Below are 212,270 nucleotides of genomic sequence, written 5' to 3' on the forward strand. Positions count from 1 at the left end.
TTCCTGATCACATCCTAACCCCCCCTCCTCCCCCCCCCCCCCCCCACACACATATACTCTCTTTCTGTTCTCATCTTCTCTCCCCTTTAGAAAGAGAAATTTTCATTTTTAGTATTCCTTTCCATGGCTCATGGTAGCTTACAGCATTTTTAGAAATTAGATGCAATCATGCCAGTATCCAAAGAGTTTACAATCTGCCTGGGTAACCTATCTTCATACCTCCTCTCTCTGTAAGATCATTAATGCAAAGAAAACTATTCTTAAAATCTGAAAGGGAAAGATGAAATATTTACTACTCCGTCCATTTCATGTATAAGCCTTGAAGAGAATCATTAATTTCTACCGAGAGTAAAAGCTTGGAGAAATGGGCTACCAAGGGGCACTGTTTTTTCCTCTGTGGTTGTTGTCTGCTCTTAAAAAGGCAAAGAGATCCCTCACCCATTCATCCGCCCCTCTAGGCCAAGAACACAGGGCCCTGGATGCTCTGGGTAGGAGAGTTTTTCAAGGAGGAATGCTCATTGCTCGAATTGCCTCATACCAGTTGTACATGTGCCAGTACAACAGGAACCTACGGAAACAGATTCAAATGCTGGCAGAGGACCTACCTCAACAGCAACAGGAGGCACTAGTGGCAGTGGCTTAGAAAGGTCTGGAAACCAGAAAACACGAGGTGAAGAGAACCTAATGTCTTTGATACTTAATAGATCAGCCAGGATGTCAGTTACGAGCATTTGCACCTAGGGATGTGCATTCATTTTCAATGCAATGGCAATCCGCAATGCATAGGTCCTATTCATTGTATTTTTGGGTTCGTGAAACGCATCGCAATCCCCCACAAATACAACATATCATATATTAGTTTCAATCTTTTGGCTCGCAGTGATATCTTAGCGGCCGTTTGAAATAGGAGAAGGCCATGTGGGAGTATCCATAGCAAAAACCTGCCCTTTCCTGTGAGTCATAAGTGACCTCACAGCCCTGACATAGAGTGGGTCAGACAGGTTGGCAAGGAGACTAGAATACAACCTATCAGAGTTAAGCATTTTTCTAATGCAGCCAATCACCACTCTCACTCAGTGCTCTGTGACGCTATTCCTGATGACGAAGCACTATTTATACCTTAAGCACGCGGCGTGCCACACACTTTCTTTGCAATGGAGGTCTGGGGAGATGGTCCGGTGATGGTGGCTTTACTCAGAACTAGTCTGAGTGTCTCAAATCTGTATTCAGTTGCTAGCTGCTTTGATAGAATTTTCCATTGAAAAAGATATTTGTTAGATTTGGCTTCAGTGCCAGTTAGCCACTTTTTTTACCACACCTTTTTTTATTGATCTGAGACGGTCTATCTGTGTCACTGAGAGAAGCTGCTAGCAGTGACATTTTTCCGCTTATTTTACCCCATGGGGTAGGTTGTAAGCTGGATTTGGGTGTTGTTGGTGGGAGATATATTCAATTTCTTGGTAGTTTGATAGAATTGCCATTGAAAAAGATCTCTCATCGTTTTTGCTGCTGTGCCAAGCCAGGCTTTTTTGTTAACTGCAGTTTGTTTTTATTGAACTCACTGTCTCTCTGTGCTCTTTTAAGCCTAGAAGGCGGTGCCTCGGCATCAGTGGGCACTGAGCAGTTTTGCAGACTCACATATATTGGGGCAGCAGTGCTCTCTGAAGCCAAATCCCCAGTAGGCCTCTTTTGGAAATGATTCTTTAAATTGAAATCCCTAGTAAGCAGGGACATCAAATCCATAATGTCAGAGAAAACTAGACGTGGTCGAGTGATTGGGACTGGCAGAGAAGGCACTTCAAAAGGCAGTGCCAGTCCCCCATTAAAGTTAAAAAGGGACCTGTTCCAATCTAAATCTCTGGAGGGGCAGGCAGTTCCATCCGGAAGGAAATGAAATTTAAAGATGATGCTTCGCCACCACCTGTTTCTGACCCTGTAGGCTGAGTTATGCAAGACAAAATGGTGACACCCAAAAGCAGCAGTGTGAGAGCAGACTCGACTTAGCGTTGAAAATGTAGCACAGTCACTGTTTGGTTCTGATTCTGATGAAGAATCATCTTGTGTGGGATTCTCATCATCAAAAATTGAAAAAGTAATAGCTGAAGAAGTTTTAGGAGGATTTGTTAGTCCTGTCTTTGCCTCCACTTCATTGCTGCAGGGGAGACACAAAACTGATCATTATGAGGAGGAAGAGCAGTCAGCACAGGCATAGACTATGACTGATGACCCTGGCATTGCTTCTCAGGGTGCACCTACTACTTCAGCTCCAGTGCCAGCATACACCCCGAAGGCTATAGAGAAGGGATCAGAAAAGAAATCTGCGATGTGGAGCCACTTTAAAGTGACAGAGGACATGTGTTTTGCTCAGTGTAATTATTTTGCCAGGGCTATTAGCAGAGGCAGGCAAATGGGACATCTAACTAATTTTGGCATAATACATCATATGAACAAACAACACCCAACAACAGTACAGCCATCTCGGATGGTGGCAGTACCAGTCAGTAGACCCTTTTTTCCAGGCAGTGTAAAGTTGTTGAAAAGGCGCACACCCTCAGCATACCCTCAGCCCCTTCTAGCTGTGGCAGAAGCAACAACCCACCATGGAGGAAATGGGGTGGTGTTCGGTAATGCTATCCTGGGGTAGGAGGCAGGCAGCTTCAAAAGTTGTAACCAGAGCATTGGAGAAACGATTGCCCTTGATGACCAGCCCTTGCAGGTAGTGGAGAATGTGGGTTTCAAGCATTTGCTGAAGGTCTTAGTTCCAAATTACAAAGTCCCCTCCAGAGACACATTTAGCAGAAAGGTCATCCCCAGCCTGTACAACCAATGTTGCAGTCTCATCCAAACGCTGCTAGCTAAGGCTCAAGGGAGTGCACATTTCACCTGCGATATCTGGACCGCCAGATATCGCAGAACAAAGGGGAAAGCCGACAGTCGCTCAGCAGCTCATGGTTCGGAGGGAGGTATTTTGAAGATTGGCAATACGGCCCCGTATTGCCAATGGCGCATGCAGGAGGTCGCCCCCGGTGAACCGGTAAATATAGTATACTTGGATTTTCAGAAGGCGTTTGACAAAGTTCCTCATGAGAGGCTTTTAGGAAAAGTAAAAAATCATGGGATAGGTGGCGATGTCCTTTCGTGGATTTCAAACTGGCTAAAAGACAGGAAACAGAGAGTAGGATTAAATGGGCAATTTTCTCAGTGGAAGGGAGTGGACAGTGGAGTGCCTCAGGGATCTGTATTGGGACCCTTACTGTTCAATATATTTATAAATGATCTGGAAAGAAATACGACGAGTGAGATAATCAAATTTGCAGATGACACAAAATTGATCAGATTAGTTAAACCACAAGCAGATTGTGATAAATTGCAGGAAGACCTTGTGAAACTGGAAAATTGGGCATCCAAATGGCAGATGAAATTTAATGTGGATAAGTGCAAGGTGATGCATATAGGGAAAAATAACCCATGCTATAATTACACAATGTTGGGTTCCATATTAGGTGCTACAACCCAAGGAAGAGATCTAGGTGTCATAGTGGATAACACATTGAAATCGACGGTACAGTGTGCTGCGGCAGTCAAAAAAGCAAACAGGATGTTGGGAATTATTAGAAAGGGAATGGTGAATAAAACGGAAAATGTCATAATGCCTCTGTATCGCTCCATGGTGAGACCGCACCTTGAATACTGTGTACAATTCTGGTCGCCGCATCGCAAAAAAAATATAATTGCGATGGAGAAGGTACAGAGAAGGGCTACCAAAATGATAAGGTGAACAACACCCCTATGAGGAATAAGGTCTCACCAGGAACCTATACAGGTGCAATATTTATTTATTTTATTTATTTATTTTTAACTTTCATGTAAACCGGTGCGATATGTATATATCGCACCGGTTTACATGAAAACTGAACTGTCGCCTTGCGGCGAGTACAAGGAACATGGAACATATAATACCAGATAAAATAATAGTAAAGTCTAACAAAAAATATCAGGTTAAACATGAAGTCACTTGAACAACATCTATGGTGAACGCAATATCATTTCCCTTTATTTGCTAAACATTCCTATGTAGTCATGCATCATTCTAGCTTTTACCATCTCGTTATCCAAATATTTGTATCTGATAATCTTAAAGTGGCCAATCTCCCTCATATCCCCCTCTTCTTTTGTGCTTAGGAGAATTTCACCTTCAATACTATACCTATCCCTTTGATTTTTGCACCTAAATTAAATACTCTGCATTTTTTAGCTTTAAATCTTAGCTTCCATTCTTTAGACCATTCATTGAGTTTCATTAGATCCCTCCTTATGTTTTTCACACATTCCTGGCTGGGAGACCATGGCATAGCCACTTGGTATGCGACTAAATTTAATATGTCAACAGCTGTCACTGGCTGTTCTAGAGCAGTGATTCCCAAACCTGTCCTGGAGGTGTTGCGTTCGTCAGTCGCAGACGGCTGCGACTGCTCTGCCTCACCTCTTTTCTACCTTTCTCCTCCTCCATGGGTAAGATGGCTGCCTCCGGTGTTGAGTGCCGAAACCCTCAGCGTTTCCGACACAGCTTGGGCATCCCCGTCCACCATGCTCCTTCCTGTTGCCTCCTATGGCGCACGTGCACATGCTGCCTACGCTTATCAACACGTCATGGCGGGAACCTCGGGGGCGTCCCCACCACATGACATCAGTAACTCCGGGTATTTAAAGCCTCCTCTCCGCTCCAATTTAAAGAATTAGCAAGGACTTTGGTTTTGTTACTCTGACCGCTTCTAAGCTGCTTGCTTGTATTCCTCGCTACCTTCCGGGGTATCTCACTCCTACAGAAGCTCTGGGCACCTGGTCCTCGGGGCCTCTCGCTTCTATACCGCCTTTGGGGTTTCTACTACCTAACCTAAGACAACCACTCCTCGGGGGTCTTTCTTATTTCTTTTCAGGATCCCTCAGCACTCCTAGGTACTCGCTCCTTGAAGGCCTTTCCAGCTCAGGGTATCCTGCACCATGGACCTCGGGTCCTTTCCTTCATCTACCTCTAAGGAGGATTCCTGCACTCCTTCTCTGTGATTACTTCTACGTTCCAGCTTTCCATTTCCACCCTTCAGGTTCGGCTTATCCCGCTCTGTGGAACACTACCAACCTAGTTACATCTGGGTGAGACCATCTACATCTGAGACTGTCTGAGCTATTGGAATATCGCTGGACTACAGTGCTATCCATTCCTGTGCAAATATCATCTATCTACAGCAGTGCAATAAAGCTTTCCTTCTGAGTGTTTGCTCTCTGAGTCTAGCTTATTGCTGTGGTTCCCCACGGGGCCCCTCCCCGTGGGAGGAGTCATCACCACTGCGACCAAGAGTCCACACTATGCCACAAACCCAACAGGAGGACTCTGAGCAATTTGGTTTTCTGGATATTCAGAATAAATATGCAGGAAATAAATGTGTGCTCACTTGTCCTCCATAGCATGCAAATTTTATCTCATGCACATATATTATGGATATCCTTAAAACTTTACTGGCTGGGGTTCCCCCAGTACAGGTTTGCAAACTTCTGTTGTACAGCACAGATCAGGAAATTCAGTGATTGACTTTTTGATAGAAATTGATAATCTCTTGTATGCTATGTACAGCAGATGTAGTTTAAATATAGGATAATTGATTTCAAAGAAGAAAAACAAGCTGCAAGTTTACCTCTAATTATTCACAATTTCGACCATGACCACCACACCCTCTATGACCACAACTCCTATCGCAACCACCACATCCAACATTACCACAACTCTTACTATATATACCATATCACCTATGACCACTACGCCTAACATAAACCACCACTCACCATAAACACCACATCCACAATGACCAACACTTCTACCACAAATCTTACCCACTATGATTATAACTGCATACACTACCACCACACTCGCCATGAACAACAGCAACCTCAAATACAACTCCTACCACAAACACTCTTACTAAGACCACAGCTCCTACGATGAGCACAACTCCCACCATGATCAACATAATCTTATATCTTCCCTCTTCCTTCAATCTGCTCCTCTAGGATATTTCATGTGCTATAGATGTCACACACAAGAAGATATACAAACTATTATTTAAAATTTTCAGTTTAAACCCTAAGGGCCCTACTTCCCCCCTTGAAAAGTGATAAATATTCTCCCTCGTATGTACTCCTATAGATCCTTCAAATGTATGCTCCTGTGGACATTCCCACAGCCTGCCCACACCCCATTCTAATAGACTATTACCAGTTTTTTTCCCTTTGCCTGCCTCTTCCATTAACACTTCCCAAGTTCTTTATCTCTTAACCATTCCAGTGCTCCCTTCAAAAACCCTTACCCATCAACCCCCATGGGCCATTCATTGATTTTACTTATTTATTTAATTTATTTATTTATAATTTTTATATACCGACATTCTTGATAAAAATATGAAATCAAATCGGTTTGCATTGAAACAGAACAGTCGCAGCTATGGCGTTACATTGAAACAAGTCGTCAAATCATTAAATAACAGGTGAATATAGAAAAAAATAATTATAGATAAGCAATTATAAATAAAACCATTTTAGATAACAGTTGATTATAAATAGACAGGTCGTCAAAAAACGAATGACAAATATAATGGGGTGGCATAAACAGTGGAAAAAAGCGATAGATAAAGTAAGGCGTCTCATAAATATTGCTATGAGTAAGCGGAATAGAAAGGGCGTGGTGGGGCCCAGAGGAATCGGGTGGCCATGAGGAAGGAGAGGGTTGAGAAGCTCAGGCTGAAAGATGGATTGAGAAGATCTGGTTGAAGGATGTTGGAGAGGAAGAGCGAGGAGGGGGTGGGATGAGTGGCATTAAATCAGGATCGGGGAATATGCTAGAGAGGTTGAGTCTCTCTACAGATCGAGGGATATGCTAGAGAGGTTGAGTCTCTCTACGGTTCAGTTTAGTCCATTGACCAGTGTCTCCCTAATGTCCTGTTATGTCCTTTGACCAGTGTCCGAATGATCTCGAGCCTCCGGAAAGGCTTGTCTGAAGAGCCAAGTTTTGAGGTGTTTCTTGATTGTTTGAAGACACGGTTCTTGTCTCGGCTCCGGAGGAAGCGAGTTCCAAAGGGTGGGCCCGGCTGTAGAAAAGGCGCGTTTTCTTAAAGTGGTTTTGATCGGAGGTGCGTATAGAGATCCTTTGTAGGCGTTTCTGATTGGTGTGGTAGATGTGTGTGTGCGAAGTTGAAAGCTTAGCTTGAGAGGAGCAATACCGTGAATGTCCTTGTGGATCATCAACAGTGTTTTGAAGGTGATCCTGGATTTTAGAGGGAGCCAGTGCAGGCCTTGTAGTGTGGGTGTAATGTGGGCTCTTTTGTTTGAGTTAGTGAGTAGTCTAGCCGCATCATTTTGGACCATCTGAAGGGGTTTAATAGTTATTGCAGGGAGACCTAAGAGCAGAGAATTGCAATAATCTAATTTTGTAAGGATGATAGATTGTACTACTAGTCTGAAGTCGCTGAAATACAGGAGAGGTTTCAGATTTTTGAGAACTTGAAGTTTAAAGAAACATTCTTTAGTTGTGTTGAGGGCGAACGATTTTAAATTGAATAGGTTATCGAGCCGAACCCCAAGGTCTCTGACAGAGGGGGAATGGTTAATGGTTGTTTTTGCAAATTGAGATGCACTTTGTGAGTTGAGGAGATTGTGGTTTTCATCTGGAGAGATGATGAGGATTTCGGTCTTATTTGAGTTAAGGATAAGGTTCAGGCTGGTGAGCAGGTTATTGATGGATTGTAGACAGCAGTTTCAATGTGCCCAGGTTTTTTGCAAGGATTCAGTGATTGGAAGAAGGATTTGGACGTCATCGGCAAAAATAGGAAAATTAGGTTCTTACCTTTGCTAATTTTCGTTCCTGTAGTACCAAGGATCAGTCCAGACAGCTGGGTTATGCCTCCTCTCCAGCAGATGGAGTCAGAGAGAAAACTGAAAGCACCCCCTAGATATATACTGGTGTTCCACCTGCGATCCCTCAGTATATGTGATATCAAAGCAGAAGTAAGCAATTACCCACTTCCAACAACTTCCTCAAAATTTTCTTGTACCCCCTTGTAATAATGTATGCATGTAGGTACTCAAAGACTAGATCAAACAGAAACTTCCTGGATAACTTAGAAGACCAGGTAGAACTAATACAACATAAAATAGTGTATAAGACAAACTGAGGAATTACAACTTACCCTTAAAAACTGGTCCGAACGTAGCGAACACAATCTGCCAATGAAGGACAGTGGAATATTAGAAGACGAGCGGACTCCCAGAACTGTGGGCGGGCATCTGCACTGATCCTTGGTACTACAGGAACGAAAATTAGCAATGGTAAGAACCTAATTTTCCTTTCCCTATAAGTACCAGGATCAGTCCAGACAGCTGGGATGTACCCAAGCCGCCTTAACTGGGGTGGGACCATGAGAGTCCCGCTCGAATCACGCTGCTCCCAAAAGACTGAGCGGACGGACCATGGACATCTAGCCGATAATGCCGGGAAAACGTATGCCATGATTTCCAAGTGGCCGCCTTGCAGATCTCTTGACTAGAGACCAATTGATTCTCAGCCCACGAAGTCGCTTGAGAACACAAAGAATGAGCCTTAAGTCCATCCAGAACTGGTTTACCGCAAGCAATATACGTGGACGCAATAGCGCCCTTCAACCAGCGGGCGATGGTAGTCTTGGAGGCCTGAAGCCCCTTCTTGGGCCCATTCCACAAGACAAACAGGTGGTCTGACCGCCTAAATTCGTTGGTAACCTCCAAGTAACGCAGAAGGACCCGACGGACATCCAAGCGCCTCAGGTCTTTGCCTTGAGAAGACCGGAGCTCCTCTTCCGAAAAGGAAGGCAACTCAATCGTCTGGTTAACATGGAACGAAGAAACCACCTTAGGCAAGAAAGAAGGCACCGTCCGTAAGGAAACTCCCGACGTGGAAATACGCAAGAACGGTTCTCTGCAAGAAAGAGCCTGCAGCTCCGAAACACGACGGGCTGAGGAGATGGCCACTAGGAAAACCGTCTTGAGAGTCAGATCCTTTAAGGAAGCCGTCTTGATAGGCTCAAAAGGTGCCGCACACAGGCCACGGAGTACCAAGTTCAAGTTCCAGGAAGGACAAGGAACACGCACCAGAGGTCGCAAATTCCGACACCTTGCAAAAACCGCGCAACATCAGGGTGACTCGCAAGAGAAACCCCTCGACCTTGCCTCTCAAGCAACCTAACGCCGCAACCTGAACTCGGAGCGACTTGTACGCCAACCCCTTCTTCAGGCCATCTTGCAGAAACGAAAGGATGTGACCCACGGACGAATGACGGGGCGCAACACGTAGCGCAGCGCACCAAACGTGGAAAATCTTCCAAACCCTAGCATAAGCAAGCGTAGTGGAAGACCTACGCGCCCTAAGGAGCATTGAAACAACAGCGTCTGAATAGCCTCTCTTCCTCAACTGTTTCCGCTCATAAGCCAGGCCGCCAGACAAAAGTGATCCGCCAGATCGAAGAACACCGGACCCTGACGGAGAAGATTGGGAAGGTGCCCCGGACGTAGTGGACCGTCGACCGCCAGGTTGACGAGATCCACAAACCACGGACGGCGCGGCTATTCCGGAGCTACAAGAATCACCAGGCCTTGGTGATCCTCTATGCGCCGCAACACCTTTCCGACCAGGGGCCATGGAGGAAACACGTAAAGAAGAATCTGACGGGGCCTCGGAAGCACCAACTCGTCCACTCCTTCTCACCCGTGTTCCCGCCTTTGGCTGAAGAAACGCACCCGCTTTTGCATTTAGTCGGGTCGCCATCAGATCCAAGCGCGGAGACCCCAACGTTGGGTGATGAGATGCATCGCCTCCGCTGACAGCTCCCATTCTCCTGGATCTAGATGCTGACGACTGAGATAATCCGCCTGCACGTTGTCCACGCCGGCAATGTGGGTGGCCGCTATGCGTGACAAGTGTCGTTCCGCCCAGCTCATCAGCAATGCCGCCTCTGTCGCCACCGCCCGACTCTTTGTGCCGCCTTGTCGATTTATGTACGCCACTGTAGTCACATTGTCCGACAGAATCCGTACAGCTCGGCCGCGGACGATCGGGAGGAGGCGGCGTAAGGCTAGACGCACCGCTCTGCTCTACAAGCGATTGATGGACCAAGTGGACTGAAGCGCTGTTCAGGTGCCCTGGACTGCTCGTGACTGACAGACCGCCCCCCAGCCCAATAGGCTGGCATCCGTCGTCACCACTATCCAAGACGGAGGCTCCAGATCCACACCCTGCAGGAGATGACCGGGAGTCAGCCACCAGGAGAGACTGGAGCGGGCCGGGTCCATCAAGGGCAGCTCCAGGCCGTAATCCTCGGACCTGCGATCCCGAGAAAGCAACGCGGTTTGTAAAGGCCGCATATGCTTAAAAGCCCACGGCACCATCTCCGCAGTAGACACCATATGACCAATGATCTGTAAATAATCCCAAGCCATAGGAATGGGAAGGGCCATCAGGCGCCGCACCTGAGCCATGAGATTGAGCATGCGTTGATGTGGGAGAAAAACCTTGCCCTCTAGGGTATTGAAGCGAGCGCCCAAAAATTCCAAACTGTTGGGTCGGCTCGAGTCGACTCTTCGCGAAGTTGACTACCCAACCCAACAACTGGAGTTGCCGCACCACCAAGGAAGACTGCCCGTTTGCAAGAGTCTTACGACTTTGCCCGGATGAGCCAATCGTCGAGATATGGATGCACAAGAACTCCTTGACGACGGAGAAAGGCCGCAACCACTACTAGAACCTTGGTGAATACCCGAGGAGCAGTCGCCAGCCCGAATGGAAGGGCACAAAATTGGTAATGACGTCCCAACACCATGAACCTCAAGTACCTCTGATGCTGCTCTCGGATACCGATGTGAAGATACGCCTCGGCCAGGTCCAAAGAAGCCAAAAACTCTCCCTTGTGGACGGCCGCAATAACAGACCGTAGCGTTTCCATCTGAAAACGAGGCACGCGTAAGGCCTTGTTCACCCCTTTGAGATCCAAGATCGGCCTGAAGGTGCCCTCCTTCTTGGGAACCAGAAAGTATATGGAATACCGACCTGTCTCGACCTCGTCCGGTGGGACCGGGACCACCGCCCCCATGGCTTGCAAGTGAGTGACGGTTTGAAGTACAGCTTGCTGTTTCTCCAGGGGACCGCACGGCGATATCAAGAAGAGATCCCGGAGGGAACGTGCAAAATCCAACTCGTAGCCGTGCCGAACCACGTCGAGCACCCATTGATCCGAAGTTATTTTGACCCACTCCTCCCAAAACCGGGACAGCCGACCTCCGATTAAAGGAACGGAGGAATGGGTCTGCGTGCCTTCATTGAGCGGGCTTGCCGGCAGCAAAACCTTGCGAGGCCCCTCCCCTCGGAGGCCGCCTACCACGAAAGGAAGAAGACCAGGACTGGGACCTCGTGGGTTGCTGCTTCTGGGGAAAGGAACCACCTCTACCCGTACGGAAACGCCGTTGACCCGAAAGCGAGCCCTGGTATTCCCAAAGGGCCGAGACTGACGGGGCTTCTCCTCGGGCAATTTGTACACCTTGTTATCTCCCAGGTCCTTAATAAGCTGATCTAGTTCCTCACCGAATAGCAACTTGCCCTTAAAGGGGAAGGAGCCTAACCTTGCCTTAGAGGTGGCGTCTGCCGACCAACGACGGAGCCACAACAACCGCCGTGCTGAAACTGCCGAGGACATAATTCGTGCTGAAGTGCGCAGCAAATCGTATAAAGCGTATGCTGTGTATGCGACTGCCGCTTCAATACAATTTGCCTGCTCCACCTCAGCCGGAGGGAGCTCCTGCGCGGTCAGAAGCTGTTGGACCCAGCACAGGTTGGCCCTCTGGACGAGGCTGCTGCACACGGCTGCTCGTACCCCCAAGGCTGCCACGTCAAAAATGTGTTTCAATAAGACTTCCAACTTACGATCCTGGAGATCCTTCAAGGCTATTCCCCCCGTAACCGAAATAGTCGTATGCTTGACCACGGCCGTGACCGCTGAATCCACTGCGGGCGTCTTAAAAAGATCCAAAGATTCCGCGGGCAACGGATACAATTTTTCCATGGCCCTGTTAACCCGCAGGGAAGCCTCCGGCAATTCCCATTCCCTAGAAATAATTTGTAAAACCTTGGGATGTAATGGGAAAGTCTTGGGGGGGGCCCTAAGCCGGCCATAGCAATATCCCCCGTGGAGGTATCAGCATTGGGAGGTGGCGCTGTCAGCTCCAGCTCTTGCAGGACATGGAGGATGAGGAAGCTTAACTCATCCTTCCCAAATAAACGTAGCACCTGGGGGTCGTCACCTTCTACGGCCCCCAGGTCATCCGCTGCCTGCAAATCTGGAGTCCCCGGAGGATCCGGCGCGGCTACTGAGTCCCCCGCACTCCCGCCCCCCCCCCCCCTCGGGCGGGTGACCTTCCCTGTGGATCCCAGCCCCAGCGGGGGTCTCCTGCATTAAGGAGGTCTTGGGGGCCTTCGGGGGAGAGGGACCTTCTGCCTCCCAACCAGACTCTTCCTGAAGGAAAGCTTTGTGCATTAGGAGCACAAAGTCAGAGGAAAACGGCACCGACCTTTTTAAATTCTTTTTCTGTGAGCCTGGGGGAGGGGGGGCTCCAAAGTCCTCCAAATCGCGCCGTGGGCACGGGCTCAGGTCGGGAGGGGAAGGAGGAGAAGAGGTTTCCTCCTCCGAAGCCGACTGATCTGCCTGCCTCGTGGCCAAGATGGCCGCCGCTCTCCTCCCCGAAGGAGGCGGGGCCGAAGAACGGCTGCTTGGAGCTGTGCGCTGCCGCGGCGTCAGGGACAAAGAAGAATCGCTGCGGGCAGCGCTCGGCCCCCGGGAGGGTCCCTCGCCCCCGGGAAGGCATCGGGAGCAGAGACCCTCCCGGGAGAGTTGCGCCCCCGCCCCCCCACAGGCCGTGCAGGCCGAAGAACGCGGCATCGCGGCGGCAGAGGAGCTGCCAGAAAAGCGCGCCAAAAGGAAGGTAAGTAAGCCTTACCAAAGAACCGCGCCGGGTGACCCAGCCACCCCTTCCAACGTCCTTAGAGGCACTGGCAGGCCGGGGCTAAGCAACAAACGAGCTCACTGCCTGTCACCAACAGGCCTTAAGTGGCTTCCAAAACTTTTACACTTTTTTTTTTTTTTTTTAACTTTGCTCTCCTTCTAAACCCCCTTCAGGGCTAGAACCCTGGAAAATGGGGGGAGGGTGACCGGCCCACCGGTAAACTCTCCCCCAGCCTCACGGACACGCTAAGCCAGGAAAATTAAGAGGGCAAAGCCCTCTGTGCCTGCCACGCTCTAAGCTCCTGCGCTGCCAAAGATAGAGAGAGAAAAGACAGTCTGACAAGAATAACACAACAAGAGAAGAAACTACTTGATCCGGTCCCTAAAGTATGACTAGTATATTATTATTATTATTATTATTACTCTTTTTTTTTTTTCCCCCAGTACCGACAACTGACCAGGCCAGGACCGCAGGTTATGCCTCTCAATCTGCTGGAGTCAGAGATTATACTGGGGGATCGCAGGTGGCACACCAGTATATCTAGGGGGTGCTTTCAGTTTTCTCTCTGACTCCATCTGCTGGAGAGGAGGCATAACCCAGCTGTCTGGACTGATCCTGGTATGTACAGGGAAATAGTATTTTAGTTTGAGGTTAGAGAGTAGATGGCAGAGAGGCAGCAAATAAATGTTAAAAAGCGTGGGAGAGAGGGATGATCCTTGTGGGACTCCCAGGTTTGATTTGATTGGGAGGGATTCTTTATTATTGATTCTGATCTTGTAGAATCTATTTTCAAAGAACGATTTAAACCATCCATGAGCCTCTCCTTGAACGCCGATATCTGATAGGCGTTCCAGTAGAATAGAATGATTGACCGTATCGAAGGCGGCAGATAGGTCGAGAAGAGCAAGAAGGTAAGGTGGGTTTTTTTTTCCAGATTGAGAAGGATGGTGGTCGGATAGGGATAAAAATAAAGCTTCAGTGTTTTGTGATTTCTGAATCCAAAACTGGAATGGGGGAGAGAATGTTTGTTCTCCTCAAGGTAGTCAGAACAGTCGTTTATTTACAATTCTTTCCATCACTCTGAGAGATCAGGGGAAGATTGGCTATTGGTCGGAAGTTAGCGGGGTCAGATGTTGGAAGGTTGGGTTTTTTTAGTAAAGGTTTTAGGATGGCTAGTTGTAATTGGTCTGGAACCTTGCCTTGGGTTAAGGAGCAGTTAATGATGTCTGCTAACGATTTAGAAATGGTGTTAGGAATGGATAGAAGAAGATTAGAGGGTATTGCGTCCAACGGGTGAGAAGAGGGTTTAGCTTTTTTAGAATGCCTTCGATCTCCATTGAGGAAGGGGTCTCCAAAAGATGTAAGGTTATAATCCCTGGTGGGAGATGGAGTGCTGGATGGAAGGGTTGTTGGTTGAACTGTGAAGATAGGCTTGAGGAGGTTGGTTATCTTCTTATCAAAGTAGATAGCGAGTTCTGTAGCTTTGTTGGATGCTTGCTCGTCAGGGATGGAAGGGGGCGAGGGTTTTGTAAGAGATGAAACGATGGAGAATAAGGCTTTGGAATCGAATGAGAAGTTGTGAATTTTTTTAACAAAGAAGTCTTTTTTGGCTTTGAGGATAGCAATCCTGTATGTATTAAGGTGGGCTTTGTAGGAAGCAAGAGTGTCAGTGGATGGGGTCTTGCGCCATTTGAGCTCTTTACTGCGAAGATTTTGTTTGATGTTTTTAAGGTCCGGGGTGTACCACGGATTCCTGTTAGCTTGGGGTGGTTTTAAGGTTTTCGTACTGGTTGGGCAGGATTGATCTGCAATCTCGCTTGTTATCTTGATCCATGAGTTAATAGCCGAGGGTGCGTCTGTGAGATCAAGGCGAACCAACTCTTTTGAAAGCAGTTTGCTAAGATGATCTGTAGAGCAGGGTTTCCTGTATTGCAATGTGGTTGTAGGGAAGACAGGTCGAGGATGGTTGTTAATATGAATCTCGGCAGACATAATATGATGATCTGACCACGGGATTGGGACGCTAGATGGGATGGAGGCGGAAGATAGACCCTCATTGAGGAAGATCAAGTCTAAAGAATGTCCTGCTTTATGCGTGGGACCTTTGACGATCTGGCTTAATCCCAAGTGGTTAAGTGCTGTGAGTAATATGTCGCAGTTGTGGGATAATGGGGAAACGTCCACATGGAGATTCAAATCTCCCATCAGAAAGGATGGTTTGTCCCTCTTGAGATGTTTAGTTGCGAATTCGATTAGGGGTGAAGGATTGGAATCTAAGGTTCCTGGGGGTGCGTAGACCAGAGCAATTTGGAGATGTTCCGAGTTGAATAGGGCTAGTTCTAGGTGACTTATTTTGGTGGATAGTTGTAGTAAGTGTCCAAGTCCCTTTTTTGCGGCTAGCAGTAGGCCTCCTCCCTTACTTATTAATCCTTCACCATTCTGGACCCTCCCCTAATGCCCTCCTCCCCTTCTACCATCTAAAATGCGCTTTCCTGGATTTTCCCCATGGTCACTTCTGGAATCTCCCTATACAACTACTCCATGGCCGCTTTCTGAATGCTCTGCTTTTCTCCCACCATGCCACTGAACCTGGAAATGCCCCCCCCCCCCCCTCTCCCCATAGCTCCTTCCCAGGTTCCTCCCTTCTACCTATCTCTAATGTTCTTCCCAATGTCCTCTTCCCTGGTCCTGCTCTTATGCTTTTGATTCTCTCATATTAAGCCTGCACCTCCTCACTCAATGCTTCCAACCCCGTGTCATTTGTGCATACCCTCTTCCTTGAACTCCCTGTTCTCCCCAACTCCAAGGCTATTTTTTTTCTCCTTTTACTTCTACCACCACTATCCCCTGCCCTCATTTCACAGGTGCCTGTAATCAACTCCGAACATACCCCACCCCCTTCCTCTGCATGGGCTTCCCATTACCAGGGGAATGTGTACAACAGGTGGCACTGCAACTGAGTTTGGGAGGTGTTGGCCCCATGCTAAATATTCTTTCCAGGTCTTTCCACCTGCACCTCTCCTTGTCCTAGCAGCTAAGGGGCAACTGTGGAAGTTTAATGCCTTGAGAAGGATGCAGAGTTTTGGGCTTTTTCTGCTGAGTGTGCAATAGGAGGGTAAATGTAGGACAGACACACTCTAACAGTAGTAGGTATAACACTTAGAAAGGCTTGTGCACTCATCAGGGATTAATATTTGCTTTGATTCCAGTCCTGAATCATTGAAGGATCTCATAGATCAGATACAGAATCTTCTCTGTCATGGACAGGCTCCCCCCAGAGGTTAAGGATGGGTTAGAAAGTCTGAATCCAGCATTACCCTGGTCTCAGGCTCATCCTCACGTGAAAGGGAAGGCTCAGTTAGCAAATAACCTTAATTTTAGGAATTTAAGTGCAAATTATGAAAAACATTTCAGATTCTTAAGTATAGTTGTTTATTTTAGAATCTGGTCAGGTTGTCTATGTTAGGGAGGAGGAATAGCCTAGTGGTTAGAGCAGTGGACTATGAACCAGGAGACCAAGGTTCAAGTTCCCACTGTTGTTCCCTTGTGACCTTGGGCAAGTCACTTTACCCTACATTGCCTCAGGTACAAAAAACTTAGATTGTAAGCCCTCTGGGGATAGAGAAATACCTACAGTACCTGAATGTAAACCAGTGTGATATCTCAATGAGATGAATGTTGGTATATAAAATAATAAATAAATAAATGTTTAATGTTGCAGTTCTAATGTGTTGTGAGCGTGAAGTGCTGTACTTTTGTAACACTAAATATATCTCTCCCTACAGGTTCCCCCTGCCATGACAGGCACACCATTTTTTATGTAAATGTCAGCACTCCGGTAGCAGATGAAGTGGGTATGTGTGTGGTCATCATGTGTCAGTTCACATTCCCATTGAATGAAAGTTTAGAAAATAATTTTCATGGATATTGGTTCAGAGAGGCTGAGCCCTCTACAGGAACCCCAGTAGCAACTACTAATGGAAACAGAAAAGTGGATGAACGTACCAGGGGTCGCTTCACCATCTTCGGGAACCTATCGGAATGCAACTGCAGCTTTAGGATCGATGATGCCATGATACAGGATACCGGCAAATATTACTTCAGATTTGAGGGAGGACTTGTGCATGATTACATATCATTTCCTGCTTCTGTTACTATAACCAGTAAGTATGCTCTACATTTCTGACTTCTAAAATAATCAGCAACCTTTCCATTAGATACAAAAAACAGTTTACGTTCATGTCGACGCAGTAGTATGAGATGAGCACATTGTAGTAATATCACATACTTGCCCTTGGCACTGGCTTATCTTTGCTACTGCTAACTGCAGAGGTCTGTGATGTGGCACTTTCTTTTTTTATCTCTTGTTTAGGTTTCTCAAAGCAGCCTGAGTTCTCGATCCCTGAGATGCTGGAAGCAGATGTTCCAGTGATGTTCAACTGCACAGCTCCAGGGAGGTGTGCGGGAACCGCCCCCATCATCACCTGGACAGAAGCTTTAACTACACCTAATTCTACGACTAACACAACATCATCTTATTACGATGGAACATTCAGCTATTCATCCAGTTTCACCTTTACTACATCTACAGATGACCATAGGAAAAACCTGACCTGTTTGGTGTATTACCCTGGGGTGAAAATGTCCACAGAGAAAACTGTCACCTTAAATGTGAAGAGTAAGTAACTTGCTTCTATTGGAAATAATACTGTGACAGAATAATCAGTTTTTTACCAGGTCACGTGTTCATACATAGAACATAGAAATGACGGCAGAAGAAGACCAAACAGCCCATCCAGTCTGCCCTGCAAGTTTTGCACTTTTTTTTTCTCATACTTATCTGTTACTCTTGGCTCTTAGTAACCTTTTGGTTCTATTTCCCTTCCACCCTCACCATTAATGTAGAGAGCAGTGTTGGAACTGCATCTAAGTGAAATATTTAGCTTAATTAGTTAGGGGTAGTAACCGCCGCAATATGCAAGCTACACCCATGCTTATTTGTGTACCCAGACTTGTAATTCTGTAAATTTAAAAGTAAGCCCGCGATTCTCCCTTCTTCATCTGGCTTACCTGGAAAAAAGCTGCTGCCGTTCCTGCTGTAAGGCCTGCGCAATCGGCGCCGGCGTCCCATCGGGGTAAGGCCTTCTTTAAAATCTCTCACCCGGACAGGGCCGCCGCCGACAGCGCGACCAGACCAGGCACCGCTCCAGGCCCGCTCTCCTCGCGGCCGAAGCCCGCCCCCCACCGAGAACCGGCCAATCAGCCGACCGCTGCAAGGCAGCCAATCAGACTGAGACCAGCAGAACCTTTAAATTTTAGTCCTCTCAGGCGTCGCGCGCCGAAGGTGCGCGTCAAAGGGGCCTGCCCCTTTGTGCGCCCCTTCGTGCAGCCACTGAGTCTTAGAAGAAAGACCAGAAAAGAAAGTAATATTAAATCTCTACAACAACAAATCTACAGTCTTACCTTACCTCCAAACTTCTTCAAATTCAGATTCTCCAATTCAATCCCTTTTCACGTCCACTCAACCTTAACAAATATCAACCATGTTCTACTCTGCTATACCAATTATCTTCAACAATAAGAGATATCCAACAAAAAAACAAGGTTCACCTTCATCTCAACAACACAATAGGCTTATCCCAATCATGCTATCACCCCTTAATCAATTTCTAGGCTTCTCTCTTTTCACAATTTCTCTTCTTAATGCGCAATCCCTCTCCAAAAAAAACTCATCTCTTAAATGACTATCTCACAGAAGAACAACCTGATTTATTTGCCATTACAGAAACCTGGTTGAAAACCGAAGACACAGTCCTCCTCAACCAACTTCCAATACAATCTTACGACATATTTTCTATCCCGAGATTGAAAAAAAAGAGGTGGAGGTCTTCTACTTGTTGCCAAAAAGAAATTTAAATTATCATTGCAAGTATCCAGCTGCTCTCAATCTTTTGAAGTTGCAGTCTTCAAATCCTCCCAATTACAAATTGGGCCTCATCTACTCCCCTCCTGGATGTTAGATTCAGATCCCTCGCCCTTAATAGAATGCATAGCTAAACACATAGACTCCGACTCTCCAGCTCTATTGATGGGAGATTTTAATCTCCATGTAGATACCATTCCGCACTCATCTAACTGTGAAGCCTTCCTCAGTTCCCTTAACTCCATGGGATTCAAACAACTCATAAACGAACCCACTCATAGAGCAGGTCATACCTTGGACCTAATTTTTATAAATCAACATTTCACCCTCAATTCCAACATTACCTGCCAGCCAATACCTTGGTCCGACCATAAGTTAATCAACTTATCTTTACAAAATCACCTAACAATTACTACAGGCCCTCAAAAATCCACGGTCCAATTCAGAAAACTCTGCAACCCAGACACCCTTATCACCCATCTAACTCAAGAACTAAACCTAATGGACCTCACGGACACCAACTCTGCTTTAGCCTCATGGTCTGAAATCACAAACAAAGTTGCAGACATTACTTGCCCGCTAATCACCAAAACTATTCAGTCCAACAAGGATACAAAAAAACCTTGGTATACTCCAAAGCTCAAATCTGTAAAGCGTGAACTTAGGCATAGAGAAAAGTCTTGGCGCAAGAATCCTTCAACCTCAAACCTCATGGCCTTTAAATCCTTAATGCACCAATACAGGTTCTCCATCCTTCAGACAAAAAAGGACTTCTACTCGCAGAAAATTCACAACTTTATATTTGATCCAAAATCCCTCTTCTCTTTAGTGACTTCTCTCACCAAACAACCCGCCTTCACTTTCCCGGACGATAACGCAGCAAGTAAAGCATCTGATCTTGCCACTTATTTTAAGAATAAAATTCCTAACCTCCTGGACCCTATCAAGAAAATGAAAGTCAACTCCCCACCTCATCTACTCCCCTCCCCTCCACAAATCACAGCAAGCCTTGAGATCTTTGAACCTGTCTCCACTTTGGAAATTGAAAACGTTCTAAAAAGACTTAAACCTTCATCACACCCACTAGATGCTATTCCAGCCAACCTCCTTATTTCAATTGCCAAAGACATCTCACACCCTATATCACAGATCATCAATTCCTCTTTATTACAAGGCCTCGTCCCCACTCCACTCAAACTCGCCATCCTTAAACCATTACTAAAAAAAGCAAATCTTTCCCCAGACAATCCAGCCAACTTCCGCCCTATAGCCAATCTCCCAATTATCTCCAAAATCATGGATAAATTAGTTAACAAACAACTCGCCGAATACTTAGAAAACAACAACATCCTCTCTTCTTCTCAATTTGGTTTCCGAAAATCTAGAAACACCGAATCCCTCCTTTCATCACTTTCAGATAAAATTCTCTTGAACCTAGAAAAAAAACAATCATCCCTCCTCATTCTACTCGACTTATCAGCAGCTTTTGACACAGTGAACCATGATATCCTTTTAGATCGTCTAACAGAGATTGGCATAAAAAACACCGCACTTAAATGGTTCTCATCTTTCCTCCAAAATAGATTCTATAAAGTCAAGATAAACAGCAAAGTATCACCTCCTTTCAGATCCACTATGGGAGTCCCGCAAGGTTCTTCTCTATCCCCAACATTATTCAACATTTATCTTCTCCCTCTATGTCATCTCCTCTCCAAATTTAACCTTATTCACTATGTTTATGCAGATGACGTCCAAATCCTTATCCCGATTAAAGATTCATTACAAAACACCTTACAATTCTGGAATTCCTGTCTTCTATCCATCAATAACCTCCTAACAAATCTTGATTTGATTCTCAATTCCAACAAGTCAGAGTTCCTGCTCATCACCCCAAATGGTAACTACACTGCTCCCTACTCACACAACTTATCTCCACCAGCCTTTTCCACTCAGGTCAGAAACCTTGGGGTCACCATGGATAACCAGCTGAACTACAAAAGCTTCATTAACAACACCACAAAAGATTGCTTCTTTAAACTTCAAGTATTAAAGAGGCTAAGACCACTCTTATACTTTCAAGACTTCAGATATGTATTACAAGCAATCATTTTCTCGAAGATAGACTATTGTAATTCTTTGCTGCTTGGTTTACCTGCAAACTCTCTAAAACCTCTGCAAATGTTACAAAATGCCACTGCGAGGATCCTGACTAAATCTAATAAAAGGGACCACATTACTCCCATTTTAAAGAACCTTCACTGGCTCCCTATCAAACACAGAATCCTCTATAAATCCCTATCAATAATCCACAAAGCCATCTATAACTCCACCTCTATGGACCTCACCATCCCTTAAAGCACGAAGGAAGGCGATCTATAATAGCCGTCAGGATGAAAGAAAAGAAATAGATGCCTGTAGTCTTAAAACAATCCTTTATTGCAGTGGAGACACAAGGGTAGCCCTATAATAGTGCAAAAATCGCTGCGCAGTGGCTTCCGGGGAGGTTTGATGGACCCCTTGATTGTCTCGTATACCCACCACTGAAGCCCTCTGGCCTCACAGTCTCACTAGGTGAGTCAGGAGGCGGCTCACCCTATTACCATGCTTATAAAGCTGGTATTGATAATACCTAGCAGATTTAGATGCAAGCTAATGGAGTAGATAATTTAAAGCTTCCCGGGCCTTGTCCACCCGAGACTTTGCCTCTGGCGTCATCATTAGCATGTGGTGTTGTTGGGCATCTTTAAGGTCCCCTTTATCTGCAAAATTTCAGCATTACACTGTTGGTTGCGCTTGGCCACGTACGCTATACAAACCCCTCTCATGACTGCCTTTTCCGCTTCCCATACCGTCTCAGGGGTGACAGCAGCAGTATTATTTGTATCCATATAATCTTTCCAGCAGCTCCGAAGATATAAGTGAAATTGCTGATCTAAATATAGATCTGGCCGCAGGTGCCACGAAAACGGATGTCTAGCTTGCAGACCACAGCTTAATACTATGGTCACCGGGGCATGGTCAGAGAGAGAAATGGTGCCAATGCTTGCATCAGCCACCTGAGGAAAACAGTGGTCCAAGACTAGTAAATAATCGAGTCGGGAGTATGTGTTATGCGGGTTAGAGAAAAATGTATAGTCCCGGTCATCCAGACGCAAAACTCTCCAAACGTCCAATAACCGCAGTTCCCGACATAATAAATGTACTCCTACATCCTGGTCCAAACCAGAAACAGGTTTTGTGGGGTTGGCATCCAATTGCTTATTGGCAACTATATTAAAGTCCCCACCCACAACTGTCATGCAGTCGGAATAAGCTGCCAATAAGCTTGCCAACGTATTAAAAAAGATCTGGGAGTACACATTCAGGGCATACAAATTACAAAACGCTACCTTTTGTTGGTATAAAGTTCCTACTGCTATGAGGTATCTTCCCTCCACATCCTGATATGTGCACAATAACTAAAATGGTAAATTTTTATGTATGAGGATGGCAACCCCTCTCCTACGTGACGTGTATGAGAAATAGTAACACTGTCCCACCCAATCCCTTTTCAATTTAGCATTTCATTTTTTCATTTCATTTAATAGATTTATTAATCGCCTAACACTGCAAGGCCTAGGCGATATACATAAAAACATACATAATAATAATAAAACAAAACATGAATAATACACTTCTTAAATCAGATTTCATAGAAACCATATCATGTTATACAAAGCTAACAATAGAAACTTTGCCAAATCAAAAAGATTCACTAGATAACATACCTTATGATGGGTCCCTTATTATCTAGGTGAGTCTCCTGCAAAAACGCTACCTGAGCTTTCAAACTTTTAAACATCGTGAAAAGCTTTTGACATTTAATGGGAGAGTGAATGCCATCCACATTCAGTGAGACGGTCTTAACTTGCGCCATTACCCTTGGTATCTGCATTAACTCTGTGAGGAGGCCCAACCAGGGATTCCCAGAAAGGATAAGAAACATCTCCAAGGCCTCCCAGCCTAGACCCCGGAGAGATAAAGAGCCATATCCAGATTTGCTTGGTCCTGACTTTTTGTCTGGATCTACAAACAGCCCTCCCATCCTCCCCCTCCCCCCTAACCCCACCTAACCCCTACCCCACACATAGCATCCACATCCCCCAACAGCCATACCATTTGCACACCATACATCCATAGAAACCATACACACCAGTGCTCCAAGAGGCTCAGGGCATGCCCCATCCCTTGTTTGGAATTTAAGGCTTTCCTTCTCCAACCCCCTTCTCCTCCCATGTATCCCGATGAAGTGATAACCATCAGGATAGCAACTCGCCAACATCCATTGTAATCCGGTAAAAGGTGTGTCCATTCCCTGCTGTCCAAGCTCCGAAGAGTTATAGGTCTTCACTGATACCCAGAGTGTACAATCCCTGTTATTGAGATTATTTCCAGGCTTCTATGGTCCAGAACAGAAAAGAATAGGAGAAACCCACTGGGGTGCGGGGTACTACATCTCGCGGTGCAATTCCTGAGGCTGCATCCCGACCGGCTTTCAACCAGTTACATATCTGGCTTGATCACTGAAGAAACAGTGTAAACACAGAAGCTTCAGCTCCGTAACTCAAAACTTAGTTGAACTGAGTAATTGAGACCCAATAACATAAGAACATAAGAAAATGCCATACTGGGTCAGACCAAGGGTCCATCAAGCCCAGCATCCTGTTTCCAACAGTGGCCAATCCAGGCCATAAGAACCTGGCAAGTACCCAAAAACTAAGTCTAATCCATGTAACCATTGCTAATGGCAGTGGCTATTCTCTAAGTGAACTTAATAGCAGGTAATAGACTTCTCCTCCAAGAACTTATCCAATCCTTTTTTAAACACAGCTATACTAACTGCACGAACCACATTCTCTGGCAACAAATTCCAGAGTTTAATTGTGCGTTGAGTAAAAAAGAACTTTCTCCGATTAGTTTTAAATGTGCCCCATGCTAACTTCATGGAGTGCCCCCTAGTCTTTCTACTATCCGAAAGAGTAAATAGCCGTTCCCTGTACGTACCTGGATCAGTCCAGACCGTGGGTTATGTCCCCATTCCAGCAGATGGAGTCAGCCAAAGCTTTGAGGGGGCGTCACCATAAGTACTACTACCCCCTCTGCAGGAGTTCAGTATCTTCTGACTCCAGCAGATGCGAGTAGGGGAATCTGGGCTTGCTCCCGATTACCTGTAACCATTGTTCCCTTGATTGGGTTTTTCTTCTCTGTCTATTATATTTAGTTGTTTTGGATCAAGTTTGTTCTTTAAAAAAAAAAAAAAAAAAAGTTAATTGGTTTAATTGGAGAGGCGTGGCTTCCTTTTGGTGCTGTCTCTCTCTCTCCTTTCCCAGCGACTAGGCTGTTGTTGTTCACCGGGGTAAGTTGTATTGGTTTTTGCTGTATTTTTCTTTTGCAGCTTATTTGGACGCGGCGGCCGGTGGAACCGGCCTCCCACCGTTTTCTCCCTCTCCCGCGGCCATCTTGCCGGCTCCTCGTGGGCTGCAGCAGGGAGCAGGGAGCTCTTCTTCGGCGGGTTGTGAGGCCAGGAAGGCCCCCCCGCGGCCTCGTGGGCTGCAGCAGGGAGCAGGGAGCTCTTCTTCGGCGGGTTGTGAGGCCAGGAAGGCCCCCCCGCGGCGCCGTTTTTCAGCCGGCGGGCAGTGCAGGCCGTTCGGGCCCCCCCGCACCGGCGTTTCTCCTCTCGGCCCCCCCGAGGCTTTCTGAATTTTTTTTTTTGCCTGCCTGCTCCGTTTTCGCCAGCGCTCCCGATGCTGCGGCCGTTGCGTTGTTCGGCCTGCGGCGACCCGGGATCGCGCATTTCGCGCGAAGGGATCTGCGCTCGGTGCCTCCCCGGGGGGGAAGGCACGTCGCGGTCCCGGGACGATTTTTCCTTTTTGGCAGGCTTGCCCGGGCGGTGCGGGCCGGCCCCTCCCCCATTCTTGGCGGGAACGGCGGCCATATTGCATTCCCTGCGCCCTGAGGGGACTCAGGCAGCGCGGGAGGACAGGGATTCCCCCAAGGGTTCCCCCCCGAGCTTGTTGCCGGAACCGGATCTGGTGGACACGGGTTCCACGGGGTCCCCCCCCACCGGGGCCCCCTCGGGTAGGCCGGGGCTTTCCCCGGAATTTATACCGCTGATGCACACTGCATATCTACAGGGCCTGGACGCCCCCGCGGGTCCGCCCCCCGCTAAGGTCCCGTGGCCCTCGTCTCCCCCTCAGGCCCCCCCCGTCCCGGCGGGAGTGGGGGCCCCCCAGCCTCCCGCCCGCAGCCGGCTTCCCGTGGGAGTCGGAGGCGGGGGGCCGGGCCCAGCGTCCCCGGGGCCGGACCTGGTGGATTTGGCGCAAGGGGACTCCTCGGCAGAGTGGGACGACCCGCGCACGCTGCGTCTCTTCCAGCGGGAAGAGCTGGAGGAGCTTATCCCGCAAATCATCCAGGAGTTAGACCTCGATCCACCGCCGGATCCACCAGCTCCCGTAGCGCCCGCTGTCGTCACTTCGGCTAAGAAAGGTGACCCGGTGCTGGCAGCCCTTCGTCCGAGGGCTCGGGCGTTCCCCATCCACGAGTCGTTCCTGCAGCTCCTCACTAGGGAATGGGACGCTCCCGAGGCTTCCCTCAAGGTCAGTTGTGCTATGGGAAAACTGTATCCGCTGCCGGAGGATTATCTGGATCTCATCAAGGTACCGAAAGTGGACTCCGCGGTGTCGGCAGTCACGAAGAGGACAACCATACCTGTCACGGGTGGCGCAGCCTTACGGGATGCGGGCGGTGATGTGCAGCTCGCTAGCGCAGAGGGCGAGCCTCCTCTGGGTGCAACAGCTTCTCACCTCTCAGGTTCTGCCGGCCGGAGAGGCCGCCCAGGCGGATCGGCTGGAAGCTGCGGTGGCGTATGGGGCTGATGCCTCCTACGACCTGTTTCGGGTCCTGGCTCGATCAATGGTCTCGGTAGCGGCGGATACGTCCTCCAAGTCGAGCCTGGGGTCCCTGCCTTTCAGGGGTAAGTTCCTGTTCGGGGAGGACTTGGACCAGCTCATCAAGTCCCTGGGGGAGAACGCGGTCCATCGTCTGCCGGAGGACAGGTACCGGCCCTCCAGGGCGTTCTCATCTTCACGAACCAGGGCCAGGGCGCAACGGCGCTACAGGAATTACAGGCCGGCGGCCCCCAGGTCCTCCGCCACCAGGTCACAGCCCTGGTCGCGCTCCTTTCGCGGGCGCAGGCCCGCGCGTCCCGCCTCCGGATCAGGGCAGCCCTCTCCTAAGTCCTCCCAATGATGTTCGGCTCGCCCACTCCATCGTCCCCAGGATTGGAGGGCAGCTGGCGTTCTTCTACGAGGAGTGGGCGCGGATCACTTCGGACCAGTGGGTCCTGGATACCATAGAACACGGCTACGCGTTGGGAATTTGTCCGCGCCCCGCAGGGAAGGTTCATCTTCTCCCCCTGTGGCTCAGCCTCCAAGCGAAGGGCGGTGCAGTCGACACTGGACCGTCTTCGGGAAATAGGAGCCATTGTGCCCGTGCCCTCCGGAGAGGTGGGCTTGGGCCATTATTCCATCTACTTCGTGTTTCCAAAGAAGGACGGCTCCCACAGACCCATCCTGGACTTGATGGAAGTCAACAAATCCCTCCGTGTGGTCCGATTCCGGATGGAAACACTGCGCTCGGTGATTGCGGCAGTGCTTCGGGGGGAGTTCCTGGCCTCCTTGGACCTGACGGAGGTCTACCTTCATATCCCCATCCGTCGGGAGCATCATCGGCTTCTCCGGTTCAAGATTCTGGACCAACACTTCCAGTTTGTAGCGCTCCCGTTCGGATTGGCGACGGCACCGCGCACCTTCACCAAGATCATGGTGGTCGTGGCGGCCGCCCTTCGGAAGGAGGGTATTCTGGTTCATCCTTACCTGGACGATTGGCTCATTCGAGTGAAATCTTTCACACTTGGTCAGGCGGCGGTGTCCAGGGTAATACAGTTCCTGCAGTCCCTGGGATGGGTAGTGAACTTCTCCAAGAGTCCCTCGTACCCTCACAGCGCTTGGATTTTTTGGGGGCGACTTTCGACACTCGTCTGAGCGCGGTCTTTCTACGACAGGACAAGGCGCTCGCCTTGCGGGAACACATACAGCGGTTCTCTGCGTTACCAGTTCCCACCTCATGGGACTACCTGCAGCTCCTGGGGGTGATGGGCTCCACCATCGACATGGTCCCGTGGACGTTCGCTCACCTCCGGCCCCTCCAAAGGGCGCTTCTATCCCGCTGGAAACCTCTCTCGCAGGACTACCAGGTGCTCCTTCCCCTTCCACAGGTGGCCAGGAACAGCTTCTGCTGGTGGATGGATCCGGAGAATCTGGCTCGCGGCGTGTCCCTCGATCTCCCACATTGGGTGGTGGTCACCACCGATGCCAGTCTCGTAGGCTGGGGGGCGGTCTGCGAACGCAGCTCTGCGCAGGGGACGTGGTCCACGGAGGAGACAAAGTGGTCCATCAATCGTCTGGAGACCAGGGCGGTCAGACTAGCTTTGCGCCACTTCCTACCACTCCTACGGAATCGGGAGGTTCGGGTCCTATCGGACAACGCGACCACGGTGGCCTACATCAACCGGCAGGGCGGCACTCGCAGTCCACAGGTCGCGCTCGAAGCAGCCATGCTGATGCAGTGGGCGGAACGACATCTGGTCCGTCTGGCGGCCTCGCGCATCGCGGGCGGGGACAACGTCCAGGCGGATTTCCTCAGTCGCCAGCGCCTGGACCCCGGGGAATGGTCCCTCTCCGACGAGGCGATGCAGCTGCTTGTTCGCCGGTGGGGAACTCCCCACATGGATCTAATGGCGTCCGCGCAAAACGCAAAGGCTCCCCGTTTCTTCAGTCGTTGAAGAGAGCGAGGAGCAGAGGGTGTGGATGCCCTGGTGCTCCCGTGGCCGGACCATCTTCTTCTCTATGCGTTTCCGCCATGGCCTCTGGTGGGAAGACTACTCCGCAGAATAGAAGCTCATCGGGGACTCGTGATCTTCGTCGCACCAGAATGGCCACGGAGACCCTGGTTTGCGGACCTTCTCCAACTGGTGATCGAAGGCCCCATCCGCCTGGGACATCCCCCCTCGCCTCCTGCATCAGGGCCCGGTATTTTTCGACCAGGCAGAACTCTTCTGTCTTGCGGCCTGGCTTTTGAGAGGCAACGTCTCCGCCGCCGAGGTTACCAGGAGGCGGTAGTGTCAACGCTCTTGCGTTCCAAGAAGACTTCGACGTCGGCGACCTACGGTCGGGTCTGGAAGGTTTTCGAACTGTGGTGCACCGACCAGAACACGAGACCCACAAAGGCTTCGGTTCCTCAGATCCTTCAGTTTCTACAAGCGGGGGTAGACAAGGGGCTCGCCTATAATTCACTGCGAGTTCAGGTGGCCGCCCTTGGGTCGCTCCTGCGCGACGGGGGCTCCCTGCTTCAGCACCCGGATATTATGCGTTTCCTCAAGGGTGTCAAGCACTTGCGACCTCCGGTCCGGGAACCTTGTCCCGCTTGGAGTCTTAACCTCGTGCTCCGCTCTATGTCGGAACCTGCGTTTGAACCATTGCGCAATGCGACGATTAAGGACCTCACTCTCAAGACAGTGTTTCTGGTGGCCATTTGCTCCACTCGACGCATCTCGGAACTGCAGGCCCTGTCGTGTAGAGAACCCTATCTCCGCTTCTCTGACTCCGGAGTTTCGCTCCGCACTGTTCCCTCCTTCCTTCCGAAGGTGGTGTCTGCGTTCCATGTGAATCAGACAGTGGAACTGCCGTCTTTCTCGTCGTCTGAACCAAGGGCTCTCCGACTTCTGGATGTCAAGCGCACTCTGCGTATCTATCTGGAGGCTACGAATGAGTTCCGGACTTTCGACCATCTCTTCGTACTTTGGTCCGGTCCTCGGAAGGGTTCCCAGGCCTCAAAGACGACCGTGGCCCGATGGCTGAAAGCCAGCATTGCCGCTTCTTACATTGGGGCGAGGCGGACTCCCCCGCCCGGCATCGTGGCACATTCTACGCGTTCGCAGGCGGCTTCCTGGGCGGAGACTCGTTCGGTCTCCCCACAGGAAATCTGTCGTGCGGCCGCCTGGAAGTCGCTACATACGTTCTCGAGACACTATCGTCTACACCTCGCCTCTTCTGTCTCTGGGCATTTTGGCGAGCAGGTTCTCCAAGCAGGCCTCGCAGGACCCCACCCGGTTTAGGGAAGCTTGGGTACATCCCACGGTCTGGACTGATCCAGGTACGTACAGGGAAAAGAAAATTATTATTTACCTGCTAATTTTCGTTCCTGTAGTACCATGGATCAGTCCAGACGCCCACCGCTTTTGGGTTGTAATCCTGCTCAGCTGTCTTCTATGGGGCGAAGGTGATCATTCCTGTTTTTCACGATTTCTCAGTTCTCACTGTATTTCGCAGTCCCTTTTGGGGTTGGCACGCTGTATTCATGTCCTCCTACCCGTTGGTGGGAGGGTTACAGTTCATTCTTTGGTTGTGCGGCTGTTTGTTGCCGTTCACTTTAAACTTGATCCAATACGGGGGTTTGTTTGTTTACTCGGGCTTTGATATACTCGATACTGAACTCCTGCAGAGGGGGTAGTAGTACTTATGGTGACGCCCCCTCAAAGCTTTGGCTGACTCCATCTGCTGGAATGGGGACATAACCCACGGTCTGGACTGATCCATGGTACTACAGGAACGAAAATTAGCAGGTAAATAATAATTTTCTTATTCACATCTACCCGTTCTAGACCTCTCATGATTTTAAACACCTCTATCATATCCCCCCTCAGCCGTCTCTTCTCCAAGCTGAAAAGTCCTAACCTCTTTAGTCTTTCCTCATAGGGGAGTTGTTCCATTCCCCTTATCATTTTGGTAGCCCTTCTCTGTACCTTCTCCATCACAATTATATCTTTTTTGAGATGCGGCGACCAGAATTGTACACAGTATTCAAGGTGCGGTCTCACCATGGAGCGATACAGAGGCATTATGACATTTTCCGTTTTATTCATCATTCCTTTTCTAATAATTCCCAACATTCTGTTTGCTTTTTTGACTGCCGCAGCACACTGCACCGACGATTTCAATGTGTTATCCACTATGACACCTAGATCTCTTTCTTGGGTTGTAGCACCTAATATGGAACCCAACATTGTGTAATTATAGCATGGGTTATTTTTCCCTATATGCATCACCTTGCACTTATCCACATTAAATTTCATCTGCCATTTGGATGCCCAATTTTCCAGTCTCACAAGGTCTTCCTGCAATTTATCACAATCTGCTTGTGATTTAACTACTCTGAACAATTTTGTGTCATCTGCAAATTTGATTATCTCACTCGTCGTATTTCTTTCCAGATCATTTATAAATATATTGAACAGTAAGGGTCCCAATACAGATCCCTGAGGCACTCCACTGTCCACTCCCTTCCACTGAGAAAATTGCCCATTCAATCCTACTCTCTGTTTCCTGTCTTTTAGCCAGTTTGCAATCCACGAAAGGACATCGCCACCTATCCCATGACTTTTTACTTTTCCTAGAAGCCTCTCATGAGGAACTTTGTCAAATGCCTTCTGAAAATCCAAGTATACTATATCTACCGGTTCACCTCTATCCACATGTTTATTAACTCCTTCAAAAAAGTGAAGCAGATTTGTGAGGCAAGACTTGCCCTGGGTAAAGCCATGCTGACTTTGTTCCATTAAACCATGTCTTTCTATATGTTCTGTGATTTTGATGTTTAGAACACTTTCCACTATTTTTCCTGGCACTGAAGTCAGGCTAACCGGTCTGTAGTTTCCCGGATCGCCCCTGGAGCCCTTTTTAAATATTGGGGTTACATTTGCTATCCTCCAGTCTTCAGGTACAATGGATGATTTTAATGATAAATTACAAATTTTTACTAATAGGTCTGAAATTTCATTTTTTAGTTCCTTCAGAACTCTGGGGTGTATACCATCCGGTCCAGGTGATTTACTACTCTTCAGTTTGTCAATCAGGCCTACCACATCTTCTAGGTTCACCGTGATTTGATTCAGTCCATCTGAATCATTACCCATGAAAACCTTCTCCATTACGGGTACCTCCCCAACATCCTCTTCAGTAAACACCGAAGCAAAGAAATCATTTAATCTTTCCGCGATGGCCTTATCTTCTCTAAGTGCCCCTTTAACCCCTCGATCATCTAACGGTCCAACTGACTCCCTCACAGGCTTTCTGCTTTGGATATATTTAAAAAAGTTTTTACTGTGAGTTTTTGCCTCTCCAGCCAACTTCTTTTCAAATTCTCTTTTAGCCTGTCTTATCAATGTCTTACATTTAACTTGCCAATGTTTATGCTTTATCCTATTTTCTTCTGTTGGATCCTTCTTCCAATTTTTGAATGAAGATCTTTTGGCTAAAATAGCTTCTTTCACCTCCCCTTTTAACCATGCCGGTAATCGTTTTGCCTTCTTTCCACCTTTCTTAATGTGTGGAATACATCTGGACTGTGCTTCTAGAATGGTATTTTTTTACAATGACCACACCTCTTGGACATTTTTTACTTTTGTAGCTGCTCCTTTCAGTTTTTTTCTAACAATTTTTCTCATTTTATCAAAGTTTCCCTTTTGAAAGTTTAGCACGAGAGCCTTGGATTTGCACACTGTTCCTTTTCCAGTCATTAAATCAAATTTGATCATATTATGATCACTATTACCAAGCGGCCCCACCACCGTTACCTCTCTCACCAAGTCCTGTTCTCCACTGAGAATTAGGTCTAAAATTGCTCCCTCTCTCGTCGGTTCCTGAACCAATTGCTTCATAAAGCTATCATTTATTCCATCCAGGAACGTTCTCTCTAGTGTGACCCGATGATACATTTACCCAGTCTATATTGGGGTAATTGAAGTCTCCCATTATTACTGCACTACCAATTTGGTTAGCTTCCCTAATTTCTCTTAGCATTTCACTGTCCATCTCACCATCTTGACCAGGTGGACAGTAGTATACCCCTATCACTGTAGTCTTCCCTGACACACAAGGGATTTCTACCCATAAAGATTCAATTTTGTATTTAGTCTCATGCAGGATGTTTATCCTGTTGGACTCTGTGCCATCCTGGACATAAAGCGCCACACCTCCTCCCGACTGCTCCTCTCTGTCATTGCGATATAATTTGTACCCCGGTATAGCACTGTCCCATTGGTTATCCTCTTTCCACCATGTCTCTGAGATGCCAATTAAGTCTATGTCATCATTTACTGCTATACATTCTAATTCTCCCATCTTACTTCTTAGACTTCTGGCAGTCTAACTTCAGTTAGTCAGCCTGAGTGACTCACTGCTCCCTTCATTAACAAATGTTGGTCCCTATTCAAACCCAATCACACTACCTCAACACCTTTCCAAGGTGAGTAACTGAGCTGAACTATTCAACTTTTTTACTTTGGTATATACTGCTCCTAGCTTATTTCTAGCTTCTGGCTACTTTTTTGTGGGTTTTTTTTTTTGTTTTCAATACAATGCACTCAGTTAGTATTAAAACAAACAGTCAGCTCTCTAAAAGTCTGGAGAACACTCAGTTCTGCAGACTTTTAAAAATAAACACACTATCTACTGCTATCTTATTGACTGACTAAAAATACAAACAGTCTAACTTGTTTATTCACTGCCTTTCTAACTATTAAAGGCACAAACACACAAACACACTTAATAATATTCCCAAATAGTTAACTTTGCCCCAATACTTTTAAAAAAGTAAATGTCCCAAGCAAAAACTTACTTATTCCTTTCAGCCACCAGCAAGGTGATCCTCTCCTCTCAGTGTTTCCACTGGAATGTGGAATGTGGGTTACTGAGCTCTTTCCTTCTAATTTATAATGTGCTTCTAAGTTTAATTAGTGCAAAACAATCCCTTAGCAGATCCACTGCTCACTCCCCGCCGGACACCAGCAAGGTCTTGAGAAAGCCATCTGCTTCTTCCTTAGAGTGGAAAAGTAAAACTTTGTTACCATGAGAGACTCACAGCTTCGCCAGGTATAGTAAAGCGAAATTGATGCCACTCAGTACAGGCCGGGGCGAGGACCTTCTTCTGGGCCGCGGTGCTAGTGGAAAAATCATTGAACAGCAGCAGGCGATGTCCCTGATATTCTACCGTGGCTGTCTGTCGATATGCTCTCAACAGTTGCGTCTTGTGGGCCTAATTCAGGATGCGCGCCATTACAGGCTATGGCCGGGTATTCCCTTCCCTATGCAGTCCGACCCAATGTACTCTTTCGCATTGTAAGCGCTCATCATCCAAGGTTAGCCCCACCTGTTGTGGCAGCCATTGTTCTACCAACTTTTTTAGTTCACCGTCCTTTACTGTTTCCGGCAAGCCAATATTTTTTAAGTTGTTTCATCTGCCACGATCCTCTTGTTCCTCCAATTTTGCTAGTAATTCTCGCTGCCGGGTCTGCAGATCTGCCACATGGCGCTCAGATTCTGAAAGACGATCTAAGTCTGAGAGCCTTATGCCGTATCCAGCAGCTTTGAATGTCCCTCGATTGCAGTTTTAATGTCTTCCATTGAGGACTGTAGCTTGATTAAGCGCCCATCCAGAGCAGCGGTGACCCTCTGTGATAGCTGCTGCAAGGCCTCCTCTGTGAAGGAGGCTATCACTTCTCCCCGGCTAGGGCCGCCGCCATCTTGGCTGCACGCAGGGGATGTGAATGTCGATCAGAGGTATTTCGAGAGCTCCTATGGCGCATTCCCTAAAGAGTGTCCTTGTCTCAGTCGCCGGACCATGGGTTGAAAAAAGTCAGTGAGAGAAAACAGTGCTGACCAGACAGGAAAAGTATGCAAAAGCAGGGCCGCAGAGTTCTAGCCCTCTCCACCGGCACTCATATGCTGATAATAATAATGAGTACCTCAGCGGGCCGATGAAGATGTATGAATGCTAATACAGTTCCCAAATAAGCACTTGCGGTGGAAAAAGGCTAATTTATTTAAGAGCTCTCCAGTAACAAAAAGACATAGGTGCTGAAAGGATATTGGCCGACCCATGGAGTTGTGCTGAAGCAGCGTGCCAATAGATCAACTCTGCTTATGATCTAACCTGTCCGATGAGAAACTCTGGGGCGAAGACCACGTGCAGCCGCCATCTTAACTTCTCGTCTGCTGCAGATTCCACGGGGCAGCTGTCACTCCTTCCCAGCCCGCTATGCCAGCCGTTTATTTAAAGGCTGTCCGACGTCTCAAAGCTGAGGGAAGGGCAAAGAGAGTCGTCGCGTTTAAGGGCACCAGGCAGCAAAAAGATGGGTTGGGGTGCACGCTTGCTGCCATCTTAACTTTGGTGCAGCTCCAAGCTGGGACTTCAGCAGAGCTGTATGTCTGCTCCCCAGCGCAAACGCTGTCAATTTGTCCTCCTCAGCAGCCCGATGCTAAGGGTGTCTCGCGGCACCATTTAACTTAGAGAGCCGCCGCATTTTAAAGCAAGCCGATGAGACAGGGAGGAGAAGGGGGGCACGGAGCTGATGTCTCCTGCTGCTGGCTCACTTACCTCATCGCCGGAAATCAACATCCTGCTGTCCTGTGAGAACACCTGTTACAGGTAAGCAACTCTGCTTTTTCCATGGCTCAACGTGCCTTACAGCATTTTTAGAATTTAGGCGCAATAATTCCAGTACACAAAAAGTTTATAATCTGCCTTGGTAACTTGTCCCCATACCTCCTTTTCTCTCTCAATAACTCCAACCTCCTCTTGCACCTGAATGGAAAATGACTTTCCTGTATGAAAATAGATCAGTCCAGACTCCTGGGTTTTACATCCCTGTCAGCAGATGAAAACTGATAAATTTTTACTGACACTGTATATAATCTAGTATGCACCTGTAGTCCCACTGTATTTCTGTCTCCATCAGGTGGTAGATGGTGTGAAACCTGCAGTCTGTTAAGAAAGAAAGAAAAGAAAAAGAAGACAGTAAAATTATCTGTGTCCTCCAAGGGGTCATGAGGTCCTGGTGGGGCCATACTTCCTGGTGCGAGGTGTTCAAGTAGGGGGTTGATGACACTTCCTGATGACTCAATCCTAAATCCATGAGGCCACATCTGGTGGTCCAGATTCCTCATCCTCCACTAGGCAGCCCTGGGCTGGACATTCTGGTGGTCCGTATCATTCATCCCTAATGATTCATCCTTGGGACAGCCTTGGCACCCGCTGCAGCTCTGCACTACAGCCCAAAATAGCAGGAAAGTATCCTCTTTGTTTCCTTTAGCTTGTACTGGGTTTTACAGTTGTCTTTAAACTTTTGTTGAAAAAAAAAAAATAGAATGAAGACAAAATGATTGCAGTGGTAGGGCTCTTATTGGCCAATGGCCACAGTGCTCAGTGCTATGGGTCAGGTTTGGGGGCTACAAGACAGTGCAGGAATGGGACCAGTTTCCTGATGTTCAGCGCGATGGTGAGTGGCAGCTGGTCCCATAACACATGGTGTTGGCGCGTGACAACTCTTGTCGCGAGTATGAGGAGGATCATTTTCTCTTTTATAATTCAGTCTGGTGATACTGCTCTTTGTCGGGAGAAGGCACTTTTTGAATGCCTTCCACTGTGCCTGCTACTGCCGGTTTTGCTTTCTAAATGGTACAAGGGCCTGCCATCTGTGGCAGGTGTCATAAGAATATAAGAACATAAAATATGCCCTACTGGGTCAGACCAAGAGTCCATGAAGCCCAGCAACCTGTGACCAACAGTGGTTAATCCAGGTCACAAATGCCTGGCAAGTACTCAAACATTAAATAGATCCCAAGCTACTATTCCTTATTGATTAATAGCAGTTTATGTACTTCTCTTCTAGGAACTTATCCAAACCTTTTATAAACCCAGTTACACTAACTGCCATAACCACATCCTCTGGCAATGAATTCCTGAACTTAGCTATACGTTGAGTGAAAAAGAATTTTGCTGAGGACGCAGGAGCAGTTCTCGTGGACAGAAGGGGTTCATCCCAAGGTGTTGCACCTTTTTTCGCAGAGGGAAGTACTGGCCTTTGATTATCCATGTTCTTCAGGAGCTGAGGATTTATTTTATTTACAAATTTTTCTAAACCACCTTTAACAGAAAACTGAGCTACGCAGTGAACAATAAGACAAATCAAAAATATCAAATTAGATACATTTCCAAACAAACACCATCATTATAAAAACTTACATAATTGAAAAGTGCAAGAAAAAGCCAGATGGAAGAATTATGCCTTCAACTGCTTTCTGTAAAGTTTATAGTCAGTAAGACACCTCAACTCGATGGGCAGCTCATTCCATAGAGTGGGGCCCGAAACAACAAAGGCCCTAGAGTTGAGTAGTCAGGAGCAGATAAGTGTTAATGGTAGGAACAAGAAGAAAACCCTTGTCTACAGATCTTAAGGACCTTGAAGGGACATTCCTTACCACTTTATCAAAAAAGATGAACCAATATAGTGATTTGTGTACAAGAGTTTTTAGCTTAAACTATATCCTGTACTTTAAAGGAAGCCAGTGAAGTTGACAAAGCACTGGGAAATATGTTCCCTAAGAGGACAAGAAGTAATTAATCGGATGGCAGTATTATGGTACAGTTAAAGTGACTTAGTCATCTACTTTGACAGCCCAGCATATAGGGGCATATTTTTAGAGCGCGCGCGGGGTACATTTGTGCGGGCTACCCAGCCCGTACAAATGTACACCCAATTTTATAATATGTGCGCGCTCCTGCGCGCATTTTATAAAATCCAGGGTCGGTGCGCAAGGGGGTGCACACTTGTGCACCTTGCGCATGCCGAGCCCGAGGGAAACCCTGATGGCTTTCCCCATTCCCTCCAAGGCCACTCCGAAATCGGAGTGGCCTTGGAGAGAACTTTTTTTTCGGCCTCCCCCACCTTCCCCACCCTTCTCCTATCTCAAACCCCCCCCCCCCCCCAGCCCTAACTAAATCTGCCCGAGGTAGGTGTAACTTGTGCACGCGGAAGCGACATGCCCCGGTACAGGCCGCTGTGCCGGAGGACACGGCCCCACCCCTGAACCACCCCTGGACCACCGCAACGCCTATGGTCCTGCCCCAGACCGCCCCTTTCTTGAACCCCCAGGACATACACTCGTCCCGGGGCTTGCACACGCTGCCGAGCCTATGGAAAATAGGCTCGGCGCACGCAGGGGTATGTTTTCAGGGTTTACGCACATAACCCTTTGAAAATCTACCCTATAATGAATTACAGTAGTTTACTGTGGTCAGGATGAATGCCTGTACTACTGCTTGAAAATCAAATCTTGGTAAGAGATATTTTAAAGGATGAAGAACCTGTAACTTGTAGAACACCAAACGAATTACAGCTGAGAACTGAGGCTTTGGCCGAAAATTATAGACTAGTACGGAATCTAAATCACAAATTACTGGGGAGAATATAAGTAGTGTCCCCTCCACAGTGATGACTGGTGGTATAATTTGAGACAAACGTCTACTCAACCACAAGGCCTCAGTTTAGCAAGGTTAAGTGTTAGGCCATGTTGCTTAAGCCAAGACTTTTTTGCAGAGATACAATTCACAACTGTCTCACAAACATTGTGTAAGGGAAGATTAACTGGAAAGATCAGCTCTATATCATCAGGGTATTTTATTTATTTATTTATTTTAAAAGTTTTGTATACCATCGCTCGAAGTACATCACAATGGTTTACATAAAATAACATAAAACACAGAGTAGATGACTGAGCCATATTAGTAGCTACCACCCAGGAAAAAGATCTAGGCATCATAGTAGATAATACTTTAAAATCTTCGGCTCAATGTGCTGTAGCAGTCAAAAAAGCAAACAGAATGTTAGGAATTATTAGGAAGGGAATGGTTAATAAAACAGAAAATGTCATAATGCCTCTATATTGCTCCATGGTGAGACGCACCTGAATACTATGTACAATTGTGGTCACCACATCTCAAAAAAAATATAGTTGCGATGGAGAAGGTACAGAGAAGGGAACCAAAATGATTTGTTTATTTATTTATTTATTTAAAAACTTTTCTATACTGTCGTTTAGTAGTATACCATCACAACGGTTTACAGATAGGCACATAAATAAGTCTGGTTAGGATTATAAATTAGCTAGTAGGTGCCAATAAAGTTTCGGTTACATGAATCAAATAATATACGCTATTTGGATTGTGGATTGGAAATTCCATTTATATGAATAATAGGATATCCATATGAGAATACTGTACTCTTAAATTAATCTTTAGGTATGAGAAAAAATAATAAATAATAAAGGAGGGATAACTGCTATTTGTTGACTTTTAACAGTGTGCCGGAGTTCTCTTTCTTGTCCTGCTAGTATTCCTTACTCCCCACTCTCATTGTGAAAAGCTTTTTTGAAGAGTCATGTTTTTAAACTTTTTTTTAAAGAGTTTTAGATCTTTCATTAGTCTTATTTCGAGTGGTAGTGTGTTCCATAATATTTGACCGCCTAGGCATAGTGCTCTCTCTGGTTCTTGCATCAGTTTTGCTGTCTTTACAGAGGGAATGGTTAGTAGAGGTTTAATTTCTGATCTTAGATTTCTCTGGGGGACATGTAGTCGTAGTACAGTGTTTATCCAGTCAGTATTTTCCTCATAGATTAGTTTTTGGATTGTGCATAGTGTTTTAAATTGCACTCTTTGTTCAATTGGCAGCCAGTGTAATTCAGCGAGTGTTTGAGTGATGTGATCTCTTCTGCTTTTTCTAGTTAGAATTCTGGCTGCAGAGTTCTGTAGGATTTGTAGTGGTCTTAGTGTTGTATATGGTAATCCAAGGAAGAGTGTGTTACAATAGTCTGTGCTCGCGAATATAAGTGCTTGAAGAACGGTTCTAAAGTTCGCTTGGGTTAATAGGGGTTTTAGCCTTCTAAGCACTATAAGTTTGGCATAACCTTCCCTAACTTTCACTGATATGTGTTGCTTAAGATTGAGTTCATTGTCAATTATTACACCTAGGTTTCTGGCTTTTTCGTTTAGTTCCACTATCTGATCCTTTTTAAGTTTGATGGGATTCTGCAATAATTCAGTGGTTTTTCTTTCAAGGTGTATGAATTCTGTCTTTTCAATATTAATTTCCAGTTCCATTTGGTTTAATAGTTGTTTTATTATATCTAGGTACAACATTGCTAAGTTTAGTGTTTTTTCAATTGTTTCCTCTACTGGTAGGATTAGCTGAATGTCGTCAGTGTATATGTAATGTATGATACCTAGGCCTGCCAAGAGGTGGCATAGAGGCAGCATGTAGATATTAAATAGAGTTGCAGAAAGTGCTGACCCCTGTGGGACCCCAGTCATTAGCTTGATTTTGGCTGATATTGTGTTTTTTAACTGTACCTGAAAAAATCTATTGTGTAGATAGGTGGATGGAACAGCTCCTCTATGAGGAAAGGCTGAAGGGGTTAGGGCTGTTCAGCTTGGAGAAGAGAAGGCTGAGGGGGGATATGATAGAGGTCTTTAAGATCATGAGAGGTCTTGAACGAGTAGATGTGGTTAGTGCAGTTAGTGTAGCTGGGTTCAAAAAAGGTTTGGATAAGTTCTTCGAGGAGAAGTCCATTAACGGCTATTAATCAAATGTACTTAGGGAATAGCCACTGATATTAATTGCATCAGTGGCATGGGATCTTCTTAGTGTTTGGGTAATTGCCAGGTTCTTGTGGCCTGGTTTGGCATCTGTTGGAAACAGGATGCTGGGCTTGATGGATCCTTGGTCTGACCCAGCATGGCAATTTCTTATGTTCTTAGTATACATCGGAATTTTACAACACACATTCAGTAGGAAAACAAATACCTTAATAATTAAAATACAAAACGTGAAAGATTAAACCAGTCTTTCGGTTCTAAATGTTATTAGCTTTTCTCAAGGTTGCCTACATAGGCTTGTTCAAAAAGCCAGGTCTTTTAAGGCTTTTAAAAAATTTTTGAACTCTGCTTCGAGTCTCAAATCAGTAGGCACCATGTTCCAGACACTGGGACCTAAAATGGAGATGATCCTCTCACGCACTAATGTGAGGTGGGCTGTGTTTACTGAGGGGATTTGAAATAGTCCTTCAAAGTTCTTCTGCAAATGATGAGATAATGTGACACAAAGACATGAAATACAACAGCATCAGGGATCAAGGTTTCAAATGAAGTGTCTGTCCTTTAGGTTGGGGATCCCATCTTAGATGGCTTGTGTGGTCTAGTGAAAGATTTCTTTTTTATAAATCTTGGTTAAGAGCTGGCAGAGCTTTGGCAAAAATGTATTGGTTACTATAGAGTTGCTAGAGCTTTTCACACTCCCTAAAGTTGATGCTTTAGTATTGGCAATCACTAATATATCCACCACTACAGGAGTGTGGTCATCTGCTCTAAGAGAGCTGCAAGTTGGAGATACACCTCAAGGATTTGGGGGTTTTAGCCCTGTGCAAAAGGGATGCAATTTGTCACAGTTTTATGCACAGACCTTGTTTGTACTGGGTCTAGCAATTGCAGGAGATGCAGGCAGCATTGGGTTAGCAGCACAGCTCCTGGAGCATTTAGAAACCGTATATGGGTGAATGCATTTTATGGTTTGTATGACTTGTTTAGCACTTCGTCCAGGAGTAGATTCCTATGGATGTGTAAAATGTTGGTGGAGGTTTGGTCCAAATCTGACCTGGGTTCTTTTCCTTTTAAGAGCAAACTCTTGTTTGGAGAGGACCTGAAACAGATGAGAACATGTCTGAGGAGTCCAAAGTACATAAGTTACCAGAATACAAACCAGGAAGCAAGTGATTGATTTTCTTGCTGAGACATGGTTTCGAGACAGTCAGAGATGTTGGCAACTTAGTGTCTTCTGGACCTTAGATGCAGACCTCAGTCATCTCAGGCCTTTGGATCAATCCTTCGGGGTGGTCAGAAGTTTGTGACAACCCTGGTTAAGGTGCAAAAGGTGCAAAATCTTTGCAAGAAGACAAGGCCGGTCCACTTTTCAGTTCTGGCTGTTGATGGTCCCAATTTACCACATACCAGTGAGTCCTAACTGTTGTAATTAGTGAGATTTGGGTGGACCCTTGGACACTGTGGCAGCTGACCACGCCCACGGGGGGAAGTCCCGTGAGGGGACACAGGTCAGGCTCAGCTCTTGGACACACAAACACGGAATCTTTATTTAGACAGTTTGAGTAGCCACCAGAGGTGGCAGTAGTGAGTAGAAGATGTAGCCCGGCTGGGCGATTATTCCCCAGACGCTGGAACAGTGATTCCTCTGCTAGCAGTGCTGTAGTGGAAAGAACTGAGAGAATGAGTACAATAGAACATTCACTGACTCCCAAATATGGAGGAGCCCCGAGATAGGGAGAACTGGCCCTCGAGGAGCGAGTACCAGATTCCTGGGAGCAGGGAGTCTCATTGATAAAGTACTCACACAGCGCCTCCACATAGGAGATGGCACTGACGCTGGAACGGAGGCAGGCCCTCAAGGAGCGAGTACCTGGTTCCAGGGAAACAGCTGTGAGGAGTAGATTATGATAGTACTCACTGATGGTGTCTGTAGCGAATTTTTCCAAGTAGAAGAGGTGATACATGCAGGCAGCGGGCAGGGAACATGGGCCCTCAAGGAGTGAGTACCAATTTCCTGATAACGACCTGAAAGAAATAAAGAGGCCCCTGAGGAGCGGGTACCCCGTTAGCAGAAAGAGTTCAATAGAGATTGGAAGGCAGAGTAGCTGGGTACGGAGAGCGAATCCTATCCGTAAGGATTACCCTTGCTAACTCAAAGGCTAGGAATAAAGTGTAGGCTTAAATATCCGGGCAGCGTGACGTCATCACAGGGAGACGTCCCTGAGGAACATGCCAATGAGGAAATAAGAATGAGGGCTGCGCAGTGCACGCGCCCTATGGTACCTGAAGGACTTGGCGGGAGGCAGCGCCCAAGCTGGTCCTGGGACGCCAGACAGGACAGCAGTCAGGCGTCCATGCACAGCAGGAGGATCCGCAGAAAAGGAAAGATAGGCGGAGTGAAGCCGTCGGGCAGTGACTGTCACAACACTAACTATTATAGAAGTCAGCTATGCATTAGAATTTTCATGCCAATACAAAATGCCCAAGTTACAGGGTTAAATTTGACATCTGTCAGAGATTGCAATTCCCAAGGTCGGACACTCTTAGATTCTAGCTTCTTGTGCATCGGCGTTTTAGCTAGGGCATTGGACATTTGGGCATATGCAGCCTCTTCAGAGGACTCCTCTCCTGCAATAATCTGTTATCAGAGAAGTTCCATCTCCCCCAGTCTTTCCTGGTGGCTTATTCAGTCTAATCTGGAAGGGTAATTTGGAATGGGAAGTCCCAGATTGGGTGATACTAACCACTGATACAAGGTTTCCAATTAGGGAACAGTGATTCAAGAGCAGTCTGTCCAGGGCCTATAGTTGATGCAAGAAGTTTCATGGTCTTTCAATGAGTTAGAGATGATAGTGGTGTGATATGTTTTATTTGCCTGTATTACTTGGTTATACAACCGCCAATTGGACAATGCAACAGTGATAACTATATCAAATGTGAGGAGATAACAAGAGATGACAGTGCCTCAGGAGACCCTAGAGTTAATTCTGTGGGTGGAAGATCACTGGAGAGGATAGCAGCATCTCATATCAGCGGTTTGGCAGTGTTCATGTGGATTTTTCTCAGTCAAAGATTATTAGAACCAGAAGATTTACAGTTGTCAGAGGCGGAGAGGTGGCTCATCCAGAAGATTTGGAGATTTCCCATATGGGCTTACTGATGACTAGGCAGAATGCCAAGGCGTCTTACTTTTTCAGCCACTGAAGTGAAAATGGGTCAGTGGGAATTGAGCGCTACTTCTTCCATGGCTTTGTGATATTCTTCTGTATGTCTTTCCTCTGTGGCTTCTGGTGGATAAGGCAATGAGGCGGATGGAGAAGCATCCAAGCAACATGATTTCAAGGCACTGAAGTGGCCACGTCCATGGTTTGTGGATCTAGTCAATACGGCTATAGGCGGACTGCTGAGTTTCAGCCTTTTGTCAAGTCTTCTCCGCCATGGCCAAATATTTTTGGATCAGGCAGCTGAATTCTGTCACAAAGCCTGGCATTTGAGAGGAGAGAGGTGATGCAGAAATGATATTCTGAAGCAGTTATTACCACTTTATTGCAGGCCAGGCAACCTTCCATGTCCTTGGCTTGTGTGGTGATCTGGAGGGTCTTCATGGCCTGATGTGCAGTCAGCCTATTTTGGTGAAGTTTTGGATATTTTGGCCTTCAAGGATTTGGCCTTTAGGTAGCAGCTTTGGGCTGTCTTCAGGGTAAGATGCAGGGATATCCTCTGTTTGTATATCCAGAAATTGTATGATTTTCTTCAATGGACTAAGAGTTTGCATCCTCCCCTGTGAATCATCTGTCTATCTTGGAATCTTCATTTAGTGCTTTTGGAGATATGTTGAACTCCATTTGAACCACTAGGGAGGACAACATTGAAGGACTTTGCTCTCAAGGTCGTTTTTCTGGTGGTTATTTGTTTGGAGAATTTGAGAGCTCCAGGCTTTATCCTCTTGAGATCTCTACTTGCAGATTTCAGTTATGGGTGAATAATTATGCACAGTGCCTTTCTTTCTGCCAAAGATGGTTATTGCATTCCAGTTTGGTTCAGTGGTGTAAATGAAAGCCTATCCAAATTTCTCATGTCTCACACAAGAGATCTTGAGCTCTTAGATATGAAGGGCATGCTTTGTTGGACTAGCTAAACATCACTAATGATTTTCATGGATCGGATCACCTTTTTGTTCTGTGGAGTGGCACAAGACGGATCAGATCACCTTTTTCTTCTGTGGAGTGGCACAAGAATCCTAAGGTGGCCATTGCACAGTGACTTAAGGAGGCAATATAGTCGATGTCTGAATGGACGCGAACATGTTGTGAAACCATGTTTGTAAACCATTATGATGGCTTTATAATGAAGCCAAATGATGGTATATAAAACCTGATTGATAGATAGATAGATAGATAGATAAATACATTTGAGTCATCCTGTGCCTGAGGGATTAGAGGCTCACTCAATGCATTCTCAGGAGACATGTTGATTTGATTCACAACAGGTATCTCCACAGGACATTTGCAGGGAGCTACTTAGAAGACTTTACTCACTTTTGCCAGGCATTTCTCTTGGCTGACGGGGATCTAGATTCCATGTGCTTGGGTGAGAGGATTCTGGGTTTGGGACTCCCTAGGTCCCTCCCAGTTTAGGGGACCTTGGGCACATTCCAGGAGTCTTGACTGATCTGGGTACGTACAGTTAAGGAAAATTGCTTCTTACCTGCTAATTTTTATTCCTGTAGTACCACAGATTAGTTGGATGAGTTTGCTTGTACTGGTATGTAATGTATAATTCAGGGTTGTTGGGGGTTTTCAAAGCAGCTTACTTGCATTATTTTTTTCAGAGGTTTCCATTTGGCTGCAATTTTTCCCTCTCCCCTGCTTGTTGGGACAGTGGCATCTAGAGTGATTACTGTTATGATTAAGATCATCACTGTTAAGATCATCTTGGCTTGGGTACAGTTCAATACTGAGAGACTGCAGGTGGCACACTAGGTTATATACAGTGTTAGTAAATATTTCTTTGTCTCCATCTGCTGGCAGGGATGCAAAACCGAGGAGCCTGGACTGATCTGTGATACCACAGGAATGATAATTAACAGGTAGGAACCAATTTTTCTTTTCGGCCACCTTTCCAAGGAATGATCAATTTGGTTTACAGCATTCTTGGAATTTATAACAAATAATTTCCTTCACTAAAGAGTTTATAATCTGTGCAGATACACTGCCTCCTCTCATTCATTGATCCTATAGTCCCTCTATACGTGTCCCCACATCCCTTCCCCTCTTTCTGTCCTTGCTCTCCCCCACACTCCCTTATCTTTCTCCCTACCCAGCACCAATTTTCTATCTCCCTACACTCCATTGCTTAGTAGCAGTTTTCTTCTTCCTCCCCTCTGCTCTGGACCGGCTCTATGGTCTCTCCCATCTATAATTCTTTCCTAGCTTCATGTCCCAAATTCTTTCAGGGGTGGCCCTGATCCATCTTGCCTCCTAACCCTACTACAATTCCCAGATTTTAGGCTTGCAAGTTGAAGTCGGGTCTTCATAGTGGTGGTATAAAATGGCTCCCCTCATCTTATGCAGCAAACATGAAACTCTTGTGCTTTTCAGCAGATGTGGCCTTCTTCCTCTTGGATTGGCTACAATTATCATGCATTATGGTGGGGCAGTGGAGGGTGTTGGCAACAGAGAAGTGCCCAGTGCCAGCATAGCATTGGTCCCATAGGCATGAGTTTTGGTTCCTTGTGCAGCCACACATCCATATATGTGAACATTTGAATAATGTTCACCCTGACATTCAATGTGAATTTACTGGTGGGGGAAGAATACGCATAATCATTTTCTCTTCCTCTGCACCCCATCTCACTCTCACACATTCTGCTTCCTTCCCCCTCCAGCGATGACTTCAGCATTCTGCCCTCTGTCTCCAAAGCTGAATTCAACACTTTCCCCGATACCTATTTCCCTGAACTAGTGCTCTCCCCCTGGATAGATTTTGGTAGTGAGGATTTGGCTGGAGCATCTGTAGTGGATAGAGGCAAAGAGCTATTTTTAACTCTAAATCGAGCCCCTCTCCTCCTGTTCTCTCCCCTTCCAGGCAGCATGCTGGGAACATGAAGGGAACAAACCAATGATTTAGTCTTTTTACTGCTTCTACTATTTATTTATTTATTTATTTAACTATTTATCAATTATTTCAACATACACAGCACTGTACAGAGACACACAAGAAACATTCCCTGCTTATTTTAGCTTACAATCTAATGAAGACAAGCATATATGATAGATACATCTCTGAGAAGTGGATCTATTGAAGATAAGTGCTTAGGATTTAAAAGCAGCCTCAGAAAGGTGAGTTTTTAAACTGGATTTGAGTGTGACTAGGGTGAAAGAAAAGAAATAGATGCCTGTAGTCTTAAAACAATCCTTTATTGCAGTGGAGACACAAGGGTAGCCCGACTCTGGCCGAGTTTCGCCGTTTCAAAACGGCTGCCTTAGGGGCTTACAATAATCTTCTTGAATTCATTAGTTATATATCGACTAAGAATATAGTGTGATCATATAAAGAGCTGTATGATCTCTTATGTTGCGTCTTGAAGCACTCGCGATAGCAGAACTCCACTAGCAAAGGCAAACATGTTTGCCTTTGCATGTTTGCATGTTTGCCTTTGCTAGTGGAGTTCTGCTATCGCGAATGCTTCAAGACGCAACATAAGAGATCATACAGCTCTTTATATGATCACACTATATTCTTAGTCGATATATAACTAATGAATTCAAGAAGATTATTGTAAGCCCCTGAGGCAGCCGTTTTGAAACGGCGAAACTCGGCCAGAGTCGGGCTACCCTTGTGTCTCCACTGCAATAAAGGATTGTTTTAAGACTACAGGCATTTATTTCTTTTCTTTCATCCTGATGGCTATTATAGATCGCCTTCCTTCGTGCTTTTTGAGTGTGACTAGGCAGAGAGCATAATGCACTGACTCAGTAAAGCTATTTGAGGCATACGGTTAAGCATGATGGAAATTGTAAGTTGGTAATGCTGAAAACTATATATAAGAGTGAGTTGCTCGATGAATGGAGTTTATGAAGAAGGGTGTAGGGAGAAAGAAGAGCAGATAGGTAAGGAGGAACTGCAGAATGAACAAATATAAAGGGGACTGAAAGCTATTGGTTCTGGCTCCCTCCGTCCCCTTGGAGTTCTCCCCTCTGGCATCTGAATCACCATCAGGAAAGTATTTCTCTTCTTTTTTCTGGCAGGTATTTTCATAGGCTTGTCTTCTTAAAAAGAAAAAAAAAAGAGGCAGTATGGGTGCCGACGCTGACCGGCTGATCTGGAGAGAGTCGGGGGAGGATAGAGAGCACAAGCAGTGATGGCCCACTGGGCATCCAGGTTGAGGAGATCTTTAGTGTTGCCTGTTTGCAGGCAGCTTCCTGTTGAGCGTGAGGGACATCTGGCTTGGACGAGCACAAAGTGCATGCATAATTGCAGCAGCCGTGTGACATCACAATTGTTGCACACCCGGTGGGGAGAAGAGTATGCACCTTAAGTGTAAGTGCACAATGTGGCAAGGGCACTTATAATGGCAGCGTGTGGGTCTCGGCAAGTGATGCAAGGCCGGTGGGGAGAAGACTGCGCACATAAGAGTAAGCACACGTTCCCTGTACATACCCGGATCAGTTAAGACAGTAGGTTGAGCCTCTTGTCCAGCAGATGGAGACAGAGAAAAACTGAAAGGGTATCCTATATCAGGACAGAGCCTACCCTGCATCCCTTCAGTATTTCTCTGTCTCCAGCAGATTCAGACAGTAGAACCTGCGGTTCCCTGAATTTATCTCCTTTTCTGATCCTTTGGGTTTTTTACTCTCTCTTCCCTCAGGGTTGATTCCGGATCAAGCAAGTATTGTTACTTATAATTAAAAAAAAAAAAAAAAGGTAAAGTTGCAAAGTGAGACTAGTTTGTCTCCAAGCTCTTACTGGGTCCCACGGGAGGAACTTGTCCCCTTGAGTATTCAGCCTGGGGCCTACTTTTCCCGGTGACCAATATAGCCTGGCTGCATGGGGTAATACTGGCGGTCCAGTCACTCCCCCTTATCTGCCTAGTCTGCACCCGGTGAGGTACCTGCCTCGGGTCCCATAGCAGGGAGGTGTTTGTTTGTCCTCTGCTTGCTTAAAGTTGGAAAAAAAAAAAAGTAATAACAGTCAGACTTACAGGCAATTGGCAACCATATTTTTTTCAGATTCTGGGGAAGGAGTGAAGCAGGGTTCATTCCTCTGCTTCAAATCGTGGTCAGCCAGGCATTGCCGTTTCTCTTCGTGGCTCCAGTGTGGTGCCCCCCCACGGAGTCATGCTGCGTTCTTCTGCCTGTGGTGCCTGCGGGGAGCCTGCCTCATGGCTCTCCTGCGACGGACTTTGCTCCACATTTCTCCCCAGAGGGGAGGGCCCCTCCGGGGCAGTGACTCATTCTCCGGCTCGGGGTCTGGCTGTGAGACGTGCTCTCAGGCCGGCTCCCGCACAAAAAATCGCGGGAACGGTGGACATTTTGTTGCCGGAGCTGCCTGCTCATACAAGCCCTGCTGACATGCCGGAGCCAATTTTTAACCCATCACCACCAAGTCTCAGCCCCGTTGATTCCCCGGGCCCGGTTTATGACACTCCCCCCTCTGCGGTCCTTCCCCCCCCCCCCCCCCCGCCCCCGTGCCTGGCAAGATTCAGCATCGTTTTTCTCCTGAGCCATGGGGGTGGCTTTCTGGAATGTTTACTACCTGGTGATTACTACCCTTACTCAAAAAATCCCTTGCACGGTTATTGCAACCCCAACATTGCTCTCTGCTTCAACGGCAAAGGGAAATGTGGAAAAGAGGATTTGCATTCAGATAACAACCAAAAAGGACTGAACTACACAATCTGGGTAAATAAATAAATGTGGGGTAGCTTGCTTATTACGACGGTTACTACCCTAAACCAATGAAGCCTGATACATCACTCGAATGCATACACAGCATTGCTCTCTGCTTCTACGGCAGGAGGAAATGTGGAAAAGGGGATTAGCATTCAAACAACAACCAACAAGGACTAAATAGGGAGGATGAATTGCCTAGTGGTTAGAGCAGTGGGCTACGAACCAGGAGACCAGGGTTCAAGTCCCGCTGTTGCTCCTTGTGACCTTGGGCAAGTCACTTTAACCTCCATTGCCTCGGGTACAAAACTTAGATTGTAAGTTTTGTACCCTCTGTAAGTTTTGTAAGCCCTCTGGAGAAATACCTACAGTACCTGCATGTAAACTGATGTGATGTCTCAGATCAAATAAATAAATAAACTTCATAATCTGGGTAAACAAACAACCAACAAGACATCAATCTGTGTAGTCTGGGTGAACAAGCATCGGGGTAGCTTGCTTGATGTGGCAGTTACAACCACGACAGCCTTTCATTTACCCAGCCCTTTACCTTTGATGCAACTCCATCATCCCAGCCGACGTATTCTGCCGCTCACCTGAAGGGGAGGCCTGCGCGATCGGTGCCCAGACCCACCGGGGTAAGGCCCTTTACATTCCCCTTCTCCCCCGCGAATCCGAGGCGCCGACCACGAGGGAAGCGACCGCGCCGTCCCTCCGCACCGCCTTCGGCTCCCCTGCTGCAGAGCCCGACGCCCAGCAGCCAATCAGAAGCCCGGAGAGGGCCTTGGAATTTAAAGAGCTCCTCCGGCGTCGCACGCTGAAAGAGCGCGCCAAAGGGGCCAGCCCCTTCGTGCAGCCACTGAGAGAAGCCACAAGCAACCCCTTCGATGCACCTCAGCCACTAAGTCTTCTTCCCTCTAGCAACTGCTCAGGAAATCCCCCTCAACTCCAGACATATCGTTCTACAACACCAGCTACCTTTTTACCATCAGAAAAACACACTTCGGAGCTACTAACATTAACACCCAGTTTTCTCTTTAGCAGAGAGAACACCACCACAGCCTTTCATTTATGACAGAAGCCCCCCCCCCCCTCCCCCAAGTCAGTTCCTCCTTAGTCCCAACACACACCAATCCACCACCGACATACTCCCCAGCACTCAGATCAACACTCTGCGCCTCGAGCAACCTCACTCCTCTCCCGAGGCTCTAATTATTAACCAAATTCTTCCTCAAAGACAACATGCTACAAACATTCCCCATTCCTATTATCCCACACTCACTCCTCCACAGAGTCAATGCCCCCATATTCAATTTTCACCGCTCCAAGAGATCACTGATCCCCATCATGATATCCCCGCTAACCCAATTCCTAGGCCTGTCTTTAATCACACTAACTCTTCTTAACTCCCAATCCCTGACAAAGAAATTGCACCTACTCAATGACCCCCTACTGGACTCCCAACCGGACATATGTGCAATAACTGAAACCTGGCTGAAAAACACTGATATATTCCTAATCAACCAACTACCGACACAACTGTATGACTTTTACTCTATCCCCAGAGCAAACAAAAGAGGGGGAGGATTACTGCTGGCCACAAAAAAAGAACTGAGTCTTTCACAGCAAGCCATCAACTCGACCACCAAACTTGAAATCGGATTATTCAAATCCACCCAGCTTCAAATCTGTCTTATCTATGCCCCCCCTGGGCTCCTAGAATCAGACCCATCCCCCCTCATAGAAATGATAGCCAAACACATCAATACAAACTCACCAGCTATCCTGTTAGGAGATTTCAATATCCATGTCTATTCCCCTTCCCCCTCCGCCAACTGTGAAGCCCTCCTATCCTCACTCCAAGCCATGGGTTTCAAACAAATTATAAATAAACCTACACACAAAGCTGGTCACACTTTAGACCTTATATTCATAAATGGACACATCTCACCATCTTTTACCCCCACTTGTACCCCCATCCCCTGGTCTGATCACTCATTGATAATGACAGAACTACCTATAAAGAAAAAAACATCTCCCACCATCCCTAAATCATCATTCCAATTCAGAAAACCCTGCTCCATGGACGCCCTCAGCAACAGCCTCTCCAAGGACCTAACCAACCTTGACCTCACTAATGCTGACACTGCTATGAATTCATGGCTAAACATCACACGCTCAGTAGCTGATAACATATGCCCATCTCCTCCAAAGTTATAAATCCAGCTCGTACCAACAAAAAACCCTGGTTCACAACAGAATTAAGGAAACTCAAACTAGAACTGCAACACAAAGAACTACGCTGGCGGAAGGATCCATCCCCTACCACACAGGCCTCGTACAAAACAGCTATGAGCCTCTATAGGCTGGCTGAAAAAGCACAAAAAAGGATTTCTACGCCAAAAACATACACTGCTTCCTATATGACCCTAAAACACTCTTTTCCTATGTAGCAACCCTTACCTCCCCTGTTCCTCCAATCATCCCGGAAGAAGAAGCACTAAACAAATCCTCAGAGCTGGCAGCTTTCTTTGACAATAAAATAAAAAACCTACTTACGCTTCTGACATCATCCAAAGCCTCTCCAAACACCCAGCCTCCAGATTGCCAAAACTACTCTCATAAGATCCACAATCAATCTCTAGAATCTTTTGATCTCACATCATCCTTGAAAATTGAGTCTATTATCAAGAAAATGAAGCCTTCCTCACACCCTATAGACCAAATACTACCAAACTCCTGCTCACAATCCCGAACACCATTGCCAAACAGCTGGCAGACATCATAAACTGCTCCCTCAATCAAGGATCGGTACCTGATGCATTAAAAACCGCTTCTATAAAATCCTTACTGAAAAAACCAAACTTGGACCCGGCTAACCCTATAAATTTCCAGCCCATTGCCAACTTACCTTTCATAGCCAAGCTAATTGAAAAACTAGTAAACACTCGACTCACAGACTACCTCGACACCCACGATATTCTTTATCCTTCCCAATTCGGATTCAGAAAAAGACGAAACACAGAATCTCTTCTTCTCTCGTTAACCAACATCATCCTAATTGGACTAGACAATGGAAAATCTTACCTGCTAGCTCTGCTCGACTTCTCCGCGGCCTTCGACACTGTAAATCACACTATCCTCATCAACCGCCTTATGGAAATTGGCATCTCAGGCTCTGCACTCCTCTGGCTAAAATCCTTCCTAAGCAACAGATACTACAAAGTAAAAATATCGAATAAAGAATCTCCCCCCGTACCATCCAAACAAGGAGTACCGCAAGGTTCCTCACTTTCCCCTACCTTAAACATAGAAACATAGAATTGACGGCAGAAGAAGACCAAACGGCCCATCAAGTCTGCCCAGCAAGCTACGCACTTTATCCATTTTTTTTCCCTTTTTCTCTCTCCCACCTGTTACTATTGGCTTCCAGTACCCTCCAGCCCTAATTCCCCTCCACCCAATTTAGAAAGCAGCTCTGTATCTGCATCCAAGTGACATCCAGCTCAATTAGGGGTAGCAACCGCTGTAACAAGCAGGCCACCCCCTTGCCCCATACCCACCCCTGTTTATTTTTTTGTTTTGTTTTATTTATTTATTTTTTTTGGAAATAGCAGCCCTCCATCCTTCCGCTCCGTGAAGGTGGAACACCAACTACTGGCCACTGGCATCCCGCTCCGTGAATGCCTCTGTGGCTACTGCCGCTCCGTGCAGTGTTTGAATGCCTCTGTGGCTACTGCCGCTCCGTGCAGTGTTTGAATGCCGCTGTGGCTACTGCCGCTCCGTGCTGTGTTTGAATGCCTCCACTTTATTCACGCCCTCTAGACTTGATGGATCCACAGTGTTTATCCCACGCCCCTTTGATGTCGTTCACAGTTTTAGACTTCACCACTTCCTCCGGAAGGGCATTCCAGGCATCCACCACCCTTTCTGTGAAGAAATACATATATCTACTCCCCCTTTGCCAACTACTCAATAACCTCAACCTTACCCACTTTATATATGCCGACGATGTGCAGATCCTAATCCCCATCAAGGACACCATCTCCAACACCCTAAACTTTTGGAACAGCTGCCTTCACACTATCAATCTTCTTCTCACCAGTCTCGATCTGGTTCTCAATACGTCAAAAACCGAACTCCTGGTCGTATCCCCCAATGATAATAACCATGTTGCCAGCACCGCCACGATACCACTAACAAACCAGGTGAGAGACCTAGGGACCACCCTGGACTCTAGAATGAGCTTCAAAAAATTCATTAATGCCACCACTAAAGAAGGCTTCTTCAAGCTACAGGTCCTAAAACAGATTAGACCTCTCCTACACTTTCATGATTACCGTGCAGTCCTTCAAGCCATATTGTTCTCAAAGATCGATTACTGCAACGTGCTACTACTCGGCCTACCTGCCTCCTCCACTAAACCTCTACAGATGCTGCAAAATGCAGCAGCCAGGATCCTCACAAATACCCGTCGCAGAGACCACATCACTCCAATTTTAAAATCTCTACACTGGCTACCCAATCACTATAGAATACTCTTCAAGACACTGACCATCATTCACAAAACCATATATCAGCAATCATCTCTACAACTTACCATTCCTCTTGATTTCCACACTTCATCAAGACCAATCAGATCCGCTTACAGAGACTCCCTCCAGGTCCCCCCTAGCAAATCCTCTATACAGAACTCTATTAAAAAACGAGCTCTTTCCACGGCCGGACCGCATCACTGGAACTCATTCCCTCCTGATCTATGCCAGGAAAAATGCCAGTTCTCCTTCAGAAAAAAACTGAAAACCTAGCTATTCACTCAAGCATACCGCTGAAGATACTGTCTTCTTCCAGCACCGTCTATTTCCCCTCTCCCTAGCGCTTCCCTGCCTCGCCCACCTGAACTCCCAGTCTCACCCTCAGTCCCCCTAAATATGAAACTGTTCGGCCAAGAAATCTGTTTTTACAATTATCTTATTATGCCAGTAACTGATCACTCAATTAACTTTTGATATCTGAACCACTGAAATGTATGTACAAGCTTTATTATCTAATCAACAGTTCTCTACTCATTACTTTTACTGTTTAATCTATCCCTCTTTTTCTAATGACCAAGTTATTCATTCCCTGATTATTGTAACTTTTCTACGCCTGCTCTGTTAATTGGTTCTCCCTTTGTTCATTGTAAACCGGTTTGATAAGACTTGTCATGAGCATCGGTATATTAAAAGAAATTAAATAAATAAACAAACAAATAAATACATTACTCTCTGCATCAATGACAGGAGATGGCAGGAAATTTGAATCAAACAGTTACCAACAAGAGTCCTGAAGTTGGTGGTTGGGGAAACAGATAAGCATGGGAAAATAAGAGTTGAAGCTTGCTGGGCAAACTGGATGGGCCAATTGGTCTTTTTCTGCCGTCATTTCTATGTTTCTATGTAATTTGTTTTATTGTTGCATAAGTCTTTTTTGGCTAGTCTGGAGGAAGACAATGATCCCTCCCCCACCCCCCCCCCCAGCTAAGGTGCCTCGGGTGGGCATAGGACAGGGCTTTAAAGCCTCTGACTTACTGACCTCTACTAAGGTCAGGACCGTACCGGGCGATCCAGACCCCCCTCAGCTGTCTCCCGCGCCGGATGAGGATCCTGATTCTGATTTGGTTCTTACAACTCCGCTGGTCGACGGGGATGATCCCCAGGTCCTGCCGCTGTTCCAACGGGAGGAGCTTGAACCGCTCATTCCTTTTGTCCAGGACGAACTCGGGATTGACGTCCCTCCAGAAGAGCCCCTCACTCCTTCATATTCTCGCACAGTGGACCCGATCCTCGTGGGACTGAGAGCTCCACTGCACATTTTTCCATTCCACCCCATGCTTATGCAACTCCTGCTATGGGAGTGGGAGTCTCCCGAGTCAGGTCTCCGGGTGGGCAGGGCAATGGACAAGCTTTACCCCCTACCAGACCAGTGCATGGAGATGCTTAAAGTGCCTAAGGTTGATGCTTCGGTGTCCGCAATCACCAAACGTGCCACCATCCCCATCGCAGGGTCCATGACATTGAAGGATTTGCAGGATTGGAAGCTGGAGCTCCATCTCAAGAAAATCTTTGAAGTTCTGGCTCTTGGAGTCAGGGCGACAGTCTGTAGCAGTCTCATGCAGCGGGGAAGCCTCAGGTGGGTTCAACAATTACTCAGCACCCAGGACCTCCCGTCTAAAGAGGCGGAACAGGCAGAACTGCTGGAAAACGCGATTGCATATGGGGCCGATGCCATTTACGATCTTCGGGTGCAAGCTAGAGCCATAGTTTCCACGGTATTGGCCAGACATCTTCTCTGGCTGAGGAACTGGGCTGCGGACTCCTCTTCCAAAGTGCATTTGGGCTCTCTCCCCTTCAAGGGTAAGTTGCTTTTTGGTGAGGACCTGGAACAGCTTATTAAATCCTTTGGCGACAATAAGGTTCATAAGCTGCCTGAGGACCGACCCAAACAATCCAGGTCATTTTTTCTGTCGTGCTCTCGCTTCTGGGGACAGTGCAGATACACCAAGCCGCGGGGAGCATTTCAGCAGAACACCTCCACTAGGGGTCAAGCTTGGTCCCAGTCCTTTCGAGGCCGGCGACCCTTCCATGATGCTACCCACCAAGGCTCCACTGCCAAGCCCTCGCAATGAGATGTGGCTGGCCCATTCCTCCGTTCCAGACTTAGGTGGTCGGCTGTCCCTATTTCTCGAGGAATGGGTCAAGATTACTTCGGATCAGTGGGTCCTAGAGGTGATCGAAAGAGGTTACGCTTTAGAGTTTGCTCAAAATCTCCCAGACCTCTACTTAACCTCCCCATGCGGAATGAGGAAGTGGCCAGCGGTGTGCCAGACGCTCGACAGACTTCTAGCACTGGGAGGCCGTAGTCCCGGTTCCCCAACAAGAGCAGGGATCTGGCCAGTACTCCATCTACTTCGTCATCCCCAGAAAGGACAGATCATTCCAGCCAATCCTGGATCACAAGAGGGTCAACAGGTCCCTCAAGGTCCCCCACTTTCGCATGGAGACTTTGAGGGTGGTCATCGCGGCAGTTCGCATGGGCAAATACCTCGCTTCACTAGATCTCATAGAGGCCTACCTTCACATCCCGATTCGGCAAGAACACCAAAGGTTCCTTCGTTTCAACAATCTGGGCAGACACTATCAGTTTTGGGCACTTCTGTTCGGTCTAGCCACTGCGCCTCGCACATTTACCAAAGTTATGGTGGTAGTGGCAGCCTTCCTCCAGCATGAGGGAGTCCTGATCCATCTGTACCTGGATGACTGGCTCATCCGAGCAAAGTCAGAGGACCTGTGCGTGACAGCAGTCAACCGAGTATTGTTGGTGCTCTCCTCCCTCGGGTAGATAGTCAACTTCTCCAAAAGCTGCCTCAAGCCCTCTCAGGTCCTCGAATTCCTGGGAGCCCGGGTGGGCAAAATGCTGTTACCCAAGGCTCGGGCACTCAAGCTCATGGATCAAGTGCAAATCTGATATCTCTCTCGGTCCCCACGGCCTGGGACTATCTCCAGGTGCTGGGTTCTATGGCATGAAAGGAAAATTAGTTCTTACCTGATAATTTTTGTTCCTGTAGTACCACGGATCAGTCCAGACACCTGGGTTGTGACTCCGCACCAGCAGATGGAGACAGAGCAAATCTTGACGGGCTCCCTACATATAGTAAGTTGCCACCCACAGCCCCTCAGTCGAACGCAATGTCAAAGCAAAACCAGTGCCCGACTAACTAACTATGAACTCAAATAACCTTGCCAATTCATAACACACCCCTGGCTGGAAAACAGAAAACAACCAGAACCAGAGGCAAGCGGCTTTAAGCCAACCTTGAATAACGCAGTATTCGCAACTAAAATCAAAGACGAGCGGACTCTCCCTCTCTTCAGCGCAAACAGAACAGACGGGCGGGAGCCTGGACTCATCCGTGGTACTACAGGAACGAAAATTATCAGGTAAGAACTAATTTTCCTTTCCCTGTACGTACCCGGATCAGTCCAGACACCTGGGATGTACCAGAGCTAATTACCGAGGGTGAGAAGCAGAGAGTCCCGCTCGGAGAACACTCGCCCCAAAACCTTGAGACTCAGCCGCCTGGACGTCCAGTCTGTAATGCCTAGTAAAAGTATGCAACGACTTCCAGGTCGCTGCTCTACAAATCTCCTGCGTGGACACCGGAGAAACCTCCGCCCAGGACGTTGCTTGCGCCCGAGTCGAATGAGCTCGAAGCCCTATAGGCGCCATCTTACCCTGCAGAAGATACGCCGAACCAATCGCCTCCTTGAGCCAACGCGCAATCGTGGCCCGCGAAGCCGCAGATCCTTTGCGAGACCCGGAACAGAGAACAAACAGGTGGTCGGAAACCCGAAAGGGATTGGTAACCTCCAGATAACGAAGTAGAATCCTGCGAACATTGCGTTTCCTTAGCTCTTTCAACCCCTTGTCCAGCTGATGCACGGTCGAAAATCCCGGGAGGTCTACAGACTGATTTAGGTGAAAAGAGGAAACCACCTTGGGTAAAAAGGATGGAACAGTCCGCAGAGAAACTCCGGCCTCCGAAAATCGCAAAAAGGGTTCCCTACAAGACAGGGCCTGTAGTTCCGATAACCGACGAGCGGAAGTAATCGCGACCAGAAACACCGTCTTCAAGGTAAGATCCTTCAGGGTCGCCCGCTTGATAGGCTCAAACGGAGCTCCACACAGGGCGGACAGTACGCAATTCAAATTCCAGGATGGACAAGGATTCCGTATCGGGGGACGTAGATGTTTGGCCTCCCGAAGAAAACGCACCACGTCTGGATGGGAAGCTAATGACAAGCCTTGGACCATACCTCGAAGACAACCAAGCGCAGCTATTTGGACCTTTAGGGTACTCCAGGACAGCCCCTTCGACAGACCCTCTTGAAGGAAAGCGAGGACCGACGGCACAGCCGGCCGTATAGGATCTACTTCGTGAGTACTACACCAGTCCTCGAAAACCGTCCAGACCCGCATGTAGGTTAAGGATGTAGACTGCTTTCTAGCCCTCAACAAAGTAGCAATCACTGCCTCGGAGTACCCCTTAGTCCTCAAGCGTGCCCTTTCAAACGCCAAGCCGCGAGACAAAAGTGATCCGTATCCTCCAAACAGACGGGTCCTTGACGAAGAATGGACGCGTCTCCGTGAAACCGAAGCGGAGCCTCCGCCGCCAGCTGAATGAGGTCCACAAACCACGGGCGCCGTGGCCATTCCGGCGCCACCAAGATCACCTCCCCCGAATGCAACTCGATTCGTCGTAGAACTTTGCCTATTAGAGGCCACTGGGGAAAAACATATAGCAACACGTCCTTGGGCCAGGGAAGCACCAGCGCATCTACTCCTTCTGCGCCGCGCTCCCTCCGACGGCTGAAGAACCGCGGTGCCTTTGAGTTTTGAGCGGTGGCCATCAGATCCAGGTGTGGCTGTCCCCACCTGGCACAAATGAGACGATACGCTACCTCCGGTAACTCCCATTCTCCGGGATCCAGCCGATGGCGGCTGAGGAAGTCCGCCTGGACGTTGTCCACCCCGGCGATGTGGGACGCCGCTATACTGCCGAGGTGTTGCTCCGCCCAGGACATCAACTGACTCGCCTCCTCCGCCACTTGCTGGCTCCTCGTTCCTCCCTGCCGATTGATGTACGCCACTGTGGTCGCGTTGTCCGACAGAACCCGGACCGCCCGGCCCCGTATCCATGGGAGAAACGCTTGCAACGCCAACACTACCGCCCTGGTCTCTAGCCGGTTGATGGACCACTGCGACTGCTGGCTCGACCACTGACCCTGTACCGAGCGTCCTCCACAGACCGCCCCCCAACCAAAGAGACTGGCGTCCGTTGTCACCACCGTCCACGTGGGCATGATAAGAGACACCCCACGCGTCAGATGGTCGGGAGAGAGCCACCAGTGCAGGCTGGCCCTGGCACGGACCGTGAGAGGCAACGGGCGATGAAACTCTTCCGAAACCGGCTTCCAGCGGGAAAGTAATGCTGATTGTAACGGTCGCAGATGAGCGAATGCCCAGGGGACCAAGGCGAGAGTCGACGCCATGGAACCCAAGACCATCAGGTAATCGCAGACCAGCGGGCACCGCATGGACAAAATGTGTCGTACCTGCCGCTGGAGCTTGACCACTCTCTCCTGGGTCAGAGACACCCTGGCCCGCTCGGTGTCGAACAGGGCTCCCAGGTACTCTAACCTCTGAGTAGGCTGTAGGTGACTCTTGGAAAGGTTGACTACCCAGCCGAGAGATCGTAAGAGCTGTAGGACCCTGGCAATCGCCTGCCGGCACTCGGCCTCTGACTTGGCCCGGATGAGCCAATCGTCTAGGTAAGGGTGCACTAGCAGCCCTTCCCTCCTGAGCTGGGGAGCCACCACCACCATGACCTTGGTGAAGGTGCGTGGAGCCGTGGCGAGATCGAAGGGAAGAGCCCGGAACTGATAATGTCGACCCAGGATGCAAAACCTCAAATACCTGTGGTATGCCGGCTGAATCCCGATGTGAAGGTACATTCCGTAAGGTCCAGAGAAGCCAGAAACTCGCCTGGACGAACCGCGGCCACTACTGAGTGGATCGTCTCCATCTTGAAACGCGGCCCGCGCAGGCACCTGTTGACCCCTTTTAGGTCGAGAATGGGCCGGAACGTTCCGTCCTTCTTTGGGACCACAAAATAAATGGAGTACCTTCCCTCGCCCCGCTGACGCGGAGGGACAGGAGTGATGGCGCCCAGGTCTTCCAGGCGCCGGAGGGTGGTCCGGACAGCGGCGCGCTTGACGATGGCCTTGCAGGGAGAGACGAGGAACTTGTCTACCGGTTGCCGAACAAAATCTAACGCGTAACCGCATCTTATCACTCCGAGGACCCACTGGTCTGAAGTTATCTTGGTCCACTCCTCGTAAAACAACGTCAGCCTCGCTCCCACGTTTGGTACAAGGTCTGGAGGCTGCAACGAGGAATGAACCCTTCTCGTTTCATTGGGACCGACTTGGACCCCGAGCCAGCCAAGGGTCCACCGGTTCTGTTGAACTTCTTCCCGCGAAAGGACTAAGACCAAGATGAAGACCTAGCCGAGCCCGATCTGTAGGCCTGGCCCGATCCCGTCGACCTCTGCGGCCTCTGGCGACGATTGTTCCGGAAACGGCTTCTCGAGGAGAAGGACGACCGAGGTCTGGGCCTATCCTCCGGTAACTTAAAAGCCTTGTTCTCGCTCAGGAACTGCATCAGATCGTCCAACTGCTTACCAAACAGAAGCTTTCCCTTAAACGGCAAGGAACCCAGGTGGGCCTTGGACGCCCCGTCCGCAGCCCAGTTACGGAGCCAAAGGAGACGGCGAGCCGAGACCACCGAAACCATTGCCCTGGCCGAGGTTCTCAGCAAGTCGTACATCGCATCTGCGCTGTAAGCAATCACCGCTTCCAAGTTATCCGCCTGAGACGCCTCCCCCGCGGAAAGGCCGGCATTTGCTTGGAGTGTTTGAGCCCAACGGAGCCCCGCTCGCAGCGCAAAATTACTACATATAGCCGCTCGCACTCCCAGTGCGGACACTTCGAAGACCTTCTTTAATTGGACCTTCAGCTTCCTATCCTGGATATCCCTGAGCGCAGTCGCGCCGGTGACTGGGATGGTGGACCTCTTTGTCACTGCAGACACCGCCGCGTCCACCCGCGGGAGACGCAGCAGCTCCAGAACGTCCTCTGGAAGGGGATACAGTTTGTCCATGGCCTTACTCACCTTCAGCCCCAGTTCCGGGGTATCGCATTCCCGGAACAAGATATCAGATGCCGAGAAGTGAAAAGGAAAGGCAACTGTAGGACCCGCCAGGCCCAACAACACCGGATCCATCTTGGCCCCTTGGCGGGACTCCACCAGTGGGGCTTCCACCCCGAGCTCGTCCAGTATAGCTGGGATAAGGGGAGAGAGTTCTTCCCGACGAAACAGGCGGACGACTTTAGGGTCATCTCCTTCTGACGCCTGCGGCCCCTTTCCAGCCCCCGGCTGGGCTGGCCCCTCCTCCTCAGGCCCTTCAGGGCCTTCTGGGGCACCTGAAGCCGTGTCCTCCTCAGAGGAGGCGGTGGAAGCAGTATCCGAGCACTGCGGATCGCCACGCGACGGCCTCTTCTCCCGAGGGGTACCCCGGGTGTCCCGGGGCCGAGCTGTCCTCTTCCGGGGCTGGGAGCGTCCCTCCCTGCCTCCTGAAGCTTTCCCCGACTTTTGCTTCGATTTTTTGAACTTTGCCAATTTCTTAAGCAACAGCGTGAAATCTTCGGAAAAAGACCCCTCCGACCCCGAAGAGCACTCTTCAGCACTAGGGCTCTCTGAGCCACGGGGCCTCGAGGCCTCTCCCCCCGAATTTCGAGTCTGTGGCGACAGCGAGGGAGGCTGGGCACCATCTTGGCTCGCCTTCCTCGTGGCCTCCCTCACGGAAGATAAAATGGCGAACGGATCAAAAGACGCGGCCTCTAATGCTCCGACGCGCGGCGGCGAGCGGGCACCTCGCGATCGACCCCCCCCGGGCGACCTCCGACGACCCCTCGCCCCCCGAGACACAGTTGGCACAGATCCCGTCCCGGGAAACCCGCGCGCGCGGCAGACCGTCCCCCTTGGCATCCTCAGCCGGCGCAACGACAAGCGGAGGAGAAAAAAAACTCTCAAAAAGGCTTCCCCCCCCCCCCCGGCGAAGCGCCCCGACTGAACGACGAAGAGAGAGAGAGCCGGCGCCGCGAAAAAAACAAAGCCGCGAAAACTGCTTTTTTTTTTTTTACTTAGCCGCTGGCCGAGGTCCTACAGTCTTCTGCTCCGGCGGGGGTGAGTGAACCGGGCTCCCCGGTGTCACCCCCGACCCTGCTGCCAGTACTGGCCGGGTCCTCGACCCTCAGCAGCGGCCTCGACCAGGAGGGGATGGTCCCCTCAGGACCTTTCAAATCCTCCTGGGAGGCTCCCCCGACGGGAGACTTCTCTTCCTTCTTCTTTAGCTTTTAACTTTTTTTTTTTTTAAACCAACTCCACTAACAACTTTTTTTTTTTTTTTTTTTAAATTATCCCTGACTGACTATCCCAAGCAACGAACCCTCAGGAATCCCAGAGACTGTGAGTGGACGTGCCCCATCTGCTGTAGAGAGAGAAAGACTGAGGGGCTGTCGGTGGCACCTTACTATATGTAGGGAGCCCGTCAAGTTTTGCTCTGTCTCCATCTGCTGGTGCGGAGTCACAACCCAGGTGTCTGGACTGATCCGGGTACGTACAGGGAACTATAGATTTGGTTCCATGGGTCTTTGCACATATGCGTCCCTTACAGAAAGCACTGCTGTCCTGCTGGAAACCGGTCTCGGAGGAGTTTCGAGCACCTCTGCCGCTCTCCGTTGCTACCATCGCCGACATACAGTGGTGGCTCTCACTCGGCCACCTGTTGAAGGGGATGCCCCTGGAAACTCCTCAGTGGATTATTGTAACGATGGACGCCAGCCTCTCCGGCTGGGGAGTTTTGTGTCAGACTCAGTCTACACAGGGATGCTGGTCTCCAGTTCATTCCCACTGGCACATCAATCGCCTAGAAGCTCGAGCGGTCAGTCAGGCTCTCAAAGTCTTTCTTCCCCTGATTTGTCGCAAGGCGGTGAGAGTGCTTTCCAACAATGCCTCCAAGGTTGACTATATCAATCGACAGGGGGGCACCAGAAGTCATCCGGTGGTTCTAGAACCATCAGCTGGAGCGAAGCATCACCTGGAGCGATTGGCAGCTTCCCACATTGCGGGGAAGGGGAATTTTCAAGCCAACTTTCTCAGTTGTCAGCATCAAGACCCTGGAGAGTGGGAATTGTCTGACGTGGCGATGGATCTGATTGTCTGCAGGTGGGTGATTCCCCACTTAGACCTGATGGCTACTCTGAACAATTCAAAAGCTCCCAGATTCTTCAGCCGCAGAAGAGAGCATTGCTCGGAAGGGGTGGATGTCCCTGGTTCTTCCCTGGCCTCACGACGTTCTCCTCTACATGTTCCCCCCTTAGCCTCTGGTGTGAAAAGTACTCAGAAGAATAGAACTCCACAGGGGGCCCGTCATTCTCATAGCACCAGAGTGGCTTCGAAGGCCATGGTACGCGGATCTGGTGAACCTTGCGACAGACGGTCCTCTTCGCCTCGCTCACCTCCCAAACCTGCTCCGTCAGGGTCCAGTATTTTTCGATCAGATGGATCGCTTTTGTCTAGAGGCCTGGCTTTTCAGCGGTGGCGACTGAGAAAGAAGGGGTATAAGGAAGAAGTCATATCTACCCTATTGCGGGCCTGTAAGCCTTCTACCTCTCTCGCTTACGTTCGGGTATTGAGAGTGTTTGAGAATGTGTGTGCGGAGTCCGGAGTGCCGGCGTGCAAGGCTCCAGTATCCCAGTTTCTCTCCTTTCTCCAGAATGGCCTTTCCAAAGGTTTGTCTTTTAACTCTTTGTGGGTTCAGGTTGCTGCTCTCGGGTCCCTCTTAGGAAGTATTAATGGTTACACGGTAGTGGCTCATCTGGATGTTGTTCGATTCCTCAAGGGGGCCAAGCATTTGAATCCACCTGTCCGGGCTACTTGTCCTTTGTGGAGCCTTAGCTTGGTTCTTCAAGCTCCTTGCGAGGAGCTTGAAGCACCAAGCATGGTGCTTCAAGCATGGTCAGATCCTTAAGCATGGCACCTCCGGCAGGCCATGCTTAAGGATCTGACTCTTAAGACTTTTTTCTCGTTTCTATCTGCTCTGACAGGAGGGTATCAGAGCTTCAAGCGTTGTCTTGTAGGGAGCCCTTCCTCAGTTTTTCTGATTGGGGTGGCCATTTTTTCATGGCTTGGCAACCAATAAGCAGAATGGGGGAACAGGAGAGATTCGTGATTCCCTTTATTGCAAGTAAACTATGATTCACCTGTGGACCCAGAGAGGCAGTGATGAGGCTGGAAAGCTCATGAGGGAAGATTCCAGTGGTTTGGCAGGTATTTCCTCGGATTTTGTCTTCTTAAGACATAAAGCTTATTTAAATGTGTACAGAAAGGAATTATATATTAAATAGATTTATTCAATTTATCAACATGTTACATTTTATTATAAACAAATATAAAAATGGTATTTAGTATATAAATATTCAATATTACATTACAAAAATGGACATATAATTATTAAAAATAAGAATACCATTTCAATTGCACACACTCATGCATACCATTCCTACACATTAACAATTAAAATATCATAAAGACCCCTATTCAACAAAATGAACAAAAAGCACCAAACTCTCACTTTGAAAGATGCTAATATCATATTCCTTTCTGTATATATTTGCATAGGGTATATTAGGAATTGTTATATACCTCTGGTTTTCAATTACACCATAAAGCTTATTTAGAATAAAAGGGAAGCAGCAGGCAAGAGTGCTTATCCACTGGGGCTCCAGCAACAGGCTAAGGTTTGGCAGGCGAGACATTTGTGGAGTGGTGAGTGCTTTTTTCATCTGCTAGAACTTAAAGGTCATCAGAGCGGTGACGGTGATGATGTGGCTGTTATGTTCTGGTATGGTTGTGGACCCTAGATCGCAGTGAGAGATGACTCCACCCACAGGGAGGAGCCCTGTGGAGACTCACTATGATAGGCATGGCCTCAGTAGAGATGGACACAGCTAATATTAGACTTTATTAGGCTGGAAAGAGTAGAACCCGCAGAGTGGGAGTAGGCACAATTCAGGGTAGTAGTGGAAACCCAGTAGTGAAGGTCCAGTAGTGGCCCGTGAAGTGGGGTATGCCGGGAAGTTCCTCTTGCAGAATGGAATACCTTTCATGTGCAGATCCGGTAGTGGCCCGCAGAGTGGGATATGCTTAGAAGTCTATACTGATGATGGTTGTAGTGGTGCAGGAGTCCAGAGGCACTGGGAAATGACGAGTTCATACTCTGAAGTGTAAATATGTTGTAGAGAGTTCGCTGGGGGAGTACGGTAGTGGCCCGAGGCACGGGGTACACCGTAGAGGTCCCTCAGCAGGATAGATGAGATGGAAGTAGTAGCGTACTCACAAGGCAGGTATGCAGAGTCCCAAAAGTGAGTAGGTAGATTCTGCAGGCAGGAAGGCCCTCAGAGGAGGGGATAGCCAGAACATGGGAAGGCCCCGGAGGTCACAGGAACAAGTCCAAAGGTAGAGTGGAATTAAGCAATGATGAGTCTCCTTGCTAACTAAAGGAAGGAGAGGGCCGGAAGGAATAAATACACTGGTGGATGACGTCATGCAGAGGGGACGCCCCCGAGGTTCCCCCCATGACGCACGTGCACTAGGATACACCGGATCCAAGATGGTGGTCAGCAATGCCCATGCCATCCTGGGGACGCCTGGGAAGGCGACATTTGCAGGCAGAGACTGCAACTTTGCCAAGGATAGATGGAGCAGGGAAAAAAAGAGGTGAGCATGAGAGGTCACAGCCATCTGCGACTGAATGGCGCAACAGTACCCCCCATTTTTAGAGGCCCTCCCCGGGGGTTTCAGTTTGTTTGGGTGAGCCAAATGGAACTGATGGATAAGGTCCTTGTCAAGGATGTTACTTGAAGGTTCCCAACTGTTCTCCTCTGGCCCATATCCTTTCCAGGATATGAGGTACTCCCAGTGTCTTCCATGTTTCCGCACATCTAGAATGTCATCCACCTGGTAGGTAATGTCCTCTTCGGCAGAAAGAGGTTGAGGTTCTGGTGTCTTTTTAGAAAACTCAGATAAGATGAGAGGATTCAGAAGGGATATGTGGAAGGCATTATGTATCTTCAAAGGGGATGGCAACTGCAGGCTGTAAGTTACTGGACCCAGGTGGCGGAGAATAGAGAACGGCCCGATGTACTGAGTCGCGAATCGAGCAGATGGCAGCTTGAGGTAGATGATACGGGTACTGAGCCATACCTTGTCTCCAGGTTGAAGCTGCAGGACCGCTCTGTGATGAGCGTCATAACACTTCTTGGCCTCTTGTCCTGCCTTTTGAAGAAGGCCTTTGGTGTGCTCCCAAAGCTAATGGAGTTCTTGTGCTGAAGCCTGGGCTGCAGGAGATGACACAGACAAGGGTATTGGTAATGGAGGTATTAGTTGGCATCTGTAAACAAGTTGGAAAGGGGTTGAACCAGTAGAAGCTGATGGGTGTGATTTCAGGGCGAACTCGGCCCAAGGGAGCAATTCTGCCCAGTCGCTTTGTCTGGAGTTTACGTAAGAGTGGAGAAACTGTTTGAGTGTACAGTTCATTCTTACAGTTTGTCCATTGGATTGTGGATGGTAAGCTGACGTTAAGTCCAAAGAGATGTCAAACTTTTACAAATAGCTCTCCAGAATTTAGCCGTGAATTAAACTCCTCTGTCTGAGAGAATATGCTTCGGCATGCCGTGCAGGTGAAAGATGTGTCGTATGAACAGCTTTGCCAATTCTGGAGCTGATGGTAACCCGGGTAATGTCACAAAATGCCCCATTTTCGAGAAGTGGTGTACCGTGACTGAAATGGTATTGTTACCGCTGGACACTGGCAACTCAACGACAAAATCTGTCTTGATGTGTGTCCAGGGTTCGTTTGGAGCGGGCAGAGCCTGAAGAAGTCCTCAAGGGCGACTGGCCAGAAGTTTCTGTCTTGCGCAGGTGGGGCATGACTCCACGTAAGCCCGTACGTCTTCCTTCTTTGAAGGCCACTAATAGTATCTCTACAAGGTAGATAACGTATAAGATTGCCCAGGATGTCCGGCTAGTAGTGAATCATGGGCCCACTTAAGAATCTTCTTTCTAAGGATCCGAGGAACCACAGTCTTCATAAGAACATAAGAAAATGCCATACTGGGTCAGACCAAGGGTCCATCAAGCCCAGCATCCTGTTTCCAACAGTGGCCAATCCAGGCCATAAGAACCTGGCAAGTACCCAAAAACTAAGTCTATTCCATGTAACCATTGCTAATGGCAGTGGCTATTCTCTAAGTGAACTTAATAGCAGGTAATAGACTTCTCCTCCAAGAACTTATCCAATCCTTTTTTAAACACAGCTATACTAACTGCACGAACCACATTCTCTGGCAACAAATTCCAGAGTTTAATTGTGCGTTGAGTAAAAAAGAACTTTCTCCGATTAGTTTTAAATGTACCCCATGCTAACTTCATGGAGTGTCCCCTAGTCCTTCTACTATCCGAAAGAGTAAATAACCGATTCACATCTACCCGTTCTAGACCTCTCATGATTTTAAACACCTCTATCATATCCCCCCTCAGTCGTCTCTTCTCCAAGCTGAAAAGTCCTAACCTCTTTAGTCTTTCCTCATAGGGGAGTTGTTCCATTCCCCTTATCATTTTGGTAGCCCTTCTCTGTACCTTCTCCATCGCAATTATATCTTTTTTGAGATGCGGTGACCAGAATTGTACACAGTATTCAAGGTGCGGTCTCACCATGGAGCGATACAGAGGCATTATGACATTTTCCGTTTTATTCATCATTCCTTTTCTAATAATTCCCAACATTCTGTTTGCTTTTTTGACTGCCGCAGCACACTGAACCGACGATTTCAATGTGTTATCCACTATGACACCTAGATCTCTTTCTTGGGTTGTAGCACCTAATATGGAACCCAACATCGTGTAATTATAGCATGGGTTATTTTTCTCTATATGCATCACCTTGCACTTATCCACATTAAATTTCATCTGCCATTTGGATGCCCAATTTTCCAGTCTCACAAGGTCTTCCTGCAATTTATCACAATCTGCTTGTGATTTAACTACTCTGCACAATTTTGTGTCATCTGCAAATTTGATTATCTCACTCGTCGTTTTTCTTTCTAGATCATTTATAAATATATTGAACAGTAAGGGTCCCAATACAGATCCCTGAGGCACTCCACTGTCCACTCCCTTCCACTGAGAAAATTGCCCATTTAATCCTACTCTCTGTTTCCTGTCTTTTAGCCAGTTTGCAATCCACGAAAGGACATCGCCACCTATCCCATGACTTTTTACTTTTCCTAGAAGCCTCTCATGAGGAACTTTGTCAAACGCCTTCTGAAAATCCAAGTATACTATATCTACCGGTTCACCTTTAGCCACATATTTATTAACTCCTTCAAAAAAGTGAAGCAGATTTGTGAGGCAAGACTTGCCCTGGGTAAAGCCATGCTGACTTTGTTCCATTAAACCATGTCTTTCTATATGTTCTGTGATTTTGATGTTTAGAACACTTTCCACTATTTTTCCTGGCACTGAAGTCAGGCTAACCGGTCTGTAGTTTCCCGGATCGCCCCTGGAGCCCTTTTTAAATATTTGGGTTACATTTGCTATCCTCCAGTCTTCAGGTACAATGGATGATTTTAATGATAAGTTACAAATTTTTACTAATAGGTCTGAAATTTCATTTTTTAGTTCCTTCAGAACTCTGGGGTGTATACCATCCGGTCCAGGTGATTTACTACTCTTCAGTTTGTCAATCAGGCCTACCACATCTTCTAGGTTCACCGTGATTTGATTCAGTCAATCTGAATCATTACCCATGAAAACCTTCTCCATTACGGGTACCTCCCCAACATCCTCTTCAGTAAACACCGAAGCAAAGAAATCATTTAATCTTTCCGCGATGGCCTTATCTTCTCTAAGTGCCCCTTTAATCCCTCGATCATCTAACGGTCCAACTGACTCCCTCACAGGCTTTCTGCTTCGGATATATTTAAAAAAGTTTTTACTGTGAGTTTTTGCCTCTACAGCCAACTTCTTTTCAAATTCTCTCTTAGCCTGTCTTATCAATGTCTTACATTTAACTTGCCAATGTTTATGCTTTATCCTATTTTCTTCTGTTGGATCCTTCTTCCAATTTTTGAATGAAGATCTTTTGGCTAAAATAGCTTCTTTCACCTCCCCTTTTAACCATGCCGGTAATCGTTTTGCCTTCTGTCCACCTTTCTTAATGTGTGGAATACATCTGGACTGTGCTTCTAGAATGGTATTTTTTTACAATGACCACGCCTCTTGGACATTTTTTACTTTTGTAGCTGCTCCTTTCAGTTTTTTTCTAACAATTTTTCTCATTTTATCAAAGTTTCCCTTTTGAAAGTTTAGCACGAGAGCCTTGGATTTGCACACTGTTCCTTTTCCAGTCATTAAATCAAATTTGATCATATTATGATCACTATTGCCAAGTGGCCCCACCACTTGGCAATAGTGTTGGGGCCACTTGGCATTTCTCTAATTTGGCATAGAGATGACTGTCACATAGTCTCTGCAGGACCCTGGCAATGTCCACCTGATGACTTTGTAGGTTTTGGGAAAAAATCAGTATGTAGTCTAAGTGCACAACTACACATTGGTACAGCATATCTCTAAGGATTTCATTCATCATATTTTGGAATACGGCCGGGGCGTTACAAAGGCCAAAGGGCATGATCAAGTATTCAAAATGGCCATCGTGGATATTAAAGGCCATTTTCCACTCGTCTCCTTGACGTATGTGAACCAGATTGTATGCCCCTCTGAGGTCCAGCTTTGTGAATATTTTGGCTCCTTGGAGCCTGTCGAACAGTAGTAAGATCAGTGGTAAGGGGTATTGGTCCTTTATGGTAATCTTGTTAAGTCCATAGTAGTCTATGCATGGGTGAAGGGATCCATTCTTCTTGCCTACAAAAAAAGAATCCGGCTACTGTAGATGACTTGGAAGGCTGGATGAATCCTTTTTGCAAATTTTCTTGAATATAGGCCGACATGACCTCAGTTTGACAGAGAAAGTGGGCACACCTTTCCTCTGGGGGGGCTCAGAATCAGGATTTAAATTGATAGCACAGTCGAAGGACTGGTGAGGTGGTAAAACATCTGCTGCCTTTTTAGAAAATACATCTTGGAAGGACGAGTACTGTGGCGGTAGGCCCGGAAGAGAATTGCTTGTCGACATGCAGGGCATAGGGGTTACTTTCCTCAAGCATCTTCTGTGACAAGCAGCTCCCCATTGTGAAAGTTCCAGGGTACTCCAGTCAAATTGGGGTGCATATTCCTGCAGCCATTGGAGCCCAAGTACCACTGGATGTATGGCTTTGTCTAAAACTAGAAAGGAGATGGTCTCAGAGTGGAGAGAGCCTGTGCGCAGACATATCGGTTGTGTGGGTCAAGAAATTTCTCCTGGTAGTGGCTTGCCGTGTATTGATGACAGTAGCAGTGGTGTAGGTGTCTGAACTGTGGAGATTCATAGGTGATATACGGGTCTTCTAAGTATAAAGTTTCTACCGGCACCGGAGTCCATTATTGCAAGTGTTTGAAATTCGAGAGTCCCAGATATGGTTGAGACTGAAAGGATCAAGGAGGAGATGGAGACGTCAGACCTAGGAATAGTCCTCCAGTGGATCCTAGATCTGCGAGTTTCCCGGACAGATGGGATAGGAGTGAACAGCATGGCCAGGTTGTCCGCAGTGCATACAGACACCTAATCTCTTTCGGTAGCGCCTCTCCTTGGTGGTTAGATGGCTGTGGCCTAATTTCATGGGCTCATCCTCCTCAATACTGGGTGAAGGCATTGTCTGAATCACTAGCATTGGATGTGAGTGTGAACTCTTTGATGTAAGTTTCTTAGGGCTTTTTACCTCCTGTGAACATTCATGCAGGCGACGATCAATCTGCCCTGCGAGGTCAATGAGCGAGTCCAAGGTATCAGGCAATTCATGTGTCGCTAATTCGTCCTTAATGCGAGAATTAAGACCTTCCATGAAAATAGCCCGCAGGCAACCCAGGTCCCAATGGCGCTCTGATGATATTTTCTTAAATTTAATAACATAGTCCGGAAGATGTTTGGCACCTTGTTGAAGATTCAAAAGAGCAGATCCAGCAACAGTCTCACCAGGGGGGTCATTAAACACAGACCTGAAAAGAACAAGAAATCCAGACAAGTCGCTGAGGGATAGGATCATTACGCTCCCAGAGAGGTGAAGTCCAGGCCAGGGATTTCCCATCCAAAAGAAACAGGGCATACGTTGTCTTTGCTACTACTTTAGGAAAATACGTAGGTTGTAGCAAGAAGTGCATACAGCCCTGGTTTAGAAAACCCCTACAAAACAGGGGATCTACTGAAAAGCAAGTAGAGGCTGGTAGCGGCACTGAAGTTCGTGCAGAAACTGCCTCAGAAGAAGTGTCCTTATCAGACGTCGAGGAGGAATTCAGTCAGGAGTTGAAATGATTGAAAGCGTTAGCCAAAGTCTCCAGTGTCTTCTGTTGTTTAGCGAGACATTGGGCCAGGCCAGAGATGGCCTGGAGGGGGGATACCTGAGCCAGGTCCATGGAGTTAGCAATCTGTCATGTTCTGGTATGGTTCTGGATCGCAGTGAGAGGTGACTCCATCCACAGTTAAGAGCCCTGTGGGGACTCACTGCGAATGGCGTGGCCTCAGTAGAGATGGACACAGCTAATATTAACCTATAATAGGCTGGAACAGTAGAGTAGAACCCGCAGAGCGTGAGTAGGCACAGTTCAGGGTAGTAGAGGAAACCCAGTAGTGAAGGTCCTGTAGTGGCCCGCAGAGCGGGGTACGCCGAGAAATCTGTACTGATGATGGGTGCAGGAGTCCAGAGGAACTGGGCAATGACGTGCCTGTACCCTGAAGCATAAAGATGTTGTAGAGAATTCGCTGGGGGAGTACGGTAGTGGCCCGAGGCATGGGGTATACAAGGCAGGTATGCAGAGTGCCAAAAGTGAGTAGGTAGATTCTCCAGGCAGGAAGGCCCTCCGAGGAGCGGATAGCTAGAACGCGGCAAGGCCCCCAAAGAGCGGGTACCTAGAGCTCCAAAACCCGGAGGTCACAGGAACAAGTCCAAAGGTAGAGTGGAATTAAGCAACGATGAGTCTCCTTGCTAACTCGAGAGGGCTGGTGACGAGAAGGAGAGAGCCGGTGACGTCATGCGGAAGGTCTCTTTTAGACGGGAAATCCATGGCCTCTACTCGCTTTTCAGTAGATACCCTGTTGTGTAGGGGTTTTCTAAACCAGTGCTGTATGCACTTCTCGCTACAACCTACTTATTTTCCTAACTTAGTAGCAAAGACAACGTATGCCCTGTCTCTTTTAGATGGGAAATCCCAGGCCTGGGCTTCACCTCTCTGGGAGTGTAATGATCCTATCCTCAGCGACTGGTGGATGACGTCATGCGGAGAGGGTGACGAGAAGGTGACATCATACGGAGAGGGTGACGAGAAGGAGAGGGCCGGTGACATCACGCGGAGAGGGCGGGTGACGTCATGCGGAGGGACGCCCCCGAGGTTCCTGCCATGACGTGTATAAAGGAGGTCCTGATGCGCGTGCCCTAAGATACACCGGATCCAAGATGGTGGTTGGCAACGCCAACGCCTTCCCAGGGATGCCGAGGAAGGCGGCATTTGCAGGCGGAGACTACCACTTTGCCAAGGATAGCCGGATCAGGGAAAAAAGAGGTGAGCATGCGAGGTCGCAGCTGTCTGTGACCAGGTGCAACAGCGGCTCCCTCAGAGGGCTTCGGGGGTCATGATGGATGGCCCTTGAAACATAGAAACATAGAAACATAGAAATGACGGCAGAAGAAGACCAAACGGCCCATCCAGTCTGCCCAGCAAGCTTCACATTTTTTTCTCATACTTATCTGTTTCTCTTAGCTCTTTGGTTCTATTTCCCTTCCACCCCCACCATTAATGTAGAGAGCAGTGATGGAGCTGCAACCAAGTGAAATATCAAGCTTGATTAGTTATGGGTAGTAGGGGAAGTAACCGCCGCAATAAGCAAGCTACACCCATGCTTATTTGTTTTACCCAGACTGTGTTGTTCAGCCCTTATTGGTTGTTTTTCTTCTCCCCTGCTGTTGAAGCAGGGAGCTATGCTGGATATGCTTGTAGTATCAGTTTTTCTTCTCCCCTGCCGTTGAAGCAGAGAGCTATGCTGGATATGCGTGAAGTATCAGTTTTTCTTCTCCCCTGCCGTTGAAGCAGGATATGCATTGAAAGTGAAGTATCAGGCTTATTTGGTTTGGGGTAGTAACCGCCGTAACAAGCCAGCTACTCCCCGCTTTGTGAGTGCGAATCCTTTTTTCTTCTCCCCTGCTGTTGAAGCAGAGAGCTATGCTGGATATGCGTGAAGTATCAGTTTTTCTTCTCCCCTGCCGTTGAAGCAGAGAGCTATGCTGGATATGCGTGAAGTATCAGTTTTTCTTCTCCCCTGCCGTTGAAGCAGAGAGCTATGCTGGATATGCGTGAAGTATCAGGTTTTCTTCTCCCCTGCCGTTGAAGCAGGGAGCTATGCTGGATATGCGTGAAGTATCAGTTTTTCTTCTCCCCTGCCGTTGAAGCAGAGAGCTAAGCTGGATATGCATTGAAAGTGAAGTATCAGGCTTATTTGGTTTGGGGTAGTAACCGCCGTAACAAGCCAGCTACTCCCCACTTTGTGAGTGCAAATCCTTTTTTCCACATTTCCTCTTGCTGTTGTAGCTTAGAGCGATGTTGGAGTCACAGTAACCATGTGTATGTTTATTGAATAAGGGTATTGTCTCCAGGCAGTAGCCGTCATTCTGGCTAGCCACCCACTCTTTATTGACGGCCTCTTGATTTTATGGATCCACAGTGTTTATCCCACGCCCCTTTGAAGTCCTTCACAGTTCTGGTCTTCACCACTTCCTCCGGAAGGGCATTCCAGGCATCCACCACCCTCTCCGTGAAGAAATACTTCCTGACATTGGTTCTGAATCTTCCTCCCTGGAGCTTCAAATCGTGACCCCTGGTTCTGCTGATTTTTTTCCTATGGAAAAGGTTTGTCGTTGTCTTTGGATCATTAAAACCTTTCAAGTATCTGAAAGTCTGTATCATATCACCTCTGCTCCTCCTTTCCTCCAGGGTGTACATATTTAGATTCTTCAATCTCTCCTCATAAGTCATTTGATGAAGACCTTCCACCTTTTTGGTCACCCTTCTCTGGACCGCCTCCATCTTGTCTCTGTCTCTTCGGAGATACGGTCTCCAGAACTGAACACAATACTCCAGGTGAGGTCTCACCAAGGACCTGTACAAGGGGATAATCACTTCCCTTTTCTTACTCGATATTCCTCTCTCTATGCAGCCCAGCATTCTTCTGGCTTTAGCTATCGCCTTGTCACATTGTTTCGCCGACTTCAGATCATTAGACACCATCACCCCAAGGTCTCTCTCCTGCTCCGTGCACATCAGCCTTTCTCCCCCCATCGAATACAGTTCATTCGGATTTCCATTCCCCATATGCATGACTTTGCACTTCTTGGCATTGAATGTCAGCTGCCATGTCTTCGACCACTCTTCCATCTTCCTTAAATCCCGTCTCATTCTCTCCACTCCTTCCGGCGAGTCCACTCTGTTGCAGATCTTAGTGTCATCCGCAAAAAGACATACCTTACCTTCTATCCCTTCCGCAATGTCGCTCACAAAGATATTGAAAAGGACCGGTCCCAACACCGATCCCTGCGGTACACCGCTTAAAACCGCTCTCTCTTCAGAGAGAGTTCCATTTACCATCACACATTGTCTTCTGTCCGTCAACCAGTTTGCAATCCAGGCCACCACCTCGGCACTCACTCCTAAGCTTTTCATTTTATTCACCAGTCTCCTGTGCGGGACAGTGTCAAAAGCTTTGCTGAAATCCAAGTAGATGACATCGAGTGCTCTTCCTCGATCCAATTCCTTGCTTACCCAGTCAAAAAAGTCAATCAGATTTGTCTGACAGGATCTTCCAATGGTGAATCCATGCTGCCTCTGGTCCAGCAATTCTCCCGACTGTAGATAGTTCACTATTCTCTCTTTCAACAGTGACTCCATTACTTTTCCCACCACCGAAGTGAGGCTAACCGGTCTGTAGTTACCAGCCTCTTCTCTGTTCCCACTCTTGTGAAGCGGGACCACCACCGCTCTCCTCCAATCATTCGGCACCACTCCCGTTTCTAGGGATCTATTGAATAGGTCACACAGCGGACCCGCCAGCACATCTCTGAGCTCCCTCAGTATTCTGGGATGAACTTCATCAGGCCCCATGGCTTTGTCCACTTTCAGTTTCACCAGCTCTTCCCATACATTTTCTACTGTGAATGGAGTTACATCTACTCCATTCCCCTCCAGTTTCTTGTTAACTAGTGTCGGTCCTTCTCCAGGGTCCTCTTTAGTGAACACAGAACTGAAGTATTCATTTAATATTTCTGCCATTTCTTCGTCTCTCTCCACACATTGATCCTTTCCACCTTTCAATTTCACTATACCACTTTGAACTTTTCTCTTTTCACTGATGTATCTGAAAAATGTTTTGTTACCACTCTTTACCTCTTTGGCAATCCTCTCTTCCGCTTGACTTTTTGCCATCTTGATTAATTTCTTCGTCTCCCTCAGTTCTACCAGATATTCTTCTTTGTGTTCCTCCTTTTGGGATCTTTTATATTTCTTGAACGCTGTTCTTTTAGCCTTTATTTTGTCAGCCACCTCCTTTGAGAACCAGATAGGTTTCATTTTTCTTTTGCTTTTCTTTACTTTTCTAACATATAGATTAGTTGCCTTGGTGATTGCTCCTTTTAGATTGGTCCACTGTTTATCCACATCTCTCTCGTTTTCCCAGCCTTTTAGTTCTTCCTCCAGGTACTTCCCCATTTCATCAAAGTCTGTGTTTTTGAACATCAAAACTTGGGTTTTTGTGCTTCTTTTCCGTGTCCTTTTTGTGATATTAAACCATACCGTTTGATGATCACTGGTGCTGAGGTGGGCACCCACCTGGACGTCTGAGACATTATCTCCATTAGTGAGCACTAAGTCGAGTATAGCTCCTTCTCTCGTGGGTTCCATTACCATTTGTTTGAACAAAGCTAATTGCAGGGCATCTACTATTTCTCTACTATTATTAGATTCTGCAGATGGGATTCTCCAGTCTACATCTGGCATATTAAAGTCTCCAACGATCACCACTTCTCCTTTCTTTGCTATCCTGTGGATGTCTTCAATCAGATCTCTGTCCAGCTCTTCCTTTTGGTTTGGAGGCCTGTAAACCACTCCAATAAAAATGGATGCCCCATCTTTTTTTAAGTCGGCCCATAGTGCTTCTTCTTTGCCCCATGTTCCTTGCAGCTCAGATGCTTGGATATTGTTTCTGACATATAGAGCCACTCCTCCCCCTTTCCTATCCTCTCTGTCCTTCCTTAACAAGTTATAGCCTGGTATTGCCGTATCCCAGTCATGATATTCTGTAAACCACGTTTCCGTGACAGCAACAACGTCCAAGTCTGCCTCCACCATTAGGGCTTGCAGCTCTGGGATTTTATTACCCAAACTACGAGCATTTGTGCTCATAGCTTTCCAGCTTTCTTTGCTCAGGTTACTGCTGTTCCTGGACTCCTTTTGTGACCTATTTAGTTGAGTTTTGTTATCCACTTTTCTCTTTGCATTTGTGCAAGGGAAGATATTAATGCCTCTGATGACAGAGTCATCCATCACTGTGAGCTTTTTCCTTTGGTTTCTGATTTGGAATTTCTGTATGCATTGGGTTTTTTCTCTCTTTTCCGATAACATTTCAATCTTTTTCTCAAGGACTTCTTCAGAATTTAATACAGAGAAGGCATTTTGTACTTGTTGCACTTGATACAGTGTGTGTCTACGGAACACAGGTCTTATTCTTCCAGAGCCCACTGTAATACTTTTTAAGTTCCTTAATGGCCTGTGTGAGTGGTGGGATAGAGTTGTGGGTTGCACAGCTTTCAATAATGGGTGTCTGTGGGTTACAGGTCTTATCCTACCTGAGCCCACGGTAAATCTCTTTTTTCTTGAGTTTTGGTTATTCAGTGGTAAGTGGAAATTATTTCCTGAATAATGTACCGTGGCTGAGACTCTCTTTATTGAAGCTAATTCAGCTTTAAAGTCATCCAGCTCCTTTTCCAAGGTAGAGAGTTTTGAACAAAAGGGGCAAGCCTTAAGTTTCCATATGATTACCCTCAATATAAAGGCTCCACAGCAGTTGCATTGAATAGTACTCATTTAGGTAAGTTATTTGATTGGTGCACCTAAGGAATAATCAATTTACTAATTTATCTGGTTGCCTATTATGAAGTTAGGATGACTACATTAGAAATACAAACCTAGGGGTGGGTGGGCAGAGGGGTAGGGTTGGAGGGAGTTAAACAGTTTATACCTAGGTCAAGCTGGGTAGGGCAAGACACTTTCTTGTCCTTTAGCTAGTAAAAGATCCCACAGCACTTATATCCCAATTTGGAACAGATTATATGACAGCTATACAATAAGAGGGATACTGGGAATTTTTTTTCTTTTTTTTGGCTTTTTTGAATCTTACAACAATCTAATATCAAGAAACCAAACAGATTAGTATACAATATAATCAAGAAACCAAACTGATTAGTATACAACACTGGAATAGAAAGGGATTTGAAATCACAGAGCAGTTTTCTATACAGAATCAAACCAATATCAAGGAACCACAGATTATAATACTAGAATAAAAAGGGATTATGAAACACAGAGCAGTATTTCCAAAAACTAGTATCTTATCTGCACTGGAACAGTTGGCTCCTCTCCTGGGCTGTGCACAGTCTGTATTGTTTCTGCTGGCTCACAAGTTAGCTACCTCTAGCCACTGAGTGAGCCACACCCAAACTGGCTATACCTGGACTCTTCTGGATCTGGTCCTCTAGCTAGTAAATGTATAGGATCCCACAGCACTTATAATCCCAAAATGAAACAGTTTATACCTAGGTCAAGCTGGGTAGGGCAAGACACTTTCTTGTCCTTTAGCTAGTAAAAGATCCCACAGCACTTATATCCCAATTTGGAACAGATTATATGACAGCTATACAATAAGAGGGATACTGGGAATTTTTTTTCTTTTTTTTGGCTTTTTTGAATCTTACAACAATCTAATATCAAGAAACCAAACAGATTAGTATACAATATAATCAAGAAACCAAACTGATTAGTATACAACACTGGAATAGAAAGGGATTTGAAATCACAGAGCAGTTTTCTATACAGAATCAAACCAATATCAAGGAACCACAGATTATAATACTAGAATAAAAAGGGATTATGAAACACAGAGCAGTATTTCCAAAAACTAGTATCTTATCTGCACTGGAACAGTTGGCTCCTCTCCTGGGCTGTGCACAGTCTGTATTGTTTCTGCTGGCTCACAAGTTAGCTACCTCTAGCCACTGAGTGAGCCACACCCAAACTGGCTATACCTGGACTCTTCTGGATCTGGTCCTCTAGCTAGTAAATGTATAGGATCCCACAGCACTTATAATCCCAAAATGAAACAGTTTATACCTAGGTCAAGCTGGGTAGGGCAAGACACTTTCTTGTCCTTTAGCTAGTAAAAGATCCCACAGCACTTATATCCCAATTTGGAACAGATTATATGACAGCTATACAATAAGAGGGATACTGGGAATTTTTTTTCTTTTTTTTGGCTTTTTTGAATCTTACAACAATCTAATATCAAGAAACCAAACAGATTAGTATACAATATAATCAAGAAACCAAACTGATTAGTATACAACACTGGAATAGAAAGGGATTTGAAATCACAGAGCAGTTTTCTATACAGAATCAAACCAATATCAAGGAACCACAGATTATAATACTAGAATAAAAAGGGATTATGAAACACAGAGCAGTATTTCCAAAAACTAGTATCTTATCTGCACTGGAACAGTTGGCTCCTCTCCTGGGCTGTGCACAGTCTGTATTGTTTCTGCTGGCTCACAAGTTAGCTACCTCTAGCCACTGAGTGAGCCACACCCAAACTGGCTATACCTGGACTCTTCTGGATCTGGTCCTCTAGCTAGTAAATGTATAGGATCCCACAGCACTTATAATCCCAAAATGAAACAGTTTATACCTAGGTCAAGCTGGGTAGGGCAAGACACTTTCTTGTCCTTTAGCTAGTAAAAGATCCCACAGCACTTATATCCCAATTTGGAACAGATTATATGACAGCTATACAATAAGAGGGATACTGGGAATTTTTTTTCTTTTTTTTGGCTTTTTTGAATCTTACAACAATCTAATATCAAGAAACCAAACAGATTAGTATACAATATAATCAAGAAACCAAACTGATTAGTATACAACACTGGAATAGAAAGGGATTTGAAATCACAGAGCAGTTTTCTATACAGAATCAAACCAATATCAAGGAACCACAGATTATAATACTAGAATAAAAAGGGATTATGAAACACAGAGCAGTATTTCCAAAAACTAGTATCTTATCTGCACTGGAACAGTTGGCTCCTCTCCTGGGCTGTGCACAGTCTGTATTGTTTCTGCTGGCTCACAAGTTAGCTACCTCTAGCCACTGAGTGAGCCACACCCAAACTGGCTATACCTGGACTCTTCTGGATCTGGTCCTCTAGCTAGTAAATGTATAGGATCCCACAGCACTTATAATCCCAAAATGAAACAGTTTATACCTAGGTCAAGCTGGGTAGGGCAAGACACTTTCTTGTCCTTTAGCTAGTAAAAGATCCCACAGCACTTATATCCCAATTTGGAACAGATTATATGACAGCTATACAATAAGAGGGATACTGGGAATTTTTTTTCTTTTTTTTGGCTTTTTTGAATCTTACAACATAGCCTTTCTGTTCCATAGAACAGTAAAAAAAAAAATTGGTTCTCTGGGAGTGGGATACTCCACAAGTGGGACTGAAGGTGGGGAGAGCTATGGCTAAGCTCATCCCCTGTCGGAGTCGGATACTTCTGAATGTGCAATTATGAAAAAAAAACACCTGGGTGGAGCATTCGTCCACGCTGAAGGTTGCTCAGGATCAGAAGTTGCTGATCCACCTAAAAAGGATGTTCAAGGTTTCGACCTTGGGCATGCAGGACTGGCTGCAGTAGGTGCAGAGCTTGCAGGCAAAAGATGAGGTTTCTTCTGCCTCCGAGAGGCAAGCGGCATGTCTGGAGGCAGCCGTAGCTTATGTGGTTTATGTGCCCTATGATCTTTTTTGAATGTCAGCGGGACTTATGGTGTCGGTGGTACCGGCTAAATGATTTCTTTGGTTATGCAATTCGTCAATAGACATCTGTTCCAAGTCCCAGCTCAGTGATCTCCTCTTTAAGGGGAGGTTAGTGTTCTGCTAGGATCTGGAGCAATTAGTAAACCTTTTAGGGGAGTCCAACGGGCTAAAGTTGCCTGAAGATATGCAGAAGAGAGGATATCGCTCCAACAGTGGGGCTTTCTCATCTCAGAAGCAAGGATCAGAGCAGCAGCAGTCCTTTTGGGGTCTGTTTAATTATTTTATTTTATTTTATTAATTTTATTTTTATTGGTTTCAATCCAAATTACATTGAAAACAATGTTTACAGAAAAAGATAGAAGTAACATTACCTTCTTAGATTCAACTTACCAAGGGAATATCCCTAATTACCATATATTATAAGAATTGTGGGAGAACCAAATATTAATTTGGAAATATAAATCATCTTAAACATTTTTTGCTGTAACACCATGTCATTTACCCAATCTCTTTTAACGAGCACCTCTTGGATTACTTAGGAGTGTGATTCTAAGTATGCACGCAATTGTTCTGGCTCAGCAAAAATATAGCTATCATTTTGATAAACCAAAATACACCTGCACAGAAATCTAAGATAAAATTTGGCTCCTCATGAAATCACTTCACCCTTCATCATCAGAAAAGTTTTTCTTGTCTCCTGCATTTTCTTGGTAATATCTGGAAATATTCTAATTTGTTGGCCAAAGAAAGATTGGGTCTGTTTACAAAAAGATAGTCGCAATACACTATCTCTATCTGAAGATTGCATAAAAGTCACCAGCAATGTTGATCTAGGTTCTATTTTACTCTCAAAAGATTTTTCCAGTATCTCTGTAAGATTATCTGAGGAAACATGATGCTGATCTTGTAATCTCTTTTTTTCCCTTTTTTCAGGTGTATAGAATATTTTTTAAATCACTGGAATAGTTGTTTCTGTAAATCCTAAAATATTGATACAATAACTTTTGCGCAAATCCCTAGGTGCAATCCATCTGGTTTTAGGAAAGTTCAAAAATCTTAGATTGTTTCTTCTTAATTCATTTTCAATGACATCCATTCTTTTCATCACCAGACTTTCGGATTTTATCAAGCTACACTGTACCTCACACTTTTAACTTTTGTCTCAACTTTTTTCAAAGACAGTTCCACCAACTGGATCTTGTTCTCCAATCTATGTATTTGTTCCATATTTTGTTTTACAACATTTGTTAGGTCATTTATAGCTTTGTTCTTATTTGTAAGTGCCTTCCATATTTCTTCCAGAGTGATTTTATCAGGAATTTCCAGTGGAGCGTTCACAATTACATGAATCTTAGTCTCCTTACCTCCCCCCTCCAAAAGGCCAGCCTCAGCTGGTTCCAAACATCGCTCCTTCTCCTTCTTACCCTTGGAGCCCAGGCTTATCGGGCTCTCCAAAGCTGACGGTTGTTCACCGTCTCTTCTCTGGATATCGGGAGTCCTTGGGGCTGCTTGTATCCTCGGCGTTGGAGCTTGTTGTTCCATCCCCTTACTATCTAGGGGCCGCCTGTATGACAAAGCTGGAACTGTTGGCACACCGGGGCTGAATGATGTTTCTTTGGACATAGCGTCCGGCGACTGCTCTCTGCTGTTGATGCTCGCGGCCCTTCCCACCGGTTTTTGGTGCATGTTCCCAAAAACTTCTTCAATCCGCGGTTGTCGTGAAGAAATATTGGGGGTGGAGGTAAGGTTTTCGCGAATCCTTGCCTTTAGTATGTGGCATCGCTAGTATAAGTAGAAAAGGTAATTCAAAGCAAAGGAAAGGATTTCAAGAATTACCTCAGAGCTGAGATGTTTCATGCTCACGGTGTGGCAGCCATCTTGGTTCCCTAATTCTTCCTGGGATAACTCCGGTCAAGGGGTTGGAGGCAGCAAGAATGCACAATGAAAAGAGGTGGGTCTACTCTTCTAAAACAAAAAAATAAAAAATATTTTAAAAAAAGAGGCAGTCAAAGGGAGATTGGCCCTTTGTTGAGAGGAATGGACAAGGTCTGTGGACCAAAGGGGTTCTGGACGTGGTAAGAGGTGGCTTCATTTAAGATTTTGCTCATCCGGTTCGAGAAGACTCCTGGTTCACCTTACATATCGCGAGTAAAGAGAGACTCCGTACAGACCACGCTAGAATTGTTTATAACATCTGGAGCCGATGGTGATTGTGCCTCTGGAGGAATGGGGGAAAGGCAGATATTCAATCAGTTACAGAGTGTCAGATAAAGAAGACACTTTACAGCCCATTCTCAATCTGAAGAAGATCAGTACGATGTTCCAGGTACCTCTTTGCTGCATGGGAACATGGAAGTAAGTGCAGTGGTTTGCAAAGCAATGAACAAATAAAAATTAATAAAAGTAACAATTTAAAACTAGGAAAGACATTTTATAAAACATATAAAAAAAATAAAATGGTAAACATAAAAATAAAATGATAAAAATATAACCAAAAGTCAGATCAGTATACATAAATAAGGTAAAAACAAAATGAGTAAAACAATAATAAAAAAGAATAAACTATATGCAGAAAAGCAGAGAATCAGGCCAGGTGTAAACAAAATATGAGAAAGCATGTACAAGCAAATTCAAGTATTACTCAAATGTGGGAATGCTTGTACAAACAAGTTAAGATTTAAGTGCTTTCCCAAATTTTATGAACTCTTTCTCCAGACGAATGTTGAGAGGTAAGGAATTCCAAAGACAAGGGGGAATATTTACAATGAATATGCATGAAATAAATTTGCATATACTGGGCCTCCAAAGCATGCAAATTTTTTCTCTTTCATATTCATTGTGGATATCCTGAAACCTGACTGGCTGGGAATCTCCCAGTACAGTTAGGGAGCTTCTGTGCTACAGCTCAGAATAGGAAGTACAGTGATTGACACTTGGATAGAAGTTGATAATCTCTTGTGTAGCACAGATGCTGTATACAGCAGATACAGTTTAAATATAAGATAATTGATTTCAAATATGAGAAGCTGTAAGATTCCCTCTAATTATACAGTACTGGTAAGTTTTTTGGATTTTTTTAGGGAAAGAGACCACAACCACTAAAACATATTACCATAATAACCACGACGACCACTACTAGTACAACTATCACACCCACATTGATCACTACTACAAACACAACTCATACTAACACAACCACGCACACTACAGTGAACACACCAAATACCATAATCATGACCATTCATACCATAACCACGATTCTTGCCACAGCCATGACTACCACAAATCCTACCTTGACCAATACAGCTATAGCTATACATACAATAACTACAGCTCCTTCCACTTTTACGGCAACTTCTATGACAACCATCATGACTACAGCTCCTACGAGGACTACCACACCCACTACAATCACAAGTCCCAGCACGATATTAAAACCTACCGCAACCCCTACACTCATAATGACCACTACTTCTACCACAAATACCACACCTACCATGAACACTATTCCTAACACAACCACCAACCAACCTCAACTACTACTGTTTCCATGAGCACTTTATTACCACAGTTCCTAACATGACTACAACACCCACCATAGCCAAATCTATTTTCCCCTTTCTTTAATCTGCTCCGCAGAGACATCAGCAAGCATTTAAAAATGTGTTTAAGCTCATACGGCCCTCCTCCGGCTCTTGAAATGTGATAATTATTCTCCCTCCTACGTACACCCATTGCCCCTTCCATGTCCTCTCCTGTGGACATTGCCTCACCCATCCCCCACCCCAATCCAATAGTCTTTTCCCAAGTTTTTTCCCTCTTAATACCTCCTCCATAAACTCTTTTCTCTTATGCATGCCATTGGTCCCTTCTAAAATCTTCTACCCATCAGTGCCCATGGCCCCTTCATGGATTTAATCTACTGTTACCTCTCTCCATCATTGTCACTCACTGAATCCTCTCCTCTCCTTCTACTGTCCTCACTGTCCCTTCCTGGATTTTCCCTACGATCATTTCTGGAATGGTCCTATCCTACCTCACCATGGGTACGTCTGAAGCTCCTGTTTTAACTCCACCATACTATTTCACCCCATCTTCCCATGGCTCCTTCCCAGGTTCCTCCATTTTACCTTTCCATAAGGTTCTTCCTGTGACCCTCCTCCCCAATTAACTCTTTCCTGGTCCTCTCGTGCATTGCCTGGTCCCTAAAATTGAACCTGCATTTCCTCACCCCATGCTCCGATCCTGGGTTAGTTGTACATACCCCCTTCCACTGTCCTGACCCCCCTCCCACCCACCCCCGCCTCCTACCTTGGATCCTTTCCCTTCTATGTTCTCCATTTCCTGCCCTTATTTCACTGGTCCCTGTAATCACTACCCACACATACACCGCCCCTTCCTACTCCCGATCTTCCAATTTGTAAAGTAATGCATGCAAAGGGTGGGGATGCAACCAGGATTGGGAGGTGGTTCGCCCCACGGTAAACATTCTTTCCAGGTATCTCAGTCTGTGCCTTCCCTTGTTCCACAAGCTAAGGTGCAGCCACAGAAACAGTACCTTGGGAAGGATGCAGAGAGCAGGGCTTCTTCTCCTGAGTGTGCTATGGGAGTGTAAGTGTGGGACAGATACAAACTTTGGCAATAATACGTGTAAATACATTTAAAGAACCTTCCAGGACAAAAACCTCATAGAATCTAGGAACTCCAGGTATCAATTACCTTCATTTGCCTTACATATAATCATCGGCTAAATCTTAGCATCTGCTTTTCAATTTTTTAAGCTTATTTTTTGTATATGCAGAAACGTTTTATCTTATAAACTTGAAACTCCCCGACATGGGTCAGTGTTTTGTTCACTGTATCAGGAAGAAGTTCATGAGATAGCCACTGTCCGCCTCCATTTCTAAGTCCTTTCAAGTATCAACAGATTGCTGCAACATAGAACGCCAACAGTTTTTATTAGTGTCAAAGTGCATCGAGGCAAAAAAGAGTGCTCTCTACAAAACAATGGCACAGATGTACCGGAAACTTGTGTCCTGCTTACTAAATGTAATTCATCGTGCAAAAGTTACGCAAATGCTTTTTGGAACTGGACTGACAGCATTACCTTATATCGCCATGATGTTTACTTTTGGCACCAAAATCAAAGGACTGGATTTGGAAGCTAAACATTGTTTTCTTATACACCATGAAATCAAGTTTTTAATGTCACAAGATCCAGTGATTCCATTCTGTAATAAATTGCCAAAGGTGCATAAGCAGTTGAAAGATGCACCAGGACGTCCCATCATTGCTTCTATTGTTTCTGTTTTAGAAACATTATCACAATTCAACACCTTTCTTAAAATTGAAGTACCAAATGCTCGATCTTATATTAAGGACACCAAGCAAATGTTAAATACATTGAATGCGATCACATTAGATTTTAAGTCTATAGTTTTGCTGACTTTTGATATTAAGTCACTTTATACAAACATTCTACATGCTGCGGCTCTTGATATCATTACAAGTGCGGTGGACATTAGGCCTAGACTGTTGTGGTCGTGGACCCTTGGGCCGGTTGGGACAATGGAAGGTATGCTATGGAAGACTACAGGAAGTGTCCCAGCCGGGAGGCGGCTCGGAGAAACTCAGAAGAAGCTTCACCACTGGAAGTCCGAGATACCCCCAGGAGGAGCCCGTAGGGACTCGGACCTCTTGGACTCAGGTGGAGTCCTATGCGACCAAGGACCCAGGCAGCGGCTGAAGAGATGGAGGAGGGCTGGACCTAGGTAGCTGAAAAGTCTTCACCCTCGGAAGCCTGCGGCTCCCCTGGGAGGAGCCCGTGAGAGGCCGAGCCGCTGGGATTTAGGAGAATCCTTCTGGGCCAGCAAGTACTGGAAACCTGAGGTGGGGAAGAAGCCGAACTCAGAGTCCAGGAACGAAGCCGGGTCAGAAGCCAGGAGTCAGAGAATCAAACCAAAGCCAGGGACGAAACAGAAAACGGAGTCGTGGATGGAGCCGGGTCGGAAGCCGGAAGTCAGACGTCGATACGAAAGCCAAGGGACGGAAGCAGAAGAGAAGTCAGGAAGCAAGCCGTGTCAGAGACAGAAGCAATCCAAAGTATTCGCAGCAACTAGCAAGTCAGGAAACCTGAGGAACCTCATTGCACGGCAAAGGCTGATGAAGCTGCATGGTTTAAATACCCTGCAGCATGTGACGTCACCCGGACGCCCTCCTATGATTTTCCCGCGCTGGCCCCTTTAAGGGTCGAGCCCCCGCGCGCACGCGTGCCTGGGGGCGGGGCCGAGCGCGTCTGGTCGGCGGCATTCTCCCTGCTCAAGGGAGAGCCGCGGAAGGCCGAAGGATTAGGCCTACGTGGCCCAGGAGCGTTCCGTACGGGCCGGGCTAGCCCGGAGGGAGGAGGAGGGACCGGGGTACGGTCCGGTCCCGTAACATAGACTTCACCATATATCGACTTCATTTATACTTAGGTTGGCAGAACTTGCTTTTTGTCACAATTATTTTTTCATTCTGAATTCTTTTTGCATTCAATAGCATAGAACTTCAGTGGGCACAACGATGGCCCCAAGTATAGTGAACTTATGTTACACAGTTCGAGGAGCAGATTTGTACCCTTCTGAGCATTTTAAATAAGTTCAAGCCTGGTATAGGTATATGGACGATATTTTAATGATCTGGGCATCGTCTGAAGAACATCTTCATCAGTTTTCTGAGTGGCTCAACTTACAAGACACAAACTTAAAGTTCATTATGGTATGAAGTAGGGATAAAATATCCTTTTTGAATATATGGATAGTTAGACAAGGAGATAAGTTGGGAATGTCTCTTTATTGAAAACCTTCTGAGAGGAATAATTTGCTACACTATTCCATTTTTCATCCATATAGTCTAAGAAATACAATTTACAGTTAGGACAATTCTTAAGGATAAGACACATTTGTTCTAATAAAGCAGATATTTTTAATAGAAGCAAAGGAGTTAAGTGCTTGTCTACTGGAATGTGGGTACCCATAGACATCCCAAGTCCGATTCTAAAAATCATTTGACTTGTGTTTTGAGTAACCTTTGCACTATGGATTATATTTAGAAAGCAGGACACAAGTTTCGGGTACATCTATGCCATTGTTTTGTAGAGATCACTCTTTTTTGCCATGATGCACTTTGACACTAATAAAAACTGTTGGCGTTCTATATTGATACTTGAACGGACGTAAAAAGGGAGGAGGTCAGTGGCTATCTCATGAACTTCCTCCTGATACAGTGAACAAAACACTGACCCATGTTGGGGAGTTTCAAGTTATAAGATATGTTTTATCTGCATATATAAAAAATAAGCTTAAAAAATGGAAAAGTAGATGCTAAGATTTGGCCAATGATTATATGTAAGACAAATATAAGTAATTGGTATTGGGAGTGCCTAGTATGATAGATACATAGATGGTATGCGGTGTTTGTTTTGGAAGGTTTTTCATATGTATTTTCAGCTCCTTCCGTTACCTCACCTCTATAATATCGTTTAGTAGGAAGTGTAACACATAGAAAGGCTGCCACATTCATCACGGATCTCTAATTGCTTTTAGTTCTGTCCTAAATCAGGGAAGGGTCTCATTAGATCATTTACAGACATTTCTCTGTCATGGACAGGCATCCCCCAGAGCTCGAGGAAATGGTAGAAAGTGTAAATACTTCTTGATCAGAGTTCAGACTCATCCTCATCCAAGAGGGAGGGCTCAGTTTAGCAAACATCCTTAATTTTAGGATTTTAATTGACAATGATTAAAAACATTTGAAAGAACATTAAATAGAGCTGTTGTTTCTAGAAACTGGTGACGTTGTGTTTAATGCTGCAGATCTAATGCATGTCTAAAGCAGCCTCACATCTGGATGCAATCAGAAACTTGCTAATTCATCTTAGCTTAGACACATCATCTTAGGTTAGACACTGACCTAATCTACAAAAAACACATCTCCACAAAAATAAAGGAAGGCTTTCACAAACTTCAAATAATAAAACATCTAAAACCCCTACTTCACCCCCATGATTTCAAAACCGTCCTTCAAGCCCTCATTTTTTCAGGTTTGGATTACTGCAACTCCCTTTTGATCGGCCTTACAAAATCATCTTTGAGACCCTTGCAGCTCCTTCAGAATGCTGCAGCCAGAGTACTAACAGGCAAAAGAAAAGCTGATCACATTACACCTGTTCTCAACCAATTACAGTGGCTCCCTATTGAAAAAAGAGCAGAATTCAAAATTCTCACCATACTCCACAAAGCAATATACAAAGCCAACTACTCCGCCTTTGATGACATCATTCACATTCATTGCTCTCAACGAACTACAAGAACTGCCAGCAAAATTAATCTAGTGATTCCCTCACTTCCACAGGCTAAATTATCCTCCACCAGAAACAGAGCCTTTTCCATCATCGGCCCTAAGCTCTGGAATTTGTTACCTCATTCCCTCACCAATCAAGAAAACTTAAAATCCTTCAAAAAAGACCTAAAATCCTGGTTACTCAGCCAATCTTTTAAAGATAGCTCCCAATGACTTTAAAATACTTTATTTATTCTGCTATTTTTCAATCTCCCTGTTTCATTGATACAGATGCCCTTCAATGCATCATGAGATCTATGTTCATCTATTCAGGGTTCTATCCTGTGTTATCTTGTTATTCATTCTTGTTATGTCTTTATTTATCCTTAATTTTAAATTGTAAACTTCATATATCGTTCAATGTAACATGTTGTTTCTGTATGTAAACCGGAGTGAAGGCAACTCTGCTATACCTCGGTATATAAAAAATGCTAAATAAATTAATAAATTGTGAACATTTGGGACATAGCTTTGTATTGCACCTGATATTTAGTATGAAATGCTGTATTATTCTAACACTAAATATATCTCTCCCTGCAGGTTCCCCCTGCCATGACAGGCACACAGTTTTTTATGCAAATGTCAGTGCTCCAGTAGTATATGAAGTGGCTATGTGTGTGGTCATCATGTGTCAGTTCACTTTTCCATTGAATGAAAGATTAGAAAAAGATTTTCATGGATACTGGTTCAGGGAAGAAGATATCTCCTCAAGCATCCCCGTAGCAACTACTAATAAATTTATAAAAGTGGATGAACGTACCAGTGGTCGCTTCAACATCTTTGGGAACCTATCGGAATGCGACTGCAGCTTCAGGATCGACGACGCCTTTGTAGAGGATACTGGCAGATATTACTTCAGGTTAGAGGGAGGACTTGTGCATAATTACCGGGAACACCAAGCTTCTATCACTATAAGAAGTAAGTATGTTCAGCTTTTCTGACTTCCTAAGTTAATCAGCAAGTCTTTCCATTGCATGCATCAAAGAGATGCCATTTATGTTGCTGCAGTAGTGATATTAGACCATGGCAGTAATATCACATACTTTTCCTTGGCTCTCGCTTCTCTTTGCTGCTGGTGTTAGCTGCAGAGCTCTGTGATTGGCAGTTTCTTTCTTTCTCTTGTTTAGATTTCTCGATGCAGCCCAAATTCTCGATCTCGATCCCCATCCCTGATATGCTGGAGCCAGATGTAACAGTGACGATCAACTGCACAGCTCTGGAGAGGTGTGCGGGAACCGCCCCCATCATAACCTGGAAAGGAGATTTAACTACACGTAATTCCACGACTAGCACAACATCATCTTCTAAAAATGGGACATTAACCTATTCATCCAGTTTCACCTTTACTACATCTGCAGAAGAGCACAGAAAAAATCTGACCTGTTTGGTTTATTACACTGCGGTGAAAATGTCCAAGGAGAAAACTGTCACCTTTAATGTGAAGAGTAAGTAGCTTGATTCTATTGAAAAATACTGTCAGAATAATCCATTTTTCCTGTACGTACCCAGATAAGTCCAGACTCTTGGGTTTTGCCTCCCCTCCAGCAGATGGAGTCAGAGAAAGTTTTACTGCCACTTGCAGTCTCTCAGTATTTCTCTGTCTCCAGCATGCAGTCTGATTAATAAAAAAATAAGAAACTCTGAAAGAGCATGTAGACTTCTGTCTTTGCCTCACAGAAGGTTGTTAGACCCTGGTGGGGTCATCCCTTCTTGTACATGAGGCTTGAGAGCAGGGGGTCGGGGACCCTGTGTTGCTCGGATCCCAGGCCGGACAGGGCTGATACCTCGAGGTCCCGGATCACTCGCCCTGTGGGATCTTCACAGCCTGTCATCTCTTCAGGAGCTTGCTGTTGCTTTTTTAAGGAAAGTGCCCCTTTTTCCATTTGTTTAACATTTGTTAATTTATAAAAAAAATAAAACAAAAAAAACCAGCATCTATAGTGAGCCTTTCTATCTTTTTTCTCCCCTGCCTCATTCGGCATTTCCCCCATGCGGCGCTCGACTGGGATTGGGAGTCCCAGTCTCGCTTGTGGATGTCACATGGGGTGGCCTGTTCTTCCTGCGGGGATGCGCGGTCATGTCTTTCCCACACTGGCCTTTGCTCCCGATGCCTCCCCAGGAAGGAGGGGCCATCGGGGAGCTCTGGGGGTGGCATGGGCAGTGTCTCCCATGCTTTGTCGTCCTTCAGCGCTGCCTGCTGTGGAAGACCGACTCCCGCGGTGGCCATATTGTCTTCATTTTAGTCGGCAGCACGGGCCGCGGAGGGAAATTTGAATCTTCCTCCCTCATTGTCTCTGGATCCCCAGGCCTCTGGGGGAGGTCATTAGCAGGCTGGGGGCCTTCCTGTCAGTGATGAGGACCACAGGGATCCTTTGGATTCATCCTCATTTTCTCCTGAGTTTGTGCTCCTGCTCCATAAGGACTTTAAGGCCAGGAAGGCTGCACCTCAGGATGCATCCAAGGAGACCTTGGGGCAGCCCACCAAAAAGTCCAGGACCTCCATGGCCATGGATTCCCCTAGGGTCCGGCGGCTTCTGAGGGCTTCAGTGCACACAGCTGCCACGGATTCTTCCTCGACCTCTTCTAATACTGATGGGAACCAGGGAGGGGATTCCCAGGAGTCCGGGCCTTGGGTCATTCTAATGAATCCGGATCTGTCCCTCTTGCACAGTACATCCCTCGAGGGTGATGACACTAAGGTGGTCCATTTATTCCATAAGGAGGAGCTGAGGCCACTTATTCCAGAAGTGTTGAAGTAGTTGGGCTCGGACAATGTGCAAGTGGATTTTCTAAGTCACAGCAGCTGGATCCCATAGAGTGGGAGCTGTCTGAGGAGGTGATATCCCTCATTTGTCGTCGGTGGGGGATCCCATCCGTGGAATAAATGGTGACCTTCTGAAATGCCAAGGCTTGGCATTGCTTCAGTCTGTGGAGAGAAAGAGGAGCAGAGAGAGTATATGCCTTGGTCTTGCCTTGGCTGACGGACATCCCTGTTTCCTCCTGGCCTCCGATGGGCAAATTTCTCTGGAGAATAGAGGTTCATCTGGGACTGGTGATTCTGCTGGCGCTGGAGTGGCCACACCATCCATAGTTTGCAGACTTGTTCAACCTAGTGGTGGGTGGTCCTCGCTGGTCTCTGACACATTATGTTCTGCAGATGGGTGAGCCAGTTTGTTTCGATTAGGCAAATTGATTCTGTCTAGCTGCTTGTCTTTTGAAAGTGGCACCTAAAGGAAAAAGGTTATTCAATCGCGGTCATTGCTACACTCTTGCAATCTAGTAAGCCTTCCACCTCTCTATCCTACGCGAGGGTGTGGAGCATTTTTGATTCCTGGTGTTCCAGCCAGAAGGTGGACCCGAAAAGAGCATCTATGTGCCATATTTTGGCCTTTCTTCAGGATGGTTTGGCGAAAGGGCTTCCTTTAACTTGCTTAAGGTTCAAGTGGTGTGGCGCTAGGTTGCTTCCGAGACAAGGTTCGTGGCGCATCAGTTTTAGCACATCAGGACATTTCCCGTTTTCTTCGAGGCATGACGCACCTGCACCCTCCTGTTCAACAGCCGTGCCCATCTTGGAACCTTAATGTGGTCTTGTGGTGCCCCTGTGTGCCCTTCTTCAAGCCTCTGTGGCGTGCGACTACACAGGATCTCACTTAGAATGTGGTCTTTTTGGTGGCTAACTTTTCTGCGCACAGAATTTACAAACTTCAACCTCTTTCCTGCAGGGAGCCCTTTATGAGAATCTCAGATGAGGGGGATTTCCTCTCTTAAAACCGCTCTCTCTGAAGAGAGAGCGGTTTTAAGCGGTGTACCGCAGGGATCGGTGTTGGGACCGGTCCTTTTCAATATCTTTGTGAGCGACATTGCGGAAGGGATAGAAGGTAAGGTATGTATTTTTGCGGATGACACTAAGATCTGCAACAGAGTGGACACGCCGGAAGGAGTGGAGAGAATGAGACGGGATTTAAGGAAGATGGAAGAGTGGTCGATGACATGGCAGCTGACATTCAATGCCAAGAAGTGCAAAGTCATGCATATGGGGAGTGGAAATCCGAATGAACTGTATTCGATGGGGGGAGAAAGGCTGATGTGCACGGAGCAGGAGAGAGACCTTGGGGTGATGGTGTCTAATGATCTGAAGTCGGCGAAACAATGTGACAAGGCGATAGCTAAAGCCAGAAGAATGCTGGGCTGCATAGAGAGAGGAATATCGAGTAAGAAAAGGGAAGTGATTATCCCCTTGTACAGGTCCTTGGTGAGACCTCACCTGGAGTATTGTGTTCAGTTCTGGAGACCGTATCTCCGAAGAGACAGAGACAAGATGGAGGCGGTCCAGAGAAGGGTGACCAAAAAGGTGGAAGGTCTTCATCAAATGACTTATGAGGAGAGATTGAAGAATCTAAATATGTACACCCTGGAGGAAAGGAGGAGCAGAGGTGATATGATACAGACTTTCAGATACTTGAAAGGTTTTAATGATCCAATGACAACGACAAACCTTTTCCATAGGAAAAAAATCAGCAGAACCAGGGGTCACGATTTGAAGCTCCAGGGAGGAAGATTCAGAACCAATGTCAGGAAGTATTTCTTCACGGAGAGGGTGGTGGATGCCTGGAATGCCCTTCCGAAGGAAGTGGTGAAGACCAGAACTGTGAAGGACTTCAAAGGGGCGTGGGATAAACACTGTGGATCCATAAAATCAAGAGGCCGTCAATAAAGAGTGGGTGGCTCACCAGAATGACGGCTACTGCCTGGAGATAATACCCTTATTCAATAAACATACACATGGTTACTGTGACTCCAACATCACTCTAAGCTACAACAGCAAGAGGAAATGTGGAAAAAAGGATTCGCACTCATAAAGTGGGGAGTAGCTGGCTTGTTACGGCGGTTACTACCCCAAACCAAATAAGCCTGATACTTCACTTTCAATACATATCCAGCATAGCTCTCTGCTTCAACGGCAGGGGAGAAGAAAAACTGATACTTCACGCATAGCTCTCTGCTTCAACGGCAGGGGAGAAGAAAAACTGATACTTCACGCATATCCAGCATAGCTCTCTGCTTCAACGGCAGGGGAGAAGAAAAAAGGATTCGCACTCACAAAGCGGGGAGTAGCTGGCTTGTTACGGCGGTTACTACCCCAAACCAAATAAGCCTGATACTTCACTTTCAATGCATATCCTGCTTCAACCGCAGGGGAGAAGAAAAACTGATACTTCACGCATATCCAGCATAGCTCTCTACTTCTACGGCAGGGGAGAAGAAAAACTGATACTACACGCATATCCAGCATAGCTCCCTGCTTCAACGGCAGGGGAGAAGAAAAACAACCAATAAGGGCTGAATAACACAGTCTGGGTAAAACAAATAAACATGGGTGTAGCTTGCTTATTGCGGCGGTTACTACCCCTACTACCCCTAACTAATCAAGCTTGATATTTCACTTGGTTGCAGCTCCATCACTGCTCTCTACATTAATGGTGGGGGTGGAAGGGAAATAGAACCAAAGAGCTAAGAGAAACAGATAAGTATGAGAAAAAAATGTGAAGCTTGCTGGGCAGACTGGATGGGCCGTTTGGTCTTCTTCTGCCGTCATTTCTATGTTTCTATGTTTCTATGTTTCCTTGCGTACTGTGCCTTCTTTCTTGCCCAAGGTGGTGTCCTCCTTTCACGTTAATCAGTCAGTATGAAGCTCTTGTCTTTCTCAAACATAGATCCTGCAGCGGCGCACACTAGAGATTTGCATCTCCTAGAAGTCAAAGAGCCTTGCTGAGATAGGTGGAGGTCACAAATAATTTCCACATGTCAGATCACTTTTTTGTGTTATGGAACGGTGCCAAGAAAGGGCATAAGGTATCAAAAGTGATGACTGTGAAGTGGTTGAAAGAGGCGATTAATTCCGCATATATTTGTCAGGTCAGGTAACCCGATTCCGGTAGATCTCAGGGCACATTCTACTCGCTCTCAGGCAGCCTCTTGGGTAGAGTGACAGTCTCTCCTCTGGAGATCTGTAGGGCAGCTACATGGCTGTCATGAGACACCTTTGCCAGACATTATCGCTTAGATGTCCAGTCACCGAGGGCTGGAAATTTCGGCGTGAGTGTGCTGTGAGCGGTATTCTGCTAATCCCACCCTACTTAGGGAAGCTTTGGTACATCCCAGAAGTCTGGACTGATTTGGGTACGTTCAGGGAAAAGTAAAATTGGTTCTTTCCTAGCGTGTAGCAGATGGACTCAAAACAAGTGGGTATAGTGTGCTCGTGCTAGCAGTTGGAGACGGATCTGACGTCAGCACGGGTACATATACCCCCGCAGGAAGTGCAGCAATTCAGTAATTTCCGTCTCCAAAGCAGTTTGGAGCTACCTCACGCTCGCTGAGCGTTTTTCCATATTCTAACGACTAAATTCATAGAAGAAACCTACCTGAAGACGAGCCCCGCACTCCTGCGGTGATACCATTCGGTCCCTCCCCCAGCTGAGTTTCCCGAGGCGATTTCCGCGGTCCCTCGGAGGTAAGAGCCTCGGTCCGGTGGCCGACTCGCGGCAGGGACCTAGCCTCCGAGTGAGAAGGGTTCTGGCGCGGCATAGAGGCAGCCTCGGTCCCGGTGTGGACTTGGCCCCCGAGCGAGACGAGTTCGGGCGCGGCCTAGAGGCAGCGGGTGCACCTCCTCGAGCGCGGCAGTGACGGTAATCACCCTCTCCCCCCGCAGCCGGAGACCGCCCGGGTCGCAGCCGGGAAGCGCTGAAGACAAGGTAAGGCGTACATCTTTACTTGTTGGTCTCCGAGGAAGCGAGGAGTAGCAGAGGCTGCCTACGTGGCAACCCGCCAAGGGGGATCGCCATTTTGCCTGCCTGCTCGCCGTCGCCTTCTGCCCTGGTTCGTCACCGCGCAATAGGCGCATGTTGCTACGCACATGTTGATAGGCGCACGTTACTGACCGCACGTTGATAGGCGCCCGTTGCTAAGCGTACATTGATAGGCGCCCGTTGCTAAACGCGCATCCATAGGCGCCCGCTGATAGGCGCCAGTTGATAGGCGCCAGTTGATAGGCGCACGTTGATACGCGCACGTGGACAGGCGCACGTAAATAAGCGCATATTGGTAGGCGCACATCTTTCGCCCATATTACAAAGCGTAGACTCCAGCTGAGTTAACAGACGAGATGAAGCGTAAGAGAGCCCATGCGTCAGTGGAGCCGGCACCTCCAGAATCAGGCATAAGCCTCTGCTCTGCATGCAACCTCAGAGCCACACAGAGCGAGGAAGCAGACTCCCTATGTGCCCAATGTGAAGAGGCCCTGGGAGTTCCAGGCCAGGACCAGTCGCAGCCCAGCGTATTTGCCGGTTCCTCAGGGAACACCCCGGACCTAGCAGGCGGCGGTGAGCAGCCAGGGAACCCGAGAGACCTGGTGCCCCTAAGGCCAGATCCTGCTTCACTCTCCTGGGTGGAATTATTCAAAGGGATTCATGCCTTTGTCACAATGCAGTCTGATGACTCGGCCCCTGGACCCTCAAGGCCTAGGCACGGCCACTCACCACCCGGAACCCCCACTTATGGGGATTCAGATTGCCCTGAGGAAGACGACGAGCCCCCCGAGGTGGGAGAACTTGTTTCGGGGATTGAACCATATCGGACCATGAGGCCCTTCTTTCTGAAAGAGGATCTCCCAGGCCTGATCTCTCAATGCCTATCGGAACTGGCTCTCCCGGGCCATGACACCCCAGGGGAACCTAGAATGAATCCCCTGTTAGAGGGCCTGCGCCAAAACGACTCAACATTTTCCCCTCCTACAAGCAGCACAGCAGCTAATCGATCTGGAATGGAATGCGCCGTAGGCATCATTCAAAGGGGGTCGGGCCTTGGCTGGCATGTACCCCTTAGACCCGGCAACCAAGGAAATGCTGGCGTGCCCCCAGGTAGACGCCATACTTAGCGCAATTGTGAAACGCACCACCATTCCGGTGGAAGAGGGGGCGGCCCTCAAAGATATACATGACCGGCGCATGGACGCCATTCTGAAACAAGCCTTTGAGGTGGCAGCCATGTCCCTACGCATTGTGACCTGCTGCACCGTGGTGACGCATTCCTGTTTATGATAGGCTAGGAACAACACCCCGGGAGAAGAGATGGAATCAGCTTTTTCGTTCCTCACTGACGCGGCCTCCGACCTAGTCCGTACGGCAGCCAAGGGAGTGTCATCCTCAGTGGCAGCCAGGAGACAGCTCTGGCTACGTAACTGGTCGGCCGACTCCTCCTCCAAGACACGTCTCACGAGAATGCCCTTTAAGGGATCCCTCCTGTTCGGCTTCGACCTCAAGAAACTGGCCAATAAATGGGGCGCCTCTCCATTACCCCGTCTACCAGACGACAGGTCAAGGAGGAGCCAGCGCCCTTTTCCTAGACCATCCAGAGGTAGAAACTCTCAGCGCTTCAACCCTTACAGGACTCGCTACCTAGCACCTCGTTCGCAGGCCAGGAACCAGTCCTTTCGGACTAAGCACAACAAGAGGGGAACTGGCTCGGGTTCGGGTCCCGGCCGTACCTCACAATGACAATCAGCCGACCCATCCGGGGGTAGCAGCCATAGGGGGCAGGCTAACCCTCTTTTACCGCAGGTGGGTCAAGATCACCTCGGACCAGTGGGTCCTCGCCATCATCCGAGAAGGGTATTACCTGGACTTTCTTCGGCTCCCGCCGGACAAGTTTGTGGAATCTCCTTGTTCACCCCTCAAGAGGGCGGCACTAGAAGTTACCTTGCGGAGGCTCCTATCCCTAAAAGCCATAATACCAGTGCCTGCAGGGGAGATAAATTCTGGGCAGTATTCCATTTATTTCATAGTACCCAAGAAGGAGGGCACTTTCAGGCCCGTCCTGGACCTCAGGTCAGTCAACTGACACCTACGGGTCCCCAGCTTTCGCATGGAAACTCTGCGGTCTGTCAAAAATGCAGTACAGCCAGTGGGGTTTCTCACATCCCTAAATCTGTCGGAAGCCTACTTGCATATCCCAATCCATCGGGATCACCAGCGCTATTTACGCTTCAAAGTCCTGAACCAACACATCCAGTTCCGAGCTTTACCCTTCGGGTTAGCCACCGCGCCACGGACCTTTACCAAGTTCATAGTAGTAGTGGCAGCGTCCCTCAGGAAGGAAGGAATCCTCATCCATCCCTACCTGGACGATTGGCTGATCAGGGCGAAGTCACCGGAGGAGAGCCACCAGGCAACCAACAGAGTTATAGCTCTTCTGGAAAGCCTAGGATGGGTATTTAACTTGAACAAGAGTTCCATACAGCCTTCTCAGTCGCTGGAATACCTAGGAGTCCGATTCGACACCCAGGAAGACAAGGTCAGTCTGACCGCCAAGAGGAGAGCAAAGCTCCAGAATCGTCTGCAGGCCCTGCTGAATGCCACCCGGCCCACAGCTTGGGATTACCTACAGGTCCTCGGCCTTATGGCATCCACTCTGGAGGTGATACCATGGGCGCAGGCTCATATGAGACCATTACAACGCGCCCTCCTATCTCGGTGGAGCCCACGATCACAGAACTACACCGTACACCTACCTCTACCAGCCAGAGTGCAGAATCAGATACGGTGGTGGTTGCAGCCCGGCCACATGAGCCGGTTGTCAAGAATGTCCTCCCCAACCTGGACCCTGCTCACTACAGATGCCAGCCTGAACGGATGGGGAGCACACTGCGAAGAACTCACCGCCCAAGGGCGGTGGAATAGAGAAGAGTCTGGGTGGAACATCAACCGACTAGAGGCATGGGCAGTCAGGATAGCATGCCTGCGATTTGCCCACAGGCTCCGAAACAAAGCGGTCAGAGTGATGTCGGACCATGCCACAACAGTGGCATACATCAACCGACAGGGCGGAACCAGAAGCCAACAGGTATCCCTAGAAATAGCCCCCCTGATGTCTTGGGCGGAAGCAAATCTACAGGACATCTCTGCCGTCCACATCGCCGGGAAGGACAACACCACGGCAGACTTCCTCAGCAGAGAAAGCCTAAATCCGGGGGAATGGCAGCGGTCGCCCACAGCTTTCCAGATGATTGTGGATCAGTGGGGGACGCCGGGCATGGACCTACTAGCGGACAGGTCCAACGCTCAAGTACCCAGATATTTCAGCCACAGGCGGAATCCTCTGTCCCAGGGGATCGATGCCCTGGTACAGCCATGGCCTCAGGGGATCCTGCTATATGCCTTTCCTCCATGGTCCCTGCTGAGTGCCATTATACACAAGATTCAGCGACACAGAGGCCTATTTCTTCTAGTGGCCCCGGACTGGCCAAGAAGACCCTGGTACGCAGACATGAGAAGACTACTGGCAGGGAATCCATTTCCCCTGCCTCCACAAAGGGACCTGCTGCGGCAAGGTCCCATCCTCCACGAGGATCCAGCTCAATTCTCTCTTACGGTCTGGCCATTGAGAGGGCTAGACTGAAGAAAAGAGGATACTCGGGGCCGGTAATAGATACTCTCCTCCGAGCACGCAAGTTCTCCACATCATTAACATATATAAGGATCTGGAGAGTATTTGAAGCCTGGTGCGAAACTCACGGCACCAATCCACATGCCGCTAAGATCCCTATCATTTTGGATTTCCTGCAAGATGGACTTCAGAAGGGTCTGTCCCTCAATTCCATCAAGGCTCAAGTGGCAGTGCTATCCTGCTACGGTCCCTGGAGTGACGGCAACAGCATCGCCACACACCCAGACGTTTCACGTTTCCTGAAAGGAGTCAAACACATTCGCCCGCCACTGAAGTGGCCACTGTCCCTGTGGAAACTCAACCTAGTTTTTGAATTTCTAGAGGGACCCGCCTTCAGACCCCTCCGAGGCCTGTCCCTCCGTTTGTTAACCTTGAAGATGGTGTTCCTGCTGGCCGTATGCTCAGCACGCCGCATCTCAGAGCTACAAGCGCTGTCCTGCCGTGATCCGTTTCTCAGAATCACTCCAGTGGCTATCCATCTTCGCACGGTTCCTTCCTTCTTACCCAAATTAGTCTCACACTTCCACCTCAACCAAACCATATCCTTGCCCACCACGGAAGGTTTGAAGAAGACGGAAGAAGGTCGAATGCTACGCCATCTCGACATCGGCAGGCTGCTGTCCAAATATCTGGAAATGTCAGAAGCAGTACGTAAGACGGACCACCTGTTCGTCCTTCACAGCGGGAAGAAGCAAGGGGAAGCGGCCTCACGGGCAACCATCGCCCGCTGGATCAAAGAAGTTATCAAGGCAGCCTACGTAGAAGCGTGAAAACCACCACCTCTACGGGTCAAGGCTCACTCTACCAGAGCGCAAGCGGCCTCTTGGGCAGAAACTAGGATGCTGTTGCCTGCAGAGATATGTAAAGCGGCGACATGGTCCTCCCTCCATACCTTCTCCAGATTCTACATTCTGGACGTCCAGGCCAGAGATGATACAGCATTTGTGAGGGCGATCCTGAACGGACCTCGGGCAGCATCCCACCCAGTCCGGGAGTAGCTTTTGTACATCCCACTTGTTTTGAGTCCATCTGCTACAGGCTAGGAAATGTAGAGATTACTTACCTGATAATCTCGTTTTCCTTAGTGTATGCAGATGGACTCAGCATCCCGCCTGGCTGCCGGTATACATGGGGATTCACCGACTCACGGTAAGCCATGTTTTCTTATATAGGGCATCCACCCTGCCGGGTGTCGACGCCTTCCGGTTGAGAACACTGGCGGTCTCCAGCTACTATCAATCAGTCAGGGTAATCCTGTTCATTTAATCGATCAGTCAGTTACACATATATCCATAAAGCTTTTGCAAGGAAGATTACTGAATTGCTGCACTTCCTGCGGGGGTATATGTACCCGTGCTGACGTCAGATCCGTCTCCAACTGCTAGCACGAGCACACACTATACCCACTTGTTTTGAGTCCATCTGCATACACTAATGAAAACGAGATTATCAGGTAAGTAATCTCTACATTATCTGCCAATTTCTGGTGTTAGCCTTCCCTGGTTCTTCAGGATCAATACCATTGGAGCCACTGGTTCCCTTGGTGCTTCTGGTGCCCACAGGGCATTCAGTGCTAGTGCGGGCACCAGCGGTGCCTTTGATGCTATGAATTAGAGCTCACTGACCCCGGGCACACAGTGTGAGGAGGATGCCCCCTATGATCCTTGAAAGAGTGAGGTGTCCCCGTGCTCAATGGAGGAATCTGAAGATTTGTCCTCTGAGCCATATCCTTCTGAGAATAGGCGTAAGTATCCACTGGAAGACTTAACCTTTGCTGGGTTCGTGAGAGCCATGGCAGAAATGATGCTTTTTCAGCTACTGACCGAGCAGGATTCCAGGCATAAGATGCTAGAAATCCTGCAAAGAGGTGGTCGCATTACCAGTGAATGACGTCTTTAAAGATCTGGTCGTCCAGCTATGAGAGTACCCCATTTCCATCCCACCAGTAATCCAGAAGACTGATGCTGTGGATCTGGTGCAACTCATCATGGGATTTAATCGCCGTCAGCTTCCACACTAGGTGGTAGTGGTGGAATCCGCATTAAAGAAAGCGAAGAGATTGCGGATCTGGTTTTCCTCCCTACACAGCAATTTCAGGAAGATTTCCTGAAGGTGATCCAACAGGGACTGGAGTGTGACAAACAAGTTCAGCTCAGCTTATGATGTGTGAAACAGCGGCAAGAGTGGTCGTGGCAGGCATTAGAGCTTGACGCAGGGCCTGGCTTCGGGCCATGGACCTGAGGCCCGATGTATAAGACCATCCTGCTTCCTAGGAGAAAGTGCAGTTGCTTACCTATAACAGGTGTTCTCCTATGACAGCTGGATGTTAGTCCTCAGGAATCCCCTCCGCCTCCCCACGATGTTGGGGGTCAACTTCGGTTTGTTTTATTTTTTCGCTAGTATGTTTTGCATTGTGACGAGAATGAAAGGGGACCTCACGTTGACGCATAGATAGTAGCCAGCTGGGCATGCTCTGTCGGATGATGTCACGCACATGTGAGGTGGAGTCCAAAAACCTTCGACCAAGATGTCTTACAATCTCAAGTGGAAGAGGTTCTTGGTCTGATGTGAGGGAAATGGTTTGCATCTGTTCTCCTGCTCAACCCTGATAATTCTGAATTACCTGTTGCACCTGTCCGATGGTGGCTTGAAGACCACCTCTGTGAGAGTTCACCTCAGTGCTATTGGAGAATATCACCGGGGGGGGGGGTGAGTTGTCCATCTCAACCCATTCTCTCGTGGGTCGTTTCATGCGGGGCTTACTTCTTAAACCTCTGATCCGACCCGCAGCGGTCTTACAATCTTGCGACCTGAAGTACCTATCCTGGAAGGTCATCTTCCAAATTGCATTCACCTCAGCATGCAGGGTCAGCGAACTTCAGGCTTTCGTGTCACACTCACTTTATGCAGTATTTTTTCATGATAAGGTGGTTTTGTGCACACTTCGTAAGTTCCTATCGAAGGTGGTCACAGAATTCCATCTCAATCAGTCTATTGTCCTGCCCATGTTTTTTCCAAGGCCCCACTCTCACCAAAGTGAATGAGTCCTGGACCTGCACACCCTAGATTGTAAGAGAGCACTAGCCTTTTACCTGGCCCAGATGGTGTCCCATTGCCAGTGCACGCAACTCTTTGTCTCCTTTAATAAGAGCAGATTGGGAGTCACTGTGTCCAAGCAGACCTGCTCAAACTGGCTGGCAGATTGTATTTCATTCTGCTATGCACAAGCGGGACTGCAACTTGAGGTCCATATCAAGGTTGATTCTGTAGAAGCCATATCAGATCAGATCTGCAGGGCAGTGACTTGGAGTACTCTCCACACCTTCACCTCTTATTACTTTCACATAGAAATGAAATGAAACATAGAAATTATGGCAGAAGAAGACCAAAAGGCCCATCCAGTCTGCCCAGCAAACTTTCACACTTTTTTTTTCTCATACTTATTTGTTACTCTAGTAACCTTTTGGTTCTATTTCCCTTCCACCCCCACCATTAATGTAGAGAGTAATGTTGGAACTGCATCTAAGTGAAATATCTAGCTTAATCAGTTAGGGGTAGTAACCGCCGCAATAAGCAAGCTATACCCATGCTTATTTGTTTACCCAGACTATGAATTAAGTCCTTGTTGGTTGTTGTCTGTAGATAAATCCACATTTCTTACTTCATCCCCTGCCGTTGAAGCAGAGAGCTGTGGTGGATATGCGTGAAGTATCAGACTTTCTCTCCTGCCGTTGAAGCAGAGAACTACACTGGATATGCATTGAAAGTGAAGTTTCAGTCTTTCTCTCCTGCCATTGAAGCAGAGAGCTATGCTGGATATGCATTGAAAGTGAATTATCAGGCTTATTTGGTTTGGGATAGTAACCGCCATAACAAGCAAGCTACTCCCCGCTTTTTTTGTGAATGCAAATCCTTTTTTTCCACATTTCCTCTTGCCGTTGAAGCATAGAGCAATGTTGGAGTCGCATTAACTGTGTGTATGTTTATTGAATAAGGGTATTATCTCCAGGTAGTAGCCGTCATTCCCGCGAGCCACCCACTCTTCATTCACATCCTCTAGACTTTATGGATCCACAAGCTGCCTTGTCGACAAAGATGGTCGACAAGGCAGCAGTTTCAGCCAGTCAGAACTCCATAATCTTTTTCAGCCATGAAATCCAAATCTGCCTACTTTGGGCCCTTTATTCGGGTTCAGGCTCTCCTGCAGTGACCAACAGCAACAAGGTTGTTGTGCCCATTGGCACCTAGTTGGAAGCCTTTTGGTCTTGTTTGTTGATTGGGAGCAGCCTGTATCTATGTATTCACCCATGTGTGAAGACTACCATCCGGCTTTTCCTAGGAGAAAGCAGGCTTGCTTACCTGTAACAGGTGTTCTCCTAGGACAGCAGGATGTTAATCCTCACGAAATCCACCCTCCACCCCGCAAATTTGTTTTTTTTCTTTGGGTTCGTATTTTATTTTTTTTCGCAAATTCTATATTATGAGACTGAAGAGGGACCCTGCGAGGACACGTGGATAATGTCATACCAGGCATGCTTGTTGGGCCTGTCAAAGTTCTAAAAACTGTGCCAAACTTTTTCCAGGACGGGCTCCATCTGATGATGTCACCCATGTCTGAGAACTAACATCCTGCTGTCCTAGGAGAATACCTACTTACAGGTAAGCAACACTGCTTTCCTAGGAAGGATGCTGCAAGCAGGGCTTCTTCTGTGAGTGTTCTATTGGAGGATAAGTATGAAACAGATACAGACTGCAGCAGGAGCAAGAAGAACACATTAAAGGCTGCCAAATTCATCAGCAAGCAGGGCTTCTTATTTATTTATTTTATTTTATTTAATTTATTTAAAGCTTTTCTTTACTGACCTTCGTCAGGGACATCATGCCGGTTTACATCAAACAAGGGAGAGGTTAAGAGGTGAAAGCAGTTACAATAAACAAGGAGCAGAAAACTGGGAGTTGAGGAAGTAAGATACGTAAAAGCAAAGCAAATAGGCATAATTAAGTTATCAAATTGAACAGAGAATATAACAATATGTAATACGAGAGAACTATTTACAAATAATGTGACAGTGTCTTACGAAACGAATATCTGCGGCACTTGCCTGAGTGAGAAGGGAGTTCGATAGTTTTGTGCAACTTAGCTGATGTAGGAGGTCAGAGGAAAGGGTGGGCAGGAGGTACTAGCTGGTGATGGTTGGGGTGGAGGGTATACGCGGGAAGGGATGCGGCAGTTTAAGGGTAGGCTTTCTTGAATAGCCATGTTTTGAGGGTTTTTTTTTTTATTTCTGAGCGCATTGCTCAAGTCTGAGTTTGGGTGGAATGGAGTTCCAGGCGTGAGGACCAACGATGGATATAGCACGGTTTCTGGTGGGGAGGAGGTGCAGTTGTTTTGGAGAGGGGATGTGGAGGGTGCCTTTAAATGATGACCTGGTGGGTCTATTAGATGTGTGGAAGTGCATGCAGTCTTTCATCCAGGGCAAGTTCTGGTTGTGGAGTGTTTTATATATGATGGTGAGTGCTTTGTATGTTATACGGTGGTGGATGGGGAGCCAATGTAGTTCTTTGAGAATGAGTGTGATGTGGTCGAATTTGCGTGAGTTGGTAAGTATTCTGGCTGTTTCGTTTTGTAGGAGTTGAAGGGGTTTAATGGAGGCTTTGGGTAGACCAAGTAGGAGGGAATTACAATAGTCTATTTTGGCTTGGAGTACTGTCTGGAAGTCACAAAGGTTGATTAGAAGTCTGAGCTTTTTTAATGTGTTAAGTTTGAAGTAACAATGTTTCATAGTTGAGCTGATGAATTTTTGGAGGTTGAGGCGATTGTTGATTATGACACCTAGGTCTCGTGCATGTTGTGAGAAGGAGTGATTTTTTTTTTTTTTGGGGGGGGTACTGATGTTGTGGTGAGTTGGTGAGATTATGAGGAGTTGGGTTTTGGAGGAGTTGAGGGCTAGGTTAAGGCTTGTGAGGCTGTTTATCGATGCAAGTGCGTTTTCCCATCTTTTAAGTGTGGAGGCTAGAGAATCTGTGATGGGGATGAGTATCTGTACGTCATCCACATAGAGATAGTGGGGGAGGTCAAGGTTAGAGAGGAGTTGGCAGAGGGGAATGAAGTGTATATATATGACAACTTTTACTATCCCTCGCATTCATCACCTCCTCTCTAGACTTTGTTCCCCCCACCTCTTCAAGCCACCCCATTGCATAAATCCCTAATCCCCATCCTCACATCCCCCTTGACACAACTTTTAGGTCTCACCACTCTTTTCATAATATTATTCAATGCGCAATCCCTTTCTAAAAAAATTCCCATCTTCGACGACATTTTAACTGACTGCAAGCCAGACATCTGTGCAGTCACTGAAACCTGGTTAAAAGACTCAGATGTCGTCCTCATTAACCAATTGCCCTCATCTGACTATGAGATATTCTCCATCCCAAGACCTAAGAAAAGAGTAGGTGGACTCCTCCTTGCAGTCAAGAAATCCCTTAATCTCAAACGTGTCCACTTAGACACACCATCTAAACTTGAAATTGGCTTGTTCAAATCCCCAGACTTACAAGTCTGCCTAGTCTACGCTCCACCTACCTTTCTTGAATCCAACCCCTCACCCCTCATTGAATTTATTGCCGACAACATTGATATTGATACCCCCTCTATCGTCCTTGGAGATTTCAATCTTCATGTAGACTCCCTAACCCTCTCCTCGTCCTGTGAAACCTTCCTCAACTCCCTCCACGCAATAGGATTCCAACAAATCATCTCCTCCGCCACCCACAAAGCTGAGCATACACTAGACATGATTTTCATTAACCCCAGTATCCACTCTATGAGCACCCCCACCTGCACTCCAGTTCCCTGGTCTGACCACTTTCTCATTGAATCCCGCCTCTCTCTCACTCCCTCGTCCTGCAGTAACTCCACACAAAGCTCTACCATCATCTCCAGAAAGACCTGTGCCAGCGAAGAGCTCATCTCAGCTCTCTCCACCTCCCTGCCTAAACTAGATTGTTCTGACCCTGAAACTGCCCTTGCCTCTTGGACTGACATTACTTTGGACATTGCCAACAAACTTTGTCCCACTTTCAAGCGAGTGCTAGCTCCGGACTCTAAACATACTAACCCTTGGTACACGTCTGAGCTAAAATCTATGAAAAACAAACTCAGACAGAAGGAGCGGATATGGCGCAAGGATCCATCCCCCTCAACACATGTCCAGCTTCAAATCAGCCCTTCATTGCTACAGGATCACCACCCTTAAACACAAACGGGATTTCTACGCCTCCAAAATTCATGAATATAGGTATAATCCCAAGGCACTCTTCTCATATGTTGCAAGTCTCACCAAATCCACCCTGCCCTCTACTTCTGGCTCTGAAGCCTCTACCAAATGTGAAGAAATAGCCCTCTACTTCCACAGCAAAGTGGAGAAGCTACTCTCCAGATTCCCTAGCAATCCGCTCCCTCCACCTCGTTCTACCCCACCCCCAACCACCCTTGCTTCCCTTGACCTCACATCCTCTAAGGAAATCGAGTCCATTCTAAAAAAACTTAAACCGGCCTCCAACCCTTCAGATACCATCCCCACCAAAGCACTCTTAGGTATCCCAAACTCCATAGCCAAAGCGATCGCTGACATCATTAACTGCTCACTCTCCACAGGTATAGTCCCCGACACCATCAAGCAGGCAGTGGTTAAACCCCTCAAGAAGCCCTCACTAGACCCGAAAGACCCTGCTAACTTTCGTCCCATCTCTAACCTCCCATTCCTGGCCAAGATAATGGAAAGAGTAGTCAACACACAACTTATGGACTACCTCGAAAACCACAAGATCCTCCACTCTTCACAATTTGGTTTCCGTAAATACCTTAACACGGAAACCCTCTGTTTGACCACCTCCTCAGAGGAATGGACCAAGGGCAATGCTACCTCCTTGCCCTCCTTGATATATCCGCTGCATTTGACACCATTAGTCACAATCACCTCCTCTCCCGCCTTACTGACATAGGCATCTCTGGCCTAGCCCTCCTATGGTTCAGATCCTATCTTTCGAACAGAAAATTTTCTGTCAAAATAGGTAATACCATGTCCACCCCACACTCACTCTTTCAAGGAGTCCCACAAGGCTCCTCTCTCTCTTCCACCCTCTTCAACATTTACCTTACACCACTCTGCCATTTACTTTCTGACCTTGGTCTAAAGTTCTATCTGTATGCTGATGATGTCCAAATCATCATACCTATACCCAACATTCTCTCTGATGCCTTAAAACATTGGGAAACCTGCCTCTCAGCTATAAACTCTCTACTCACTAACCTTCACCTCGCCCTCAACACTAACAAAACGGAACTGCTCTTCATTTCCCATCACACCACACCGAAAACTTCCCTGGTAAATGATCCCTTATTTAAATCCGTTTCAGAGCAACACTCTGTAAGAGACCTTGGAGTCATCCTAGACCAACAACTAAATCTGAAGAAATATGTCAGCTCCATCCTCAAAGAGGGCTTCTTTAAACTAAATGTTCTAAAAAAAACTTAAACACTTATTACACCCCCACGACATCCGCACTGTCATACAAGCCACCCTCTCCTCCAAACTGGACTACTGTAACTCTCTCCTACTAGGGCTCCCCTACTCGACCATCAAATCTCTCTAAATGCTCCAAAATGCCATTGCCAGAATCATCACAAACACCCATAAAGCCGACCATATCACCCCCATCCTTAAAGATTTACACTGGCTACCCATCCTGTCTCGTATTCTCTACAAAACCCACACCATCATCCACAAAGCCATATATTCCCATGACTCAAATTGGCTTGAGCTCTTCAGCCTCTCTCACCCCAATCAACCTACCAGAACATTCTATAAGGGAACCCTCCACGTGCCTCCTCTCAAAATTGCACAACTCTCCTCCACTAGGGATTGTGCCCTCTCCATCGCCGGCCCATCACACTGGAACTCTTTGCCCAGAGCTCTCCGCCTTGAACCATACCCCTTTAAATTCAAAAAGAAACTAAAAACCTGGCTATTTAAACAAGCCTACCCGGACTAACCCCACTGTTCACCTCTATGTGAATCCAGTCAATGATCCCTTATTGAACTATGGTACAAAATCTCTGTTACCCCCAGCAGCCAGATGTTGTCACATCAATGTTTTTATTTTTACTTTTGATGTTAATGACAGTATTTCATTTGTCACTGTACACGCTTGTATTATTATTATTACCTCTCGTTGTTAATGACTATCCTGCAGTTTAATCCTTCCTTCTCCTCTCTATCCTTTCATTCCTCCTTACCCCCCGCCCCTGTTTGATGTATTTCTTTTCCTTTCTCCAGTTACAATGTGAACCGGCATGATGTACCCACTAATGCCGGTATAAAAAAGTTCTTAAATAAATATATTGAAAAGGGTCGAGGAAAGGGAGGATCCTTGGGGGTACGCCTCTGTGGAGAGGTAATGGTTTAGATTTGTGGTCATCAATTTTCACTTTGTATAGCCTGTTGGTGTGAGGTATGACTTGAACCATAGGAGGGGGGTGTCAGAGATACCAATTTCCTGTAGGCAGGAGGTTCTAGGAGTATGCTGTGTTAGGAGTATGCTGTGTTAGGAGTATGCTGTGGTTTACCATGTCAAAAGCTGCAGAGATGTCTAGTAGTGCCAGTAAGTATGAGTGACCTTTGTTGAAGCCTTGCAGAATGGTGTCTGTGAGGGAGAGTAGGAGGGTTTCTGAATTGTAGAGTTTACGGAAACCAAATTGAGAAGGAAAGAGGATGTTATGTGTCTCAAGGTGATCGGAGAGCTGAGAGTTTACTGCTTTTTCAATCACTTTGGATAAGAGTGGAAGGTTGGAGATGGGTCAGAAGTTGGCGAGGTCATTGGGGTCGAGATTAGGCTTCTTAAAAAGGGGTTTCATGGTGGCTTGCTTAAGGGAGTCAGGTATAATTCCTGAGGACAGGGAGGAGTTTATGATGTCAGCGAAAGGTTTTGCTCTGTTGCATGGGATAGATAGTAGCGCTTTGGTAGGTATGGTGTCAGAGTGGTGTTGGGCTGCTTTTATCTTTTTGAGTGTTGTTTCAATTTCAGAGGATGTGGTCAGTTCAAAGGTATTAAAAGGGATTTGTGAGGTGGTGGTATGTCGGAGTCTGAGGCGGGTCAGGATGCGGCCTGGAAGTCGGGGGCGGCTGACTCCGAGGCAGAGGGCCAAGAAGACGGCGTCTGGATGGAAGGGCTGTGAGGGGAAAGCGTTGTATGAATTTATTAGCTTTTTCCCTGAAGTAGAGGGCAAGTTTGTCAGATTTCGCTTGTGTGTCTGCGGTTGTTGGGGTGGGAGTGGGAGGCTTGGTGAGCTCAGAGACATAGGAGAAGAGGGCTTTCACATTGAATTGTAGATCATGTATTCTGATTGCATAGAAGTCTTGCTTAATTTTAAGTATAGCAGTACGGTATTTGTGTAAGGCGGACTTGTAATTGGACAAGCAGGAAAGAGTGGGGTCATTGCGTCATTTTTTTTCCAGGGGTCTTAGAGCTTGTTTGAGTTTCTTGAGTTCGGTCGAGTACCAGGGTTTTTTTGTGTTGTTGGAAGTGTTTAGGACTTTTGTGCTGAGGGGGCATAGCGAGTTGGCAGTGTTGGAGGTGATCTTGTTCCATGATGAGATGGCTGTTTCTGTGTCTGATAGGTCAAGTTTATCTAGGCTGTTGGAGAGGGTTGTAATAAGGTCATCTCTACTGCAAGGTTTCCTGAATTTGATAGTTTTGTTGGAGTGGGGATCTGAGTGTTTGTTGTTTATGGAGAACGGGGCTGAAAGCAAAGAGTGGCCACACCAGGGTATAGGGGTGCAAGAGGGGGCTGCCTTGGATTGGATATGTGAGTTAATGAAGTTTAAATCAAGGGTATGGCCAGCTTTGTTTGTGGGAATGTTGAATATTTGCAGGAAGCCCATGGCTTTGAGAGAGGAGAGGAGGGCCTTGCATGTGGGTGTGCAGGTGGTGGCGTCAACATGGAGGTTTAAGTCGCCGAGGATAATGGCCGGGCTTTTGAGATCAATGTTTTGCATGATAAATTCAGTGAGTGGTGAAGGGTTGTTTTCAAGTAGACCTGGGGGAGGGGGGGTATATATAAGGCATATTTGTAAGTGAGATGCCTTAAAAAGGCCAATTTCTAGTTTAGAAGTTGTGAAACGGGGTGTGAGGTAAATTTAAGTTCTTTTTTTGCCACTAGTAGGAGTCCTCCACCTCTTCTTTTAGGTCGAGGTATAGAGAATATGTCATAGCGTTGTAAGGGTAGTTGATTCAGAAGAACAGTATCTGTTTCTTTGAGCCAGGTTTCAGTGAGAGCCATTATGTCCGGGTTAGAATCAAAGAGGATGTCGTGGAGGATGGGTATTTTTTTTAGATGGATTGGGAGTTGCAGAGTAGTAGGGTAAAGGCAGTGAGGCCTAGAAACTGTGTGAGGGGGGAGAGCATGATGGGAAGTAGGGTTCTGGGATATGGGGTGGTAGGAATAGTAGCTGGTTTCCTAAGGTTGTAGGGCCATTGGTTGAGGCTGGGGATTTAGCATGTCAGCATGATATCGGAGGTGGGAAGGCTTGCTGAGGGTTGGGGATTGTGGGGAGGAGGTGTTCAAAGCAGAGGAGTGGTAAAAGGAGAAGGAAAGAGTGAGTGGGTGGTAGAGTGATATAGAATATGCAGTGGGTAGAGGTATAGTTGAGGTATCGAAGCGGGGTGAAGTGTAAGGGATGGTGAGTGTGGTGTTAGGCTGGAGCGGTATGAGATGTGGGCAATCGATAAGCCGGGAGGAATTGTACGTAGTTGAGGGGTGGGAGGGGGGAGAGGCTAGAAATAAGCTCCAAGGGAAGCGCAAAGGGGCGCGTTAAGGGGCAGGCCCCTTTTGTCGCGTGCGGCACCAAGGCTCCCCAGCGCTCTTATATCGATCTGTCCCTCATCACTCTCGTTCTGATGCGGTCCATCGGTCTGTGAGCGTAGTCGGAGGCGGGTCAGGACGCGGCCTAGAAGTCGGGGATGGCTGAGTCCGTGGCGGAGGGCCGAGAAGAAGGCGTCTGGTGACCGGGGCGGTGGGCAGGTCCGCACAAAGGGCCTCAGGTCCGTTCGGGGTGTTCAGCGTGGTCCTACTGTCCGGGAAGGATCCGGTGGTCAGTGTGGTCTGAAACGGCTAGGCAGATGGACGGTAGGGATGACTCGAGGTGGCAAGGCCTCACCTTGATCCGCGGTTGGCTCCGGGTCGGTCCTGGTGGGACGCGAGGCACAGGAGGAAAGGGCTGTTCCAGGGCTATGGGAGGATAAGTATGAAGCAGATACAGACTGCAACAGGAGCAAGAGGAACACATTAAAGGCTGCCAGATTCATCAGAGATCTGTAGATGCTTTTATTCCTGTTCTGAATCAGGGAAGAGTCTCATCAGATCAAATACAGAATCTTCTCTGTCATGGATAGGCATCTCCCAGAGGTCGAAGAGAAAGTAGAAGGTCTGAATCCTGCACCTGGGTTTTAGTCTCAGCCTCACCCAAGAAGGAGTGTTCATGTTAACAAAGACTCTTAATTTCAGGATTTTAAGCAGAAATGATTAAAACATTTGAAAAAGCCTTATTTATAGGTACCGTTGTTAGTAGCTGGTCAGATTGTCTGTGTTTAATGCTGCAGTTCTAATCTGTTATGAGCATTTGGATCTGAGCCATGTGTTGAAACTGATATTCAATCTGAAATGCTGTACATTTGTAACACTAAATATCTTACTCCCTCTGCAGGTTCCCCCTGCCATGACAGGCACACAGTTGATTATGCAAATGTCAGTGCTGTGGTATCTGATGAAGTGGGAATGTGTGTGGTCATCATGTGTCAGTTCACTTTCCCATTGAATGTCACATTAGGAAAGGTTTTTCATGGATATTGGTTCAGGGAGGGAGATTCCTCTCAAGGAAACCCCGTAGCAAGTACTAATATATCTACAAAAGTGGATGAACGTACCAGTGGTCGCTTTAACATCATCGGCAACATATCTAAATGTGACTGCACCTTAAGGATTGATGATGCCATGAAAGAGGATACTGGCAGATATTACTTCAGGTTTGAGGGAGGATATATGCATAGTTACGTATCACAACCTGCTTCTGTCACTATAAGAGGTAAGTATGTTTTGCGTTTCTGACTTCCTAAAATATTCTTTAGCCTTTACATTAAATGCAAAAAACATATGCCATTCATGTTGCTGCAGTAGTGATGAGATGAGCACATGACAGTAATATCACATACTTGTCCTTGGCACTGGCTTCTCTTTGCTGCTAGTGTTAACTACAGAGCTCAGTGATGTGGCAGTATCATTTTCTATATCTTGTTTAGATTTCACAAATGAGCCCGAGTTCTCGATCCAGATCCCTGAGATGCTGGAGCCAGATGTAACACTGACTATCAACTGCACAGCTCCGGGGAGGTGTTCGGGAACCACTCCTATCATCACCTGGATAAAAGCTTTAACTATAGCTGATTCCACGACCAACACAACATCTTCTTATAACGATGGAACATTCAGCTATTCATCCAGTTTCACCTTTACTACATCTACGTTTGACCATAGGAAAAACCTGACCTGTTTGGTGTATTACCCTGGGGTGAAAATGTCCACAGAGAAAACTGTCACCTTAAATGTGAAGAGTAAGTAGCTTGCTTCTATTGTATAAAACACTGTGACAGAATAATCTGTTTTTCCCAAGTCACTTTTTCATAAATATTAAAGAGCCCTGCACAGTTTGTACTGCAGAAGCGCTGTCTGCTTCTATCTGTACTGAGCCAAAACCCATTCCCTGTACGTACCTGGATCAGTCCAGACAGTGGGTTATATCCCCCGACCAGCAGATGGAGTCAGAACAGAGTTTGAGATCGTCAGCATATAGAGTAGTGCACCCTCTGCTGGAGCTCAGTATTCTTCTGACTCCAGCAGATGTGAGCAGGGGGATCCACTAGCTCCCCCAGATTGACAGGGTTTCTTCATTTTTGGTTATTTCTTTCTTTTTCTTCACAGTATTTCCCTGTCTTATGTTTCTCTTCATTTTGGATCCTTAAAATTAAAAAAAAAAAAAGACTTTTCAATTTTTGAGGAGGCGTGTGTCTGTGGCTCTGCCTTCTCTATTCTGTACTCCTTTCCTCTTCCGTTGGGGTAAGTGGAAGTTTTTTGAGTTTCTTTCTCCACAGGTTTTCTTCTTTTTGGTGGTGCCCCGTGGATGCCGGTGGTTCCGGCCGCTCCACGCGTCGTTTGTGGATCCCGTGGTTCGCAAGCTCCGCCCGCGGGGTGTGTGATCAACTGAAACGGGGGTTTTCCCCCGCAGTTCCTGGACCCCTTCGGCAGGTTGTTAGGGCCATTCCAGTCCCCCCCGCGGCACTAGCTCGTTTTTGGGCCCCCCCCCCCGAGGCTTTTTTCCCGGTGCTGACATGCTGCGGTCCTCGAGGTGTGAGGCCTGCAGCGAACCGGGGAATCAATTTCTGAGGGAGGGGCTTTGTGAGCGGTGCTTCCCCGACGGGGAAGGCACCCTGCAGTCCTCCGCTGTGATTTCGGACCTGCCTCTTCCTCAGCCCGGGCGGCGCAGGCCGGCCACAACGCCGCCTTTGGCGGGAATGGCGGCCATTTTAGGGGGACAGCGTGAGACGGACTCGCTCCCAGATGCAGACAGGATTGGTTACACTGGCTTTCAACAGGCTCTGCCCCCGGCGGGGGGTTTGCCCGACCGGCGCTCCCAGGACGGTCCCCCCCCAGGGATTCCAATCAGCTCCCCGTTTTTCTCACCTGATTTTATTCTGGCAATGCACATGGCTTATTTGCAGGGTATGGGAGCGCAGGCGCCGAATCCCCTGGGGGCCCCTCCCCCCAAGGTTCCTAAACTTGCTGTTGGTCTCACCGCCTCGCCCGTTACGCCTGGATCCCTGCCGGGTCCCTCTCCCGTGCCACCCCGGCGTACCACGGGGGCGTCTTCGCCGGTGGGAGACGACTCCCCGGAACCCCCGGAGGCGCATCCGGATGGACATACGGAGTGGGACGACCCTCGAGCCCTAAGGATTTTTCAAAAAGAAGAGCTGGATGAACTCATCCACCATATTATTCAGGAGCTGGACCTCGACCCATCTCCAGATCCGCCGATCCCTGTGGCTCCTGCCGTCGCCACCTCTTCTCGTAAAGGGGATCCAGTACTTGCCGCCCTCTGTCCTAGGGCAAGGGTTTTCCCTATCCATGAGTCCTTCCTACAGCTTCTCACCAGGGAGTGGGACACTCCCGAGGCATCCTTGAAGGTCACACGCACCATGGAAAAGCTATACCCGCTCCCTGAGGATGTTTTGGATCTTATCAAGGTGCCCAAGGTGGATTCAGCGGTGTCGGCAGTGACCAAGAGGACAACCATCCCGGTCATGGGTGGAACGGCCCTGCGGGATACGCAAGACCGTAAACTAGAAACCTTCCTCAAGAGGGTCTTCGAAGTCTCCGCCCTAGGTATGCGGGCCGTGATGTGCAGTTCGTTCGCGCAAAGGGCCAGCTTACTCTAGGTACAGCAGCTTCTCACCTCTCAGGAGTTGCCCCGCGAAGAGGCTGCCCAGGCGGACCGTCTGGAATCTGCCATAGCATACGGGGCAGACGCCTTTTATGATCTCTTTCGCGTAATAGCGCGGTCCATGGTTTCGGTTGTAGCAGCCCGACGGCTCTTGTGGCTTCGCAACTGGGCGGCGGATGCTTCCTCCAAGTCGAGCCTTTGCTCCCTCCCCTTTAGGGGGAAGTTTTTATTTGGAGAGGACCTGGATCAGATCATCAAGTCACTGGGGGAAAATTCGGTGCATCGGCTGCCGGAGGATAGACAGCGTTCCTTCAGGTCATTTTCTTCCGGTAGAACCAGGGCCAGGGCACAGCGACGTTATAGGTCTTACCGGCAGTCTGGTTCCTGGACACAGCCGACAAGATCCCAGCCTTGGTCTCTTTCCTTTCATGGGTGGAGGCCCGTGAGAGAGGGTCCAGGGCAGGGAAATCCGCCCACAAAGTCCTCCCAATGATGCCAAAGGAGCCCACTTCTCACCTCCCCGGATCGGAGGCCGCCTCATGGACTTCTACGAGGAGTGGGCAGTTATCTCCACGGACCAGTGGGTGCTGGAAACCATAAGAGACGGTTACGCCTTGGAGTTTGTCCGCCCCCCGAGGGACCGGTTCATCTTCTCCCCCTGCGGTTCGGATCTCAAGAGGATAGCGGTTCAACAAACAGTAGACCGACTGCAGGACATAGGGGCCATCGTTCCCGTCCCCTTCGACGAGGTGGACTTGGGCCACTATTCCATTTACTTCATCGTTCCCAAAAAGGACGGTTCCTTTCGGCCCATCCTGGACTTGAAGGAGGTAAACAAGGCCTTCAGGGTCAGCCGGTTCCTCATGGAGACTCTTCGATCAGTGATTGCCGCAGTGCATAAGGGAGAATTCCTCGCTTCACTGGATCTCTCGGAAGCATACTTGCACATTCCCATCCTGCCGGCTCACCGGCGGTATCTTTGCTTCAAGATTCTCGGTCAACACTTTCAGTTCAAGGCGCTTCCCTTCGGTTTGGTGACCACACCTCGGACCTTCACAAAGATCATGGTAGTGGTGGCGGCGGCCCTCCGCAAGGAGGGTATCCTAGTACATCTGTACCTAGACGACTGGCTGATTCGAGCGAAGTCCTTCTCACATGGTCAGACCTCAGTGGCCAGAGTAGTACAATTCCTACGCTCTCTGGGCTGGGTGGTGAACCTTCCAAAGAGTTCCCTTGTGCCCTCGCAACACCTGGATTTCTTAGGAGCGAGCTTCGATACCCGGTGGGGTATGGTGTTCCTGCGCCAGGACAAGGCGCAAACCCTGAGGGAGCACGTGTCTCGGTTTTCGGTTTTGGAAGAACCAACCGCCTGGAATTATCTGCAGCTCCTGGGAGTAATGGCCTCCACCATCGACATGGTACCCTGGGCGTTTGCACACCTGCGTCCACTGCAGGCGTCCCTGCTATCCCGTTGGAAACCAGTCTCCCAGGAGTATCAGGTGATCCTGCCGCTTCCACCATTAGCCAGGAAAAGCCTGGATTGGTGGCTTGTCCCCTCGCATCTGGCTCGGGGAGTCTCGCTCGAGGTTCTCAATTGGGTGGTGGTGACCACCGATGCCAGCCTCGTGGGATGGGGCGCTGTCTGCGAAAGAAGCGCCACGCAGGGGACTTGGACGCCAGAGGAGGCAAAGTGGCCGATCAATCGCCTGGAAACGAGAGCCGTGCGTTTCGCTCTCCAGCGTTTTATTCCCCTGGTGTGACACAGAGAGGTGAGGATCCTCTCGGACAACGCCACCACCGTGGCCTACATCAATCGTCAAGGGGGGACAAGAAGCAAGCCTGTCTCCCTCGAGTCAACTCCCCTGATGAAGTGGGCGGAGAGCAATCTCGTCCGGATAGCGGCCTCTCACATCGCCGGGGTGGACAACGTTCAGGCGGACTTCCTGAGTGGTCAACAGCCAGACCCCGGCGAGTGGGCTCTCTCCGACGAGGCAATGCATCTCATCCACGCTTCGATCTAATGGTGACCTTTCTCAACGCCAAGGCTCCACGCTTCTTCAGCCACAGAACAGAGCGCGGCACGGAGGGGGTGGATGCCCTCGCCCTTCCGTGGCCGTCGGATCAACTGCTCTATGTGTTTCCTCCTTGGCCTCTGGTCAGCAAGGTTCTCCGCAGGTTGGAACATCATCGAGGGACTGTAATTCTCGTCGCCCCGGAATGGCCCCGTCGACCATGGTTCGCAGATCTACTTCAGATGACGGTGGATGGCCCACTTCGCCTGTCCCATCTTCCTCATCTTCTGCGTCAGGGGCCGGTATTTTTCGAGCAGGCAGAACTCTTCTGTCTTGCGGCCTGGCTTTTGAATGGCGCCGTCTCCGCCACAGAGGCTACCCGGAGACAGTGATCTCAACGATGCTTCGTTCCCGCAAGCCTTCGACCTCTGTCGCTTACGTTCGAGTTTAGAAGGTCTTCGAAGCCTAGTGCTCCGACTGCGGGGTTTAAACCATGGAGGCGACTGTCCCGCTGATCCTTCATTTCCTACAGGATGGTCTGGATAAGGGTCTCGCCTATAATTCGCTCCGGGTTCAGGTGGCGGCCTTGAATGTCTTGGTACAGAAGGACTGCTCTCTACCCCTTCAGCCGGATATTGCACGTTTTCTGAAGGATGCCAAACACCTACGGCCACCGGTCAGGGATCCTTTCCCTTCTTGGAGCCTCAACTTGGTGCTGCGAACGCTGTCGGGCCCTCCTTTTGAACGCCTGAGGGGGTCCTCCCTCAAGGACCTGACCCTCAAGACGGTTTTCCTCGTAGCCATCTCTTCTGCTCGCCGGATCTCAGAGCTCCAAGCCTTGTCCTGCCAGGACCCTTATCTGCGTTTCTCCGACTCCGGGGTTTCCCTTCGTACGGTGCCATCCTTCCTACCAAAGCTGGTCTCTGCCTTCCACGTCAATCAAACGGTGGAGCTTCCAGCGTTCGCTCCAGAGGAACCCCAGTCTCTCCGGCTCCTGGACATCAAGCGTGTGCTGCTCCATTACCTGGAGGTTACCAATGACTTCCGGGTATCCGATCATTTGTTTGTCCTCTGGTCAGGACCGAGGAGAGGTTCTCAGGCATCCAAGACAACTATTGCGCGCTGGATAAAGGACGCCATCTCATCGGCTTACATTGCGGCGGAGCGGGTGCCGCCTCACAGCGTGTCGGCTCATTCCACGCGATCCCAAGCGGCGTCCTGGTTCGTGCAGGTAGTATAGCTGTGTTTAAAAAAGGATTGGATAAGTTCTTGGAGGAGAAGTCCATTACCTGCTATTAAGTTCACTTAGAGAATAGCCACTGCCATTAGCAATGGTTACATGGAATAGACTTAGTTTTTGGGTACTTGCCAGGTTCTTATGGCCTGGATTGGCCACTGTTGGAAACAGGATGCTGGGCTTGATGGACCCTTGGTCTGACCCAGTATGGCATTTTCTTATGTTCTTAATCTCGCTCCGTTTCCTCCCAGAAAATCTGCCGTGCGGCGACGTGGAAGTCGTTGCACACTTTTTCCAGACATTACAGACTACACCTGGCGCCTCAGTACACGGGTTCTTTTGGCGATCAAGTTCTCCGAGCAGGTCTCTCAGGACCCCACCCAGTTTAGAGAAGCTTGGGTACATCCCACTGCCTGGACTGATCCAGGTACGTACAGGGAAAAGAAAATTATTCCTTACCTGCTAATTTTCGTTCCTGTAGTACCATGGATCAGTCCAGACGCCCGCCACTAGGGGTTTCATTAGGTCCTGCTCGGATTCTTCCAGGTAACTTTCATTCTGTTTGTCTCTGATTATTGTTACTGTTCACAGCTCCTCACAAGTTGACTGTTGGTGGTCCCGTTGACCGTTTGTTTACTTATATCTTTCTCTGTTCCTTTTTGGGGACGGATCTGGATCCAAAATGTTGTGTTTTGCTTTTGGGCTTTGCTATGCGTAATACTGAGCTCCAGCAGAGGGTGCACTACTCTATATGCTGACGCTCTCAAACTCTGTTCTGACTCCATCTGCTGGTCGGGGGATATAACCCACTGTCTGGACTGATCCATGGTACTACAGGAACGAAAATTAGAAGGTAAGGAATAATTTTCTTATAAAGCTGCACCCAGCTTTCTGTTTGTTTTCACTCTTTTAGAATTGGACTTCCTGTAATCAAATTTGAATCAGTAATCCTCCTGGAAAATGAAGGTTACAGAGTGGACATGGCTTCCCCTTCCCTCCTACCACCCATGAAATATAATTTGATTACCCAATCATTTAGCATACTGTCAGTCTCTGTCACCCGGGAGCCAGCACTTGAAGTTACTTCCACCTCCTTCTCACCCGCAGCGTCTCTCGCTCACTTTCCCTTTCCTGATCACATCCTAACCCCCCCCCCCCCCCCACACACACACACACATATACTCTCTTTCTTTTCTCATCTTCTCTCCCCTTTAGAAAGAGAAATTTTCATTTTTAGTATTCCTTTCCATTGGTCATGGTAGCTTACAGCATTTTTAGAAATTAGATGCAATCATCATGCCAGTACCCAAATAGTTTACAATCTGCCTGGGTAACCTATCCCCATACCTCCTCTCTCTGTAAGATCATTAATGCAAAGAAAACTATTCTTAAAATCTGGAAGGGAAAGATGAAATATTTACTACTCCGTCCATTTCATGTATAAGCCTTGAAGAGAATCATTAACTTCTACCAGGAGTAAAAGCTTGGAGAAATGGGCTACCAAGGGGCACTGTTTTTTCCCCTGTGGTTGTTGTCTGCTCTTAAAAAGGCAAAGATATCCCTCACCCATTCATCTGCCCCTCTAGGCCAAGAACACAGGGCCCTGGATGCTCTGGGTAGGAGAGTTTTTCAAGGAGGAATGCTCATTGCTCGAATTGCCTCATACCAGTTGTACATGTGCCAGTACAACAGGAACCTACGGAAACAGATTCAAATGCTGGCAGAGGACCTACCTCAAAAGCAACAGGAGGCACTAGTGGCAGTGGCTTAGAAAGGTCTGGAAACCAGAAAACACGAAGTGAAGAGAAGCTAATGTCTTTGAGACTTAATAGATCAGCCAGGAAGAAGGATCCAACAGGATCCAACAGAAGAAAATAGGATAAAGCATAAACATTGGCAAGTTAAATGTAAGACATTGATAAGACAGGCTAAGAGAGAATTTGAAAAGAAGTTGGCTGTAGAGGCAAAAACTCACAGTAAAAACTTTTTTAAATATATCCGAAGCAGAAAGCCTGTGAGGGAGTCAGTTGGACCTTTAGATGATCGAGGGGTTAAAGGGGCACTTAGAGAAGATAAGGCCATCGCGAAAAGATTAAATGATTTCTTTGCTTCGGTGTTTACTGAAGAGGATGTTGGGGAGGTACCCGTAATGGAGAAGGTTTTCATGGGTAATGATTCAGATGGACTGAATCAAATCACGGTGAACCTAGAAGATGTGGTAGGCCTGATTGACAAACTGAAGAGTAGTAAATCACCTGGACCGGATGGTATACACCCCAGAGTTCTGAAGGAACTAAAAAATGAAATTTCAGACCTATTAGTAAAAATTTGTAACTTATCATTAAAATCATCCATTGTACCTGAAGACTGGAGGATAGCAAATGTAACCCCAATATTTAAAAAGGGCTCCAGGGGCGATCCGGGAAACTACAGACCGGTTAGCCTGACTTCAGTGCCAGGAAAAATAGTGGAAAGTGTTCTAAACATCAAAATCACAGAACATATAGAAAGACATGGTTTAATGGAACAAAGTCAGCATGGCTTTACCCAGGGCAAGTCTTGCCTCACAAATCTGCTTCACTTTTTTGAAGGAGTTAATAAACATGTGGATAAAGGTGAACCGGTAGATATAGTATACTTGGATTTTCAGAAGGCGTTTGACAAAGTTCCTCATGAGAGGCTTCTAGGAAAAGTAAAAAGTCATGGGATAGGTGGCGATGTCCTTTCGTGGATTGCAAACTGGCTAAAAGACAGGAAACAGAGAGTAGGATTAAATGGGCAATTTTCTCAGTGGAAGGGAGTGGACAGTGGAGTGCCTCAGGGATCTGTATTGGGACCCTTACTGTTCAATATATTTATAAATGATCTGGAAAGAAATACGACGAGTGAGATAATCAAATTTGCAGATGACACAAAATTGTGCAGAGTAGTTAAATCACAAGCAGATTGTGATAAATTGCAGGAAGACCTTGTGAGACTGGAAAATTGGGCATCCAAATGGCAGATGAAATTTAATGTGGAAAAGTGCAAGGTGATGCATATAGGGAAAAATAACCCATGCTATAATTACACGATGTTGGGTTCCATATTAGGTGCTACAACCCAAGAAAGAGATCTAGGTGTCATAGTGGATAACACATTGAAATCGTCGGTTCAGTGTGCTGCGGCAGTCAAAAAAGCAAACAGAATGTTGGGAATTATTAGAAAAGGAATGATGAATAAAACGGAAAATGTCATAATGCCTCTGTATCGCTCCATGGTGAGACCGCACCTTGAATACTGTGTACAATTCTGGTCGCCGCATCTCAAAAAAGATATAATTGCGATGGAGAAGGTACAGAGAAGGGCTACCAAAATGATAAGGGGAATGGAACAACTCCCCTATGAGGAAAGACTAAAGAGATTAGGACTTTTCAGCTTGGAGAAGAGACGACTGAGGGGGGATATGATAGAGGTGTTTAAAATCATGAGAGGTCTAGAATGGGTAGATGTGAATCGGTTATTTACTCTTTCAGATAGTAGAAGGACTAGGGGACACTCCATGAAGTTAGCATGGGGCACATTTAAAACTAATCGGAGAAAGTTCTTTTTTACTCAACGCACAATTAAACTCTGGAATTTGTTGCCAGAGAATGTGGTTCGTGCAGGTAGTATAGCTGTGTTTAAAAAAGGATTGGATAAGTTCTTGGAGGAGAAGTCCATTACCTGCTATTAGGTTCACTTAGAGAATAGCCACTGCCATTAGCAATGGTTACATGGAATAGACTTAGTTTTTGGGTACTTGCCAGGTTCTTATGGCCTGGATTGGCCACTGTTGGAAACAGGATGCTGGGCTTGATGGACCCTTGGTCTGACCCAGTATGGCATTTTCTTATGTTCTTATGTTCTTAGGATGTCAGTTACGAGCATTTGCACCTAGGGATGTGCATTCATTTTCAATGCATGGGCAATCCGCAATGCATAGGTCCTATTCATTGTATTTGTGGGTTCGTGAAACACATCGCAATCCCCCACAAATAAAAAATATCATATTGGTTTCATTCTTTTGGCTCACAGTGATTTCTTAGCGGCCGTTTGAAATAGGAGAAGGCCATGTGGGAGTATCCATAGCAAAAACTTGCCCTTTCCTGTGAGTCATAAGTGACCTCACAGCCCTGGCATAGAGTGGGTCAGACAGGTTGGCAAGGAGACTAGAATACAACCTATCAGAGTTAAGCATTTTTCTAATGCAGCCAATCACCGCTCTCACTGCCACTAAGTATGAGTGACCTTTGTTGAAGCCTTGCAGAATGGTGTCTGTGAGGGAGAATAGGAGGGTTTCTGGATTGTAGAGTTTACGGAAACCAAATTGAGAAGGGAAGAGGATGTTATGTGTCTCAAGGTGATCGGAGAGCTGAGAGTTTACTGCTTTTTCAATCACTTTGGATAAGAGTGGAAGGTTGGAGATGGGTCAGAAGTTGGCGAGGTCATTGGGGTCGAGATTAGGCTTCTTAAAAAGGGGTTTCATGGTGGCTTGCTTAAGGGAGTCAGGTATAATTCCTGAGGACAGAGAGGAGTTTATGATGTCAGCGAAAGGTTTTGCTCTGTTGCATGGGATAGATAGTAGTGCTTTGGTAGGTATGGTGTCAGAGTGGTGTTGGGCTGGTTTTATTTTTTTGAGTGTTGTTTCAATTTCAGAGGATGTGGTCAGTTCAAAGGTATTAAAAGGGGTTTGTGAGATGGTGGTATGTCGGAGTCTGAGGCGGGTCAGGATGCGGCCTGGAAGTCGGGGGCGGCTGAGTCCGAGGCAGAGGGCCGAGAAGACGGCGTCTGGATGGAAGGGCTGTGAGGGGAAAGCATTGTATGAATTTATTAGCTTTTTCCCTGAAGTAGAGGGCAAGTTTGTCACATTTCGCTTGTGTGTCTGCGGTTGTTGGGGTGGGATTGGGAGGCTTGGTGAGCTCAGATACATAGGAGAAGAGGGCTTTCGCATTGAATTGTAGATCATGTATTCTGATTGCATAGAAGTCTTGCTTAGTTTTAAGTATAGCAGTACGGTATTTGTTTAAGGCGGACTTGTAATTGGACAAGCAGGAAAGAGTGGGGTCATTGCGTCATTTTTTTTCCAGGGGTCTTAGGGCTTGTTTGAGTTTCTTGAGTTCGGTCGAGTACCAGTGCTTTTTTGTGTTGTTGGAAGTGTTTAGTACTTTTGTGGTGAGGGGGCATAGCGAGTTGGCAGTGTTGGAGGTGATCTTGTTCCAGGATTAGATGGCTGTTTCTGTGTCTGATAGGTCAAGTTTATCTAGGCTGTTGGAGAGGGTTGTAATAAGGTCATCTCTACTGCAAGGTTTCCTGAATTTGATAGTTTTGTTGGAGTGGGGATCTGAGTGTTTGTTGTTTATGGAGAACGGGGCTGAAAGCAAAGAATGGCCAGACCAGGGTATAGGGGTGCAAGAGGGGGCTGCCTTGGATTGGATATGTGAGTTAATGAAGTTTAAATCAAGGGTATGGCCAGCTTTGTGTGTGGGAATGTTGAATATTTGGAGGAAGCCCATGGCTGTGAGAGAGGAGAGGAGGGCCTTGCATGTGGGTGTGCAGGTGGTGGCGTCAATTTATTATTATTTATTTATTTAAGTTTTTTTATATACCGGCATTCAAGACTGGTAGTCCCATCATGCTGGTTCACATAGAACAGGAGTGCAAATTAAACTGAAACTTAAACCATAGTGCAGAAAAAGCAGTTATATATAACAGGGGTAATAGAACTGGGTGAAGGAAAAAGAAAAGAATATAAATGACCGTGGAATTGAAGATGATGGGTTTTGATTGTTAGGAGTTAAATCGTGTTGGTGTTAGGAAATGCCTGATTGAACAGCCAAGTCTTGAGTCTTTTCTTGAAGGTTGAGAGGCTGGGTTCCGTTCTGAGATCTGGGGGGATGGAGTTCCATAAGTTTGGACCAGCAGTAGAGAGGGCCCGGTCTCTTAACGTAATGTGTTTGGTGGTTGTGGCTGGGGGAACTTGAAGTAGTCCTTTGTATGCGTCTCTTGTCGGTCTTGTTGAAGTGTGTAATCGGAGGGGGAAACATAGGACAATTGGTGCTAGTTGATGGATGTTTTTGTATATGGTAAGAATTGCCTTGTAAATTATTCTGAAGTGTATGGGTAGCCAGTGGAGTCCCATTAGTATAGGGGTTATGTGGTCTCTTTTCCTGGTGTTAGTGAGTACTCGGGCAGAGGCATTTTGAACCTTCTGAAGTGGTTTGGTGTGTGATGCAGGGAGACCAAGCAAGATGGTGTTACAATAGTCCAGCTTTGCGAAGATAATAGATTGTAGAATCTTTCTGAAGTCGTGAGCGTGGAAAAGTGGTCTTATTCTTTTCAGCACTTGGAGTTTATAAAAGCAGTCTTTTGTGGTTTTGCTGATGGTAGCTTTCAAGTTCAGGCGATTGTCAATTAGTACTCCTAGATCTCTCACTTGAGTGGTTTTTGGAGTGACTGTATGAGAGGACATGATAGAGCTATTCTCTGGTGTGATGAGCAGTAGTTCCGTTTTGCATGAGATTAGTACCAGGTTGAGACTTGAGAGAAGCTGTTTGATATTTTGGAGGCATGTTTCCCAATGGGACAGTGTTTTCTCGAGGGACTCCTTGATGGGGATCAGGACCTGGATGTCATCAGCGTAGAGGAAATGTTTGAGATTGAGGTTAGTGAGAAGTTGACATAAGGGTAGCAGGTATATGTTAAATAGGGTAGGAGACAGGGAAGAGCCCTGAGGGACTCCTACTGATGCGGTGTAGAGTGAGGATTCTTTATTCTGGATCTTAACCTTGTATCCTCTATTGCTGAGGAAGGTTCTGAACCATGAAAGGGCAGTGCCTGTGATACCTAAGGCGCCTAGCTGGTTGATGAGAAGGGAGTGGTTGACGGTGTCAAAAGCTGACGAAAGGTCCAGTAGGATCAGAAGGAAGGCTTGTCCTTTGTCGAGGCCCAAGATGATGTAGTCTGTCATGGAGATGAGAAGGGCTTCTGTACATAAAGCTTTGCGGAATCCGTATTGTGATGGGAATAGGAGGTTGTTGTCTTCAATGTAGTTTGAGAGCCGTGTGTTTACCAGTTTTTCCATAATCTTGGCTATGAAGGGGAGGTTAGCGATCGGTCAATAGTTGTTGGAGTCAACATGGAGGTTTAAGTCGCCGAGGATAATGGCCGGGCTGTTGAGATCAATGTTTTGCATGATAAATTCAGTGAGTGGTGAAGGGTTGTTTTCAAGTAGACCTGGGGGAGGGGGGGTATATATAAGGCATATTTGTAAGTGAGATGCCTTAAAAAGGCCAATTTCTAGTTTAGAAGTTGTGAAACGGGGTGTGTGAGGTAAATTTAAGTTCTTTTTTTGCCACTAGTAGGAGTCCTCCACCTTTTCTTTTAGGTCGAGGTATAGAGAATATGTCATAGCGTTGTAAGGGTAGTTGATTCAGAAGAACAGTATCTGTTTCTTTGAGCCAGGTTTCAGTGAGGGCCATTATGTCCGGGTTAGAATCAAAGAGGATGTCGTGGAGGATGGGTATTTTTTTTTAGATGGATTGGGAATTGCAGAGTAGTAGGGTAAAGGCAGTGAGGCCTAGGAACTGTGTGAGGGGGGAGAGCATGATGGGAAGTAGGGTTCTGGGATATGGGGTGGTAGGAATAGTAGCTGGTTTCCTAAGGTTATAGGGCCATTGGTTGAGGCTGGGGATTGAGCGTGTCAGCATGATAGCGGAGGTGGGAAGGCTTGCTGAGGGTTGGAGATTGTGGGGAGGAGGTGTTCAAAGCAGAGGAGTGGTAAAAGGAGAAGGAAAGAGTGAGTGGGTGGTAGAGTGATATAGAATATGCAGTGGGTAGAGGTATAGTTGAGGTATCGAAGCGGGGTGAAGTGTAAGGGATGGTGAATGTGGTGTTAGGCTGGAGCGGTATGAGATGTGGGCAATGGATAAGCCGAGAGGAATTGTACGTAGTTGAGGGGTGGGAGGGGGGAGAGGCTAGAAATAAGCTCCAAGGGAAGCGCAAAGGGGCACGCTAAGGGGCAGGCCCCTTTTGTCGCGTGCGGCACCAAGGCTCCCCGGCGCTCTTATATCGATCTGTCCCTCATCGCTCTCGTTCTGATGCGGTCCATCGGTCTGTGAGCGGAGTCGGAGGTGGGTCAGGACGCGGCCTAGAAGTCGGGGGTGGCTGAGTCCGCGGCGGAGGGCCGAGAAGAAGGCGTCTGGTGACCGGGGAGGTGGGCAGGTCCGCACAAAGGGCCTCAGGTCCGTTCGGGGTGTTCAGCGTGGTCCTACTGTCCGGGAAGGATCCGGTGGTCAGTGTGGTCTGAAACGGCTAGGCAGATGGACGGTAGGGATGACTCGAGGTGGCAAGGCCTCACCTTGATCAGCGGTTGGCTCCGGGTCGGTCCTGGTGGGACGCGAGGCACAGAAGGAAAGGGCTGTTCCAGGGCTATGGGAGGATAAGTATGAAGCAGATACAGACTGCAGCAGGAGCAAGAGGAACACATTAAAGGCTGCCAGATTCATCAGAGATCTGTAGATGCTTTTATTCCTCTTCTGAATCAGGGAAGAGTCTCATCAGATCAAATACAGAATCTTCTCTGTCATGGATAGGCCATCTCCCAGAGGTCGAAGAGAAAGTAGAAAGTCTGAATCCTGCACCTGGGTTTTAGGCTCAGCCTCACCCAAGAAGGAGTGTTCATGCCTCATGCCTCATGCCTCCATTGCCTCAGGTACAAAACTTAGATTGTATGCCCTCTGGGGATAGGGAAATACCTACAGTACCTGAAAGGAAAATTAGTTTCTTACCTGATAATTTTCGTTCCTGTAGTACCAAGGATCAGTCCAGGACACCTGGGTTGTGACTCCGCACCAGTAGATGGAGACAGACTAAAACTTGTGGGCGGAGCATATATGCCCCTGTGCCAGTCACAGCCCCTCAGTCATACGTAATGTCAAAGTAGAACACAACCAGAGAACTAAACTAGCTAGAAACCGCTAATAGAACGGGGAAAACACCCCTCCTGGAAACAGACTCTCCAACCAAGAGAGTTAAACAAGCGGAACAGAAGAATTCAAAACAAAGAGCGGACTCTCCATTACTTCAGCGCAGCACTGCGGGCGGGATCCTGGACTGATCCTTGGTACTACAGGAACGAAAATTATCAGGTAAGAAACTAATTTTCCTTTCCCTGTACGTACCAGGATCAGTCCAGGACACCTGGGATGTACCAGAGCTAAATTACCGAGGGTGGGAAGCAGAGAGTCCCGCTCGGAGTACCCTCTCTCCAACTCCTCCGGGATCGGTAGCCCGGACATCCCCCGAACTGCCTGATAAAGGTATACAACGACTTCCAGGTAGCCGCCCTGCAAATCTCTTGAGGCAATACCGGAGAAGCCTCCGCTCAAGGTGCCGCCTGCGCCTCCGGCCCACGGGAAGCGGTTTTCCCCGCACCCAGTACGCCGAAGCAATGGCCTCCTTAAGCCACCGCTGAAGCAATGGCCTCCTTAAGCCACCGGGCGATCGTTGTGCGAGACGCTGCGGCCCCTTACTTAGGACCAGAGAACAGGACAAACAGATGATCTGTGACCCGAAACGGATTACTGACCTCCAGATATCGGAGGAGGGACCTCCGCACGTCAAGCGTCCGCAATTCTCTCGCTTCTGGAACAGAGAACTCCCCGGCCGCCAAAGCGGGCAGGTCCACCGATTGAATCATACGACAAGACGACACCACTTTCGGTAGGAAGGAAGGAACTGTGCGCAAAGAAACTCCGGAATCGGAAATACGCAAAAAGGGGTTCACTACAGGACCGGGCCTGCAACTCGGAAACCCGCCGCGCCGAGGCAATCGCTACCAAGAACGCCGTCTGAAGAGTGAGATCCTTAAGAGTCGCGCGTTTCAAAACTCAATATGCGCCGTGCATAGGGAGGAGAGAACCCAGATGAGGTTCCAAGCCGGACAAGAACCCAGTTGAGGTCCCAAGCCGGACAAGGAAGACGCAAGGGAGGACGAAGGCGTTTGGCACCCCGGAGGAAGCGAGCAAAAGTCCGGGTGGAGCGCTAGGGACGCACCACGGACCGTACCCCGCAAACAACCGAGCGCTGCCACTTGCACCCTGCAAACAACCGAGCGCTGCCACTTGAACCCGAAGGAACTGCACGCCAGGCCCTTTGGCCAGACCAGCCTGGAGGAACGCCAGAATGTCGGAGACGGAAGCCGAAGTGGGGACCACCCCACGCTGCACGCACCAGTCCTCAAAGACCACCCAGACACGGACATATGCCAGACGGGGCCCTGATGGAGCAGGCCCGCCATACCGTGAAACCGAAGGGGCGCCGCTACCGCCAGCTGGACGAGGTCTGCAAACCACGGCCGGCGCGGCCACTCCGGTGCCACCAAGACTACCTCGGCCGGGTGCAATTCTATGCGCCGTAGAATCATGCCGATCATCGGCCACGGGGGAAACACGTAGAGCAGCACATCCGTCGGCCAGGGAGGCACCAACTCATCGACGCCTTCTGCCCCCCGTTCTCGACATCGATTGTAAAATCGCGGGGCCTTCGCGTTGTGCCACGTGGCCATCAGATCTATGTGGGGCACCCCCCACGTTTTGCAAATGAGCAGAAAGCTTCGTCCCCCAACTCCCACACTCCGGGATCCAGACGATGACGGCTGAGAAAATCCGCCTGCACGTTGTCGACTGCCGCAATGTGAGTTGCTGCTATGTTGCTGAGATGTAGCTCCGACCAGGCCATCAAGCGCTGAGCCTCCTCCACCACCTGGGGGCTCCTTGGTCCGCCCTGGCGTTTGACGTATGCCACTGTGGTCGCATTGTCCGACAACACTCGAACTGCCTTCCCCCGCAGCAATGGCAGAAAGGCTTGCAGGGCCAGACGGACCGCTCTGGTCTCTAGGCGCGCTCTGGGCTCTAGGCGATTGATAGACCACTGGGCTTGCGACACGGACCATAGGCCTTGGACCGAGCTCCCCAGGCAGAGCAGGCTGGACCTCGCGTGTCCCTTGAGTGGAAGCGGTAGATGGAACTCCTCAGAGACCGGCTTCCAGCGGGATAGTAAGGATGACTGTAATGGACGCAGATGAGCGAATGCCCAGGGAACCAGTGCCAGCGTTGAAGCCATAGACCCTAGGACTGTAAGGTAGTCGCAGACCCGCGGTTAGCGGAGAGACAATAAGCGACGTACTTGAGCTTGCAGTTTGCATCTCCGTTCGTGTGACAGGAACACCTTGCCCTTCTTCGTGTCGAAAAGAGCTCCCAGATATTCCAAGGTCCGCGTGGGTGTCAGATGACTCTTGCTATAGTTGACCACCCATCCTAGGGACTGCAGAAGGTGGAGGGCCCTGGCTACCGCCATCCGAGACTGATCCTCGGACTTTGCCCGAATCAACCAATCGTCCAGGTAAGAGTGGACCAGGAGACCTTCTCGGCGCCGAGACCTTCTCGGCGCAGCTGCGCCGCCACCACGACCATCATCTTCGAGACTGTACGTGGGGCCATCGCGAGCCCGGAACTGGTAATGCCGCCCTAGAACGCAGACCTGAGGAAGCGTTGGAACGATGGATGAATGCCTATGTGAAGATATGCCTCCGTGAGAAGATGTAGCTCCGACCTCCAGGGAGGCTAGAAACTCGCCGGGCCTTACCGCGGCGATGACTAAACGAATCGCCTCCATTGTGAAGTGAGGAATCCGAAGGCATCGGTTCACCCCTTGAGATCCAGAATGGGTCTGGACGTGCCGTCCTTCCTTGGGACGATGAAGTAGATGGAGCAACGGCCCTTGTCGTGTTGGCTGACCGGGACTGGAGAAATAGCTCCCAAGCCTGCTAAGCGTTGGATGGTGTCGAGCACCGCCGCCTTCTTCTCGGGAGCCTTGCAAGGCGAGACCAGGAACTTGTCCGCTGGGGTGTGAGCAACATCCAACGCGTAGCCGCGTCCTATGACCGTGAGGACTCACTGGTCTGCCGTTACACCGGGCCATCTCTCGGAAATGACATCAACCGTACCCCGCCGTTGGAAACGGCGTGCCGAGGCTGCGGCGAGAGATGGGCCGACCCCCTTTCATTGCGAAGACTTGGGCGCCGTGATTGCCAGGCACCTCCTTGTCTACCGAAGCGCCTACCTCGAAAGGACTGTTGCTGCCACTGCGGAGTACGGGAGGAGGAAGACCTATACGAGCGCCCGGACGACCTTTGAGGACGCGACCTCCTGGGACCCCGCTAAAGAGAACTGGCCGAAAACGAGGACCTCGCCCAGGATCTATCCTCGGGAAGCTAGAAGGCCCTGTTTTTCCCTCCCCAGGGAACTCGTTAACTCGTCCAATTCCTTGCCAAACAGCAAAGTCCCTTGAATGGTAGTGCCCCGAAATGAGCCTTGGAAGAACCATCCGCCGCCCAGTTGCGCAACCACAAAAGTCGGCGTGCCGAGACAGCCGCTACCATGGACCTAACCGACGTGAGCAGCCAATCGTGCAGCGCATCCACGCCATATGCTATTGCAGCTTCCAAACGATCTGCCTGCGCTGCCTCGTCTGCGGAAAATCCGCATTGGCTTGAAAAACCTGGGCCCAGCGCAGACTGGCCCGCATGGCGAATTCGTGCAGATGGCCTGCACTCCCAGCGCGGAAACCTCGAAATCCTCTTGAGCTGCACTTCCAGCTTCCTGTCCTGAAGGTCCCTGAGAGCTGCCGCGTCCGTGACCGGAATTGGTAGATCTCTTTGTTACCGCGGAGACCGCTGAGTCCACCTTGGGGAATATGAGCAGGTCCAGCGCATCCTCCGGAAGCGGGTAAAGCTTGTCCATGGCCTGACTGACCTTCAAACCTAACGCCGGGGTGTCCTATTCCCGGAACAGAATATTCGTCGAGGAGAAAGAAACGGGAAAACCACTGCCGGAGCCGAGAGACCTAACAGGACCGGATCCATGTTTGCCTCCTGACGGACTACCACCGGAGGAGCTTCTATTCCCCGCTCCTGGAGAATGGCCGGAATGAAGGGTGGCAGGTCCTCCCTGCGGAAGAACCGGACCACCTTGGGATCATCATTTTTCACTGCTTGGGATCCCTTTCCGGCGCCTGGCTGAGCGGACTCGTGCGTCCCCACTCCGTCGGCCCCTTTCAGGGGCTTCTCAGGGGAATCAGAGTCCACCGCAGGGGGGAATCGGAATCGGCTTCCTGTGGGACGCCACGAGGAAGCCGCGTACTTCGGGAAGGGCCCCGGGACCCCTCCGCAGCGCCCTTAGGATTGCATGACGTCTTCCCTGGGGGGGGGGGCCTTGCGGGGTCCCCCCCGGCCGCGCTTACTGCACGTACACTTTAGGACTTTGCGCAACGACAGCGCAAAATCCTCCGAAAGGGACCCCGAGGCTGAAGAATCCTCCTCTGAAAACCCCCGGGGACCAAGGGACCCCCGAGGGGACCCCCCTGTATCAACCCGCTGAGGAGAAAGCGCGGGAGGCAGGCCCGAGGCTCCTGCCGTTTCCCGCGCCATTTCACGGTCCGAGGCCAAAATGGCCGCCACTCCCGCGCTCAGCGGGAAAAAGTCTTGGGGCCGCTCTACCGAGCCCCCCCCTGCGCGGCGGCGATCGTGCGCTGCGGGATCGAGCCCCCCGAGGCGCCCCGGATGACCGCTCTCCACCCGGGAAGCAGGCCGCACACAGAGCACCGCGGTAAAGCCGCGCGCGCGCCGAGCCGCAGGCCTGACAGGCCGAGCCACGAGGCATGCCGACGAGCCGCGGCGAAGAGCGCACCGGGAGGAAAAAATTAAATTTAGCGAAACCGGCCCCCCCGGCGGCCCCCCCGGCCTCCCCCCTGCCAGCGGCGCCCCCTCCGGAGACCCCACGGAGCGGCGACGCAAAGCAGCAGAGAGCTGAAGCCAGAGAGAACCGAAAACAAAAGTAAAACAATTTTTTTTTTTTTTTTTTTTTTACAAAACAACGCTTGTCGCTGTCCACGGTCCTGGAGCCCTAGTCCAGCAGGGGTGAGTGAACCGGGCTCCCCGGTGTCACCCCTGACGCTGCTATTGGGAAAGCCGGGTCCTCGACCCTAGCAGCGGCCTCAACCAGGGGGGGGTAGTCCCCTCAGGACCTCACAACCCCCCTGGGAGACAGGGCGGACGGGACCTCAGGGACAATTTAGCAAAATCAAATTTAGCCAAATCAAAATCCCAATTAACAACACTAAACTGGCCTAAAACCAAGAAAAAGAAAAGAACCGACCCTGACGGAGTACCAGAACCAGGGCAGGAAGGAAGGAGCTGTGACCTGACCTGCACCACCTACTGGAGACAGAGTAAGACTGAGGGGCTGTGACTGGCACAGGGGCATATATGCTCCGCCCACAAGTTTTAGTCTGTCTCCATCTACTGGTGCGGAGTCACAACCCAGGTGTCCTGGACTGATCCTGGTACGTACAGGGAATGTAAACTGGTGTGATATCTCAATTGAGATCAAATGTCGGTAGAATAAAAAAATACTAAATAAATGTTAACAAAGACTCTTAATTTCAGGATTTTAAGCAGAAATGATTAAAACATTTGAAAAAGCCTTATTTATAGGTACCGTTGTTAGTAGCTGGTCAGATTGTCTGTGTTTAATGCTGCAGTTCTAATCTGTTATGAGCATTTGGATCTGAGCCATGTGTTGAAACTGATATTCAATCTGAAATGCTGTACATTTGTAACACTAAATATCTTACTCCCTCTGCAGGTTCCCCCTGCCATGACAGGCACACAGTTGATTATGCAAATGTCAGTGCTGCGGTATCTGATGAAGTGGGAATGTGTGTGGTCATCATGTGTCAGTTCACTTTCCCATTGAATGTCACATTAGGAAAGGTTTTTCATGGATATTGGTTCAGGGAGGGAGATTCCTCTCAAGGAAACCCCGTAGCAAGTACTAATATATCTACAAAAGTGGATGAACGTACCAGTGGTCGCTTTAACATCATCGGCAACATATCTAAATGTGACTGCACCTTAAGGATTGATGATGCCATGAAAGAGGATACTGGCAGATATTACTTCAGGTTTGAGGGAGGATATATGCATAGTTACGTATCACAACCTGCTTCTGTCACTATAAGAGGTAAGTATGTTTTGCGTTTCTGACTTCCTAAAATATTCTTTAGCCTTTACATTAAATGCAAAAAACATATGCCATTCATGTTGCTGCAGTAGTGATGAGATGAGCACATGACAGTAATATCACATACTTGTCCTTGGCACTGGCTTCTCTTTGCTGCTAGTGTTAACTACAGAGCTCAGTGATGTGGCAGTATCATTTTCTATATCTTGTTTAGATTTCACAAATGAGCCCGAGTTCTCGATCCAGATCCCTGAGATGCTGGAGCCAGATGTAACACTGACTATCAACTGCACAGCTCCGGGGAGGTGTTCGGGAACCACTCCTATCATCACCTGGATAAAAGCTTTAACTATAGCTGATTCCACGACCAACACAACATCTTCTTATAACGATGGAACATTCAGCTATTCATCCAGTTTCACCTTTACTACATCTACGTTTGACCATAGGAAAAACCTGACCTGTTTGGTGTATTACCCTGGGGTGAAAATGTCCACAGAGAAAACTGTCACCTTAAATGTGAAGAGTAAGTAGCTTGCTTCTATTGTATAAAACACTGTGACAGAATAATCTGTTTTTCCCAAGTCACTTTTTCATAAATATTAAAGAGCCCTGCACAGTTTGTACTGCAGAAGCGCTGTCTGCTTCTATCTGTACTGAGCCAAAACCCAATAAAGCTGCACCCAGCTTTCTGTTTGTTTTCACCCTTTTAGAATTGGACTTTCTGTAATCAAATTTGAATCAGTAATCCTCCTGGAAATTGAAAGTTACAGAGTGGACATGGTTTCCCCTTCCCTCCTACCACCCATGAAATATAATTTGATTACCCAATCATTTAGCATACTGTCAGTCTCTGTCACCCGGGAGCCAGCACTTGAAGTTACTTCCACCTCCTTCTCACCCGCAGCGTCTCTCGCTCACTTTCCCTTTCCTGATCACATCCTAACCCCCCCCCCCCCCGCGCCCCCCCCCCACACACACACATACTCTCTTTCTTTTCTCATCTTCTCTCCCCTTTAGAAAGAGAAATTTTCATTTTTAGTATTCCTTTCCATTGCTCATGGTAGCTTACAGCATTTTTAGAAATTAGATGCAATCATCATGCCAGTACCCAAAGAGTTTACAATCTGCCTGGGTAACCTATCCCCATACCTCCTCTCTCTGTAAGATCATTAATGCAAAGAAAACTATTCTTAAAATCTGGAAGGGAAAGATGAAATATTTACTACTCCATCCATTTCATGTATAAGCCTTGAAGAGAATCATTAACTTTTACCGAGAGTAAAAGCTTGGAGAAATGGGCTAACAAGGGGCACTGTTTTTTCCCCTGTGGTTGTTGTCTGCTCTTAAAAAGGCAAAGAGATCCCTCACCCATTCATCCGCCCCTCTAGGCCAAGAACACAGGTCCCTGGATGCTCTGGGTAGGAGAGTTTTTCAAGGAGGAATGCTCATTGCTCGAATTGCCTCATACCAGTTGTACATGTGCCAGTACAACAGGAACCTACGGAAACAGATTCAAATGCTGGCAGAGAACCTACATTAACAGCAACAGGAGGCACTCTAGGCAGTGGCTTAGAAAGGTCTGGAAACCAGAAAACATGAGGTGAAGAGAACCTAATGTCTTTGAGACTTAATAGATCAGCCAGGATGTCAGTTACGAGCATTTGCACCTAGGGATGTGCATTCATTTTCAATGCATGCTCAATCCGCAATGCATAGGTCCTATTCATTGTATTTGTGGGTTCGTGAAACGCATCGCAATACCCCACAAATACAACAAATCATATTAGTTTCATTCTTTTGGCTTGCAGTGATTTCTTAGCAGCCGTTTGAAATAGGAGAAGGCTATGTGGGAGTATCCATAGCAAAAACCTGCCCTTTCCTGTGAGTCATAAGTGACCTCACAGCCCTGACATAGAGTGGGTCAGACAGGTTGGCAAGGAGACTAGAATACAACCTATCAGAGTTAAGCATTTTTCAAATGCAGCCAATCACCGCTCTCACTCAGTGCTCTGTGACACTATTCCTGATGACGAAGCACTATTTATACCTTAAGCACGCGGCGTGCCACACACTTTCTTTGCAATGGAGGTCTGGGGAGATGGTCCGGTTATGGTGGCTTTACTCAGAAGTAGTCTGAGTGTCTCAAATCTGTATTCAGTTGCTAGCTGCTTTGATAGAATTTTCCATTGAAAAAGATATTTGTTAGATTTGGCTTCAGTGCCAGTTAGCCACTTTTTTTACCACACCTTTTTTTATTGATCTGAGATGGTCTCTCTGTGTCACTGAGAGAAGCTGCTAGCAGTGACATTTTTCCGGTTATTTTACCCCATGGGGTAGGTTGTAAGCAGGATTTGGGTGTTGTGGGTGGGAGATATATTCAATTTCTTGGTAGTTTGATAGAATTGCCATTGAAATAGATCTCTCATCGTTTTTGCTGCTGTGCCAAGCCAGTCTTTTTTGTTAACTGCAGTTTGTTTTTATTGAACTCACTGTCTCTCTGTGCTCTTTAAAGCCTAGAAGGCAGTGCCTGGGCATCAGTGGGCGCTGAGCAGTTTTGCAGACTCACATATATTGGGGCAGCAGTGCTCTCTGAAGCCAAATCCCCAGTAGGTCTCTTTTGGAAATGATTCTTTAAATTGAAATCCCTAGTAGGCAGGGACATCAAATCCATAATGTCAGAGAAAACTAGACGTGGTCGAGTAATTGGGACTGGCGGAGAAGGCACTTCAAAAGGCAGTGCCAGTCCCCCATTAAAGTTAAAAAGGGACCTGTTCCAATCTAAAATCTCTGCAGGGGCAGGCAGTTCCATCTGGAAAGAAATGAAATTTAAAGATGATGCTTCGCCACCATCTGTTTCTAACCCTGTAGGCTGAGTTATGCAAGACAAAATGGCGACACCCAAAAGCAGCAGTGTGAGAACAGACTCGACTTAGCGTTGAAAATGTAGCACAGGCACTGTTTGCTTCTGATTCTGATGAAGAATCATCTTGTGTGGGATTCTCATCATCAAAAATGGAAAAAGTAATAGCTGAAGAAGTTTTAGGAGGATTTGTTAGTCCTGTCTTTGCCTCCACTTCAGTGCTGCAGGGGAGAGACAAAACTGATCATTATGAGGAGGAAGAGCAGTCAGCACAGGCATAGACTATGACTGATGCCCCTGGCATTGCTTCTCAGGGTGCACCTACTACTTCAGCTCCAGTGCCAGCATACACCCCGAAGGCTATAGAGAAGGGATCAGAAAAGAAATCTGCGATCTGGAGCCACTTTAAAGTGACAGAGGACATGTGTTCTCACAGGACAAGCAGGATGGTAGTCCTCACAAATGGGTGACATCGAGGATGGAGCCCTGTACGGAAAACTTTTCTGTCAAAGTTTCAACAAGCTTTGACTGACACTGGCACACTGGGTGCACTGAGCATGCCCAGCCTGCAATTATCCCTGTGAGCCACAGGTGTCTCCCTCAGTCTTCTTTTTTCCGCTCTGCAGTCAGCATAGCGGTTGGAGCTCTGTGAGGATTTTTTAACTAATTACCTCATGGAAACACTTAACTTTTCACTTCAAAAAACACTTTTCCCTGCACAGGTCTCCCTCCGCGTACGTTTTTACGACGCTCGGTGAGTACTAATTCTTATTTTTCGGTCGGTTTCTGTCACTATCTTAAGGCTGTTAACTGACTGAAGCCTTCCCTTCCCCCATTTTTCAGTTAGCTTTAAACAGCTTGCGAGTATCTCTGTGACACTCTGCTTGCTTATGCTAGTGGGGTAGGGATTTTTTCCTTAACTTTAGGACCTCTGTAGCTTCAAGTCCTTCGTTCCCTGGTACCCTCACGCAGTCGATACCCTATCGCTACACCGGGACCCTCCTAAACCGCCCTGGGCTTTTATATGTCATCAGCGCCCCTCCCCCCACGGTGCCCTGATGCCTTTATCCATGTTTTTTGCTTTTCAGTGCTACCAGGCTTTTTCCTCCTACGCACTGTTTTTTTCCTTGGGCTTCCTCGGTGCCGTCCCTACCCGGATGCATGCCATTGACGCACACGCTGTTAGTCACTGCCATGCATACTCGGGTCGCCGCCACCGCTGCCCGAGACACTTTTTAACGATCCCAGGGTCACTTCATCGATGCCACCCCCCCTTTTGGCGATGCCATCGATGCCCCATCCTCCCCACCGATGTCCAGCCCTTTTCCATCGGTGGGCATCGGTGCCACATCGATTCGTCGGTGGGCATCGATGCCGGATGGTCCCCATCGGTGGACATCGGTGCCGGATGGTCCCCATCGATGGACATCGGTGCCGGATGGCTTGTCCATCGATGGCATTGGTGCCGGATGGCCGTCCGTCGATGGCATCGGTGCCAGGTCCTTTTGCATCGATGGACACCGATGCCCAGGTGTTTCATCCATGGGCATCTATGTTAGAATGCATCCATCGAGGGCAGTCGATGCCAGGCTGCTCCCATCGGTGAAATTCGATGCCCAGGTGGGTCCCATCGGTGGGTATCCATGCCGGCTCGATTCCGTGGATGGGCGTTGATGCCAATGCCAGCCTTATGGCTGGCATCGATGCCCATGCCGATTCCAGGACTGGCGTTGATGCCGGGATGGAATTCATCGACTGGGAGATCCATGCCATCGATTCCATACGTGTCCATATCGATGCCACCGACACACGTGTCTGGGGCACCGATGCCATGTACACTTGGAAATCTGAGTCTGTCCAAATCGATACCGTCAACGTCTGTGGCCCTATAGTTGATGCCCGTGGCCATGCCACAAACGGCATAAATGCCCGCCTCCATGCATCGATGCCCTCGACACCTCCGTTTTCCTTCGGTGTCCTTGACGCCCTATTGATTCGACTTCGACTCAGTCGATGCCGGTATCTTTTTCAATAACGGCAATGTTTTTCGATTATTCGATTCCACATCGTTTCAAAGATACCTATGCCACTGCTGTCAGTGCCCGTCACTGTCATCATTCTCCTGGCCAGTCATCGACAATTTTTCATACCCATTTTGATGATATCCTCGAAGCCCCTTAGGTTGCCTTCAATATCGTCAATACCGATAGCACCGCCACATAATACCCTCGCCTCCTCACATTGCTCCACGCTTTGGGTTCTTTTTTAAGCCCCGTATTAGCTTAAGACACTCCATTGTGTCAGGAGCAGAGCAGGCGTGCTGACAGTTCGTCATCGATCGCCTTCCAGGACGACGAGGGCTTCCATCTCGGCGCTGGGGAAAGACCGGGCCGAGCACCGTGGCACCCATCATCGCCGACATCGTGATCGTCCGCTGCTGACGCCATCCAGCACATCGGTGCCATCCTTCTCCAGGCTGGACAACGCTCGGGCAGAGCGACATCACCACTGCCATCAGCACTGTTCCTACAGTTTTGGCAGTCCTTGGTGATCCAGAACTTCCGGATCCAGGTCCGACAGCTTCTGCATTGGCGTCACGACACATCGAGCCGCTGGGACGAGGGAAGGGAACATGAGTTCCGTTAGGGCTCCTCTGTTCCTGGCGTGCCCCACCGTCAAGTGGTGTGGGACTATGGCCATCTGTTACACTTAGCAGTCTAAACGCCACTCACGCCTGGCCTGTCTCCTCTGTACCTGTGCCACCATACCGGGTTTCAGAGCGAGATGGACGTTTACGTCCCCGGCCTTACCCTCGAGGACTCCGGAGACCGTCGGAGTCAACAATCTTCACCGGCTCGTCTTGCGGCGATCCACGTCGGATGGTAAGTACCCGCTTCGGCGGCATTCCCATAGAGTTGTGTTCTCCCATTCGGACCGTGGTTCGAAAAGTTCTGGGTCATGTGCCTTTTAGAACTGTATTAGTGTCACATATCGCTATGTTAGCTATGTTAGCCACAATATCAGGAGAACCCCTCTATCTTCTTGGGATTGCAGCAGGGCTTCTTCTCTTGTCAGTAACAAGTCCCTGTGCCGACCAATGCTCTGACTCTTGGTTCCCTCCCAACCAAGGTCCAGCTGCATTGGCTGATCTGCTAAACATGAGATTCAGCAACCATTGCCCCATGTACAAGTCCACCTTGAGGCCTGGCCACAGGTCTCAGTGTCTCCTTGTACAGCATACAGAAATGCGGGTACCACTTACCGCTCACACACCTGCAGGAGCCTACATGATATCCTCCATTGGGACACCTCCTGGTCTCCCATCTGGTCAGATATCAGAGCGGCCACCCCACCTTGTACCAAAGTCCCGGTACACTCCCCCAGGCGCTACGAAGTGCAGAGGGGAGAAGGGAGGGGGGTTGGGGAGTTTTAATTGCACTATTCTTTCTTTTAACAGAAAATAGTTACTCTCCGCACATCCTGGACCTAAGAAAATCCAACTTTCTTTAGACGTCACAGGTACAATGGTATCTTTGGTTACCATCACTCCATACTGCAGTAAGTACATTATTTTAATGTTTCTATGTGCTTTATGGTGAGTCAATATTACAACCCCAAGCTCTGCCGCTGGCACCAGCTTCGGTAAGTGAACTGTCTCTTGCATCACTGTTGGTGAATGCTGTTTTCTCTGTGGAGTGTAACATCATTCACTTTCCTTGCATAGACTACTGCTAACCACTTTCAGTACATGCAAGGAGCTCTCACTTTTTTCAGGACTCACTATACATTTACTAACTGGGATTACTGTCACTGCCATAAATCCCTTCTGTAACACTTCTGGACACCACAGTCTTAAGACCCTCTTGTCCAGCATGCGCACAGACATTCTGATACATTGTTATATGTCCCTGCGCATATTTTCCATAACCTCAGCCTTTCAACTTTTCATGGTTGGGCTATGGGGTTTCTTCCCACTATGCATTTTTCTCATAATTCAAAACTGCTATGGGTTATATTCAGTGACATTCTATACTCAATGGACCTAAGTGGTTTCATTGCTTTCGTCCCTGATTCTTATCCCAGTTCGAACTAGGACCTAGTCTCCTTCGACTCATGCTCGCAATTCCTTAGGGTTATAAAGTTTCTCCTGAAAGCTGTCAACCCATTATGCATCTATTGCACTCCAGCATAGTTTCTCATAAACTTCCTGGACGTTGCACCCATGAGTTATGCCCTTATGCCTTCCAATACTGCTTTTGCAACAATTCTTTGTGCATACAGACAGACAGCATAGGGACAATGTGCTTTCCAACTCATAAGCACGCATTACCTCTTAGCTGCTCTGCTAGACAGCTGCGCAGCTCTACCCTTGGCCCTTGTTCACTTCATGCGTCCTTGGGCCACATATCTAAGAGATTTAATGAACGCTCTATCAGACCTTCTCCACGTAGGTTCTATCCTCTCGAATGGTCTCAATTACATGTGTACAGGGCAAATCTTTTAACGCTGAGTTTAACTAAACTTTCCTCGGCGTCTGCATCATTCCATACGATGCACAGGTTCTGCTCCCTGCACATGTTTCCTATGCGTTCCCTTAGATGCCTTTTCTTCCCTCAAAGGCCTCTTCAATATATCTCTTCTGCTGCCTCTCGTAGCCAGCATTCTTCTAATGTTGAACTGGGATGGGGTTCAGTATTCTTTTCCCCACTCCCTGACTGAGATCAGTATGCTTTCCCATACTTCTCAATCCATCATATCAGTAACCTTTTATTCTCTCACCAGTCAGTCCCAAATCATAGACTTACTGATGTTCTTAGGTTCTGGTAGCGTCACAAAACCTTCTAAACATAAATCTTGCCGTTTAATATGGCAGGCTTTACCTCCTGACGCTAAAAAAAAAAAAAAAAAAAAAGAGGTATTACCCCTTTTACTTTTCCACCATTTTTTCTTACTCCCTCGGATTCTGTTCTCCAGACATCCTCCACATAGATACACCTTTCTCTTAGGAGGTGTATCGTTTTGGGAGTTGGGTTCCCGTTTTCGGTAATCCTCTCTGAGTCGGGTTACCATGGATTATCCACTGATCAAGCCGCCTCTATTTCTCTAATCACGGAATGAACATATATATTCTCCTTATAAGTCTCATACATTCTACGTTTGAGCCTTTCCATTCCTCTCTTCCACAGTTTGGCAAGGGAACTTCTTTCCCTCTTAATGTCTTTCCTGCCAGCAGGGTCCGTGAGTTACGCACTCTTTCCATACTCACCTGACTCCGTTCCTCTGCCACTGAGTAGTTCTACGCATTCAACTTTCTATCCTTTTCAGGTAGATGTTGTATCTCCTTTCCTCAGGAAATACTCTATTAATTTTTCCTAACCTCTCTCTCTCGCCCTAGGGAGAGACTGGGTTTTCCACATTCCTGGACAGTAATGCTGCGCTTACATTCTATCTACATTGCACTGCATTCCATGTGAATTCCACTTGACTCTTTCCTTCATGCAAGGGTCAAGCTGCTACTTCCAGTGGCCACACAGACCTAATCCTTCTGATTAAGTTGTCTATATTTCCTTTCCTACCAACAAGCAGACATTTCACTACAACACTGTGGGTATCCACATACTGTTGTGTCCGTCTTAGCCTTAACAGCTTCCCTTTGGTTACTGCTGCTTGTACTTTTTTATCAGGTTGCAGCCTGGAGTCCTCTCCATACCTTCGCAGCCTATTATTGCTTACATTTGACTAGCCGGCATGCTCCATGTTTGGCCAGTCCGCCTACTCTTACTTTTTTCAATTCACTACCCAACATCCTTCCACGAACCCATTATGGTGTTGCGGATGCCCTCCGTTCCCATTTCCACCTCAGTCGTTACGCCTTTGCGCATCTGCGGTGTATCTGGTGCATTCCCGGGCATCCTCAGCTCGGTACTCACCCATTTGTGAGGACTACCATCCTGCTTGTCCTGTGAGAAAGCAAATGTTGCTTACCTGATGTAACAGGTGTTCTCACAGGACAGCAGGATGTTAGTCCTCACGAAACCCGCCCGCCACCCCGCGGAGTTGGGTCTGTATACTTTTATTTTAGTTTCGCTTGCGCTTTTTAGCTATAAGACGAGACTGAGGGAGACACCTGTGGCTCACAGGGATAATTGCAGGCTGGGCATGCTCAGTGCACCCAGTGTGCCAGTGTCAGTCAAAGCTTGTTGAAACTTTGACAGAAAAGTTTTCCGTACAGGGCTCCATCCTCGATGTCACCCATTTGTGAGGACTAACATCCTGCTGTCCTGTGAGAACACCTGTTACATCAGGTAAGCAACATTTGCTTTTTGCTCAGTGTAATTATTTTGCCAGGGCTATTAGCAGAGGCAGGCAAATGGGACATCTAACTAATTTTGACATAATGCAACATATGAAGAAACAACACCCAACAACAGTACTGCCATCTCGGACGGTGGCAGTACCAGTCAGTGGACCCTTTTTTCCAGGCAGCGTAAAGTTGTTGAAAAGGCGCACACCCTCAGCCACACCCTCAGCACACACTCAGCCACACCTTCAGCCCCTTCTAGCTGTGGCAGAAGCAACAACCCACCATGGAGGAAATGGGGTGGTGTTCGGTAATGCTATCCTGGGGTAGGAGGCAGGCAGCCTCAAAAGTTGTAACCAGAGCACTGGGGAAACGATTGCCCTTGTTGACCAGCCCTTGCAGGTAGTGCAGAATGTGGGTTTCAAGCATTTGCTGAAGGTCTTAGTTCCAAATTACAAAGTCCCCTCCAGAGACACATTTAGCAGAAAGGTCATCCCCAGCCTGTACAACCAATGTTGTAGTCTCATCCAAGCGCTGCTAGCTAAGGTTCAAGGGAGTGCACATTTCACCTGCGATATCTGGACCGCCAGATATCGCAGAACAAAGGGGAAAGCCGACAGTCACTCAGCAGCGCATGGTTCAGAGAGAGAGGTATCTTTAAAGGATACTAATGATGCATTAGAATTAGGGCATCCCGACAGTGAGGTTCCAATAATTAGAAAATTAGTCCAAGTGCCTGTAACTAAAAACTCACCTGAGCTAAAAAATTCTAACTTATCCCTATCAATTAAAAAGCAGAATGAAAATACAAACAAAAAACAAACTTTGAAATATTTGTATGCTAATGCCAGAAGTCCAAGAAGTAAGATGGGAGAATTAGAATGTATAGCAGTAAATGATGACATAGACTTAATTGGCATCTCAGAGACATGGTGGAAAGAGGATAACCAATGGGACAGTGCTATACCAGGGTACAAATTATATCGCAATGTCAGAGAGGAGCACTCGGGAGGAGGTGTGGCACTTTATGTCCGGGATGGCATAGAGTCCAACAGGATAAACATCCTGCATGAGACTAAATACAAAATTGAATCTTTATGGGTAGAAATCCCTTGTGTGTCAGGGAAGACTATAGTGATAGGGGTATACTACCGTCCACCTGGTCAAGATGGTGAGATGGATAGTGAAATGCTAAGAGAAATTAGGGAAGCTAACCAAATTGGTAATGCAGTAATAATGGGAGATTTCAATTACCCCAATATAGACTGGGTAAATGGATGGAATAAATGATAGCTTTATGGAACAATTGGTTCAGGAACAGACGAGAGAGGGAGCAATTTTCGATCTAATTCTCAGTGGAGCACAGGACTTGGTGAGAGAGGTAACGGTGGTGGGGCCGCTTGGCAATAGTGATCATAATATGATCAAATTTGATTTAATGACTGGAATAGGAACAGTGTGCAAATCCAAGGCTCTTGTGCTAAACTTTCAAAAGGGAAACTTTGATAAAATGAGAAAAATTGTTAGAAAAAAACTGAAAGGAGCAGCTACAAAAGTAAACAATGTCCAAGAGGCATGGTCATTGTTAAAAAATACCATTCTAGAAGCACAGTCCATATGTATTCCACACATTAAGAAAGGTGGAAAAAAGGCAAAACAATTACCGGCATGGTCAAAAGGGGAGGTGAAAGAAGCTATTTTAGCCAAAAGATCTTCATTCAAAAATTGGAAGAAGGATCCAACAGAAGAAAATAGGATAAAGCATAAACATTGGCAAGTTAAATGTAAGACATTGATAAGACAGGCTAAGAGAGAATTTGAAAAGAAGTTGGCTGTAAAGGCAAAAACTCAGAGTAAAAGGTTTTTGAAATATATCCGAAGCAGAAAGCCTGTGAGGGAGTCAGTTGGACCATTTGATGATCGAGGGGTTAAAGGTGCACTTAGAGAAGATAAGGCCATCGCGGAAAGATTAAATAAGAACATAAGAACATAAGAAAATGCCATACTGGGTCAGACCAAGGGTCCATCAAGCCCAGCATCCTGTTTCCAACAGTGGCCAATCCAGGCCATAAGAACCTGGCAAGTACTCAAAAACTAAGTCTATTCCATGTAACCATTGCTAATGGCAGTGGCTATTCTCTAAGTGAACTTAATAGCAGGTAATGGACTTCTCCTCCAAGAACTTATCCAATCCTTTTTTAAACACAGCTATACTACCTGCACGAACCACATTCTCTGGCAACAAATTCCAGAGTTTAATTGTGCGTTGAGTAAAAAAGAACTTTCTCCGATTAGTTTTAAATGTGCCCCATGCTAACTTCATGGAGTGTCCCCTAGTCCTTCTACTATCCGATTTCTTTGCGATTTCTTTGCTTCGGTGTTTACTGAAGAGGATGTTGGGGAGGTACCCGTCATGGAGAAGGTTTTCATGGGTAATGATTCAGATGGACTGAATCAAATCACGGTGAACCTAGAAGATGTGGTAGGCCTGATTGACAAACTGAAGAGTAGTAAATCACCTGGACCGGATGGTATACACCCCAGAGTTCTGAAGGAACTAAAAAATGAAATTTCAGACCTATTAGTAAAAATTTGTAACTTATTATTAAAATCATCCATTGTACCTGAAGACTGGAGGATAGCAAATGTAACCCCAATATTTAAAAAGGGCTCCAGGGGCGATCCGGGAAACTACAGACCGGTTAGCCTGACTTCAGTGCCAGGAAAAATAGTGGAAAGTAGGGATGTGAAGCGTTTTTGAACGATTAAAATTATCGTCAGATAATTTTAAAATCGTCCAAAATCGTTAGAGTGCACGATACAATACAAATGTCCCCAATTTATCGTCAGGGGCATTTGTATTGTATCGTTAAATAGGGCGCGGGAAAACCGGCACATCAAAAAAACTCTAAAACCCACCCCGAACCTTTAAAACAAATCCCCCACCCTCCCGAACCCCCCCAAAATATTTTAAATTACCTGGGGTCCAGTGGGGGGGTCCCTGCGCGATCTCCCTCTCCCTGGCCACGACTGCGTTAAGAGCAATGGAGCCAGAGGCCCTTTGCCCTTATCATGTGACAGGGCAAAGGTGGCGCCGGCGCCATTTTGGTTCCTCTCTCCCGACGTCACGCGTGCAGGAGATCGCCCCCGGACCCCCGCTGGACCCCCAGGGACTTTTGGCCAGCTTGGGGGGGGTCTGCTGACCCCCACAAGACTTCCCAAAAGTCCAGCGGGGGTCCGGGAGCGACCTCCTGCACGCGCCATTGGCAATACGGGGCCGTATTGCCAATGGCGCATGCAGGAGGTCGCTCCCGGACCCTTGGTGAACCGGTAGATATAGTATACTTGGATTTTCAGAAGGCGTTTGACAAAGTTCCTCATGAGAGGCTTCTAGGAAAAGTAAAAAATCATGGGATAGGTGGCGATGTCCTTTCGTGGATTTCAATCTGGCTAAAAGACAGGAAACAGAGAGTAGGATTAAATGGGCAATTTTCTCAGTGGAAGGGAGTGGACAGTGGAGTGCCTCAGGGATCTGTATTGGGACCCTTACTTTTCAATATATTTATAAATGATCTGGAAAGAAATACGACGAGTGAGATAATCAAATTTGCAGATGATACAAAATTGTTCAGAGTAGTTAAATCACAAGCAGATTGTGATAAATTGCAGGAAGACCTTGTGAGACTGGAAAATTGGGCATCCAAATGGCAGATTAAATTTAATGTGGATAAGTGCAAGGTGAGGCATATAGGGAAAAATAACCCATGCTATAATTACACAATGTTGGGTTCCATATTAGGTGCTACAACCCAAGAAAGAGATCTAGGTGTCATAGTGGATAACACATTGAAATCGTCGGTACAGTGTGCTGCGGCAGTCAAAAAAGCAAACAGAATTTTGGGAATTATTAGAAAGGGAATGGTGAATAAAACGGAAAATGTCATAATGCCTCTGTATCGCTCCATGGTGAGACCGCACCTTGAATACTGTGTACAATTCTGGTCGCCGCATCTCAAAAAAGATATAATTGCGAAGGAGAAGGTACAGAGAAGGGCTACCAAAATGATAAGGGGAATGGAACAACTACCCTATGAGGAAAGACTAAAGAGGATAGGACTTTTCAGCTTGGAGAAGAGACGACTCGGGGGGGGGGGGGGGGGATATGATATAGGTGTTTAAAATCATGAAAGGTCTAGAACGGGTAGATGTGAATCGGTTATTTACTCTTTCGGATAGTAGAAAGACTAGGGGGCACTCCATGAAGTTAGCATGGGGCACGTTTAAAACTAATCGAAGAAAGTTCATTTTTACTCAACGCACAATTAAACTCTGGAATTTGTTGCCAGAGGATGTGGTTAGTGCCGTTAATATAGCTGTGTTTAAAAAAGGATTGGATAAGTTCTTGGAGGAGAAGTCCATTACCTGCTATTAAGTTCACTTAGAGAATAGCCACTGCCATTAGCCATGGTTACGTGGAATAGACTTAGTTTTTGGTTACTTGCCAGGTTCTTATGGCCTGGATTGGCCACTGTTGGAAACAGGATGCTGGGCTTGATGGACCCTTGGTCTGACCCAGTATGGCATTTTCTTATGTTCTTATGAATACCGCACACTTACCTCTCCCTGACAGTTTGTATCGTTTTGAGGGTGCGGTCTCCAGCACTGAATACAGTATTCCGATTAAGGTCTCACCAGGAACCTATACAGGTGCAATATTTATTTTATTTATTTATTTATTTTTAACTTTCATGTAAACCGGTGTGATATGTATATATCGCACCGGTTTACATGAAAACTGAACTGTCTCCTTGCGGCGAGTACAAGGAACATGGAACATATAATACCAGATAAAATAATAGTAAAGTCTAACAAAAAATATCAGGTTAAACATGAAGTCACTTCAACAACATCTGTGGTGAACGCAATATCATTTCCCTTTATTTGCTAAACATTCCTATGTAGTCATGCATCATTCTAGCTTTTACCATCGCGTTATCCAAATATTTGTATCTGATAATCTTAAAGTGGCCAATCTCCCTCATATCCCCCTCTTCTTTTGTGCTTAGGAGAATTTCACCTTCAATACTATACCTATCCCTTTGATTTTTGCACCTAAATTAAATACTCTGCATTTTTTAGCTTTAAATCTTAGCTTCCATTCTTTAGACCATTCATTGAGTTTCATTAGATCCCTCCTTATGTTTTTAACACATTCCTGGCTGGGAGACCATGGCATAGCCACTTGGTATGCGACTAAATTTAATATGTCAACAGCTGTCACTGGCTGTTCTAGAGCAGTGATTCCCAAACCTGTCCTGGAGGTGTTGCGTTCGTCAGTCGCAGACGGCTGCGACTGCTCTGCCTCACCTCTTTTCTACCTTTCTCCTCCTCCATGGGTAAGGTGGCTGCCTCCGGTGCTGAGTGCCGAAACCCTCAGCGTTTCCGACACAGCTTGGGCATCCTCGTCCACCATGCTCCTTCCTGTTGCCTCCTATGGCGCACGTGCACATGCTGCCAATGCTTATCAACACATCATGGCGGGAACCTCGGGGGCGTCCCCACCAAATGACATCAGTAACTCCGGGTATTTAAAGCCTCCTCTCCGCTCCAATTTAAAGAATTAGCAAGGACTTTGGTTTTGTTACTCTGACTGCTTCTAAGCTGCTTGCTTGGATTCCTCGCTACCTTCCGGGGTATCTCACTCCTGCAGAAGCTCTGGGCACCTGCTCCTCGGGGCCTCTCACTTCTATACAGCCTTTGGGGTTTCTACTACCTAACCTAAGACAACCACTCCTCGGGGGTCTTTCTTATTTCTTTTCAGGATCCCTCAGCGCTCCTAGGTACTCGCTCCTTGAAGGCCTTTGCAGCTCAGGGTATCCTGCACCACGGACCTCGGGTCCTTTCCTTCATCTACTACTAAGGAGGATTCCTGCACTCCTTCTCTGTGATTACTTCTACGTTCCAGCTCTCCATTTCCACCCTTCAGGTTCGGCTTATCCCGCTCTGCGGAACACTACCAACCTAGTTACATCTGGGTGAGACTATCTACATCTGAGACTGTCTGAGCTATTGCAATATCGCTGGACTACAGTGCTATCCATTCCTGTGCAAATATCATCCATCTACAGCAGTGCAATAAAGCTTTCCTTCTGAGTGTTTGCTTTCTGAGTCTAGCTTATTGCTGTGGTTCCCCACGGGGCCCCTCCCCGTGGGAGGAGTCATCACCACTGCGACCAAGAGTCCACACTATGCCACAAACCCAACAGGAGGACTCTGAGCAATTTGGGTTTTCTGGATATTCAGAATAAATATGCAGGAAATAAATGTGTGCTCACATGTCCTCCATAGCATGCAAATTTTATCTCATGCACATATATTATGGATATCCTTAAAACTTTACTGGCTGGGGTTCCCCCAGTACAGGTTTGCAAACTTCTGTTGTACAGCACAGATCAGGAAATTCAGTGATTGACTTTTTGATAGAAATTGATAATCTCTTGTATGCTATGTACAGCAGATGTAGTTTAAATATAGGATAATTGATTTCAAAGAAGAAAAACAAGCTGCAAGTTTACCTCTAATTATTATTCACAATTTCGACCATGACCACCACACCCTCTATGACCACAACTCCTATCGCAACCACCACATCCAACATTACCACAACTCTTACTATATATACCACATCACCTATGACCACTACTCCTAACATAAACCACCACTCACCATAAACACCACAACCACAATGACCAACACTTCTACCACAAATCTTACCCACTATGATTATAACTGCATACACTACCACCACACTCGCCATGAACAACAGCAACCTCAAATACAACTCCTACCACAAACACTCTTACTAAGACCACAGCTCCTACGATGACCACAACTCCCACCATGATCAACATAATCTTATATCTTCCCTCTTCCTTCATTCTGCTCCTCTAGGATATTTCATGTGCTATACATGTCACACATAAGAAGATAGACAAGCTAGCATTTAAAATTTTCAGTTTAAACCCTTAGGGCCCTACGTCCCCCCTTGAAAAGTGATAAATATTCTCCCTCGTATGTACTCCTATAGATCCTTCAAATGTACGCTCCTGTGGACATTCCCACAGCCTGCGCACACCCCATTTTAGTAGACTATTACCAGTTTTTTTCCCTTTGCCTGCCTCTTCCATTAACACTTCCCAAGTTCTTTATCTCTTAACCATTCCAGTGCTCCCTTCCAAAACCCTTACCCATCAACCCCCATGGGCCATTCATTGATTTTACTTACTTATTTATTTTATTTATTTATTTATAATTTTTATATACCGACATTCTTGATAAAAATATCAAATCAAATCAGTTTGCATTGAAACAGAACAGTCACAGCTATGGCGTTACATTGAAACAAGTCGTCAAATCATTAAATAACAGGTGAATATAGAAAAAATAATAATTATAAATAAGCATTTATAAATAAAACAGGTGAATATAGAAAAAAATAATTATAGATAAGCAATTATAAATAAAACCATTATAGATAACAGTTGATTATAAATAGACAGGTCGTCAAAAAAACGAATGACAAATATAATGGGGCGGCATAAACAGTGGAAAAAAGCGATAGATAAAGTAAGGCGTCTTATAAATATTGCTATGAGTAAGCGGAATAGAAAGGGCGTGGTGGGGCCCAGAGAAATCGGGTGGCCATGAGGAAGGAGAGGGTTGAGAAGCTCAGCTGAAAGATGGATTGAGAAGTTCTGGTTGAAAGATGGTGGAGAGGAAGAGCGAGGAGGGGGTGAGATGAGTGGCATTAAATCAGGATCGGGGAATATGCTAGAGAGGTTGAGTCTCTCTACGGATCGAGGGATATGCTAGAGAGGTTGTGTCTCTCTACGGTTCAGTTTAGTCCATTGACCAGTGTCTCCCTAATGTCCTGTTATGTCCTTTGACCAGTGTCCGAATGATCTCGAGCCTCCGGAAAGGCTTGTCTGAAGAGCCAAGTTTTGAGGTGTTTCTTGAATGTTTGAAGACACGGTTCTTGTCTCAGCTCCGGAGGAAGCGAGTTCCAAAGGGTGGGCCTGGCTGTAGAAAAGGCGCGTTTTCTTAAAGTGGTTTTGATCGGAGGTGCGTATAGAGATCCTTTGTAGGCGTTTCTGATTGGTCTGGTAGATATGTGTGTGCGAAGTTGAAAGCTTAGCTTCAGAGGAGCAATGCCGTCAATGTCCTTGTGGATCATCAACAGTGTTTTGAAGGTGATCCTGGATTTTAGAGGGAGCCAGTGCATGCCTTGTAGTGTGGATGTAATGTGGGCTCTTTTGTTTGAGTTAGTGAGTAGTCTAGCTGCAGCATTTTGGACCATCTGAAGGGGTTTAATAGTTATTGCAGGGAGACCTAAGAGCAGAGAATTGCAATAATCTAATTTTGTAAGGAAGATAGATTGTACTACTAGTCTGAAGTCGCTGAAATGCAGGAGAGGTTTCAGATTTTTGATAACTTGAAGTTTAAAGAAACATTCTTTAGTTGTGTTGAGGACGAACAATTTTAAATTGAATAGGTTATCGAGCCGAACCCCAAGGTCTCTGACAGAGGGGGAGTGGTTAATGGTTGTTTTTGCAAATTGAGATGCACTTTGTGAGATGAGGAGATTGTGGTTTTCATCTGGAGAGATGATGAGGATTTCGGTCTTATTTGAGTTAAGGATAAGGTTCAGGCTGGTGAGCAGGTTATTGATGGATTGTAGACAGCAGTTTCAATGTGCCCAGGTTTTTTGCAAGGATTCAGTGATTGGAAGAAGGATTTGGACGTCATCGGCGAAAATATAGTATTTTAGTTTGAGGTTAGACAGTAGATGGCAGAGAGGCAGCAGATAAATGTTAAAAAGTGTGGGAGAGAGGGATGATCCTTGTGGGACTCCCAGGTTTGATTTGATTGGGAGGGATTCTTTATGATTGATTCTGACCTTGTAGAATCTATTTTCAAGGAACGATTTAAACCATCCATCAGCCTCTCCTTGAACGCCGATATCTGATAGGCGTTCCAGTAGAATAGAATGATTGACCGTATAGAAGGCGGCGGATAGTTCGAGAAGAGCGAGAAGGTAAGGTTGTTTTTTTTCCAGATTGAGAAGGATGGTGTCGGATAGGGATAAAAGTAAAGCTTCAGTGTTTTGTGATTTTCTGAATCCAAACTGGAATGGGGAGAGAATGATGTTCTCAAGGTAGTCAGACAGTTGTTTATTTACAATTCTTTCCATCACTCTAGAGATCAGGGAAAGATTGGCTATTGGTCGGAAGTTAGCTGGGTCAGATGTTGGAAGGTTGGTGTTTTTTTAGTAAAGGTTTTAGGATTAGGGATGTGAATCGTTTTCCATATCGTCTTAACGATAGAAATCGTGTGGCAGGGCAAGAAAATCGTGTTAGGCACGATTTTTTAGTTAAAAAATCGTTAAAAATCGTTTTTTCCGATTAGTGTGCACTAACTCGAGTTAGTGCGCACTAACGGGAGTTAGTGCGCACTAACTGGGAGTTAGTGCGCACTAACTGAAAATGATACAATTTGACACTTTTCAGGTCAGTTAAGGTCAGTTTAGGAATGAATATCTATTCCTATTGGCTGCCCTCTTATTTATTCATGTTACCAAGTTTCCCACTGACAGTATATGGGGGATGGGAAATGGAAACAGTTGGTAGCTTGACAAAACAAGTAATGTGATCAGTCAATGTGACTAGAACTTGTGCCCTAACCCTGATACCAGGGATATTGTGATCTTCCTGCACACAGTGCCCTATCCCTATTAATACCAGGAGTGTTGTGATCTTCCTGCACACAGTGCCCTAACCCTGGCACCAGGGGTGTTGTGATCTTCCTGCACACAGTGCCCTATTCCTATTAATACCAGGAGTGTTGTGATCTTCCTGCACACAGTGCCCTAACCCTGGCACCAGGGGTGTTGTGATCTTCCTGCACACAGTGCCCTATCCCTATTCATACCAGGAGTGTTGTGATCTTCCTGCACACAGTGCCCTAACCCTGACACCAGGGGTGTTGTGATCTTCCTGCACACAGTGCCCTATCCCTATTAATACCAGGAGTGTTGTGATCTTCTTGCACGCAGTGCCCTAACCCTGGCACCAGGGGTGTTGTGATCTTCCTGCACACAGTGCCCTATTCCTATTAATACCAGGAGTGTTGTGATCTTCCTGCACACAGTGCCCTAACCCTGGCACCAGGGGTGTTGTGATCTTCCTGCACACAGTGCCCTATCCCTATTCATACCAGGAGTGTTGTGATCTTCCTGCACACAGTGCCCTAACCCTGACACCAGGGGTGTTGTGATCTTCCTGCACACAGTGCCCTATCCCTATTAATACCAGGAGTGTTGTGATCTTCTTGCACGCAGTGCCCTAACCCTGGCACCAGGGGTGTTGTGATCTTCATGTACACAGTGCCCTATCCCTATTAATACCAGGAGAGTTGTGATCTTCCTGCACGCAGTGCCCTAACCCTGGCACCAGGGGTGTTGTGATCTTCCTGCACACAGTGCCCTATCCCTATTAATACCAGGAGTGTTGTGATCTTCCTGCACACAGTGCCCTAACCCTGGCACCAGGGGTGTTGTGATCTTCCTGCACACAGTGCCCTATCCCTATTCATACCAGGAGTGTTGTGATCTTCCTGCACACAGTGCCCTAACCCTGACACCAGGGGTGTTGTGATATTCCTGCACACAGTGCCCTATCCCTATTAATACCAGGAGTGTTGTGATCTTCTTGCACTCAGTGCCCTAACCCTGGCACCAGGGGTGTTGTGATCTTCATGTACACAGTGCCCTATCCCTATTAATACCAGGAGTGTTGTGATCTTCCTGCACACAGTGCCCTATCCCTAATACCAGGGGTGTTGTGATCTTCCTGCACACAGTGCCCTATTCCTGATACCGGGGGTGTTGTGATCTTCCTGCACACAGTGCCCTATTCCTGATACCGGGGGTGTTGTGATCTTCTTGCACACATCCCGGTATCAGGGATAGGGCACTGCATGCAGGAAGATCACAACACTCCTGGTATTAATAGGGATAGGGCACTGCATGCAGGAAGATCACAACACCCCGGAGGAGTGAGGGTCAGGCAGCTCCCCCCTGTCTGTGAAGCCAGCCTCTCACTAGTAATGCAGGGAGGGAGCTGTCTCAGACTTCACCATCCTCCCCCCCCCCCCCCTCACCCACACACCATTCACTAGCTGGGACATGGGGGAAGTCAGGAGTGAGGGTCAGGTAGCTCCCCCCTGTCTGTGAAGCCAGCCTCTCACTAGTAATGCAGGGAGGGAGCTGTCTCAGACTTCACCATCCTCCCCCCCCCCCTCACCCACACACCATTCACTAGCTGGGACATGGGGGAAGTCAGGAGTGAGGGTCAGGTAGCTCCCCCCTGTCTGTGAAGCCAGCCTCTCACTAGTAATGCAGGGAGGGAGCTGTCTCAGACTTCACCATCCTCCCCCCCCCCCTCACCCACATACCATTCACTAGCTGGGACATGGGGGAAGTCAGGAGTGAGGGTCAGGCAGCTCCCCCCTGTCTGTGAAGCCAGCCTCTCACTAGTAATGCAGGGAGGGAGCTGTCTCAGACTTCACCATCCTCCCCCCCCTCACCCACACACCATTCACTGGCTGGGACATGGGGGAAGTCAGGAGTGAGGGTCAGGCAGCTCCCCCCTGTCTGTGAAGCCAGCCTCTCACTAGTAATGCAGGGAGGGAGCTGTCTCAGACTTCACCATCCTCCCCCCCCCCCCCCTCACCCACACACCATTCACTAGCTGGGACATGGGGGAAGTCAGGAGTGAGGGTCAGGTAGCTCCCCCCTGTCTGTGAAGCCAGCCTCTCACTAGTAATGCAGGGAGGGAGCTGTCTCAGACTTCACCATCCTCCCCCCCCCCCCTCACCCACACACCATTCACTAGCTGGGACATGGGGGAAGTCAGGAGTGAGGGTCAGGCAGCTCCCCCCTGTCTGTGAAGCCAGCCTCTCACTAGTAATGCAGGGAGGGAGCTGTCTCAGACTTCACCATCCTCCCCCCCCCCCTCCCCCACACACCATTCACTAGCTGGGACATGGGGGAAGTCAGGAGTGAGGGTCAGGCAGCTCCCCCCTGTCTGTGAAGCCAGCCTCTCACTAGTAATGCAGGGAGGGAGCTGTCTCAGACTTCAACATCCTCCCCCCCCCCCCTCACCCACACACCATTCACTAGCTGGGACATGGGGGAAGTCAGGAGTGAGGGTCAGGCAGCTCCCCCCTGTCTGTGAAGCCAGCCTCTCACTAGTAATGCAGGGAGGGAGCTGTCTCAGACTTCACCAACCTCCCCCCCCCCCCCCCTCACCCACACACCATTCACTAGCTGGGACATGGGGGAAGTCAGGAGTGAGGGTCAGGCAGCTCCCCCCTGTCTGTGAAGCCAGCCTCTCACTAGTAATGCAGGGAGGGAGCTGTCTCAGACTTCACCATCCTCCCCCCCCCCCCCCTCACCCACACACCATTCACTAGCTGGGACATGGGGGAAGTCAGGAGTGAGGGTCAGGCAGCTCCCCCCTGTCTGTGAAGCCAGCCTCTCACTAGTAATGCAGGGAGGGAGCTGTCTCAGACTTCACCATCCTCCCCCCCCCCCCCTCACCCACATACCATTCACTAGCTGGGACATGGGGGAAGTCAGGAGTGAGGGTCAGGCAGCTCCCCCCTGTCTGTGAAGCCAGCCTCTCACTAGTAATGCAGGGAGGGAGCTGTCTCAGACTTCACCATCCTCCCCCCCCTCACCCACACACCATTCACTGGCTGGGACATGGGGGAAGTCAGGAGTGAGGGTCAGGCAGCTCCCCCCTGTCTGTGAAGCCAGCCTCTCACTAGTAATGCAGGGAGGGAGCTGTCTCAGACTTCACCATCCTCCCCCCCCCCCCCCCCTCACCCACACACCATTCACTGGCTGGGACATGGGGGAAGTCAGGAGTGAGGGTCAGGCAGCTCCCCCCTGTCTGTGAAGCCAGCCTCTCACTAGTAATGCAGGGAGGGAGCTGTCTCAGACTGGTATCAGGGATAGGGCACTGAGTGCAGGAAGATCACAACACCCCTGGTATCAGGAATAGGACACAGGTTCTAGTCATATTGACTGATCACATTACTTTTTTTGTCAGCTACCAACAGTTTTCATTTCCCATCCCCCCAACCATCACCTCAGTTGGAACCTTGGTAACATCAATAGATAAGAGGGCAGCCAGCCAATAGGAATACATATTCATTCCTAACTGACCTTTACTGACCTGGATAGTGTCAATAATTTGTATCATTTTCTGTTAGTGTTCCTGAGTTTCCATTTCCATTTCCCATCCCCCCAACCATCACCTCAGTGGGAACCTGGTTAACATCAATAGATAAGAGGGCAGCCAGCCAATAGGAACACATATTCATTCCTAACTGACCTTTACTGACCTGGAAAGTGTCAATTTGTATCATTTTCAGTTAGTGCGCACTAACTCCCATTAGTGCGCACTAACACGATTTAACGATTTTTAACGATAAATCGTTAGAATTTCTATTGTATTGTGTTCTATAACGATTTAAGACGATATTAAAATTATCGGACGATAATTTTAATCGTTGAAAAACGATTCACATCCCTATTTAGGATGGCTAGTTTTAATTGGTCTGGAACCTTGCCTTGGGTTAAGGAGCAGTTAATGATGTCTGCTAACGATTTAGAAATGGTGTTAGGAATGGATAGAAGAAGATTAGAGGGTATTGCGTCCAACGGGTGAGAAGAAGTTTTAGCTTTTTTAGAATGCCTTCGATCTCCATTGAGGAAGGGGTCTCAAAAGATGAAAGGTTATAATCCCTGGTGGCAGATGGAGTGCTGGATGGAAGGGTTGTTGGTTGAACTGTGGAGATAGGCTTGAGGAGGTTGGTTATCTTCTTATCAAAGTAGATAGCGAGTTCTGTAGCTTTGTTGGATGCTTGCTCGTCAGGGATGGAAGGGGGCGAGGGTTTTGTAAGAGATGAAACGACGGAGAATAAGGCTTTGGAATCGAATGAGAAGTTGTGAATTTTTTTAGCAAAGAAGTCTTTTTTGGCTTTGAGGATAGCAATCCTGTATGTATTAAGGTGGGCTTTGTAGGAAGCAAGAGTGTCAGTGGATGGGGTCTTGCGCCATTTGAGCTCTTTACTGCGAAGATTTTGTTTGATGTTTTTAAGGTCCGGGGTGTACCACGGATTCCTGTTAGCTTGGGGTGGTTTTAAGGTTTTCGTAATGGTTGGGCAGGATTGATCTGCAATCTCGCTTGTTATCTTGATCCATGAGTTAATAGCCGAGATTGCGTCGGTGAGATCAAAGCGAACCAACTCTTTTGAAAGCAGTTTGCTAAGATGATCTGTAGAGCAGGGTTTCCTGTATTGCAATGTGGTTGTAGGGAAGACAGGTCGAGGATGGTTGTTAATATGAATCTCGGCAGAGATAATATGATGATCTGACCACGGGATTGGGATGCTAGATGGGATGGAGGCGGAAGATAGACCCTCATTGAGGAAGATCAGGTCTAAAGAATGTCCTGCTTTATGCGTGGGACCTTTGACGATCTGGCTGAATCCCAAGTGGTTAAGTGCTGTGAGTAATATGTCGCAGTTGTGGGATAATGGGGAAACGTCCACATGGAGATTAAAATCTCCCATCAGAATGGATGGTTTGTCCCTCTTGAGATGTTTAGTTGCAAATTCGATTAGGGGTGAAGGATTGGAATCTAAGGTTCCTGGGGGTGCGTAGACCAGAGCAATTTGGAGATGTTCCGAGTTGAATAGGGCTAGTTCTAGGTGACTTATTTTGGTGGATAGTTGTAGTAAGAGTCCAAGTCCCTTTTTTGCGGCTAGCAGTAGGCCTCCTCCCTTACTTATTAATCCTTCACCATTCTGGACCCTCCCCTAATGCCCTCCTCCCCTTCTGCCCTTTCCTGGATTTTCCCCATGGTCACTTCTGGAATCTCCCTATACAACTACTCCATGACCGCTTTCTGAATGCTCTGCTTTTCTCCCACCATGCCACTGAACCTGGAAATGACGCCCCCCCCACCTCTCTCCCCATAGCTCCTTCCCAGGTTCCTCCCTTCTACCTATCTCTAATGTTCTTCCCAATGTCCTCTTCCCTGGTTTTGCTCTTATGCTTTTGATTCTCTCATATTAAGCCTGCACCTCCTCACTCAATGCTTCCAACCCGGTGTCATTTGTGCATACCCTCTTCCTTGAACTCCCTGTTCTCCCCAACTCCAAGGCTATTTTTTTTCTCCTTTTCCTTCTACCACCACTATCCCCTGCCCTTATTTCACAGGTGCCTGTAATCAACTCCGAACAGACCCCACCCCCTTCCTCTGCATGGGCTTCCCATTACCAGGGGAATGTGTACAACAGGTGGCACTGTAACTGAGTTTGGGAGATGTTGGCCCCATGCTAAATATTCTTTCCAGGTCTTTCCACCTGCACCTCTCCTTGTCCTAGTAGCTAAGGGGCAACTGTGGAAGTTTAATGCCTTGAGAAGGATGCAGAGTTTTGGGCTTTTTCTGCTGAGTGTGCAATAGGAGGGTAAATGTAGGACAGACACACTCTAACAGTAGTAAGTATAACACTTAGAAAGGCTTGTGCACTCATCAGGGATTAATATTTGCTTTGATTCCAGTCCTGAATCATTGAAGGATCTCATTAGATCAGATACAGAATCTTCTCTGTCATGGACAGGCTCCCCCCAGAGGTTAAGGATGGGTTAGAAAGTCTGAATCCAGCATTACCCTGGACTCAGGCTCATCCTCACGTGAAAGGGAAGGCTCAGTTAGCAAATAATCTTAATTTTAGGAATTTAAGTGCAAATGATGAAAAACATTTCAAAGAGTCTTAAGTATAGTTGTTTATTTTAGAATCTGGTCAGGTTGTCTATGTTTAATGTTGCAGTTCTAATGTGTTGTGAGCGTTAGGGGCTTAGCCTTGTATTGAAACATATATTAAGCATGAAGTGCTGTACTTTTGTAACACTAAATATATCTCTCCCTACAGGTTCCCCCTGCCATGACAGGCACACAGTTTTTTATGTAAATGTCAGCGCTCCGGTAGCAGATGAAGAGGGTATGTGTGTGGTCATAATGTGTCAGTTCACATTCCCATTGAATGAAAGTTTAGAAAATAATTTTCATGGATATTGGTTCAGAGAGGCTGAGCCCTCTACAGGAACCCCAGTAGCAACTACTAATGGAAATAGAAAAGTGGATGAACGTACCAGGGGTCGCTTCACAATCTTCGGGAACCTATCGGAATGCAACTGCAGCTTTAGGATCGATGATGCCATGATACAGGATACCGGCAAATATTACTTCAGATTTGAGGGAGGACTTGTGCATGATTACATATCATTTCCTGCTTCTGTTACTATAACCAGTAAGTATGCTCTACATTTCTGACTTCTAAAATAATCAGCAACCTTTCCATTAGATACAAAAAACAGTTTACGTTCATGTCGATGCAGTAGTATGAGATGAGCACATTGTAGTAATATCACATACTTGCCCTTGGCACTAGCTTATCTTTGCTGCTTCTAACTGCAGAGGTCTGTGATGTGGCACTTTCTTTTTTTATCTCTTGTTTAGGTTTCTCAAAGCAGCCTGAGTTCTCGATCCCTGAGATGCTGGAGGCAGATGTTCCAGTGATGTTCAACTGCACAGCTCCAGGGAGGTGTGCGGGAACCGCCCCCATCATCACCTGGACAGGAGCTTTAACTACACCTAATTCTACGACTAACACAACATCATCTTATTACGATGGAACATTCAGCTATTCATCCAGTTTCACCTTTACTACATCTACAGATGACCATAGGAAAAACCTGACCTGTTTGGTGTATTATCCTGGGGTGAAAATGTCCACAGAGAAAACTGTCACCTTAAATGTGAAGAGTAAGTAACTTGCTTCTATTGGAAATAATACTCTGACAGAATAATCAGTTTTTTACCAGGTCACGTGTTCATACATAGAACATAGAACTGACGGCAGAAGAAGACCAAACAGCCCATCCAGTCTGCCCTGCAAGTTTTGCACTTTTTTTTTCTCATACTTATCTGTTACTCTTGGCTCTTAGTAACCTTTTGGTTCTATTTCCCTTCCACCCTCACCATTAATGTAGAGAGCAGTGTTGGAACTACATCTAAGTAGTTCATATTACATATTATTTATATACTACATATTATTTCTACTTCCATTTTGCCAATTACTCAATAGCCTCAACCTCACCCATTATATTTATGCTGACGATGTGCAGATACTTATCCCTATCGCAGACCCCATCTCCACCACTCTAAACTTCTGGAACAATTGCCTACACTCCATCAACCTCCTTCTCTCAAGTCTCGATCTAGTCCTTAATACGTCAAAAACAGAACTTCTCTTCATATCCTCGAGCGACATTAACCCCTTAGCCAACTACACAACTTTACCTCTAGCAACCCAGCTGAGAGACTTTGGAGCCACCCTAGACTCCGGATTTAACTTCAAAAAGTTCATCAATACTACTACAAAAGAATGTTTCTTTAAGCTACAGGTCCTAAAACAGCTAAGACCGCTCCTACACTTCCACGATTTCCGTTCAGTTCTTCAAGCCATTCTGTTTTCAAAAATTGACTACTGCAACGCACTTCTTCTCGGCCTACCCGCCTCATCTACGAAACCTCTACAGATCCTGCAAAATGCAGCGGCCAGGATTCTTACAAACTCGCGTCGTAAAGACCATATCACCCCAATTCTAAAAATCTTACACTGGCTACCCATCCACTACAGAATACTTTTCAAGGTTCTTACTATCATTCATAAATCTATCTACCAGCAATCCTCGCTCCAACTCTCCATCCCTCTTGAATTTCACGCTTCTGCAAGGCCGATCAGATCAGCATACAAAGGCTCTCTTCAGGCTCCCCCCATCAAATCCTTGGTCCACAACTCCGTTCATAAAAGAGCACTTTCAACTGCAGGTCCGCTCCACTGGAACTCTCTTCCCCCCGAGATACGCCAGGAACAATGCCACCTATCCTTTAGAAAGAAACTGAAAACCTGGCTGTTCGCCCAAGCCTACGGCTGATGGAGTCTCTATCAACCCATTATTTGTCCCTCTCTCCTTGCCAATCCCTCTCCCTTCTCTTTCCCAAGAAATGCAACCTCTATTAATTGCCTAAGATAAACCTTCCAGAGAAATCCAGCAAGATTATAAGTCCAGTTACTTAATTTATGTTTGAGGACGACTTTGTCACTCCAGTTGTTTTAGTTTATATTCTTTCCTGTCTTCCGAAGCCCATGTTTTTTCTCCCTGTTTAATGTAACTTTTTATCTTCCTTTGCATTTGGTTTTGCAGCTTCTTTTACCTTTGTTCCATGTAAACCGGTTCGATAAGACATGGTCTTGAGCATCGGTATATTAAAAGATATTAAATAAATAAATAAATAAATAAGTGAAATATCTAGCTTAATTAGTTAGGGGTAGTAACCGCCGCAATATGCAAGCTACACCCATGCTTATTTGTTTACCCAGACTATGTAATTCAGTCCACCTTTCTTCATTCCCCCCCTGCCGTTGAAGTAGAGTTATGCTGGATATGCATTGAAAGTGAAGTATTAGACTATCTCCCCTGCCGTTGAAGCAGAGTGAGCGATCTCACTCTGCTTCAATGGTGAGCGATCTCACTCTGTTTCAACACTCACATGTTTCAACTCTGAAACATATGAGCGATCCCTGTACAGTTTGAACTATAGAAGCTCTGTCTGCTTCTATCTGGACTATACTAAAACCCATTGAAGCTGCATCATCTTTCTGTTTGCTTTGACCCCAATAAGCCTGGACTACTTGTAACGAAATAGGAATCTGTATCACTGCTGGAAAAAGAAGTTTATAGAGTGGACATGGCTCCCAATATAATTTGTCTCCCAATCTATTCATTAGAATACTGTGGGTCTCAGGCACCCTGGTGCTAACATTTTAATTTAATCCCCTCCCCACGCACACACAATCTTTTTCTTCTCATCTCCTTTCCCCTTTAGAAAATGAAAGAGGAATTAGCACGCTTCTCACAGGACAAGCAGGATGGTAGTCCTCGCATATGGGTTACATCATCAGGATGGAGCCCATTCACGGAATACTTTTGTCAAAGTTTCTAGAACTTTGACTGTACCTACTGGGCATGCCCAGTATGGCACTAACCCTGCATCCAGCAGGGGTCTCCCTTCAGTCTCTTTTTTTCTGCACAGCTTTTGCCATGCAGATTAGGAGCTCTCTCACAAGTTCCGGAGAGATACCAGTTCCGGAGATGGTTTTCAGGGGTGTTGAGTCAGACGAACTGAACGAAATCACTATGAACCTGGAAGATGTAGTAGGCCAGATTGACAAACTAAAGAGTAGCAAATCACCTGGACCGGATGGTATGCTTCCTAGGGAACTGAAGGAACTAAAAAATGAAATTTCTGATCTACTAGTTAAAATTTGTAAACCTTCATTAAAATCATCCATTGTACCTGAAGACTGGAGGATAGCCAATGTTACCCAAATATTTAAAAAAGGCTCCAGGGGCTATCCAGGTAACTATAGACCAGTGAGCCTGATTTCAGTGCTGGGAAAAATAGTGGAAACTATTCTCAAGATCAAAATCGTAGAGCACATAGAAAGACATGTTTTAATGGAACACAGTCAACATGGATTTACCCAAGGGAAGTCTTGCCTAACAAATCTGCTTCATTTTGTTGAAGGGGTTAATAAACATGTGGATAAAAGTGAACCGGTATATATAGTGTATTTGGATTTTCAGAAGGCGTTTGACAAAGTCCATCATGAGAGGCTTCTACGAAAACTAAAAAGTCATGGGATAGGAGGCGATGTCCTTTCGTGGGTCACAAACTGGTTAAAAGATAGGAAACAGAGAGTAGGATTAAATGGTCAATTTTCTCAGTGGAAAAGGGTAAACAGTGGAGTGCCTCAGGGGTCTGTACTTGGACCGGTGCTTTCAATATATTTATAAATGATCTGGAAAGGAATATGACGAGAGAGGTTATCAAATTTGCGGATGATACAAAATTATTCAGAGTAGTTAAATCACAAGCAGACTGTGATACATTATAGGAGGACCTTGCAAGATTGGAAGATTGGGCATCCAAATGGTAGATGAAATTTAATGTGGACAAGTGCAAGGTGTTGCATATAGGGAAAAATAACCCTTGCTGTAGTTACACGATGTTAGGTTCCATTTTAGGAGCTACTACCCAGGAAAAAGATCTAGGCATCATAGTGGATAATACTTTAAAATCGTCGGTTCAGTGTGCTGCAGCAGTCAAAAAAGCAAACAGAATGTTAGGAATTATTAGGAAGGAATTAATTAAACGGAAAATGTCATAATGCCTCTATATCGCTCCTTGGTGAGACCGCACCTTGAATACTATGTACAATTCTGGTCGCCGCATCTCAAAAAATATATAGTTGCGATGGAGAAGATACAGAGAAGGGCAACAAAAATGACAAAGGGGATGGAACAGTTCCCCTGTGAGGAGTTCCTGAAGAGGTTAGGGCTGTTCAGCTTGGAGAAGAGACGGCTGAGGGGGGATATGATAGTGGTCTTTAAGATCTTGAGAGGTCTTGAACGAGTAGATGTGAATTGATTATTTACACCTTCAAATAATAGAAGAACTAGGGAGCATTCCATGAAGTTAGCAAGTAGCACATTTAAGACTAATCAGAGAAAATTATTTTTCACTCAACGCATAATAAAGTTCTGCAATTTGTTGCCAGAGGATGTGGTTAGTTCATTTAGTGTAGCTGTATAACATTGCATTAAGATGATGAAAAATATTGTTGTATAGACCTTTTTGGTCATATGGCTGACTAAGGTCTTGTATTTGATGGGATGTTTTTCGAGTGTGAATGAGTGTGTGTGAGTGTTTGTATTTTAGGACACATTTCCTAAAACATTTAAAAATTTGAGATAATAAAACTGTATGCTTTTCTCTTTAGCCCCTACAATTGCAGCCATCATCAACAAATCGCTAGAGGAAGGCGAGCTACCTCCCAAGCTAAAAACCGCCACTGTTACACCTCTTTTAAAGAAAAAAAACCTCAATCCTAATGACCTAAATAATTACCGCCCAATCTCTAACCTACCCTTCTTTGCCAAAATGACTGAGAAGGCTGCTCTGAAACAACTCATCGATCATCTTGATGATAACAAAATTCTTTATCCCACCCAATTCGGCTTCAGAAAAAACTGCAGTACGGAAACTCTCCTACTTAACCTTTCCAATACCATCCTAAGAGGACTCGACAACAAAAAAGGTCACCTTCTGATTCTGCTGGACCTCTCTGCAGCCTTCGACACAGTGGATCACAAAATTCTGATTTCCAACCTTGAATCTATTGGGCTTGCTGGCAAAACTCTTAGTTGGTTTACTTCCTTCCTTAATAATAGATTTTTCAAAGTTTCTTATAACAATGTATTTTCAAGCCCTATCCCCCTCGAAACAGGTGTACCTCAGGGATCGGCTCTATCTCCCATTTTATTCAACATCTACCTTATTCCTTTATGCCATCTCTTATCAAGCCTTGACATAACTTATTACATGTATGCTGATGACATACAAATTCTCGTTCCAATCTCCTCTACGATAGAAGATGCCATGTCAAAAGCAGCCTCTCACCTTGATGCAATCAGAAACATGTTAATCCACCTCAAATTATGCTTAAATATGAGCAAAACTGAATGTATCCTAATTAACAGAAAAAACCTTGGATTAAAAACAATACCACCCTTTCACTTTGATAAGACCCTCATCCAACTTAAAGAAAACGTGAAAGACCTGGGTTTTTGGTTAGACATTGATCTAAATTACAAAAAACACATCTCTACAAAAATTAAAGAAGGCTTTCATAAACTTCAAATAATCAAACACCTAAAACCTCTTCTTCACCCCCACGATTTAAAAACCGTACTTCAAGCCCTCATCTTTTCCGGCTTGGATTACTGCAACTCCCTTTTGATTGGTCTACCAAAATCATCTTTGAGGCCCTTGCAGCTACTTCAGAATGCTGCTGCCAGATTTCTAACGGGTAAAAGCAAATATGATCGCATTACCCCTGTCCTCAACCAATTACAATGGCTCCCAATAGAAAAAAGAATTGAATACAAAGTTCTTTCATTGATCCACAATGCAATCTACAAAGCCGACTACACTGCCTTTGATGACATTATACACATACTTCGCCCTCAACGCACAACAAGAACTTCTAGTAAACTGCAACTTGTGATTCCCTCACTCCCAAATGCCAAACTATCCTCCACCAGAAACAGAGCCTTCTCCATCATCGGACCAAAACTCTGGAATTCACTACCCCACTTCCTCACCGCGCAAGAAAACTCAAAATCCTTCAAAAAAGAACTAAAGTCTTGGCTTCTCAACCATTCTCTTAAGGACAACTCTCAATAACTTTATACTATAATCCCTTAACTGCCAACTTTAAATATTCCATTTGGACAACCTCTACTGATTCAAGCCACTGATGCCTCCTTTTTGAAGAACCCAGTTATATCTGCCTATCTATTCAGTGTATCTACCCTGTTTACACTATGTTCTTTGTTCACATCTCTTCTTTTGGTGCCATTTCCCACTATTGTTAAATTTAAAGTTTAAAATCTTTCAATGTAACAAGTTGTTCTATATGTAAACCGGAGTGAAGGCAACTATGCTATACCTCGGTATATAAAAAAAAAAAAATGCTAAAAATGCTAAATGCTCTTATAAATTGGTGTGAAGATATTGTTTAGCCAGGACGCCAAAACAGCTGCTAAGATTTTGACATCAGTATTTAACAATGAAATGGGGCGATAGGAACCCACCTCCAGTGGTCTTTCCCCGGTTTGGGAAGTACCACAATAACAGAATGATTGGAAAGCTCAGATATGTGATTGGAAGTCGACAGTGCATTATAATATTTTTGCAAGGGGGGCAAAACAGTAGATTTTAAGATTTTATAAAATTCAGAGCCCAATCCATCCTGCCCTGGAGCTTTACCTAACTTTTAGTGGTGTATCACAGCAAAGATTTCCTGAGTGGTTACAGGACCGTTCAAAGCTGCAATATGGGCCTCTGTCAGCCGCAGCCACTGAATCGTACTAAAAAGGGCATCCGCGACCCCCACATCCATAGACTTATCCCCCACACAATGCCTTATAATAGTGCAAAAATCGCTGCGCAGTGGCTTCCGGGGAGGTTTGATGGACCCCTTGACTGTCTCGTATACCCACCACTGAAGCCCTCTGGCCTCACAGTCTCACTAGGTGAGTCAGGAGGCGGCTCACCCTATTACCATGCTTATAAAGCTGGTATTGATAATACCTAGCAGATTTAGATGCACGCTAATGGAGTAGATAATTTAAAGCTTCCCGGGCCTTGTCCACCCGAGACTTTGCCTCTGGCGTCATCATTAGCATGTGGTGTTGTTGGGCATCTTTAAGGACCCCCTTTATCTGCAAAATTTCAGCATTACACTGTCGGTTGCGCTTGGCCACGTATGCTATACAAACCCCTCTCATGACTGCCTTTCCCGCTTTCCATACCGTCTCAGGGGTGACAGCAGCAGTATTATTTGTTGTTACTCAGGATAGTGGAACCTGGGTTGAGGCCGCTTACCTTGTACCCGGGACGCTCAGTAACGGAAGGTGACCCTCTCCGGGAGCAAGGAGTGGTAACGCTGGAGATGCGGTCTGTAGAGTATCCTATAGACAGTCCAGGTCAGGGCAGGCAGCAGGCAGAGTAATCCGATAAGACAATCCGGGTCAGGGCAGGCAGTGAACAAAGAACCAAAGCAAACAGATCCGATAGGCAGGCAGCAGGCAGAGTAGTCCGATAAGGCAGTCCAGGTCAGGGCAGGCAGCAAACAAAGAACCAAGGCAAACAGATCCGGTAGGCAGGCAGCAGGCAGAGTAGTCCGATAAGGCAGTCCAGGTCAGGGCAGGCAGCAAACAAAGAACCAAGGCAAACAGATCCGGTAGGCAGGCAGCAGGCAGAGTAGTCCGATAAGGCAGTCCACGTCAGGGCAGGCAGCAAACAAAGAACCAAGGCAAACAGATCCGGTAGGCAGGCAGCAGGCAGGGTAGTCCGATAAGGCAGTCCAGGGCAGGGCAGGCAGCAAACAAAGAACCAAAGCAAACAGATCCGATAGGCAGGCAGCAGGCAGAGTAGTCCGATAAGGCAGTCCAGGTCAGGGCAGGCAGCAAACAAAGAACCAAGGCAAACAGATCCAGTAGGCAGGCAGCAGGTAGAGTATTCCGATACGGAGATCCAGGTCAGGAGCAGAGCAACAGGCAGGAAGAGCAGCAAGACACTCACCAAAACGCACTGTGGCCGAAGCGACGGGCTGGAAGGAAGGCTCTCCTTAAATCTCCCTCCTTTCCCGCGCAAAGTCGCAGCTGATCGGCGCCTGACGTCAGGGGGCGTGTCCACGGCGCGATTTCGCGCGAGAGCTGCCTCCGGCGTCAGTGTAGATTGCTGACGTCCTGGGGGAACGCCGAGCCCGTGTGGAGCGCAGACGTGCTGCTGGCGTCGCGGGATCAGAGGTGGCAGCAGGGGAATCACGCTGGCCGCAGGGAGCAACCTTGCCGGTATGGAACATGGTAACATTTGTATCCATATAATCTTTCCAGCAGCCCCAAAGATATAAGTGAAATTGCTGATCTAAATATAGATCTGGCCGCAGGTGCCACAAAAACGGATGTCTAGCTTGCAGACCACAGCTTAATACTATGGTCACCGGGGCATGGTCAGAGAGAGAAATGGTGCCAATGCTTGCATCAGCCACCTGAGGAAAACAGTGGTCCGAGACTAGTAAATAATCGAGTCGGGAGTATGTGTTATGCGGGTTAGAGAAAAATATATAGTCCCGGTCATCCGGACGCAAAACTCTCCAAACGTCCAATAACCGCAGTTCCCGACATAATAAATGTACTCCTACATCCTGGTCCAAACCAGAAACAGGTTTTGTGGGGTTGGCATCCAATTGCTTATTGGCAACTATATTAAAGTCCCCACCCACAACTGTCATGCAGTCGGAATAAGCTGCCAGTAAGCTTGCCAACGTAGTAATAAAGATCTGGGAGTACACATTCAGGGCATACAAATAACAAAACGCTACCTTTTGTTGGTATAAAGTTACTACTACTATGAGGTATCTTCCCTCCACATCCTGATATGTGCACAATAACTAAAATGGTACATTTTTATGTATGAGGATGGCAACCCCTCTCCTACGTGGCAACCCCTCTCCTACGTGACATGTATGAGGAATAGTAACACTGTCCCACCCCATCCCTTTTCAATTTAGCATGTCCCTTATTATCTAGGTGAGTCTCCTGCAAAAACGCTACCTGAGCTTTCAAACTTTTAAACATCGTGAAAAGCTTTTGACATTTAATGGGAGAGTGAATGCCATCCACATTCAGTGAGACGATCTTAACTTGCACCATTACCCTTGGTATCTGCATTAACTCTGTGAGGAGGCCCAACCAGGGATTCCCAGAAAGGATAAGAAACATCTCCAAGGCCTCCCAGCCTAGACCCCGGAGAGATAAATAGCCATATCCAGATTTGCTTGGTCCTGACTTTTGGTCTGGATCTACAAACAGCCCTCCCATCCTCCCCCTCCCCCCTCCCCCCTCCCCCCACCTAACCCCTACCCCACACATAGCATCCACATCCCCCAACAGCCATACCATTTGCACACCATACATCCATAGAAACCATACACACCAGCGCTCCAAGAGGCTCAGGGCATGCCCCATCCCTTGTTTGGAATTTAAGGCTTCCCTTCTCCAACCCCCTTCTGCTCCCATGTATCCCGATGAAGTGATAACCATCAGGATAGCAACTCGCCAGCATCCATTGTAACCCGGTAAAAGGTGTGTCCATTCCTTGCTGGTCCAGCTCCGAAGAGTTATAGGTCTTCACTGATACCCAGAGTGTACAATCCCTGTTATTGAGATTATTTCCAGGCTTCTATGGTCCAGAACAGAAAAGAATAGGAGAAACCCACTGGGGTGCGGGGTACTACATCTCGCGGTGCAATTCCTGAGGCTGCATCCCGACCGGCTTTCAACCGGTTACATATCTGGCTTGATCACTGAAGAAACAGTGTAAACACAGAAGCTTCAGCTCCGTAACTCAAAACTTAGTTGAACTGAGTAATTGAGACCCAATAACAGTGCAGATCCACTGCTCACTCCCCGCCGGACACCAGCAAGGTCTTGAGAAAGCCATCTGCTTATTCCTTAGAGTGGAAAAGTAAAACTTTGTTAGCATGAGAGACTCACAGCTTTGCCAGGTATAGTAAAGCGAAATTGATGCCACTCAGTACAGGCCGGGGCGAGGACCTTCTTCTGGGCCGCGGTGCTAGTGGAGAAATCATTGAACAGCAGCAGGCGATGTCCCTGATATTCTACCGTGGCTGTCTGTCGATATGCTCTCAACAGTTGCGTCTTGTGGGCCCAATTCAGGATGCGCGCCATTACAGGCTGTGGCCGGGTATTCCCTTCCCTGTGCAGTCCGACTCAATGTACTCTTTCGCATTGTAAGCGCTCATCATCCAAGGTTAGCCCAACCTGTTGTGGCAGCCATTGTTCTACCAACTTTTTTAGTTCACCGTCCTTTACTGTTTCCGGCAAGCCAATAATTTTTAAGTTGTTTCATCTGCCACGATCCTCTTGTTCCTCCAATTTTGCTAGTAATTCGCGCTGTCGGGTCTGCAGATCTGCCACATGGCGCTCAGATTCTGAAAGATGATCTCGTAAGTTTGAGAGCCTTATGCCGTATCCAGCAGCTTTGAATGTCCCTCGATTGCAGTTTTAATGTCTTCCATTGAGGACTGTAGCTTGATTAAGCGCCCATCCAGAGCAGCGGTGACCCTCTGTGATAGCTGCTGCAAGGCCTCCTCTGTGAAGGAGGCTATCACTGACTCCCCGGCTAGGGCCGCCGCCATCTTGGCTGCACGCAGGGGATGTGAATGTCGATCAGAGGTATTTCGAGAGCTCCTATGGCGCATTCTCTAAAGAGTGTCCTTGTCTCAGGCGCCGGACCATGGGTTGAAAAAAGTCAGTGAGAGAAAACAGTGCTGACCAGACAGGAAAAGTATGCAAAAGCAGGGCCGCAGAGTTCTAGTCCTCTCCACCGGCACTCATATGGTGATAATAATAATGAGTACCTCAGCGGGCCGATGAAGATGTATGAGCGCTAATACAGTTCCCAAATAAGCACTTGCGGTGGAAAAAGGCTGATTTATTTAAGAGCTCTCCAGTAACAAAAAGACATAGGTGCTGAAAGGATATTGGCCGACCCATGGAGTTGTGCTGAAGCAGCGTGCCAATAGATCAACTCTGCTTATGATCTAACCTGTCCGATGAGAAACTCTGGGGCGAAGACCACGTGCAGCCGCCATCTTAAGTTCTCGTCTGCTGCAGATTCCAGGGGGCAGCTGTCACTCCTTCCCAGCCCGCTATACCAGCCGTTTCTTTAAAGGCTGTCCGATGCCTCAAAGCTGAGGGAAGGGCAAAGAGAGTCGTCACGTTTAAAGGCACCAGGCAGCAAAAAGACGGGTTGGGATGCACGCGGCTGCCATCTTAACTTTGGTGCAGCTCCAAGCTGGGACTTCGGCAGAGCTGTATGTCTGCTCCCCAGCGCAAACGCTGTCAATTTGTCCTCCTCAGCAGCCTGACGCTAAGGGTGTCCCGCGGCACCATTTAAATTAGAGAGCCGCCGCATTTTAAAGCAAGCCGATGAGACAGGGAGGAGAAGGGGGGCACGGAGCTGATGTCTCCTGCTGCTGGCTCACTTACCTCATCGCCGGAAGTCAACATCCTGCTGTCCTGTGAGAACAGCTGTTACAGGTAAGCAACTCTGCTTTTTCCATGGCTCAAGGTGCCTTACAGCATTTTTAGAATTTAGGCACAATAATTCCAGTACACAAAGAGTTTATAATCTGCCTTGGTAACTTGTCCCCATACCTCCTTTTCTCTCTCAATAACTCCAACCTCCTCTTGCACCTGAATGGAAAATGACTTTCCTGTATGAACATAGATCAGTCCAGACTCCTGGGTTTTGCATCCCTGTCAGCAGATGAAGACTGATAAATTTTTACTGACACTGTATATAATCTAGTATGCACCTGTAGTCCCACTGTATTTCTGTCTCCATCAGGTGGTAGATGGTGTGAAACCTGCAGTCTGGTAAGAAAGAAAGAAAAGAAAAAGAAGACAGTAAAATTATATGTGTCCTCCAAGGGGTCATGAAGTCCTGGTGGGGCCATACTTCCTGGTGCGAGGTGTTCAAGAAGGGGGTTGATGACACTTCCTGATAACTCAATCCTAAATCCATGAGGCCACATCTGGTGGTCCAGATTCCTCATCCTCCACTAGGCAGCCCTGGGCTGGACATTCTGGTGGTCCGTATCATTCATCCCTAATGATTCATCCTTGGGACAGCCTTGGCACCCGCTGCAGCTCTGCACTACAGCCCAAAATAGCAGGAAAGTATCCTCTTTATTTCCTTTAGCTTGTACTGGGTTTTACAGTTGTCTTTAAACTTTTGTTGAAAAAAAAAATAGAATGAAGACAAAATGATTGCAGTGGTAGGGCTCTTATTGGCCAATGGCCACAGTGCTCAGTGCTATGGGTCAGGTTTGGGGGCTACAAGACAGTGCAGGAATGTGACCAGTTTCCTGATGTTCAGCGCGATGGTGAGTGGCAGCTGGTCCCATAACACATGGTGTTGGTGCGTGACAACTCTTGTCGCGAGTATGAGGAGGATCATTTTCTCTTTTATAATTCAGTCTGGTGATACTGCTCTTTGTCGGGAGAAGGCACTTTTTGAATGCCTTCCACTGTGACTGCTACTGCCGGTTTTGCTTTCTAAATGGTACAAGGGCCTGCCATCTGTGGCAGGTGTTATAAGAATATAAGAACATAAAATATGCCCTACTGGGTCAGACCAAGAGTCCATGAAGCCCAGCATCCTGTGATCAACAGTGGTTAATCCAGGTCACAAGTGCCTGGCAAGTTCTCAAACATTAAATAGATCCCAAGCTACTATTCCTTATTGATTAATAGCAGTTTATGTACTTCTCTTCTAGGAACTTATCCAAACCTTTTATAAACCCAGTTACACTAACTGCCATAACCACATCCTCTGGCAATGAATTCCAGAACTTAGCTATACGTTGAGTGAAAAAGAATTTTGCTGAGGACGCAGGAGAAGTTCTCGTGGACAGAAGGGGTTCATCCCAAGGTGTTGCACCTTTTTTCGCAGAGGGAAGTACTGGCCTTTGATTATCCATGTTCTTCAGGAGCTGAGGATTTATTTTATTTACAAATTTTTCTAGAGCACCTTTAACAGAAAACTGAGCTACGCAGTGAACAATAAAACAAATCAAAAATATCAAATTAGATACATTTCAAAACAAACACCATCATTATAAAAACTTACATAATTGAAAAGTGCAAGAAAAAGCCAGATGGAAGAATTATGCCTTCAACTGCTTTCTGTAAAGTTTATAGTCAGTAAGACACCTCAACTCGATGGGCAGCTCATTCCATAGAGTGGGGCCCGAAACAACAAAGGCCCTAGAGTTGAGTAGTCAGGAGCAGATAAGTGTTAATGGTAGGAACAAGAAGAAAACCCTTGTCTACAGATCTTAAGGACCTTGAAGGGACATTCCTTACCACTTTATCAAAAAAGATGAACCAATAGAGTGATTTGTGTACAAGAGTTTTTAGCTTAAACTATATCCTGTACTTTACAGGAAGCCAGTGAAGTTGACAAACCACTGGGAAATATGTTCCCTAAGAGAACAAGAAGTAATTAATCGGATGGCAGTATTATGGTACAGTTAAAGTGACTTAGTCATCTACTTTGACAGCCCAGCATATAGGGGCATATTTTTAGAGCGCGCGCGGGGTACATTTGTGCGGGCTACCCAGCCCGCACAAATGTACACCCAATTTTATAATAATGCGCGCGCTCCTGCGCGCATGTTATAAAATCCAGGGTCGGTGCGCAAGGGGGTGCACACTTGTCCACCTTGCGCATGCCGAGCCCGAGGGAAACCCTGATGGCTTTCCCCATTCCCTCCAAGGCCACTCCGAAATCGGAGTGGCCTTGGAGAGAACTTTTTTTTCGGCCTCCCCCACCTTCCCCACCCTTCTCCTATCTAACCCCCCCCCCCAGCCCTAACTAAATCCCCCTCTACCTTTGTTTCCGAAGTTAGGCCTGCCCGAGGTAGGTGTAACTTGTGCGCGCCGGCCGGCCGCGGAAGCGACATGCCCCGGTACAGGCCGCTGTGCCGGAGGACACGGCCCCACCCCTGAACCACCCCTGGACCACCGCCACGCCTATGGTCCTGCCCCAGACCGCCCCTTTCTTGAACCCCCAGGACATACACTCGTCCCGGGGCTTGCACACGCTGCCGAGCCTATGGAAAATAGGCTCGGCGCACGCAGGGGTATGTTTTCAGGGTTCACGCACGTAACCCTTTGAAAATCTACCCTATAATGAATTACAGTAGTTTACTGTGGTCAGGATGAATGCCTATACTACTGCTTGAAAATCAAAGCTTGGTAAGAGATATTTTAAAGGATGAAGAACCTGTAACTTGTAGAACACCAAACGAATTACAGCTGAGAACTGAGGCTTTTGCCGAAAATTATAGTCTTGTACGGAACCTAAATCTCGAATTACTGGGGAGAATATAAGTAGTGTCCCCTCCACAGTGATGACTGGTGGTATAATTTGAGACAAACGTCTACTCAACCACAAGGCCTCTGTTTAGCAAGGTTAAGTGTTAGGCCATGTTCCTTAAGCCAAGACTTTTTTGCAGAGATACAATTCACAACTGTCTCACAAACATTGGGTAAGGGAAGATTAACTGGAAAGATCAGCTCTATATCATCAGGGTATTTTATTTATTTATTTATTTTAAAAGTTTTGTATACCATCGTTCGAAGTACATCACAATGGTTTACATAAAACACAGAGTAGATGACTGAGCCATATTAGTAGCTACCACCCAGGAAAAAGATCTAGGCATCATAGTAGATAATACTTTAAAATCTTCGGCTCAATGTGCTGTAGCAGTCAAAAAAGCAAACAGAATGTTAGGAATTATTAGGAAGGGAATGGTTAATAAAACAGAAAATGTCATAATGCCTCTATAGCGCTCCATGGTGAGACCGCACCTGGAATACTATGTACAATTGTGGTCACCACATCTCAAAAAAAATATAGTTGCGATGGAGAAGGTACAGAGAAGGGAACCAACATGATTTATTTATTTATTTATTTAAAAACTTTTCTATACTGTCGTTTAGTAGTATACCATCACAACGGTTTACAGATAGGCACATAAATAAGTCTGGTTAGGATTATAAATTAGCTAGTAGGTGCCAATAAAGTTTCGGTTACATGAATCAAATAATATACGCTATTTGGATTGTGGATTGGAAATTCCATTTATATGAATAATAGGATATCCATATGAGAATACTGTACTCTTAAATTAATCTTTAGGTATGAGAAAAAATAATAAATAATAAAGGAGGGATAACTGCTGTTTGCTGACTTTTAACAGTGTGCCGGAGTTCTCTTTCTTGTCCTGCTAGTATTCCTTACTCCCCACTCTCATTGTGAAAAGCTTTTTTGAAGAGCCATGTTTTTAAACTTTTTTAAAAGAGTTTTAGATCTTTCATTAGTCTTATTTCGAGTGGTAGTGTGTTCCATAATATTGGACCGCCTAGGCATAGTGCTCTCTCTCTTTCTTGCATCAGTATTGCTGTCTTTACAGAGGGAATGGTTAGTAGAGGTTTAATTTCTGTTCTTAGATTTCTCTGGGGGACATGTAGTCGTAGTGCAGTGTTTAGCCAGTCAGTATTTTCCTCATAGATTCGTTTTTGGATTGTGCATAGTGTTTTAAATTGCACTCTTTGTTCAATTGGCAGCCAGTGTAATTCAGCGAGTGTTTGAGTGATGTGATCTCTTCTGCTTTTTCTAGTTAGAATTCTGGCTGCAGAGTTCTGGTAATCCAAGGAAGAGTGTGTTACAATAGTCTGTGCTCGCGAATATAAGTGCTTGAAGAACGGTTCTAAAGTTCGCTTGGGTTAATAGGGGTTTTAGCCTTCTAAGCACCATAAGTTTGGCATAACCTTCCCTAACTTTCACTGATATGTGTTGTTTAAGATTGAGTTCATTGTCAATTATTACACCTAGGTTTCTGGCTTTTTCGTTTAGTTCCACTATCTGATCCTTTTTAAGTTTGATGGGATTCTGCAATAATTCAGTGGTTTTTCTTTCAAGGTGTATGAATTCTGTCTTTTCAATATTAATTACCAGTTCCATTTGGTTTAATAGTTGTTTTATTATATCTAGGTACCACATTGCTAAGTTTAGTGTTTTTTCAATTGTTTCCTCTACTGGTAGGATTAGCTGAATGTCGTCAGCGTATATGTAATGTATGATACCTAGGCCTGCCAAGAGGTGGCATAGAGGCAGCATGTAGATATTAAATAGAGTTGCCGAAAGTGCTGACCCCTGTGGGACCCCAGTCATTAGCTTGATTTTGGCTGATATTGTGTTTTTTAACTGTACCTGAAAAAATCTATTGTGTAGATAGGTGGATGGAACAGCTCCCCTATGAGGAAAGGCTGAAGGGGTTAGGGCTGTTCAGCTTGGAGAAGAGAAGGCTGAGGGGGGATATGATAGAGGTCTTTAAGATCATGAGAGGTCTTGAATGAGTAGATGTGAATCGGTTATTTATACTTTTGAATAATAGATGGACTAGGGGGCATTCCATGAAGTTAGCAAGTAGCACATTTAAGACTAATCAGAAAAAAATATTGTTCACTCAACGCACAATAAAGCTCTGGAATTTGTTGCCAGAGGATGTGGTTAGTGCAGTTAGTGTAGCTGGGTTAAAAAAAGGTTTGGATAAGTTCTTCGAGGAGAAGTCCATTAACGGCTATTAATCAAATGTACTTAGGGAATAGCCACTGATATTAATTGCATCAGTGGCATGGGATCTTCTTAGTGTTTGGGTAATTGCCAGGTTCTTGTGGCCTGGTTTGGCATCTGTTGGAAACAGGATGCTTGATGGATCCTTGGTCTGACCCAGCATGGCAATTTCTTATGTTCTTAGTATACATCGGAATTTTACAACACACATTCAGTAGGAAAACAAATACCTTAATAATTAAAATACAAAACGTGAAAGATTAAACCAGTGTTTCAATTCTAAATGTTATTAGCTTTTCTCAAGGTTATTAGCTTTTCTCAAGGTTATTAGCTTTTCTCAAGGTCTTTTTAAGGCTTTTTAAAAATTTTTGAACTCTGCTTCGAGTCTCAAATCAGTAGGCACCATGTTCCAGACACTGGGACCTAAAATGGAGATGATCCTCTCACGCACTAATGTGAGGTGGGCTGTGTTTACTGAGGGGATTTGAAATAGTCCTTCAAAGTTCTTCTGCAAATGATGAGATAATGTGACACAAAGGCATGAAATACAACAGCATCAGGGATCAAGGTTTCAAATGAAGTGTCTGTCCTTTAGGTTGGGGATCCCATCTTAGATGGCTTGTGTGGTCTAGCGAAAGATTTCTTTTTTATAAATCTTGGTTAAGAGCTGGCGGAGCTTTGGCAAAAATGTATTGGTTACTATAGAGGGGCAAGAGCTTTTCACACTCCCTAAAGTTGATGCTTTAGTATTGGCAATCACTAATATATCCACCACTACAGGAGTGTGGTCATCTGCTCTAAGAGAGCTGCAAGTTGGAGATACACCTCAAGGATTTGGGGGTTTTAGCCTTGTGCAAAAGGGATGCAATTTGTCACAGTTTTATGCACAGACCTTGTTTGTACTGGGTCTAGCAATTGCAGGAGATGCAGGCAGCATTGGGTTAGCAGCACAGCTCCTGGAGCATTTAGAAACCGTATATGGGTGAATGCATTTTATGGTTTGTATGACTTGTTTAGCACTTCGTCCAGGAGTAGATTGCTATGGATGTGTAAAATGTTGGTGGAGGTTTGGTCCAAATCTGACCTGGTTTCTTTTCCTTTTAAGAGCAAACTCTTGTTTGGAGAGGACCTGAAACAGATGAGAACATGTCTGAGGAGTCCAAAGTACATAAGTTACCAGAATACAAACCAGGAAGCAAGTGATTGATTTTCTTGCTGAGACATGGTTTCGAGACAGTCAGAGATGTTGGCAACTTAGTGTCTTCTGGACCTTAGATGCAGACCTCAGTCATCTCAGGCTTTTGGATCAATCCTTCGGGGTGGTCAGAAGTTTGTGACAACCCTGGTTAAGGTGCAAAAGGTGCAAAATCTTTGCAAGAAGACAAGGCCGGTCCACTTTTCAGTTCTGGCTGTTGATGGGCCCAATTTACCACATACCAGTGAGTCCTAACTGTTGTAATTAGTGAGGTTTGGGTGGACCCTTGGACACTGTGGCAGCTGACTACGCCCACGGGGGGGAAGTCCCGTGAGGGGACACAGGTCAGGCTCAGCTCTTGGACACACAAACACGGAATCTTTATTTAGACAGTGAGTAGAAGATGTAGCACGGCTGGGCGATTATTCCTATATCTATATCTATATCTATATCTATATATATCTATATATATGTATCCTATATCTCCAGCAGATTCAGACAGTAGAACCTGTGGTTCCCTGAGTTTATCTCCTTTTCTGATCCTTTGGGTTTTTTACTCTCTCTTCCCTCAGGGTTGATTCCGGATCAAGCAAGTATTGTTACTTATAATTAAAAAAAAAAAAAAGGTAAAGTTGCAAAGTGAGACTAGTTTGTCTCCAAGCTCTTACTGGGTCCCAGGGGAGGAACTTGTCCCCTTGAGTATTCAGCCTGGGCCCTACTTTTCCCGGTGACCAATATAGCCTGGCTGCATGGGGTAATACTGGTGGTCCAGTCACTCCCCCTTATCTGCCTAGTCTGCACCCGGTGAGGTACCTGCCTCGGGTCCCATAGCAGGGAGGTGTTTGTTGTCCTCTGCTTGCTTAAAGTTGAAAAAAAAAAAAAAAAGTAATAAAAGTCAGACTTACAGGTAATTGGCAACCGTATTTTTTTCAGATTCTGGGGAAGGAGCGAAGCAGGGTTCATTCCTCTGCTTCAAATCGTGGTCAGCCAGGCATTGCCGTTTCTCTTCGTGGCTCCAGTGTGGTGCCCCCCCACGGAGTCATGCTGCGTTCTTCTGCCTGTGGTGCCTGCGGGGAGCCTGCCTCATGACTCTCCTGCGACGGACTTTGCTCCACATTTCTCCCCAGAGGGGCAGTGACTCATTCTCCGGCTCTGGGTCTGGCTGTGAGACGTGCTCCCAGGCCGGCTCCCGCACGAAAAATCGCTGGAACGGTGGACATTTTGTTGCCGGAGCTGCCTGCTCATACAAGCCCTGCTGACATGCCGGAGCCGATTTTTAACCCATCACCACCAAGTCTCAGCCCCGTTGATTCCCCGGGCCCGGTTTATGACACTCCCCCCTCCGCGGTCCTTCCCCCCCCCCCCCCCCCCCCCCCCCCCCCCCCCCCCCCCCCCCCGGTGCCTGGCAAGATTCAGCATCGTTTTTCCCCTGAGCCATGGGGGTGGCTTTCTGGAATGTTTACTACCTGGTAATTACTACCCTTACTCAAAAAATCTCTTGCACGGTTATTGCAACCCCAACATTGCTCTCTGCTTCAACGGCAAAGGGAAATGTGGAAAAGAGGATTTGCATTCAGATAACAACCAAAAAGGACTGAACTACACAATCTGGGTAAATAAATAAATGTGGGGTAGCTTGCTTATTACGACGGTTACTACCCTAAACCAATGAAGCCTGATACATCACTCGAATGCATACACAGCATTGCTCTCTGCTTCTACGGCAGGAGGAAATGTGGAAAAGGCGATTAGCATTCAAACAACAACCAACAAGGACTAAATAGGGAGGAGGAATGGCCTAGTGGTTAGAGCAGTGGGCTACAAACCAGGAGACCAGGGTTCAAGTCCCGCTGTTGCTCCTTGTGACCTTGGGCAAGTCACTTTAACCTCCATTGCCTCGGGTACAAAACTTAGATTGTAAGCCCTCTGGAGAAATACCTACAGTACCTGCATGTAAACCGACGTGATATCTCAGATCAAATAAATAAATAAACTTCATAATCTGGGTAAACAAACAACCAACAAGACATTGATCTGTGTAGTCTGGGTGAACAAGCATCGGGGTAGCTTGCTTGATGTGGCAGTTACAACCACGACAGCCTTTCATTTACCCAGCCCTTTACCTTGATGCAACTCCATCATCCCAGCCGACATATTCTGCCGCTCACCCGAAGGGGAGGCCTGCACGATGGGAGCCCAGACCCACAGGGGTAAGGCCCTTTACATTCCCCTTCTCCCCCGCGAATCCGAGGCGCCGACCACGAGGGAAGCGACCACGCCGTCCCTCCGCACCGCCTTCGGCTCCCCTGCTGCAGAGCCCGACGCCCAGCAGCCAATCAGAAGCCCGGAGAGGGCCTTGAAATTTAAAGGGCTCCTCCGGTGTCGCACGCTGAAGGAGCGGGCCAAAGGGTCCAGCCCCTTCGTGCAGCCACTGAGAGAAGCCACAAGCAACCCCTTCGATGCACCTCAGCCACTAAGTCTTCTTCCCTCTAGCAACTGCTCAGGAAATCCGCCTCAACTCCAGACATATCATTCTACAACACCAGCTACCTTTTTACCACCAGAAAAGCACACTTCGGAGCTACTAACATTAACACCCAGTTTTCTCTTTAGCAGAGAGAACACCACGACAGCCTTTCATTTACGACAGAAGCCCCCCCCCCCCCCCCCCCCCCCCCAAGTCAGTTCCTCCTTAGTCCCAACACACACCAATCCACCACCGACATACTCCCCAGCACCCAGATCAACACTCTGCGCCTCGAGCAACCTCACTCCTCTCCCCAGGCTCTAATTATTAATCAAATTCTTCCTCAAAGACAACATGCTACAAACATTCCCCATTCCTATTATCCCACACTCACTCCTCCACAGAGTCAACGCCCCCATACTCAATTTTCACCGCTCCAAGAGATCACTGATCCCCATCATGATATCCCCACTAACCCAATTCCTAGGCCTGTCTTTAATCACCCTAACTCTTCTTAACTCCCAATCCCTGACAAAGAAATCGCACCTACTCAATGACCCCCTACTGGACTCCCAACCGGACATATGTGCAATAACTGAAACCTGGCTGAAAAACACTGATATAGCCCTAATCAACCAACTACCGACACAACTGTATGACTTTTACTCTATCCGCAGAGCAAAAAAAAGAGGGGGAGGATTACTGCTGGCCACAAAAAAAGAACTGAGTCTTTCACAGCAAGCCATCAACTCGACCACCAAACTTGAAATCGGATTATTCAAATCCACCCAGCTTCAAATCTGTCTTATCTATGCCCCCCCTGGGCTCCTAGAATCAGACCCATCCCCCCTCATAGAAATGATAGCCAAACACATCACCAGCTATCCTGTTAGGAGATTTCAATATCCATGTCTATTCCCCTTCCCCTTCCGCCAACTGTGAAGCCCTCCTATCCTCACTCCAAGCCATGGGTTTCAAACAAATTATAAATAAACCTACACACAAAGCTGGTCACACTTTAGACCTTATATTCATAAATGGACACATCTCACCATCTTTTACCCCCACTTGTACCCCCATCCCCTGGTCTGATCACTCATTGATAACGACAGAACTACCTATAAAGAAAAAACCATCTCCCACCATCCCTAAATCATCATTCCAATTCAGAAAACCCTGCTCCATGGAGGCCCTCAGCAACAGCCTCTCCAAGGACCTAACCAACCTTGACCTCACTAATGCTGACACTGCTATGAATTCATGGCTAAACATCATACGCTCAGTAGCTGATAACATATGCCCCATCTCCTCCAAAGTTATAAATCAGCTCGTACCAACAAAAAACCCTCGTTCACAACAGAATTAAGGAAACTCAAACTAGAACTGCAACACAAAGAACTACGCTGGTGGAAGGATCCATCCCCTACCACACAGGCCTCGTACAAAACAGCTATGAGCCTCTATAGGCTGGCTGAAAAAGCACAAAAAAGGATTTCTACGCCAAAAAAATACACTGCTTCCTATACGACCCTAAAACACCCTTTTCCTATGTAGCAACCCTTACCTCCCCTGTTCCTCCAATCATCCCGGAAGAAGAAGCACTAAACAAATCCTCAGAGCTGGCAGCCTCTTTGACAATAAAATAAAAAACCGAACATAAGAACTACTACTTACTACTTATGCTTCTGACATCATCCAACGCCTCTCCAAACTGCCAAAACTACTCTCATAAGATCCACAATCAATCTCTAGAATCTTTTGATCTCACATCATCCTTGAAAATTGAGTCTATTATCAAGAAAATGAAGCCTTCCTCACACCCTATAGACCAAATACTACCAAACTCCTGCTCACAATCCCGAACACCATTGCCAAACAGCTGGCAGACATCATAAACTGCTCCCTCAATCAAGGATCTCGGTACCTGATGCATTAAAAACCGCTTCTATAAAACCCTTACTGAGAAAACCAAACTTGGACCCGGCTAAACCTACAAATTTCTAGCCCATTGCCAACTTACCTTTCATAGCCAAGCTAATTGAAAAACTAGTAAACACTCGACTCACAGACTACCTCGACACCCACGATATTTTTATCCTTCCCAATTCGGATTCAGAAAAAGACGAAACACAGAATCTCTTCTTCTCTCGTTAACCAACATCATCCTAATTGGACTAGAGAATGGAAAATCTTACCTGCTAGCTCTGCTCGACTTCTCCGCGGCCTTCGACACTGTAAATCACACTATCCTCATCAACCGCCTTATGGAAATTGGCATCTCAGGCTCTGCACTCCTCTGGCTAAAATCCTTCCTAAGCAACAGATACTACAAAGTAAAAATATCGAATAAAGAATCTCCCCCCGTACCATCCAAACAAGGAGTACCGCAAGGTTCCTCACTTTCCCCTACCTTAAACATAGAAACATAGAATTGACGGCAGAAGAAGACCAAACGGCCCATCAAGTCTGCCCAGCAAGCTACGCACTTTATCCATTTTTTTCCCTTTTTCTCTCTCCCACCTGTTACTATTGGCTTCCAGTACCCTCCAGCCCTAATTCCCCTCCACCCAATTTAGAGAGCAGCTCTGTATCTGCATCCAAGTGACATCCAGCTCAATTAGGGGTAGCACCCGCTGTAACAAGCAGGCCACCCCCTTGCCCCATACTCTTACCCACCCCTGTTTATTTTTTTGTTTTGTTTTATTTATTTTTTTTGGAAATAGCAGCCCTTCATCCTTCCGCTCCGTGAAGGTGGAACACCAACTACTGGCCACTGGCATCCCGCTCCGTGAATGCCTCTGTGGCTACTGCCGCTCCGTGCAGTGTTTGAATGCCTCTGTGGCTACTGCCGCTCCGTGCAGTATTTGAATGCCGCTGTGGCTACTGCCGCTCCGTGCTGTTTGAATGCCTCCACTTTATTCACGCCCTCTAGACTTGATGGATCCACAGTGTTTATCCCACGCCCCTTTGAAGTTGTTCACAGTTTTAGACTTCACCACTTCCTCCGGAAGGGCATTCCAGGCATCCACCACCCTTTCTGTGAAGAAATACATATATCTACTCCCCCTTTGCCAACTACTCAATAACCTCAACCTTACCCACTTTATATATGCCGACGATGTGCAGATCCTAATCCCCATCAAGGACACCATCTCCAACACCCTAAACTTTTGGAACAGCTGCCTTCACGCTATCAATCTCCTTCTCACCAGTCTCGATCTGGTTCTCAATACGTCAAAAACCGAACTCCTGGTCGTATCCCCCAATGATAATTACCATGTTGCCAGCACCGCCACGATACCACTAACAAACCAGGTGAGAGACCTAGGGACCACCTTGGACTCTAGAATGAGCTTCAAAAAATTCATTAACGCCACCACTAAAGAAGGCTTCTTCAAGCTACAGGTCCTAAAACAGATTAGACCTCTCCTACACTTTCATGATTACCATGCAGTCCTTCAAGCCATATTGTTCTCAAAGATCGATTACTGCAACGTGCTACTACTCGGCCTCCCTGCCTCCCTGCCTCCTCCACTAAACCTCTACAGATGCTGCAAAATGCAGCAGCCAGGATCCTCACAAATACCCGTCGCAGAGACCACATCACTCCAATTTTAAAATCTCTACACTCTACAATCACTATAGAATACTCTTCAAGTCACTGACCATCATTCACAAAACCATATATCAGCAATCATCTCAACAACTTACCATTCCTCTTGATTTTCACACTTCATCATGACCAATTAGATCCGCTTACAGAGACTCCTTCCAGGTCCCCCCTAGCAAATCCTCTATACAGAACTCTATTAAAAAACGAGCTCTTTCGACGGCCGGACCGCATCACTGGAACTCATTCCCCCCTGATCTATGCCAGGAAAAATGCCAGTTCTCCTTCAGAAAAAAACTGAAAACCTGGCTATTCACTCAAGCATACCGCTGAAGATACTGTCTTCTTCCAGCACCGTCTATTTCCCCTCTCCCTAGTGCTTCCCTGCCTCGCCCACCTGACCTCCCAGTCTCACCCTCAGTCCCCCTAAATATGAAACTGTTCGGCCAAGAAATCTGTTTTTACAATTATCTTATTATGCCAGTAACTGATCACTCAATTAACTTTTGATACCTGAACCACTGAAATGTATGTACAAGCTTTATTATCTAATCAACAGTTCTCTACTCATTACTTTTACTGTTTAATCTATCCCTCTTTTTCTAAGGACCAAGTTATTCATTCCCTGTTTATTGTAACTTTTCTACGCCTGCTCTGTTAATTGGTTCTCCCCTTGTTCATTGTAAACCGGTTTGATAAGACTTGTCATGAGCATCGGTATATTAAAAGAAATTAAATAAATAAATAAACAAACAAATAAATAAATTACTCTCTGCATCAATGACAGGAGATGGCAGGAAATTTGAATCAAACAGTTACCAACAAGAGTCCTGAAGTTGGTGGTTGGGGAAACAGATAAGCATGAGAAAATAAGAGTTGAAGCTTGCTGGGCAAACTGGATGGGCCAATTGGTCTTTTTCTGCCGTCATTTCTATGTTTCTATGTAATTTGTTTTATTGTTGCATAAGTCTTTTTTGGCTAGTCTGGAGGAAGACAATGATCCCTCCCCCCCCCCCCCCCCCCCCCCAGCTAAGGTGCCTCGGGTGGGCATATGACAGGGCTTTAAGGCCTCGGACTTACTGACCTCTACTAAGGTCAGGACCGTACCGGGCGATCCAGACCCCCCTCAGCTGTCTCCCGCGTCGGATGCGGATCCTGATTCTGATTTGGTTCTTACAACTCCGCTGGTCGACGGGGATGATCCCCAGGTCCTGCCGCTGTTCCAACGGGAGGAGCTTGAACCGCTCATTCCTTTTGTCCAGGACGAACTCGGGATTGACGTCCCTCCAGAAGAGCCCCTCACTCCTTCATATTCTCGCACAGTGGACCCGATCCTCGTGGGACTGAGAGCTCCACTGCACATTTTTCCATTCCTCCCCATGCTTATGCAACTCCTGCTATGGGAGTGGGAGTCTCCCGAGTCAGGTCTCCGGGTGGGCAGGGCAATGGACAAGCTTTACCCCCTACCAGACCAGTGCATGGAGATGCTTAAAGTGCCTAAGGTTGATGCTTCGGTGTCCGCAATCACCAAACGTGCCACCATCCCCATTGCAGGGTCCATGACATTGAAGGATTTGCAGGATTGGAAAAGTAGTCCAAATGCCTGTAACTAAAAACTCACCTGAGCTAAAAAATTCTAACTTATCCCTATCAATTAAAAAGCAGAATAAAAATACAATCAAAAAACAAACTTTGAAATGTTTGTATGCTAATGCCAGAAGTCTAAGAAGTAAGATGGGAGAATTAGAATGTATAGCAGTAAATGATGACATAGACTTAATTGGCATCTCAGAGACATGGTGGAAAGAGGATAACTAATGGGACAGTGCAATACCGGGGTACAAATTATATCGCAATGACAGAGAGGAGCAGTCGGGAGGAGGTGTGGCGCTTTATGTCCGGGATGGCATAGAGTCCAACAGGATAAACATCCTGCATGAGACTAAATACAAAATTGAATCTTTATGGGTAGAAATCCCTTGTGTATCAGGGAAGACTACAGTGATAGGGGTATACTACCGTCCACCTGGTCAAGATGGTGAGATGGACAGTGAAATGCTAAGAGAAATTAGGGAAGCCAACCAAATTGGTAGTGCAGTAATAATGGGAGACTTCAATTACCCCAATATAGACTGGGTAAATGTATCATCGGGTCACGCTAGAGAGATAACGTTCCTGGATGGAATAAATGATAGCTTTATGGAGCAATTGGTTCAGGAACCGACGAGAGAGGGAGCAATTTTAGATCTAATTCGCAGTGGAGCACAGGACTTGGTGAGAGAGGTAACGGTGGTGGGGCCGCTTTGCAATAGTGATCATAATATGATCAAATTTGATTTAATGACTGGAAAAGGAACAGTGTGCAAATCCAAGGCTCTCGTGCTAAACTTTCAAAAGGGAAACTTTGATAAAATGAGAAAAATTGTTAGAAAAAAACTGAAAGGAGCAGCTACAAAAATAAAAAATGTCCAAGAGGCGTGGTCATTGTTAAAAAATACCATTCTAGAAGCACAGTCCAGATGTATTCCACACATTAAGAAAGGTGGAAAGAAGGCAAAACGATTACCGGCATGGTTAAAAGGGGAGGTGAAAGAAGCTATTTTAGCCAAAAGATCTTCATTCAAAAATTGGAAGAAGGATCCAACAGAAGAAAATAGGATAAAGCATAAACATTGGCAAGTTAAATGTAAGACATTGATAAGACAGGCTAAGAGAGAATTTGAAAAGAAGTTGGCTGTAGAGGCAAAAACTCACAGTAAAAACTTTTTTAAATATATCCGAAGCAGAAAGCCTGTGAGGGAGTCAGTTGGACCGTTAGATGATCGAGGGGTTAAAGGGGCACTTAGAGAAGATAAGGCCATCGCGGAAAGATTAAATGATTTCTTTGCTTCGGTGTTTACTGAAGAGGATGTCGGGGAAGTACCCGTAATGGAGAAGGTTTTCATGGGTAATGATTCAGATGGACTGAATCAAATCACGGTGAACCTAGAAGATGTGGTAGGCCTGATTGACAAACTGAAGAGTAGTAAATCACCTGGACCGGATGGTATACACCCCAGAGTTCTGAAGGAACTAAAAAATGAAATTTCAGACCTATTAGTAAAAATTTGTAACTTATCATTAAAATCATCCATTGTACCTGAAGACTGGAGGATAGCAAATGTAACCCCAATATTTAAAAAGGGCTCCAGGGGCGATCCGGGAAACTACAGACCGGTTAGCCTGACTTCAGTGCCAGGGAAAATAGTGGAAAGTGTTCTAAACATCAAAATCACAGAACATATAGAAAGACATGGTTTAATGGAACAAAGTCAGCATGCCTTTACCCAGGGCAAGTCTTGCCTCACAAATATGCTTCACTTTTTTGAAGGAGTTAATAAACATGTGGATAAAGGTGAACCGGTAGATATAGTATACTTGGATTTTCAGAAGGCGTTTGACAAAGTTCCTCATGAGAGGCTTCTAGGAAAAGTAAAAAGTCATGGGATAGGTGGCGATGTCCTTTCGTGGATTGCAAACTGGCTAAAAGACAGGAAACAGAGAGTAGGATTGAATGGGCAATTTTCTCAGTGGAAGGGAGTGGACAGTGGAGTGCCTCAGGGATCTGTATTGGGACCCTTACTGTTCAATATATTTATAAATGATCTGGAAAGAAATTCGACGAGTGAGATAATCAGATTTGCAGATGACACAAAATTGTTCAGAGTAGTTAAATCACAAGCAGATTGTGATAAATTGCAGGAAGACCTTGTGAGACTGGAAAATTGGGCATCCAAATGGCAGATGAAATTTAATGTGGATAAGTGCAAGGTGATACATATAGGGAAAAATAACCCATGCTATAATTACACGATGTTGGGTTCCATATTAGGTGCTACAACCCAAGAAAGAGATCTAGGTGTCATAGTGGATAACACATTGAAATTGTCGGTTCAGTGTGCAGCGTCAGTCAAGAAAGCAAACAGAATGTTGGGAATTATTAGAAAAGGAATGATGAATAAAACGGAAAATGTCATAATGCCTCTGTATCGCTCCATGGTGAGACCGCACCTTGAATACTGTGTACAATTCTGGTCGCTGTATCTCAAAAAAGATATAATTGCGATGGAGAAGGTACAGAGAAGGGCTACCAAAATGATAAGGGGAATGGAACAACTCCCCTATGAGGAAAGACTAAAGAGGTTAGGACTTTTCAGCTTGGAGAAGAGACGACTGAGGGGGGAATGATAGAGGTGTTTAAAATCATGAGAGGTCTAGAACGGGTAGATGTGAATCGGTTATTTACTCTTTCGGATAGTAGAAAGACTAGGGGACACTCCATGAAGTTAGCATGGGGCACATTTAAAACTAATCGGAGAAAGTTCTTTTTTACTCAACGCACAATTAAACTCTGGAATTTGTTGCCAGAGAATGTGGTTCGTGCAGTTAGTATAGCTGTGTTTAAAAAAGGATTGGATAAGTTCTTGGAGGAGAAGTCCATTACCTGCTATTAAGTTCACTTAGAGAATAGCCACTGCCATTAGCAATGGTTACATGGAATAGACTTAGTTTTTGGGTACTTGCCAGGTTCTTATGGCCTGGATTGGCCACTGTTGGAAACAGGATGCTGGGCTTGATGGACCCTTGGTCCGACCCGGTATGGCATTTTCTTATGTTCTTATGTTCTTAGCTTATTAAATCCTTTGGCGACAATAAGGTTCATAAGCTGCCTGAGGACCGACCCAAACAGTCCAGGTCATTTTTTCTGTTGTGCTCTCGCTTCTGGGGACAGCGCAGATACACCAAGCCGCGGGGAGCATTTCAGCAGAACACCTCCACTAGGGGTCAAGCTTGATCCCAGTCCTTTCGAGGCCGGCGACCCTTCCATGATGCTACCCACCAAGGCTCCACTGCCAAGCCCTCGCAATGAGATGTGGCCGGCCAATTCCTCCGTTCCAGACTTAGGTGGTCGGCTGTCCCTATTTCTCGAGGAATGGGTCAAGATTACTTCGGATCAGTGGGTCCTAGAGGTGATCGAAAGAGGTTACACTTTAGAGTTTGCTCAAAATCTCCCAGACCTCTACTTAACCTCCCCATGAGGAATGAGGAAGCGGCCAGCGGTGTGCCAGACGCTCGACAGACTTCTAGCACTGGGAGGCCATAGTCCCGGTTCCCCATCAAGAGCAGGGATCTGGCCAGTACTCCATCTACTTCGTCATCCCCAGAAAGGACAGATCCTTTCAGCCAATCCTGGATCACAAGAGGGTCAACAGGTCCCTCAAGGTCTCCCACTTTCGCATGGAGACTTTGAGGGTGATCATCGCGGCAGTTCGCATGGGCAAATACCTCGCTTCACTAGATCTCATAGAGGCCTACCCTCACATCCCGATCCGGCAAGAACACCAAAGGTTCCTTCGTTTCAACAATCTGGGCAGACACTATCAGTTTTGGGCACTTCTGTTCGGTCTAGCCACTGCGCCTCGCACATTTACCAAAGTTATGGTGGTAGTGGCAGCCTTCCTCCAGCAGAAGGGAGTCCTGGTCCATCTGTACCTGGATGACTGGCTCATCCAGCAAAGTCAGAGGACCTGTGCGTGACAGCAGTCAACCGAGTATTGTTGGTGCTCTCCTCCCTCGGGTAGATAGTCAACTTCTCCAAAAGTTGCCTCAAGCCCTCTCAGGTCCTCGAATTCCTGGGAGCCCGGGTGGGCAAAATGCTGTTACCCAAGGCTCGGGCGCTCAAGCTCATTGGTCAAGTGCAAATCTGATATCTCTCTCGGTCCCCACGGCCAGGGACTATCTCCAGGTGCTGGGTTCTATGGCATCAACTATAGATTTGGTTCCATGGGTCTTTGCACATATGCGTCCCTTACAGAAAGCACTGCTGTCCTGCTGGAAACCGGTCTCGGAGGAGTTTCGAGCACCTCTGCCACTCTCCGATGCTACCATCGCCGACATACAGTGGTGGCTCTCACTCGGCCACCTATTGAAGGGGATGCCCCTGGAAACTCCTCAGTGGATTATTGTAGCGATGGACGGCAGCCTCTCCGGCTGGGGAGTGGTTTGTCAGACTCAGTCTACACAGGGATGCTGGTCTCCAGTTCATTCCCACTGGCACATCAATCGCCTGGAAGCTCGAGCGGTCAGTCAGGCTCTCAAAGTCTTTCTTCCCCTGATTCGTCGCAAGGCGGTGAGAGTGCTTTCCAACAATGCCTCCAAGGTTGACTATATCAATCGACGGGGGTACCAGAAGTCATCCGGTGGTTCTAGAACCATCAGCTGGAGCGAAGCATCACCTGGAGCGATTGGCAGCTTCCCACATTGCGGGGAAGGGGAATTTTCAAGCCAACTTTCTCAGTTGTCAGCATCTAGACCCCGGAGAGTGGGAATTGTCTGACGTGGCGATGGATCTGATTGTCTGCAGGTGGGTGATTCCCCACTTAGACCTGATGGCTACTCTGAACAATTCAAAAGCTCCCAGATTCTTCAGCCGCAGAAGAGAGCATTGCTCGGAAGGGGTGGATGTCCCTGGTTCTTCCCTGGCCTCAGGACGTTCTCCTCTACATGTTCCCCCCTTAGCCTCTGGTGGGAAAAGTACTCAGAAGAATAGAACTCCACAGGGGGCCCGTCATTCTCATAGCACCAGAGTGGCTTCGAAGGCTATGGTACGCAGATCTGGTGAACCTTGCGACAGACGGTCCTCTTCGCCTCGGTCACCTCCCAAACCTGCTCCGTCAGGGTCCAGTATTTTTCGATCAGACGGATCGCTTTTGTCTAGAGGCCTGGCTTTTTAGCGGTGGCGACTGAGAAAGAAGGGGTATAAGGAAGAAGTCATATCTACCCTATTGCGGGCCTGTAAGCCTTCTACCTCTCTCGCTTACGTTCGGGTGTGGAGAGTGTTTGAGAATGTGTGTGCGGAGTCCGGAGTGCCGGCGCGCAAGGCTCCAGTATCCCAGTTTCTCTCCTTTCTCCAGAATGGCCTTTCCAAAGGTTTGTCTTTTAACTCTTTGTGGGTTCAGGTTGCTGCTCTCGGGTCCCTCTTAGGAAGTATTAATGGTTACACGGTAGTGGCTCATCTGGATGTTGTTCGATTCCTCAAGGGGGCCAAGCATTTGAATCCACCTGTCCGGGCTACTTGTCCTTTGTGGAGCCTTAGCTTGGTTCTTCAAGCTCCTTTGCAAGGAGCTTGAAGCACTAAGCATGGTGCTTCAAGCATGGTCAGATCCTTAAGCATGGCACCTCCGGCAGGCCATGCTTAAGGATCTGACTCTTAAGACTTTTTTCTCTTTCTATCTGCTCTGACAGGAGGGTATCAGAGCTTTAAGCGTTGTCTTGTAGGGAGCCCTTCCTCAGTTTTTCTGATTGGGGTGGCCATTTTTTTCATGGCTTGGCAACCAATAAGCAGAATGGGGGAACAGGAGAGATTCTTGATTCCCTTTATTGTAGGTGGACTATGATTCACCTGTTGACCCAGAGAGGCAGTGATGAGGCTGGAAAGCTCATGAGGGAAGATTCCAGTGGTTTGGCAGGTATTTCCTCGGATTTTGTCTTCTTAAGGCATAAAGCTTATTTAAATGTGTACAGAAAGGAATTATATATTAAATAGATTTATTCAATTTATCAACATGTTACATTTTATTATAAACAAATATAAAAATGGTATTTAGTATATAAATATACAATATTACATTACAAAAATGCACATATAATTATTAAAAATAAGAATACTATTTCAATTGCACACACTCATGCATACCATTCCTACACATTAACAATTAAAATATCATAAAGACCCCTATTCAACAAAATGAACAAAAAGCACCAAACTCTCACTTTGAAAGATGCTAATATCATATTCCTTTCTGTATATATTTGCATAGGGTATATTAGGAATTGTTATATACCTCTGGTTTTCAATTACACCATAAAGCTTATTTAGAATAAAAGGGAAGCAGCAGGCAAGAGTGCTTATCCACTGGGGCTCCAGCAACAGGCTAAGGTTTGGCAGGCGAGACATTTGTGGAGTGTTGAGTGCTTTTTTCATCTGCTAGAACTTAAAGGTCATCAGAGCGGTGACGCTGATGATGTGGCTGTTATGTTCTGGTATGGTTGTGGACCCTAGATCGCAGTGAGAGATGACTCCACGCACAGGGAGGAGCCCTGTGGAGACTCACTATGATAGGCATGGCCTCAGTAGAGATGGACACAGCTAATATTAGACTTTATTAGGCTGGAAAGAGTAGAACCCACAGAGCATGAGTAGGCACAGTTCAGGGTAGTAGAGGAAACCCAGTAGTGAAGGTCTGGTAGTGGCCTGCAGAGCGGGGTACGCCGAGAAATCTGTACTGATGATGGGTGCAGGAGTCCAGAGGAACTGGGCAATGACGTGCCTGTACCCTGAAGCATAAAGATGTTGTAGAGAATTTGCTGGGGGAGTGTACGGTAGTGGCCCGAGGCATGGGGTATACAAGGCAGGTATGCAGAGTCCCAAAAGTGAGTAGGTAGATTCTCCAGGCAGGAAGGCCCTCTGAGGAGCGGATAGCTAGAACGCGGCAAGGCCCCCAAAGAGCGGGTACCTAGAGCTCCAAGACCCGGAGGTCACAGGAACAAGTCCAAAGGTAGAATGGAATTAAGCAACGATGAGTCTCCTTGCTAACTCGAGAGGGCTGGTGACGAGAAGGAGAGAGCCGGTGACATCATGCGGAAGGTCTCTTTTAGACGGGAAATCCATGGCCTCTACTCGCTTTTCAGTAGATCCCCTGTTGTGTAGGGGTTTTCTAAACCAGTGCTGTATGCACTTCTCGCTACAACCTACGTATTTTCCTAACTTAGTAGCAAAGACAACGTATGCCCTGTCTCTTTTAGATGGGAAATCCCTGGCCTGGGCTTCATCTCTCTGGGAGTGTAATGATCCTATCCTCAGCGACTGGTGGATGACGTCATGCGGAGAGGGTGACGAGAAGGTGACATCATACGGAGAGGGTGACGAGAAGGAGAGGGCCGGTGACATCACGCGGAGAGGGCAGGTGACATCATGCGGAGGGACGCCCCTGAGGTTCCTGCCATGACGTGTATAAAGGCGGTCCTGATGCGCGTGCCCTAAGATACATCGGATCCAAGATGGTGGTTGGCAACGCCCACGCATTCCCGGGGATGCCGAGGAAGGCGGCATTTGCAGGCGGAGACAACCACTTTGCCAAGGATAGCCGGATCAGGGAAAAAAGAGGTGAGCATGAGAGGTCGCAGCTGTCTGTGACCAGGCGCAACAGCGGCTCCCTCAGAGGGCTTCGGGGTTCATGATGGATGGCCCTTGAGGGAGCCCTTCAGGGGAGGTGAAGGTTAAAGTAGTTCTGGAAGGCAGATCTGTGGCCTTGATCCTGCATGTGCTCAAACAGTTGGGAGGAATTTTCTCAGCTGGGGTCTGACCATGAATTGGGGTTCCCCATCAGGGAAGGGCTGCGGGGACCCCCATGGTAGTCATGGCTGTGGCAAGAATCGTGGTTATGGTATGTTCCATAGAACAGTAAAAAAAAAAAAATTGGTTCTCTGGGAGTGGGATACTCCACAAGTGGGACTGAAGGTGGGGAGAGCTATGGCTAAGCTCATCCCCTGTCGGAGTCGGATACTTCTGAATGTGCAATTATGAAAAAAAAACACCTGGGTGGAGCATTCGTCCACGCTGAAGGTTGCTCAGGATCAGAAGTTGCTGATCCACCTAAAAAGGATATTCAAGGTTTCGACCTTGGGCATGCAGGACTGGCTGCAGTAGGTGCAGAGCTTGCAGGCAAAAGATGAGGTTTCTTCTGCCTCCGAGAGGCAAGCGGCATGTCTGGAGGCAGCCGTAGCTTATGTGGTTTATGTGCCCTCTGATCTTTTTTGAATGTCAGCGGGACTTATGGTGTCGGTGGTACCGGCTAAATGATTTCTTTGGTTATGCAATTCGTCAATAGACATCTGTTCCAAGTCCCAGCTCAGTGATCTCCTCTTTAAGGGGAGGTTAGTGTTCTGCTAGGATCTGGAGCAATTAGTAAACCTTTTAGGGGAGTCCAACGGGCTAAAGTTGCCTGAAGATATGCAGAAGAGAGGATATCGCTCCAACAGTGGGGCTTTCTCATCTCAGAAGCAAGGATCAGAGCAGCAGCAGTCCTTTTGGGGTCTGTTTAATTATTTTATTTTATTTTTTTAATTTTATTTTTATTGAAGTTTCAATCCAAATTACATTGAAAACAATGTTTACAGAAAAAGATAGAAGTAACATTACCTTCTTAGATTCAACTTACCAAGGGAATATCCCTAATTACCATATATTATAAGAATTGTGGGAGAACCAAATATTAAAGCTATCATTTTGATAAACCAAAATACACCTGCACAGAAATCTAAGATAAAATTTGGCTCCTCATGAAATCACTTCACCCTTCCTCATCAGAAAAGTTTTTCTTTTCTCCTGCATTTTCTTGGTAATATCTGAAAATATTCTAATTTGTTGTCCAAAGAAAGATTGGGTCTGTTTACAAAAAGATAGTCGCAATACACTATCTCTATCTGAAGATTGCATAAAAGTCACCAGCAATGTTGATCTAGGTTCTATTTTACTCTCAAAAGATTTTTCCAGTATCTCTGTAAGATTATCTGAGGAAACATGATGCTGATCTTGTAATCTCTTTTTTTCCCTTTTTTCAGGTGTATAGAATATTTTGTAAATCACTGGAATAGTTGTTTCTGTAAATCCTAAAATATTGATAAAATAACTTTTGCGCAAATCCCTAGGTGCAATCCATCTGGTTTTAGGAAAGTTCAAAAATCTTAGATTGTTTCTTCTTAATTCATTTTCAATGGCATCCATCCTTTTCATCACCAGACTTTCGGATTTTATCAAGCTACACTGTACCTCACACTTTTAATTTTTGTCTCAACTTTTTTCACAGACAGTTCCACCAATTGGATCTTGTTCTCCAATCTATGTATTTGTTCCATATTTTGTTTTACATTTGTTAGGTCATTTATAGCTTTGTTCATATTTGTAAGTGCCTTCCATATTTCTTCCAGAGTGATTTTATCAGGAATTTCCAGTGGAGCGTTCACAATTACATGAATCTTAGTCTCCTTACCTCCCCCCTCCAAAAGGCCAGCCTCATCTGGTTCCAAACATCGCTCCTTCTCCTTCTTACCCTTGGAGCCCAGGCTTATCGGGCTCTCCGAAGCTGACGGTTGTTCACGTCTCTTCTCTGGATATCGGGAGTCCTTGGTGCTGCTTGTATCCTCAGCGTTGGAGCTTGTTGTTCCATCCCCTCACTATCTAGGGGCCTGTATGACAAAGCTGGAACTGTTGGCGCACCGGGGCTGAGTGATGTTTCTTTGGACATAGCGTCCGGCGACTGCTCTCTGCTGTTGATGCTCGCGGCCCTTCCCACCGGTTTTTGGTGCATGTTCCCAAAAACTTCTTCAATCCGCGGTTGTCGTGAAGAAATATTGGGGGTGGAGGTAAGGTTTTCGCGAATCCTTGCCTTTAGTATGTGGCATCGCTAGTATAAGTAGAAAAGATAATTCAAAGCAAAGGAAAGGATTTCAAGAATTATCTCAGAGCTGAGATGTTTTCATGCTCACGGTGTGGCAGCCATCTTGGTTCCCTAATTCTTCCTGGGATAACTCGGGTCAAGGGGTTGGAGGCAGCAAGAATGCACAATGAAAAGAGGTGGGTCTCCTCTTCTAAAAAAAAAAAAATATATATATTTTTAAAAAAGAGGCAGTCAAAGGGAGATTGGCCCTTTGTTGAGAGGAATGGACAAGGTCTTTGGACCAAAGGGGTTCTGGACGTGGTAAGAGGTGGCTTCATTTAAGATTTTGCTCATCCGGTCCGAGAAGACTCCTGGTTCACCTTACATGTCGCGAGTAAAGAGAGACTCCGTACAGACCACGCTAGAATTGTTTATAACATCTGGAGCCGATGGTGATTGTGCCTCCGGAGGAATGGGGGAAAGGCAGATATTCAATCAGTTACAGAGTGTCAGATAAAGAAGACACTTTACAGGCCATTCTCAATCTGAAGAAGATCAGTACGATGTTCCAGGTACCTCTTTGCTGCATGGGAACATGGAAGTAAGTGGAGTGGTTTGCAAAGCAATGAACAAATAAAATTAATAAAAGTAACAATTTAAAACTAGGAAAGACATGTTATAAAACATATAAAAAAAATAAAATGGTAAACATACAAATATGATAAAAATATAACCAAAAGTCAGATCAGTATACATAAATAAGGTAAAAACAAAATGAGTAAAACAATAATAAAAAAGAATAAACTATATGCAGAAAAGCAGAGAATCAGGCCAGGTGTAAACAAAATATGAGAAAGCATGTACAAGCAAATTCAAGTATTACTCAAATGTGGGAATGCTTGTACAAACAAGTTAAGATTTAAGTGCTTTCCCAAATTTTATGAACTCTTTCTCCAGACGAATGTTGAGAGGTAAGGAATTCCAAAGATAAGGGGATAAAGACAAGGGGATATTTACAATGAATATGCATGAAATAAATTTGCATATACTGGGCCTCCAAAGCATGCAAATTTTATCTCTTTCATATTCATTGTGGATATCCTGAAACCTGACTGGCTGGGAATCTCCCAGTACAGTTAGGGAGCTTCTGTGCTACAGCTCAGAATAGGAAGTACAGTGATTGACACTTGGATAGAAGTTGATAATCTCTTGTGTAGCACAGATGCTGTATACAGCAGATACAGTTTAAATATAAGATAATTTATTTCAAATATGAGAAGCTGTAAGATTCCCTCTAATTATACAGTACTGGTAAGTTTTTTGGGTTTTTTTAGGGAAAGAGACCACAACCACTAAAACGTAATACCATAATAACCACGACGACCACTACTAGTACAACTATCACACCCACATTGATCACTACTACAAACACAACTCATACTAACACAACCACGCACACTACAGTGACCGCACCAAATACCATAATCATGAGCATTCATACCATAACCACGATTCTTTCCACAGCCATGACTACCACAAATCCTACCTTGACCAATACAGCTATAGCTATACATACAATAACTACAGCTCCTTCCACTTTTACAGCAACTTCTATGACAACCATCATGACTACAGCTCCTACGAGGACTACCACACCCACTACAATCACAAGTCCCAGCACGATATCAAAACCTACCGCAACCCCTACACTCATAATGACCACTACTTCTACCACAAATACCACACCTACCATGAACACTATTCCTAACACAACCACCAACCAACCTCAACTACTACTCTTTCCATGAGCACTTTTAATACCACAGTTCCTAACATAACTACAACACCCACCATAGCCGAATCTATTTTCCCCTTTCTTTAATCTGCTCCGCAGAGACATCAGCAAGCATTTAAAAATTTGTTTAAGCTCATACGGCCCTCCTCCGGCTCTTGAAATGTGATAATTATTCTCCCTCCTACGTACACCCATTGCCCCCTTCCATGTCCTCTCCTGTGGACATTGCCTCACCTATCCCCACCCCAATCCAATAGTCTTTTCCCAAGTTTTTTCCCTCTTAATACCTCCTCCATAAACTCTTTTCTCTTATGCCTCCCATTGGTCCCTTCTAAAATCTTCTACCCATCAGTGCCCATGGCCCCTTCATGGATTTAATCTACTGTTACCTCTCTCCATCATTGTCACTCACTGAATCCTCTCCTCTCCTTCTACTGTCCTCACTGGATTTTCCCTACGATCATTTCTGGAATGGTCCTATTCTACCTCACCATGGGTACTTCTGATGCTCCTGTTTTAACTCCACCATACTTTTTCACCCCATCTTCCCATGGCTCCTTCCCAGGTTCCTCCATTTTACCTTTCCATAAGGTTCTTCCTGTGACCCTCCTCCCCAATTAACTCTTTCCTGGTCCTCTCGTGCATTGCCTGGTCTCTAAAATTGAACCTGCATTTCCTCACCCCATGCTCCGATCCTGGGTTAGTTGTACATACCCCCTTCCACTGTCCTGACCCCCCTTCCATTCACCCCCGCCTCCTACCTTGGATCCTTTCCTTTCTATGTTCTCTATTTCCTGCCCTTATTTCACTGGTCCCTGTAATCACTACCCACACATACCCCACCCCTTCCTACTCCCGATCTTCCAATTTGTAAAGTAATGCATGCAAAGGGTGGGGCTGCAACCAGGATTCTGAGGTGGTTCGCCCCAAGGTAAACATTCTTTCCAGGTATCACAGCCTGTGCCTTCCCTTGTTCCACAAGCTAAGGTGCAGCCACAGAAACAGTACCTTGGGAAGGATGCAGAGAGCAGGGCTTCTTCTCCTGAGTGTGCTATGGGACTGTAAGTGTGGGACAGATACAAACTTTGGCAATAATACGTGTAAATACATATAAAGAACCTTCCAGGACAAAAACCTCATAGAATCTAGGCACTCCAGGTATCAATTACCTTTATTTGCCTTACATATAATCATCGGCTAAATCTTAGCATCTGCTTTTCAATTTTTTAAGCTTATTTTTTGTACATGCAGAAACGTTTTATCTTATAAACTTGAAACTCCCCGACATGGGTCAGTGTTTTGTTCACTGTATCAGGAGGAAGTTCATGAGATAGCCACTGTCCTCCTCCATTTCTAAGTCCTTTCAAGTATCAACAGATTGCTGCAACATAGAACACCAACAGTTTTTATTAGTGTCAAAGTGCATCGAGGCAAAAAAGAGTGCTCTTTACGAAACAATGGCACAGATGTACCGGAAACTTGTGTCCTGCTTACTAAATGTAATTCATCGTGCAAAAGTTACGCAAATGCTTTTTGGAACTGGACTGACAGCATTACCTTATATCGCCATGATGTTTACTTTTGGCACCAAAATCAAAGGACTGGATTTGGAAGCTAAACATTGTTTTTTATACACCATGAAATCAAGTTTTTGATGTCACAAGATCCAGTGATTCCATTCTTTTATAAATTGCCAAAGGTGCATAAACAGTTGAAAGATGCACCAGGACGTCCCATCATTGCTTCTATTGTTTCTGTTTTAGAAACATTATCACAATTCAACACCTTTCTTAAAATTGAAGTACCAAATGTTCGATCTTATATTAAGGACACCAAGCAAATGTTAAATACATTGAATGCGATCACATTAGATTTTAAGTCTATATTTTTGCTGACTTTTGATATTAAGTCACTTTATACAAACATTCTACATGCTGCGGCGCTTGATATCGTTACAAGTGCGGTGGACATTAGGCCTAGACTGTTGTGGTCGTGGACCCTTGGGCCGGTTGGGACAATGGAAGGTATGCTATGGAAGACCATAGGAAGTGTCCCAGCCGGGAGGCAGCTCGGAGAGACTCAGAAGAAGCTTCACCACTGGAAGTCCGAGGTCCCCCCAGGAGGAGCCCGTAGGGACTCGGACCTCTTGGACTCAGGTGGAGTCCTATGTGACCAAGGACCCAGGCAGCGGCTGAAGAGATGGAGGAGGGCTGGACCTAGGTAGCTGAAAAGTCTTCACCCTCGGAAGCCTGCGGCTCCCCCGGGAGGAGTTTGTGAGAGGCCGAGCCTCTGGGACTTAGGAGAATCCTTCTGGGCCAGCAAGTACTGGAAACCTGAGGTGAGGAAGAAGCCGAAGACAGAGTCCAGGAACGAAGCCGGGTCAGAAGCCAGGAGTCAGAGAATCAAACCAAAGCCAGGGACGAAGCAAAAAACGGAGTCGTGGATGGAGCCGGGTCGGAAGCCGGAAGTCAGACGTCGATACGAAAGCCAAGGGACGGAAGCAGAAGAGAAGTCAGGAAGCAAGCCGTGTCAGAGACAGAAGCAATCCAAAGTATTCGCAGCAACTAGCAAGTCAGGAAACCTGAGGAACCTCATTGCACGGCAAAGGCTGATGAAGCTGCAGGGTTTAAATACCCTGCAGTATGTGAAGTCACACGGACGCCCTCCTATGATTTTCCCGCGCTGGCCCCTTTAAGGGTCGAGCCCCCGCACGCACGCGTGCCTGGTGGCGGGGCCGAGCGCGTCTGGTCGGCGGCATTCTCCCTGCTCAAGGGAGAGCCGCGGAAGGCCGAAGGATTAGGCCTACGTCGCCCAGGAGCGTTCCGTACGGGCCGGGCTGGCCCGGAGGTAGGAGGAGGGACCGGGGCATGGCCCGGTCCCGTAACATAGACTTCACCATATATCGACTTCATTTATACTTAGGTTGGCAGAACTTGCTTTTTGTCAGAATTATTTTTTCATTCTGAATTCTTTTTGCATTCAATAGCATAGAACTTCAGTGGGCACAACGATGGCCCCAAGTATAGTGAACTTATGTTACACAGTTTGAGGAGCAGATTTGTACCCTTCTGAGCATTTTAAATAAGTTCAAGCCTGGTACAGGTATATGGACGATATTTTAATGATCTGGGCATCGTCTGAAGAACATCTTCATCTGTTTTCTGAGTGGCTGAACTTACAAGACACAAACTTAAAGTTCATTATGGTATGAAGTAGGGATAAAATATCCTTTTTGAATATATGGATAGTTAGACAAGGAAATAAGTTGGGAATGTCTCTTTATTGAAAACCTTCTGAGAGGATTAATTTGCTACACTATTCCATTTTTCATCCATATAGTCTTAGAAATACAATTTACAGTTAGGACAATTCTTAAGGATAATAGAAGCAAAGGAGTTAAGTGCTTGTCTACTGGAATGTGGGTACCCATAGACATCCCAAGTCTGATTCTAAAATCATTTGACTTGTGTTTTGAGTAACTTTTGCACTATGGATTATATTTAGTAAGCAGGACACAAGTTTCGGGTACATCTATGCCATTGTTTTGTAGAGATCACTCTTTTTTGCCATGATGCACTTTGACACTAATAAAAACTGTTGGCGTTCTATGTTGATACTTGAACGGACTTAAAAATGGAAACAGTGGCTATCTCATGAACTTCCTCCTGATGCAGTGAATGGAACACTGACCCATGCTGGGGTTATAAGATATGTTTTATCTGCATATATAAAAAATAAGCTTAGAATATGGAAATGTAGATACTAAGAATTGGACGATGATAATATGTAAGACAAATATAGGTAATTGGTATTGGGAGTGCCTAGTATGATGGATACATGGATGGTATGAGGTTTTTGTTTTGGAAGGTTTTTTATATGTATTTTCAGCTCCTTCCGTTACTGCACCTCTATCATATCATTTAGTAGGAAGTGTAACGCATAGAAAGGCTGCCACATTCATCACGGATCTCTAATTGCTTTTAGTTCTGTCCTAAATCAGGGAAGGGTCTCATTAGATCATTTACAGGCACTTCTCTGTCATGGACAGGCATCCCCCAGAGCTCGAGGAAAGGCTAGAAAGTGTGAATACTTCTTGATCAGAGTTCAGACTCATCCTCATCCAAGAGGGAGGGCTCATCCTTAATTTTAGGATTTTAATTGACAATGATTAAAAACATTTGAAAGAACATTAAATAGAGCTGTTGTTTCTAGAAACTGGTGAAGTTGTATTTAATGCTGCAGATCTAATGCATTGTGAACATTTGGGACATAGCTTTGTATTGCACCTGATATTTAGTCTGAACTGCTGTATTATTCTAACACTAAATATATCTCTCCCTGCAGGTTCCCCCTGCCATGACAGGCACACAGTTTTTTATGCAAATGTCAGTGCTCCAGTAGTATATGAAGTGGGTATGTGTGTGGTCATCATGTGTCAGTTCACTTTTCCATTGAATGAAAGATTAGAAAAAGATTTTCATGGATACTGGTTCAGTGAAGAAGATACCTCCTCAAGCATCCCCGTAGCAACTACTAATAAATTTATAAAAGTGGATGAACGTACCAGTGGTCGCTTCAACATCTTTGGGAACCTATCGGAATGCGACTGCAGCTTCAGGATCGACGACGCCTTTGTAGAGGATACTGGCAGATATTACTTCAGGTTAGAGGGAGGACTTATGCATAATTACCAGGAACACCAAGCTTCTATCACTATAAGAAGTAAGTATGATCAGCATTTCTGACTTCCTAAGTTAATCAGCAAGTCTTTCATTTGCATGCATCAAGGAGATGCCATTCATGTTGCTGCACTAGTGATATTAGACCATGGCAGTAATATCACATACTTTTCCTTGGCTCTCGCTTCTCTTTGCTGCTGGTGTTAGCTGCAGAGCTCTGTGATTGGCAGTTTCTTTCTTTCTCTTGTTTAGATTTCTCGATGCAGCCCAAATTCTCGATCTCGATCCCCATCCCTGATATGCTGGAGCCAGATGTAACAGTGACGATCAACTGCACAGCTCCGGAGAGGTGTGCGGGAACCGCCCCCTTCATAACCTGGAAAGGAGATTTAACTACACGTAATTCCACGACTAGCACAACATCATCTTCTAAAAATGGAACATTAACCTATTCATCCAGTTTCACCTTTACTACATCTGTAGAAGAGCACAGAAAAAATCTGACCTGTTTGGTTTATTACACTGCGGTGAAAATGTCCAAGGAGAAAACTGTCACCTTTAATGTGAAGAGTAAGTAGCTTGATTCTATTGAAAAATACTGTCAGAATAATCCATTTTTCCTGTACGTACCCAGATAAGTCCAGACTCTTGGGTTTTGCCTCCCCTCCAGCAGATGGAGTCAGAGAAAGTTTTACTGCCACCTGCAGTCTCTCAGTATTTCTCTGACTCCAGCATGCAGTCTGATTAATAAAAAAATAAGAAACTCTGAAAGAGCATGTAGACTTCTGTCTTTGCCTCACAGAAGGTTGTTAGACCCTGGTGGGGTCATCCCTTCTTGTACATGAGGCTTGAGAGCAGGGGGTCGGGGACCCTGTGTTGCTCGGATCCCAGGCCGGACAGGGCTGATACCTCGAGGTCCCGGATCACTCGCCCTGTGGGATCTTCACAGCCTGTCATCTCTTCAGGAGCTTGATGTTGCTTTTTTAAGGAAAGTGCCCCTTTTCCATTTGTTTAACATTTGTTAATTTATAAAAAAAAAACCAAACAAACCAGCATCTATAGTGAGCCTTTCTATCTTTTTTCTCCCCGCCTCATTCGGCCTTTCCCCCATGCAGAGCTCGACTGGGATTGGGAGTCCCAGTCTCGCTTGTGGATGTCACATGGGGTGGCCTGTTCTTCCTGCGGGGATGCGCAGTCGTGTCTTTCCCGCACTGGCCTTTGCTCCCGATGCCTCCCCAGGAAGGAGGGGCCATCGGGGAGCTCTGGGGGTGGCATGGGCAGTGTCTCCCATGCTTTGTCGTCCTTCAGCGCTGCCTGTTGTGGAAGACCGACTCCCGCGCTGGCCATATTGTCTTCATTTTAGTCGGCAGCACAGGCCGCGGAGGGAAATTTGAATCTTCCTCCCTCGTTGTCTCTGGATCCCCAGGCCTCTGGGGGAGGTCATTAGCAGGCTGGGGGCCTTCCTGTCAGTGATGAGGACCACGGGGATCCTCTGGATTCATCCTCATTTTCTCCTAAGTTTGTGCTCCTGCTCCATAAGGACTTTAAGGCCAGGAAGGCTGCACGTCAGGATGCATCCAAGGAGACCTTGGGGCAGCCCACCAAAAAGTCCAGGACCTCCATGGCCGTGGGTTCCCCTAGGGTCCGGCGGCTTCTGAGGGCTTTAGTGCACACAGCTGCCACGGATTCTTCCTCGACCTCTTCTAATACTGATGGGAACCAGGGAGGGGATTCCCAGGAGCCCGGGCCTTGGGTCATTCTAATGAATCCGGATCTGTCCCTCTTGCACAGTACATCCCTCGAGGGTGATGACACTAAGGTGGTCCATTTATTCCATAAGGAGGAGCTGAGGCCACTTATTCCAGAAGTGTTGAAGTAGTTGGGCTCGGACAATGTGCAAGTGGATATTCTAAGTCACAGCAGCTGGATCCCATAGAGTGGGAGCTGTCTGAGGAGGTGATATCCCTCATTTGTCGTCGGTGGGGGATCCCATCCGTGGAATAAATGGTGACCTTCTGAAATGCCAAGGCTTGGCATTGCTTCAGTCTGTGGAGAGAAAGAGGAGCAGAGAGAGTATATGCCTTGGTCCTGCCTTGGCTGACGGACATCCCTGTTTCCTCCTGGCCTCCGATGGGCAAATTTCTCTGGAGAATAGAGGTTCATCTGGGACTGGTGATTCTGGTGGCGCTGGAGTGGCCACACCATGCATAGTTTGCAGACTTGTTCAACCTAGTGGTGGGTGGTCCTCGCTGGTCCCTGACACATTATGTTCTGCAGATGGGTGAGCCAGTTTGTTTCGATTAGGCAAATTGATTCTGTCTAGCTGCTTGTCTTTTGAAAGTGGCACCTAAAGGAAAAAGGTTATTCAATCGCGGTCATTGCTACACTCTTGCAATCTAGTAAGCCTCCCACCTCTCTATCCTACGCGAGGGTGTGGAGCATATTTGATTCCTGGTGTTCCAGCCAGAAGGTGGACCCGAAAAGAGCATCTATGTGCCATATTTTGGCCTTTCTTCAGGATGGTTTGGCGAAAGGGCTTCCTTTAACTTGCTTAAGGTTCAAGTGGTGGCGCTAGGTTGCTTCCGAGGCAAGGTTTGTGGCGCATCAGTTTTAGCACATCAGGACATTGTCTGTTTTCTTCGAGGCATGACACACCTGCACCCTCCTGTTCAACAGCCGTGCCCATCTTGGAACCTTAATGAGGTCTTGTGGTGCCCCTGTGTGCCCTTCTTCAAGCCTCTGTGGCGTGCGACTACAAAGGATCTCACTTTCAATGTGGTCTTTTTGGTGGCTAACTTTTCTGCGCGGAGAATTTACAAACTTCAACCTCTTTCCTGGAGGGAGCCCTTTATGAGAATCTCAGATGAGGGGGATTTCCTTGCGGACTGTACCTTCTTTCTTGCCCAAAGTGGTGTCCTTCTTTCACGTTAATCAGTCAGTATGAAGCTTTTGTCTTTCTCAAACATAGATCCTGCAGCGGCGCACACTAGAGATTTGCATCTCCTAGAAGTCAAAGAGCCTTGCTGAGATAGTTGGAGGTCACAAATAATTTCCACATGTCAGATCACTTTTTTGTGTTATGGAACGGTGCCAAGAAAGGGCATAAGGTATCAAAAGTGATGATTGTGAAGTGGTTGAAAGAGGCGATTAATTCCGCATATATTTGTCAGGTCAGGTAACCCGATTCCGGTAGATCTCAGGGCACATTCTACTCGCTCTCAGGCAGCCTCTTGGGTAGAGTGACAGTCTCTCCTCTGTAGATCTGTAGGGCAGCTACATGGCTGTCATGAGACACCTTTGCCAGACATTATCGCTTAGATGTCCAGTCACCGGGGGCTGGAAATTTCGGCGTGAGTGTGCTGCGAGCGGTATTCTGCTAATCCCACCCTACTTAGGGAAGCTTTGGTACATCCCAGGAGTCTGGACTGATTTGGGTACGTTCAGGGAAAAGTAAAATTGGTTCTTTCCTAGCGTGTAGCAGATGGACTCAAAACAAGTGGGTATAGTGTGCTCGTGCTAGCAGTTGGAGACGGATCTGACGTCAGCACGGGTACATATACCCCCGCAGGAAGTGCAGCAATTCAGTAATTTCCGTCTCCAAAGCAGTTTGGAGCTACCTCACGCTCGCTGAGCGTTTTTCCAAATTCTAACGACTAAATTCATAGAAGAAACCTACCTGAAGACGAGCCCCGCACTCCTGTGGTGATAACATTCAGTCCCTCCCCCAGTTGAGTTTCCCGAGGCGATTTCCGCGGTCCCTCGGAGGTAAGAGCCTCGATCTGGTATCCGACTCGCGGCAGGGACCTAGCCTCCAAGTGAGAAGGGCTCGGGCGCGGCATAGAGGCAACCTCGGTCCCAGTGTGGACTTGGCCCCCGAGCGAGACGAGTTCGGGCGCGGCCTAGAGGCAGCGGGTGCACCTCCTCGAGCACGGCAGTGACAGTAATCACCCTCTCCCCCGCAGCCGGAGAACGCCCGGGTCGCAGCCGGGAAGCGCCGAAAACAAGGTAAGGAGTACATCTTTACTTGTTGGTCTCTGAGGAAGCGAGGAGTAGCAGAGGCTGCCTACGTGGTAACCCGCCAAGGGGGATCGCCATTTTGCCTGCCTGCTCGCCGTCGCCTTCTCTCCTGGTTCGTCTCCGCGCAATAGGCGCATGTTGCTACGCGCACGTTGATAGGCGCACGTTACCGACCGCACGTTGATAGGCGCCCGTTGCTAAGCGTACATTGATAGGCGCCCGTTGCTAAGCGCACATTGATAGGCGCCCGTTGCTAAACGCGCATCCATTGGCGCCCGCTGATAGGCACACGTTGATACGCGCACATGGATAAGCGCACGTGTACAGGCGCACGTAGATAAGCGCATATTGGTAGGCGCACATCTTTCGCGCATATTACAAAGCGCAGACTCCAGCTGAGTTAACAGACGAGATGAAGCGTAAGAGAGCCCATGCGTCAGTGGAGCCGGCACCTCCAGAATCAGGCATAAGCCTCTGCTCTGCATGCAACCTCAGAGCCACACAGAGCGAGGAAGCAGATGTTGGGGAGGTACCCATAATGGAGAAGGTTTTCATGGGTAAAGATTCAGATGGACTGAATCAAATCACGGTGAACCTAGAAGATGTGGTAGGCCTGATTGACAAACTGAAGAGTAGTAAATCACCTGGACCGGATGGTATACACCCCAGAGTTCTGAAGTAACTAAAAAATGAAATTTCAGACCTATTAGTAAAAATTTGTAACTTATCATTAAAATCATCCAATGTACCTGAAGACTGGAGGATAGCAAATGTAACCCCAATATTTAAAAAGGGCTCCAGGGGTGATCCGGGAAACTACAGACCAGTTAGCCTGACTTCAGTGCCAGGAAAAATAGTGGAAAGTGTTCTAAACATCAAAATCATAGAACATATAGAAAGACATGGTTTAATGGAACAAAGTCAGCATGGCTTTACCCAGGGCAAGTCTTGCCTCACAAATCTGCTTCACTTTTTTGAAGGAGTTAATAAACATGTGGATAAAGGTGAACCGGTAAATATAGTATACTTGGATTTTCAGAAGGCGTTTGACAAAGTTCCTCATGAGAGGCTTCTAGGAAAAGTAAAACGTCATGGGATAGGTGGCGATGTCCTTTTGTGGATCGCAAACTGGCTAAAAGACAGGAAACAGAGAGTAGGATTAAATGGACAATTTTCTCAGTGGAAGGGAGTGGACAGTGGAGTGCCTCAGGGATCTGTATTGGGACCCTTACTTTTTAATATATTTATAAATGATCTGGAAAGAAATACGACGAGTGAGATAATCAAATTTGCAGATGACACAAAATTGTTCAGAGTAGTTAAATCACAAGCAGATTGTGATAAATTGCAGGAAGACCTTGTGAGACTGGAAAATTGGGCATCCAAATGGCAGATGAAATTTAATGTGGATAAGTGCAAGGTAATGCATATAGGGAAAAATAACCCATGCTATAATTACACAATGTTGGGTTCCATATTAGGTGCTACAACCCAAGAAAGAGATCTAGGTGTCATAGTGGATAACACATTGAAATCATCGGTTCAGAGTGCTGCGGCAGTCAAAAAAGCAAACAGAATGTTGGGAATTATTAGAAAGGGAATGGTGAATAAAATGGAAAATGTCATAATGCCTCTGTATCGCTCCATGGTGAGACCGCACCTTGAATACTGTGTAAAATTCTGGTCGCTGCATCTCAAAAAAGATATAATTGCGATGGAGAAGGTACAGAGAAGGGCTACCAAAATGATAAGGGGAATGGAACAGCTTCCCTACGAGGAAAGACTAAAGAGGTTAGGACTTTTCAGCTTGGAGAAGAGATGACTGAGGGGGGATATGATAGAGGTGTTTAAAATCATGAGAGGTCTAGAACGGGTAGATGTGAATCGGTTATTTACTCTTTCGGATAGTAGAAAGACTAGGGGGCACTCCATGAAGTTAGCATGGGGCACATTTAAAACTAATCGGAGAAAGTTCTTTTTTACTCAACGCACAATTAAACACTGGAATTTGTTACCAGGGGATGTGGTCAGTGCAGTTAGTATAGCTGTGTTTAAAGAAGGATTGGATAAGTTCTTGGAGGAGAAGTCCATTACCTGCTATTAAGTTCACATAGGGCCTTATTTTTAAAAGCATTTACTTGAGTAAAACTGGGCTTTATTCGAGTAAATGCACTTTACTCGAGTAAGTGGCTTTTTGAAAATTGCTACAATATATGCCATTGAATTGTCCATAGGATTTACTCACATAAATGCACTTTACGTGATTAAATAGCGTTTGAAAATTGCTACAATAGTAGTTACATTTATGCGCATAACTCCTTTTGAAAATTACCCCCTTAGAGAATAGCCACTGACATTAGCAATGGTAGCATGGAATAGACTTAGTGTTTGGGTACTTGCCAGGTTCTTATGGCCTGGATTGGCCACTGTTGGAAACATGATGCTAGGCTTGATGAACCCTTGGTCTGACACAGTATGGCATTTTCTTATGTTCTTATGTGCCCAATGTGAAGAGGCCCTGGGAGTTCCAGGCCAGGACCGGTCGCAGCCCAGCGTACTTGCCGGTTCCTCAGGGAACACCCCGGACCTAGCAGGCGGTGGTAAGCAGCCAGGGAACCCGAGAGACCTGGTGCCCCTAAGGCCAGATCCTGCTTCGCTCTCCTGGGTGGAATTATTCAAGGGGATTCATGCCTTTGTCGCAATGCAGTCTGCTCCCCGAATGGGTCCATACGTACCGGATGACCAGGCCCCTGGACCCTCAAGGCCTAGGCACGGCCACTCGCCACCCGGAACCCCCACTTATGGGGATTCAGAATGCCCTGAGGAAGACGACGAGCCCCCCGAGGATGGTGAACTTCCTTCGGGGATTGAACCATATCGGACCATGAGGCGCTTCTTTCTGAAAGAGGATCTCCCAGGCCTGATCTCTCAATGCCTATCGGAACTGGATCTCCCGGGCCATGACACCCCAGGGGAACCTAGAATGAACCCCCTGTTAGAGGGCCTGCGCTAAACGACTCACCATTTTCCCCTCCTACAAGCAGCACAGCAGCTAATCGATCTGGAATGGAATGCGCCGGAGGCATCATTCAAAGGGGGTCGGGCCTTGGTTCGCATGTACCTTTTAGACCCGGTAACCAAGGAGATGCTGGCGTGCCCCCAGGTAGACGCCTTAATTAGCGCAATTGTGAAACGCACCACCATTCCGGTGGAAGGGGGGACGGCCCTCAAAGATACACATGACCGGCGCATGGACGCCATTCTGAAACAAGTCTTTGAGGTGGCAGCCATGTCCCTACGCATTGCGACCTGCTGCACCGTGGTGACGCGTTCCTGTTTATCACAGGCTAGGAATAACACCCCAGGAGAAGAGAAGGAATCAGCTCTTTCGTTCCTCACTGACGTAGCCTCCGACCTAGTCCGTACGGCAGCCAAGGGAGTGTCATCCTCAGTGGCAGCCAGGAGACAGCTCTGGCTACGTAATTGGTTGGCCGACTCCTCCTCCAAGACACGTCTCACGAGAATGCCCTTTAAGGGATCCCTCCTGTTCGGCAGCGACCTCGAGAAACTGGCCAATAAATGGGGCGCCTCTCCATTACCCCGTCTACTAGAAGACAGGTCAAGGAGTAGCCAGTGCCCTTTTTCTAGACCATCCAGAGGTAGAAACTCTCAGCGCTTCAACCCTTACCGGACTCGCTACAAAGCACCTCGTTCGCAGGCCAGGAACCAGTCCTTTCGGACTAAGCACAACAAGAGGGGAACCGGCTCGGGTTCGGGTCCCGGCCGTACCCCACAATGACAATCAGCCGACCCATGCGGGGGTAGCAGCCATAGGGGGCAGGCTAACGCTCTTTTACCGCAGGTGGGTCAAGATCACCTCGGACCAGTGGGTCCTCGCCATCATCCGAGAAGGTTATTACCTGGACTTTCTTCGGCTCCCGCCGGACAAGTTTGTGGAATCTCCTTGTTCACTCCTCAAGAGGGTGGCACTAGAAGTTACTTTGGCGGAGGCTCCTATCACTAAAAGCCATAATCCCAGTGCCTGCAGGGGAGATAAATTCTGGGCAATTATTACATTTATTTCATAGTACTCAAGAAGGAGGGCACTTTCAGGCCCGTCCTGGACCTCAGGTCAGTCAGTCCTACGGGTCCCCAGCTTTCGCATGGAAACTCTGCGGTCTCTCAAAAATGCAGTACAGCCAGGGGAATTTCTCACATCCCTAGATCTGTCGGAAGCCTACTTGCATATCCCAATCCATCGGGATCACCAGCCCTATTTACGCTTCAAAGTCCTGAACCAACACATCCAGTTCCGAGCTTTGCCCTTCGGGTTAGCCACCTCGCCACGGACCTTTTCCAAGGTCATAGTAGTAGTGACAGCGTCCCTCAGGAAGTAAGGAATCCTCATCCATCCCTACCTGGACGATTGGCTGATCAGGGCGAAGTCACCGGAGGAGAGCCACCAGGCAACCAACAGAGTTATAGCTCTTCTGGAAAGCCTAGGATGGGTAGTTAACTCGAACAAGAGTTCCATACAGCCTTCTCAGTCGCTGGAATACCTAGGAGTCCGATTCGACACCCAGGAAGACAAGGTCAGTCTGACCGCCAAGAGGAGAGCAAAGCTCCGGAATCGTCTGCAGGCCCTGCTGAGCGCCACCCGGCCCACAGCTTGGGATTACCTACAGGTCCTCGGCCTTATGGCATCCACTCTGGAGGTGATACCATGGGTGCAGGCTCATATGAGACCATTACAACGTGCCCTCCTATCTCGGTGGAGCCCACGATCACAGAACTACACCGTACACCTATCTCTACCAGCCAGAATGCGGAATCAGATACTGTGGTGGTTGCAGCCCGGCCACATGAGCCGGGGCTCAAGAATGTCCTCCCCAACCTGGACCCTGCTCACTACAGATGCCAGCCTGAACGGATGGGGAGCACACTGTGAAGAACTCACCGCCCAAGGGCGGTGGAACAGAGAAGAGTCGGGGTGGAACATCAACCGACTAGAGGCATGGGCAGTCAGGATAGCATGCCTGCGATTTGCCCACAGACTCCGAAACAAAGCAGTCAGAGTGATGTCGGACCACGCCACAACAGTGGCATACATCAACCGACAGGGCAGAATCAGAAGCCGACAGGTATCCCTAGCAATAGCCCCCCTGATGTCTTGGGCGGAAGCAAATCTACAGGACATCTCTGCCGTCCACATCGCCGGGAAGGACAACACCACAGCAGACTTCCTCAGCAGAGAAAGCCTAAATCCGGGGGAATGGCAGCTGTCGCCCACAGCTTTCCAGATGATTGTGGATCAGTGGGGGACGCCGGGCATGGACCTACTAGCGGACAGGTCCAACGCTCAAGTACCCAGATATTTCAGCCGCAGGCGGGATCCTCTGTCGCAGGGGATCGATGCCCTGGTACAGCCATGGCCTCAGGGGATCCTGCTATATGTCTTTCCTCCATATTCCCTGCTGGGCACCATTATACACAAGATTCAGCGACACAGAGGCCTAGTTCTTCTAGTGGCCCCGGACTGGCCAAGAAGACCCTGGTACGCAGACATGAGAAGACTACTGGCAGGGAATCAATTTCCCCTGCCTTTACACAGGGTCCTGCTGCAGCAAGGTCCCATCCTCCACGAGGATCCAGCTCAATTCTCTCTTACGGTCTGGCCATTGAGAGGGTTAGACTGAAGAAAAGAGGATACTCGGGGCCGGTAATAGATACTCTCCTCCGAGCACGCAAGTTCTCCACATCATTAACATATATAAGGATCTGGAGAGTATTTGAAGCCTGGTGCGAAACTCACGGCACCAATCCACATGCCGCTAAGATCCCTATCATTTTGGATTTCCTGCAAGATGGACTTCAGAAGGGTCTGTCCCTCAATTCCATCAAGGCTCAAGTGGCAGCGCTATCCTGCTACGGTCCCCGGAGTGACGGCAACAGCATCGCCACACACCCAGACGTTTCACGTTTCCTGAAAGGAGTCAAACACATTCGCCCGCCACTGAAGTGGCCACTGTCCCTGTGGAACCTCAACCTAGTTTTGGAATTTCTAGCGGGACCCGCCTTCAGACCCCTCCGAGGCCTGTCCCTCCGTTTGTTAACCTTGAAGATGGTGTTCCTGCTGGCCGTATGCTCAGCACGCCGCATCTCAGAGCTACAAGCGCTGTCCTGCCGTGATCCGTTTCTCAGAATCACTCCAGAGGCTATCCATCTTTGCACGGTTCCTTCCTTCTTACCCAAATTAGTCTCACATTTCCACCTCAACCAAACCATATCCTTGCCTACCACGGAAGGTTTGAAGAAGTCGGAAGAAGGTCGAATACTACGCCATCTCGACATCGGCAGGCTGCTGTCCAAATACCTGGAAATGTCAGAAGCAGTACGAAAGACGGACCACCTGTTCGTCCTTCACAGCGGGAAGAAGCAAGGGGAAGCGGCCTCAAGGGCAACCATCGCCCGCTGGATCAAAGAAGTTATCAAGGCAGCCTACGTAGAAGCGGGAAAACCACCACCTCTACGGGTCAAGGCTCACTCTACCAGAGCGCAAGCGGCCTCTTGGGCAGAAACTAGGATGCTGTCGCCTGCAGAGATATGTAAAGCGGCGACATGGTCCTCCCTCCATACCTTCTCCAGATTCTACAGTCTGGACGTCCAGGCCAGGGAGGACACAGCATTTGCGAGGGCAATCCTGAACGGACCTCGGGCAGCCTCCCACCCAGTCCGGGAGTAGCTTTTGTACATCCCACTTGTTTTGAGTCCATCTGCTACACGCTAGGAAATGTAGAGATTACTTACCTGATAATCTCGTTTTCCTTAGTGTATGCAGATGGACTCAGCATCCCGCCAGGCTGCCGGTATACATGGGGATTCACCGACTCACGGTAAGCCATGTTTTCTTATATAGGGCATCCACCCTGCCGGGTGTCGACGCCTTCCGGTTGAGAACACTGGCGGTCTCCAGCTACTATCAATCAGTCAGGGTAATCCTGTTCATTTAATCGATCGGTCAGTTACACATATATCCATAAAGCTTTTGCAAGGAAGATTACTGAATTGCTGCACTTCCTGCGGGGGTATATGTACCCGTGCTGACGTCAGATCCGTCTCCAACTGCTAGCACGAGCACACTATACCCACTTGTTTTGAGTCCATCTGCATACACTAAGGAAAACGAGATTATCAGGTAAGTAATCTCTACATTATCTGCTAATTTCTGGTGTTAGCCTTCCCTGGTTCTTCAGGATCAATACCATTGGAGCCACTGGTTCCCTTGGTGCTTCTGGTGCCCACAGGGCATTCAGTGCTAGTGCGGGCACCAGCGGTGCCTTCGATGCCCGCACTGGTGCCTTTGATGCTATGAATTAGAGCTCACTGACCCCGGGCACACAGTGTGAGGAGGATGCCCCCTATGATCCTTGGGAGAATGAGATGTCCCCTTCCTCAAAGGAGGAATCTGAAGATTTGCTCTCTGGGCCATATCCTTCTGAGAATAGGCGTAAGTATCCACTGGAAGACTTAACCTTTGCTGGGTTCGTGAGAGCCATGGCAGAAATGGTGCTTTTTCAGCTGCTGACCGAGCAGGATTCCAGGCATAAGATGCTAGAAATCCTGCAATTTGTGGATGCTCTAAAAGAGGTGGTTGCAGTACCAGTGAATGACGTCTTTAAAGATCTGGTCGTCCAGCTATGAGAGTACCCCATTTCCATCCCACCAGTAAACCAGAAGACTGATGCTGTGGATGTGGTGCAACTCATCATGGGATTTAATCGCCGTCAGCTTGCACACTAGTTAGTAGTGGTGGAATCCACATTAAAGAAAGCGAAGAGATTGCGGATCTGTTTTTCCGCCTTACACAGCAATTTCAGGAAGATTTCCTGAAGGTGATCCAACAAGGACTGGAGTGTGACAAACAAGTTCAGCTCAGCTTATGATGTGTTTGAAACAGCGGCAAGAGTGGTCTTGGCAGGCATTAGAGCTTGACGCAGGGCCTGGCTTCAGGCCATGGACCGGAGGCCCGTTGTATAAGACCATCCTGCTTCCTAGGAGAAAGTGCAGTTGCTTACCTATAACAGGTGTTCTCCTATGACAGCTGGATGGAGGAATCCCCTCCGCCTCCCCACGATGTTATGGTCACCTTCGGTTTGTTTTATTTTTTCGCTAGTATGTTTTCATTGTGACGAGAATGAAAGGGGACCTCACGTGGACACATAGATAGTAACCAGCTGGGCATGCTCTGTCGGATGATGTCACGCACATGTGAGGTGGAGTCCAAAAACCTTCGACCAAGATGTCTTACAATCTCAAGTGGAAGAGGTTCTCGGTCTGATGTGAGGGAAATGGTTTGGATCTGTTCTCCTGCTCCACCCTGAGAATTCTGAATTACCTGTTGCACCTGTCCGATGGTGGCTTGAAGACCACCTCTGTGAGAGTTCACCTCAGTGCTATTGGAGAATATCACCGGGGGGGGGGGGGGGGGGTGGGGATGAGTTGTCCATCTCAACCCATTCTCTCGTGGGGCGTTTCATGCAGGGCTTACTTCA

At 47.0% G+C, this 212,270-nt stretch overlaps 2 protein-coding genes across 2 annotated transcripts in view; both read left to right on the plus strand.

Moving 5' to 3' along the window:
- Nucleotides 1-17,754, plus strand: part of LOC115075631 — a 169,866-nt gene extending 152,112 nt beyond the window's left edge. The window contains exons 9-10 of the mRNA XM_029576203.1: nt 16,854-16,922; nt 17,441-17,754. Coding sequence (XP_029432063.1) covers nt 16,854-16,922; nt 17,441-17,754 — 383 coding nt within the window. The remainder of the gene's footprint in view (nt 1-16,853; nt 16,923-17,440) is intronic.
- Nucleotides 17,755-71,795: 54,041 nt separating this feature from the next.
- LOC115075632 lies at nt 71,796-194,995 on the plus strand. The gene is made up of 12 exons (XM_029576204.1): nt 71,796-71,901; nt 88,386-88,763; nt 88,973-89,119; nt 111,113-111,490; nt 111,705-112,016; nt 131,872-132,249; nt 132,464-132,775; nt 157,479-157,568; nt 158,066-158,371; nt 190,595-190,755; nt 194,185-194,198; nt 194,752-194,995. Exons 1-12 carry the CDS (start codon nt 71,796-71,798, stop codon nt 194,993-194,995), a joined length of 2,826 nt encoding a protein of 941 aa, XP_029432064.1.
- The last annotated feature ends 17,275 nt before the right edge of the window (nt 194,996-212,270 follow it).

Source organism: Rhinatrema bivittatum, chromosome 14 (assembly GCF_901001135.1).
Source record: "Rhinatrema bivittatum chromosome 14, aRhiBiv1.1, whole genome shotgun sequence".
Taxonomy (NCBI): Eukaryota; Metazoa; Chordata; class Amphibia; order Gymnophiona; family Rhinatrematidae; genus Rhinatrema; species Rhinatrema bivittatum.

Excerpts from the sequence above, each read along its gene's own strand:
- LOC115075632 (XM_029576204.1), top strand. The coding sequence starts at position 71,796 with ATGGTGGTTGGCAACGCCAACGCCTTCCCAGGGATGCCGAGGAAGGCG. Across the intron at positions 71,902-88,385 it reads CCGGATCAGGGAAAAAAGAG|GTTCCCCCTGCCATGACAGG; the intron begins GTGAGCATGCGA and ends CTCTCCCTGCAG. Across the intron at positions 158,372-190,594 it reads TGTCACCTTAAATGTGAAGA|ATGGGAAATCCCTGGCCTGG; the intron begins GTAAGTAACTTG and ends TGTCTCTTTTAG.